This window comes from Arachis stenosperma, chromosome 10 (genome assembly GCF_014773155.1).
Source record: "Arachis stenosperma cultivar V10309 chromosome 10, arast.V10309.gnm1.PFL2, whole genome shotgun sequence".
NCBI lineage: Eukaryota > Viridiplantae > Streptophyta > Magnoliopsida > Fabales > Fabaceae > Arachis > Arachis stenosperma.
Window position 1 is genome coordinate 111394710 of NC_080386.1, and position 271430 is coordinate 111666139.

The following is a 271430-nucleotide window of genomic DNA, read 5'->3' on the forward strand; positions in this document are numbered from 1 at the left end:
TTTAGAGATTTTTATACCTCTTAAATTAAAACCCTAATTCATAAGTTCACTAAAATAAAAATAGATCAAATCATAATTGGGCCTAAAATAAATAAAATAAATATAAAATAAGTATTAAAATAAATACTAATAAAGTGATGACTATTTGATCCGACTGGACTAACGAGAGTCTTCAATGCAACTTGTAAATAGTAAGACATTTGATTTTTCATAATCGTTAACCATTGTCTTGGCCAATTCTTGATATGTCTCCTAAACAAATGATTTAGCGATGTTTGCAAAATTTTTTTCTATTTTTGTAGTTGTTGCTCTTGTAATTGGATCAATTGGTATATGACAGTTTTTAGTTTGTTCTACAGAGCTGGTATCATTCTTTTTCTCTTGAAAATAAAATTTAATTTGATTGAGATACCTAGGCAGTAGGGTAAATTTCGGATAATTAGTAACTAATTAATCAATAAATTAATTTTTATTTAAAAAAATTAGAAAATCAAATTTTATAGTTTAATGACGTAGAAATAATTAAAATATAAATTTTAACACTAATTTCAAAGGTTTTGGTCCAAAGTTGAGCCAAACAAGCCGAATCGAGCAAACCGGGCCCATAATAGGCCCAAGGCCCAACCCAACACCCCATATATAAAGAGCTTTAGCTCTTCCTTTTCCTTCCTCAATGAAACACGCTGCTGCTTGCATGAGGAGAAGGAAAGAAGCTCTAAACCCTAATATCCCCTTTCAAACTCACATAACTTTCAATCTGGAGCTTTGATCGCTGCACTGCTTGCGGCCAGGCGATCACCGCGTCAAACTCTACAATGCTCACTAAAAAATTTGGTAAGTACCTCACCATTTTTTGCTCATTCACTTTCTCCCTAATTTAAAAAATTTGAGGTTTTGGTTTTGAGAGACTATGTAATTTTGGTGTTTAGGATCGAATTGGATTTATGGGCTTGCCGGATCTTGTCCCAAACACTTGTTGGTATGGTGAGAACCTCTAACCCTTGTGAAATTATTAAATTAGTAAATCCTATATTGATTTTAATAATGTTAGTGTGTGATTAGATTGTATATATGTGATTTGGAACTAAATTGGTAGTGTTGGAAGCTTAATTTTGGACCTTGGAGACTGAGTTGCTGTTGGTGTGCATTTTGGTGTTTGGGACGTCGGAGGGACGACGATGTTTATGGTGTTCCGGGCTTAAGGAGGAATTGGCCAATGTATGGTTTTGGTTTCTCGTAGATAATATATAATTTTTTGTGAAAACGTAGGCTAGATGACCAGAGGATAGGTTGAAGTATATATGTATGTTAAGGGTTAGAAATCTGGTGCACGAAATTGTGATCATCAATGGCGCCATCAACATGGTACGCTCAATTGCAATCTCAACTCTTTATCACAACTTCGCACAACTAACCAGCAAGTGCACTAGGTTGTCCAAGTAATAAACCTTACGCGAGTAAGGGTCGATCCCGAGATTGTTGGTATGAAGCAAGCTATGGTCACCTTGTAAATCTCAGTCAGGCAGATTCAAATGGTTATGGGTGATTTATGAATAAAACATAAAGATAAAGATAGAGATACTTATGTAATTCATTGGTGAGAATTTCAGATAAGCGTATGAAGATGCTTTGTCCCTTCCGTCTCTCTGCTTTCCTACTGTCTTCATCCAATCCTTCTTACTCCTTTTCATGGCAAGCTGTATGTTGGGCATCACCGTTGTCAGTGGCTACAATACCGTCCTCTCAGTGAAAATGTTCAACGCACCCTGTCACGGCACGGCTAATCATCTGTCGGTTCTCAATCAGGTTGGAGTAGAATCCATTGATTCTTTTGCGTCTGTCACTAACGCCCAGCCTTCAGGAGTTTGAAGCTCGTCACAGTCATTCAATCATTGAATCCTACTCAGAATACCACAGACAAGGTTTAGACCTTCCGGATTCTCTTGAATGCTGATGAGCGGATAATTTATACGCTTTTTGGCATTGTTTTTAGGTAGTTTTTAGTAAGTTCAAGCTACTTTTAGGGATGTTTTCATTAGTTTTTATGTTAAATTCACATTTCTGGACTTTACTATGAGTTTGTGTATTTTTCTGTGATTTCAGGTAATTTCTGGCTGAAATTGAGGGACTTGAGCAAAACTCTGAAAAAAGGCTGACAAAAGGACTGTTGATGCTGTTGATGAGCGAATAATTTATACGCTCTCAACGGCGTTGAAAAGTAGACATCCAGGGCTTTCTAGCAATATATAATAGTCCATACTTTATTCGGAAATTGACGACGTAACTTGGCGTTGAACGCCAAGTACATGCTGCTGTCTGGAGTTAAACGCCAGAAAAACGTCATGATCCGGAGTTGAACGCCCAAAACACGTCATAACTCGGAGTTCAACTCCAAGAGAAGCCTCAGCTCGTGGATTGATCAAGCTCAGCCCAAGCATACACCAAGTGGGCCCCGGAAGTGGATTTATGCATCAATTACTTACTCATGTAAACCCTAGTAGCTAGTCTAGTATATATAGGACCTCTTACTATTGTATTAGACATCTTTGGTCTCAGTTTTGTTTTATTCTTCATCCTAAGAGGCTATTGATCATGTTTTAGGGGGCTGGCCATTCGGCCATGCCTGAACCTTTTACTTATGTATTTTCAACGGTGGAGTTTCTGCACACCATAGATTAAGGGTGTGGAGCTCTGCTGTACCTCAAGTATTAATGCAATTCTATTTTCTTTTATTCAAATCTCTCTTATTCTTATTCCAAGATATTCATTCGCACCCAAGAACATGATGAATGTGATGATTATATGACCCTCATTATCATTCTCACTTATGAACGCGCGTGATTGACAACCACTTCCGTTCTACATGCAACAGAGCTTGAATGTGTATCTCTTAGATTCCCCAACAGAATCTTCGTGGTATAAGCTAGATAGATGGCGGCATTTATGAGGATCCGGAAAGTCTCACCTTGTCTGTGGTATTCCGAGTAGGATCCTGGGAATCCGGAAAGTCTAACCTTGTCTGTGGTATTCCGAGTAGGATTCCGGTAATGAATGACTGTGACGTGCTTCAGACTCGCAAGTGCTGGGCGTTAGTGACAGACGCAAAAGAATCAAGGGATTCTATTCCAGTAGGCGCGGGAACCAACCAGTGATTAGCCGTGCTGTGACAGAGCGCGTGAGCGTAGTTTTCACTGCGAGGATGGGATGTAGCCTTCGGCCAGGTGATGCCTCCAGACGATTAGCCATGCGAGTGACAGCCGCAGAGGACCATTTTCCCGTGAGGATAGAAAGTAGCCATCGTCGAATGGTGAACCCCTATACACAGCTTGCCATGGAAAGGAGTAAGAAGGATTGAGTTGAAGCAGTAGGAAAGTAGGCGTCCTTGAGCCATACAGTATCTCCATATGCTTATCTGAAATTCCCACCAATGAATCTGCATAAGTATTCTATCCCTTTTTATTTTCTATTTATTCCATTAATCAAATTTAAACCAATAATCCAATTATCCTTGAATCGCCTGACTGAGATTTGCAAGGTGACCATAGCTTGCTTCATACCAACAATCTCTGTGGGATCGACCCTTACTCACGTAAGGTTTATTACTTGGACGACCCAGTACACTTGCTGGTTAGTTGAACGGAATTGTGAAAACAACTGATGCCATAATAATGATTTCATACAAGTACAAAAGAACATGGATCACAATTTCGTCCACCAAGTTTTTGGCGCCGTTGCCGGGGATTGTTCGAGTATGGATAACTAACGGTTCATCTTGTTGCTCAGATTAGGTAATTTTCTTTTCAAAAATCTTTTTCAAAATTGTTCTTTTCTTTTTTCATTTTTTCCAACCATGTTTTTCGAAAAAAAATTAAAATAAAAATCCAAAAAAATTAGAAAATCATAAAAATAAAAAATATTTTGTGTTTCTTGTTTGAGTCTTAAGTCAATTTTTAAGTTTGGTGTCAATTGCATGCTTTAAAAATTTTTTCTTGCATTTTTCGAAAATCCATGCATTCATAGTGTTCTTCATGATCTTCAAGTTGTTCTTGATAAGTCCTCTTATTTGATCTTGATGATTTCTTGTTTTGTGTCTTATGTTGTTTTTCATATGCATTTTTTGTTTGTTAAAGTCCATGCATTAAAGATTTCTAAGTTTGGTGTTTTGCATGTTTTCTTTGCATTAAAAATTTTTCAAAAATATGTTCTTGATGTTCATCATGATCTTCAAAGTGTTCTTGGTGTTCATCTTGACATTCATAGCATTCTTGCATGCATTCATTGTTTTGATCTAAAAATTTCATGCATTGAGTATTTTTGTTGTTTTTTTCTCTCATCTTTAAAAATTCAAAAATCAAAAAAATATCTTTTCCTTATTTCCCTCCAAAATTTCAAAATTTTGGAATTAACTTGGTCAAAAATTTTTCAAAATTAGTTGTTTCTTACAAGTCAAGTCAAAATTTCAATTTTAAAAAAATCTTATCTTTTTAAAATCTTCTTTTCAAAAATCATATCTTTTTTATTTTTCTATCATTTTCGAAAATTTCAAAAATATTTTTCAAATTATTTTCAAAATCTTTTTCTTATCTTTTATATCTAAAATTAGCTAACAATTAATGTGATTGGTTCAAAAATTTGAAGTTTGTTACCTTCTTGTTAAGACAGGTTCAATCTTTAAATTCTAGAATCTTATCTTGTAATTTCTTGTTAGTTAAGTCATTTTAAAAAAAAATTTAAATCTTTTTTTCAAAATATCTTTTTCTTAAAAACTTTTATCTTATTTTTTTTTATCCTATCCTTCTCAAAAATTTTATCTTTTTCAAAATTTGATTTCAAAATATCTTATTATCTTCTTATCTTTTTAAATTTTGATTTCAAATCTTTTTCAATCAACTAACTAACTTTTTGTTTGTTTCTAATCTTTTTCAAAACCACCTAACTACTTCTCCCTCTTCTATTTTCGAAAATATCTCTCTCTTTTTCAAAATTTCTTTTTAATCAATTAATTGTTTTAAATTTTAATTATATTTTATCTTTAATTTTCAAAAATTACTAACCTCTTTTTCAAAATTATTTTCGAAATCTCCCTTCTCTTTTCTTCTTCTATTTAATTGTTTAATTACTAACACTTCTCTTTACCTGTCTTCATCCAAAAATTCGAATTCTTCTTCATTCTTCTACTCCTTTCATTCTTCTACTCCCTTCTTTTTCTACTAACATAAAGGAATCTCTATACTGTGACATAGAGGATTTCTCTTTCTTTTCTTGTTTTCTTCTCTTTCATATGAGCAGGAACAAGGATAAAGGCACTCTTGTTGAAATTGATCCAGAACCTGAAAGGACTCTGAAGAGAAAATTAAGAGAAGCTAAATTACAACAATCCAGAAACAACCTTTCAGAAATTTTCGAACAAGAGAAGGAGATGGCAGCCGAAAATAATAATAATAATGCAAGGAGAATGCTTGGTGACTTCACAAAGCCAACGTCCAAGTTTGATGGAAGAAGCATCTCCATTCCTGCCATTGGAGCCAACAACTTTGAGCTGAAACCTCAGTTAGTTGCTTTAATGCAACAAAACTGCAAGTTTTATGGACTTCCATCTGAAGATCCTTATCAGTTTTTAACTGAGTTCTTGCAGATCTGTGAGACTGTAAAGACGAATGGAGTTGATCCTGAAGTCTACAGACTCATGCTTTTCCCTTTTGCTGTAAGAGACAGAGCTAGAATATGGTTGGATTCACAACCCAAGGATAGCCTGGACTCCTGGGATAAGCTGGTCACTGCCTTCTTGGATAAATTCTTTCCTCCTCAAAAGCTGAGCAAGCTGAGAGTGGATGTTCAAACCTTCAAACAAAAAGATGGTGAATCCCTCTATGAAGCTTGGGAAAGATACAAGCAGCTGACCAAAAGATGTCCATCTGACATGTTTTCAGAATGGACCATATTAGATATATTCTATTATGGTCTCTCTGAATTTTCGAAAATGTCATTGGACCATTCTGCAGGTGGATCTATTCACCTGAAGAAAACGCCTGAAGAGGCTCAAGAACTCATTGACATGGTTACAAACAACCAATTCATGTACACTTCTGAGAGGAATTCTGTGAATAATGGGATACCTCAGAAGAAAGGAGTTCTTGAAATTGATGCTCTGAATGCCATATTGGCTCAGAACAAAGTGTTGACTCAACAGGTCAACATGATCTCTCAAAATCTGAATGGATGGCAACATGCATCCAACAACACTAGAGAGGCAGCTTCTGAAGAAGCTTATGATCCTGAGAACCCTGCCATGGCAGAGGTTAATTACATGGGTGAACCTTATGGAAACACCTATAACTCATCATGGAGAAATCATCCAAATTTCTCATGGAAGGATCAACAAAAGCCTCAACAAGGCTTTAACAATGGTGGACGCAACAGGCTGGGCAATAGCAAGCCATATCCATCATCTTCTCAGCAACAGACAGAGAATTCTGAACAAAATACTTCTAATTTAGCCAATGTAGTCTCTGATCTGTCAAAAGCCACTTTCAGTTTCATGAGTGAAACAAGATCCTCCATTAGAAATCTGGAGGCACAAGTGGGCTAGCTGAGTAAGAAAGTCATTGAAACTCCTCCCAGTATTCTACCAAGCAATACAGCAGAGAATCCAAAAGGAGAGTGCAAAGCCATTGACATAGTCAATATGGCCGAATACACAAAGGAGGAAAAGGACAAAAATCCTAGTGAGGAAGACCTCCTGGGACGTCCCTCAAGCAAGAAGGAGTTTCCTATTAAGGATCCAAAAGAATCTGAGGCTCATATAGAGACCATAGAGATTCCATTAAATCTCCTTCTGCCATTCATGAGCTCTGAAGACTATTCATCCTCTGAAGAGGATGAAGATGTGACTGGAGAGCAAGTTGCTCAATATTTAGGAGCTATCATGAAGCTGAATGCCAAGCTATTTGGTAATGAGACTTGGGAAAGTGAACCTCCCTTGCTCATCAATGAACTGGATACTTGGATTCAGAAAATTCTACCTCAAAAGAAACAAGATCCTGGCAAGTTCTTAATACCCTGTACCATAGGCACCATGATCTTTGAAAAAGCTCTGTGTGATCTGGGGTCAGGGATAAATCTAATGCCACTCTCTGTAATGGAGGAGCTGGGGATCATTGAGGTACAACCTGCATTGTTCTCATTACAACTGGCAGACAAGTCCTTGAGACAAGCTTAAGGATTAGTAGAGGACGTACTAGTAAAGGTTGAAGGCCTTTACATCCCTACTGATTTCATAATCTTAGACACTAGGAAGGAGGAGGATGATTGCATCATCCTTGGAAGACCTTTTCTAGCCACAGCAGGAGCTGTGATAGATGTCAACAGAGGTGAATTAGTCCTTCAATTGAATGGGGAATACCTTGTGTTTAAGGCACATGGCCATCCCTCTGTGACAAAAGAGAGTAAGCATGAAGAGCTTCTCTCAGTTCAGAGTCAAGAAGAACCAACACAGTCAAACTTTAAGTTTGGTGTTGTGAGGCCACAACCAAACTCTAAGTTTGGTGTTAAGATCCCATATCCAAACTCTAAGTTTGGTGTGGACAACTATACAACATTGACCTGATCACCTTGTGGCTCCATGAGAGCCACTGTCAAGCTATTGACATTAAAGAAGCGCTTATTGGGAGGCAACCCAATTTTATTTATCTAATTTTTATTTTTATTGTTATTTTGTGTTTTATTAGGTACATGATCATGAGGAGTCACAAAAAAATCATAAAAATTAAAAACAGAATCAAAAAAACAGCAGAGAAAAATTTTCACCCTGGAGGACGCACAGGCTGGCGTTCAACGCCAGTAAGATGCATCTGGCTGGCGTTCAACGCCAGAACAGAGCATCATTCTGGCGCTGAACGCCAGAAACAAGCAACATTCTGGCGCTGAACACCAGGAATGTGCCCAGAGAGGAAAAGCTGGCGCTGAACGCCAGTAACAAGCATGAAACTGGCGTTCAACGCCAGAAACATGCTTTACATGGGCGTTGAACGCCCAGAATGTGCACCAATGGGCGTTTAAACGCCATAATGGTGTGCCAAGGCATTTTACATGCCTATTTGGTGCAGGGATGGAATTCCTTGACACCTCAGGATCTGTGGACCCCACAGGATCACCTCAGGATCTGTGAACCTCACAGGATCCCCACCTACCTCGCCCTCTCTCACTCCATTCATGGTCATCCCTTCTGTTTTTCATTCACCACCTACATCTATCCACTCTTCCCCATACACCCCACCTACCTTTACAATTCAACTTCTCTTTCCCACCCACTCCCACCCATATAAGCCGAATCCATCTCCCCTCACTCACCTCCATTTTCTTCTTCTTCTCTTCTTTCTTCTCTTGCTCGAGGGCGAGCAATATTTTAAGTTTGGTGTGGTAAAAGCATAGCTTTTTTGCTTTTCCATTACCATTAATGGCACCTAAGGCTAGAAAAAACCTCAAAGGGAAGACAAAAGCTCCCACCTCTGAGTCATGGGAGATGGAAAGACTCATATAAAGCCGTCATAGCTCAGTGGTAGAACATGTGGCTGCAAATCAAGAGATCCCTGAGATACCTCAGGGGATAAATTGTCCTCCACACAAATATTGGAAGCAACTAAGGGTAGAAACACCAAAATTACTATGAATCATTCAACAGAAGCAAGGAAGAGACATAGAGGAGCTCAAAGAGCACCATTGGACCTTCAAGAAGGCGCCACTCTCACTCAGGTGGATTCATTCCTTGTTCTTATGTCTTTCTGCTTTTCGGTTTTTAATGTTGTGTTTATCTATGTTTTGTGTCTTTACTTCATGATCATTAGTATGTAGTAACTATGCCTTAAAGCTATGAATAAATTCCATTAATCCTTCGCCTCTCTTAAATGAAAAATGTTTTAATTCAAAAGAACAAGAAGTACATGAATTTCGAATTTATCCTTGAATTTAATTTAATTATATTGATGTGGTGACAATACTTTTTGTTTTCTGAATGAATGCTTGAACAGTGCATATTTTTGATCTTGTTGTTTATGAATGTTAAAATTGTTGGCTCTTGAAAGAATGATGAACAAAGAGAAATGTTATTGAGGATCTGAAAAATCATGAAATTGATTCTTGAAGCAAGAAAAAGCAGTGAAAAAGAAAGCTTGCGAAAAAAAAATTTGAAAAAAAAATGGCAAAAAAAAATAGAAAAAAAAAAGAAGGAGCAGTAGAAAAAGCCAATAGCCCTTAAAACCAAAAGGCAAGGGTAAAAAGGATCCAAGGCTTTGAGCATCAATGGATAGGAGGGCCCAAGGAAATTAAATCCAGGCCTAAGCGGCTAAATCAAGCTGTCCCTAACCATGTGCTTGTGTCATGAAGGTCCAAGTGAAAAGCTTGAGACTGAGTGGTTAAAGTCGTGATCCAAAGAAAAAGAGTGTGCTTAAGAGCTCTGGAAACCACTAACTGGGGACTCTAGCAAAGCTGAGTCACAATCTGAAAAGGTTCACCCAGTCATGTGTCTGTGGCATTTATGTATCCGGTGGTAATACTGGAAAACAAAGTGCTTAGGGCCACAGCCAAGACTCATAAGTAGCTGTGTTCAAGAATCAACATGCTTAACTAGGAAAGTCAATAACACTATCCGAAATTCTAAGTTCCTAGAGAAGCCAATCATTCTAAACTTCAAAGGAAAAAGTGAGATGCCAAAACTGTTCAGAAGCAAAAAGCTACAAGTCCCGCTCATCTAATTATAATTAATATTCATTGATATTCTGGAATTTATAGTATATTCTCTTCTTTTTATCCTATTTGATTTTCAGTTGCTTGGGGACAAGCAACAATTTAAGTTTGGTGTTGTGATGAGCGGATAATTTATACGCTTTTTGGCATTGTTTTTAGGTAGTTTTTAGTAAGTTCAAGCTACTTTTAGGGATGTTTTCATTAGTTTTTATGTTAAATTCACATTTCTGGACTTTACTATGAGTTTGTGTGTTTTTCTGCGATTTCAGGTAATTTCTGGCTGAAATTGAGGGACTTGAGCAAAACTCTGAAAAAAGGCTGACAAAAGGACTGTTGATGCTGTTGGAATCTGACCTCCCTGTACTCAAAATGGATTTTCTGGAGCTACAGAACTCCAATTGGCGCGCTCTCAACGGCGTTGAAAATTAGACATCCAGGGCTTTCCAGCAATATATAATAGTCCATACTTTATTCGGAAATTGATGACGTAACTTGGCGTTGAACGCCAAGTACATGCTGCTGTCTGGAGTTAAACGCCCGAAAAACGTCATGATCCGGAGTTGAACGCCCAAAACACGTCATAACTCAGAGTTCAAATCCAAGAGAAGCCTCAGCTCGTGGATTGATCAAGCTCAGCCCAAGCATACACCAAGTGGGCCCCGGAAGTGGATTTATGCATCAATTACTTACTCATGTAAACCCTAGTAGCTAGTCTAGTATATATAGGACCTCTTACTATTGTATTAGACATCTTTGGTCTCAGTTTTGTTTTATTCTTCATCCTAAGAGGCTATTGATCACGTTTTAGGGGGCTGGCCATTCGGCCATGCCTGAACCTTTTACTTATGTATTTTCAACGGTGGAGTTTCTGCACACCATAGATTAAGGGTGTGGAGCTCTGCTGTACCTCAAGTATTAATGCAATTCTATTTTCTTTTATTCAAATCTCTCTTATTCTTATTCCAAGATATTCATTCGCACCCAAGAACATGATGAATGTGATGATTATATGACCCTCATTATCATTCTCACTTATGAACGCACGTGATTGACAACCACTTCCGTTCTACATGCAACAGAGCTTGAATGTGTATCTCTTAGATTCCCCAACAGAATCTTCGTGGTATAAGCTAGATAGATGGCGGCATTTATGAGGATCCAGAAAGTCTCACCTTGTCTGTGGTATTCCGAGTAGGATCCTGGGAATCCGGAAAGTCTAACCTTGTCTGTGGTATTCCGAGTAGGATTCCGGTAATGAATGACTGTGACGTGCTTCAGACTCGCAAGTGCTGGGCGTTAGTGACAGACGCAAAAGAATCAAGGGATTCTATTCCAGTAGGCGCGGGAACCAACCAGTGATTAGCCGTGCTGTGACAGAGCACGTGAGCGTAGTTTTCACTGCGAGGATGGGATGTAGCCTTCGGCCAGGTGATGCCTCCAGACGATTAGCCATGCGAGTGACAGCCGCAGAGGACCATTTTCCCGTGAGGATAGAAAGTAGCCATCGTCGAACGGTGAACCCCTATACACAGCTTGCCATGGAAAGGAGTAAGAAGGATTGAGTTGAAGCAGTAGGAAAGTAGGCGTCATTGAGCCATACAGTATCTCCATATGCTTATCTGAAATTCCCACCAATGAATCTGCATAAGTATTCTATCCCTTTTTATTTTCTATTTATTCCATTAATCAAATTTAAACCAATAATCCAATTATCCTTGAATCGCCTGACTGAGATTTGCAAGGTGACCATAGCTTGCTTCATACCAACAATCTCTGTGGGATCGACCCTTACTCACGTAAGGTTTATTACCTGGACGACCCAGTACACTTGCTGGTTAGTTGAACGGAATTGTGAAAACAACTGATGCCATAATAATGATTTCATACAAGTACAAAAGAACATGGATCACAATTTTGTCCACCAAATGCCGCCATCAATTTTAGCTTATACCATGAAGATTCCGATTAGGGAATCCAAGAGATAAACATTGAAGCCTTGTTTGCTTGTAGAACGGGAGTGGTTGTCAGGCACGCGTTCATAAGTGAGAATGATGATGAGCGTCACATAATCATCACATTCATCAAGTTCTTGAGTGCGAATGAATATCTTGGAATAAGAACAAGCTGAATTGAATAGAAGAACAATAGTAATTGCATTAATACTCGAGGTACAGCAGAGCTCCACACCTTAATTTATGGTGCGTAGAAACTCCACCGTTGAAAATATATAAGAACAAGGTCTAGGCATGGCCGTGAGGCCAGCCCCCAAAACGTGATCAAAAGATTCAAAGATCTAAAGATTCAAATACAATAGTAAAAGGTCCTATTTGTAGAGAACTAGCAGCCTAGGGTTTACAGAAATGAGTAAATGACATAAAAATCAACTTCTGGGCCCACTTAGTGTGTGCTTGGGCTGAGAATTAAAGCATTTTCGTGTAGAGACTTCTCTTGGAGTTAAACGCCAGTTTTTGTGCCAGTTTGGGTGTTTAACTCCCATTCTTGTGCCAGTTCCGGCGTTTAACGCCGGGCAGTTTTGAGCTGATTTGGAACGCCAGTTTGGGCCATCAAATCTTGAGCAAAGTATGAACTATTATACATTGCTGGAAAGCCCAGGATGTCTACTTTACAACGCCGTTGAGAGCGCGCCAATTGGGCTTCTGTAGCTCCAGAAAATCCACTTCGAGTGCAGGGAGGTCAGAATCCAACAGCATCTGCAGTCCTTTTCAGTCTCTGAATCAGATTTTTGCTCAAGTCTCTCAATTTCAGCCATAAAATACCTGAAATCACAGAAAAACACACAAACTCATAGTAAAGTCCAGAAAAGTGAATTTTAACTAAAAACTAATAAAAATATAATAAAAACTAACTAAAACATACTAAAAACATACTAAAAACAATGCCAAAAAGCGTATAAATTATCCGCTCATCACAACACCAAACTTAAATTGTTGCTTGTCCCCAAGCAACTGAAAATCAAATAAGATAAAGAGAAGAGAATATGCAATGAATTCCAAAAACATCTATGAAGATCAATATTAATTAGATGAGCGGGGCTTTTAGCTTTTTGCCTCTGAATAGTTTTGGCATCTCACTCGATCCTTTGAAATTCAGAATGATTGGCTTCTATAGGAACTCAGAATCCAGATAGTATTATTGATTCTCCTAGTTAAGTATGATGATTCTTGAACACAGCTACTTTATGAGTCTTGGCCGTGGCCCAAAGCACTTTGTCTTCCAGTATTACCACCGGATACATACATGCCACAGACACATAATTGGGTGAACCTTTTCAGATTGTGACTCACCTTTGCTAGAGTCCCCAATTAGAGGTGTCCAGGGTTCTTAAGCACACTCTTTTTGCCTTGGATCACAACTTTCTTTTTCCTTCTTTTTTTTTTTCGTTTTTCTCCCCTTTTTTTTCGTTTTTTTTTTGTATTCACTGCTTTTTCTTGCTTCAATAATCATTTTTATGATTTTTCAGATCCTCAGTAACATGTCTCCTTTTTCATCATTTTTTCAAGAGCCAACATTCATGAACAACAAATTCAAAAGACATATGCACTGTTCAAGCATACATTCAGAAAACAAAAGTATTGCCACCACATCAAAATAATTAATCTGTTATAAAATTCAAAATTCATGCAATTCTTCTCTTTTTCAATTAAGAACATTTTTCATTTAAGAAATGTGATGGATTCATAGGACATTCATAACTTTAAGGCATAGACACTAAGACACTAATGATCATAAGACACAAACATAGATAAACATAAGCATAAAATTCGAAAAACAGGAAAATAAAGAACAAGGAGATTAAAGAACGGGTCCACCTTAGTTATGGCGGCTTGTTCTTCCTCTTGAAGATCTTATGGAGTGCTTGAGCTCCTCAATGTCTCTTCCTTGCCTTTGTTGCTCCTCTCTCATGATTCTTTGATCTTCTTTAATTTCATGGAGGAGGATGGAATGTTCTTGGTGCTCCACCCTTAGTTGTCCCATGTTGGAACTCAATTCTCCTAGGGAGGTGTTGATTTTCTCCCAATAGTTTTGTGGAGGAAAGTGCATCCCTTGAGGCATCTCAGGGATTTCATGATGAGGAATCTCCTCATGTCCATGTCTATAAGTGGGATCTCTTGTTTACTCCATCCTTTTCTTAGTGGTATCCATGAGGCCTTGGTCCAACCTTTGATCAAAGTTGAACCTTTTTGAGTTTGAAAGGGACTTTAGGGATCACCTTCTTCTTGGCCATAACTTCATAGAAGTGGTCTTGATGCACCCTTGAGATGAATCTCTTCATCTCCCATGACTCAGATGTGGAAGCTTTTGCCTTCCCTTTCCTCTTTCTAGAGGTTTCTCCGGCCTTAGGTGCCATAAATGGTTATGGAAAAATAAAAAGCAATGCTTTTGCCACACCAAACTTAGAAGGTTTGCTCGTCCTCGAGCAAAAGAAGAAAGAAGAGAGTAGAAGAAGAATAAATAGAGGAGATGGAGATGGCTTTGTGGTTCAGCCAAAGGTGGAGAAGTAGTGTTTAGGGTGTGTGAAAATGAGGGAGTGAAGATGGGTTTATATAGGGGTAGAGAGAGGGGTAGGGTTCGGTTATGGGAGGGTGGGTTTGGGAGGGAAAGTGGTTTGAATTTGATTGGTGAGGTAGGTGAGGTTTTATGAAGGATGGATGTGAGTGGTGAAGAGAAAGATGGGATTTGATAGGTGAAGGGTTTTTGGGGAAGAGGTGTTGAGGTGATTGGTGAATGGGTGAAGAAGAGAGAGAGTGGTGGGGTAGGTGGGGATCCTGTGGGGTCCACAGATCCTGAGGTGTCAAGGAAAAGTCATCCCTGCACCAAGTGGCGAGCAAAATTGCTCTCTGTGCCAATTCTGGCGTTAAATGCCGGGCTGGTGCCCATTTCTGGCGTTTAACGCCAACTTGTTACCCTTTCCTGGCGTTTAACGCCAGTCTGGTGCCCCTTTCTGGCGTTAAACACCCAGAATGGTGCCAGACTGGGCGTTAAACGCCCATTTGCTGCCCTTACTAGCGTTTAAACACCAGCAAGGCCTTCCTCCAGGGTGTGCTGTTTTTCTTTCTATTTTTTATTCTGTTTTTGCTTTTTCAATTGATTTTGTGACTTTCCATGATCATCAACCTACAGAAAACATAAAATAACAAAGGAAAATAGATAAAATATAACATTGGGTTGCCTCCCAACAAGCGCTTCTTTAATGTCAGTAGCTTGACGGAGGGCTCTCATGGAACCTCACAGATACTCAGAGCAATGTTGGAACCTCCCAACACCAAACTTAAAGTTTGAATGTGGGGGTTCAACACCAAACTTAGAAGTTGGTTGTGGCCTCCCAACACCAAACTTAGAGTTTGACTGTGGGGGCTCTGTTTGACTCTGTTTTGAGAGAAGCTCTTCATGTTTCCTCTCCATGGTGACAGAGGGATATCCTTGAGCCTTAAACACAAAGGATTCTTCATTCACTTGAATGATCAATTCTCCTCTGTCCATATCAATCACAACCTTTGCTGTGGCTAGGAAGGGTCTGCCAAGGATGATGGATTCATCCATTCACTTCCCAGTCTCTAGGACTATGAAATCAGCAGGGATGTAATGGTCTTCAATCTTTACCAGAACATCCTCTACAAGCCCATAAGCTTGTTTTCTTGAATTGTCTGCCATCTCTAGTGAGATTCTTGCAGCTTGTACCTCAAAGATCCTTAGCTTCTCCATTACAGAGAGAGGCATGAGGTTTACACTTGACCCTAAGTCACACAGAGCCTTCTGAAAGGTCATGGTGCCTATGGTACAAGGTATTGAAAACTTCCCAGGATCTTGTCTCTTTTGAGGTAATTTCTGCCTAGACAAGTCATCCAGTTCTTTGGTGAGCAAAGGAGGTTCGTTCTCCCAAGTCTCATTACCAAATAACTTGCATTTAGCTTCATGATTGCTCCAAGGTATTTAGCAACTTGCTCTTCAGTGACATACTCATCCTTTTCAGAGGAAGAATACTCATCAGAGCTCATGAATGGCAGAAGTAAATCCAATGGAATCTCTATGGTCTCAGTGTGAGCCTCAGATTCCCATGGTTCCTCATTAGGGAACTCATTGGAGGCCAGTAGACATCCATTGAGGTCTTCCTCAGTGGCGTTCACTCCCTCTTCTTCCTCTCCTAGTTCGGCTATGTAGGTCATGTTAATGGCCTTGCATTCTCCTTTTGGATTCTCTTCTGTATTGCTTGGAAGAGTACTAGGAGGGAGTTCAGTAATTTTCTTGCTCAGCTGTCCCACTTGTGCCTCCAAGTTTCTAAATGAGGACCTTGTTTCAGTCATGAAACTTTGAGTGATTTTAATTAGATCAGAGACCATGGTTGCTAAGTCAGAGTGGTTTTGTTTAGAATTCTCTGTCTGTTGCTGAGAAGATGATGGAAAAGGCTTGCCATTGCTAAACCTGTTTCTTCCACCATTATTGTTGTTGAAACCTTGTTGAGGTCTCTGTTGATCCTTCCATGAGAGATTTGGATGATTTCACCATGAAGAATTATAGGTGTTTCCATAGGGTTCTCCCATGTAATTCACCTCTTCCATTGAAGGGTTCTCGGGATCATAAGCTTCTTCTTCAGATGAAGCATCCTTAGTACTGCATGGTGCATTTTGCATTCCAGACAGACTTTGAGAAATCAAATTGACTTGCTGAGTCAATATTTTGTTCTGAGCCAATATGGCATTCAGAGTATCAATCTCAAGAACTCCTTTCTTCTAATTTGTCCCATTGTTCACAGGATTCCTTTCAGAAGTGTACATGAATTGGTTATTTGCAACCATTTCAATGAGCTCTTGAGCTTCTGCAAGCGTCTTCTTCAGATGAAGAGATCCTCCAGCAAAGCTATCCAATGACATCTTGGACAGTTCAGACAGACCATCATAGAAGATACTTATGATGCTCCATTCAGAAAGCATGTCAGAAGGACACTTTCTGATCAATTGTTTGTATCTTCCCCAAGCTTCATAGAGGGATTCTCCTTCCTTTTGTCTGAAGGTTTGGACTTCCACTCTAAGCTTACTCAATTTTTGAGGTGGAAAGAACTTTGCCAAGAAGGCATTGACTAGCTTTTCCCAAGAGTTCAGGCTTTCTTTAGGTTGTGAATCCAACCATATCATAGCTCTGTCTCTTACAGCAAAAGGGAATAGCATAAGTCTGTAGATCTCAGGGTCAATTCCATTAGTCTTGACAGTGTCATAGATTTGCAAGAATTTAGCTAAAAACTGATGAGGATCTTCCAATGGAAGTCCATGGAACTTGCAATTCTGTTGCATTAGAGAAACTAATTGAGGCTTAAGCTCAAAGTTGTTTGCTCTAATGGCAGGGATAGAGATGCTTCTCCCATAGAAGTCGGGAGTAGGTGCAGTAAAGTCACCTAGCACCTTCCTTGCATTGTTGGTATTGTTGTTGTTTTCGGCTGCCATGTCTTCTTCTTTGAAGATTTCTGTTAGATCCTCTATAGAGAGTTGTGCCTTAGCTTCTCTTAGCTTTCGCTTCAAGGTCCTTTCAGGTTCAGGGTCAGCCTCAACAAGAATGCTTTTGTGTTTGCTCCTGCTTATATGAAAGAGAAGAGAACAAGAAAATATGGAATCCTCTATGTCACAGTATAGAGATTCCTTGAGGTGTCAGGGGAAAAGAAAAATAGAAGGAGAAGTAGAAGAATTCGAACTTATCAAAAGAGATGGAGTTTGAATTGTTCATTGAGGAATAGTGTTAGTCCATAAATAGAAGGATGTGAGAAGAGGGGAAGAAATTTTCAAAAATTAAGTAAAAGATTTTAAAAACATTTTGAAAAACTTTAATTGATTTTCGAAAACTAAGAGTGAAAAAGAAACCAAGTGATTTTTGAAAAAGATTTTGAAATTAGAAATCAAAAAGATATGATTGAAAACTATTTTGAAAAAGAGGTGATTAAAAAGATATGATTGAAAAGATATGATTTGAAAAATAATTTAAAAAGATTTGATTTTAAAAATTAATGACTTGGCTAACAAGAAAAGATATGATTCAAACATTAAACCTTTCTCAACAGAAAAGGCAACATACTTGAAATGTTGAATCAAATCATTAATTGATAGCAAGTATTTTTGAAAATGGAAAGAAATTGATTTTGAAAACATATGATTGAAAAGATATGATTTGAAAAAGATTTGATTTTGAAAAAATTTTGAAAACCTGAAAAAAATTTGAATTAAAAACAGAATCTTCCCTCTTGTGCCATCCTGGCGTTAAACGCCCAGAATGGTGCACATTCTGGCGTTTAACGCCCAAAGCACTACCCTTTTGGGTGTTAAACGCCCAGCCAGGCACCCTGGCTGGCGTTTAAACGCCAGTTTGCCTTCCTCACTGGGCGTTTTGAATGCCCAGCTTTTTCTGTATAATTCCTCTGCTGTATGTTCTGAATCTTCAATTCTCTGTATTATTGACTTGAAAAGACACAAATAAAAATTTTTTTTGGATTTTTAATAATGAGGAATAATCAAAATGCAACTAAAATCAAATAACAATGCATGCAAGACACCAAACTTAGCAGTTTGTATACCATTGACACTAACAAAATGAGAATGCATATGAGAAACAACAAAACACTCAAGTCAAGAGAATTTAAAGATCAGAGCAAGGAAATCATCAAGAACAACTTGAAGATTAATGAAGACACATGAATGAATGCAAGAAGAACAGAAACATGCAATTGACACCAAACTTAACATGAGACTCTAGACTCAACAAGAAACATACAATATTTTTGGTTTTTATGATTTTGTAAATTTTTTTTGGATTTTTCGAAAATTAAGTGGAAAAAGAAAATAAAGATATCAAAATTCTTAATGAGAATTCCAGGAATCATGCAATGTTAGTCTAAAGCTTTAGTCTAAAGAAATTAGACATGGCTAGCCAAGCTTCAGCAGGACATTACATTCAAGAGCTAAATTGATGAGAATCAATCAGCTTTGGTGATGATAAGAACATCACCTTGAAACACTAGAATTCATTCTTAAGAACTCTGAAAAATACCTAATCTAAGCAACAAGATGAACCGTCAGTTGTCCAAACTCAACAATCCCCGGCAACGGCGCCAAAAACTTGGTGCACGAAATTGTGATCATCAATGGCGCCATCAACATAGTATGCTCAATTGCAATCTCAACTCTTTATTACAACTTCGCACAACTAACCAGCAAGTGCACTGGGTCGTCCAAGTAATAAACCTTACGCGAGTAAGGGTCGATCCCACGGAGATTGTTGGTATGAAGCAAGCTATGGTCACCTTGTAAATCTCAATCAGGCAGATTCAAATGGTTATGGGTGATTTATGAATAAAACATAAAGATAAAGATAGAGATACTTATGTAATTCATTGGTGAGAATTTCAGATAAGCGTATGAAGATGCTTTGTCCCTTCCGTCTCTCTGCTTTCCTACTGTCTTCATCCAATCCTTCTTACTCCTTTCCATAGCAAGCTGTATGTTGGGCATCACCGTTGTCAGTGGGTACAATCCCGTTCTCTCAGTGAAAATGTTCAACGCACCCTGTCACGGCACGGCTAATCATCTGTCGGTTCTCAATCAGGTTGGAGTAGAATCCATTGATTCTTTTGCGTCTGTCACTAACGCCCAGCCTTCAAGAGTTTGAAGCTCGTCACAGTCATTCAATCATTGAATCCTACTCAGAATACCACAGACAAGGTTTAGACCTTCCGGATTCTCTTGAATGCCGCCATCAATTCTAGCTTATACCACGAAGATTCTGATTAGGGAATCCAAGAGATAAACATTCAAGCCTTGTTTGCTTGTAGAACGGGAGTGGTTGTCAGGCACGCGTTCATAAGTGAGAATGATGATGAGCGTCACATAATCATCACATTCATCAAGTTCTTGAGTGCGAATGAATATCTTGGAATAAGAACAAGCTGAATTGAATAGAAGAACAATAGTAATTGCATTAATACTCGAGGTACAGCAGAGCTCCACACCTTAATCTATGGTGTGTAGAAACTCCACCGTTGAAAATACATAAGAACAAGGTCTAGGCATGGCCGTGAGGCCAGCCCCCAAAATGTGATCAAAAGATTCAAAGATCTAAAGATTCAAATACAATAGTAAAAGGTCCTATTTGTAGAGAACTAGCAGCCTAGGGTTTACAGAAATGAGTAAATGACATAAAAATCCACTTCCGGGCCCACTTGGTGTGTGCTTGGGCTGAGCATTGAAGCATTTTCGTGTAGAGACTTCTCTTGGAGTTAAACGCCAGTTTTTGTGCCAGTTTGGGCGTTTAACTCCCATTCTTGTGCCAGTTCCGGCGTTTAACGCCGGGTAATTTTGAGCTGATTTGGAACGCCGGTTTGGGCCATCAAATCTCGGGCAAAGTATGGACTATTATACATTGCTGGAAAGCCCAGGATATCTACTTTCCAACGCCGTTGAGAGCGCGCCAATTGGGCTTCTGTAGCTCCAGAAAATTCACTTCGAGTGCAGGGAGGTCAGAATCCAACAGCATCTGCAGTCCTTTTCAGTCTCTGAATCAGATTTTTGCTCAAGTCCCTCAATTTCAGCCATAAAATACCTGAAATCACAGAAAAATACACAAACTCATAGTAAAGTCCAGAAAAGTGAATTTTAACTAAAAACTAATAAAAATATAATAAAAACTAACTAAAACATACTAAAAACATACTAAAAACAATGCCAAAAAGCGTATAAATTATCCGCTCATCAAAATCTTAATGAAATTGTTGAGTTATCTTGAAATGATTTGATGAATGATGATTTTGATGATGATGGATGAGAATAATGAATGTTAAAATGTGAATGTTGATAATTTGATGAATTGTGATGTGTTGGATGTGAGCTAGGTGGTAGGACGCTAATCACTTGATTCATTCCCCAGCATTTCTTGTGATTGTGTTGTATGGGATGTGAGAAAGGTGGTAGGGCACTAATTTCCTGACGTTTTTTTTTCACATCTTCTCTCTCTATCTGCAAGGTGGTAGGGCACTAATCCCCCGACTGGTATGGCACGACCTCACTAGGAAAAGGTGGTAGGGCACTAATCTCCCGATTCATTCTCCCCGATGTATGCCTCTAGGAGAAGGTGGTAGGACACTAATCCCCTAATGTTATGCCTCCTGGAGATGAGCAGACGAGAGACGACATCCGGATTAGCTACCAGAATGTATTGGGTTCTGACAATATAACTGACACGTGAGCTCACGTCCAGTAGAAAAGGCATACATCATATGCATTTGTTTCTCTTGTTTGAGTTTGCATTACTTGAGTTTACCTATTTGATTATCTATGCTTAATTGCTATATGCTTTACCAGCTGTAACTGCATCTTATTTGTGTTTTTCTTATCTGTATTATTTGTTTGTGCAACTGAGAGGCCCTTTGTCTGATGGAGGAGTGACGAGGGCAGTTCTACCAGTGTTTCAGAGGGCTGGAGAAAGTAGAACTTGAAAGATTAAGTTAGGATTTGAGTTTTAAACTTACAAACCTTAGATTATATACCCAAAATCTGGTTTAGCTTATTCTTTAAGTTTAAATCTAAGTGTCGGAGTTCTATGATTACCTCTGATTTTTCCGAGACCTTGTATATTATTTATGTGGGCACCATTACCATAATGAGAACCTCCGGTTGTCATTCTATACATATGTTGTCTTTTTCAAATGCAGGTTATGAGGCATCATGCTAGGCATCTGGAGTTTCAGTTTCAGCGAAGTTAGGTCATTGGCTTTTGTGTTTTGCTATGTATGTATGTATGTATGTATGTATGTATGTATAGATGTTTCCTTTTATATATATATATATATATATATATATATATATATATATATATATATATATATGTGTGTGTGTGTGTGTGTGTGTGTGTATTATATATATGTGTGTGTATTTACTTTTCTTCGTACGTGTGTGTGTGTGTGTGTGGGTATTTATATATATGTGTGTGTGTATTTACTTTTCTTCGTACGCAAATTTTTGCTACGTGAGCGTTAGGCTTTTCTTTGTGTGAATTTGTTTAAACTATCCTTTAAGGCTCCTTGAGTATTAAATTCCTTAAACTATTATTATGTATATATTTTATTTTAGAAATCGTAATACCACACCACCTCTGTTATACGACTTAAGCGTAAAGCTCTATGTGGTAGGGTGTTACAAGTAGCAGGGATTATGGTTCGTCCCACTTACTCCAGGTCTATGATTGAGATACCTAGGCATTATCAAGGATTGTGGTTCGTCTAGCTTGCTCCAGGTCGGTGATTGTGACACTTGAGTAGTAGCAGCAGTAATGAATTATTCCACTTGCTCCAGGTTGAATTTTTAAACACTCGCCTGGGTAGTAGCAGCAGTAGTGGTTTATTCCACTTGTTCTAGGTTAAGCGGGTAGTAGCAAGGAGGTTGTGACTCAGACCCACTTGCTTCATGGTGGACGAAATTGTGATCAAAATTCTTGTATCATTTGTGATCAATGTTCTAATTATGGCACTGGTTGAATTCACAACTCCGTTCAACTAACCAGCAAGTGTACTGGGTCGTCCAAGTAATAACCTTACGTGAGTAAGGGTCGAATCCACAGAGATTGTTGGTATGAAGCAAGCTATGGTCACCTTGTAAATCTCAGTTAGGGAGATTAAAGAGTAATTGTGATTATCATTAAATAAAAAGGAATAATAAAAAGGATAGAATACTTATGTAGATTCATTGGTAGAAATTTCAGATAAGCGGAATGGAGATGCTGTAGAGCTCTCGGACGCCTGCTCTCCCACTGCTTCTACTCAATCCTTCTTACTCCTTTCCATGGCAAGCTTTGTATAGGGGTTCACCATCAACTGTGGCTACTTTCATCCTCTCGGGGAAATATCCTATGCGGCTGTCACTCGCACAGCTAACCAGTCTGGAGGCATCACCCATGGTTGATAGCTACATCCCATCCTCGCAGTGAAAGCTAATGCTCACGCACTCTGTCACAGTACGGCCAATCACCGGTTGGTTCCCTCCCCTACTGGAATAGAATCCATTGATTCTTTTGCGTTGTCACTACGCCCAGCAGGTTACAGGTTTGAAGCACGTCACAGTCATTCATTACCGGAATCCTACTCGGACACCACAGACAAGGTAGACTTTCCGGATTCCCAGGATCCTACTCGGAACACCACAGACAAGGTTGGACTTTCCGGATCCTCATAAATGCCGCCATCCATCTAGCTTATACCACGAAGATTCTGTTGGGGAATCTAAGAGATACACATTCAAGCTTGTGTTGCATGTAGAACGGAAGTGGTTGTCAATCACGCGCGTTCATAAGTGAGAATAATAATGAGGGTTATCTAACTCATCACATTCATCATGTTCTTGGGTACGAATGAATATCTTGGAATAAGAATAAAAGAGGATTTGAATAAAAGAAAGTAGAACTTCATTAATCTTTGAGGTACAGCAGAGCTCCACACCCTTAATCTATGGTGTGCAGAAACTCCACCGTTGAAAATACATAAGCAAAGGGTTCAGGCATGGCCGAATGGCCAGCCCCCAAAACGTGATCAATGATCCCCTAAGATGAAGATTAAAACAAAACTGAGACCAAGGATGTCTAATACAATAGATAAATGTCCTATATATACTAGACTAGCTCCTAGGGTTTACATAAGTAAGTAATTGATGCATAAATCCACTTCTGGGGCCCACTTGGTGTGTGCTTGGGCTGAGCTTGATCAATACACGAGCTAAGGCTTCTCTTGGAGTTGAACTTTGAGTTATGACTTGTTTTGGGCGTTTAACTCCGGATCATGACGTTTTTCTGGCGTTTAACTCCAGAAAGGAGCATGTACTTGGCGTTCAACGCCAAGTTACGTCGTCATTCTTCGAATAAAGTATGGACTATTATATATTGCTGGAAAGCCCTGGATGTCTACTTTCTAACGCCGTTGAGAGCGCGCCATTTGGAGTTCTGTAGCTCCAGAAAATCCATTTCGAGTGCAAGGAGGTCAGAATCCAACAGCATCAGCAGTCCTTTTGTCAGCCTTTTTCAGAGTTTTGCTCAAATCCCTCAATTTCAGTCAGAATTTACCTGAAATCACAGAAAAACACACAAACTCATAGTAAAGTCCAGAAATGTGAATTTAACATAAAAACTAAGGAAAACATCCCTTGAAGTAGCTTAAACTTACTAAAAACTACCTAAAAACAATGCCAAAAAGCGTATAAATTATCCGCTCATCACTTCACGATGGGGTGTTTCTGTCCAAGGTTAGCTACCAGGACATGTCGGGTTTGGCTATATAACTGACAGATGATATCATCGGCAGTAGGACAAGCATGCATCATATGCATTTGTTGTTATTTATTTATCCTCGCCATTAATATTGTATCTTGTAAAGAGGGTTAGGAGTTATATATATATATATATATATATATATATATTCCTGAGGAGAAGTTTGGTTTCAAACCCCGGTTCGAACAGGAGAAGTACGCCATGCTAATGTGCCTTGGATGATCCACATCTCAGGGTTAGGCGCCGATGCGCACATTGACGTGACTGAATTGGTCCTAGTTACTCTTCGGGACGGAGTGGAAGAAGGAAGGGGGGAGATATTTCGAATCCAAAGAGGGCCCCTTCTCGTAGAAACTACCGATCATTTGTTAACTATTACAACTATTCCAACTATTTAATCAATTACTTCTTGAAAATGCTAAAAGTATTTAATCAGAAACCCTATATATATATATATATATATATATTTATTTATTTATTTATTTAAGTGGTTGTGATTTGTATATATGTATGTGTGATTTCAAACAAAAAGTATTTCTATTTTTTTTAAAAATAATAGTTTATACGGTTTCGAGTTTTTCAAAGGCTTCTATTTTATTATTAAATATATGAAAGTAGTCATAATACTCCTTACTATCAGAGTGGCACAGCTAAAAGCGTGACATTCTGGCTGCGCCACTCTGGTAATAAAGGTGTTATATTTCATGTCAATTTTAAGAGTAAAAAAATATTTTAAATAATACTAAACATAAATGAATATAATGTATAAATGTAGTATATAATAAAATAAATAGAACATGCATATTAATATATTAGTATATAAACGGAAAAAATTATATATTATTAAAGTTATGATGCGTGCAGTAATATTTTAAATCAATTAATAGAAAAATAAGTATATTATTACATTATTAGAAGAAGGATAATATTTTAATTTATTATTAATTACATGCATTAAATGTGATTTATATAAATTATACTACAATTATACATAATTTTTTAAAAATTAGAGAATTAAATTATTATATAATAATTATCATGACTACTAGATTATGTTTTAATATTCAGTTTAATATATTGTTAAATAGAGTATTATCTAAAATTTTTACATTTATTTTTTATTTTTTATAAGTATAATTTTATTATGAATGTCAAAGTAACGTTCAAGCATAAAGTTTGGAAACTTAAAGTCAGAGTACTTCGATTGTGGAGTGAAAAATAATTTGAAACGTGGATACAGAAAGCTCTAATTAAAATAGTTCTAATTGATAAAAAGGTAATTATATTTATATATCAAGAATAAACCAATTATATATTGTGTACAATTATTGAAGGTTTGTAAATGGCCTCGAAAATGAGGGTTGAATCTATGGCCACATTTTGATTTTTTTTTCTTATGTTTCTGATTGGAATAAGAATTAAGTTACTGTTTAGTCTGCCAAGTAAAAATTCAAGAGATAATTTTATTTTGTCTTTTCGCGATAAGTTCAGGAACAGAGCAACTTCTTTGTTTGAGGATAGCTGTGAGTTTAGAGATATAGATAATGCAGGAGATATTTTTGTTTTATCTCTTATCCCAAAAAACCAGAAGGGATAAAGAAGAGAAAATCACACAGTCATGTATCTTGTTTCAATCACCATGTGTAATGTGACCTACATTCAGTCTCTTCCACAACAGTGGTAAAATTTTTTACTATCTTTCAACGATTACAAACACCAATTTTTCTAGGATTCAACCCAATCCTATCTGGGACAAACCCAGCTTCTACCTAAGCTAGATTTGGCTAGGTTCACTCCCTAGACTTGCAACCACTAAGTGCTCACCCAAATTAATAAAAGAATCTCCTCAGGATCATGTGTACAAAACAAAAAATATACAAAAGAGTTTTGACATAATTTTCTAGCTTTTATCTGATAACTCTTTTTGCCTTTTTTCTCAATGGCTTTTACTGATTCCTCACTTAATGCCTTTTTTCATTGAAAAAAAATAAAGAAAGATGAACACTAAAGAACAGAAAAATTAATGTGAAGTTATTATAGGAGAAGAAGGGATAACTTTGTAAGCCATGAGAATCCAAACTGTGTGCTCACTCCTTGAATCAATGTCTAGCCGTTTACTCCTTTAATAGAGGAGTAAAACTTCCAAAGATTGAAACTTCATTTGAACAGTTCACTTCTTCTTCTCCAAAATCAGCAATAGCAGCGGAGAAGAGATATGGGATTGTAGCAGTGATTTCAGCAAACATGCATCCATACCAATCACCTTCTCTTTCATCCTTTTTGAAATTTCTTCAAGAATCTGAGTCATTCATTTGTGATTTGTCTTTAGGTTTTTTTCTTAACCCTTGATCTGTAGCAGAGCTCCATAACCTTCATTTTACCAATTCGGTGCATGCAGAGATAAGGCTTCTTCAACAATCTTCAATGAAGCACAAAGAGAAAAATATTTCTCTTATGTAGCCTTTGAATTTGATCTTTGCTTAGAGTCCTAGCGCATTTGACTTTCTTCTTCTTGTTTGATTTGGTAATCCACTTTTTTATCTTTGACTCGAACCCTAAGTAGAGTTTCTTTTTCTTGCTTTACTTTTTGGAGGTGATTTATGTGGGTAGAGAAAAGAGATGAGAGAGAACTAGTTTGGTGGCTTTGATTTGGTTCCAATAGAAGTGAATTGCTTTTCTTCAATTTAGTTAGTGAATAGCAACCATACTTTGGGCCATTTATGAGTGAGTGATTTTAATGGACTTGGGCCTGATGCTTGATTTTGGTCCATGTTGATTTTTGTACACTAACCACACAAAACTGTCACTTCTTTAGGTTGCATTAGCTTGTTTATTAGGATAGGTTTGCATTCTATAATTTCCTGACCTAATCACACACCTAATTAGACTTTTAACCCAATAATAATTTTTAATCATTATCAATTAATTTGTTATTAGTTCTTTAAACTCAACAATCTCTCCCTTAATGACAAATATTATAAAATAAATTGTAAACAAAAGAAATGAGAAGAGTTTTAGTGAATTTTCCTTTGATGATTCAATTTTTGAATTAAACTCCTCCTTTCTTTCATTCACTTAGCTCCCCCTGAATGTTAGCATTTTCTCAACCTGTGATCAATAAAATTTAGGTTTAATTTTGTTGGTCTCTATAGTTTTGCCAAATTTTTAATTAGGTCCCTATACTTTTTTTTTTCCTTTTAATTGAGTCCTTATACTAATTTTTTTAAATTGAGTCCTTAACTTTTTTTTTCTTTTATTTGGGTCCCTGCACCAATTTTTTTTTACTTGGATCCCTATACAATTGAACCAATTACTATTAAGAGGGACCTAATTGAAAAAGAAATTGGTGCAGGGACTAAATTAAAAAAAAAGTATAGAAACTGATGAGCGGATAATTTATACGCTTTTTGGCATAGTTTTTACATAGTTTTTAATAAGTTTAAACTACTTTTAGGGATGTTTTCCTTAGTTTTTATGATTAATTCACATTTCTGGACTTTACTATGAGTTTGTGTGTTTTTCTGTGATTTCAGGTAAATTCTGACTGAAATTGAGGGATTTGAGCAAAACTCTGAAAAAGGCTGACAAAAGGACTGCTGATGTTGTTGGATTCTGACCTCCCTGTACTCGAAATGGATTTTTTGGAGCTACAGAACTCCAAATGGCGCGCTCTCAACGGCGTTGGAAAGTAGACATCCAGGGCTTTCCAGCAATATATAATAGTCCATGCTTTATTCGAAGATTGACGACATAACTTGGCGTTAAACGCCAAGTTCATGCTGCTGTCTGGAGTTAAACGCCAGAAAAACGTCATGATCCGGAGTTGAACGCCCAAAACACGTCATGACTCAGAGTTCAACTCCAAGAGAAGCCTCAGCTCGTGGATAGATCAAGCTCAGCCCAAGCACACACCAAGTGGGCCCCGGAAGTGGATTTATGCATCAATTACTTACTCATGTAAACCCTAGTAGCTAGTCTAGTATATATAGGACATTTATCTATTGTATTAGACATCTTTGGTCTCAGTTTTGTTTTATTCTTCATCTTAGGAGATCATTGATCACGTTTTGGGGGCTGGCCATTCGGCCATGCCTGAACCCTTTGCTTATGTATTTTCAACGGTGGAGTTTCTGCACACCATAGATTAAGGGTGTGGAGCTCTGCTGTACCTCAAGTATTAATGAAGTTCTATTTTCTTTTATTCGGTCTCTATCTTATTCTTATTCCAAGATATTCATTCGCAACCAAGAACATGATGAATGTGATGAGTTAGATAACCCTCATTATTATTCTCACTTATGAACGTGCGTGATTGACAACCACTTCTGTTCTACATGCAACAAGGCTTGAATGTGTATCTCTTAGATTCACCAACAGAATCTTCGTGGTATAAGCTAGATAGATGGCGGCATTTTTGAGGATCCGGAAAGTCCAACCTTGTCTGTGGTGTTCCGAGTAGGATCCTGGGAATCCGGAAAGTCTAACCTTGTCTGTGGTATTCCGAGTAGGATTCCGGTAATGAATGACTGTGACGTGCTTCAAACTTGCAACCTGCTGGGCGTTAGTGACAGACGCAAAAGAATCAAGGGATTCTATTCCAGTAGGAGCGGGAACCAACCGGTGATTGGCCGTACTGTGACAGAGTGCGTGAGCATTAGCTTTCACTGCGAGGATGGGATGTAGCCATCAACCATGGGTGATGCCTCCAGACTGATTAGCTGTGCGAGTGACAGCCGCATAGGATATTTTCCCGAGAGGATGAAAGTAGCCACAGCTGATGGTGAACCCCTATACACAGCTTGCCATGGAAAGGAGTAAGAAGGATTGAGTAGAAGCAGTGGAAAGGCAGGCGTCCTTGAGCCATACAGCATCTTCATATACTTAATTGAAATTCCTACCAATGAATCTACATAAGTCTTCTATCCTTTTTATTATTTATTTTCTTATTTCTATTTTCGAAACCCATAAATCAATATTTAATCTGCCTGACTGAGATTTACAAGGTGGCCATAGCTTGCTTCATACCAACAATCTCTGTGGATTCGACCCTTACTCACGTAAGGTTTATTACTTGGACGACCCAGTACACTTGCTGGTTAGTTGAACGAAGTTGTGAAAATAAACAGTGCCCTAAGGGTATATTCATACAAGTACAAAGAACATAAGGATCACAATTTCGTCCACCAAGTTTTTGGCGCCGTTGCCGGGGATTGTTCGAGTATGGACAACTGACGGTTCATCTTGTTGCTCAGATTAGGTAATTTTCTTTTCAAAAATCTTTTTCAAAATTTTTCTTTTTATTTTTCGTTTTTCTAATAATGTTTTTCGAAAAAAATTAAAGAAAATACAAAAAATATCATAAAATCATAAAAATTAAAAATATTTTGTGTTCTTGTTTGAGTCTTGTGTTAATTTTTAAGTTTGGTGTCAATTGCATGCTTTTAAAAATTTTTCTTGCATTTTTCGAAAATCTCATGCATTCATAGTGTTCTTCATGATCTTCAAGTTGTTCTTGACAAGTCTTCTTGTTTGATCTTGACGATTTCTTGTTTTGTGTCTTTTGTTGTTTTTCTTGTGCACTTTTGCATTCATATTTTCCATGCATTAAAGATTTCTAAGTTTGGTGTCTTGCATGCTTTCTTTGCATCAAAAATTTTTCAAAAATATATTCTTGATGTTCATCATGATCTTCAAAGTGTTCTTGGTGTTCATCTTGACATTCATAGCATTCTTGCATGCATTCATTGTTTTGATCTAAAAATTTCATGCATTGAGTATTTTTGTTGTTTTTCTCTCTCATAATTAAAAATTCAAAAATAAAAAAATATCTTTTCCTTATTTTCCTCCAAATTTTCGAAATTTTGGGTTGACTTGGTCAAAAATTTTCAAAATTAGTTGTTTCTTACAAGTCAAGTCAAAATTTCAAATTTTAAAAATCTTATCCTTTCAAAATCTTTTTCAAAAATCATATCTTTTTCATTTTTTATTTTTTGAAAATTTCAAAAATCTTTTTCAAAATATTTTCAAAATCTTTTTCTTATCTTTATATCATATTTTCGAAAATTAGCTAACAATTAATGTGATTGGTTCAAAAATTTGAAGTTTGTTACTTTCTTGTTAAGAAAGGTTCAATCTTTAATTTCTAGAATCTTATCTTGTAGTTTCTTGTTAGTTGAGTCTTTTTAAAAATTAAATCTTTTTCAAAATATCTTTTTATTAAAATTTTTATCTTATCTTTTTATCTTTTATCTTATCTTTTTCAAAAATTTTATCTTTTTTTTTTAAAATTTAATTTCAAAATATCTTGTCTAACTTCTTATCCTCTTATCTTTTTCAAAATTTGATTTCAAATCTTTTTCAATCAAACTAACTAACTTTTTGTTTGTTTCTTATCTTTTTCAAAATCACCTAACCACTTTTTCCTCTCTAATTTTCGAAAATTCTCCCTCTCTTTTTCAAAAATTCTTTTTGTTTTAAATTTTAATTTTAATCTTATCTTATCTTTAATTTTCAAAAATTACTAACCCCTTTTTCAAATTTATTTTCGAAATTCACTATCCCTTCTCCTCTTCTATTTAATTAATTAACTACTAACACTTCTCTTCACCTCTCTTCATCTAAAAACCGAACCCCCTTCTTCATTCTTCTACCCCCTTTCTTTTTCTACTAACATAAAGGAATCTCTATACTTTGACATAGAGGATTCCTCTCCTTGTCTTGTTTTCTTCTCTTTCATATGAGCAGGAACAGGGATAAAGGCACTCTTGTTGAAATTGATCCAGAACTTGAAAGGACTCTGAAGAGAAAATTAAAAGAAGCTAAATTACAACAATCCAGAAGAGACCTTCTAGAAATTTTCGAACAAGAGAAAGAGATGGCAGAAGAAAATAATAATAATAATGCAAGGAGAATGCTTGGAGACTTCACAAAGCCAACGTCCAAGTTTGATGGAAGAAGCATCTCCATTCCTGCCATTGGAGCCAATAACTTTGAGCTTAAGCCTCAACTAGTTGCTTTAATGCAACAAAACTGCAAGTTTTATGGACTTCCATCTGAAGATCCTTACCAGTTTTTAACTGAGTTCTTGCAGATCTGTGACACTGTAAAGACAAATGGAGTTAATCCTGAAGTCTACAGACTCTTGCTTTTCCCTTTTGCTGTAAGAGACAGAGCTAGAGTATGGTTGGATTCACAACCCAAGGACAGCCTGGACTCATGGGATAAGCTTGTCACTGCATTCTTAGATAAGTTCTTTCCTCCTCAAAAGCTGAGCAAGCTGAGAGTGGATGTTCAAACCTTCAAACAAAAAGATGGTGAATCCCTCTATGAAGCTTGGGAAAGATACAAGCAGCTGACCAAAAGATGTCCATCTGACATGTTTTCAGAATGGACCATATTAGATATATTCTATTATGGTCTCTCTGAATTTTCGAAAATGTCATTGGACCATTCTGCAGGTGGATCTATTCACCTGAAGAAACGCCTGAAGAGGCTCAAGAACTCATTGACATGGTTGCAAACAACCAATTCATGTACACTTCTGAGAGGAATTCCGTGAATAATGGGGTACCTCAGAAGAAAGGAGTTCTTGAAATTGATGCTCTGAATGCCATATTGGCTCAGAACAAAGTGTTGACTCAACAGGTCAACATGATCTCTCAAAATCTGAATGGATTGCAACATGCATCCAACAGTACTAGAGAGGTAGCTTCTGAAGAAGCTTATGATCCTGAGAACCCTGCCATGGCAGAGGTTAATTACTTAGGTGAACCTTATGGAAACACCTATAACTCATCATGGAGAAATCATCCAAATTTCTCCTGGAAGGATCAACAAAAACCTCAACAAGGTTTTAACAATGGTGGACGTAATAGGCTAGGCAATAGCAAGCCATATCCATCATCTTCTCAGCAACAGACAGAGAATTTTGAACAAAACAATTCTAATTTAGCCAATATAGTCTCTGATCTGTCAAAGGCCACTTTCAGTTTCATGAATGAAACAAGATCCTCCATTAGAAATCTGGAGGCACAGGTGGGCCAGCTGAGTAAGAAAGTCATTGAAACTCCTCCCAGTATTCTTCCAAGCAATACAGAAGAGAATCCAAAAGGAGAATGCAAGGCCATTGATTTAATCAAAGTGGCCGAATGCACAAGGAAGGAGGAGGACGAAAATCCTAGTGAGGAAGACCTCCTGGGACGTCCCTCAAGCAAGAAGGAGTTTCCTATTAAGGATCCTGAGGAATCTGAGGCTCATCAAGAGACCATAGAGATTCCTTTAAATCTCCTTCTGCCATTCATAAGCTCTGAAGAATATTCATCCTCAGAAGAAGATGAAGATATAATTGGAGAGCAAGTTGCTCAATACTTAGGAGCTATCATGAAGCTGAATGCCAAGCTGTTTGGTAATAAGACTTGGGAAAGTGAACCTCCCTTGCTCATTAGTGAACTAGATACTTGGATTCAGAGAACTCTACCTCAAAAGAAGCAAGATCCTGGCAAGTTCTTAATACCTTGCACCATTGGCACCATGAGCTTTGAAAAAGCTCTATGTGATCTTGGGTCAAGGATAAACCTTATGCCACTCTCTGTAATGGAGAAGCTGGGGATCATTGAGGTACAACCTGCCTTGTTCTCATTACAATTAGCAGATAAGTCTATAAGACAAGCTTATGGAATAGTGGAGGACGTGCTAGTAAAGGTTGAAGGCCTTTACATCCCTACTGATTTCATAATCCTAGACACTAGGAAGGAAGATGATGAATGCATCATCCTAGGAAGACCTTTCCTAGCCACAGTAGGAGCTGTGATAGATGTCAACAGAGGTGAGTTAGTCCTTCAATTGAATGGGGACTACCTTGTGTTTCAGGCACATGGCCATCCCTCTGTGACAAAAGAGAGTAAGCATGAAGAGCTTCTCTCAGTTCAGAGTCAAGAAGAGCCCACACAGTCAAACTCTAAGTTTGGTGTTGTGAGGCCACAACCAAACTCTAAGTTTGGTGTTCAAACCCCATATCCAAACTCTAAGTTTGGTGTTGGGACTACACACTAAATTGACCTGATCACCAAGTGGCTCCATGAGAGCCACTGTCAAGCTATTGACATTAAAGAAGCGCTTGTTGGGAGGCAACCCAATTTTATTTATCTAATTTTATTTTATTTTGTTTCTTGTTTATTTTTGTGTTTTATTAGGTACATGATCATGAGGAGTCACGAAAAAATCAAAAAATTAAAAACAGAGTCAAAAACAGAAAAAAAATTGTCACCCTGGAGGCAGCACAGACTGGCGTTCAACGCCAGTAAGGTGCATCTGGCCGGCGTTCAACGCCAGAACAGAGCACCATTCTGGCGCTGAACGCCCAATACAAGCAACAACCTGGCGTTAAACGCCAGGATGGTGCACAGAGAGGACATTCTGGCACTGAACGCCAGAAACAAGCATGAAACTGGCGTTCAACGCCAGAAACATGCATTACATGGGCGTTAAACGCCCAGAACATGCACCAATGGGCGTTTGAACGCCAGAATGATGCATGAAGGCATTTTACATGCCTATATGGTGAAGGAATGCTATTTGTTTTCACCTCAGGATCTGTGGACCCCACAGGATCATCTCAGGATCTGTGGACCTCACAGGATCCCCACCTACCTCGCCCTCTCTCTCTCCATTCATGGTCATCCCTTCTTCATTCACCACTCACTCTTTCCCATAAACTCCACTCACCTTCAAAATTCTTTCCCACCCAATCCCACCCATATAGCCGAATCCATCTCCCCTCACTCTTCTCCATTTTCTTCTTCTTCTTCTTCTTCTTTTCTTTCTTCTCTTGCTCGGGGGCGAGCAATATTTTAAGTTTGGTGTGGTAAAAGCATAGCTTTTTTCCTTTTCCATTACCATTAATGGCACCTAAAGCCAGAGAAAACCTCAAAGGGAAAACAAAAAGCTTCCACCTCTGAGTCATGGGAGATGGAAAGAAAAATATAAGCCGTCATAGCTCAGTGGTATAACATGTGGCTGCAAATCAAGAGATCCCTGAGATACCTCAGGGGATAAGTTGTCCTCCACACAAATATTGGAAGCAACTAAGGGTAGAAACATCAAAATTATTAGGAATCATTCAACAGAAGCAAGGAAGAGACATAGAGGAGCTCAAAGAGCACCATTGGACCTTCAAGAAGGCGCCACCCTCACTCAGGTGGATTCATTCCTTGTTCTTTATTTCTTTCTGTTTTCGGTTTTTAATTATTGTGTTTATCTATGTTTTGTGTCTTTATTTCATGATCATTAGTATGTAACCATGCCTTAAAGCTATGAATAAAATCCATTAATCCTTCACTCTCTTAAAATGAAAAATGTTTTAAATCAAAAGAACAAGAAGTACATAAATTTCGAATTTATCCTTGAATTTAATTTAATTATATTGATGTGGTGGCAAAAATTTTTGTTTTCTGAATGAATGCTTGAACAGTGCATATGTCTTTTGATCTTGTTGTTTATGAATGTTAAAATTGTTGGCTCTTGAAAGAATGATGAACAAAGAGAAATGTTATTGATGATCTGAAAAAAATTCATGAAATTGATTCTTGAAGCAAGAAAAAGCAGTGAAAAAGGAAGCTTGCGAAAAAAAAATATAGAAAGAAAAAGAAAAAGCAAGCAGAAAAAGCCAATAGCCCTTAAAACCAAAAGGCAAGGGTAGCAAGGATCCAAGGCTTTGAGCATTAATGGATAGGAGGGCCCAAGGAAACAAAATCCAGGCCTAAGCGGCTAAATCAAGCTGTCCCTAACCATGTGCTTGTGTCATGAAGGTCCAAGTGAAAAGCTTGAGACTGAGTGGTTAAAGTCGTGATCCAAAGCAAAAGAGTGTGCTTAAGAGCTCTGGACACCACTAACTGGGGACTCTAGCAAAGTTGAGTCACAATCTGAAAAGGTTCACCCAGTTATGTGTCTGTGGCATTTGTGTATCCGGTGGTAATACTGGAAGACAAAGTGCTTAGGGCCACGGCCAAGACTCATAAGTAGCTGTGTTCAAGAATCAACATGCTTAACTAGGAAAGTCAATAACACTATCCGAAATTCTAAGTTCCTAGAGAAGCCAATCATTCATAAACTTCAAAGGAAAAAGTGAGATGCCAAAACTGTTCAGAAGCAAAAAGCTACAAGTCCCGCTCATTTAATTATAATTAATATTCATTGATATTTCTGAATTTATAGTATATTCTCTTCTTTTTATCCTATTTGATTTTCAGTTGCTTGGGGACAAGCAACAATTTAAGTTTGGTGTTGTGATGAGCGGATAATTTATACGCTTTTTGGCATAGTTTTTACATAGTTTTTAATAAGTTTAAGCTACTTTTAGGGATGTTTTCCTTAGTTTTTATGATTAATTCACATTTCTGGACTTTACTATGAGTTTGTGTGTTTTTCTGTGATTTCAGGTAAATTCTGACTGAAATTGAGGGATTTGAGCAAAACTCTGAAAAAGGCTGACAAAAGGACTGCTGATGCTGTTGGATTCTGACTTCCCTGCACTCGAAATGGATTTTTTGGAGCTACAGAACTCCAAATGGCGCGCTCTCAACGGCGTTGGAAAGTAGACATCCAAGGCTTTCCAGCAATATATAATAGTCCATGCTTTATTCGAAGATTGACGACGTAACTTGGTGTTAAACGACAAGTTCATGCTGCTGTCTGGAGTTAAACGCCAGAAAAACGTCATGATCCGGAGTTGAACGCCCAAAATACGTCATAACTCAGAGTTCAACTCCAAGAGAAGCCTCAGCTCGTGGATAGATTAAGCTCAGCCCAAGCACACACCAAGTGGGCCCCGGAAGTGGATTTATGCATCAATTACTTACTCATGTAAACCCTAGTAGCTAGTCTAGTATATATAGGACATTTATCTATTGTATTAGACATCTTTGGTCTCAGTTTTGTTTTATTCTTCATCTTAGGAGATCATTGATCACGTTTTGGGGGCTGGCCATTCGGCCATGCCTGAACCCTTTGCTTATGTATTTTCAACGGTGGAGTTTCTGCACACCATAGATTAAGGGTGTGGAGCTCTGCTGTACCTCAAGTATTAATGAAGTTCTATTTTCTTTTATTCGGTCTCTATCTTATTCTTATTCCAAGATATTCATTCGCAACCAAGAACATGATGAATGTGATGAGTTAGATAACCCTCATTATTATTCTCACTTATGAACGTGCGTGATTGACAACCACTTCCGTTCTACATGCAACAAGGCTTGAATGTGTATCTCTTAGATTCACCAACAGAATCTTCGTGGTATAAGCTAGATAGATGGCGGCATTTATGAGGATCCGGAAAGTCCAACCTTGTCTGTGGTGTTCCGAGTAGGATCCTGGGAATCCGGAAAGTCTAACCTTGTCTGTGGTATTCCGAGTAGGATTCCGGTAATGAATGACTGTGACGTGCTTCAAACTTGCAACCTGCTGGGCGTTAGTGACAGACGCAAAAAAATCAAGGGATTCTATTCCAGTAGGAGCGGGAACCAACCGGTGATTGGTCGTACTGTGACAGAGTGCGTGAGCATTAGCTTTCACTGCGAGGATGGGATGTAGCCATCAACCATGGGTGATGCCTCCAGACTGATTAGCTGTGCGAGTGACAGCCGCATAGGATATTTTCCCGAGAGGATGAAAGTAGCCACAGCTGATGGTGAACCCCTATACACAGCTTGCCATGGAAAGGAGTAAGAAGGATTGAGTAGAAGCAGTGGAAAGGCAGGCGTCCTTGAGCCATACAGCATCTTCATATACTTAATTGAAATTCCTACCAATGAATCTACATAAGTCTTCTATCCTTTTTATTATTTATTTTCTTATTTCTATTTTCGAAACCCATAAATCAATATTTAATCTGCCTGACTGAGATTTACAAGGTGGCCATAGCTTGCTTCATACCAACAATCTCTGTGGATTCGACCCTTACTCACGTAAGGTTTATTACTTGGACGACCCAGTACACTTGTTGGTTAGTTGAACGGAGTTGTGAAAATAAACAGTGCCCTAAGGGTATATTCATACAAGTACAAAGAACATAAGGATCACAATTTCGTCCACCAGAAACCTAATTAAAAATTTTGCAAAACTATAGGGATCAACAGAGTAATTAAACTTTGCTAAACATTCAAACAGCCATTCAAATATCCTTATCAAATAATCCAGCCAGATGACTTATATTTCAAAAATTATAAGCTTTCAATTCTAAAAAATATAATTCATCAACCATCATGAAGCACAAACAATTTAATCAAAGTTTCAAAATTAGAGCTATAAACAAATTAGAACAGTCATAATGAATCGTTTTTCAATAAACTAAAGCTATCTAAGATCATTATTCAACATCAAGTATATAGCAATTGTCAATCAAACCGGTGATCAAAAAATCATATTTAGGGATCAAAGCTGAAAGCAATATAGGATCAATGATTCATGAATTTACTTAGCCTAATATCAACACTAGTCAATCAATATAAATCATTTCTTAAAAAAATAAAACAATTTCAAGAACTATTCACATAAGCATTAATCAAATAGTTCCAAAAATTTCTGACAGCCATACTTCAGTTTCCATAAAACATCAACTTAACATTTAACAATTCATTTTCATCATTCACTTCCCCTTTTGTCATTAAAGTGAGTTAGTAGTCCCTGTACAAAATCTGTTAGGCTCTTAGAGCAAATCAGTAGTTTAGATAGTTCAGAGTTAAGTGTCTACAACTATTACAATCATCCAAAAAAAATTAAAAGTATTCAAAGACCAGAATCAGAAAAATAGTTTCTTAGAAAACAACAACATCAATAGAGAGCTACACATCAGATCCCTCATCCTTGATTCGCAGAATGTCTTCTTCTTCATGCTCAAACATCATTTAATCATCTTCCAATAATTCAAGGTACTTTAGAAGTTCTTCAACTCTACTTTGAGACTTTCTCAATGAATTTTCATTTTGAATTACAAGTTTCCTAGCTTGTTGGCTAAAAGAGATCATGTGCTTGGTAAGGTTCACAAATTCTTGTAACACATCTTTGACAATACTATTAACCAAGTACTTGTTAGAAGTTGATGTATCGACATCTGACGGAGGAAGGATACTTTCATTTTATTCTTCTTCTTCCATAACCGTCTCTTTGACAGCCTTAGTCCCTTTTTTCATTTGTCTGTTTGACTGCACCACTATCTTTAAGAGATAAAATTCTATTCTCTTAGCTCTCATTGTTTAGATCAACACCAAAGTGCTCAAAAAATAGGTTAAAACATGCCATATGATAGTGAAACATTTTTATCACTTTTGATGCAATCATACATATGACGCAACATAAGATATGCAAAAGAGATTTCAGCTTTGTTAAGAATGGCATAGAGAACTAAGGTGTCACAGAGTATAACGCATTGATACGAACCGATTTGAGGTAAGAGAATAAGAGTAATGATACAGTGTAACTAGGATTTGACAGGACCTAGGGCTAGGTGATTAGGAGTAACACCATCCATGAGAAAAATGTTCTCACAAATATTGGCGAAAACATCCTTGTGTGATATTCCCAAATTATTGTCACACTTTCCAGTGATGTAGGCATTGACGCCAACATCATAATAATCAAGGGCTTTACCAATGGATTCTATATTTAAATGAATTAGCCTTTTACATATGAGTGAACAAATTCCTCATGATAGTACATATTTGAATAAAATTCTCTAACTAAATTAGGGTGACTTGGTTTTCTGATTTCAAACAGTTTTTTCCAGTCCAGATAAATGATATTTTCAAGAAAGTTTATCCCTTTATTAGTAAGAGCATTTAAATTAGTTACATATGAGGAACACAAAGGTCTTTTAAAAATAATTTCTCTATGGAATTCAAAGTTCATGCTGGAAGAAAAACGGAGTGGATCATAGTGAGAATGTGGAAGATTACTAAATTTGAAACCTATAGGATCAGGATTTATAGGTTCTTTTACAGAGTTGAGAAAAGGTCTTCAGTTACCTTTGGACGGGCAATTAGAAGGTGCAGAACGTCCTTTAGGATGAGATGAAAAACGAGGAGAAGGTGACAATGAAGGTTGTTCTTCGTTCATAGGCTTCTTTCCTTTGGCGAGTAGTGCACGAAATTGTAAATCACACTTTTCACAATTTGTACAACTAACCAACAAGTGCACTGGGTCGTCCAAGTAATACCTTACGTGAGTAAGGGTCGATCCCACGGAGATTGTCGGCTTGAAGCAAGCTATGGTTATCTTATTATTCTTAGTCGGATATCAATAATGGTTCTTAGTTTTAATTGCGAAAAATAAAAGAACATGAAATAAATATTTGTTATGCAATAATGTAGAGTGGGTTGGAGTTTTGGAGATGCTCTGTCTTCTGAATCTCTTCTTTCCTACTGTCTTCTTCTTCACGCACGTAAGGCTCCTTCCATGGCAAGCTGTATGTTGGTGGATCACCGTTGTCAATGGATACCATCCGTCCTTTCAGTGAAAAAGGTCCATATACATGGCTAATCATATGTCGGTTCTCACTTGTGCTAGAATAGGATCCAGTGATCCTTTTGCGTCTGTCACTACACCCAACGTTTGTGAGTTTGAAGCTCTTCACAGTCATCCCATCCCAGATCCTACTCAGAATACCATAGGCAAGGTTTATACTTTCCGGATCTCAAGAATACTGCCAATTGATTCTAGCTTATACCACAAAGACTCTGGCCTCACGAATTTGAACGCTCTGTTGTGAGGAGATGCAATCAAACTCGTGAACCAGAAACACAAGAGATACACACTCAAGCTATTACAGATAGAACGAAAGTGGTTGTCAGGCACGCGTTCATAAGTTGAGAATGATGATAAGTGTCACAAATGATCACATTCATCACGGTTAAGTACGAGTGAGTATCTTAAAACAGAAACAAGCGTGATTGAATAGAAAACAGAAGTAATTACATTAATTCATCGAGACACAGCAGAGCTCTTCACCCCCAACCATGCGGTTTAGAGACTCATGCCGTAAAAGATACAAAATTTAGATGTAAAATGTCATGAGGTACAAAATGAATCTCTAAAAGTAGTTTTTATACTAAACTAATAACCTAGGTTTATAGAAAATGAGTATACTAAGATAGATAGTGCAGAAATCCACTTCTGGGGCCCACTTGGTGTGTGTTTGGGCTGAGCAATGAAGCTTTCACGTGTAGAGGCTATTCCTGGCATTCAACTCCAGCTTTTGTGCCAGTTTGGGCATTTAACTTCAGCTTGTATCCTGTTTCTGGCATTTAACGCCAGAATAGGGTAGAAACTTGGCGTTAAACGCCAGTTTGTATCATCATGACTCGGGCAAAGTATAGACTATTATATATTGCTGGAAAGCCCTGGATGTCTACTTTCCAACACAATTGAGAGCGAGCTAATTGGGCTTTTGTAACTCCAGAAAATCTATTTTGAGTATAGGGAGGTCAGAATCCAACAGCATCTGCAGTCCTTTTTCAGCCTCTGAATCAAATTTTTGCTCAGGTCCCTCAATTTCAGCCAAAAAATACTTGAAATTACAGAAAAACATACAAACTCATAGTAAATTCCAAAAATGTGATTTTTACATAAAAACTAATAAAAATATACTAAAAATTAGCTAGATCCTACTAAAACTATATGAAAGTACCCCCAAAAAGCGTATAAAATATCCGCTCATCAGCGAGTTTCTGCTTCTGGTAGCACCATCGATGGTCTTCGCAAAATGGTCTTGGTCCGTGCCATGGGTTTTGGAATAGGAGAGGAATGAGATAAAGAATGGAAATGAATATGGATATGAGTGTGAGTTTGGCCTTTTAGAGGAGGGTTATGTGGAGCACGATAGGTTCCTGAGGCTATTCGTGTAGCAACCTTCTTTCTCATCTTTGTAAAATCTAATGAATACAGTTATGGTAGTGGTGGAGGTTGGAGAAGATGAGAGATTTTCAGGAGTAACTGCTATAAATGCTTTGAAAATTTTTGAAAACACATAACCGATATTTAAATAAAATGAAAAGGTATTTCAAAGAAAATTGATTTTGAAAGGATATTCAAGCAAATAGTTTGAAAAGACAAGTCAAGAACTTAATTTGACTTGATGAGAAATCCTAAAACAAATAATTTTTTAATTTAGGATCGAAACAAACAATGAGGTCCACATCATAGAGTTAGAACTTCTTCATTTTGGGCCCAATGGCGATTTTAAGGAAACATAAAGGACCATCAAAGATTCAGTTTTGTCTCATATTAATTATTTTTCCTAACACTCAGTTTGATATCCAGAGAACCTACAGGGAGTCATTATTTGTCCAGTTTTGTCTTCTATCAATCTGAGAGACCAAATCAAGTAGAAAGCAACATCATCAAATTAATTTATTGATTTAGCACAAACAATATCCAAGGCAGTTTTTAACTTGCAAAATTTATCTTCAGACAGTGATTTTGTAAATATATCAATAATTTGATCTTTAGATTTAACAAATTGAATGTCAATTGTTCCCTTTTGCACACGTTTTCTAATGAAATGAAATCTCATTTCAATGTGCTTGGTTCTAGAACGCAGAACTAGATTTTTAAAAATATTTATTGCACTCATATTGTCACACATTAAAGGGATACTATTGACTTGCAATTTGTAATCTGCAAGTTGGGTTTTAAGCCAGCCATAATAATTATGAACAAAAAAAAGAAGCGGCTATGTATTCAGCCTCGGCTGTAGATAATGCAACAGTATCTTGTTTCTTGCTGGACCACACGTTTAGTAATTGTCCAAGGAAACAGCAAATCTCATATGTACTTCTTCTATCAATTCAGTCACCGGTAAAATCTGCATCACAAATTCCTCTACATAGAGTTCATCAGATTTTGGATACCACAAGCCATAATCACATGTTCCATTAATGTATCTAATGATTCTCTTGACAGATGAAAGATGGGATTCTTTAGGTTATGATTGAAATCTAGAGTAAATTCCAACACTTAAAACAATGTCCGGTCTAGAGGATGTAAGATACAGAGAAATCTAATCATTTCTCTATACCTTATTTCATCCACATCTTTGTCACTTTCACTCTTTTCAAGTTTAGAGTTTGGATGCATAGGTGTGCTCATTAGTTTAGAATTTTCTAAACCAAATTTCTTGACCAACTCTTTGTCATATTTACCTTGGTGCACAAAAATACTACTAGAAGTTTGTTTGATTTGGAGTCCTAGAAAGAATGTGAGTGCTTCCATCATACTCATATCAAACTCACTAATCATTAAATTTCCAAAATCAACACACAAGGTTTCATTAGCTGATCTAAACACAATATCATCCACATAAACTTGAACTAGAATAAAATTATCATTAGATTCTTTAATAAAAAGATTTATATCCATGGTACCTGACGTGGCAAAAATTGGCCGATTAAGAATTTATAGAGAAAACAGCGTTGCAAGTACAGTTCTTAACCGACTAAAATCCGCTTATCAATTTAAAAAAGGGTTGTCACAATTTTAGAATAAAAATACTGGGAGTATGAGTCCCAGGTCGTCTCCCAACGAGTTGACAAAAGAGTGCTATTTTATTAATCAGAAGTTCTCCGAGAAATTTTTGAGTTTGAGAAACAGAAAAGTAAATAATAGTAAATTTAAGCAACAAAAATTAACGAGAGAAAGTATATAATTCGAATAAAAGCCTTGACCAGGAGGAGATTAATTGGAAGTTCTATCCTTGTTGAATTTTTCCAAGTGTAATAATAAAAGGTTGTTGTTCTACTTGGTCATCCCTTATATAATAAGGGAAAGTCAAGTAACTAACCAACTAACCCTATCACTCACATCCCAATCCTTTCCTAAGAAAGGATTAGAGTCACAGATTAAAGAGTCAGCCAACAACTCTCAATTAAAATTAACACTTGAGTATTTCAACTCAAGGTTCCCCTTTTAATCAACTCCCAATCAAGTTAAGAAACTACTCTATTAACATGAATATAACCTTCACAGAATTAAAAAGGGAATAGAAGGAAAACATGATAAATAATAACTGAAAATTAATTAAAAGTAAAATTGGTTCTTTGCATTAATGAATCCCAAGATCATAAACATACTTATCCAAATAGGGTTAATGGGCAATAAAAGAGTAAGGGAATAGGAAAACAAACTAGAATAATGAAGCTTTAACGGAGGTAGTAACTCTTCTCAACATCCAAAGCAAAAGCAATAAAACTCTAAAATACTATGAATGTGAAGAAAACCTAGAGGAAGTAGTAGAATTCTCTCTAAGATTCAAAACTAAAACTAAAACTATGCGTAATGAGAATGTGTGTTGAGTCGCTGCTGTCCCCTGGCTCTAATTTGTATTTCTGGGCCAAAAACTGAGTCCAAAGTCGGCCCGAAATCGTTTCCAGCATTTTTTTGCAATTGCCGTACGTCGCGCATATCACGCGTGCGCACCAGGTGCGCGCGCGCGTCGATTGTCCTCATGCCTATTGCGCGTACGCGCCAGGTGCGCGTGCGTGTCGAGGTGTGAATGCGCTAATGTGCGTGTGCGCACCAGGTGCGCACCTACGTCACTCCTTGCTGGTCAGCTCTTTTGTTTCCTTGCGTTCCTTCCATTTTTGCAAGCTTCCTTTCCATCCTCTAAGTCATTCCTGCCCTATAAAGCCTAAAAACACTTAATGCACAGATCACAGCATTGAATGGTATAAAAGGGAATTAAAAATATATAATTTAGATGTCTAGGAAGCAAATTTTCAACCATAGAATAAAATTAGGAAGGAATTGTAAAATCATGCAAATCATATGAATAAGTGAGTAAAGAGTTGATAAAACCACCCAAATTAGCACAAGATAAACCATAAAATAGTGGTTTATCGAACTCCCCACACTTAAACATTAGCATGTCCTCATGCTAAACTCAAGGAGACAAAAAGAATTAATAGGGGAAAGTAGGACTCATGCAATACAATGCAATGCAACCTATGTATATGAATGCAACTATATGCTAAGATGTTTCTATCTACTTGGTCAAAAGTAAACAAGTTCTCCAAGACAAACATAAATCAGATTCCACTAATTCAAATCATACAATAAGAAGCAATTAAACTTGTAAGAAGATAGCTCATGAAAGTAGGGCACATAGAATCAAGCACTGAACCCTCACTGGTAATGTATATGCACTCTAGTCTCTCAAGTGTCTAGGGTTGATCACTCTACTCTTCTCTAGTCATGCTTTCTAAAACTTTATTCTTCATCTAACCAATCAACAAATATTTAATGTACCAATGCAAACATCATGAGGTCTTTTCAAGGTTGTAATGGGGCTAAGGTAAGGGTGAGGATATATGTATGGCCAAGTGAGCTATAAATTGAATCTTTGAGTAACCTAAGCTATTACCTAACATACACACACTCTATGAAATTCTAAAATCATGCCTAACTATCCAAAATTCCCACTTTTGCCTTAAGTATTCATGCATCAACTTTTCCTTAATTTTACCACATATGCATTGATCTTTCCTTAAACTTGACATTGGGGTAATTTTGTCCCCTTATTCACTTATTTACTTAATTATTTGAATTTTTTTTGAAAGCAAATATAATACATCAATGCACATTGATTTTTTTATTTTTCTGGTCTTACATGAGTAGGCACCCAAATTTCTAATATTTAAATAAAGTAGAGACATAACACATTCCTATCAACCCATGTTCCCACAATTTCCCCACACTTAGTTAACACACTATCTTAAGCTAACCAAAGATTCAAATTAGGTAATTAATTATTTTTCCGCTTAAGGCTAGTGATGTGGTAATATAAAGAACAAATGGGGATTAAAAGGCTCAAAGTGGCAAACAACGGTAATTAAAAGGGTAGGCTCTTTGGGATAAGTGAGCTAATAATAAATGATGGCCTCAATCATATGCATACATGTAAATACACTAAACAATAGACATATAGAGTGGAACAAAGTAAAGATTGGAATTATAGAGAAGTGCACACACAAAAGAATAAATATCATGGTTAAACAATGCAACCATATAATTAAGCTCGAAACTCACGGGTTGTGTGTTCTTAGCTATAATTCATGTTCCAAATACAAGCTTCAAACAAGTTTAACATAGAATTTAAATTCGAATTAGTGAAATTTTTCAAAAATTGGGGTCTTAAAAAGAAACTTATTATTTTTCAACCTAGTAGACATGCATGCAAACACGTATTACTATGCAATCTATCCTATCTAACAAAAGAAAAAAAATAAAAAAAATAACCTATTGGTGTTAAGAAAAAGCAATTACCTCCTAAAGTCAGATACTGACCGACCTCCCCACACTTAAAGCCTGGCACCGTCCTCGATGCCATCAGTCAGGAACAAAGGGGTCTGGTAACAGCATCTCCGTAGTCGGGGTCGGCATGGCTCCCGGTGCTGGTAGGTGAAGTGGAGTCCAGAGTGTCTGGTTCTTCTACAGATGGGTTGTTGCCAACAATAAGCTCCTTAAGGTATGTAAATCGGCGCTTGTTGCGGCTCTCCATTCACTTTATTTGCCAGTCCTGCCGGTCCATCCTCTGAAGTATTTGAAGAAGCAGCTGATTTGTTGAGGGTGCTTGTGATGTGGAAGGAGAAGGGGTATCTCTGGCCGGGTCTGTAGTCTGGCGAGTAGTGGCTACTGGGGGTCTGATGTACTTTCCGCTGGGGATATACTGATCATCCCGCGAAATCATGGCCTTGGTGTCTCCAGCTCTGTAGGAAACTCTGGCTGCTGAGACTAGATCAGAAACCAAGGCGGGAAAGAGAAGGTTACTCGCAATCTGTACGTGTCCCATGGCTTGTCGAATGTGTCTTGGTAAGTTGAGAGGCTAGTCTGTAAGAATACACCAGATGATAACAGCCATGTCTGCAGTGAAGGAGGATTCGTGAGTGCTCAAAACGACGTAGTGGGACATAATCTGTGCTTACACGTGAGCCTCCAAAGTAAGTGCTGAAGCTAATATGCCCTTAGGTCAGGATCGATGGTATCCAAAGATCCATTTGCTGCCAGGTAGTGCTATAATTTTGAGAACGTCTTTCCAATCAAATTGGAATCTCTGGCGCTTGAAAGAGGCTTCTTGATATGCGTCGAATCCTTCTGAAGCAGGAGAAAGATCTAGAGCTCGCTGAATGGCCCCTTTAGATATGAGGACCTGCTTCTGACGGACAGAGACAGACTGCAGGGTTGGCATCTGAAAATTAGAGTAGAATTCAACTACCCATGAAAGATTGACCTGTCGTGGCTGTCTCCGTAAGAATCCCCATTATCTTCCTTCAATGCGGGGCTCTACCAAATCAACAATGTTGGTAGGGAGGATAAGGAGGTGTTCATTGTTGTAGTTTCTTATAGCCAGGATGGGGAACATTTGCTCGCAGTAGCGGTTAGTGAACCGCGCAGTGTCTCTGGCTGGAAAAGCTTTTTCGGTTTCATCGACCTTGATAATCCTCTTGACCCACTTTGTTGATGGCTTGACTGACGTTGAGGATGGTTCCGCAGTTAGTGCTCTTTTAGTTCCTCTCTTTGCCGGTGGTTTGTTAACAGCTTTCTCTTTATCCTTTTTGGTGGCCATCCTGAAAAGGAAAAAGAAAGGTACATGAAAGTCCAAGGGTTGGAGCAAGGAAGAGGACAGTACAAGTGATAAACTTGCCAAGGTAAAGAAGGATGTCGTTAACACATGGTCGCGACTTCATGTAATTAGGACATCAATGGAAATACAATAAAAAAGAGGAAGGCAATTAAATGCATGTTTATTAGCACGCCGGCAAAGGCATGAGTAGCATAGATCAAGCATTAATTGCGAAAAATGTATTATCACTCGTAACAAACTAACAATCACATTTGTATTGACAATTATATCTAATTAATAAAATATTATAAGGGTTTTGTGAAAAAACAGGCATTAGAGTAGAAGAATAGAATATTTTAGAATGCACAATGCCATACGGACTTTTTCACAAACACTTGGTATGCATGTTTAATATGATAGAGAAAGAATTAAATTTGAACATGCAAGCAACCCAAAAACAATTAATATTAATTGTCAAATAGCTCCTTGAATAATCCACAAGCAATTATAGAAGAGAATAATCACCCTATTAGATTTCTAACACCAAGTAAAATAATGCAAAAATAGATAATGAAGAAGAAGAAGAGAGGGAAAATAGAAAGAAAGAACCTTGAGAAGAATATGAAAAGAGAGATAATGGAGGATGTGAGTGAGAAAGAAGTAAGAGGAGAAAAAGAAGATAGAAACGATAGAGAAAGAAGAAAAAGAAGAAAGAAGGAAGAAAGAAATTAGGATCAGGAAAGAAAGAATTAGGATTTGAGAGGGAGAGAGAATGAAAAACTGGGCGGTGCACTAGGTGAGTGATACGGCGCAACCGATGCGGACACGCACTGCGTGCGTTTGCGCGGGTTGCGAAAAAGGGAGGGGACGCGGATGCGTCCTGTACGCCCGCGCGTGACCAAGGCGGTGCCTCTAGCGCGAGGCCAGCACCGCGCACGCGCAACTCACTGTAACTTTTGCAGTGGAGCAAAATTTCAATTGACGCGTGCGCGGCATGTACGTGCACGCGTGGATTGCCTAGTGGTGAAAAGGACGCGTAGGCGCCAGGTGCGCGTACGCGTGAGTCAATTTGTGCTTCTAGCACAGTACCGGCCCCAAACCTGTGCAACTCTCTGACCAAACAAGGTTTACATCGATTTCTACATTGATGCGGCCGCGCCTTAGGCGCGGATGCGCCAATCGCCAAGAGTGGAAACTGCGCGCACGTGTAAAGTACGCATGTGTGTGGGCTGGATGGTGCCTAAGGCACATTTCCTACCTAGCTCCCGCGCCACTCTCTGGTCAATCTCACCCAATTCGCATTCACAAAGAACGCGGACGCGCACTAGGCGCTGGCGCGTCGTTCTCCCTTTTTTTAGTAAAAATGTAGTATGCAGCTAATTATGCAGAAATTATGAATGGCTACTGAGAAAAAAAAAGTAAAATAAAGCTAAGAATAAAAATGAAAGATCGTACCATGGTGGGTTGTCTCCCACCTAGCACTTTTCTTTAACGTCCTTAAGTTGGACAGTCCACTAGCTCAGTCTTCTGCTGTTGGTGGATCCTCCAAGAGGAAGATCTCTAGCTCTTTGTTTTTCTTCATCTTCTCACCATGATATAGCTTTAAGCGATGTCCATTGACTTTGATGAAGTCAGTGCTTGAGAAAGACTCCGTATGGCTCTGCCTTCTCTACTTTATAGGAACCTTCCCATCTTGATCTCAACTTGCCTGGGATGAGGCTCAACCTGAAGTTGTAAAGGAGGACTAAGTCCCTAGGTCTGAACTCTCTCCTCTTGATCTGCTTATCATGCACAGCCTTCACCTTCTCTTTGTACAGCCTGGAGTTCTCATAAGCTTCTAGGCGAAGGTTCTCTAAATCTTGTAGTTGCAGCTTTCTTTCAGCTCTGGCTTTCTCAAATTCAATGTTGCATTCTCTTACCGCCCAGAGAGCTTTGTACTCTACCTCCACTAGAAGGTGACAGGCTTTGCCATAGACCAGGCGGAATGGACTCATTCCTATGAGTGTCTTGTATGCTGTCCGGTAAGCCTAGAGTGCACCAACAAGTCTGGTGCTCCAGTCCTTTCGATGAGGCTTGACCATCTTCTGCAATATGCGCTTTATCTCTTTGTTAGACACCTCGACTTGCCCATTGGTCTGAGGATGGTAAGCTGTTTCTATCTTGTGAAGGATGCCATGTTTCTTCAGTAGGCCTGTTAATCTCCTATTACAAAAGTGAGTGCCTTGATCACTCATGATTGCTCGTGGTGATCCAAAGCAGCAGATAATATGGTTTCTAACAAAAGAGACAATAGTGTTAGCATCATCAGTACGGGTCGGAATTGCTTCCACCCATTTAGAAACATAATCTACAACTAATAATATATAAGAAGCCGCCAGAGTTTGGAAACGGACCATGAAGTCAATGCCCCAGACATCAAAAATTTCACAGAACAGTATAAGCTGTTGGGGCATCTCATTCCTCTTGGATATATTACCAAATCTTTGGCATGGGGAACAAGATTTACAGAAAGCAGTAGTATCTCTAAAAAGAGTGGGCCACCAGAATCCACATTCTAATATTTTCCTAGCTGTTCTCTGAAGGCCAAAATGTCCACCACTCTCAGAAGAGTAGCAGGCCTCTAAAATTGACTGGAATTTTGATTGAGGCACACACCTTCTAATACCAGGTTAGCACCACATCTCCATAAATATGGGTCATCCCATATATAATATTTGGACTCGCTTTTCAGCTTGTCCTTTTGATGCTTGGTAAAATTGGGAAGGAAGGTATGACTAACTAGATAATTAGCTACATGTGCATACCAAGGAACTACTTTAGATACTGTATGCAAGCTATCACAAGGAAAAGCATCATTGATAGGAGTGGAGTCATCCTTATTATACTCAAGGCGACTCAAGTGGTCCGCCACTAAATTCTGAGAACCACTCCTATCCTTAATTTCTAAATCAAATTCTTGCAACAGCAGTATCCAACGTATTAGCCTTGGTTTGGACTCTTTTTTAGCTAATAAATATTTTAGAGCTGCATGGTCTGAGTACACCACCACCTTAGTACCAAGTAAGTAGGCTCGGAATTTATCCAGAGCAAAAACGATAGCCAGAAGCTCTTTTTCAGTGGTAGTGTAATTAGACTGGGCAGCGTCTAAGGTTTTTGAAGCATATGCAATTACAAAAGGATCCTTACCTACGCGCTTAGCCAATGCCGCTCCTACAGCATGGTTGGAGGCATCACACATAATCTCAAAGGGCTGGCTCCAGTCTGGTCCTCTCACAATTGGAGCTTGATTCAAGGCGATCTTTAGCTTATCAAACGCTTCTATGCAGTCCTCACTCAGCTCGAACTCAACATCCTTCTGCAGCAGTCTGGATAGAGGTAATGCTACCTTACTGAAGTCCTTGATGAATCTTCGATAAAAACCTGCATGGCCAAGGAATGAACGGACTTCCCTCACGGAGGAGGGGTAAGGCAAACTAGAAATGACCGCTACCTTTGCTGGATCTATAGAAATACCAGTATTAGAGACAACATGTCCTAGAACAATACCTTGTTTGACCATAAAATGACACTTTTTAAAATTCAAAACAAGGTTCGAACTAACACACCTGTCTAATACTCTAGATAAACTATCCAAGCAAAGGCTAAAGAAATCACCGTATACGCTAAAAATCATCCATGAAGACTTCCATACAGCTCTCAATAAGATTAGCAAAAAGACTCATCATGCACCTTTGGAAAGTAGCTGGTGCAGTGCATAAGCCAAAAGGCATCCTCTTGTAAGCATATATTCCAAGGGACATGTAAAAGTAGTCTTTTCCTGATCTTCAGGAGCTATATGAATCTAAAAATAGCCTGTGTAACCATTTAAAAAGTAGTAATGCGATTTACCTGACAAGCGATCCAGCATTTGATCAATGAATGGCAGGGGGTAGTGATCCTTACGAGTGGCTTGGTTGAGGCACTTGTAGTCAATGCACACCCTCCAGAAATGCTGCACTCTAGTTGCTATGAGCTCTCCTTGCTCATTCTTTACTGTAGTGACTCCAAATTTCTTGGGCACCACTTGTACTGGGCTGACCCATTCGCTATCTGAAATGGGATAGATAATGTCTACCTCCAGTAGTCTGGTCACTTCTTTCTTGACAACCTCCAAGATGGTAGGATTCGGTCTTTTTTGGGGTTGACGGACAGGCCTTGCTCCCTCTTCTAAAAATATTTTGTGCTCACAAACTTAAGGGCTAATGCTTACTATATCCACCAAGCTCCACCCAATTACTTTCTTGTGTCTTCTCAGCACACTAAGCAACTACTCCTCCTATTGTGATGTGAGTTCCCTTGCAATGATAACTGGGAGCTTCTAATTATCCTCAATGTAAGCATACTTGAGGTGAGATAGAAGGGGTTTTAACTCCAATCTCTACTTTTAACTGGGTGCTGGATCTTCTGGAGCTAGTGATGATGGCAATGTATCCTCATTGTGTTCAGAGAATTTCCCCGCACTTGGACCTTACTCCATGTGCATCTCTTCTACTTCTTCTTGGTGAACTGCAGCTATGGTCTCATCAATGTCGTCTGGTGGACGAAATTGTGATCCATGTTCTTTTGTACTTGTATGAAATCTTTATTATGGCATCGGTTGTTTTCACAACTCCGTTCAACTAACCAGCAAGTGTACTGGGTCGTCCAAGTAATAAACCTTACGTGAGTAAGGGTCGATCCCACAGAGATTGTTGGTATGAAGCAAGCTATGGTCACCTTGTAAATCTCAGTTAGGCAGATTAAATTGGTTTATAGATTTTCGAATATTAATAACAAAAAAAAAATAAAAGGGATAGAAATACTTATGTATATTAATAGTGGGAATTTCAGATAAGTGTATGGAGATGCTGTGCTCCTCTTGAATCTCTACTTTCTCATTGCTTTCATCCAATTCTTCTTACTCATTTCCATGGCAAGTTGTATGTAGGGCATCACCGTTGTCAATGGCTACATCCCATCCTCTCAGTGAAAAAGGTCCTATGCTCTGTCATGGCACGGCTAATCATCTGTCGGCTCTCAATCAGGTTGGAATAGAATCCCTTGATTCTTTTGCGTTTGTCATCACGCCCAGCCTTCAGGAGTTTGAAGCTCGTCACAGTCATTCAATCCCAGAATCCTACTCAGAATACCATAGACAAGGTTTAGACTTTCCGGATCCTCATGAATGCCGCCATCTATCTAACTTATACCACGAAGATTCTGTTGGGGAATCTAAGAGATATGCGCCCGGCCTAAAGTAGAACGGAAGTGGTTGTCAATCACGCGCGTTCATAGGTGAGAATGATGATGAGTGTCACGGGATCATCACATTCATCAAAGTTAAGTGTAACGTATATCTTGGAATAAGAATAAAAGAGAATTGAATAGAAAGTAATAGTAATTGTATTGAAACTTGAGGTACAGCAGAGCTCCACACCCTTAATCTATGGTGTGCAGAAACTCCACCGTTGAAAATACATAAGTAAAAGGTTCAGGCATGGCCGAATGGCCAGCCCCCTAAAACGTGATCAATAGCCTCTTAGGATGAAGAATAAAACAAAACTGAGACCAAAGATGTCTAATACAATAGTAAGAGGTCCTATATATACTAGACTAGCTACTAGGGTTTACATGAGTAAGTAATTGATGCATAAATCCACTTCCGGGGCCCACTTGGTGTATGCTTGGGCTGAGCTTGATCAATCCACGAGCTGAGGCTTCTCTTGGAGTTGAACTCCGAGTTATGACGTGTTTTGGGCATTCAACTCCGGATCATGACGTTTTTCTGGCGTTTAACTCCAGACAGCAGCATGAACTTGGCGTTCAACGCCAAGTTACGTCGTCAATTTCCGAATAAAGTATGAACTATTATATATTGCTGGAAAGCTCTGGATGTCTACTTTCCAACGCCGTTGAGAGCGCGCCATTTGGAGTTCTGTAGCTCCAGAAAATCCATTTTGAGTGCAGGGAGGTCAGATTCCAACAGCATCAACAGTCCTTTTGTCAGCCTTTTTCAGAGTTTTGCTCAAATCCCTCAATTTCAGTCAGAATTTACCTGAAATCACAGAAAAACATACAAATTCATAGTAAAGTCCAGAAATGTGAATTTAACATAAAAACTAATGAAAACATCCCTAAAAGTAGCTTGAACTTGCTAAAAACTACCTAAAAATAATGCCAAAAAGCGTATAAATTATCCGCTCATCATCGTCGCACTGGAAGATGGAGTGGTCTTCTAGAGGATGCTTCATAGCCTCATTCAGATTGAAGCTCAGTGCTCGACCGTCTATCTCAAAAGAATAAGTTCCTGAGAATGCATCCAACTTAAACTTTGATGTCTTCAGGAATGGTCTTCTGAGCAAGATGGATGACGGTCTTCCTGAGTCATTTTGGGGCATCTCCAAGATGTAGAAGTCAATGGGAAATGTGAGCCCCTTAATGCTCACCAGCACGTCCTCAGCGATTCCAACCACTGTAATAATGCTTTTATCTGCCAACACAAAACGAGCTGCCGACCTTTTTAAGTGAGGGAGCCTCAAAGCATCATATATAGACAAAGGCATAATACTCACACACGCTCCTAAATCACACATGCAGTCAGAAAATATTACACCTCCAATGGTACAGTTAACCATGCATGGACTTAGGTCACTATATTTTTCAGGTATACCCCCCATTAAAGCAGATATGGAACTACCCAAAGGAATAGTTTCTAATTCATTAATCTTATTCTTATGTATGCACAAATCCTTTAGAAACTTTGCATATTTAGGTACTTGCTGAATAACATCAAAAAGGGGAACAGTTACCTCAATCTTTTTGAAAATTTCTACCATTTTAGGATCGAGTTCCATCTGCTTTCTGGGCTTCCTTGCAAGGTGCGGAAATGGAATGGGGATGGCGTCTCTGGTATCTTTAGCTTCTTCTGGTGCGCTATTCTCTGGCTGAGTTGCTTCTTCTTCAACCATGTTTCGTACTTCATCTTCCTCTTTACATCCTCCACTTCAACCATGTTCTCAACTGGGGCGTGTTCTTGTGGGCTTGGCTCCTCTTGATTGCTCTCCTGCAGTGTAGTCCTGGACCTCAAAGTAATGGCATTGATTCCTCCTTTGGGGTTGGGTACAGGTTGAGAAGGAAGTGTATTTGAGCTGGCTGGCTGATTGTTGGAGGTATTAATTGATCCAATCTGTGAGACGAGAGCTTGCAAAGTAGAGTTCAGACCATTTAAGGTAGAAGTAAGGTTGTTCTCCATGGTCTTCTGTCTTTGATCAATAGAGTGTAGCAACTCGTCATTAGAAGAGGAAGGGGGTAAGTAATCTGAGGGGTCTGCTGAGACACTTGGGACTGCCTTAGGTGAGGTGCTTTGTAATGCTGCTTATGGTTCTGCTATTGATATGGAGGATTCTGCTGATACCGATTTTGCTGGTTGTTATTATTATTCCACCTTTGATTTCCGTGGTTGTCTCTGCCTCCTCTGTTATGGTTGTCCCTCCAGCCTTGGTTGGAATTATCTCTACACCCCTGGTTGAAGTTGTCTTGTCAACCTTGGTTAAAGTTTCCACCTTGGTTATAGTTGCTGCCTTGTTGATAGTATCCTTGATTTGGGTGGTCATAGAAATTATGAGTAGCTACCAAGGTGTTGTCCTCATGTTGGAGCTGTGGACACTCATCAGTGTAATGACTATAATCAACACATATTCCGCATACTCTCTGAGGAACCAATTGTTGACTATGTTGTGGTGAGGGGGGTTGAGACTGTTGCTGGCTCAGATGTATCTACTTCACTAGATTGGTCATCTCACATAGTGATTGTGTAAGAGCAGTATTCTCACTACTAGAGGAAACCTCTGCAATAGCTTTGGAATGGTTGTTCCTGTGCCTGGCATTCTAAGAGGATTCAGCCAGGTCGGCGATCAGTTGCCATGCTTCATCTGTGGTTTTGTACTTTTTCAGTGAACCATTATACGCACCATCCAATGTAGTCTTGTCCTGAGGCTTCATGCCCTGTGTGAAGTAGCTGATCAACACCAACTTGTCAATCATGTGGTGGGGACAAGCATCTATGAGGTTCTTGAAGCGCTCCCAATACTCGTACAGAGTCTCATTGTCACCTTGAATAATGCAGGAGATTTCTTTTCTCAATCTATCAGTCACTTCAGCTGGAAAGTATTTTTCTAAGAATTTTCTTGTGAGTGTATCCCAGTTAGTAATAACTGCTTCAGGTTGAGTGTAGTACCACTCCCTCGCTTTTCCCTCAAGAGAAAATGGGAAGGCGAATAGCAGAATAGAAGTCTCGTTTTCACCCTGACGCCTAACAGTAGAACAGGTTGTTTGAAAATCTCTGAGGTGCTTAAGAGGCTCTTGAGCAGGTAAGCCATGAAACTTTGGTAGTAGATTGATTAGTGCAGTCTTCAGTTCAATATCTGCACCCGAATTTGGATGACGTGCTTGGAAGGGTGGCAGTGTAAAGTCTGGAGCTCCTGCTTCCTGGAGAGTGACCCTTCGGGGTACTGCCATGTTATCTGCTCGTAAATCAACAGAGTCAGTAGAAGAGGAGCTTGTTTCCTCCTTAAATGACACTTCAGATTCGTCCTCAGATAGGACTGATGAATTGGTAGTGACTACTTGATGATGCGAAAATTGGTGAATTAAAAATTATGAAAATGTGTACGTTGCAAGTATAGTTCTTAACTCACCGGAAATCCGCTTATCAATTTAAAAATATGTCACAGAAATTCAAATTTTAAATACTGGGAGTATGAATCCCAGGTCGTCTCCCAACGAGTTGCAGGAAGGTGTGTTGTTTTATTAATCAGATGTTTTCAAAAAGATTTGAGTTGAATAACAGAAAATTAAATTGATGAATTTGAACAATGTAAATAAAAGCCTTGATTGGGACTTGATTAGTTGGAGTCCCTATTATAGTTGGAATGCTCTCAAGATTAATTGATAATTAAAAGTTATTCTATTTGGTTATCCTTTACTAGGCAAAGGAAAGTCAAACAAGTTGGAATGCTACGTCTGTTCACAAGTTGCAACCCACTTAATTAAAAGGGATTGGTGTTAGTGACTAGAAGGCAATCCAACAGTAAACCCAATTACAATCTTTCTTTTAAGCCTTCCAACTCAATTGGTTCCTTTCAATCAACTCCCCATCAAGTTAGGGAACTACTCGCTCATTGTGAATAATAAATCCATAACATATGAAAGGGAATCAAAAGAAGACATGATTATTGGAAGGTAAAATGGATTAAAATGAAAGAAATAATTCTTGTATTAAATAATCATAAAAGTATTCCAATGACAAAATTGAACAAGGCAAGGAACATGGAAGAAATAAACCAAGTTAAGAGAACGAACTAGAATGACGAAGTCTTGATGAGGAAATAACTCTTCTCAATATCCTAATGCAAAAGTAGTAGAAAAAATAAAAAATCCCAAAAGTATCAAATTGTGTAGATAGAAAACCTAGAGGAGGAGTAAAACTAGATCTAAAAACTAAAAACTGTGTAGAATGAATGTTGTTCGTTTCTGCATGTTCTCTGGTTCTAGTCTGCTGTTCTGGGCCGAGAACTGGGTCAAAACAGGGCCCAAAATCGCCCCCAGCGAAATCTGCAGATTATGCAAATCGCGCATGTCACGCGATCGCGTCATCCATGCGGACGCGTCATTCGCGTTTTTCCGCGTCACGCGTTCGCGTCGTCCATGCCTCCGCGTCACTTGTGCTTTTCCTTTCCGCGCGAATGCGTGAGCCATGCGGCCGCGCCACTGCTATTTTTCCTCTTCCGCGCGAACGCGTGAGCCATGCGACCGCGTCACTTCTCGCTGGTTGTCTCCTCAATTTCTTGTGTTCCTTCCATTTTTGCTAGCTTCCCTTCCAATCTCCAATTCATCCATGCCCTATAAAGCCTGAAACACTTAACACACAGATCACGACATCGAATGGGATAAAGAAGAACTAAAATGCATAATAAAAAGTCTCTAGGAAGCAGTTTTCAACCATGTAATAATTCCAGGAAGGAAATATAAATGCATGCTAAATTAATGAATAAGTGGGTAAGGATCATGATAAAACCACATGCTAAATTAATGAATAAGTGGGTAAGGATCATGATAAAACCACATAATTATACACAATATAAACCATAAAATAGTGGTTTATCAACCTCCCCACACTTAAATATTAGCATATCCTCATGCTTAATTGAAGGAGATAAGATAAATAAGTATGAACATGTAGAAACTCATGCAATGCAATGCAACCTATATATGAATGCAACTATATGATTCTTGCTCACTTGATCAAAAGTAAATAAGCTCTTCAAACAATTACAAATCAAATTCCATTAATTCTATCACTATACAGTAAAACAGATAAAAGTGCAAGAAGATAACTCATGAAAGCAGGGAACATGAAAATTTAAGCATAGAACCCTCACTGATGATGTATATACGCTCTAATCCCTCTAGTGTATAGGGTAATCACTCTATCCTTCTCTAATTATGCTCTCTAACTTTTGTTTTTCTCCTAACCAATCAACAATAGTTAATATGCCAATGCAAACATCATGAGGTCTTTTTAAGGTTGTAATGGGGCCAAGGTAAGGATAGGGATATATATATGGTTAAGTGAGCTTATAAATTGAATCTTTAATTAACCCAGCTTTAACCCAACCTATATATTTTATAAAACTTTAGAATTCATACCTAGCTACCCAGAATTCCCTTTTACCTTCCATACTCATGTATCAAATATTTTTTTGGCATATGTGCATTGACCTTTCGAATTTTTAATTTAACATTGGGGTAATTTTGTCCCCTTATTCATGCTTATCGATGCACATAGAGTTGTAATTCTTATAGCTTCACATGAGTAGGTACCCAAATTCCCATTATATTATCATGACGCATTCCCTTAATAATTTTTGTTCCCACAAATTCCCATACTTAACTAGCATACACAATTCTTTCTTAAGCTAACCAAAGATTCAATTTGGGATATACAATTGTTTTTCCGCTTAAGGCTAGTAATGTGGTAAAATACAGAACAAATGGAATTTTAAGGCTCAAAGTGGTTAACAAAGGTAATTAAAAAGGGTAGGCTTAATTTGGATAAGTGAGTTTAAACAAATAATAGCCTCAATCACATGCAAGCATATAAACATAATAACTATTGGATATATAGGATGAGACAAAATATAGATTACAATCATAGAGAAGTAAACACACAAGAATAAAATAATTATGGTTAAATAATGTAACCATGCATAAAGGCTCAAATTTTTCACAGGTTGTGTGTTCTTTAGCTCAAAAATCATGTTCCAAATACAACTTCAAGCAGATTTATCCTAAAAATTAGGATCAGAATTAGTGAAATTTTGTTCTAAAGATTTTTTTTTTAGGAGACACTTATTGTCTTTTCCATCAAGTAGAACATGCATGCAACTAACCTATTCTAAGAAAAAGAAAATCTAACTAAAATATCCTAATTTATTGGTGCTAGGGAAGAGAATTTACCTCCGGAAGTCAGGTACTGACCGACCTCCCCACACTTAAGGCTTTGCACCGTCCTCGGTGCCATCTGTCAGGAACAATGGTGGGCTGGTGGCAGTGTCTCCACAGTCGGGGCCGTCCTGGCTCCCTGTGCTGGTGAAGGACGTGGAGTCCGGGGTGTCTAAGTCTCTGCAATCTCCTCGAAGCAGCACCTTGAAGTGTTTGAATCGGCGTTGGTTGCGGCGCTCACGGAGCTTTGCTTTCTTTTTATGTTGGTCCAACTGCTTCAGTATCTGATGTAGCAGTTGACTGGTAGATGGTGGAGGAGCTGTAGCATCCTCTGAGGACTGGCTGGTAGTGGCAAGTGGTGGCCTAAGATATTTCCTGTTAGGAACATATTGATCATCCCGTGGAAGAATGGCTTTGGTGTCCCCAGCTCTGTAGGATACTCCGGCTGCTAAGATGAGATCAGAGACCAATGCGGGAAAAGGTAGGTTGCCCGCGATCTGCACATGTTCCATAGCATTATGGATATGTCGCGGTAAATTGAGAGGCTGGTTTATGAGGATGCACTATAGTAGAACGGTCATGTCTGCGGTGAAGGAGGACTCACGAGTACTCGGAAAGACGTAATGGGACATGATCTGTGCCCATACGTGAGCCTCTAAGGTAAGGGCGGAAACCGAGATTCCCTTAGGACGGGAACGATGGTATCCAAAGATCCATTTGCTGCCAGGGCGAGCAATAACTCTGAGAACAGCGTCCCAGTCAAAAGTGTATGCCTGGCGCTTGGTTGCGGCTTTTTGAAAAGCGTCTAATCCTTCTGGAGCAGGTGAGAGATCTAAGGCCTGCTGTATGGCTTCTTCTGTAATGGGGACTTGTTTCTGGCATAAATAGATGGACTGCAGAGTCGGCAGGTGGAAGTTGGAGTAGAACTCAACAACCCAAGAAAGATTAACCTGTCGTGGCTGTCACAGTAAAAATCCCCAGTGTCTATGCGCAATTTGTGGCTCAACAAATTCAGCGATATGAGGCGGAAGGATAAGAAGGTGTTCGTTGTTGTAATTTCGAGCTGCCAGAATAGGAAACATCTGCTCACATTAGCAATTTGGGAATCGTGCAGTGTCCTTGGCTGGGAAGGCTCGTTCCTTTTCATCAACCTTGATAATCCTTTTAATTCTCTTTGTTGAGGGCTTGACTGCAGTTGAAGAAGGTTCTGCCACTAATGCTCTCTTCGTTCCTTTCCTTGCTGTGGGTTTAGGGGTAGCCTTCTCTTTGCCTTTCTTGGTGGCCATTCTGAAAAAGGGAAGAGAAAGTAAGTTAGATCCAAAGAAACAAAGCAAGGAAGGAGATGGAGTGGGTAATAAACAGTGCACGGTGCAGATGAATGAAATAAACACATGGTCTAGACAACATGTGAAAAGATCAAGAAAGAAAATAGGGTAGGTGCACAAAAAGGGAAGTAGATGCAAGATAATTATCGGCATGCCGGCAAGGACATGAGTAGCATAGATCAAGCATCACTTCGTAACAAATTAACAATTTGTATTGGCAATTAAATTGGATTAATAAAATAGTAAAGGAATTTTGTGAAAAATATGCATGGAGTAGTAGAATAGGATAATGTAGAAAAGTGCATGATGCCATATGGGCCTTTCCACAAACACATAGCATGCATGGTAAATAAGGCATAGAAAGTATTAAAGTAAACATGCAAGTAATCCCTTTTTTTTTAGAATAAGATATAAGTGCCAAAAAAATTACAATAATCCACAAGCAAATAATGAGGAATGATGGCTCAAATAAATATGCTAGCACCATGTAAAGAGGAAATAAGAAGAAAGAAAATAATGATAAAGAAAAGAAAAAGGAAAGAAAAGAAAATAACATCTAAAATAAGAATAATGATAAAAAGGGAAGAAGGAGGGAAGGAAAGAAAACCTTGTTAATGGAGGTGAGAGAAAGAGAGAGTGAAGGGTGGGGTAGAAGGGAGAAGGGAGAAGGGGGAAATAAGGAGGGAAAAGAAAAATTAGGATTTGGATGAGAGAAAGATAAGATAATTTGGCAGTTTTGGTGGAGCTGTGCAGCGCAAGCGACGCGGCCGCGTGGAGCACGCGTTTGCGTGATTGCGCTGTAAGGTAGGTGACGCGGTCGCGTCAGTCACGCGGTCGCGTGACCCATATTGTGCTTCTAGCGCGAGTACAGCCTCGCGGCTGCACAACTCTCTGTTCAAATTGATAAATTTGCCAAAATTGGGGTGACGCGATCGCGTGGGGCATGCGATCGCGTGAGTGGGCTTTTTAGAGGAATGTGACGCAGTCACGTGGGTCACGCGGTCACGTGGGTAGAATTGTGCATTCAGCACCATTCCAGCACCACTCCAGCACAATAATTTGTGCACCCTTTTACGTCGAAATCCAGGGCACGCGGCCACGTGGGGCATGCGATCGCATGGAAGGTCAGGAATCCCATGTGACGCGGACGCGTCCGTGACGCGGTCACGTGGGATGATTTGTGCCATTGGCACGCCTCCAGCCACGCTCCGGCGTGACTCTCTCTACGCTTTTTATTATCTCACCTCTTCCTACGACGCGGACGCGGACGCGTCGCTGATGCGGTCGCATCGCGCAGCTTCTTTTTTTTTATAAAAAGTGCGAATGCAGATGCATGAAGGCGCTAATAAAGAGAAGAGTTATTGATTAGGAAAAACTAAAGATAAAAAGAAAAGAACGATCATACCATGGTGGGTTGTCTCCCACCTAGCACTTTGCTTTAACGTCCGTAAGTTGGACGCTCCAGTAGCTCAATCTTCTGGCCTGTAGGGATCTTCCGAGAGGAAGATCTCAAGCTCCTTATTTTTTTGCAGCTTCTCTCCATGGTACAGCTTCAGACGTTGTCCATTAACTTTAATAAGTTCAGAGCGTGAAGGGTGGCTTAGGTGATAAACTCCGTATGGTTCGGCCTTCTCTACTCTGTATGGACCTTCCCATTTCGATCTCAACTTGCCTGGCATGAGTCTTAGTCGAGATTTGTAAAGGAGGACTAAATCCCCAGGTTGGAACTCTTTCCTCCTAATGTGCTGATCATGTACAGCCTTCATCTTTTCCTTGTATATTCTTGAGTTCTCATAAGCTTCTAGGCGAAGGCTCTCCAGTTCTTGCAGTTGCAACTTCCTTTTAGCTCCAGCTTGCTCAATTCCCATGTTACACTCCTTGACTGCCCAAAAGGCTCTGTGCTCTACTTCAACTGGGAGATGACAAGCTTTTCCATAAACTAAGTGGAAAGGGCTCATTCCAATGGGTGTTTTGTATGCTGTCCTGTATGCCCATAGTGCATCTTGTAGCCTGGTGCTCCAGTCTTTTTTGTGAGGTTTGACTATCTTCTGCAAGATACGCTTTATCTCTCTGTTTGACACCTCGGCTTGCCCATTGGTCTGAGGATGGTATGCTGTTGCGACCTTATGAATTATCCCATGCTTCTTCATCAATCCTGTTAGTCTCCTGTTACAGAAATGGGTGCTTTGATCGCTCACGATTGCTCGTGGTGACCCAAAGCGGCAAATAATATGGTTTCTCACAAAGGAAACAACAGCGTTAGCATCATCAGTGCGGGTAGGAATGCTTCCACCCACTTGGAAACATAATCCACAGCTAATAATATATAAAATTGACCATTAGAATTTGGGAACGGACCCATGAAGTCAATGCCCCAAACATCAAAAATTTCACAAAAAAGCATAAATTGTTGAGGCATCTCATCCCTCTTGGATATATTACCAAAGTTTTGGCATGGAAGACAAGATCTACAAAACTCAGCAGCGTCTCGAAAAAGAGTAGGCCACCAGAATCCACAGTCTAAGATCTTTCTAGCTGTTCTTTGAGGGCCAAAATGTCCTCCACTCTCAGATGAGTGACAGGCCTCCAAAATGGACTGGAATTCTGATTAAGGTACACAACGTCTAATTACCTTATCAGCACCACATCTCCACAAATATGGGTCATCCCATATATAATATTTAGACTCACTTTTCAGCTTGTTCCTTTGATGCTTAGAAAAATGTGGAGGAAATGTGCGGCTAACTAGATAATTAGCTACAGGTGCATACCAAGGTGCTACCTCAGATACTGCTTGCAGGTTATCGAATGGAAAATTATCATCTATAGGAGTAGAATCATCCTTAATGTGCTCAAGGCGACTCAAGTGGTCTGCCACTAGATTCTGAGTACCACTCCTATCCTTTATTTCTAAATCAAATTCTTGTAAAAGCAATATCCAACGTATGAGCCTTGGTTTGGACTCCTTTTTCGCTAATAGATACTTCAAAGCTACATGGTCCGAATACACTACTACTCTAGTACCAAGTAGATAAGCTCGGAATTTATCCAGAGCAAAAACAATAGCAAGAAGCTCTTTCTCAGTAGTAGTATAATTGGACTGGGCAGCGTCTAAAGTTTTAGACGCATAAGCAATAACAAAAGGATCCTTACCTTCACGCTGAGCCAGCGCTGCTCCTACTGCATGGTTGGAAGCATCGCACATGATTTCAAATGGCTGGCTCCAGTTTGGTCCTCTTACAATGGGAGCTTGAGTCAGGTTGGTCTTCAGCTTATCGAACGCTTGCTTACAATTTTCACTGAACTCGAACTCAATATCCTTCTGCAGCAATTTGGATAAGGGAAGTGCTACCTTACTGAAGTCCTTAATAAATCTCCTGTAAAAACCTGCATGGCCAAGGAACGAACGGACTTCCCTCACAGAGGAGGGGTAAGGTAAATTGGAAATAACATTCACCTTTGCTGGGTCTACAAAAATACCAGTATTAGATATAACATATCCTAATACAATCACTTGTTTAACCATAAAATGACATTTTTCAAAATTCAATACAAGGTTTGTATTGACACATCTATCTAATACTCTAGATAATCCATCTAAGCAAAGGCTAAAAGAATCACCATAAACGCTAAAATCATCCATAAAAACTTCCATACAGTCCTCAATGAGATCAGAAAAAAGACTCATCATGCACCTCTGAAAAGTAGCTGGTGCATTGCACAAGCCAAAGGGCATTCTCTTGTAAGCATAAGTCCTAAAAGGACATGTAAAAGTAGTCTTTTCCTGATCCTCAGGAGCTATATGAATCTGGAAATAACATGTGTAACCATCTAAAAAGCAATAATGTGATTTACCTGACAGGCGATCCAGCATTTGATCAATGAATGGAAGAGGGTAGTGATCCTTGCGAGTAGCTTGGTTGAGACGCCTGTAATCAATGCAGACTCTCCAAGCGTTCTGTACTCTGGTCGCTATGAGTTCTCCATGCTCGTTCTTCACTGTAGTGACTCCAGACTTCTTGGGCACCACTTGTACTGGGCTAACCCATTCACTGTCTGAAATGGGATAAATGATACCTGCTTCCAATAGTCTGGTCACTTCCTTTTTGACAACTTCCAAAATCATAGGATTCAGTCTTCTCTGGGGTTGGCGGACAGGTCTTGCTCCTTCCTCTAAAAATATTCTGTGCTCACATACTTGAGGGTTGATGCCTACAATGTCTGCCAAACTCCACCCAATTGCTTTCTTGTACTTCCTCAGCACATTAAGTAGCTGCTCTTCCTGTTCAGGAGTGAGATCCTGTGCAATAATAACTGGAAACTTCTGCCCTTCTTCAAGATAAGCGTATTTGAGATGTGGAGGGAGAGGTTTCAATTCAATCTTCTGGTCATGGGCGGGCTCTGGGTTATCTGGAGCTTGTGAAAGTTCAGAAGTGTCCTTATTGTTAGTTAATGGAGTCCCCACACTTGGACTTTGTTCTGCGTACTTTTCTTCCAGCTCTTCCTGGTGAATTTCAGCTACAGCTTCATCTATGACATCGCACTGAAAGATGGAATGATCTTCTGGAGGGTTGTTTGTGACTCCATTCAAATTGAAGATTACTATTCGGCCATCTACTTCAAAAGAATATGTTCCTGAAAAAGCATCCAACTTGAATCTTGATGTCTTCAGAAATGATCTGCCAAGTAGGATTGATGATGGCTTATCTGAGTCATTATTGGGCATCTCCAAGATATAGAAATCAGTGGGAAATGTGAGCCCTTTAATGTTCACTAAAACATCTTCAGCAACTCCAGCTACTGTAATAATGCTTTTATCTGCCAACACAAAACGAGCTGCCGACCTTTTTAAGGGAGGGAGCCTTAAAACATCATATACAGATAAAGGCATAATACTAACACATGCTCCCAAATCACACATGCAATCATAAATTACTACACCACCAATAGTGCAACTAACTATACAAGGACCTGGTTACTACATTTTTCAGGTAAACTTCCCATTAAAGCAGATATGGAACTTCCTAAAGGAATAGTTTCTAATTCATTAATTTTGTCCTTATGTATACATAAATCTTTTAGAAACTTTGCATATTTAGGTACCTGTTGAATGACATCAAAAAGGGGAACAGTTACCTCAACCTCTTTGAAGATTTCTACCATCTTGGGGTCAGGTTCCAACTGCTTTCTGGGCTTCCTTGCAAGTTGTGGAAATGGAATGGGAGTGGTGTTTTCTGCAGTGTCTGCGCCTTTTGGTGCTTTCTCCTGTGATTGAGCTTCTTCTCTCTCAGCTATGTCTTGTATGTCCTCTTCCTCTTCAACATCTTCTAATTCCACAACCTCTTCAGCTGAGGCGTGTTCTGGTGGGCTTGGCTCCTCCTGACTTCTCTCATGCAGTGTGGTTCCAGACCTTAGGGTGATGGCATTAATACCACCCTTTGGGTTGGGGAATAGTTGAGAGGGGAGTCCACCAGAGCTTGAGGACTAGTTATTGGAATTTTGCGTTGATCCCATCTGTGAGACAAGAGTTTGTAAAGTAGAAGCGAAAGTATTCAGAGTTGCTTTAATACTTTCTTCCATAGCCTGATGTCTCTGATCAATGGCTTACAGTAAGTCAGCATTAGGGGATGAAGAGATGCTAGTGGTCTGAGAGGTTTGCTGAGGGGCTTGAGGTTGTCTTAAATGAGGTGCTCTGTAAGGTTGATTCTGCTGCCTGTTTTTATTGTTATTCCACCTCTGATTTCTATTGTTATCTCTGCCTCCTCTATTAGAATTGTTCCTCCAACCCAGGTTAGAATTGTCTCTCCAGCCTTGGTTGGAATTATCCTGCCATCCTTGGTTGTAGTTGCCACCTTGATTGTACCCTTGATTGGGGCGGTCATAAAAGTTGTGAGTGGCGGCTACAGTATTGTCTTCTGGTTGGAGCTACGGACACTCATCGGTATAGTGACTATAATCTGCACAGATGCCGCACACTCTTTGTGGGACTAACTGCTGGCTGTGCTGTGGTGGAGAAGGCTGAACTTGCTGAGATTGTTGCTGATTCAGTTGCATCTGCTTCAGCAAGTTAGTAATTTCACATAGATTCTGGGCTATAGCGGTAGTCTCTGTATTAGTGGATACCTCTGCAACAGCTCTTGACTGACTTTGTCTCTGCCTATGATTCCTAGTAGAGTCAGCTAAGTCTCTAATCAATTGCCATGCTTCGTCCGTAGTCTTGTGCTTTTTCATAGAACCATTGCAAGCACCTTCCAGTGTGGTCCTATCTTGAGGTCTCAGACCCTGTGTAAAGTAACCGAGTAAGACTATCTTGTCAATCATATGATGGGGACATGCATTTCGAAGTGTATTGAAGCGTTCCAAGTATTCATAGAGGGTCTCAGATTCGTCCTGGACGATCCTTCCTTAGCTTATCAGCAATTTCAGCTGGAAAAAATTTATCCAGAAATTCGCTCCTAAGTGTATCCCAGTTGGAAATAGTTTCTCTGGGCTGAGTGTAGTACCACTCTCTTGCCTTTTCTTCCAGAGAAAACGGGAAGGCTTTTAGTAGAATAGAGATTTCATCAGCTCCATCACGCTTAACAGTAGAGCAAGCGGTCTGGAAATCCCTGAGATGCTTGATAGGCTCTTGAGCAGGTAAGCCATGAAATTTAGGCATCAAGTTGAGTAGTGAAGATTTTATTTCAAAATCTACAGCTACTACTGGGTGGTGCGCCTGGAATGGTTGGAGCATAAAATCAGGGGCTCCTTCCTCCTGGATGGTGACTCTTCTGGGTGCTGCCATGTCACCTGCACGTAAATGAACTGGATCAGTAGACAGGGGGGTTGTTTCTTCCTTAAATGACGGTTCAGGTTTGTCCTCAAAGAGGAGTCGCCTACACCTAGCTCGCCTTATATGCGAAAGAGTTCTTTCAATTTCAGGATCAAATGCTGGCAAGCTTGGATCAGGAAGCGAACGCGTCATTTAACGAAAGAAACGTGCAGTTCATATTGATAGAATGAAAAGAAAAAATTGCAATAGAAATAAATACCAATCAATAAATTAACACACTGTTGCAACTCCCCCGGCAACGGCGCCAAAAATTAATGATGCGGAAATCGGTGAATTAAAAATTATGAAAATGTGTACGTTGCAAGTATAGTTCTTAACTCACCGAAAATCCGCTTATCAATTTAAAAATATGTCACAGAAATTCAAATTTTAAATACTGGGAGTATGAATCCCAGGTCGTCTCCCAACGAGTTGCAGGAAGGTGTGTTGTTTTATTAATCAGATGTTTTCAAAAAGGTTTGAGTTGAATAACAGAAAATTAAATTGATGAATTTGAACAATGTAAATAAAAGCCATGATTGGGATTTGATTATTTGGAGTCCCTATTATAGTTGGAATGCTCTCAAGATTAATTGATAATTAAAAGTTATTCTGTTTGGTTATCCTTTACTAGGCAAAGGAAAGTCAAACAAGTTGGAATGCTACGTCTGTTCACAAGTTGCAACCTACTTAATTAAAAGGGATTGGTGTTAGTGACTAGAAGGAAATCCAACAGTAAACCCAATTACAATCTTTCTTTTAAGCCTTCCAACTTAATTGGTTCCTTTCAATCAACTCCCCATCAAGTTAGGGAACTACTCGCTCATTGTGAATAATAAATCCATAACATATGAAAGGGAATCAAAAGAAGACATGATTATTGGAAGGTAAAATGGATTAAAATGAAAGAAATAATTCTTGTATTAAATAATCATAAAAGTATTCCAATGACAAAATTGAACAAGGCAAGGAACATGGAAGAAATAAACCAAGTTAAGAGAACGAACTAGAATGACGAAGTCTTGATGAGGAAATAACTCTTCTCAATATCCTAATGCAAAAGTAGTAGAAAAAATAAAAAATCCCAAAAGTATCAAATTGTGTAGATAGAAAACCTAGAGGAGGAGTAAAACTAGATCTAAAAACTAAAAACTATGTAGAATGAATGTTGTTCGTTTCTGCATGTTCTCTGGCTCTAGTCTGCTGTTCTGGGCCGAGAACTGGGTCAAAACAGGGCCCAAAATCGCCCCCAGCGAAATCTGCAGATTATGCAGATCGCGCATGTCACGCGATCGCGTCATCCATGTGGACGCGTCATTTGCGTTTTTCCGCGCCACGCGTTCGCGTCGTCCACGCCTCCGCGTCACTTGTGCTTTTCCTTTCCGCGCGAATGCGTGAGCCATGCGGCCGCGCCGCTGCGATTTCTCCTCTTCTGCGCGAACGCGTGAGCCATGAAGCCGCATCACTTCTCGCTGGTTGTCTCCTCAATTTCTTGTGTTCCTTCCATTTTTGCTAGCTTCCCTTCCAATCTCCAATTCATCCATGCCCTATAAAGCCTGAAACACTTAACACACAGATCACGGCATCGAATGGGATAAAGGAGAACTAAAATTCATAATAAAAAGTCTTTAGGAAGCAGTTTTCAACCATGTAATAATTCCAGGAAGGAAATATAAATGCATGCTAAATTAATGAATAAGTGGGTAAGGATCATGATAAAACCACATAATTATACACAATATAAACCATAAAATAGTGGTTTATCACTACTTCACCACCTTCAAAGGCTAACTGACACCGAGCTCGCCTAATATGCGAAAGAGTTCTTTCGATTTCAGGATCAAATGCGGCTAAGCTCGGATCAGGCAGTGAACGCGTCATTCAACGAAAGAAACATACAACTCAAGGTAATAAAATAAAATAAAATGCAAATAAATAAATTCCAACCAATAAATTAACACACTGTTGCAACTCCCCGGTAACGGCGCCAAAAATTGACGTGGCAGAAATTAGCCGATTAAGAATTTATAGAGAAAACAGTGTTGCAAGTACAATTCTTAACCGACTAAAATTCGCTTATCAATTTAAAAAAGGTTGTCACAATTTTAGAATAAAAATACTGGGAGTATGAGTTCCAAGTCGTCTCCCAACGAGTTGACAAAAGAGTGCTATTTTGTTAATCAGAAGTTTTCCGAGAAATTTTTGAGTTTGAGAAACAAAAAAGTAAATAATTGTAAATTTAAGCAACAGAAATTAACGAGAGAAAGTATATAATTCGAATAAAAGCCTTGACCGGAAGGAGATTAATTGGAAGTTTTATCCTTGTTGAATTTTCCCAAGTGTAATAATAAAAGGTTATTGTTCTATTTGGTCATCCCTTATATAATAAGGGAAAGTCAAGTAACTAACCAACTAACCCTATCGCTCGCGTCCTAATCCTTTCCTAAGAAAGGATTAGAGTCGGAGACTAGAAAGTCAGCCAACAACTCCCAATTAAAATTAACACTTGAGTATTTCAACTCAAGGTTCTCCTTTTAATCAACTCCCAATCAAGTTAGGAAACTACTCCATTAACATGAATATAACCTTCACAGAATTAAAAAGGGAATAGAAGGAAAACATGATAAACAATAACTGAAAATTAATTAAAAGTAAAATTGGTTCTTTGCATTAATGAATCCCAAGATCATAAACATACTTATCCAAACAGGGTTAATGGGCAATAAAAGAGAAAGGGAATAGGAAAACAAACTAGAATAATGAAGCTTCAATGGAGGTAATGACTCTTCTCAATATCCAAAGCAAAAGCAATAAAACTCTAAAATACTATGAATGTGAAGAAAACCTAGAGGAAGTAGTAGAATTCTCTCTATGATTCAAAACTAAAACTAAAACTATGCGTAATGAGAATATGTGTTGAGTCGCTGCTGTCCCCTGGCTCTAATCTGTGTTTCTGGGCCGGAAACTGGGTCCAGACTCGACCCAAAATCATCCCCAGCATTTTTCTGCAACTGCCATACGTCGCGCATATCATGCGTGCGCGCCAGGTGCGCACGCGCTTCGATTGTCCTCTTGCCTGTTGCGCGTACGCGCCTGTTGCGCGTACGCGCCTGTTGTGCGTACGCGCCAGGTGCGCGTACGCGCCAGGTGCGCGTGCGCGTCGAGGTGTGAATGCGCTAATGTGCGCACCCGCGTCGCTCCTCGCTGGTCAGCTCCTTTGTTTCCTTGTGTTCCTTCCATTTTTGCAAGCTTCCTTTCCATCCTCTAACCCATTCTTGCCCTATAAAGCCTGAAAACACTTAACGCACAGATCACGGCATCGAATGGTATAAAGGGAAATTAAAAATATATAATTTAGATGTCTAGGAAGCAAATTTTCAACCATAGAATAAAATTGGGAAGGAATTGTAAAATCATGCAAATCATATGAATAAGTGAGTAAAAAGTTGATAAAACCACCCAAATTAGCACAAGATAAACCATAAAATAGTGGTTTATCAGTACCTCTTTGAAAACCTTTTTTAATAAGAAAGAGCTAAGTCTTTCATACCAGGCTCTAGGAGCTTGTCTCAAACTATAAAGAGCTTTTAAGAGTTTGTAAACATGGTTTAGAAAGACTTTGTTTTCAAAACCGAGACGTTGAGCCTCATATACCTTTCTCTCAATAATACCCTTTAAAAATGCACATTTGACATACATTTGAAAAAGTTTATATCCTTTTGTGAGCGGCATAAGCAAGTAATAATCTTATTGACTCCATTCTTGCAACTGGAGCAAAAGATTCATTGAAGTCAATGCCCTCTTCTTGATCATACCCTTGAGCCACTAGCCTTGCTTTGTTTCTTGCAATGCTATCATCCTCACCCAACTTGTTTTGAAAGATCCATTTGGTTTCCGTCACCTTCTTTCCATTTGAGATTGGCACCAATGTCTAAACTTCATTTTTCTCAAATTTGACCAATTCTTCTTTCATTGCTTTGACCCATGATGGATCATCAAGGGCTTCCTTCACAGATGAATAAAAATTTGAAACTTGACAAGTTAAAAAAAATTGTCAAGCATTAAATTTTTTTTAATGGACGAAACTGAGATAATTTATTAGCCCGATCCATGCAGTAATATAAAATTAAATACATTCCGTTTGAATTGAGATTTTCTCCAACATGATTATGATTCTAAATATTGTAAAAAAATGATTACAATAATAATCCTGGGACAATTTATTTGTGAAAATATATGTCTATCTCAAACAAAAAATGGACTAGAACTAAAATTAAAATCGGGACAAGTTTTAATTGTTAAAATAGATTCCATATTAATAAGATCAGCTAATACCTATTTGACGACTCCAGGAGCAACAATTCATGGGCATTTTAGAGAAATCTTTTTTGAAGGAGATATATTAGTAACATTTATATCTAAAAAATAAGATCAGGTGATATAACCCAAGTTCTTCCAAAAGTGGAATAGGTATTAGAAGTTCGTTTGATTGATTCAATATCGATTAACCTAGGGAAGACGGTTGACTCTTGGAATGAACATATAACCAAAATTCTCGGCATTCCTTGGGGATTAAGAAATAATAGCAAGATCATTTTGTTCCACCTTTCTTCTATTTGAAGATCTTGTGGTGACTCCTTGTGATGGATCTCCAATTATGAATTCTTGTGGATAGTTCTCCAGGAACTTCCATTCTTTGAATTTGGGTGTGGTGAGAGTATATCCAGTCTGATCTGGTTCAGCATTGTTGAGAGTTTCAGAATTTTCTACTATGGTAGGTGGTGCACGAAATTGCAATCACACTTTTGCAATCCCGCACAACTAACCAGCAAGTGCACTGGGTCGTCCAAGTAATACCTTGCGTGAGCAAGGGTCGATCCCACGGAGATTGTCGGCTTGAAGCAAGCTATGGTTATCTTGTAAATCTTAGTCAGGATATCAGAAATTATCAGGATTGATTGTAAAAAGCAAAAGAACATGAAATGGTTACTTGTTTTGCAGTAATGGAGACTAGGTTGAGGTTTTGGAGATGCTCCATCTTCTGAATCTCTGCTTTCCTACTGTCTTTCTTCATCAAACACGCGAAGCTCCTTCCATGGCAAGCTGTATGTAGGGTTTCACCGTTGTCAGTGGCTACCTCCCATCCTCTCAGTGAAAACGTTCCTATGCTCTGTCACAGCATGGCTAATCATCTGTCGGTTCTCGGTCAGGCCGGAATAGAATCCATTGATTCTTTTGCGTCTGTCACTAACGCCCCGCCTGCTAGGAGTTTGAAGCACGTCACAGTCATTCAATCATTGAATCCTACTCAGAATACCACAGACAAGGTTTAGACCTTCCGGATTCTCTTGAATGCCGCCATTAGTTCTAGCTTATACCACGAAGATTTTGGTTAAGGAATCCAAGAGATATCTACTCAATCTAAGGTAGAACGGAGGTGGTTGTCAGGCACACGTTCATAGTTGAGAATATGATGAGTGTCACGGATCATCACATTCATCCGGGTTAAGAACAAGTGATATCTTAGAATAGAAGCAAGCATGATTGAATAAGAAACAGTAGTAATTGCATTAATCCATCAAGACACAGCAGAGCTCCTCACCCCCAACCATGGGGTTTAGAGACTCATACTGTGGAAAGTACACAAAGAAACGTGTAAAGTGTCATGAGGTGCTGATACAATGTCAAAAGATCCTATTAATAGTAAACTAGTGACCTAAGGTTTACAGAAATGAGTAAATGACAGAAAAATCCACTCCCGGGCCCACTTGGTGTGTGCTTGGGCTGAGCAATGAAGCATTTTCGTGTAGAGACCTTTTCTGGAGTTAAACGCCAGCTTTTATGCCAGTTCCAGCGTTAAACGCTGGAATTTCTGAGGCTGATTTGCCACGCCGGTTTGGGCCATCAAATCTTGGGAAAAGTATGGACTATTATATTGCTGGAAAGCCCAGGATGTCTACTTTCCAACGCCATTGAGAGCGCGCCAATTGGGCTTCTGTAGCTCCAGAAAATCCACTTCGAGTGCAGGGAGGTCAGAATCCAACAGCATCTGCAGTCCTTTTCAGTCTCTGAATCAGATTTTGCTCAGGACCCTCAATTTCAGCCAGAAAATACCTGAAATCACAGAAAAACACACAAACTCATAGTAAAGTCCAGAAAAGTGAATTTTAACTAAAAACTAATAAAATATACTAAAAACTAACTAGATCATACTAAAACATACTAAAAACAATGCCAAAAAGCGTATAAATTATCCGCTCATCACAACACCAAACTTAAATTGTTGCTTGTCCCCAAGCAACTGAAAATCAAATAAGATAAAAAGAAGAGAATATACTATAGACTCCAAATTATCAATGAAACTTAGCTCCAAATTAGATGAGCGGGACTAGTAGCTTTTTACCTCCGAACAGTTTTGGCATCTCACTCTATTCTTTGAAGTTCAGAATGATTGGCATCTATAGGAACTCAGAACTCAGATAGTGTTATTGATTCTCCTAGTTAAGTATAATGATTCTTGAACACAGCTACTTATTGAGTCTTGGCCGTGGCCCAAAACACTCTGTCTTCCAGTATTACCACCGGATACATGCATGCCACAGACACATAATTGGGTGAACCTTTTCAGATTGTGACTCAGCTTTGCTAAAGTCCCCAATTAGAGGTGTCCAGGGTTCTTAAGCACACTCTTTTTGCCTTGGATCACAACTTTATTTCTTTCTTTTTCTTTCTTTTTCTTTTTCTCCCTTCTCCCTTTTTTTTCGTTTCTTTTCCTCTTTTTTTTGTTTTTTTTTTTTTGTATTCACTGCTTTTTCTTGCTTCAAGAATCACTTTTATGATTTTTCAGATCCTCAGTAACATGTCTCCTTTTTCATCATTCTTTCAAGAGCCAACAATTTTAACATTCATGAACAACAAATTCAAAAGACATATGCACTGTTTAAGCATACATTCAGAAAACAAAAAGTATTGTCACCACATCAAACTAATTAAGCTAGTTTTAAAGATGAATTCGAAATCCTGTACTTCTTGTTCTTTTGTGATAAGAACAGATTTCATTTAAGAAAGGTGATGGATTCATAGGACATTCATAACTTTTAAGGCATAGACACTAAGACACTAATGATCATACGACACAAACATGGACAAACATAAACATAAATTTTTGAAAAAAAAAAGGAAAATAAAGAACAAGGAGATTAAAGAACGGGTCCACCTTAGTGATGGCAGCTTGTTCTTCCTCTTGAAGGTCTTATGGAGTGCTTGAGCTCCTCAATGTCTCTTCCTTGTCTTTGTTGCTCCTCTCTCATGATTCTTTGATCTTCTCTAATTTCATGGAGGAGGATGGAATGTTCTTGGTGCTCCACCCTTAGTTGTCCCATGTTGGAACTCAATTCTCCTGGGGAGGTGTTCAGTTGCTCCCAATAGTCTTGTGGAGGAAAGTGCATCCCTTGAGGTGAATCTCTCCATCTCCCATGACTCGGAGGTGGAAGCTTTTACCTTCCCTTTCCTCTTTCTAGAGGTTTCTCCGGACTTGGATGCCATAAATGGTTATGGAAAAACAAAAAGCAATGCTTTTACCACACCAAATTTAAAAGGTTTGCTCGTCCTCGAGCAAAAGAAGAAAGAAGGGAGTAGAAGAAGAAGAAATAGAGGATAGGGAGGTGGCTTTTGTGGTTCGGCCATTATGGGTGGGTTTGGGAGGTTAAGTGGTTTGAATTTGAATGGTGAGGTAGGTGGGGTTTTATGAAGGATGGATGTGAGTGGTGAATGGGTGAAGAAGAGAGAGGGTGGTGGGGTTGGTGGGGATCCTGTGGGGTCCACAGATCCTGAGGTGTCAAGGAAAAGTCATCCCTGTACCAAGTGGCAAGAAAATTTGCGTTCTGTGCCAAATCTGGCGTTAAACGCCGGGCTGGTGCCCATTTCTGGCGTTTAACGCCAGGTTCTTGCCCTTTCCTGGTGTTTAACGCCAGTCTGGTGCCCCTTTCTGGCGTTAAACGCCCAGAATGGTGCCAGGCTGGGCGTTAAACGCCCATCTGCTAGCCTCACTGGCGTTTAAACGCCAGTGATTTCTTCCTCCAGGGTGTGCTGTTTTTCTTCCTATTTTTCTTTCTGTTTTTGCTTTTTCAATTGATTTTGTGACTTCTCATGATCATCAACCTATAAAAAACATAAAATAACAAAGGAAATTAGATAAAATATAACATTGGGTTGCCTCCCAACAAGCGCTTCTTTAATGTCAGTAGCTTGACAGTGGGCCCTTATGGAGCCTCACGGAGGCTCATAGCAATGTTGGAACCTCCCAACACCAAACTTAGAGTTTGGTTGTGACCTCCCAACACCAAACTTAGAGTTTGACTGTGGGGGCTCTGTTTGACTCTGTTTTGAGAGAAGCTCTTCATGCTTCCACTCCATGGTTACAGAAGGAGAACCTTGAGTCTTATAGTTTGCACTGTCTGCAAGCCACTGAGCTTCCTGAATAGCAAATAATTGCTCATCTGGAAAGGCTTCAGAGATCTCAGTAGGAGGGAGAGATGCTCCTGCTACTGGTTCTATCCGGGACAAGTGATCAGCTACTTGATTCTCTGTCCCTTTTCTGTCTCTTATTTCTATATCAAACTCCTGCAGAAGCAACACCCATCTTATGAGCCTGGGTTTTGAATCCTGCTTTGTGAGTAGATATTTAAGAGCAGCATGGTCAGTGTACACAATCACTTTTGATCCTACTAAATAAGATCTGAACTTGTCAAGGGCATAAACCACTGCAAGTAACTCCTTTTCTGTGGTTGTGTAGTTCTTCTGTGCATCATTTAGAATACGGCTGCCATAATAAATGACGTGCAGAAGCTTACCATGCCTTTGTCCCAGTACTGCACCAATGGCATGGTCACTGGCATCACACATTAGTTCAAATGGTAATGTCCAGTCTGGTGCAGAGATGACTGGTGCTGTGACCAGCTTAGCTTTCAGAGTTTCAAACGCCTGCAGACACTCATTATCAAAAATAAATGGAGTGTTAGCAGCTAGCAGATTACTCAGAGGTTTGGCAATTTTTGAAAAATCCTTTATAAACCTTCTGTAGAATCCTGCATGCCCCAGAAAGCTTCTGATTGCCTTAACATTGGTAGGTGCTGGTAATTTTTCAATTACTTCAACTTTAGCTTGATCCACCTCTATTCCTTTGTTTGAAATTTTATGCCCAAGGACAATTCCTTCAGTTACCATAAAGTGACATTTTTCCCAGTTTAAAACTAGGTTGGTCTCTTGGCATCTTTTCAGAACAAGTGCTAGATGGTTAAGGCAGGAGCTGAATGAGTCTCCAAATACTGAAAAGTCATCCATGAAGACTTCCAGAAATTTCTCTACCATATCTGAGAAGATAGAGAGCATGCACCTCTGAAAGGTTGCAGGTGCATTGCACAGACCAAAAGGCATCCTTCTGTAGGCAAATACTCCAGAAGGACATGTAAATGCTGTTTTCTCTTGGTCCTGAGGATCTACTGCAATTTGGTTGTAACCTGAGTAGCCGTCCAAAAAGCAGTAGTATTCATGACCTGCTAGTCTCTCTAGCATCTGGTCTATGAATGGTAAAGGAAAATGATCCTTTCTGGTGACTGTATTGAGCCTTCTGTAGTCAATACACATGCGCCACCCTGTAACTGTTCTTGTAGGAACCAGTTCATTCTTTTCATTATGAACCACTGTTGTGCCTCCCTTCTTAGGGACAACGTGGACAGGGCTCACCCAGGGGCTGTCAGAAATAGGATAAATAATCCCAGCCTCTAATAACTTAGTGACCTCTTTCTGCACCACCTCCCTCATGGCTGGATTTAGCCGCCTTTGTGGTTGAACCACTGGCTTAGCATCATCCTCCAATAGGATCTTGTGCATGCATCTTGCTGGGCTAATGCCCTTAAGATCACTTATGGACCACCCAAGAGCTGTCTTGTGTGTCCTTAGCACTTGAATTAGTGCTTCCTCTTCCTGTGGATTTAGAGCAGAGCTTATGATCACTGGAAAGTGTCACCTTCTCCCAGAAATGCATATTTCAGGGATGGTGGTAGTGGCTTGAGCTCTGGTTTAGGAGGTTTATCTTCTTCTTGAGGAATTTTCAGAATTTCTTTTATTTCCTTTAGTTCCTCCAGATCAGGCTGAACATCTTTAAAGATGTCATCTAACTCTGATTCAAGACTTTCAGTCATATTGACCTCCTCCACCAAAGAGTCAATAATATCAATGCTCATGCAGTCATTTGATGTGTCTGGATGCTGCATAGCTTTGACAACATTCAACTTGAACTCATCCTCATTGACTCTAAGGGTTAATTCCCCTTTTTGGACGTCAATGAGGGTCCGTCCAGTTGCTAGGAAAGGTCTTCCTAGAATGAGAGTTGCACTCTTGTGCTCCTCCATTTCCAGCACTACAAAGTCAGTTGGAAAGGCAAATGGCCCAACCTTGACAATCATGTCCTCAATTATGCCTGATGGATATTTAATGGAGCCATCAGCAAGTTGGAGCCATATCCGGGTTGGTTTGACTTCTTCAGTCAACCCAAGCTTTCTGATAGTGGATGCAGGTATTAGATTGATGCTTGCTCCAAGGTCACACAGGGCTGCCTTGGTGCAAGCACCTTCTAATGTGCATGGTATCATGAAGCTTCCTGGATCTTGAAGCTTTTCTGGTAAGCTTTTCAGGATGACTGCACTGCATTCTTCAGTGAGAAATACTTTTTCAGTTTCTCTTCAATCCTTCTTATGACTTAAGATCTCTTTCATGAACTTAGCATAAGAAGGTATTTGCTCAAGTGCCTCTGCAAATGGAATCTTTATTTCAAGAGTCCTTAGGTAGTCTGCAAAGCGGGCAAATTGCTTATCCTGCTCCGCTTGGCGGAGTTTCTGAGGATAAGGCATCTTGGCTTTATATTCTTCAACCTTAGTTACTGCAGGTTTATTCCTTACAGAAGTGGTTGGAGAAGCCTTTTTAAAGGAGTTATTATCAGCACTCTCAGGTGTCTAATTCCCCTTTTGCGTTTGAACGCCAGGATTGGGTGGAAAATGGGCGTTTAACGCCAACTTTTCCCCCTTTTCTGGCGTTTGAACGCTAGAACTGGGCAGGGAATGGGTGTTTAACGCCAGTTTTCCCTCCCTTTCTGGCGTTTGAACGCCAATAGCATTCCTCTCTGGGCTCTTACTGTCCTCAGAGGGATTTTGGATAGTGGTTTGGCTATCCTCTGTCAATTGTTCCTTATTTGGCTTTTTGCCACCTTGAGCAATGTTATTCAATGTCTTCCCACTCCTCAGTTGAACTGCTTGGCATTCTTCTGTTATCTGTTTAGATAGTTGCTGCCTTGTCTGATTCAATTGTGCTTCCATATTCTTGTTAGCAATTTTAGTTTCTTGGAGCATTTCTTTAAATTCAGCTAACTATTTTGTCATCAGGAGCAATTGTTGATTAAGCTCAATCATCTGTTCTTGAGGATTAGGATCAGTGGCTACTGCCATGACTTCCTCTTTTGGAGAGAACTCATTGCTAGAGTATAAATATTGGTTTCTAGCAACAGTGTCTATAAGCTCTTGAGCTTCTTCAATTGTCTTCCTCATGTGTATAGATCCACCAGCTGAGTGGTCTAAAGACATCTGAGCTTTTTCTGTAAGCCCATAGTAGAAGATGTCTAACTGTACCCATTCTGAAAACATTTCAGAGGGGCATTTTCTTAGCATACCTCTATACCTCTCCCAGGCATTATAAAGGGATTCATTATCCTCTTGTTTAAAGCCTTGGATGTCCAGCCTTAGCTGTGTCATCCTCTTTGGAGGGTAAAAGTGATTCAAGAATTTGTCTGATAACTGTTTCTATGTCTTTATGCTTGCTGTAGGTTGGTTATTCAACCACCTTTTAGCTTGATCTTTTACAGCAAATGGAAACAGTAATAGTCTGTAGACATCCTGATCTACCTCTTTATCATGTACTATGTCAGCAATTTGTAAGAATTGTGCCAGAAACTCAGTAGGCTCTTCCTGTGGAAGACCGGAATACTGGCAATTTTGCTGCACTATGATAATGAGTTGAGGATTTAGCTCAAAGCTGCTTGCTTTGATGGGAGGTGTACAGATGCTACTCCCATATGCAGCTGTAATGGGGTTAGCATATGACCCCAGAGTCCTTCTGGACTGATCAATTCCACTTAGGTCCATAATGGATAAAGGGGAATGATATGGATTGCAAATGGATAAAATATTTTTTTTTTAAAGAATTAGACGAAAAAATAAAATAAAATAAAAGGAAATTAAGATAAAAATTCGAAAATCAAAAAGAAAATAAGATCAAAGCAAATTGAGAACTGAATCAATTAGTTAAATAAAAAGATTTTGAAAAGAGCAATTAAAAAGATATGATTGAAAAATTTTTATGAAAAAGATTTGATTTTTGAAAAGAGGAAATAGAAAAACAACAAAATGACACCAAACTTAAAACTTTTAGAAAATCAAACTCTAATTTTCGAAATTTTTAAGGGAAAAACACAAAGAGGACACCAAACTTAAAATTTTTATGAATCAAAAAGGGACTAAGAACATGCAAATTCGAAAATCAAAAGAAAAGCAAAAGCATGCAATTGACACCAAACTTAAAATATGAAACTAGACTTTAAACCAACAAAAAAAAATAAATAAATAAAACAGTCCTAATCTAAGCAACAAAATAAGCCGTCAGTTGTCCAAACTCGAACAATCCCCGGCAACGGCGCCAAAAACTTAGTGCACGAAATTGCAATCACACTTTTGCAATCCCGCACAACTAACCAGCAAGTGCACTGGGTCGTCCAAGTAATACCTTGCGTGAGCAAGGGTCGATCCCACGGAGATTGTCGGCTTGAAGCAAGCTATGGTTATCTTGTAAATCTTAGTCAGGATATCAGAAATTATCAGGATTGATTGTAAAAAGCAAAAGAACATGAAATGGTTACTTGTTTTGAAGTAATGGAGACTAGGTTGAGGTTTTGGAGATGCTCCATCTTCTGAATCTCTGCTTTCCTACTGTCTTTCTTCATCAAACACGCGAAGCTCCTTCCATGGCAAGCTGTATGTAGGGTTTCACCATTGTCAGTGGCTACCTCCCATCCTCTCAGTGAAAACGTTCCTATGCTCTGTCACAGCATGGCTAATCATCTGTCGGTTCTCGGTCAGGCCGGAATAGAATCCATTGATTCTTTTGCGTCTGTCACTAACGCCCCGCCTGCTAGGAGTTTGAAGCACGTCACAGTCATTCAATCATTGAATCCTACTCAGAATACCACAGACAAGGTTTAGACCTTCCGGATTCTCTTGAATGCCGCCATCAGTTCTAGCTTATACCACGAAGATTCTGGTTAAGGAATCCAAGAGATATCTACTCAATCTAAGGTAGAACGGAGGTGGTTGTCAGGCACACGTTCATAGTTGAGAATATGATGAGTGTCACGGATCATCACATTCATCCGGGTTAAGAACAAGTGATATCTTAGAATAGAAGCAAGCATGATTGAATAAGAAACAGTAGTAATTGCATTAATCCATCAAGACACAGCAGAGCTCCTCACCCCCAACCATGGGGTTTAGAGACTCATACTGTGGAAAGTACACAAAGAAACGTGTAAAGTGTCATGAGGTGCTGATACAATGTCAAAAGATCCTATTAATAGTAAACTAGTGACCTAAGGTTTACAGAAATGAGTAAATGACAGAAAAATCCACTCCCGGGCCCACTTGGTGTGTGCTTGGGCTGAGCAATGAAGCATTTTCGTGTAGAGACCTTTTCTGGAGTTAAACGCCAGCTTTTATGCCAGTTCCAGCGTTAAACGCTGGAATTTCTGAGGCTGATTTGCCACGCCGGTTTGGGCCATCAAATCTTGGGCAAAGTATGGACTATTATATATTGCTGGAAAGCCCAGGATGTCTACTTTCCAACGCCATTGAGAGCGCGCCAATTGGGCTTCTGTAGCTCCAGAAAATCCACTTCGAGTGCAGGGAGGTCAGAATCCAACAGCATCTGCAGTCCTTTTCAGTCTCTGAATCAGATTTTTGCTCAGGACCCTCAATTTCAGCCAGAAAATACCTGAAATCACAGAAAAACACACAAACTCATAGTAAAGTCCAGAAAAGTGAATTTTAACTAAAAACTAATAAAAATATACTAAAAACTAACTAGATCATACTAAAAACATACTAAAAACAATGCCAAAAAGCGTATAAATTATCCGCTCATCAGTAGGAGACAAAACAAAATTGTCTCCTGCATTTTGATTTGTAGAATCAGGATCAGGGACTTCTTGCAAGGATTTTGATTTTTCTTGATTTTTAGTTCCATTCTGATTCTGTTCACCGTGATTTCCTGCATCATTATCTTCTACAATACTTGAAATTGAGTTAGATTCATAAAAGATAACATGAATAGTCTCTTCAATGGTCCTATGTTCATTGAGGTATACTCTATACGCTTAGCTAGTAGTTGAGTATCCTACAAAAGTACTTTTATAAAATTTTGGATCAAATTTTTTAAGATTGTCTTTTGTTTTTAAAATAAAATATTTACATCCAAAGATATGAAAATACTTAAGATTAGGAGAAATTCCTTTCCATAACTCATATGGAGTTTTCTTTAAAAACTTTCGAATGATGGTTCGATTTAGTATATAACAAGTTGTGTTCACAACTTCAACCCATAAGAATTTTAGTACATCAATCTCACAAAGCATGGCGCATGCCATCTCTTGAAGACTTCTATTTCTCCTTTCAACAACCTCATTTTGTTGAGGTGTTCTTGGATATGAAAAATTGTGAGATATACCAAATTCATCACAAAAAGATTCAAAGTCTTGGTTTTCAATCTCTTTTCCATGGTCATTTCTAATAGAAGCAATTTTTAAATATTTTTTATTTTGAATCTTTTTGCATAATGCAGTAAAGGCTGAAAAGGCATCGTTCTTGTGAGCTAAGAATAGGACCCAATCGAATCTAGTGTAGTCATCGACCACAACTAAGCCACAGTGTTTACCTCCTAGACTTTGAGTTCTAGTAAGACCAAAAAGATCAATATGTAGCAATTTCAATGGTCTTTTAGTAGAAACATCTTCCTTGGATTTAAAAGAATTTTTAGTTTGTTTATCTATTTGACAAGCATCACAAGTGATATCTTTGTCAAATTGAATTTTAGGAAGACCTCTAACTAAGTCTTTTTTTGACAAGCTTAGAGATTTGGAACATACTAGCATGTCCTAGTCTCTTATACCATAACCGCTTTTCTGATTCCATGAAAGTAAAGCAAGCTACATTTTATTCTTTAAGTTCCTCCATTGTAAGACCATAAACATTGTTACATTTTTTGCAATAAACAAGACATCACCATAATTTTCATCAACTACCAAGCATTCCAACTTCTTGAAAGTAACCCAATAACCCAAATCACACAGTTGGCCAATGCTAAGTAGGTTGTGCTTTAATCCTTCTACCAAAAATACATTATCAATAAAAGTGGAAAAATTCTTACCAATTTTACCTACAGCTATTATCTTCCCTTTGCCGTCATCATCGAAAGTCACAAAACCACTATCATACTTGTTGATTTTGATGAAGAATGTGAATTTTCTGATCATGTGCCTTGAGCATCCACTATCCAAGTACCACATGTCATTCTTCTTCTTGAATACTAGGCAAATCTGCACAACACTTTAGGTGAGGTAAGGTATCCAAATCAATTTGGATCCCTTAATGTTAAACTATCTTGGTTGTCCAAGAGCATTGAAATCTCTAACAACCTTGTACACTTTATTCCTAATTTTTCTTTCAAAAATGAAATAATGATGTGAGATGAATGTCCATGTTTCTTGAAAGTTAAACATTGATTGCTTTTTACAGAATTTTCAAAGTGATGTGAGGTTTGAAATCTTGTCTTTGGAAGATGAGGCTTCCTTTTTCAAATCTGGTTTCTCAAAAATAGTTTTATATTTATCCAAATATTCCAATCTAGATTTTTCAAACAATGGTCTTTGACTAACTAATAATTTGTCTAAGTTACCGAAATTTTTGGCAAATTTAGCTATGTCTTAATTTAAGTCTTGAATTATTTTGTGCAACCTTTCATTTTCATTAATGTTGTCCAGCATAGAAATAACTAAATGATTGCCTTTAAAAGTTTTGAGTTCATATTTAAGCCTTTTATTTTTTTCCATTAAATCAACAGCATTTTCAACTTCATTCAATTTCTCTTTGAGGTATGCATTTTCAGCTTTAAGGAATCAATTTTAATTTCAAGTTCATGACATATATCTGAACCATTTCTAATATGTCCAATTAAATCATCAATCATTTGACATATTTTAGCATTAGTTAAGAGAGGAAGTTCAACCTCTTCGACTTCATCGTGATCAGTCATGAAGCACGTATGAGCTTCATCTTCAGAATCTTCTTCTTCTTCTTAGTCATTTTTCAGATCCTCCCACGAAACCATTAGCACCTTCCCCTTGTCCTTTCTCCTCTTGTCTTCTTTCTTGAGCTTGGGACAGTCATACTTGAAATGATCAGCTTCCTTGTAGTGATGACAAATTATTTTGCTAAGGTCTTTCTTCGGTTCATTTGAGCTTGAACCCTTACTTTTTCTTTTGCTTCTCATGAGCCTCCTTAGCCTCCTAGCAAAAAATACAATTTCACCATCTGATAAACTATCATTGGAATCATCTTCCAATGACTCAATAGTAGATTTTAAGGCTATACCTTTTCTTTTTGGGTCACAGTTTATGTGTGTGGTTTTATAGGCAAAGTATTTTTCTCTCAGTTCATCATAGGACATTTATTTTAGGTTACCACTCTCAGCTATAATAGTATCTTTTGCTTTCCACTCTTTGGTAAGATTTCTCAAGATTTTTCTCACTAGCTCTTGTTCAGTGTGAGTTATCCCCACAGCATTCAAGCTATTGATGATGACCAAGAATCTATCGAATATTTCATTGATGGTTTCTCTTTCCTTCATAGCAAACATCTTATATTCTTTTCTCAGCATGTCAATCTTTGTTTCATTCACTTGTTTAGTGCCTTCATGAGTGACTTAGAGTTTATCTCAAATCTCTTTTACTGTTTTGTACCTTGATACCTTCTGGAACTCCTCAAAACTAATTAAACAGAGCATCGTGTTGATTACTTTAGCGTTCAGCTCCACCTTTTTCTTCGCTTCATCATTCAATTCAGCTTTCTCTTTGGGTGACACAACTTCTTTTGCGCTTGTTTTTGTTGAAATTTGTGGACCATTCATAATGATATTCCAAATATTGTAGTCTACTGATTGAACAAATATCTGCATTCTTTCTTTCCATTAGTTGTAGTTCTTTCTGTTGAAGAAGCGAGGTCTATTGTTAGATTGACCTTCCGTGAGTGTGTAAGCCACGAAATTCGAACCCAAGTTGTTGGCCGTTGTGGATCTTTGCTCTAAGCTATGAAGCTTGATTTCCTTGAGACCAAAGTTCTAACGACAATTGAAGGTTTGTAAATGGCCTAGAGAATGGGGTTGAATCTATGGCATCCTTTTGATAACCTTTTTGCTTATGCTTCTGACTAGAATAAGAATTTAGTTGTTGCTTAGTCTGCCAAGTAAAAGTTTAGGAGACAATTTTATTTTGTCTCTTCACAATGAGTTCAGGAACAGAGCAACGTTGTTGTTTGAGGATAGATGTGACTTCAAAAATATAGATAATGCAGGATACATTTTTGTTTTATCTCTTATCACAGAAAACAAAAAGGGAGTAGAGAAGAGAAAATCACATAGCCATGTATCCTAGTTCAGCTACCATGTGCAATGTGACCTACATCCAATCTCTCTCATAACAATGGTAGAATATTTCACTATCTTTCAAAGATTAAAAACACTAATTTTTCTAGGATTCAACCCAATCCTATCTAGGACAAACCGAATTCTACCAAAGCTAGATTTGGCTACGTTCACTCCCTAGACTTGCAATTACTAAGTGCTCATTCAACTTAGCAAGGGAATCTCCTCAAGATCATATATACAAAACAAAAAAACATACAAAAGAGTTTTGATATAATTTTCTAGCTTTTATCTGATAACTCTGTTTGTCTTTTCTCTCAATGGTTTTTACTAATTTGTCACTTAATGCCTTTTTTCCATTAAAAAGAAACAAAAAAAGATGATCACTGAAGAACAAAAAATTTAATGTAAACTCATTCAAGGAGAAGAAGAGATAGCTTTGTAAGCTATAAGAACCCAAATTGTGTGCTCACTCCTCGAATCAATCTCTGGCCGTTTATCCCTTTAATAGAGGAGTAAAGCTTCTAAAGTTTGAAACTTGGTTTGAACAGTTGATTTCTTCTTTCCCAAAATCAGCAGCAGCGGCAGTGTAGAAGAGATATGGGACTGTGGGAGTGATTTCAGTAAACATGCATCCATACCAACCATCTTCTTTTTCATCCTTTAAATTTCTTCAAAAATTTGAGCCATTCATTTGTGTTTTGGCTCCAAATTTCTTTCTTGACTCTTGATCTATAGCAGAGTTCTATAACCTTCATTTTACCAATTCGGTGCATGCAGAGGGAAGGTTTCTTCAACAATCTTCAATAAAGCACAAAGACAAAAAGATTTCTCAGATGTAGCCTTCGAATTTAATCTTTGCTTATAGCCCTTGCTCATTTGACTTTCTTCTTCTTACTTGATCTTGGTAACCCACTTTTTCATCTTTGATTTGAACCCTAAGCAAAGTTTCTTTTTCTTGTTTTACTTTTTGGAGTTGATTCACGTGGGTAGAGAAAAGAGAAGAGAGAGAACTGAGAAGTGAATTGCTTTTCTTCAATTTAGTTAGTGACTAGCAACCATACTTTGGGCTATTTGTGAGTGCTTGATTTGAATGGACTTGAGCGTGATACTTAGTTTTGGTCCATATTGATTTCTACTCACTAACCACATAAAATTGTCACTTCTTTAGGTTGTGTTACCTTGTTTATTAGGCCAGATTTACTTTCTATAATTTTCTGCATCATGAACAACCTAATCATATACCTAGTTGAGTTTTTAATCCAATAATAATATTTAGTTATCATCAATTGATTCGTTCTTAGTTTTTTAAACTCCACAATTATTAATTAATTCTTTCTTTTGATATTATTTTATAAGAGTATCCTATATAGTGCACAATATATATCTCTATTTAAGGGAAAAAAACTATCTTAAGTGAGAGTTTATGATATGATCAATGTTGATGTTGGTCAAATAAGATTAAGTTCAAATCAACTAACCATAAATATAGAATTTACTTTAGGAAAAATATCATTTTGTACTCGAAACTCTCCAATTTCATCAAATTCTTTTCTGCTTTGTACCAAACAAAAAAAACACTCCAAGAGAAAAGCGATAACTCACACTTGATAAGTAAGGGTCATACCATTTATATTTAAATTAGTTGGTTTAAATATATTTTGATAATTCATGCGTGAGTGTTGTTTTGGGTTATATCCATTACGTAGATAAAAAAATTTTGCACCCTTTTTTATTGTGGCATTTTCAAACCGAGCATTTTTTTTATATCGTAACGACTACTTCCATCGTCTAAAATAAAAATAAATTTTATTACAAGGGATTTTTTTGATGCCAATATCTTTTTATCTTCGATTTTGTTAATTTTCTTTTAATTCTTACCCTTCTTTGCAAAAAGATAAGAAGTACCGTTTTTCGAGGATATCTTTTTTTACGAAAATAATAAGACTTCTAACGGGAAAAGAAAATTTCAAGATCTATAATAACTTTAATAGTACGATATTTTTATTGTGTTAGAACTTGATGAGTAGCTTCGAATTGAAATAGTTATAAAAATATTGTTAAATTTGATATAAGAAGTTATTTTTAAATTTGTCTTAATGTATTATGAGGGTAGATCTAAGTTAAGATTTACATTATGTGAGAATTTTGCAAAACAATTCATCAAATATATATGTAATCACATAAATAAAAAATATGTTAAATAAGTTAAATATGCTTATAATTTTTTTTCCAAAAGCATATTTCAAACATAATACCAAAAAAAAAAAAATATTTCGTATACAGTATATACACTAGTATTATTCTACCATAAATTACATTTTAATCCCAAACATGCTAACGTGACTAGTGCCAGTTTGCATACATTTTTTTTTCAATTATTTTTTAAAAAAAGTATTATATAATTAATCATACATAAATTAATATTTAATAATTATTTATGTTAAAATTTGTCAATAATTTTATATTTTTTTAATAATTATTATTATAATTCTTTCCTATATTTTAGTGAATCAATTATCAATATCAATAACTCAATAATTCTAATTTTTCAATGGATTACGTTATAACACCAAGTATACTAACGTGGGCCATTCTAGTGCTCGATTAGATACCTTTCTCTTTTCAACTATTTTTTGAAAAAATATAACATGATCAATCATGTATAAATTAACATTTATTGATTAATTATGTTAAGATTTGTTAATAATTTTAATATTTTATTTAATATTTTTCAGTAATTGTTATGATTCTTTTTTATATTTTTACGGATTACTAATTTTAATATTTTATTTTATATATTTTTAAAAATTATTATGATTCTAATGTTATATATAGCGTGTTTTAATACTAATTTACAAATCGATGCTATTTTTAGAAAAGATGATAAATTAAATAATTAAATTTGTTTATAGTTAATAATAGAAAGAAAGAAACTTATTTTCCTGTCAAGGCTTCAATAGACTACTAATTTATACATTATTTAGATTAAAAGAATATGAAAGAAAAGAAAATATAAAAAAAAGGATGAAAATATGAGTTTTTTTGTTGTTTAGACCAGAAAGGAAAATTGAATGAAAAAAAAAAGAGTAAAATATCGTTTTTATCTCCAACGTTTGGAGTAAGTTTTATTTTTGTCCCTAACATTTAAATCGTTATATTTGTATTCCTAACGTTTGTAAAAGTGATTTTAATGTTTTTTGTCGTCAACTACACTAAAAGATCAAATTGTATTTTTAATTATGTCTCACTTTGATATATTTAGTTTTAATATTGTACCCATTATTTATCTTCAGATTCAATTATATCCCTAAAAAAGTGAATTAAATGTCGCAGGCATTAATTTCAACTTTTGATGAGCTATTACTTAGGGTGAATCATTGATTCTGTGTCAGACACTGTGTTCTAATCTCAATAAGAGATTTCCAGAACTCTAACCAAAACTCATAATGTACAATTGACGGAAGGATAAAATTGAATCATTTTTACAAATATTAGGAATACAAATAGGATTATATAAATGTTAGGAATACAAACAGGACATACCCCAAACATTGAGTTCAAAAACGATAATTTACTTAAAAAAAAATAGCGTGCGACCTACCAAAATTTATTCTTCTGATGAAAATAAAGAAAAAATGTATAAATGAAGGTAAAATTACTAATTCACCTTTTGATTAACAAAAAAATATAAAAATCTAAAAGTATTAATATAATTTTTTTCTATTATAATTTTTGCTCTTCTCACTTTTCATTTCATCTAAATCAAAAAAAAATGCCTCTATTTTTTTATCTGTTTTTTTTTTAATCCAAACAACACATAAAATGATTTATTTTTTTCTTTCTATTTTTTTTCCTTGTATTTATTTTTCTTCTCGTTTCATTTTTCATCATATGGGGAAACAACGTGTTACAGAGAGAGAGTGCAATTTCCATGAGCGCTTGTACCGTTACAGTGGCCCCCACACTCATTGGGCATTTCTCAGTCTCTACCTCAACGGCTACTTTCTCTTGGTTAGTGTTATATATACAGTATACACAACACAACAAAGCCCGAAAGAACAACATAAACCACCTCTTTCTTCTTTGTTATTCTCAAAATAATATAATGGCTGGTTGTTCAATAGTTTCCTCTGCTTCTATCTTCACCTTGTTTCTTCTCTTTGGATTCTCCTCAGCTAAGGAGCACTTGGTTGGTGGCAAGATTGATGCTTGGAAGATTCCATCCTCTGAAGCCAACTCTCTCAACAAATGGGCTGAAAGATCTCGTTTCCAAGTTGGCGATCATCTTGGTAACAAATAATAACATCACCTTTTCTTTCTTTCTTTTTCTTGTTTCATAATAATCTCAATCTTCAATCGCTGACATACTTTGTCATTTCAGTGTGGAAATACGATGGCAGAAAAGACTCGGTTTTGGAAGTGGACAAAGAAGACTATGGTAACTGCAGCACCTTAAACCCAATGAAGCAGTACAATGATGGCATCACTAAGGTGGAGCTTGACCGTCCAGGCGCATTCTACTTCATCAGTGGGGCAAAGGGTCACTGCAAGAAAGGCCAGAAGCTCATTGTCGTCGTTATGTCTCCGAGGGGAGGAAGATGGTCTGCTGGTTTCTCTCCAGCGCCTTCTCCGGCACCATCAGGAGAGTTTGAAGGTCCAGCTGTTGCTCCGAGTAGTGATGCCACGGTTTTGAAGAGTGGCCTTGCGATGGCTCTGGGAGTGGTGGCTATGAGTGTGGGCTGTTTTCTGATGTGAATGTGAATGAATTACCCTCCAATTTTGCATTTTATACAAGTTAATAGGTTTCTGTGAGAGTGTGTGTCACAGTGAGATTACTGTGATTTCTTATTCTTTCTAGTTTTGTTATAATTTATCATATGATTCTTTTTATAAGAAATTTACCTGATGCGCATATTCTTTCAAATTTAAGTATTTGATTCAAATTTATAGAAATTAAGGATTTTTTGTTTCAAGAAATTCATAATGACTAATCGAGTAATAAATTTTAACTATTTTATTTTTGATAGACAAAATTAATACTCAATGTCAAAATTTGGTAAAAAATCTTTATTTGATAAAGAACAACAGTCTCTATAAAGTTTTAAAAATTTCAAACCAATCCTTTTAAAATAATTTTGATGTAGGGATTTTGGTGATTAAAATTTGTTAACAAATGCCCTACTAATTTGGGATATTTTTCCGGACTAAGCATGTATAATAAAAACCAGAACAAGCTTTTTATATTAACTTTTAAAAATACCTTTTTTTTTCTCACTTGTTTAAACAGCAGGAAGGAGATACCAGCAATGGCTGCTAACAAATTGTGATGCTGAAAAGGAGCTAAAATTCTGAAATTGTTTTGTGGAAACCCAGTTATGCAAAAATGTGTACTTAAGATGCATCAGCAAAAATAAATCAAGCAGAAAAACGATATCCAAAATTGAAGCATATACAAACAGTGAAAACTGAAAAGTATAGAATCCAACCTAGAACACGATATAACAAGCATACACAGACATAGTGCTCCTCTCTTGCAAACAACGAAAATAACTTCACACAGGCCACCAACATGCCACCATGTAATGAACAGTGAGTCTGTGTCGCCAAGATAGCTATCCAAATAATACCAGTTTGCATCGAATCCTAAATTTGATGGAAAAGACAGATTTCACAAAACAAAAAAAAGGTTATGGCTAGAATTGTAACTTGTAAGTGCGTGGAATCCTCATAAGATTAATTAAAAACAATTAAGCTTAATGCTTTAAGATAGCACAAAACACCAAAAAGTTAAGTATTAAGGGAGAGGGATTCCATAATGGACACTTTGTTTTGCTTTTTAGCCCTTTAAATTTTAATATATTCGGCAATTGCTCAGCTAATTTTTGTCCACTTATATTTCTGGGTTAATGGTTTAGTCCTCATCATGGTTTAGTACTACTAAAACCGAAATGCAACTCCAGCTTCCTAGCCAGTGTATATATATATCTAGTGGATACAAAGGCAAAATTCACAAAGATCTTCAACATGTATTGTGTTCAGCATTCATTATAAATAACTTCTAAACACTCTAAATCATCTATTAGATTCACATGGCAGCTACAACCAAAAAAGACTTTTGGACATGAAAACAATACCAGAATTCAGGAAAAATCAGGCTACAGTTTGTTCATTGTCGTTGTCGTCATCATCATGGCTATCGTCATCTGACATGTCAAATCGTAATGGCCCCTTAATACTGTCAGGATTATTACCAAAAAGCTCAAGGGCTGCTTTCTCCAAAAATTCCTTGGTGGCATTTTGAACAGATTGTTTTTCAGAAGACTGATACTTCCTCTTTTGACCAGCACGCCCTTGACGTCTCTCCCCTCTACTTATGCTCCTCATATTTTGCCTCTGCTCTGCATGAAATAACAAACTCATTACATACAAAAGATCAACACAGATGATCTGAGAAAGAAACTAAATACTTCATTCATTACCCACCTTGAGTGAGGTCGGGGAGAGAGTGTTCTATAAATCGTGTAGCTGCCTGATAATTCAAGGTGGTAGACGGTCGAAGTGGAGCTTCACACACAAAATGGAAAGCACTCCAATCGGATTTCAGACAAAAATAACTGTAGGACAATGCTAATACAAACTGGAATTCTTTCACTAAAAGGCCTCTTCAAACCCACCACACATTCAACACATTGTTAACCAAAAAAAAAGCAACACATACCTTGCATTAAATCTAGCAAACGTTCCAGTTTGTCTTGATATAAGTTCACTCTATCCTAAGAATTCAGAAGTCAAGCAATTCAATCAAACAAATAAGAAAGAAATAAGCATGCAACAGAGTTAGAGTTCATTTGGTTACATTTTATAAGCTCTAACCCATACTCTGATAAAATCTTCACAAAGAAGTGCGTCAGGAACATAAAGATTTTAACTTTTGGTATAAAAGAATGTAAACCACACAAGCCCTTTCACAAAATTATCAGAAACTTACAAGCTCTGATTTAATAGGATGATCATCTGGGTGAACCCCGCTACACCTCAAATTCACTGCAGACAACAAAAACAATAATATTAACAAAAAAAAACTTTGCATCGAAGCAGAATAAAAGAAATTGACATAGTAAAATTACAGAATGATAAAAAGGTAAAGTTTGTGCATTTTTGAAGGGGTTTGGAATTACACGCGAGAAGATTAGAAGTGATTTGGCTGAGGAGGAAGAAAGAGTGAGCACGGTGGAGAGGGGGCATTTGAGAGAGGACTTGAGGGTCGGAGAAGAGAGGCATGAATTGCTGAAAGTGTTGCTTCAATTCTTGAAGATTTGAGAGAGTGTCGTTCACTGAATCAATGACGGATTCAGGGACTGCACCGCTCGCACTTTCACTTGCTGCTTTCACCATTTTCGGTTTTCTGCTTTCAACTATCTTGTAGGTATTTTTATGGCGCAAACAAAACAAAAGCTAGGGCTTGCGCCTTGGTTTTAAGGTTGATTAGTGGCACTGTGTGTTAATTACCCGATAATCAAATATCGATAAACATACCCTTTTTTTTATTAGTGTACACCCAGGTCGGTCTCTCGTGATTCCTTCGAAGGCCCTAACGAAAAAAATATTAATTCTGACATTTTTTAATATTGAGAAACTAATTAGTTCTTATATTAATAATTTTTTTTTAGAATATGTTTATTTGACATGTTAATAATTAATATATTTTTATTTAATTTTTATAATAAAAATAATTTAAAATTTATTAATATTTTTCAGTTTTACATAATAAATTTAGTTAATATATTTAAAAAAATAACAAAAAATATTAAAAAAATTTAAACAACTCTAATAATTACTCAAAATATAATTAGACTCTCAACTAAAAAAATATCAATTTTAATTAATTTTTAATGGATAAATTAACAGTTTAATTTACAATATAAGTTTATTATGTTAATATAGAAAAAAGAATATTGACAAAAAGATTAATTTATCTTCTAATAATAAAAGTCAAAATTTAAAAAGGATATTTTTTATTGAAGACTTCATTATCTTTTAACATAATTATCAGAGACTATTTAAAAGTATTTTTATTACTAAATTCCTAAATTAATAAATAAATAGAATACTTTAATTTCTAACACAAATCGATCTATATGTTATTTTTAGTATATATATTAGAATATTAGACCAATAAATTTTTAATAAATTTTATTATAAAATAATTAAATTTAAAATTATTAACATTAAACAAATTAAAATTCTTTTTAAAACTACAAAAAATATAGGAGAGTAATTTTTAAAAATTAGTAACTCAAGTGTCTCATCCAAAATTTTTTTTAAGAATGTTTATTCTTTTTTTTTGTGACTAAACAGAAAAGAAAAAAAATAGAAACAAAATTAAATTAATTGGCTAGATTTAAATCTATTAGATGTTGAAACTCACGTTGACTCTAATTCAAATGAATGTCCACGCTAGAAGCAGCTACTTTAACCATACAATCTGCAACACTATTTGCATTTCCTCTGAATTAAAAGAATAAAGACTCTCCAATTCCAATTCATAACCTCCTATATATAGTCACCAAAAAATAACCTCTTATATATATTTTGTCAAGTCCCGTTCCGGAATATTTTTACCAAGTATTCTTTGGTTTACCAAGAAAAGAGCTTCTAAACAGTCTGTTTCACAAATAACCTCGTGAAATCCACTATGCCAAGCAAGAAGTAAACCTCTCCAAATTGCATACAATTCAGCAAAAAGAACACTGCACACTTCAACTTTTCCAGTGCAACCTTTCAACCAACATCCATCAGGATTGCGAATGATACAACCAAAACCAGCATAGCCAAAAAGAGCAAAACAACTAGCATCACAATTCAATTTAACATAATGAACTGGAAGTGGAACCCAATGCAAACAAAGCGAAGGAGGAGACAAATATTGATGCATAGCAAAGATAGTATGAAACTCCCTTACTGAACTACGAATCAAACTCACCACTTTACTAACACTTCAAGAGTCATCTATATTAAATAAGTCATGATTCCTACTTCTCCAAATCCACCATATGGCCGAAAAGAAAAATATCTCCACTCATTACACTTCTATAAAGCAAATCACATAAATCTAAATTATCTGAATACAGACCTAAAAAATTTTATATCTCCTTTGCACTAGAACATTCCCAAAGATATTGAAAAATAGATTCAAAACCAATTTGACACCAATGACAAGTAATAGATAAAGTTTATTCTTTCTTTTTAATGTATTAGACTTCATTCATCAACTTTTCTTTTCCCTTAGCAACATCCATTTATTAGTTTATGTCTAAATTGATTACAAAAATTTATAACTATAAGAGTTATTAGAAAATAAATTAAATCTGTTTTTTTAGGTCACTATGCATAAGTGTAAATACTTGGATAGTGGTTGGAATTGGTCGTAAATATTTTTTTTAATTTTTTTAAATTATTTTATCAAGTGTAATTTTTTATCATATATTTTTTAAATAAAACAAATATATATATAATATTAAATAATAAAAATAACACATTTGATAAAATAATTAAAAATATTTTAAAAAAATTCATTTTCTCATAAAACCTGCAATATGCATGTACTGCATTTAATAAGTTGTTTATTTTGGCTATAAATTTATTATTCTCACTTTTATATAGGAGTACTATAACTCATTTAAAAATATTTACAAATTAAATTCTGTTTTTTAATTTTTCAAAAAATTAATAATTAAAATTTTGTCTCTTTAATTTTATTTTTTATTCACTTTTTTCTTTTTTTAATCATAATTTCAGAAATGAGAGAGATATTTCTACTAAAATTTTTCACTGATATTTATGTTCTCGTCTCATCTCTATGACTACCATCGTTTGCTTGCACTCAACACCGCCACCACTCTTACTGCCATCACACTACACTTTTTGATCCCTCTTCGTTGTTGTGCTTTGTCTTTATCCCTATAAACTACTCAGATTTTATTTTACTTTATTTTGTTTTATTATTTTTTCTACAGCAATTTTTGTGAATTTAAAAATTTTTTTGCTCCATGTCTTCGCAGCATAATTTTTATTTTATTTTATCCCTTTGCCCTATTTTTTTGGCTTTTCGAAGAGAAATTGCTGTAAGTCGTTGAAGCAATTTTAATTATGTGAGATATGAATTTGAGAGATACATCATATAGAATTGGTCTTTTTTTATCAATTGGAAGTTAAATCTTGTTGTCTATAGGATTGTTAGACTTAATAATTGATTAATTATTATTTTGTAATGTGTTTGCATAAAAAATTAATTGATCGAACATGTCTTATGAGAATTAAAAAGGTTTAATTACTTTGTTGGTCCTTATAGTTTTGCAAAATTTTTACTTAGATCCTTATACTTTTTTTCTTTTAATTGAGTCCTGCACTAAATTTTTTTAATTGAATTTTTACACTTTTTTTTCTTTTATTTGGGTCTTTGCACCAATTTTTTTTAGTTGAGTCTCTATACAATTAAGCTAATTACTGCCAAGAGGAACCTAATTAAAAAAAATTGATGCAGGGATCCAATTAAAAAAAAAATATAGATGTCTAATTGAAAATTTTGCGAAACTATAGAGACAAATAGAGTAATTAAACCAATTGAAAATCTTAATTTTTTCTAACAAAAAATTATCTTAATTAAATTTGGATTCTTTTTGTAGTTGTCGAGATTGGACGAGAACATGAATATTAGTGAAAAAGTTTTAACAAAGACATCTCTCTTATCTCTCAAATTATAATTAAAAAAATATTAAAAACAAAATTAGAGAGGTAAAATTTTAATTATTAAATTGTTTTTAAAATAAAAAAATAAAATTCAATTTGTGAATATATTTAAATGGTTTAATGGTACTTGGACACAAAAATGGGAATAAAGAATCATGGCCGTCTATTTTAATGCAATGATTAAAAATATAAAAAAAGAAATAGACAGGTTAAACACCAATCACCGCTATAATTGAATTCTAACAATTTTGTTAATGTTTTCTGAACCATAAGTGACAAAGCATCGGACTATCTTTTTAAAATTAAGGCTAATCACTAAAAATATTTTCAAATTATTTAAACGTTGACAAAAATATATCTATTGGTAAAAAATAATTTATTTTAAAAAAAGGAATTATTTAAGAGTCAGTAGGTATGTGTTTTCAGAAAAAAAAAATTACATTAAGAAGATATTTTGATAAGAAATATTGAATCGAAGTTTGACTATTATAGGTGATTGATGGATTAATCGATGAAGTAAATTGAAGATATTAAGATTTGAAAATTATTTTTTGGAGGTTATATTATCAAGTGAAAGAAACGAAAATAGTTTACATATGTTTTCATAAACACGAGAGTTACACTTCGATTTAAATGGTTGGAGATGACTATAAATAGGAGAAGGCTCGAAGTCACCGGAATTAAAATTTTACTTCAAAAATTATTCACGCACATTTACATCCTAGTGAATTTTTGAGTCTGCATAGAGTCAATTTTTTGTAAGGTTCCTTTCACTCGTGTTCTACTTTTTATTTACATTTTTTGTAAATTTTACTTTTTTTTTTTTTACAAATTTGTCTTTCTAGCAACATTTAATATCCTTATCCAACTTTTATTTTCCGTTTCAAAGTCTTTCGATCTAATTGAATGCATTTTACCGTTTTATTTAGATTCAATGTAAATCATTTTAAATTCAGACAATTTATTTCTCAAAGTCTTTATTCACTGTTTTCATATTACTTTAAATTTTGTCTGATTAAAGGGTCTTTGATGTACTTTTAGAAAATTGTTACTTGCAAAAAGGAGTAGGGTTTCACTCTCAGATCATTAGATATCAAACCACCTTCGATTTGCTAAAAATCGACAAAACAATACCCAAATTTTACTATCGACAAAAATGTCTTTAAATAATTTAAAAACGCAACGAAAATATCCAACAGTAAATATATATTTTCAAAAAATGCCTTAGAAATTGAATTTTGATGTGATTTTTTACAAGCATAATTAGAAAAGTGAGATATTATTATTCTTAAAATTTGATGATTTTTTTCTAACTATATATTTTTTGTGATTTTTTATACAAAAAATATATACTTAACGAAAAATTACCAAATTTTAAGGATAATAATATCTCATTTTTTAATCATGCATGTAAAAAATTATATCAAAATTCAATCTCTAATGTATTTTTTAAGAAATATATATTTAATGTTAGATAATCTTGCAAAAAAACTAATATTAAATATGTATTTATCAAAAAATACATTAGAGATTGAATTTTGCTGCGATTTTTTACAAGCATGATTAGGAAAATGAGATATTATTATTATTAAAACTTGGTGATTTTTTGTTAAATATATATTATTTTGTGATTTTTTAAAAGTGTTATTGGTTGTTAACAAAAAAATTATAAAAAATATATATACTTAACAAAAAATTACAAAATTTTAAGTATAATAATATCTTATTTTTATAATTATAATTGCAAAAAATTGCATCAAAATTCAATCTTTAAGATATTTTTTGAAAATATATATTTACTGTTGGGTATTTTTATTGTGTTTTTAAATTATTTGAAAGCATTTTTGTCGATAGTAAAATTTGAGTGTATTTTTGTCGATATTTAAATAATTAAGAAATGTTTTTTGTGGTTAACCCTTAAATTAAACTCAAAAGTCAAAATTGTAGGAGCCTATTAGTTTGGATATTTTTATTTGAGTATAATATTATTTTTATTCTTAATGTTTTGGAATGAATTTTAAAATTGTTCCTAATGTTAATGTTTAAATTATTCTATTTAAAATTTTAATATTTTAAAATTATTTTAATGTTGTCTTATCATCAGTGATCTGTTAATAAAATTGATGGTGAGACAAAATTAAGACAATTTTAAAACGTTAAAAACTTAAATAAAACGAAAAAATTAGGGATAAAAACGATATATTACTCTTAAAAGAATTACCAAATCAAGTAAAATGATAGTAAATTTTAACGGTATAAATTGTATTAAAAATTCAAAATTTTTACTCATACATGTAGAATGACTAGTATATAAACTTTCGAAAAAGAAGAAAAGAGCATGTACATATACAATAAAGTATAAATTATAACTATAAGAGTTATTTTTTAATTTTATTTTTAATAAAAAAATTTTACTTAGAATGAAAGTAATGTCATTAAAAGTAAAATTAAAAAATAAATTTATTTAGAATGAAAGTGTTGGTGGTCCCAACCAAATGGGACCCACAGTTTAAAAAAGAAAGAAAGAAAGAAAGAAAGTGGCTAAAAAGGCCACCGGAGAGAGAAGCTTTTTTTATGTTTTGAAAGAAAGCAACGAGGCTTCATTCATTTTTGAATGAAAGAAAAGAAGCATTAGAGTTTCGGCGAAGAGGAGAAGAATTTGGGGAGAAAAGAGCAAGCCAACTTTGATTCCGGTAAATTTGCTCAATTTCTTATGAAATTTTAGTATGTTATTTCTGGTGTAGAGATGAACATTAGGATATAACTTGCTAGCTATATTGCTTTCTCTTTTGCCTGATTTGAAATACCCACTTTGTGAAGGGTTTATGTTGATTCCATCAGTTTTGATGATGTATTTTGTTGATTGTTGAGATGTCCTAGCGTCACTAGGAAGACTGTTTGTGTACCCATTATTCTGATAGTAGAAGATTTTCTGGACTAGGTCCCGTAGGTTTTTTTGTCCCTCTTTTGGGGGTTTTTTCACGTTAAAATTCTGGTGTCTGATTATTTAATTTTTGCCATTATATTTGCTGCTTGAAGTATCTTTGGTGTTGCCCATTTAACTACACAGGTTGTGAGAAAATTATTTCTGGTACTTCCGCTGTTAGATAGGTTCTTGTTTTTGAACCTTTATTGAGTTTTTCCCAATAAAGTGGTATCCAGAGCTTTGGTTGTTTATCTCTGTGTTGATTAAATGGAGGAAAATACTCATGGACTGAATATGGTCAAATTGAATTCCCAAAATTATTCAATTTGAAAGACCCTCATGGAAGATATGTTGTATAGCAAGGACTTGTATGATCCTGTGGAAGGGGATAAATCCAAAGGTACTAAATCCGATGCTGAATGGAAGAAACTGAATCGGAAGGCAGTTGCTTTGATTAGGCAATGGCTTGATCTTAGCGTGTATCCACATGTTGACACCGAAACGAATGTCGAGAAGATGTGGAAGAAATTGAAGGAGTTATATGAGAGAAAGAATGTGTAAAACAAAGCATTCTTGATCAGGAAGCTTGTCAATATGAAGTATGTTGAAGGTAAATCAATGCCGGAGCATTTGAGCATTTTTCAGGAGACGGTGAACCAATTGACAAATAATGAAATCACTTTGAATGATGAGTTGCAAGCCTTGTCGTTGTTGAGTTCTTTGCCTAATAGTTGGGAAGTTCTCGTTGTGACACTAACTAACTCAGCTCCAAAAAGAAAGTTGACATTAGCAATGGTTAAAGAGAGCATGTTGAATGAAGAAGCCAGAAGAAGAGAGCGAGGTTTGACTAATGCCTCTTCCCAATCAGAAGCACTTGTTTCAGAGTCACGGGGGAGAAGTCAAAGTAGAAAACCTCATAGTTCTAACAGGTCAGAGAGTCGAAGCAAGTCAAGAGGAAAGTACAAGCCAAGAAAGGAGTTCATTTGTCACCATTGTGGTAAGCCGGGACATATCAAGAGGTATTGTAGGTTCTTGAAAAGAGAACAATCAAGGGAAAGAAACAAAGACAAAGGTAAAGATAGTGATAAAGAAACTACTGCTATTGTTTATGAAGATGTTCTTATCACATATGATGAAAATTATGTGAATCTTGTCTGTAATGATTCCATTTGGATTATAGACTCTGGTGCCTCATGTCATGTCACTCCGAGGCGTGAATTTTTCACTTCCTATACTGCTAGAAATTTTGGCAAGATCAAATTGGGAGATAAAGGAGTGTGTGATATCATTGGTATGGGTGATATGTGGCTTGAAACCAACATAGGATGCAAGTTGCAGTTGAAGAATGTTAGGCATGCACCAGATATGCGGTTCAATCTTATTTCAGTGAAGGCATTGGATCAAGAGGGGTATTGTACTTCCTTTGGTAGTGAAAAATGCAAGATTACCAAAGGGGCTCTCATTGTTAGAGAAGACAATAGTCTCACTACTCTCTACCGGTTGCAAGCAAAGTTGTGCAAAGAAGATGTGATTATAGCTGATGATTCCTCTTTTGATTTGTGGCATATACGTCTTGGTCACTTGAGCAAGAAAGGACTAAGCGTCTTAGCCAAGAAGCACTCACTTCCCGTGAAAGGTACATCTTTAAATACTTGCACTCATTGTTTTGTTGGAAAGCATGCTAGAGTATCATTTCATAATTCTGGACCTCATAGGAGATCACATGTTCTAGATTTAGTTTACACTGATGTTTGCACTATGGATGCTAAGACATCAGGTGGTGCATCATATTTTGTTACTTTTATTGATGATTATTCTCGAAAAGTGTGGGCTTTTGTTTTGAAATCTAAAGACCAGGTGCTCGGTATCTTCAAACACTTTCATGCAAGTGTTGAAAGAGAAACAGGAAGGAAATTGAAATGTGTTCGAGCAGATAATGATGGTGAATATAGGGGTCCGTTTGAAGAGTATTGTAAAGGACATGGGATCAAGCTTGAGAAGACGGTTCCTAATACTCCTCAACATAATAGAGTTGCAGAGAGAATGAATCGCACTATCAATGATAGAGTCAGGTGTATGCTCTCTCATGCAAAGTTGCCTAAATCCTTTTGGGGTAAAGCAATGAGGACTACAGTAGATTTGATATACCTTTCTCCTTCAGTTCCACTAAATGGTGATGTTCCAGAAAAAGTTTGAAGAGGGAAATATGTCTCCTATAGTCACTTACGAGTGTTTGGCTGCAGACCTTTTGTTTATATTCCAAGAGATGAAAGGTCTAAACTTAATGGAAAGTCAAAGTAGTGTATCTTCATGGGTTATGGTCATGAAGACTTTGGTTACAGATTATAGGATCCGGCGAGCAAGAAGATAATTAGAAGCCGATATGTGATTTTTCTTGAAGACTAAACTATTGAAGATCTTGAGAAGATAGATAAGCCAACAATAACTGTTAGACGTTCTGCTGATGATGAACCTGGTCCTTCCACTAGACCTCCTATTGATGGGGAAGATGTACAAGTTGATAATGATGGTGATGATTTGCATGATGAACCTACACCTCAACCTGAAGTGCCAGATGTTGAAGTTCCACCTGAACCACCAGTTGAGTCTGAACTGAGAAGATCTACTAGAGAGCGTCATCCTTCTCAAAAATACTCTCCTCATGAGTATGTGATGAACACTGAAACTGGAGAGCCGGAGAGCTACCAGGAAGCTATGTCTGATGAGCATAAGGAAGATTGGTTGAAGGTCATGCAAGAAGAAATGAAATCCTTGAATGAGAATCATAATTTTGAATTGGTGAAGTTGCCGAAGGGTAAGAGAGCATTCAAGAATAAATGGATGTTCAAGTTGAAAGCAGATGAAAATATCTCACGGCCAAGGTACAAAACTCGATTGGTTGTAAAAGGTTTTGAGCAAAAGAAAGGTATTGATTTTGAAGAGATTTTCTCTCCAGTTGTGAAGATGTCCTCTATTCGAGTTGTGCTTGGATTGGCGGCTAGCTTGAATTTAGAGGTTGAGCAGCTTGATGTGAAGACTGCATTCCTTCACAGTGACATAGATAAAGAAATCTATATGGAGCAACCAGAGGGTTTCGAGGTTAAAGAAAAGGAGCATCTTGTATGCAAGTTGAAGAAGAGCTTATATGGGTTGAAGCAAGCACCAAGGCAATGGTACACGAAGTTTGATTCCTTCATGGAAGGTCATGGATATAGTAAGACTTCTTCTGATCATTGTGTGTATGTTAAGAAATTCTCTGATGGTGATTTTATAATTCTCTTGCTTTATGTTGATGACATGTTGATTGTTGGTCATGACACTAAAAAGATTGAAAGTCTTAAGAAAGACTTGAACAGATCCTTTACTATGAAGGATTTGGGTCCTGCAAAGAAAATCCTTGGCATGAGTATCACTCGTGACAGGAAGAATGGAAAACTGTGGTTGTCACAACAAAAGTATATTGAGAAGGTTTTAGAAAGGTTTAGCATGAGTAATTCCAAACCTGTTAGTACTCCACTTACTAGTCATTTCAAGCTGAGTTCGCAGCAATGTCCTACAAGTGAGAAAGAGAAAGCGGAAATGAAGAAGATTCCATATGCATCTGCAGTTGGCAGTTTGATGTATGCTATGGTTTGTACCAGGCCGGATATTGCTCATGCCGTTGGAGTTGTTAGTCGGTTTCTCTCTAATCCTGGAAAGGAACACTGGCAAGCAGTGAAGTAGATTCTCAGATACCTTAATGGTACTTCCAGAGTTTGTTTATGCTTTGGGAGTAGACAACCTGTGTTGGATGGTTACACAGATGCAGATATGGCTGGGGATCTTGATTCAAGGAAGTCTACTTTTGGTTATATGATGACTTTTACAAGGGGAGCTGTGTCGTGGCAATCTCGACTTCAGAAATGTATTGCTTTGTCTACTACAGAGACAGAATACATTATTGTTGTTGAAGCTTCTAAGGAACTCTTGTGGATGAAGAAATTCCTACAAGATTTAGGCATCAATCAAGAGAAGTTTGTGTTATTTTGTGACAGTCAGAGTGTTATCAATCTCAGCAAGAATTTGACGTTTCATTCCCGATCGAAGCACATAGAGGTAAGTTATCATTGAATACATCAAGCGCTTGAAATGAATTCCTATGCACTTGAGAAGATCCATACTGATGATAATGGTTCAGATATTATGACTAAAAATTTACCTGCAGTGAAGTTTGATTCCTGCAAAGAGAAGGCGGGTTTGGTGGAGCAGCCTATCCCCACTTGAGTTGGTGAGGGAGAGATTTGTTGGTGGATCCCCAACCAAGTGGGGCTCACGGTTTTTTTAAAAAAAAGAAATAAAGAAAGAAAGTGGCTAAAATGGCCACGGGAGAGAGAGAAGCTTTCTTTATGTTTTGAAAGAAAGCAACGAGGCTTCATTCATTTTTGAATGAAAGAAAAGAAGCATTAGAGTTTTGGCGAAGAGGAGAATAATTTGGGGGAAAAGAGCAAGCCAACTTTGATCCTATTAAATTTGCTCCATTTCTTATGAAATTTTAGTATGTTATTCCTGGTGTAGAGATGAACATTAGGATATAACTTGCTAGCTGTATTGCCTTCTCTTTTGCCTGATTTGAAATACCCACTTTGTGGAGGGTTTATGTTGATTCCATCAATTTTGATGATGTATTTTGTTGATTGTTGAGATGCCCTAGTGTCACTAGGAAGACTGTTTGTGTACCCATTATTCTGATACTGGAAGATTTTCTAGACTAGGTCCCGTGGGTTTTTTTGTCTCTCTTTTGGAGATTTTTCCACGTTAAAATTCTAGTGTCTGATTATTTAATTTCTGTCATTATATTTGCTGCTTGGACTATCTTTGGTGTTGCCCATTTAATTGCACAGGTTATGGAAAAATTATTTCTGGTGCTTCCGCTATTAGATAGGTTCTTGTTTTTGAACCTTTATTGAGTTTTTCCCAACAGAAAGTAATATGATTAAGAATAATTTATTTAGATATAATTAAAATAAATAACTAAATAATTATCTACCTAAAAATGAAGGATAAAATTAAAATTTTATTTCAAAATTAAAAATAAAGTTGAACTAAATTAAAAATTAAATAATTTCGGTATATTAGAGACAAAATGTATAATTTAGACTTTGTTGTATATATAACATGCTCTTTTTTTTTGCAAGTTTATATGCAAGTCATTCTATAAATACTTCACGATGAGTAAAAATCTTTAAGAATAAAATTAAAAAACTTATAATGAAAGTAATGTGATTAAGAGTAATTTACTTAGATGTAATTAAAAAATAATTGAATAACTACGCATGGTAAAAAATTGATATTATTGAAAGATAAAATTAAAATTTATTTCTAAGTTAAAAATAAAGTTTATTTAAATTAAATATTAAAAAAGTTCGATACATTAGAGACAAAAGGTATAATTTATATTTTATTATATATGTATCATACTCATTTTTTTTCTTGAAGTTTATCTACTAGTCATTTTAGAAGTATTCTATGATGAGTAAAAATTTTGAATTCGTAATGCAGTTCATTCCATTAAAATTTACTTCCATTTTACTTAATTTGGTAATTCTTTTAAGAGTAATGTATCGATTTTGTTCCCAACATTTTCGTCTTTTTTAAGTTTCTAATGTTTCAAAACTTCTCAAATTTGTCCCACTATCAATTTTGTTAGCAGATCTCTAATGGGGGGACAACAGTGAGACGATTTTAAAACTTTAAAAATTTAAATAGGACGATTTAAATGGTAGAGACAATCTTATGACTTATCCCAAACATTAAAGACAAAATAATATTTTACTCTGATGAAAATGAAAATAAGGAGATGAAAATAAAAATAAAGCATAAAAATATGACTAATTAAATATTTTAAAAATATTTTCAACAAAAAAAAATTTAAAAATATTATTTCCATGTTTTTAGTATTTTCCATTTTAATTTTTAAAAAATTTTCAACCTAAAGAATGGCGCTTTTAGTTTGGAGATAAACATTCAAACCTCACCTCACTCACGCTAGTTCTTTCCCTCTTTTTTCTATCATCAATTTCAACATCAACTCTTCTCCATTCTATTGTTAGATATCTATTATTTACTTTCAATTTATACATATATTTTTTTTGAAAAGATGAAGTATTTTTTATTTTTTTTTAAATTTATTTGACTCTTTTGATTTTTTTATTTTAGGTTCAATTTTTATATCTTTGGACTATATAAAGACAAGGTAAGTAAAATAAAAGTAAAGCTCTAATTAAAATTACTCTCTAAATTAATATGTATTTGTTGAATTTTTTTATTTTAGACATTTAATTTTTTAAAGGCAAGACTATCTCATTTAAAAAACTAAATTTATTATGGAAATAATTTTTTAAATTGACAATGAATTATAAAAGTATCAATAATAAAATTAAAAAAATAAATAAAAACTTAAACAAATATTAACAAAAAGTTGGCTTTTTGTTTTAAATTTTTATTTTTTAACTTAAATAGTTATTTATTTATTTATTCTTATTAATAAATTATTTGTTAAAAAAATATGTCCGCATCAACAAATTTTAATATTAATTAATTGTTTTGGTATAAATATATAAAGAATCAATAACAAAATAAGTAGAATAGAATTAATTTTGATTGCAATTTTTATTATTATTTTCAATTGATGTTTTTAGTGTTATATAGTGTCATAAATAATATAAAACCAGGTACATATATACAACAGATACAAAATTTTCTAAAATAGCATAATAAAATAGTAATTTATTTCATATTAATACCATATAAAAATTAGTTATTAACTTAATAAAAAATTAAATAACTAAAATCATATATTTAATTAAAATATAATTTTATGATTTTAAAATATTAAAAATACATTTTAAAAATAAACCAACAAACATATTTTTATTATTTTCGATGCGTAGAAATGAATTTTGCTTTTCACAAATCTATTGTGTTTTTTAAAATATGAAAAAGTTAGAAATGAAAACTATTTTCTAAAAATAAAAACAAAAAATATTTTTGCAAACTAATTTTTTTAATTTCTTATATAATTATCATGGTTCTGATCAGACTAAATCGATTGGATCAAGACTGGAAACTTCTACGGTTTGTTCTAGCAAGAAAAAGTATCATTTCAGAAAGTATTTGAGAATTGTTGATTCGGCCGATTGGACCAAATCGTCTGTCATCACGCTATTGTCGTACTCCAACTCTCCAACCTCTGTTCATTCTCACGGTCTTACTGTTAATCGAAAAATAATTTTTATTAAGGTAAGCCGATTCGAAAAGAAATTCGACATAAGTTCGATTTCGAAACGCTTTATTAAATCGGACAGATCTAGCCGGACAGGTATTCGAAACAAATAATCAAGTAAGGTATTCGAATACATGGATCGAGCGGTTATGGCAGTGGAGGAGTTGAAGGCTTTCATGTGAGGAAATCATGAGTAACGTTTATAGGCAAAGAAGCGGGAACGGTTACCGGAAAGTGTGTGTAAAGGATTGCACTGTGTAATTAATTATCAGTTACATAAGTAGATTATAAATACTAGAAAGTGTTAGGGAATAAGGGTTGAAACTTTAACTCAGAAAACACTCAAGCACACTCACATCCCCGGAGAATTCCTGAGTTTGCAATCGAGTTACTTTTCTGTAGGGTTCCTTCCACATTTTTTACTCTTTCAATTTATCTTCTTGTAAACTTTATTTTTCAAGCAAGTTTATCTTTCAAGTTTCTTTATCTTCAATGTCTAATTTACATTTCTGCACTTTTAATTTTCATGTCAAAGTCATTTGACTCAGGCGAAGTCATTTTACTGCTTTTTTTTTTTTAATTTCAAACGCAATCCTTTCTGATTTCAGCACATTTTCTTTTCAAAAACTTTACTTTTTCGTTTCTTTTATTGATTTACAAATTTTAATTTATCTTCTATCCCAATTCCCGTCTAATCGAAGACACTTTAATGCACTTTTAGAAAACTGGTACCTGCAAAGAGGAGTAGGTTTCGCTCCCAGACTACTAGATATCGAACCACCATCGATTTGCTAAAAATTGACAAAACACTTACCAAACAGCTTCTTCCTTGAGCTTGGCATTCGTCATTCATCTGCTCAACTACGCTTCTACGGCCGTTCGTCACATTCAGGAGCTTTCGTCATCGTCTGGTCGTCGTGTTCCAAGTCTCCAACTTCTATCCTCATTTACCAATTGGCAGCTTCTTCCTCGAGTTCGGCGTTAGTATCTGATTTTTGTCTGCTCATCTGCACTTCTGTCATCGCCTATTATTGTGCTCGTCGGCTGGTCACTGTCGTCTAGTCACTCTCCCTCACACTTTGCCCGATCGAAGGTAATGATTCTCTGTTCACTGCTAGCGCTTGTTTTTTGTGCCTTTTTTTAGAAATAAAATTATATTGATTATTGAATCTTATTGATTAGCTTTGCTCACTCTTGATGTAATATATTGTACTCTGGTTTGTGTCTTCATGGCTGTTGTGCTATGTATTTTGGGTTCTGCTACTCACTGTTGTACTTTTTTTTGTGTTTTTTGTACTGTATTTGTTCATTATGATCAGTTCTCTTATTTAAATTGTGACATTCTTGATTAAAATAGTGATATAATGAATATTAAATTATTAATAATTGATGAGATAAAATGTTATTTATACATTTTATAATTTGTAATTTCAATTATGATGATAGTATCAATCATAAAATATCTACTAATAATAATAAATCTGTGGATATTTTTTATTATTTAATTTTTGAGTTTGTATCTTGATAAGATCATAAGATTTTGGTTGATAATATTTTATGTAATATTTTAAATTTGAATAATATTTTAAGATTTATATTAAATTATAATTATATTTTAGTGTGTTTTATTTATATTTTATTTATTATTTTATCATAAAATAACTATTTCAAATTAAATTACGATTGAACTAATCAAACCAACAAATCAATAACTGGTGAAAACTCAGGTGCAGTCGACTTCACGTGAAATTGATAACCGAGAGTCGTTAGATGAAAATTTAGTCAATTCAGTCAAATCATCTAACGGCTCCTAATTATCAACTTCACGTGAAGTCAACTGCACTTGAGTTCCCACCTCAATAACTAGAGCAGTTTAATTTTTAAAACCTTAATAATTATCAAATACTAAAATTATCAAATACTTATTTAGTTATTTTGCTAAAAACTTAAGCAAATAAAATAAAATGATATTACTATCAAAGGTTATGAAAACCAGTTCAAACTGACTGTCAAACCAGTCAAATCGCGAACCAAAGAGAATGTCGATTCAGATTAATGCCAAAACCGTCCAATCAGAAAATCATTATTAGACCGCCAAATCGGCCAAAAATCGGTCGGTCGAACCAACCGTGAACCGGCCGGTTTTGAATTTTAAGCAAAATGCACCATTTTGTTCACTTTGGTTGCCTAAACGTGTGAACCACTGAACCCCTAACCCTTTAGCATAACCCAACGTCTCCCAATCCCAACCCACCCAACCCAGCACAATGGCGCAGCAGTCCCGCTCCCTCCCTTCACCCTCGAGCTCATGAGCTCGTCGTTCCTGTCACCGCCGGCGAGCTGTCTCCGTCACAACCGTCCAGTCGTTGGACCGCTCCCGCCGCCGTCGCAAGTTGGAGCTTCGTCGCCGATCGTGCAGCTCTCCACCATCATCGCCGTTTCAACTCGGGAAGCACCATCGCCGGGCTCGCCTCCTGCCTCCGTCGCGCACCTTTGTTCCACCATCGCTGGCGTCACGTGGTTCCACAGGTCATTTCTATGAACCGGTTCCCCCTCTGTGTTATGCTTCTGCCTTCTAGCTTCTAGGTTTTTTTTAACAATAATTGTTGAATAACTAATTAATTATTGTTGATTAATCTGTGAATTTGTTATGGATTAAATAATTTTTAATTAATTTGTGAATATGCATGTTGTTATTGGTTGAATAATTGTTGGTAGATTGGATTATATTGTTGTTAAATTGAATTTTGATGCTGTTATTGCTGCTGTTATGGGTTGCTGTGATTGTTATTAGATTGGATTATATTGTTATTGGATTGCTCTTAATTTTTAGGTGTGAATTATATTGTTATTGTTATTGGATGTTGGCATTTTGTGTTTGGTTGTTTTTTTTTGTTATTTGACTTTTTGAGTTTGTATTTGAATGAGATCATAACATTGTGATTTACGTAGTATTGTTAATGTGGATGATATTTTAAAATTTATATTAGACTATAATTATGTTTTAGTGTGTTTTATATTTTATTTATTATTTTATTATAAAAATATTTTTGGTTGAAACACGGTCGAATCGGTTAAACTAGTAAACCAATAGCTAGAGAGGTTCGATGACCGATTCGGTTTTGAGAACCTTGATTACTATAGTTACTGATGACGTCAGCCGAACCGTAAAATATCCGTTGGTCCATTCACAATCTCGCCTCACCTCACCTCACAGAGCATGATGCTGTCTATCTATCTTACTATCTATCTTGCTGCAAAATTATCCAAACCAAAGACGATAACTTTTTTATAATTGGTCATCGACATGCCTGAATCTGCTTAGACATTGTAAAGCATCTATGTCTGTGTCCCTGCTTCTGCACCTTCCATCCATTCATCCCTGCATAACAGGTTAAACCTCTTCTTTTGCTTTCATATGCACTTCAATTAAATTCATTCACTCCATTTCCTTCTTTTTTCATTGTTTAGATAATTGTGTAGCTTTTATGGTCATCCTAATACTCTGCTCTTCAACCCTGTGTTCTAGCAGTATGTCATATTGCTGTGCCTTCGCTGACACCAATGTCTATCTTCTGAAAAATAATGGGCTCTTGGGTGGAAGCAGTTCTGTGAAAGTAAAGATTTTGACTAATGGGTCTTCGCTAAATCAGAAGAAACTTGGAAGAAGACAAGTGGGTCTTCATGCCTTTGGCACAAAGTGTGCACACGAGGTGGTTGTGGAAAATGGCAAGAGAAAAATGGGAGTGTCCTCTGAAGAAGTTATTGGAGTTCTGAAGTCTATTTCGGATCCAAATTCTGCTCTTTCCTACTTCAAGATGGTTGCTCAGTTGCCGAATATTTTGCATACCACTGAAGCATGCAATTACATGCTTGAGTTGTTGAGGGCTCACACGAGGATTCAGGATATGGTCTTTGTCTTTGATGTAATGCAAAAGCAAGTTATTAATCGAAATTTGAATACGTATCTCACTATATTTAAAGCTCTTTCAGTTAAAGGTGGGATTCGGCGGGCGCCATTTGCACTTGGAAAGATGAGGGAAGCTGGTTTCATCCTGAATGCTTATTCATATAATGGGATGATCCATTTACTACTCCAACCTGGGTTTTGTAGAGAGGCTTTGGAGGTTTATAGAAGAATGATCTCGGAAGGGCTTAAGCCTAGCATGAAGACATACTCAGCACTGATGGTAGCACTAGGGAAGAAAAGGGATACCAGAACCATTATGGATTTGTTGGAAGAGATGAAAACTTTGGGATTGAGGCCAAATATGTACACATATACCATATGCATTAGAGCACTTGGTAGGGTAGGGAAAATTGATGATGCCTGTGCGATTTTAAGGGAAATGGATGATGAAGGATGCGGGCCTGATGTTGTCACTTATACAGTTCTGATTGATGCTCTTTGTAATGCGGGGAAGCTTGATAAGGCCGAGGAATTATATACAAAGATGAGAGAGAGCCATCACAAACCTGATCGGATAACATATACTACTTTGATCGACAAGTTCAGTAACTGTGGCAACTTGGATATGGTGAAAAGATTCTGGAGGGAGATGGAAGCTGATGGTTATGAACCTGACGTGGTTTCCTACACAACATTCATTGATGCTTTATGCAAATCTGGGAGCATTGATCAGGCCTTTGCTATGTTAGAAACGATGAAGATGAAAGGAACTTTTCCAAATCTTCATACTTACAACACTTTGATCTCTGGACTTTTGAAGAGGAAAAGATTAGATGAGGCATTAGAACTTTTCGATAATATGGAATCTTTGGGCGTTGAACCTACTGCTTATTCATATGTTCTGTTCATCGACTATTATGGAAAGTCCGGTGATCCAGGAAAAGCTCTTGAGACCTTTGAAACGATGAAAAAGAGAGGAATTGCGCCTAGTATAGTAGCATGTAATGTATCTTTATATAGTCTTGCAGAAATGGGTAGGATCAGAGAAGCAAATGATATATTCAACGATCTTTACAACTGCGGACTTTCACCAGATTCAGTAACCTATAATATGATGATGAAGTGCTATAGAAAAGCAGGGCAAATAGACAAAGCCATAGAGCTTTTGGATGAGATGATAAGCAATGGGTGTGAACCAGATATAATTATGGTTAATTCGTTAATTTATATGCTTTACAAGGCCGATCGAGTTGATGAGGCATGGGAAATGTTTGGGAGACTGAAGGATTTGAAGCTGGCTCCGACAGTAGTGACATACAATACTCTACTTGCTGGCTTGGGGAAAGAAGGAAAAGTCGAAAAGGTTCTTGAACTGTTTGGGAGTATGACAGAGTCTGGATGTCCTCCAAACACAATAACTTTCAACACACTCCTTGATTGTCTTTGCAAGAACGACGCGGTTGATTTGGCGTTGAAAATGCTATGCAGAATGACGATGATGAACTGTAGTCATGATGTTCTGACTTATAACACCATCATCTATGGGTTGATCAAAGAAGACAGAATTAGTTATGCATTCTGGTTTTTCCATCAGATGAAGAAATCTCTCTACCCTGATCTCGTAACTTTATGCACCCTCCTTCCTGGTGTTGTACGGTATGGAATGATAGAGGATGCTATCAAGAATGTCATTGAATTTGTTTATCAGGCAGGTTTAGAGAAAGGCAAACAATCCTTGGAAGAACTAATGGAATCCATTTTAGTTGAAGCGAAAATTGAAGATGCCATTCTATTTGCTGAAAGATTGGTAAGTGCTTCTGGTTTCCAAGATGACTGTGTAATATTACCTCTAATTAAAGCCTTGTGTAAGCGGAACAAGATCCTTGATGCTCAAAAATTATTTGATAAGTTCACCAAAACTTTGGGAGTTCATGCAACCGTTGAATCATATAATTGCTTGATGGATGGGGTTCTTGGATCTAATATGATTGAAAAAGCCTGGGATCTTTTTGTGGAGATGAAGGATGCAGGTTGTCATCCAAATATTTTCACGTATAACTTGCTGCTCGATGCTCATGGTAAATCTGGGAGGATTGATGAACTCCTTGAACTTTTCAATGAGCTGCAGAGTAGGGGATGCAAGCCTAATGCCATAACCCATAACATTATCATCTCTGCGCTTGTGAAATCTAATAGCATCAATAAGGCATTAGATTTGTATTATGAGCTCATAAGTGGTGATTTCTCTCCCACTCCCTGCACTTATGGACCTCTTATAGATGGACTTTTAAAGAGTGGGAGATTTGAGGAAGCAATGAAGATCTTTGAGGAGATGTTAGACTATCAATGCAAGCCAAACAGTGCTATTTTCAATATTCTCATCAATGGATTTGGGAAAGCTGGAAAAATTGATGTTGCTTGTGATATGTTCAAGAGGATGGTTAAAGAGGGAATAAGGCCAGACCTGAAGTCTTACACAATTCTTGTAGAGTGCCTATGCTTGGCCGGAAGAGTCGACGATGCTGTGTACTACTTTGAGGAACTAAAGTCAACTGGCCTTGATCCTGATAGAGTTTCGTACAATCTTATGATCAATGGGCTCGGAAGATCACGCAGGTTGGACAATGCTCTTTCTCTTTTCGGCGAAATGAAGTGTAGGGGAATTTCTCCTGATCTTTACACTTACAATGCATTGATTCTCCATCTTGGGATAATTGGAGAGGTGGACCTAGCCGGAAAGATGTATGAGGAACTGCAAGCAAGGGGTCTGGAACCTAATGTCTTCACTTATAATGCTCTCATTCGTGGGCATAGTTTGTCGGGAAACAAAGACAGAGCTTTCAATGTCTACAAGAAGATGATGGTACAGGGGTGCAGCCCCAACAGACAAACTTTTGCTCAACTTCCTAATAAATGCTGATTTCACTCACAGGATCATTCTGGTGCAAGCCTTTATTCTCAATGATAGAGACCTTTAAGGTAATTATCAATATTTTTTACGAAGAAAATTTTTGACTACCTATGATAATGAGAATATTAGATATCTTGGTAACTTTATATCATTTTGGTTTCTTCAGGAATACCCTGCTCCTTTGCCTCATTGCTCAGTGTATATATTAATGTGCAAATTATTCACTTCATATGCTGGCAACTGCTGCTGATTAATGGTAGAAGTATTTAACTTGTGCAGACGCAGTACTTGCTATGATTTTTATGGACCAATTCTTTCTATAAGAACTATGAGTATATTTCTGCCAGTTTGATAAATTTGTTTTATGGTTATAATACAAAGTAATTGTTTATGTTTACTTATTATCTTTCTATGCAATTGCAGGGATATGTGTAGATGGGGAAGGCATGAAGTTCGACTTTTGTGCAAAACTAAACTTGAGCCATTTAAAGATTTGTATATTTGAAATTGTAATCATATGTAAAGTGTAAAAGCAGTGTTAGATCAGAAATTGTAAAGGCAGATGCTAATATGCAATCATTTGAATATAAAAGGGTTTTCTTTTGGCCGAACAATGCACACAACTAAACATGACTAAGTTTCCTATAATAAGTAGCCACTTAGAAGAACATTGAAAATATCATTAATAGAAGTATTATTAAGAGTGGGAAAACATAAAAATGATATACAATTCAAATATTACAAATTTTCTTCTGATATATGTAATTATATTTAACATTGTTGTGTGAGGTAAGTGATGACACATCATCTTAAGCAATTTTTAGGATTTTTTATTTATTTTCTTAGATTTTCAATTAAATTTTTTATGATTTCTAATAGAATTTAATAAATAATCAAATATTTGAAGTTGAAATAGTATTTTAAGTTTTTAGGAGTTTTGGATTTAAAAAGTAGCAAGAATTATCATTTTTACTAAAGCCACACAAGCAAATGGTGCACACAAGTCCCACGCTCCTCCCCCCCCCCCCCCTTTCTTCATGCTCAATCGGTTATAACTTGAGTTACAAAAATCCAAATAAGATCAGAATAATATGCATATGCACCAAGTTGCCGATATCTATGAGCTTTAATTTTCGCTCATTAGCAAGTTGCAACCCTGTGATGTCACTGTGTAACATGCACCAAGTTGAAGTTAAATTAGATCTGAAATTCTATTTCACGACCAAGAAAAGAAAATGCATCTCCTGTATAGCCAGAAACCGACTCGGCTTTACATATAAAATAGATACTAAGAATGTGATATTGTCTTTTATATGACAAGTTGTAATTGACTTAATACCCTCATGTATTCCATTAATAATAATAAAATAAAAATCTCATGTTATAATATCGTGCAAGAGCTATAAGCAGAGAGAGAGAGAGAGAGAGAGAGAGAGAGAGAGAGAGAGAGAGAGAGAGAGAATCTATTATGTGATCAGAATAATTGTATGTAGTGTTAGATGAAAGGAACATGACCATTCAGAGGCAGTGTAATCACCAGTGCACACTATATATGAGATATAAAATAAAATATAATACATATGAGCACTATTGCTTCAGAAAAAACACCCTAACTTTCACTACTATCCGCTTTTGGTTCATGAGCTTCTTCAGCTTTTTCGTTTGCAGAGGATTGCTGCTCTTCTGGTGGTGCACTGGATTGAGCTGGCTTCTTGAACTGCACCAAGATCATCGTCATGTTGTCGCATCCCTCGCCACCAGCGGTTGATGGAGCCAAACACCGATCGAGTACTCTTTCGCACACTACAGAAAGCTTGGTTTCCTGCAACGAAAAGTAATCACACCACTCGATGAAGATGCATTAACAAAAAAGAAGAGTTGTGTTAGCCTTCAAAATCCGACGTAAAACTTTGTCGAATCCCAATGCATGGACAAGACGCAATGATATTGTTAGATTCATATAGCCGATCCCATCTAATGGGATAAGCCTAAGTTAAGCCCTAAGTTAAGAACTTGATGAGGATGCATTATCCAGATTCCAGACCAATAAGCATAGTACATGAATGAGAATGATGGCTACTTATTATTTGAATGCTGAAGAAAACGTTAAAACTAAGTGAGAACTTACAGAGCGCAATTGTTCATGAATAAAATCTACCAACTGTTGGCTTGACATGCAATCCCTGAAAAGAATCATGAGAAAATAAATTATTCGTTAAATGATGGCGTGAAGAAGCGTTTGCAGAAAGAATCTTTTTCAGAATCAAACACAGTCGGTGTTAACTGTAAAGTGTAAACAGCAAAAATGACTCAGATTATAGTTAGAATCAAATGAGCATATTAAAGCATAAGAAAAATACCATATGCCATCACAAGCTAGGACCATGAATTCATCTTCTTCACAAAGGTCGACCTATAATAAATGTCGCAACAAAAACAACGCATCAGTCATAATAGATGAATGCTTGAAGTCAAATACTCGAGAGTCGCAGTAAGTGCTAATCATGCATCTTAATATTCATTATATGATACAGCGAAATTAACCTTGTCACACGGATCTGTGCACCACTTAAACGAATTTGCCGAATTGTATAACAAAAACTTACAGTGTTTATATCTGGATTGGCAGTTACAATTTGTTTTTCAGCGGGAAGAAATTTATTCTGTTTAAATTCCATGTCACCTGCAATAAAATATTAAAGGTTAGATACCTAAGCTGTGCTCACTCAAGTTAAAATTGAAAGAAGAGCAGCATACTAAAAAAAGATGATTTGATTAATCTTTACAAAGTCACATGCATAGTATGAAAGTTACCAATAGCTCTTGCAAGATTTAAACTTCCATTAACTCGTCCTGCGTGAATAAAACCACCAGCTTTCAAGATTCTTTCCTTTTCAATCTCAAGCTCAGGTTTGTGGTCTCTAGACAAATTGTATGCCTGTAGAGAAGAGTCATAGTAAAACATCTTACATAACTCACCAAGATCTGTAACATTTAAAACTTGACATATATATGAAGTGTTCCGGGGCGGGGGAGAAGAAAGAAACAATGCATATTATGAGCAATTTATACTTCATCGGTACTTGTGTAAGCAGTGAAAGCTTAATCAAAATTCAAGAATTTCATTTCTCTAAAGTTACCTGACCCTTTCGAGAAATTACACAACGCGAATCACCAGCATTTGCAACAAAAAGTTGGTTGTTTCTAATAACAGCAACACAGGCAGTGCTTCCAGAAGTTGGGCCAGCAAAATCAGCATGAGGTCCCTAAATACAGTAAACAAAATCAAATTAAAGAATGCCAAAAAAGAAAAGTAAACTATATAAAGGGAGATGTTTACAAAATTTTCAAATTATCAGACGCACATAAAACATGCACCTCTAGAGAAACCAAGTACATCCAATGAAACTGAGACAATATCGAGTAAAACTTAATCAAATGTCATACCTACCTCCTCAAAAGCCCAATCATCAACTTGGTCACCACCATCGGTACCTTTTGGAGACCAAATCAACCCTTCTATCATTCCAGTAAACTTGTTTATCTTATCCCCCAAGACTGATAATTCCCTCCATCCCCTTTGGCCACGCATCATGTCATCCATTCTGCATAATATCAGAAGAACCAGTTCATAACTTCCTTTCAAGAAGGATTCGGTGACCACATTTTCGACCACATTTTCTTGTCTCGATTAGACCAGGAGACAGAAGATATAGTGCAATAGCTCAGACAATGCAATAAATTAAATAACACACAACACTAATAACCCGAGTGTGTGAAACATTTCAAACAGACTGTGTGTGAGACCCTCGTGATCCGAACAAAGGTTTTAGATGGTACCGAAAACAGCTGACACTAAACATATTTAGAAAACAAGTTCCTGTTATAAGGACAGAGAAAATTGTCATTAAGCATAGTATGAGGCCCCCTTTTCATCTAACCTTAGAAATGCTTTCTGAAGAGAGGTTCCTATATCTCCATCTGCATATTCTTTACTTCTGAGCACCTGTTGGTGAAGAAACTTTGCACAAAACTTTGCAACCACCTTACCTAAAATTTTGCAACCACCGCAGAAGAGGTAGGAATATGAGGTTTAAATATTTTCCAAAAGGCATGAAATATACAGAGTAAAACAAGCCATTGGTAATTTATCAGTCGTAGTAAAAATGGCATTCTATCATCAATCCAAGTAGACAAGCTATTACAGATCTTACATACCTCCATGCCCATCGTAGACACCAAAAAACGAAGTAGAATCATCCAGATCAGTATATGCAGCATGCTAACAAAAGGGTGGAAAAAAAGAAAGATTATCAATGAATAAAAATCAGGAAAAATTAAAATCCGAAATTGCAGTATATTCACAAATATACCTTCTAGTCCCCTAAAAACAACAGCATCTTTCAACCAAAATATAAGCCAAAGCTTATTCAGCTTCAACAAATACACTACTAACATCAGATGCTGTCGAAAACAATAACCAAAAGAATGACTAACAAATCGCAATGCCCACCATGAATGCCTTAGATCAGAGTATAGAATGTTAAAAAAAAGAGAAATTAGCCCACAAAAGAAATAAATATTAGCATATAATTCTTGGTTCCTCCTGTCTATTTTCGCAACAAATTAATTTCAAACAACATAAAAAGTGTATCTTGTCAATCCTTAAACAACATCATTGAACATACACCAACATATCGGAAGGCTAAATGAAGCAGGAACCAATGCTGCCGCAACCCAGCAAACAATTCAATGCAACTAGACTAAAATTGTCAAACAGGTTCAGAATGCATTGGCAGATTCAATATATAAAAACCTAGCAATTTTTCAATTATTACTCACAGCATCTTCCATTGTTGCACGCCAGCCTTGCATGGATGATAAACCATATCTAAGACGGTCATTTTCACCATCTTCAGAAAACTTTTCAGTTTTGGGTGTGCTTAGATATATTCCCATTCCTGTCCAAACAATAACATGTGAACATACTTCAATTTATTTAAAAAACAAGAAAATGAAGAAAACGTATACCAAACTAAGTCAAAAAGAATACAAGGATGCAATATTGTAGCTCTGGAAGCATCATGAATTTTAAGGAGCATTGAAAAGGGAAATATAGAACTAGCACTACAATGTCACAGGTAATACTAACTATGAAGTTACACTATATCCACCTAAAACATCTTCCTAATCATCCTAGGATGCCAAATTCCAGTTACATTTCTAAAGAAATTATTGATCAAGGAATGCTTTGAAGTCAGAAACTAAATAGACTCCAACCACAAAGTGGTCATCTCAATATTTTTTTCTCTCTTTCTTTTTTTACCACTCTCACTCTCAGGATTCAAGGAGACTAGCATTGAATTAGGATTAATCTGAAGTCAAGTACAAGATTATCATCAAAGCTGAACAAGGAGAAGCCCAAGAAGGAGCATTCTATATATAGGATATTTTGCTTAGAGGGATGACAACTGAACAATGTAAAGTGTTAACATCACAGCAATAACCTAAACAAAAAGAAGGATACTTAACAAATTAACAAGTATTAAGAGGCTGTGATTACAAATTACAATCATATAGCTTACAACAAAAAGACAAGATGCTGGATGATCCTAATTCTGGTTGGAAATGATTACTTGACAATGGAGGGACCATGCAAAGGAACAACAAACAAGATCAATAATGAAGAAAGAACCACAGTGATGATGATAGGAGCAAAATAACAAAAAGGAAAACTTTTTATTTCTCTGCGGAAAACAAACAATAAGTATGAGCTCACTTACTCAATAGCTGAGTGTCCCTTGAGTGTCACAGAACCAACCCAACTGAGAAATCCAAAAAGGAAAAAAAAAACTTTTTTTACTTCTGAAACAACAAAGTGCTGGTGATGATGATGATGATGATGATGATGATGATGATGATGATAGAAAAAGGGGTCTTTTGTAGTATGATCAATAATCGGAGGAGAATTGACCCAGAGAATAGAGAACCAGTGATAAGAGGGATCACAAGTAAAGGAAGAAACTTTGCAGAAGCTTCGTTGATTTGAGCGATTTGGGGTCTTCGAATTTTCTGGATTTCAAGGTTTCGGTGCTGTGCACAGAGTACTACAGCTCAACAGCTTCTTCATCATTCTCTCTCTTGGATTTTGTTCTCATCTACTTTCCTTCATATTTTAATATTTATTTTTATTTATAAGTTAAATTATATTTTTTGTTCTTGATCTTTTTTATTTTTTTAAAATATTTATAATATTTTTGTTCATAATATTTTTATTTATAATAAAATTATTTCTGAATATTAATTTTATATAAAATGTTAAAAAAATTAAAATTTTTTAAAAATAATTTTTACATAAATTAAAAATATTAAAAATAAAATAAAATAAATAAAAAATATTAAAAATAAAATTAAATAAAATTAAATTATTAAAATATTTTTAAAAAATTACAAATACAAGAAAAAAATATATTTTTCTCTTATTTAGTTATTTATATATCCTTCAGCTTTTGCGTGCCTCCTTTTGAATATAATGAAAATGAAAATATTAAAATACAAGAAAGAATATTATTTTGTTTTTCAGAAATTGATAAATAAATAATTTAAAGGGAAAGGTGAAATCTTTTTGCATATCTTGCTCTTGTAGCGTTGGAACTTGGAAATATCCATGTCCCCGGATTTGACTCTTGCGTACAGCTCTATTTTATTGGATGGGATCTGATCTCTTTGCCTTTTAAAACCCAAAGGAATCCCATACATATAAAATTTTTTATTATTCACGTTATTTTTTAATTCGGAAGTAGAATTTAAAATTTTAATATTTATTTAAGCGTTCGAATAATACTTATTTAATACTTTTAATTCAACTAATTCAATTAATTTTTAGATTTAACAATTGATGGGTGTATTAATATTTTGATATTTTAGCTTACTTTATGTTACATGATAATGTGTTATTCAATATTCACACCTTGGGAATAAAATCTTCCTAAGCATGGGTATTTAATAGGATACATTGTTTCTAATGTTGCAAATTCTCCATTCACGTTACAAATTATTATAATTTTCAAACCTTTTCTAGATATGATTCGCCATGTATTTCTTCAGTAACAGTCTAAGGTTGGGTTTGGTAAAGCTTTTTCAGGAGGTGCTAAAAAGTACAAGCACATCATTTTGCGTTTGGTAAATTAAAAAGCTCAAGTGCTTGTGCTTGCGGCTTTTAAAAGTTAGGGGTGCTTTTGAAAGCACATAAGAGGGAACTTTTCAAAGCTGGCTTATGCTTACCAAATTTTTTTCATTTTCCCGCACATATTTCCCGCTATTATATTGCCATTAAAATCTTCATATATTTCTAACTTCTCTTCCTAACCTTCATAAAATCTAACACAATCTTCATATATTTTTTATTTTTCAACCTAATCTTCACAAATTTCAACACAAATACATCTCTATCACATATTAGGTATGAACTTCTATCTATTTATATTATTTTTTTTGCGTTAATTTTGTATTTTTTCAGTAGATCTATTATCTTTGTTTGTTGTTTTCTGTTCTTTGAAACGGGAAGAGGTTGATAAAAACCAATCATAAAATTTTTTTTGCATGAGCATTAGTCCAAATTATAATAACAACATGTATATACATATGTAAATATAGATATATAATCATAAGAGTAGTTTATTTGAGATATGTGTCCCATTTTTTATGATCTGTAACGGTGAGCCAATATACATAGGTGGGTAATGGACGTACCCAGTACTAACATTGGATTACATACAAATTTTATGATACTTATATAAAATTTTAAAGTTAAAAAATAGAAGAATTTATTTATTATATTTATGTTTATTATGAATTTTTTATTTTAACATTATTTTATTTTAAAATATTATATAAAATTTTAAAGAATTTGAAAAAAAAATTATTTTTTTGTTATAAACATGTTTATTATCATTTTTTCAACTTTTAAAAGTTGTTTTATCAAACACAATTATAGTGCTTGTACTTATTAAAAGTCATTTTTAATTTGATTTTACCAAACGTAAGTGCTGCAGCTTTTAAAAAGCTGTCTTTTAAAAGACAGCTTTCATAAGCTACTTTTAAAAAGCAAAAGTTTTACCAAACTAAGCCTAACTCTTGATAAAAGCTTATCTTGACTTTTGTTTATTGTTAAATGGCCAAAGAGATCATAATAGGAAATTACTTTCTCTAGAATTTGTATGGGACGCGAATGTTAGGTGTGTCATTCTTGAAAGAGGTAATGACCAAATCAGTACCCGAAAGATTAAAACGCTGACATTGCGGTACCTGACTATTGTAATCGACAAAATGGTACTTGGTTAATTTTAAAAACTGACAAGCATGTCCATAAGCTTGCCGGACCAAAGCTCCGGTGAGGACAATGCTTACCTGGACACCGGATTATGCTGACAAATCATGTTTTAATTGAGTTGTAATTTCTAATTAATTAATTTGTTACCCTAGGTGAAAATTGATTTCATTTTGCCCCAAATCAAAACTCTTTGCCCTAATCCCAAATTAACAAGCTCTCTGAACTTTTGCCACTTGAATCTTTGCTTCTCTACTTCCAACATCTCGATCTGTATCTGTAATTTCTGTTCTCTGCTTCTCTACTTCCACTTCGAAACAGGAAAGGAGAGGAAGAGGAGTGGCCTCGGTTGTTCTAGGTGGAGTCCTAGCGGCGAACAGGGAGGCGAAAGAGAAGCTCGCCGTCGTGTTGGTCCGGTGAAGAGGAGGATGTTGGTGGCTGGCGTTTAGGGAACTAATGACAGAGGGAGAGAGAGCTTCGCGGAGGTGGTGGGTCTCGCACAGAGCCAAGGAGAACCGGCGGCGATGTGGTTGGAGGTTAGGTTCTGGGCTCGGCGGAGGTGAGGTGCGGCGATGGTGAAATCGCGGAGGTGAGGCGTCGAAACAGTGAAGGTGTAGAGGCGCGTTGGGTGGTCCGCGAAGGTTCGGTGGTTCTGGGCGGCGCTAGGGTACGGACAGAGGAAAGATGGAGAGGCGGAAGAAGAAGAAAGAGAGAGATGTGGTGGCTCTGTGTCGGTTGTGGGTACAGACGCCAGCTGCGGTGGTGATGATTGGAGGCTGAGGCAAGGCTAGGGTTCGGACAGGAGGGGAAGAAGACGGAGGCTGGACGCGAGCTGGAGGTGATATCGCGAAGAGGAGGGTCACGGTGGCTCGGCCAGTAAGAGCGAGGAGGGTCACGGGTTCGGCAGTACTCGGCGTTGTGTCGTAGGTGTATTGATGAGTGAGTCTGAAGGATCTAACTCGTTGCAGGAGGGAGGGTGAGCGAGTGAAAGGGTGTTGGAGTTCATGTTCTTGAATTCGGTTGTTGTGGGAGGAGGTGAAGCGGGAGGTGATGGCAATGGTGCCAATGACGAGGTTGACAAAGATGAAGAGGGAAGAAGGTGTTAACCAGCTGGCTATGAGAAGCGTCACTGAAGCTGTTGGTTCTACCATAGAGAGCTTGTTAATTTGGGATTAGGGCAAAGAGTTTTGATTTGGGGCAAAATTAAATCAATTTCCACCTAGGCTAACAAATTAATTAATTAGAAATTACAACTCAATTAAAACATGATTTGTCAGCATAATCCGGTGTCCAGGTAAGCATTGTCCTCACCGGAGCTTTGGTCCGGCAAGCTTATGGACACGCTTGTCCGTTTTTAAAATTAACCAAGTACCATTTTGTCGATTACAATAGTCAGGTACCGCAATGTCAGCGTTTTAATCTTTCGGGTACTGATTTGGTCATTACCTCTTCTTGAAATAAAAGGATAGTAAAGAATTAATAGAATTTAATATTATTTATACCAAAAAAAATTATTATTTTTAATTAGTAATTAATTATTAATATTTGAAAATATAGACTAAAAATATATTAATAGCTAAAAATAATGACAAAAAGTAATAAATTTTTCTGTTCTATAATCTTTTTTCATAAAAAAATTCCTTTATTTTTCTTGGTTAAGTCCTTGCTTTCGGTTACATGATTTCCAAGCTTAAAAACTACCAATCTTGTATTGTAGGTTTGTAGCACAGACATAAAGAATTATCAAAATTTTAAGCATATGTAATGGGTACTCAAATTTCAAAATTAGCTCATTATTAAGAATACTAGAAGATTTTATTCTGTTGATTTGGACGTATGAATACTATCAAATAAACTATTGCTAAAATTGATTTCACAACTGATATAAGAACTTAAATAAATTAGTGAGTTATTAGTATTTTTTGTTAAGAACATCTATGAATATTTAAAAATAATTATTTATAAATATTTATAAAATATGAATTAGATTAATATTTCTAATATTTATCTAAAAAAAATAAGGAATAACCTTTTTACGTTATAATTTTCATCACTCTTACATCTTCCTTTTAATTTTGACTTAAAAAAACTGAGTTGATATGTTATTACTTTGAAGTAAAAAGTTTTTTCTTTATCATATGCATAATAGAAGAGTTTTACACTATATATATTTGAAATAAAATTAATATGATATGTCCATTAGCATTTATGGTATTTATTCACACTAACAATGTTATTATATTAGTATTTAAACCTTAAATATTCTATCATTCAAAATATAAGTAAACTACTATTTCTATTCATAAAAGTTGAAAATGTGACACAGTTATCCATATAAGAAAGAAAATACTATTTGTATCCATGAAACATGGATTGCGCACAATAAAATTATCCAAACACTAAAAAATCACTTAAAAATCCCAAATTATTCTTAACATCATCGTTTTCAACTTTTCGTTGAACTCATAACAGAGTACTACCACCTAATACCCCTGCAACAAATCAATTGCCAAACCCAAACAGGCCATGTAGGGAATTGAACGACCTCACCTAAGCTAAACTCTAAGTTCAAGGGCACTACCACCTCATTTCCTTTATTACTATCACTACCACCACCACTATACCTCCATCGTCATCTTCTTCACATAAAGCAGCAGCAGCAACAACAGCAGCAACAACAGCAGCAACAACAACAACAACAACAATAACAGTAAAAGCAAAGAAGAAAAACGAAAAAGACAGTGTCAGATCTACATAAGAAGCAAATGCTATGGAATTGAGAAGGGAGAAATTTGTAGTTGCAGTGTGATTTCAAACGGTGGAGGAGACACCACAATTTTAAAGATGGCACTCCCATAACAATTACTGTCACCTCTTTCAACTTTTTCTCTGTCACTTTCGTGGCCCAACTCATCCACGCCCTTCACCGTCATGAGTTTTTTGTTTTTATTTTCTTTCCCTTTTCATAACTCAATCAATGCAGAATCTGAAATCTCATAACTGTAATTTCCTATTTTCGTTCTTTTCTTCATTTAATGACCCTCTTTTTATGTGTTTGTGCTTATCTTCTCGTTTCAAGTTGTATGTTGATTCTAAAGGAAGCCCTTTTTCTAGAATTTCTATTTTAAGTGAGTTTTTAAATATGAGATATGGCAAGAGATTATTGTCAGCCATGCTGTACGGAAGATTCATCTTGGAGTTAAGGATTCAAAGAAGCAGAAGAGAGAGAGAGAAGCAAAACACAGAAGGGGAGAGGGAGAAAGAGACAGAGAGAGGAAGGTGTTGGCAGAGTTGACGGACTCTGACGGCAGTGACGAGCTCAGCAAATGGAATGAGAGAGAGGATGGGGTTAATGGTGGTGGTAGTGGTGGTAACGTGATGAGCAGATGAGGGTGATAGAGTGGTTAGTGCGGAGAGAAAAAGATAATGCTGATGATGATAACAGATAATTTAGAGCTTGATACACCACTATTTCATGGTATATTTTAGGTTGAATTGAGTGGATTTTATCCGTTATTCTCACACTTATTCATAGAATTCGCATGTTTTACATTTTCCTTCCTAATTTTGTGCTATGATTGAAAACATGCTTTTTTGACCTTAAATTTGCTAATTTTAATCCTTTCTTATTACCATTCGATGCCGTGATATGTTTGTTAAGTGTTTTCAGGGTTTATAGGGCAGGAACGGTTTAGAGGATGGAAAAGAAGCATGCAAAAGTGGAAGGAACACAAGAAATTGAAGTTTTGAGAAGCCGGCAGCGATGCGTACGCATGGACGACGTGTACACGTGTCTGGTGTAGTAGACAAACGATGCGCACGCGTGGCCAGTGAAAAGTCCAGAGACGCGTATGCGTGGTTGACGCGAATGCGTAACGAGCGTCACATGCTGCAATTAACAGAAAACGCTAGGGGCGATTTATGGGCTACTTTTGACCCAGTTTCAGCTTCGAAAATACAGATTAGAGGCTGGGGAGTGAAGCAGAATGGATCAACCATTCACTATTCATACACAATTCTTAGGTTCAGATGTAGATTTCTAGAGAGAGAGGATCTCTCCATCCTCTCTCTAGGTTTTAGGATTTTTAGTTTTATTTCTTCCCCAATTCAGATTTCCATCTTGCTTTAATTTAGTTTCTATTCTACATTCTATTATTCTAGCATCTTAGTTTATCTTTTCTTGTTGATTTCTTTATTTTCCCAATTTAGTTTATGAACTCTTCATGTTAGATTCAATTTTCTTTAAATGCAATTTGAGGTATTTCATGTTTATTGCTTCTTTCTTCATTTGTTATTATTGATTACTTGCAATTGTTGGTCTTAGATTTTACATTCTCTTATTACTTTTCTATGCTTTTATTTTTTGCCTTCCAAATATTTGGTAAAATGTTTGGGTGGATTTTAATTTAGATTTTTATGTTCTTGACTTGAATTGATTATTTAGAGACTCTTGAGTTATCAAAAGTCTTTTATTGATTGGTGATTGAAGATTTCCGGTTAGCTTAAACTTCACCAAATCTTGTCTCTCACTATGAGTTGACTAGGACTTGTGAACTCAAGTTGATTGTATGTACTTGACCTTCTTCCATTGGTTAGAGGTTAATTAAGTGAAGGCAATTCACATTTACCATCACAATTGACGATGATAATGAGGATAGGACTTCTAATTCTCTTTCCTTGCTAAGAGCTTTCTTAGTTATTAGTTTATTTTCTTGCCATTTTACTTTCTTGTTTCTTATTACAAAACCCAAAAATATACTTTTTCATAGCCAATAATGAACATACTTCCCTACAATTTCTTGAGAGACGACTCGAGGTTTAAATACTTTGGTTAATTTTATTGGGTTTGCTTAAGTGACAAACAATCTAAATGTTGATTGAGGTTTAATTGTCGGTTTAGAACTATACTTGCAATGCGATATTTTGTGAAAATCTTTACTGGCATTTTTCCTCCGTCAGAGCTTTTAGGTAATTTTTTAATGTTTGGATAATTTTGTTGTGTGGAACCCATATTTCATGGATACAAATGGTAATTTCCTTTTTCTATGGATAAATGTGCCAGTGTTTTCAACTTTTATGGATAGAAATGGAAGTTTACTCTTCAAAATATCCAACAATATAATTATAAAAATTATTGTACTAAATAGACAAATCTAGTAAGTAGTAACTACAAAATGGTCCACAAATTAGCAGATTTTTCTTTAAATAAATATTTTATTTATTAATATAGATAATTTGGATACCATTTATATTTTTGCATCTTATTACTTATCTCGTTTACCGTATAAACGAATTAATTATGAGTATATATCATTTACATTATAAATGAGATAAGATACATATTTTTAAACTCGTATCACATAATATGTGAGGATAGACGTACTCTATATATCTCTTTTACACTATAAAAGAGATATGTGTTTGTAAGTATAAAAATATAATTTTTATAGGTCTAAAAATATAATTTTAAAAATAATAAAAATATTAATAATTTAATTTAGATCATTTTAAAAAAATTCATATATTTTGTTATTATTTAGATAGAATGGAATATTAACGTTGTATCATTAAATTTAAAAAAAAATCAAATATAGAAGTAGTTACAGAAATTGTATTTGTTTTGTTAGCGTCAAAATCCTCTCCCACTAAATACAATTTTTCATGTTTTTCAATTTTTCATGCATCATGTTCCCACTAAACTATGTTTGAAACCACTCATTATCTTCTGAGGAGAATTTGAAACAACAAGTTCTCACGTTCCCTAGAAAGAGTGAAGAGCGGGAGTACGAGGATTTGATACTGGAGGCTATTTTCCTAGAAGAGCGAAGAGCGAGACTCTCCCTATATTATTTTAATATTTTATTTTTTTGCGTGCAGTTACATTTTAAATAGAATAATGGGCATTTTCAAATCTAATTTATAGGAATTAGAGAAGAAAAACCAATAAACCAGAGATTTAAATAAGTGGTGGAAGAAAATGTAAAATCAAAAGAATTTTAAGTTGAATAAATTTAAATAATCCTGAGAAATGGTGGCTCTGGTACAAGTGTAACTACCATTATACATCCTTATAACCCAACAGTACTTTCTGCTGATTATGTTAACCATGTTCAGCCAATCACAACCTGATCCATATTGTGTACACTTGGCATAAAATTTCAACGGGTCCGACTCATACACCCGATAATTTACACCTCTTCGGATGGTATAATCTTTCATTACAATAATAACAGCTTCCCTAGAACTGAATTCCATTTGCACAGCAAATTCACCATCTGCCATCATAGGAATTTCTGCCACGATGACAACCATACCATAAATATTTAATAAACAAATATTTAATGAGTAAAATTAAAAGTAAAATATATCTATAACTTACAAATGAATTATATCAAGAAATTAATACTAATTAATAACTAAATAAAAACATAAACACTTAAATAAATATTAATTAATATTTAACTAAATCAATAACTAACTAAAAAGATTATTATCTTAAATTTAACTAAATAAACACATAAACAAATGCTAATTAAGTATATTTTCACATGTTACGTAACTATTTAGTCCATCGATCAATATAAATTATTACAAAATTCTAATCCTTCATATAAATATAGGCAATCGCATACCTGCATTCATATATTCCGGAAACTCCGAAGCATGCATGACTTTCAAATCCAAAGCTCGTATGAAAGATGGCTCCTCAAACAGATGTTCGTTTGCCAGTGCATTTGCCACGTCTATCACATTTGCCTCCATAGTGTCGTCACCTTAATATTTGTCTCTGTCTGGACCAACAACTTCGTAATTGCTTTCAAACTCTTCTTCACTATCACTATTGTAATTTTCCTGTTCAATATTTCGGTCAGTTTCAGATTGTTCAAACTCAATATACAACTCAATGAATGACATATGAACGCGACTTTCAATGTACATTGAAAACATCTCTTGTATGCTCACTTCATTGGTTATATATTTGGTTTGAAATTGAACGAATCCACCAAATACCGGTATAGGATACCTGTATAAAATACATTATATTTTTCTTGATATTTCAGAATCTATCTTCTCACAAATCACATTTTTTAGTTCTTTGAATGAGATTGTGAATGGAATAACAATATCTAACGGTTTTTCACAAATAAATTTCACTCTTTCAGATGTTTGTAACAAAATCTGACCAAAATAATATACTTTTAATATGACTCTATCATCCATTTTTCTCACTCACATGAATATGAACTTCACTCAATTTTTTTAAACTCATACGAAATGATAAAGATAGATTTGGGTGCAGGAACTGAGGGAAGAAAAAGAAGAAGAAGGATGAGAAGAGGAGATTTGCAAACTGGTATATGAATTTATATATATAACAAATCGGACCAACCGATTTGTATTGACGCATTAAAATAACATATATAATAATTAAATCGAACGGTCCGATTTGGTCTTCTCGAAATAAAAAAAATTAAAATTATATTAAAATTGAACAGTCCGATTAAATTCACCAAAATTAAAATTTTTCCTCCCACACAAATCAGACCGTCCGATTTGTGTCCTAATTTTTTTAACAAAGAAATCAGATGGTGTGATTTCTTCACCCCATGATTTAGAAAAAGCTGCCACACATTCATGTCTAGCACCTCTAGTATCCATAACGAGGCACAACACACACAGAACTTCTATATAAAAAAATGAGCCATATATTGGCAATGTAACATAATATGCAAACAATAACTGAATAAGCACCCTAAACCTAAAAATGTAAAGTACGAAAATAACAATAATAATGAGTTAAATTATAAAATAAAAATACATACATCATGTAACACCCTAACTACCAAAGCTCATGCTTCCGGCTGTGTGACTCTGATAGCTCGGACATCATGACGATACTTATACTATTTAATACTAAAATATGAGCATGTTTAAAACTTTTTACCGCAATACCGCTCCCAAAATACTTTCGTTCGATAACGTACCTCCATAGATACTATACAACTCACAAAACACATAAAGAGTACATCCATATATATATATATATATATATATATATATATATATATATATATATATATATATATATATATATATATATAATATTACAAGCATTAGCCAATAAAATTCATATCCCTCTGACATAATACATCAAGATAAAGGCAAGGGTACAATAAATAATCTAAAGCAATACAGAGCATTTCAACAATAACTAAGTAAACTCTCCGAGACTTCAGCGCCTATATTCTGAAAGGGGAAAAATGTAGGGGGGTGAGAACATTATCCTCGAAAGGGTTCTCAGTAGAGGGTTTTTGGGAATTACTGTAATAGGATACGTAAAGATAAACCGTACCAGTAATTAATAACCGTCTTATGCCTCTTTTCAAAAACAACGGTTTACAATAAAGTAATGTCGGAAAAATCTTTTCTGAAAGAGGAACCGTTCAATTCTCCAAAAACTCAAAAGCCTTTCAAAAAGGTTTATCTATACTGAATCAAAATAGCTTTTCATATTCTTCCAAACCAGAAACACAAAACCGAAACCAACCATCGGTCCATCTCAGTTCAACCACGACCTTAGGCCCAAACAATCCAACCAACAACCAATCACCACAATCTAACAAAGTCCCAGTTGCAAACACAGATAGGAAGTTCAAGCACAAACAAACAGTTACAGTAAGTAGAACAAGTAGCAGTTAATCTCAAATAGTCACAAAGGCAAACCAAGTACAATATGCACACCCAAACAATGTCACATAGATGCATATGATGCATGCCTATTCCTAGTGGCTGATGATATCATCTGTCGGTTATAGAGCCAACCCGACAAGTCCTGGTAGCTAACCATTGGACTGTCCCTCTGTCGCACATCCCCAACTCGAGTTATACTCAACATAAACTTGATCATAATCATGATCCATATCCAACACCCTCACTGGTGTATATTCACGGGGGCGAGCTCATCTGGGACTTTCACAGTGTCCGGCCACACTTACGACATAAGGTCAGCAGAGTCTCGAGTCTCCACCTGGAGCACGTGGTGGCTAGCCACTGCTTTCTCCCAGGGAACTCGTGCCTCTGATAGTGGAAGTGCAAAATCACAATTACCAATAATCAGCCTATATGCATTCATTCTCAGCCATGGATCAACATCCATCTCAGCCATCCGGCTTAATTTCATAATTCATAACCAGCCATACGGCTCATAACTCATTCGGCAATCAGCCATAACTCAATAGCATACACAGCCATTCCGGCTCATAACAAAATAGCACTTCCACCATTCAACATCATCAAATTCATAAAATCGGTATTTAAGCCATAAATCAATTTTTCTCAATTCATTTCACTTTGAAATCAAGTTTCAACTCTTTTCAGCCTTGGCTTTAAAGATCTCATTTCTCAAATCATCTCAGGCTCATGAGCCACTTTTACTCAAGGTAAATTCCTCTTTTAAAACAATGCCACTCTCGGCATCCTCTTTCCAAAACTTCCATAACCATGAAAAGTTAAAGATTCATTTTGAAACATTCAAAATCATCCATCCAACAATAGAATTTTATAACAAAGTTTCTCGGCAAAGTCCCAAGTCTTTAGGGGAGAATAACATAACTCATTTCGCCAAATTCATTTAAAATCATTAAAACCTTGGCTTTCTGATATGAGTAATAAAATAGGATCTAAGCCAAACCGACTCACGTAATCATTTACTTCTTTCAAAGCCGTTTCCTTTACTTAGGCAAAACTAACTTCAACCCCCATGATAAATTCTAGAACGTTTCAACTGTTCAAAATTATTTTAGTCTTGCAAGAATTCAGAATTCAAAGAGTACTTAAAACCTTTCTCAAAACATTTCAAAATGAAACTTGTCAATAGACATTCAGGTTCTTTCAAAGTCATTGAAACTCCTCTAATTAAAACTCTCAAGTCAAATTCAAAGGCATTGCCCTTGTCACATTTAAAACAGCTTTAAAACATAAGTTTCATCTAAATAACTTTCTCCTGAAAGAGATATAATGCCTTTCTTAAGAAGCAAGACAAAATCACAATTTCCTCTTTAATAATTCATTTCAAAAGCATGAATCATCCTTTTCTTAATAATTCAAATAAAATAATAGAAGTCTTTAACTCATCATTTTTCCAGACAACATTCAATAAAGACTTGGATTTTATAGAAATTTCGGTAGCACCTCCCCTAAAACTTGGACTTTGCCACCCGGTTCGGGTCCCAACTAAACCGTTTGACAATCCTTTTCAACAGTCCAAATTTCAAAATCAGTCCAAGGCAAGCCAAAGTCCAACAGTCATCTCAATTCCATATTTCAAGAAAATCGTGTCAAAATCAAATCATTATCAGCCGAATAAACTCATTTCTAAAGCTTTAAAGAAAAGGTTCAGCAACAATCATTTATCAAACCAGATCATTTAAAGCAAACCAGGCTGAATTCAAGAGTGTATTCTATTTTTCACATTATCAAGAAAATCAACTCAACTCAAATCAATTCCCTACAAATTAAACTCGATCTCAAAGCTTTAAAAGAATCAACTTCAAAAGCATTTCGTTTCACAAAACCACACAACAATCCAACAAACAAACGTTCATAATCAGTCGAGACAAATCAAACCAAACATAAGGCCTATACAATCACCAAATACACATTCTCTCACAGTAGTATCCATATATAATAATTCCAATATATAAAAATATAGTTTTTGGAAAGCGCTCCTACCTCAAAACGCAATTTCCATAATCCAAACGCCTCATAAGTTCTTTTTGCCTCAACTCGAAATCAAAGGCAGCTTCAAAGCACAGCCCCACACATTTTCGCAGCAGCGTAACCAGCTCTAAATTACAACAATCAACCTCAGTTACTAAACTCTAAGAATATTAATACCGTAAAGGCTTTAATACATGTACGGGACACTAACGTAGGGCTTTCGAAACATAATTTCTTACCGGAATAACAACACGAAGCAGTTGCAATTTCGAACCGGCCCTGGCAACAGCTTCGGCGGCGGCCAGAAGCTCCGGTGGATCAACTATAAAAACCGCGCAGTATCAAAACCTTCTAGAAACTCAAAATGACCGAAACCACAAATTAAGACCCTTACCGGCAGAGCGCTCTCCGGCGGCAGAGGCAGTTTCCTCCACTCTCCTCCATGATCGACCACGATGGAGGTGGAAGCTGGCAGAGACGGCGGTGGTTCCAACGGTAGCGCGGCTCTACTACTAGTGACCGAGAAACGTGACAGAAGCATTTTCCCCACTCAATGGCGCTCTCTCCTTCGAACCGGATCGGAGCAGACCTCCAGCAGTGGCGAGGTGGCAGCTTTGAACAGCAAGCCATGGCGATGGAGGACTTCAGTGATGGTGGAAGGACAGCGGAGGACCCGCGACGGCAGAGGCACGGCCGCAGAACAAGGACCCCCCTTTCTGCCGATCTCTCCCTCCTGCTCGAGCTTCTCTCTTCGGCCCTCCGTGGATGACGAGGACTCAGACTCCGCGGTGAGGAGGACGATGGCGCGAGCATCAGGGTGGCAGTGGTGAGCTAATCGGCGACGAGGAGAACAGCGAAAGCCCCCCGCTTGGCCTCTCCCTCACTCCGGCGCTACTCGCTGCGAACCTCCTCTCGTCGTGGAACGGCGGCAGCGGCACGGATGGCAACTCGCAGGCCCGGCGACGACGACGCGACGGCAGTGGTAAAGCCCGACGCGCCGGCGCGGCCTCCTCCCTCCTCTCCTCCTCTTCTCCTTCGATTGCTCTTTCTTTCTTTCTTTGTTTCTTTCTTTCTTTTGTTTTTCTGACGGGTTTGTCATGTTGAGGGAGGTGAGACTGCGGCTACTAGGATGTAGGGAATTAGGGTTTCATTTTTGAAACCTAGGGTTAGTGTTGAGCTAGGGGTAGTTTAGGTAATTTCAAATAAAAATAAGGATAATATAGTAATTGAAACCCAAATTAAATCCAACACTAATTGTATATAGAAAAATGCTACTTGCTCATCAAATTTACAAATTATTTTCAATAAAATATTTAAATCCAATAATTATAAAATCGAATAATAATCTCAGTTTATTTCAAATTCAATTAATCAAAATTTACTCTAATTTTCTTTAATAAAAAAATTTCTGAAATTAAAGCTACAGAAATACTAAATTTAAAATTAGTTCATGATAACCCTTTTTCAAAAGCTCTGGATCTTACACATCACAATCTTAACTACCACTTCCTTACAAACCCTGAATTTGTCGATTTCATATACCATATGAACTAAACAAATATACAATGCATACCTGCACGAACCGGTGGCAACTAACGACAGTCTTGACCAGTTCCGATCCTATGTTTTTTGTGCAGGTCCAACGTTCCACTTGCCTAACAATGCACTTTCTAATGAAGCCACCTAATTGACCACAAAACACGTACAAAGGCCAACAAGAGGAACTCAATCTTACGATGGCGTCGTTGGTAAAGGTTCAACTTGTTGTCTCTATCTAGGTTACACCCCTTTATTGTGTTTTCATGGAAGCTACCTGAATTTATTTTTCCCTTTTGCTCTTACAAACAGCCTAAAAAAAAAAAAAAAACTCATTTCAAAGAGGCCCATTATTAGCTATGATAACAAATTTCATAATACAAGCTAATCAACATCTTTAATCTCGTTACATTTTGATACTATGTGCGTAAATAGTGACAGCATCACTGTTTGTCTTACACCCAGTTTTGTCACTTTTAAGTTTTAAGTTTTTGTCCAATAAAATAGACATTTGTCACTAAATTATATTACCATTTGTTTTTTATACGTGTAAAAACAAGATTCTTTTCAACACCAAAAAAGTCACTAAAAGAAAAAATATAATGATTAATCAATTTAATTAAAAAAGAGGAAGAAACATATATAAATTCATAATCTCAAACAAAATGAAAAATAATTTAAATCAAGATGTAAAAACTTAAACAGAATTGGTGAAAATATAAAATAATTTATAAAATAAAAATTAATTAGTACATATTTTTTGACATAATCTAAAATATTTTAAGGAGAATTAAAGTTGTACACTACTTTTCTGTTATATTTTTAAGGTTAAATCATGTTATACAGGAAGAAGAATTAATAAATAATGGTGGATAAATTATTAAAAATACATTCGAATAATTTTATCATTGATAAAAAAGCATTCGAATATTTTTATCGACAAAAATATCTAACATTAAATGTGTATTTTTCAAAAAATATTTTAGAGATTAAATTTTGATACAATTTTTGTAAACATGATTAGAAAAATGAGATATTTTTATTCTTAAAATTTGGTGATTTTTTTATGATTTTTTAAAAATATTATTGATTGTTGAAAAAAATCACAAAAATATATATAATTAACAAAAAATCACCAAATTTTAAGGATAAATATATCTTAATTTTCTAATCATATTTATAAAAATTATATTAAAATTTAATTTCTAAAATATTTTTTAAAATATATATTTAATATATAATATTTTTGTTATATTTAAAAATATTTTTATTGATAAAAAAAATTTAAATGTATTTTTTTCAATAATAAAATTATTCGGATGTATCTTTTGTAATTTACCCTAATTGAATATAAACTCTCTTTGAATAGTTTATTCTCCAACAATATTATCACCCAATAACATGATGTTCACTAATAAGTATATATAATATCCTTTCAATCCCCTACAGCTCCTGCGGGGGAAAATATTTTATATATATTATTAGAAAATATAAAAATATAAAAAATGAACTTTATGAGCTTAAAATTATTCGACTGGTTACTATAGAGTAACATCATGTTCCTTAAAGCAATGAACTAGTGGCTTTATGCCACGACTTAATTTATCTGGAATCTTCACCTTTTCCCCGTAATAATAATAATAATAACAACAATAATAATAATGTTGATTATATAGCCAAGTTCGAGCATGGCAAGACAAATGAAATTTAATAATTCGTCTGAGCGACATGTGGGAAACTTTTTTAGGCTCGAGAGGAAACATTACGAAATTAACTATACTCCTTCAATTAATTAATCTATAGCATACTCTTATTAGTAAGTTAATAGGGTTATAAAGATCAAGAATTTTGACAAATTTGGATATAAGATCTACCTTGTAATTAGAACCATTTTTTTTTCTCTCCCTTTAATTTTGAGTTGTCATTATAATATGCCAAGTACAGATTTTTTTACGTGAAAATATTTGGTATACAAAAAAATTAATTAAAAAATTAAAATTTATCTTATTTAATATTTATTAATTTATTAATTTTTTAATAAATATTATATAAAATAAATTTAAATTATTTTTTTAGTATTACCGTTTCTTCCGATGCCAACTGACACTGCACATGGGCTTTCTTTTCTAATCTTGTGACTTTAATTTATGGCGAAAATTTAGGTGGAGTCGACTTCACACAAAATTAATAATTAAGAGTTATTAGATAAAAATTTAGTCAAATTAATTAAATATTTAACGACTCTCAGTTATTCACTAGTTTTACGTAAAGTCGACTGCACCTGTCTAGCTTAATTTGTTTAGCCTTGTATATTTTGTGCGTGAGTTGTGTGTGACGTTACATGTGTCAGTGAAGGAGATTCGTAAATCCCTACTATGCATCGAACTTTTCTTGTGGAAGCTATTAACTCGAGAAAAGAATAAATATTAAACAAGTTTGATTTTTTAGTCTATAAATATTTAAATTTTTAAAAATTTAAAAATATATTTAAAATTTTTATTTTTTTAAAATTTAAATATATTAATTTTTCTGTTTATTTAAATATATTAGACCTAATAAAAAAATTAAATATAATTTTTATTATACTAATTTAGTCGATATATAAATATATACATAAAATTTTTTTTGAAAGAAGACAAACTAAACTCAAAATTTAATATGTTTAAACTTAAAAAAATAAAAAATTTAAATATATTTTTAAATTTTTAAAAATTTATATATTTACAAACTAAAAAAATAAAAAATTTATTTATCTTTTTCTCTGAATATTTAAACGGAAGTTGTATCACAAAGAATCTTTATATAAATCTTTGAACTCATGCTCAAATATTTTTTAATTCTTTTTAAACATGTATATAGTATATAAGATAAGATGGCGATGCTTTATGGGGGGTGTGTTGGTTTGTTGAAACAAGTTGACCTGTCTAATGTAGCCATATCCATGGCTATCAGTCACCGAATTTCTGAATTTATGATAGGTTATAATATAAAAATACTATTCGTATAATAAAATTAATCATTAATATATTTATTATAAATATATATAATTTAATTTATTTTTAATATATATTTATTTTTTTAACATATATTTTATACTAATAATTTATTTTAATAATTAATTTTAATATACAAGTAAAATAATAAGTTATAACATCATATGATATCCCACAAGTTACTATTTGGTAGGCTGTATAAGATCCTATTGATTTTGGTTTGCACATTTTCGCAGACATTACGATATGAATATGTACAAGGTTTCTTGAGCTGAAAAAAATACTGCTTTAGTTCTCAATAATGCAGATTCTGTCGTTGAAAAATTGGCCTTTGGTATTTGTGGATATTTTTTAATTACATTAATAAGAGATTTCGTTAGAAAGTAGTAACTATCTTGGAAAATATGCTCTTTGGTATTTGTGGTCTTGTGGATATTTACCAAAGAGCTTTCTTGAGTAAATTGTTATAATAGTCTCTGAGATTTGCGTGAATACTCAATATAGTTCTCAAGATCTTGATTTTTTCATAATAGTCCTCCAGATAAAGTTTTGAGCACTCATAATAGTCCTTGAACATATTTTTAGTGATGAGTCATCACCAGAGTGCTTACGTGGCGTCATTTTGTCACGCACTCACGCTTAATGGATCTAACAGTTAGTTTAGCTGGTTCGTTTTCAATTTATACCCACATTGGTCCCTCCCTCTATATTTAACCCTAAATTACCATATCGTTGTTGGAACTAGCGGCCATGTCTCTTTTCCTGTTTACATTGCCGCCAAGTTAAAAGGGATAAAGATTGTGATCCATGAACAGAATTCTGCTCCTAGTTTGGCCAACTTTGTTCTTGTCCTGTTTGCTGATGCTATCTTCGTGGCTTTCAACTCAACTGTTGATAGCTTCCTGAGGGAGAAGTGTGTGGTGTGCGGGAATCCGGTGAGGTTGTTGCTGAGGAACAAAATTTCAAAGGCGGCAGCAAGATCGCATTTCTTTCCAGGGTATGGGAAGACGAGTGAATGTAAAGCAAAGGTTTTGGTGGTTCTTGGAGGGTCTTATGGTGCAAATGCTGTCAACATCGCAATGCTGAATTTGTATTATCAGAGGCTGGGGCAGAGTAGTTGTTTATACATTATATGGCAAATTGGGGTCGAATCATATGATGAAATGGACAGTCTTGTTAAGAATTATCTCCGCTTGTATATGGTATCGTAAGTCTTTGATCATAAGCCCTTAAATATTCAACAAATTATACATGTGATTGTTTTTACATAGGCATTGTCAAAACTGAAGAGCTTTTCCGTGACTTGGTCCAAAAACTCTTTTCCAAAATAAGAAGACCAGTTCCAGATGACCTAGAAAGCATGAGGAGCGATAAGCTAAAGTTGATTATCAAGGACATGTTGCAAAGGAGGAAGTACCTGGTGGTATTTGATGATGTCTGGCATATGTATGAATGGGAAGCTGTCAAATATTGGTAATTTGAAGGTTAGGCATCAAGAATCTCAAAGACTGGAAGCTGTCGGAGAAGAAGATTAGGGATTTGAATTTTGGAATTTAGGGTTAAATATAGAGGGAGAGATTAATGTGGGTATAAATTGGAAACAAGCTAGCTAAGCTAGCTGTTGGACCCATCCAGCGTGGCAAAACGACGTCAAGTAAGCACTCTGGTGATAACACATCACCAAAAATATGCCAAGGACCATTATGAGTGCTCGGAGCTCTATCTGGAGGACTATTATGGAAAAATCAGAGGACTACATTGAGTATTCACGTGAATCTCATGGACTATTATAGAAATTTACTCAACTCTCTTGGAGAAAGAAAAACTATTCCTTGGATTTTGGTCATAAAAATTTCTAAGATGCGATCATATTGTTTCCAGGAGATTATTTTTGGCCAATTTTCTGAATTTTTTTTATTTTAGTGTTGAACTTCTTGAATTTCTTTTTTAAAATAAATATTAAATATTTAAAATTATTTATAAATGAGATATTAGTTTATTATTTTTTTAATAAATTAGACACTAAATTTCAAGCACTATAGCACTCATTATTTTTTTTGTCAACAGGGTTGCAAATTATGTTTGTTGTTACTTGTGAATTATGCTTTATTGATAGGCTCAGACTATTAACTTTTTTTTTGGTTTGGTTTCTCACGTGTTCTTTAGGAGTGTTCACGTATTCTTTAGGAGAATTCATGAATCGAATTCATTCCGCATATCTGCAATATTTATTTGAATTTGATATGAAATTTACGGATATGAATCCGATCCGCAAAGTTAATGAATCAGGTCAGATTCGCACATTAAGAGGATCGGATTGTGAATTTTATATAGGTATCCGTGTATCCACAAAAATAAATAAATAAGTAAATATTCTTTTTATATTTTATTTCAACTAATAATTATTATATATGTTGTATTATTTTATTTTTATTATTTAAAAAAAGTATATTTAATATTATTTTAAAAAGGTAAATATGTTTAAAAGAGTAGAAAAAGAGATTTTATTGATTTTTTTAAATAAAAATAAGCTTTTAAAAGGTATTTTTATGTTTTGCAGATATATCTGATCCGATCTGTAAATGTGCGGATCAGATGCAAACTAAAAAACTGCGAATATTGAATCCGATGATTTAAGTGCAGATCGGATCGAAATTTTGGTCATATTCGATCCGATCCGCATTCACCCCTGTTCCTCAACCAGGTATGTCAATGCTAATCTGCTACGATACTAAGCTCTATTTAAGGGTTTGTCGTTGGTCAATAAGTTACTGTATGTACAAGGCGAGATTTAAACCTTTAATACTTGTTTTTTTTTTTTTTTTGTCGATGAATTGGACAACCTCCAATCCTAAGTTACACACTCACACACACCTAACACCACAGCCACGCACACATAATACTTTTGATCAAGTTTACACCACATAAAGCTTCAATACTTGAACAACCCAACACTATATTTAAATTTCCTAAGACCCAACAACGATTGAGCAAAAAAAATCTCAAAAACATAACAGTTAATAGGGTCAGAAACCCAACAAAGAGGCCCAAACATGGCAACGATGCATTTTTTTATTTTTTATTATTTATTTATTTATTTATTTTTTACAACACTTTTTTAACTGATAAAATTAATTAAAACGATTTGTCGATTGGTAAAATTAGTAGTTCCTGTAATGAGGTTGCAAAAATGTTTTTTAATTTCTTATTTATTGTTTTGTTGGTAGGTTGCAAAAAGATTTTTTTTAAGTTATTATTTTATTTTTTGTATGATGTGAAAAAAAATATATTACGTTCTGCAACAATAATATAATATGTCAAATAACACCTTTCTTCTCCACAGGTCAAAAGCAAGCAACATATATATACTACATCTTATTCACTGGTTTTCAAAATTTACACCACTTATTCCATTTAAAAAGTAAGTTGTGTTATTGTTTGTTAAAACACAAATTCCTTTTCTTTAATTATGTTTTGGATAAAAAAAAGTGGTTAAATTAAAAGATTTTTTTATACAAAACTAGTTAAAAAAGATAAATAATTTTTACAACTTATGCAATAATACAACATGTTTCACAATAATTATACAATATTTTTTGAAGAAATTATCTAAGTAAACATAATAAAAAAGTTTATCTATTGTGTTTTCTGTTACAATTTCCTCTATCACGATCTTATCCAGAATTAGTTAGTCTAGATTAGCATTTTTATTTACATTATGAGAAGCACTTTGATTATGGTTTTCGTTGGCACTTTTATTTTCAGCATTATTTTCATATGTAGTTTTATCTATTATTTTAGCTTGTCTAATTTCACTAGTCCTTTTTTATTGGGGTAAACTATTTGATGGTGGTCTTGGATGTCTCTTTCTAATCTTCTTAAGGTTTTTTTTCTGGAGTTGATGCAACTCTGATCTCATTATTCCCATTCACTTCATTCACAGCTTCATTCATAGCACCATTCGCACCTTCATTCAACTTATTAACCTCAATATTCCTTTCATTCACTATAACAATGGGTTCATTCATAACTTTGTTATCCTTATTCACTTCAACAACATTTTCATTCTCCTTCTCATTAGTCTCACCAACTTTTTTATTAATAACTTTATCTTCGTGCACATTATCAGCAGGTGGATTAATTTCATACACACTCTCACTACTATCATTAGAAACCACATCATCCTCAATAATATCAGAATTGGCATCAATAAGGTGATCAAAATAAAGATAAACAGTATTGTCATTTTTCATAGCACTCTTACACATCCTCATAACTTCAACATTCGTTCTAAACACTCTCAGACTCTTGGCTAAATCTAAATTAGGTTCCAACCAATAAACTTTATTATATCTAGGATAACTCAGATTTAGAAATAAGCCCTCACTAAAAAATAAATTGCATGTCTTCACATTAATCAATGAATCTTAGATAATAAACCCCCTTAGTATGTTATATTACCGTTTCCACTCTTTTACAAAGAATCCATGTGATGATACACAAATGTAATTAGACAATTCATTTGAAAAATAGTAAAAAAAAGATAGAATGAATAAACTAGAAGCATAGCCATATCTTTGACAATGACAAAAAAGGGTTTACATCCTCAATGACTATAATAATATGGTAAGTGCAGAAAACACAAAACAAAGAGTATGTTTGACAAACATGTTGAAGAGGATAAAAGTATGTTTAAGTTATTTGAACGCTGTCTTTTATGTAAGAAATTATAACTTTTACATTTATTCAATGTACGTTTAGGTTTATTGTTGGTCATTATCTATAATTTTTTTTATCTCTTTTAATACTTTCTTTCCTATTTTAATTTTTTTATTAAATTTTTTATTATAATTTTATTATAATATGAATTATTGATTTTATTAAAAAGGACAAAGAAAATAAAAAAATAGTCATACATAAAAATAGAGTCATAAGTAATAAAATTTTATCATCCAAAATAATACTAAATAAAAGAGTATTGAGAAATTAAAACAATTATAAAATATTTTTTGTTTGATATTGTAAAATTTATCATTGTAATTTTTGTGCACTATTTATTATTCTAATTTTTTATAATATGTATTATTGTTCCTATTAGAAATAATAAATTAAATAAAAAATTAATTATAAATAATTATAAAAATATAACTAATAAAAAGTTAAAACCTAAAAATAATAATAAAAATAAAATTATTGAGAATATTAAAAAAATACTAAGATTTGTTATTTTATATGTTGTTTTTAATTTAATAAATAAATATTAATTTTTATTATAAAAAAATACTGAAAAAGTTGTCAATTTTTATATGTTATTTTTAATTTCATAAATAAATATTAATGTTATTATAATAGTAAAAAATTCTAACATACTAAAATAGAGTATTATAGAAAATATTATATAAAAAATACTAAAATAAGTATAAAAAAATTAAATATACTTAAAAAAGTAACATTATAATTTAATATTATTTTTTTAGTAATTAATTAATTATTTATCTAAAAGTAATTTAATTAATATTATCTAACCAATATTTATTTTATCAAAATTAATTTTAGTATAAAATTGACAAACATAAATCATATTAATATAAACTCACTTCTACAAAAAAAATTTATTTCTACGCAAAATTAATTTTACAAAATTACTTTTATTTAAATTTCAGTTTAACAAATCACAGTCTAAACACACACAAACATGATGAACTACCAAACAATCAAAATCATCATAAAATTGTCTACAAAGACAATATATATAAAACCATAGAATGAAGCAAAATCTACCTCTTCATGGTCAGTCATAGCAAAGAGTGGAATCGCGATGATGCTTCTTGCAATCCCTTGTATTTAAAACTCTAAATTTGACAATGTTTCTCACGTGTCACATGCGTTCCTTCTTCTTTGCACTTAGATGACTTTGACAATTTAATTTTAACGTATTTTATAAAATTAGTTTTTACTTAGAATGAGTTGAGCACAATACTCCAATACAAAAAAAATTCCACTTCCTTAACCTTCTTTTTTCATTAACCATTAGTTTGACAACAAAAAATATAATTATAATTTTTTTAGATAATCAGTTGCGAATATAAAAAAAATATCTCCCACAAAAAATATAAATAATTGTGTTTGAAAAATATTAAAATAAAAAAAATTCTATTTATATTAAAAAATAAATTATAATTTTATTTTAAATTTAAATTTATAATTTAAAATAATTAATTACATGAATAAAATAAATTTTTTATATTTTATTATTTTATCTTTATAATTTATTTATTTCAATTTATTAGAGATAATTTTTATATTTTAACTTGAGTGAATACACAACTCAATCTCCTAATAATCTTTTCGAAGGAATTACGAGGTTTTAAATAAAAGGATCCTAAATTTTTATTTTTATGAAACTGAATAATCCATGTATCAATAATAAAAAAATATTAACAAAAAGATTAATTAATCTCAAAAAATAAAAATTAAAAAATATATATATATATAAAATATTATTGTCTTTTGAAATAATTATAAAAAAAACGTTTAGAATTTTTTTTTCTTCAATAATAATGAAATTGCAAATCAGACCACTTAGCTAACACACCGTAGCATGGTTCTTTGCTTTGGTGTCAACTCAAGTCTCAACAAACCTTTGTTTCCATGCGGTGATTGTTTCCACCATTCAATTCGCTCTCTTTTCTTCCAACCCCTTCTTCTCATTTGATCGGATTTTATACAAACATGTTGCGTGCAGCATCATTTTCATCACTCTCATTCTCCAGGTTCAGCTTCTCTCTTCATATCCCCTCTTTTCTTGTGCCCTATGTTTTCCCTTTTCGCTTTCCTTCCTGTTCATGTTCAATGTCAAGCCTTCACTCTCATTCTCAGCTCACATCCCCTCGCCATGTTGATGAAGCTGTTGATTCCTTCACTCGCATGCTCTCTATGCGTCGCACTCCATCCATCGTCCAATTTAACCAGATTTTGGGGTCTCTTGCCAAGACGCACCATTTCCCCACCGCCATTTCCCTTTTTCAGCAATTGCAAACCAGGGGAATTGCTCCCAGCATAGTTACTTTGAGCATCGTAATTAATTGTTGTTGCGGCATGGGTCATATGGCGCTTGCTTTCTCTGTATTGACCAAGATTTTCAGGATGGGTTTTCAGCCTGATATCATAACGTTGAATACACTCATTAAAGGTCTCTGTCTCTCTGGTAAGGTTGAAAAAGCACTGCATTTTCATGATAGATTGTTGGCTCATGGATTTCACTTCGACCAAGTCACTTATGCAACTTTGATTAATGGGCTTTGTAAGACCGGACACACAGCAGCTGCTATTCAAGTGTTGAGAAAGATTCCACGGTATGGGATTGCTCCTGATGCGTCATGTACAGCGCAATTATTGATAGCTTGTGCAAGGTTACGCTTGTAAGTGATGCTTTTCATTTATACTCTGAAATGCTTGCTAAGGGAATCTCTCCCGATGTTATCACGTACAACACTCTAACTTATGGATTGTGCCTTGCGGGCCAACTTAAGGAAACCATTGATTTACTAAATCATATGATGCTGAAAAACATCAGTCCAGATGTTCGTACCTATAACACTTTGATTGATGGACTATGTAAGGAGGGAAATATCAAAGATGCTAAGAGTGTGTTGGCTGTGATGACAAAAGATGCTGTGGAGCCAACTGTGGTTACTTATAATTGTTTAATGGATGGGTATTGCTTGGTTAACGAATTAAACAAGGCAAAATGTATATTCGACACAATGGCCCATATAGGAATGACTCCTAATATCCAAAGTTACAATATTATTATTAATGGCTTGTGCAAAAGTAAATTGATGGATGATGCCTTGAATATCTTTGAAGAGATGCGTCGCAAGAACTTGGTTCCGGACACGGTAACTTACAATACTCTAATTGATGGCTTGAGAAAATCAAGGAGAATCTCTTGTGCTTCAAAGCTTCTTGTTGAGATGCATAGTAAAGGTCAACCTGCTGATATAATCACTTACACTTCCTTGTTGGATGGGATGTTCAATATCAAACAAGTTGACGAGGCACTTATGTTATTTAATCAAATGAAAAAGAGTGGCATTGATCCGAATATATTCACGTATAATATACTTATTCATGGCCTATGCAAAAATGGAAGACTTATAGAAGCAAAAGAGATTTTTCAAGATCTTTCCATTAAAAACTATCATCCAAATGTGAGGACATACACTATTATGATCAATGGGCTTTGCAAAGAGGGCTTATTTGAAGAAGCATTGGCCCTGATGTCAAAAATGGAAGACAATGGTTGCTTACCAAATGCTGTGACTTTTGAAATTGTTATTCGTGCTTTGTTTGAAAAAGGTGAGAATGACATGGCGGAGAAACTTCTTCAGGAAATTATTGCTAGAGGCTTATTGAATGGATGAATGAAGGTAAGATACATCAACTCAAATTGAAATCACCTCTCTATTGTTGCAGAATATTTATCATAGTTCTGTAAATTCTGTATCTGTTGGGTCAGATAACTTTGGCAATGCCATAACATCAATACCACTGATGTCTTAACTATCTCATTTATATTCAATTAATTTTTAACTTTCAATTTTTGTAACTGCTATCATCCTTTTTACTTCCACTATGCTTTATTGATTCTTTAGAGGATATTCCTAGTTGTAGTTTACAGGTTTAGTGTTTAAGATCTCTTTATAGTAATTAATAGTTCTTTACTTTTATCCTATTTGATCATATATCTTAACTGTTATCATGCTACAAACTAAGAAAAACAAAAAAGAGTGTTATAAACATTTGCAAGTCCATTGCATTCTGTATAAGGAAAATTACATTATTATGAAAAATGTGGTTCTAAAATATGAGTGCGTTAATAATTCGGTTATGGTTTCCCAACTTCAAATTTTATTGTTATTTTGCTTGTTGATCAATGACTTCTCTATGGAGATTGGCAATATTTGATTTACACTGGATTTTGACCTGCTTAAATGAGTGTGGTTTGGCCACCAAAGTATTTCAAAGCAGATATTTTTATTTCTCTTGCCTTGATTTTAGCTTGTAGTTTTGTACGTCTAAACTTGTGTCACAAGAACTTAGTTCCTAATACGGTAACTTACAACACTCTTATTGATGGCTTGGGCAAATCAAAGTGATTCCCTCGCGCTTTGGAGCTTTTTGTTGAGATGCATGATAAAGGTCAACCTTCTTCTATATTCATTTACAATTTCTTGATAGATGCCTTGTGCAAAAACCAACAACTTGACAAGGCACTTGTGTTATTCAGTAAAATGGAAGAGGTTGCCATTAACCAAATATACACTCATACAACATGCTTATTGATGACCTATGCAAAAGTGGAAAACTTAAACATGCTCAGGAGATTTTTCAGGATCTTCCTGTTAGAGGCTAAACGTCCAGCCAGACATACAATATTGTGATCAATAGTCTTTCTAGAGAGGGTCTGTTTGAAGATGCATTGGCCCTGTTGTCAAAAATGGAACATGATGGTTGCATTCCTGATGCTGTGACTTTTTAAACCATTATTTGAGCTTTGTTTGAAAAAGATGAGAATGTTACGGCAGGAAAACTCCTTCGTGAAATAATTGCTAGAGGCTTATTGAATAGATAAAAGAAGGTAAAATACATCTCAAATTAAAATTACATTTCTATTGTTGTTGAATATGTAGAATAGTTATATAAATTCTCTATATGCTGGGGCAGATGACTTTGGCAATGCCATGACCTCACTATCACTAAGGTTTTGACTCTCGATTTTATTCATCTAACTTTGCACTTTTGATTTTTCACAATTGTTAATAATTTTGTTATGGTTTCCCTGCTATTCCTAAACTGTGCAACTTGTTTTTCTTTATCTTTGTAGGTGGAGTATCTAACAAATTCCCATGACTGTTGACATTTATCATTAGCAAATAGCAACCGTAAACTGTTGTTTATTTGACCGAATCCTCCAAGAACTGTAGTAAAACGAATTTAAGTGGGGATTAAGGATGTATTCATAAGCTATACGGTTTTCTATTCCACCTTAAAAATAAATCCAACTTCTAAAATGTGTGTCGCCTCTTTTGATTTTCCTTTTTATCTTTATTTCCTTTTCAGATTACAGCCTAAGCAAAATCGATTTAGGTTATCCATCTAAAGTCTAAACTTCCCAATTTTATCTCGTTATCTATTAGAAGAAGTTCCCCACATCAAGATGCTGTCTTTTTTATGCTAAAGCATGTGATGACACTTGATGTTAAAACTCAAGATATTGCGTGTGAAGAAAAGATAGAGGACATGGAGAAGAAGAAGAAAATGAAAGAGGCCATGATTCTTGTTACTATTGTATTTTTGTGGCAATAATTAATGATAGGAGTCGGAGCTGCAATTACTTTTGATGGCTGCCAAATAGCCAAAGAGAGTTTTAGTTTGGATTTATTTTGTTGAATGCTTCTGTTGACTCAGTTGATTCTTATAGTGGATTTTGGAATGCTGGTTTTTTATTACTAAATTTTCAAGATAAATATTCCTCTATATTAGTTAAGGATTCGACTAATGTGCTCCCCTTTATCTTTTGATGATGTTTGCAGGTTTTGGGAGAAAGAAAGAGGCTAAATTTTTGTGGCAATGTGCAATATATTCCACTATTTGGAGCATTTGGCTAGAACAGTCTTCGTACATTTCATGACAGATTCACAGGAAAAGTTGTTTGTTTTAAAATATGATTTTTTCAGATGACTTTCCCTCAGACATGATGAGAAGAGATTGGAAGTTGCCGTTCATTGAAGCTTCCGAACTTGTTTGTATTTCCAATGGTTTGGAGAAACTTTTTCCTCCACCCATTTGTACTTTTCTCTCAATACATTAATGATATTCTTTCTTTTGTTATCAAGAAAAAAATATATAAAAGATAGCTAGAATGATGCTATTGAGAACTCCGAAATAAATGTTTGTAACATTTATCTGTGGATTTTATCTATCTATGAAAAAATAGAGCTGTGTTTGGTTTCAAAATGGGCCCAACCAAAATGAGAAACAGATTAAGCATGAAAAACTCTAGAAGAAATTAAATGCAATGTATATTATCAAAAGGGTTAATGAGTGGGAAGTTATCAATGTGCCTAAACATAAAGGGTTAATGAGTGGGAAGTTATCAATGTGCCTAAGTCATAGTGTTGCTATCAATATGATTTATTCACCTTTGATCCAGGAAAGAGATAATGATTCATTTTCTACCCTCTTTAAGTGCGTGTGTTGAGGAAGCAGGAGGCACCAACACATACTTGATCACTGTCGCTTCCATTTTCCGTTTTTCTAGATTCAAAGTCTCTGCAATTACTGCCACTACTTTGCTTCTAATATTAAATTATTAATTTATATATCTATAAATATTATGTATCTTAAATAGTTACCCCCACCACATTCATATGGTGGACATGTAGCCTACTAAAATATGCGCCACCTCTAATCTCTCTCTGTTATCATCGCCAGTCTGTTATTATTCTTGATTATTTCAATTTTTTGCTAATAATTGTTAAATTTTTGTAGTTATTGCTGTTATAATTTTTGTTAATTTGTTAGTGATTTTTGTTGTTATCGTCATTGTTCTTGTTGATTTATTAAATATTTTGATAATAATTATTCAATTCTTGCTAATAATTCTTTTGCTAATTTTTTGTTAGGTATTATTAAATTTTTTGATATGTAATTGTATATTGAATTTATTTGGCTAGTTATTATTATTTTTTATGGGTCTGCTACACATACAAGTTTACAAGCTTACAAGTTGGCCCAGTCCAAATAGAACTCACGCGCATGAAGAGAGATAACATGGCGCGTCAAAATCACGCGCTCAACACTCAAACGGTTACGTATGGCAGACTCTTCCACTTCTTCCACTTCTCAAAGCGCTTTGAAAACAAGGAAACCCTCCCATTTTCGAGCGAAAATCAAAGTTCAAAATATACAAATCGTTGTTCGAAACCTCCATCAAAACACCATCAAACTCTCCGTGAAGAATCTGAAGAGAAAACAAAGTAACAATACTCAACGTAAGTTCATTAAGATTCCTGTATATTTTACTTTTCTTCTACGTCGTTCTTCTAGGGTTTACTATTATTCTTGCTTCTTTGTTACACTGTTCTAAGTTTTACGTCGTTCTACGTTGTTGTTCTAAGTTCTCCTGCTATTGTTGTTGATTTTTGGGGGTTTATTCCGCAGATTGGGGGGTGTATACTGCTTAACCTTTGTAATGTGGCTTGATATTGAAGCATGGTTGAGTGATATCTGACTAATATCTATATGCATGCATCTGAATAATATCTATGGGTGTATCTCACTGTTATCAATGGGTGTATCTTGCTGATATCTTTGGGTGTATCTGACTCATATATATGGGTGTATCTTACTGTTATCAATGGGTGTATCTTATTGTTATTAATGGGTGTATCTGACTCATATATATGGGTGTATCTTACTGATATCTTTGGGTGTATTTTTTGTTTCAGAGAAAATGGCAGCAAGAAACCAAACAAAAGACCTTAAGTGTGCCACACATCTCCTGAGTGATAAGTTCAGAAACATGACTGAGGAGAAGAAGGCGATTGTGAGGGATCTCGGATTTGGTGGGTTGATGCACATCCCACCACTAAGGGTGGATCACCAACTCTTAAGGGAGTTGGCAAACAACTTCAAACTTGGGGAGAACAGACTGAAGACAGGATATGGTTCTTTCCAAATAACCCCAAAAAAATAGGTCATGCGCTTGGCATCAATGCAACAGGTAACTAGTTTAAAATTATAGGTGTATATTAAGTTGTTGCTTGGATGAATTTAAGTTGATGCTTGGGTGTATTTGAACCGACTTGGATACTTTGTTGTCTTCCTTTTTGTAGGAGATCTATTTCCTGAGAAAGTTGAGTATAAGAAACTTTCTGATGATGACAAAATAATTTATAGAAGATTCCAGGGTAAGACCCTCAAAAGTCTTACCGATGAAATGATGGAAATCGGCGTTGGCAACGAAGAGGAACGCCTGATGTTCAAGAGGATATTCATCATCTACATATAGATGGCGTTCCTTTTGCCAACGACGATAAACAAAATATCGCCCGTGCACCTGGCCCTAATTTTTAAGATGGACGGCATATCGGAGAGAAACTGGGGGGGGGGCATGTTTTGACCTTCATGGTAAAGGGCATCACAGACTACCAGGAGAAGAAGAAGAAGGCAATTAATGGCTGCCTCTTCGCCCTGATGATAATCTACTTTCATCTTTCAAAAAACAAACGCAAGAACAGGGCTGAAAGACCACCAAAGCCCTGGATTGCCAACTGGACTAAGGAACAGTTGGTGGAAAGAATGACTGCAGAAAGAGAGGAAATTTTGGTAAGTAAACATAATAAGTTGGTGTATTTTATTTACCTGAATGCTGCTAACTAAAATATCTCATGTTTCAGGGGATTGTGAAGATGGCAGAGACAAGAGAAAAAAAGAAAAAAAAAAGAAAAAAAAAGAAAAAAAAAGAAATAAAAAAAACAAAAAAAGGAAGGCGAGTCCAACATCGTCTTCGGAGACAGAAACTACTGACAGTGACACTTCTACCTCTGAGTCTGAGGCTCAAGAAGACTCAGAGGATTCAGGAAGAAAACACCCCAGCAAAAAGGGGAAAAAGTAAGTACCATACTTGGGTGTAATTTCTTTTTCGAGTTGGGTGTATTTTGTTTGATCACGTTGGGTGTATGTAGTTTATTAAGCAGGGTGTGTTTCGTTTGCTGCGTTGGGTGTATATTGTATATTCAGTTGGGTGTATCTCGTGAATTCATTTGGGTGTATTTTTAGTATGTTCTAAATGATGATTGTTTGCCTTCCAGAATGGACTCCAGAAAAAGAAAGCAGAGGCAAGAGGAGTCAGATTCTGATTCAGAATCTGAATCTGAACCAAGTGATGAGTAATGTCCTGAAATTATTACTCCTTTCTTTTGGCTTCATTATAAAGATTTTGTGTATTAACTGAAGTGTCTATTATTAACTTATAGGAGCGAAGAATCACCACCTGCGAAGAAGGAGAAGAAAAAGAAAAAAACAAAAACAACACAAAAAAAGTAAGCAATTCTTTGGATAATATTTTGTGATAAAATTAATTTTTTATTTCTGATTGGTACTCTTTTTTTTCCACCTAGAACACAACAAAAAAAGAAAAAAGTTATTGTGGAGGATTCACCTCCTGAAGAAGATCAATACTTTGACGGGTACAGTACCTCGTAAGCTATATTACGGTCTATTATCGTAATTATTTTTGTTAACATCTTATTTTATGAATGTAGTGAGAGATATGAAATATCAAGTGACGAACTCGATGAATGGCTAAGGAAAAACGTTGATAAATCTGCTGCAGAGGGGTATGTCTTGCTGGGCTGTGTATTTGAGATTTTGGTGTGTTTTGTTTGCTAATAATTGTATCTTGTTTCGCAGGGAGAACCAACCTGACCTGCGATCGACAGAAGGTCGCTATGTGTCCTCTGAAACGTAAGAAGCTTTATTATTTAATAAAATCTTGTTATCATGATTTGGATGTATTTTGTGGAACCATTTGGGTGTATTTTGTGGATCAAGTTGGGTGTATGTTGTTTACTAAGTTGGGATATTTCGTTTGTTTTGTTGGGTGTATATTGTCCATTCGGTTGGTTGTATCTTGTGCATTCATTTGGGTATATTTTATACCTGTATCTTATTTTGTCTGAATAACATAAAATCTGTCTAGACTACCGGCTGTGAACTTGGGAAGTGATGATCCTTCTTCTCAAGGACGCAAAGAACAGAGTAGTATAAACCAGCCGTCACAGAGCATGTAATTTCTCTTTCAAATAACCGTTACTTTTGTTCTTCTATTACCTTCTACTTCTAATTCTGTATATATTTTTTTTAGAAAAAAAAAGCCTTTTATTATTTTATTCAAGAAAAAAAAAGGCAGCAAAAAAAAGCAAAAACTGCAAGTATGTAAGTTCTCAAAAAACAAAGCCTGTCTTCTTTTTGAATTGTTCGGGTGTATTTTTTGACCTTCTTTGGGTGTATTTTAGGTTGAGTCCGACTGATTCGAATATGATGGTTGTGAGGGAACAAACACCGTCGGAAGCGCTTGCAGTGTGAGTTTTCCCAAGAATATTTCAACCTTATAACCTTATTATTTTCAAATACGTTGTTAACCTTTCATTTTTCTTCTTGTTTAGAGTCTCGATCCAGGTTTTTGTGCCAGCATCCCAAACAACCACTGAGACAGATTTTGAACCAACCCCTATGCTACGGATTGAAGGGACTACAGAAACGTAAGAAATAGTATTGGGTGTATATTTGTTTAGAGTTTAGGTGTATATTTGCTAACAGTTTGGGTGTATATTGTTCCTGATCAATTTTTTTTACGCCATGATTAATTTTGTGTAACTGTGCAACACTCCTGAACCCCCCAAACAACTTCAAGAAACCACACCCACGCTTCCCCCAGCTCCAACTAAAATGTAAGTTCATCAGACTAAAATCAATCTTTGCTTATCATCTGTATATTCTTATTCTTACTCTTATTCTTATACATCATGACGCAGTCATTGATGATTGGATTTTTGACGGTTTAGAATTTACAAATGAATTTTCATTGCAAGTATAGTTTCTAAACCAATCACTAATCATTTCATACAAAAAGTTGTTTGTCACTAAAACAAACCCCTAAAATTTATAAACCGAAGTATTCAAACCTCGGGTCGTTCTCCCTAGGAATTGCAATAAAGTGTCTTGTTATTGGTTGTGAGTTATTTTGGGGTTTTGATAAGAAGCATGAAAGATAAATGACAAGAAAGTAAACTAAGGCCTAAAAAGGTCTTGGCAAGGGTTGGTGGTCAAGGATCTCTATCCTAATCACTAACCACAATATGAAAATTGGCAAGGATTAATCTCATTAAATCATCCTCTAACTAGTAGTAAAGGAAAGTCAAATGAGCTATATCAATCCTAGTCCATAAGTCCTAACTCTCCACTAATTCAATTAGTGAGAACTAGAGTCAATGGATCCCAATCATCAATTACTTGGACATTAGTAACTCAAGAGGTCCTAAGTTACCTTTCCAAGCCAAGAGTATAAAATTCTACTCTAAAATCCAACCAAGCATTTCGTCAAACACTTGGAAGGCATAAAAGGAAAGCATAGTAAAATTGCAAGAAAAGTAAATCTACACTACTCAATTGCAAGGAACTAAACAACAACAAATCAAATGAACACAATTATTATGAATTACCTCTAATTGAATTGAAAGAGAATAGGAGGAACAAAAGTAGATCTACAACAAAGTATAAGAACAACATAAAGGAAATTACAACAAAAGAATAGAGGAAGATGAATGTAACAACAAAGAATTGAGAGACAGAAGTGGAAGAAAGCAAAGATTAAAACCTAGATCTAAGAACTAATCCTAATCCTAATCCTAATCCTAGAGAGAAGTGAGAGCTTCTCTCTCTAGAAATTAACTCTAACTACTAAACTATGCTAATGGTAACTAACATGTGTTTCCCTCTTCACTCCTTGGGTTAAATAGCATCAGAAATGAGTTGGATTGGGCCCACAAGGCTTTAGAATTCGCTGGTCACGTTTTGCTTTAAGTGAACCAGGTGGCATCAACGGCGCGTGCGCGTACTATGCGCGTGCGCGCCACCATACGTGTAGCAACTATGGCAAATCTTATATCGTTTTGAAGCCCCAGATGTTAGCTTTCTAACCCAACTGAAACCGCATCATTTGGACCTCTGTAGCTCAAGTTATGGTCGTTTAAGTGTGAAGAGATCGGCTTGACAGCTTTCCGGTTCTTTCATTTCTTCATGAGTTCTCCAACTTTTCATGCTTCTTTCTTCATTCCCTTGATCCAATCCTTGCCTCCTAAATCTGAAATCACTTAGCAAACGTATCAAGGCATCTAATGGAATCAAGGAGAATTATATTTAGCTATTTTAAGTCCTAAAAAGTATGTTTTCACTCTCAAGCACAATTAAAGGAGAAGTTACAAAACCATGCTATTTCAATGGATAAATGTGGGTAAAAGGTTATAAAATCCCCTAAATCAAGCACAAGATAAACCCTACAAGTGGGGTTTATCAACCTCCCCACACTTAAACCAAGCATGTCCCCATGCTTAAACCAAGAATGAAGTAAAGGGGCATGGCATTTATTCAATGGAAACTAACTAAATGCAATCATCTAAATGAATGCAATTGTTTAGTCAAAATAAATCAATTCCCAAGAAGCATATATGCATAAGGGCTAAGGACTTGCAAGTCTAATCCACAATTGAATTGAGTTATTAAATATTTTTACAAACTTGCATGAGAAGAGATGATCATAGGTGGAAACATGTAATTGAGCATCAAACCCTCACCGGATGTATTTGCACTCTATTCGCTCAAGTGTTTAGGGTTGATTCTCTCAATTCTCCCCCAATCATGCTTTCTAAGATTTGTTTTTCATCTCACAATCAACATATATTTCATGCATGCACACATCTATCATGAGGTCTTTTCTTTTGGTTGTAATGGGGTTAGGGTCAAGGTAGGATGCATATTTGGTTAAGTGAGCCTGAAATTTGAATCTTTGATAAGCTTAAACTTCCCACCTAACCTATGACATCCTATACAATTTCAAAGCTAGCCTAACTACCCATTCTTCACATTTTCACATACTCATGTATCCCTTTTCATTTCTCAACACTTATGCATTGATCTTTATTGGACTTTACTTTGGGGCATTTTGTCCCCTTTTATTTCTTTCTTTTTCTTCTTTTTCTTTCTTTTTCTATATTTTTTTTCATATTATTTTTTCTTTTCTTTTTCTTTTGTTTTTTTTTTCATTTTTTTTATACAAGAACATCAATGCATAAGGTCTATACATTTGATCAATACACGAGCATGTACCCAATTTCCAATATTTACAACAAAAATACAAAACTACCATTTTATTCTCCCAATGTCCCAAGAGTTCCCACACTTGAATGGTACTCACACACACTAGCCTAAGCTAATCAAAAATCCAAATTAAGGACATTTATTGTTTTTCGCTTTAAGGCTTGTAATGTGCTAAAATAAGAACAAGTGGGTTAAGCGTAGGCTCAAATTGGCTAACAATGGATGATAAGGGATAAGGCTATTTGGGTAAGTAAGCTAAATAAAATGATGGCCTCAATCATATAAATGCATGAATACACAAAATAATGGACATAAAGAATCAAACAAAGCAAGGATTACAATCATAGAAAGAGAATAATGCACACAAGAAGGAAAAATAAGTGGTTATAAGATGTAACCACACCATTAGGCTCAAATCTCATAAGCTTGTGTTCTTAGCTCAAAACATGATCCACAAGATATATAATTCAAGCAAGTTTTATGAAAAGTTTTCACTCAAATCAATTGGTGCCCTATAGATAGAAATCTTGAAAAATTTCATTATTTTGACTAAGCTTATTGTGTATACATATGCAAAAATAAGAAAATGCAAGTAAAATCCATAAAATCCTAGAATGAAATGCAAAAGTGTTGGAATTAGAAACTTGTCACCCAAAATCGCCGATCGGTCGGACGACCTCCCCACACTTAAAAGTTTGCACCGTCCTCGGTGCATTGAAGGATGAGCAAGGGGTACGACGAATCTCCATATTGCTGTGTGTTCTTAGTCTTGCTTCCGTTATTGCTTGTGGTGCAGTCGTCATGAAAGACAAAAATATAACACCATAAGATGAGACAATACAAAAGCAAGGAAGCATACATTGTTAGAATGAGGTAAATCACTAGAAATGAGTGAGGGAATTATTGTGACATTAATGACAAAGAAGTGTGTGAATTCTAAATTGCACGGTTTAGAATACACATTAGCATAAAAGTTATGTCACAAAAGAAGCATGCACTTCACTTTTCGTAGTGTGCTTGAGATGCTCTAAGTGAACTTGTAAGGTAAAACAAGCATTAATGAAGCATGAAAGCATTCAAGTCAAAAGTATTTGGATGCATATGATCATGAAATACAATGCATTAAGGCAATTGCACAACATCCATCAAGAAATTGCCTAATCAAGAAAAATGATTCTAATTACATGGTGGCCAAATTATGTAATTCAAGAAGAGTTACAAGCTCGAAGGCAATTCTCATCACTTGGTATTTTTCAAAAGGTAAGCATGAAAAACTCAAAACCAAGTAGCAAAATATAACCTCAATCATAGAATCCAACAAAGTTTATAAACATAATGATGTTAAGATAACATCCCCTTTTTAATACTCAGCAGCAATTAATGGTAAACAAGAACAACAATCCAACACTTACAATGAAAGAGAGAAAATGAAATGAAAAACTAACTAGAACTAACTAATCAACTAACTAACTAACTAATTAGTTAACTAAAATAAATGGTTGTCAATGGTGTTTGGAAGTGTTGGATGAGGGGTAGAAGGAGGGAAGAAGAAAGGAGAAGGAAAGAAATGGAAAGAGGAGAAGAAAAGAAATGTAGTGAAGGAAAGAACATCCAGCTGCAGAAGACGCTGTTGCCCTGTTGATGATGGCACGGACAGCAATCTATGTTCCTAAAATAGATCCAGGGATGCCATCATTCAGCCTTGGATTGACTGATTCAAGCCAGGAGGGGGCGTCAACGCAGGAGACAGAAAGGAAAAAATCTCCAGAAACTGCAAATTTGCTAGAACAATTAGACAATTTGGTCCAAAAATTAGCAAGCAATGCGGCGAAGGGAAAAGACAAAAGTCCACAAATTCAGAGGGAGACTGGGGGAGAAAGTTCTGCAAAGTTTGAAACTCCTGGGGGAATAAATCAAATTCCAGATGATATGAAACAAAAGTGCTACATCTGGGAGACGAGACTGAAGGAAGACGCAGATGGCAATACTAACGAGTATGAGGAGATGTGCACTCTGATTGGCCAAGGAGAATACATTTTGATGAGAATGCACCTTGCATCCCTCCAGGCAAAAAGTGATATAGAATCTCAGGTAATATTAGACTAACATTAATGTTTTTACACCAAAGTCAACTGCAATGTTTATTAATGTAAAATTGATTTCGGCATATATTTCTAGATTGTATTTGCCATCTGCCTCATCCTAAACTAGAAAAATGAAAAGAGGTTTTAGGAACAAATATACTGTCTCCCCCCCGATATTGTGGTAAGTGTTACTTCTACGAACTTTGGGTGTATTTTCTGTATTGATTTAGGTGTATTTTTTAGGTTCGATTGGGTGTAAGTTGTGTATTTTCAGTATTTCATTTCTTGTTTCGCAATTCTTGCAGAGCATGGCACTTTCGAATCACCCAAAGAGGGAATTCATATCACCGAAAACGAAAAAGGAATTCAGGGTGGAAGCCTACCCGAGTTTCATTCCCTTCATAGATAGAAAAAAATTAACTTCGCATCCATATGTAAGTTTTCGTTTGCTAAATTTGTTAGTACGCTTATTTACTTATATGCCAAATAAAATAACACACTGTTGAAATGTGGCAATCCTTCAGATTTTTGCTCCTGTTTGCCACTCGGAGCATTGGTGGTTATGGCTGATAAATACAACAAAGCGAAAATGTCAAATACTTGACCCGCTACACAAAAAAGCTCCAAGCGATGAGAGAAAGAACATTAATAAATTCACTGTAAGTTGCCTCTGTCTTCTTTACTTTAATAGATAGGTCTATTTCGTTAGTTGTGTTGGGTGTATATTGTCCATTCAGTTGGGTGTATCTTGTCCATTCATTCGGGTGTATTTTCTGATTTGTTTTTGTATTTAAGGGATATGTATTTTCAAGATTGATAACATATGCCGGCGGAGAACCTCTGCAGAAAGGGGAGAACGAGAAGAAAATTAAAGCATCATATGTTAAAATATCAGGCCAAAAAACAAGGTATAAATTTGTGACTCTGAACATTAAACTTTCCTAAATGAGATTTGTAATTTATTTTCTTCGTTTTTAGCTATGACTGCGCTATCTACGTTATGAAGTGGCTTGAGTTAATTGAGCCGGAAAACATCAAAAAGGGGAAGTATGAATGGGATAATTGGCCACAGGTAACTGTCTTTAGAACTATATAACTCTGTATTACTTTACTGAATTAATATTGCTGTTTAAACAGAATATACTTTTTAATTGTAGGAGGAGGTGGACCACTATAGAGTGGAGTATGCTTCCCGGATACTATTCAGTGAGATGAATAAACAGAGAGATCGGGCAATTAGAGAGAGTAGTGCTATAAGGCTGTCGAAGCCATCCTCTGTATTATTGAGTCCGTTTTGTCAGATTAATTCTGCTGATATAGAAATTGGGTAATCCAACTGCTGGGTAGTATGTAAATTGAACAAATGATGTAAATATTTGCCATTTATCAACAACTTCTATTCCATGTATATTTTTTCCCATAGTTAAACTATCTGTGCTGGTAAACTGTCTGTGATGTATTCAAAAACTGTATTACAGGTGGTAAAATATGAAGCAAAAAATCAAGGCATATATAAACGCAAATTATAAACTGTTACACCCAACGCAAGTCTAATAATACACCCAAGATTGCATAAAATATACACCCAACTGTCTGTGCTGTATTCAAAATGTATGATACATGTACTAAAATATGAAGAAAAACATCAAATGAAATATACACCCATAACCTGCGAATTTTTACAGCTTTTGTTCTATATGTATCTATATATGTGTCTATATGTAAATTGTGAATTAACAAAAATACACCCAAAAGAAACAGTGCTTTTACACCCATATTCTATAAAACTATACACCCAAAGAGTTATCCCCTGCTGCTGGTACCCTGAACTGATAATTCATAATGTGTCCTTGATATTGGCTGGAATTTGAATGCGCCGCTGATGCAGCATCAAACAGGTTTATCTGAATATAACACTCACACATTAGCTAAACTATTAACGAGAAAAATAAACTCAATCGCCACAAATTTAAAGAACATTACTTTTACCTCGCTTAAAACTTTCGTCTTCTTTTTCTTTGTGGCATTTGCAATCTGTTTCTCCAGCTTTGAACCTAGCCTGTTTTTTGGACGTCCTCTTGTTCGAATCCTTGGCGGGCTTTGAAGCTCGTTAACGGATTCCAAGTTGGCGTCTTCGTGGGATAAGGAAGATGTCCCCTTCCTTTTGGCTTTTAATGCTTCCATCTCGGCCATGACGTTATCGTACGCACGGTGAAGAATTGCAGTCAGCTCCTCCGATTCAGAGGCAAATTCGCAAATATTTTGCGAACGAAAAACCAATTGGTCGAACCTCTTGCTTCTTGGCTCCATTAGTGGCTCGTCGTGGCTGCTCTTGATGTGTGTGTGTCGCCTCTTTACCTTCTTGCTCCATCGTTCTAGTATATATCTAGGGGACACTTGGCTTACTTGTTCGAAGCTTAACACGCTTAGTGCGTGACGGCACAGTATCCCTCTCAACTCGAATAATAAGCATTGGCATTTTACCTCGGCTGGAACTGAGTCGTAGGTAACTGCGAACTTGTTGAATATTGAGCTGGAAACTTGTTCTCCGACTTCGTATATTGAATAGCCTAGAGCGGAATTCTTTAATCTGGTGATGCAATTTGCCTTTCCTCTGAATTGCGCTTGGACTTCCCTAAACTTTGCATGAGTGTACGCATCTTGAAACTGAGCTTCAATGGAGGATTTGGTTGCACACGGTATGACCGTATGAAAATCTGTAGCATCTGATTCTCTCTCTGCTTGCTCCCTGCTTCCGAGGCAATTATCGTATTGTTTGACGAACTGAATAAGCGAGCTGTTCTGGGTGATGTACTTGTTAAAAAATGAATGCATGCTCTCGCTCCTTTGTGTGCTTCTCATCCCTGCCCAGAAGTGGTGATCCAGATAGATAGGAACCTATATGTGACGGTCTTCGTACAGATCTGCATAATACACCCAAACACAGACTGTAAAATACACCCGAGAGAACATACAATTTACACCTCTACTGCAGATTTTAAAAACACATTACCTGAAAGCCACTTGTTGTCCGCAAGACCAAAATTCAGCAGAAAATCGTTCCAATTCCTATCGAATGAGTCTTTGCTATGAGAGTTCCAAACAACATGGCTCATTTCTTGTTCGATATCGGCATGTCCCTTGTACCCGTTTAATTTGCTTGGAATCTTCTTCATGATGTGCCAAATACACCAGCGGTGAACTGTTGTTGGCATACAGGCCTCTAAAGCCCTTTTCATTGATGCGCACTGATCGGTGAGAAATCCTTTCGGAGCGTTTCCTCCCATGCAACGAAGCCAGCATTGAAATAACCATTTGAATGATTCAATTTCTTCGTTCTTCATCAAAGAGCATCCGAGAAGTGTTGACTGACCGTGGTGATTCACCCCGACAAAAGAACCACAGACCAAATTATACCTGAAACAAATTACCATGGTCCAGAATGCAAAATCATTAGGTACATCCCAACAAATGCTTCAAATACACCCAATGAAACAGCCAATATACACCTCTGCTGTGGATTCGTAAAAATAAATTAATTTAGCATCATAAACAGGGACAGTTTGTTACCTGTTTGTATTGTAGGTGGTGTCGAATGAAATGACGTCTCCGAAATACTCAAAGGCGGCTCTACTTCTTGCATCAGCCCAAAAAGCCAGCTTAATCGATTGATCCTCCTCGAGTTCGAGCTCAAAAAAGAAATTCAGATTTTTCTCTTTCATTCTTAAGAAATATTTTCCGAATTCCTTTGCATCTTCTTGTTCGAAAACATTCCGCACTTCCCTGGTAATGTAATTTCTCACGCCCTTTTCGATAAAATTTAACTCGCGGTGACCCCCGGCAGCCGCAACAAATGATTGGTAGGTTTTTCTTGGTCTGATACCGGCCTCCTCGTTATTCTCTATCGTACGACGAATGGACATGCTTAGTTCCCTGTGCTGTTTGAGCATCTCTGCTTTGCTTGGACAGCAGGGGTGTGAATGATCCAGCACAACCTTTGAAATGATCCAAGCACCGACATCCTTCAATGTGTGTATATAAATTCTTGCAGGACAGTTTAAACCGGCTGTCAGATTGGTCTTCTCAGTCGGAGATATTTTAGATTTCCATTTTCCCTCTCTGCTACATGTAATCAGTTCATTCTTAATCTCGTTTCCCTTCCTATTTGTGCACCGAACTCTTGTAGAGAAACCTGCAGCCTTGGCGTAGTTCCTGTAAAATTTTCCAGCATCTTCAAGGGTGGTAAAGGTCATTCCGACCTTCGGAACAAGCTCGTCATCAACAACCGAGAGAGGCTGCACAATACACCGTGTCAGAACTGTGAATACACCCATAGATATGATTCAAATACACCCAATCATGTCTAATATGATACACCCGAACCGCAACAACTCAACTACAGAATGACCTTTAAAGCCATAAACTGTAAATACACAGGCTGCAGAATACACCATGTCAAAAATTAAAAACACACCCAATCATGTCTAATATAATACACCTGAACAACAACAACTCAATTAAAATAACAAAAAACCAGTAAAGTGTAGATACACCCACACTTCTAGCTAAAATACACCCAAAGAAGAATTGATCTACACCCGAGCGTCTGCTATAAATTCCAGGTAATTAATCACAACTAATACATTGAATCGACAGATTCATGTTAACGTGTTACTTTCACAGTCAATGTTCAGCAATTTTTCAACTACACAATGCTATACAAATTACTGAAAGAAAATTCATACTAGTCCTATGTAAATCAAACCTCAGGAGCTTCGTTAGATTCAAATTCATAATCCACTTCGCCTGGATTCAGCTGACAATCTGAGGTTGAATGATCCATTATCTTCAAAACGAGTTCAAACTTTGATTTCAGAAAACAACAAATCAAAATAGAAAACGATGCTCGAGTTACAGAGAGAGAAAAATGTAACGTAAACGAAGAACATACCAGTGAGAAAAGGAGAGGAAAAGAACGATGGAGAAGAAGGAGGGAAAACGCGCGAGAAGAAGAACAACCAAATCTCAAAATAACGAAAACAAAGAAGGAAACAAATATTTTAAATTTGGTAGTTAGATATACGCGGCATGTTATATAGCGCGTGTAATCAACGTACGTGGAGCAGCGCGTATTTTGATTTTATTGTTTAATGAACTTGTGAAGCATACAAGCCCTAATGGCTTGTATGCAGAGCTTTTCCGTATTTTTTATTACTTCAATTTTTTGCTAATAATTATTTAATTTTTGCAGTTATTGCTATTATGGTTCTTCTTAATTTATTAGTGATTGTTGAAGTTGCTGTCATTATTCTTATTAATTTGTTAAATTTTTTAATAATAATTATTCAATTCTTGCAAATAATATTTTGGGCAAAAAACTCAAATAAGATAAGGTGAGAAAATTTTTATACAAATTCGTCAAACTAAAATTTAGTTCATGAATCAACCAATGCACGTTTATATGTAGTTTGAACCAACTAAATTCGAACTTCATTTACATATAATTCGAATCACATTGATTCGAATTATACACACACGCACACACATTAATTCGCATCAACCTGATTCGAATTACACAGTAATTCGAATCAGGGTGATTCGAACTACACCCACGCACGCGTTTTCAAGTCATTCGAATTTGACTGATTCGAATTATTCATGGTATAATTTGAATTATGCTGTTAAAAATTAATAATTTATTAAAAAAATTTATTAAAAAATTAATAAGTTAAAAATTAAAAAATATATATTTTATTTCATACATTAAAAAAAGCTAACAAAATATTTAATTATGAGACTTCTTTAAAATATTAATGAGCTATCAATTCAAATTCCATACAATACTCTTTTGTCCATTTTTAATAGCTCATGAATATTTTTTAATAAATTTTTTAAATAAATTAATTCAAATTAAACTACAAAAAATATTTTATTCTAGCAAAACAATTTTAAAAAAATGGCTTAAAAAATATTTGGAGTACTATAAAAATTTGTAATGTTCCAATGACTTAGGTAAATACATGCATGTACTCAAATTTTAAATAAAATACTCTACATAGTCAATAATAATTTAGAAATGAAAGAAAATATTTTATTCCATACAAAATAATTTAAAAATATATTTTATTCTATACAAAATAATTTTAAAAAATGGCTTAAAAGATGTTATGAGTACTGTAAAAGCTTACAATACTCTAGTGATTTATGTAAATACATGATAAAAATATTTTTTCTTTAATTTCTAAATTATTAGTGACTATGTAGAGTATTTCTTTAATGTCCTAAGTCATTAGGACATTACAAATTTTTATAGTATTTCTAACATCTTTTAAGCTATTTTTTAAATTATTTTGCATAGAATAAAATATTTTTTTGTAGTATAATTTTAATAAATTTATTAAAAAATATTCATGAGCTATCAAGAATCGGCAGAAGAGTATTGTATAGAATTCGAATTGCTCACCATATAATTTGAATCAGAGTGATTCGAACTTCTCCATGTGTAATTCGAATCATGTAATATCTCATCATATAATTTAAAAATTTTATTAAAAAATTATCATGAATATTTTTTAATATTTATTTAAATTATACCACACAAAAATATTTTATTCTATGCAAAATAATTTAAAAATAGCTTAAAAGATGTTAGGAGTACTATAAAAATTTGTAATGTTCTAATGACTTAGGACATTAAAGAAATACTCTACATAGTCAATAATAATTTAGAAATTAAAGAAAATATATTGTTATTATGTATTTACCTAAATCACTAGAATATTACAAACTTTTATAGTACTCATAACATCTTTTAAGCCATTTTTTTAAAATTATTTTGTATAGAATAAAATATATTTTTTAATTGTTTTGTATGGAATAAAATATTTTCTTTTATTTCTAAATTATTATTGATTATGTAGAGTATTTTATTTAAAATTTGAGTATATGCATGTATTTACCTAAGTCATTAGAACATTACAAATCTTTATAGTAGTCCTAACATTTTTAAGCCATTTTTTAAAAATTATTTTGTATAGAATAAAATATTTTTTGTAGTATAATTTAAATGAATTTATTTAAAAAATTTATTAAAAAATATTCATGAGCTATTAAAAATGGACAAAAGAGTATTGTATGAAATTTGAATTGATAGCTTATTAATATTTTAAAAAGTTGCGTAATTAAATATTTTGTTAGCTTTTTTTTAATGTATGAAATAAAAAATATATATTTTTAATTTTTAAATAATTAATTTTTTTAATAAATTATTAATTTTTTTAATAAATTTTTTTTAATAACATTAATTTTTTAACAACATAATTCGAATTACTTTGAAATGCGTGCGTGGGTGTAGTTCGAATCACCCTGATTCAAATTAGTGTGTGTGCGTGTGTGTATAATTCGAATCAAGGTGATGATTCGAATTATATGTAAATGGAGTTCGAATTGAGTTGGTTCGAACTATATAGAAACATGCATTGGTTGATTCATGAATCATATTTTAGTTTGGCGGATTTGTGTAAAATTTTTCTCATTATGACTTAATTAAGTGATTTGCCCTAATTTTTTGCTATGTAATTATATATTGAATTTATTTGTCTAGCTGTTATTGAATTTATTTGCTGTTATTGTTCTTGATTACTTCAATTTTCTTATAATAATTGTTTAGTTCTTGTTAATAATTCTTTTGCTAATTTTATTTGAAATTATTAAATTTAAATATTTAAAATTATATATTAAATTTTGAAACAATTTTTTTAAAATTAAAATTTAAGTTTATCGTCGGATTTACTGTCGGTTAAATCTGCCGGTAACAAGCTCTAGAATTTTGCAATTAAAATTTTATTTCCGCCAGTAATTAGCGGCGGACGAAAAAATCCTCCAGTAAATAGTTACCGGCGAGGTTTATACTGGCATATTTTTTTTATAATTTGGACAGTAAATCCTACAATTTTCAGCGTTTTTCTTGTAGTGTCTCATGCTTGTTAATTGATCCTTTTCATATTGGTCATTGCATCATTAAACTCTTGATCAGTGGTTACTTTGGCACATTGCAAAAATTATCCCTTTAGTTCTTTACCCTTTAGTTCAGGTTTTTTCACATGTGCATACAACAAAATTTGTGCTTAACACCCGGCATGATATCCTGTAATGCTAGTATTAGTCCCTGCATTGAAGAGTAGATTAAAGAATTAGAAGATATTCATGCAATGATATAAAGAAATTAACATGACAAATAAGAATTTATAGTACATATCACCTTTTGCTGGTCAGACATAAAAACTCATTCATTCTCATTATAGTCCCCTATGTCGATATATAATTCCTCAAGAAAGAATCTCCAATTTTTCCTTGTCTCTCTACATTCACAATCCAATATGCAATTGGGAACAGTTGGTTGTTCGCATCTTGAGAAATGATTGTTAGTAATTGTCCTCCAAAGTAACTTTTTAGAAAAGTCACATCCAATGTTATAAAGGGTCTACATCTTGCCCTAAATCTATTCTTGCAAGTAGTCAAACAAACATACAATTTCATGAACTTTGGTAACCTATCCGACTTTGGGGTGTTCCTATGTTTGCTTTTGACCCAGGATTAACCTTCATTATCTCATGCAGATAGTCTCTCAACCGTATGTATTGATCCTTCTCCGTGCCTTCAATGATATCTTTTGCCTTTTTTATAGCCCTATATACATCATCTTCTGATCCACAGAAATATCATACTCAATCTTAAACCACTCTTGTGCCTCTCTCTGTAACATATTGGGATGAATTCTGAACTTTGATACCAGCTCCTCAAAAATCCAAACACATGTGACTAACTTGCTCTTATTACTTTTCGGGTAAGTATGTTCATCTATAAAGGTCTTAATTTGAAACAAAGATAAATATTTGGTCTTAGCAAAGTAATACAACTAAAGACAGTTGGTGTCATAGCATATCACTCTGCACCTCTTCTTCTCATTTCTAAGATAGAAGATCTATCTCTCAATTTGTATGTTGTGCTTTTGCACTGCTGCTTTGAAGTGGTCCATTGTCTCAAACTCCATGTTCAACTCTAGAGTAATTTTTCATACGGTGTGTACGTGTTATGTTGAGAAAATACAGCTTTCGCTTCATCATATAACCTGGGAGGGCTATCTAGTTCTTCATACTCGTATTGATACATTTTAGGTTCACTGTTTTCAGCTTCTCTATTCGCATTAGGCACTTCTACCCTTGGTGCTTCATTGTCCCTTCCAAGAACAATTCTCTGTCCAGAAGGTCGAGGCCTTAAATGATTTCTTCTTCTGTTTGGATTCTCATTTGTTTGTGTAACATCATCCGTCACAAAACTAGTTAAGAAAGGTAAGCAACTCGTGCAACTTATGCAATGATACAACATGTTTCACAGCAATGGTACAATATTTTTCGGAGAATTTATCTAAGTAAACATAATAAAAAGGTTTATCTATTGTGTTTTCTGTTACAACTTCTTCTGTCACGATCTCATCCACAATTGGTTGGTCCAAATTAACACCTTCGTTAGCATCATGAGAAGCACTTTGATTGCGGTCTTCGTTGGCACCTTCATTATTAATATCATTAGCATCATTCTCATGTGTGGCTTCATCTACTGTTTCAACTTGTCCAGATTCACCACTCCTTTTTTGTTGGGGTAAACCATTTAGTGGTGGTCTTGAATGCCTTTTTCTAACCTTCTTAACACCCTTCTCTGGAGCTGATGCAATTTCGATCTCATTATTTCATTTACTTCATTCACAGCTTCATTCATAGAAGGGATAAGTATGATTTTGGTCCCCAATGTAGGGGTCCAAAATTTTTTTCGTCCCTTACCTTTTTTTCGCAATAAAATGGTCCCAGAGGTTTTAGTTTATTTTAAAATCGTCCCTCGGATGATTTTATCCCTGTGGTCGTTAGCTTCCGTTACGGCCGTTTTAACAGATATTGATAATGTTAATTAATATAAATAATAATAAATAATGAAATTGAATGAATGTGAAGTGTAGGGGAGGGAGGATGAACGATGGGAGCTGCTGCTGAAGGTCGACGGCTAGGGTTCAGGAGACAGCAGCGTCCACAACCGCATACGCAATAGGAAGAATCTGGTCATTTGGGTCTCTTCCGACTGCAGTCAACAATTGTCCTCCTTGGGGGGTTTTCAAAAAGCACCCGTCCAACCCAATGAACCTTCTGCAGTGTTGGAAACTCTTCTTGCAAGCATCAAAGCATACATATAGTCGTTGGAAAACACAATAGTTCATTAGCTCTGCACTCTGTTTCTCTTGAGCAAAATCAGGTGATTGAATTACCTTCAGAATCACTGTGGAACCAGGGTTTCTTCTTAGGAGTTTATGGCAGTAGTCGTTTATTCGCTTGTACTGCTCCCTAAAGGCGCCCTGTATCTGACTCAAAGCCTCCTGTTTTGTCTTAGCTACCATTGCCTTGGTAACAGTCAGGTTCCATTTTCTTTGAGCCCTTGCAACCAGCTCCTTCACCTTGATCTTTGGGTTTTCTTCAACTTTCTTCTTAAACTGGCTACCCAACCATTTGCTGTGCATAATTCCAACCCGGTGTGTCTGCATGCATGTATGTTGGAGATTTATGCTTCTTAGTTGCCAAGTGGATTCCTCACCGACCCTGGCTGCATATAACCAAAAGGGGCAGCCTTGCTGACAAACAGCCTGGACCCTCACCAAGTTACACTTCTTGAATTTAACGTTCTTAGCTGTGTAGACTGCATAGGCCACCACTGTGTCCTTGAACTCTTACCGGGATTCATACAATGTGCCCACCTTCCATTGGCCCTGCTCTAATTCATCAATGTCAACTGCATCCTCATCATCCAAATCACTAGTCACAACCTTTTTGCCATTCTCTGCATTACAGTCCTTTGGCTTGGCATTATCTTCATCGAATCCACTTTCATAGTCGTAGACCTCATCACTGTCAGTGAAGTGGATGTCTTCCATACTATTTTCCTCTTCATTAGATGGCAAATATGTTGGGTCATCACTATCTTCACCACTGGTAACATCGTCACTATCTGCCTCATGTCCCTCTTGGCCTAATTCTGCTCCATCGTCCTTATTCTCGCATTCGGCTTCAGCAGCAACCCTAGCTCCATCACTCTTTTGTACATTCCCTTCGAACACCACTAAATCCAGACCACCACCCAAAGGTTCCTCACTCTCACCGCCTACCCTTTCTCCCCTCACGTCCAGAAAACCCACCTCCGGGAACCCATCGGCCTCCTCAACCTCATGCACCACAAATAGATCAATAAAGCCTCTCCTCCCAGCTATGGTACACACTTCGACTGCCTCTGTGTCCCCTCTCAACAGCTTCAATTGACTCTCAAAATCATCCGCAGTTGGGTCTTTGTACCATAACGCGACGATGGTTGATTTCAGGTATCCAAGCTGTCTCAGTTCTTCGTATGCCTCAAACACACTCCACCGATCACCGTCAATGTCCTCCACAACTGTAGATTGACCCTTCAAGTACTTGAGCGCACCATTCTCATATCCAAATGTCCCACTATGGTGCACCCGCATGTTGAAGAGCGCCATCTCCTCCCTGAAAAACCCTATTAATCAACACAGGGAGTTAGTCAACCAACTATGAACAACAACAACTACAATCAGTTCAAACCCTAGCCTTCAATACACCATCGCACAATCCACATTAACAAACAAGAAATTACATTCACATAATACTTACCTCGCCAAGGGCTTTCTGTATGAACGAAGCAAGATTAACGCCACACAAAGTTGAGCGGCAACCTCTCTCAAGCTACCAACGCAGAATAGTCCTCGCAGGTAGGCCTTCCAAGGGTTTCAAACAATCGTTTCACACAAATGTTTCACTCTGCAATCCTATTCTCAGACAATGCGTTGATTCGGGAAGGAAAAATGATTTCGCGGGAAGGAATACCAACCAGCAAGGGCATTTTGGTATTAAAAAATTATTTTTGGGGGCAAAGGACGATTTTAAAACAAGTTGGAACCTCTAGGACTATTTTGTTGCGAAAAAAGGCAAGGGACGAAAAAAATTTTGGACCCCTACGTTGGGGACCAAAATCATACTTATCCCTTCATAGAACTATTTTCACACCTTCATTCAAATCATTAACCTCAACATTCCTCTCATTCACTATAACAGTGGGCTCATTCACAACTTCATTACCCTTATTCATTTCAACAGTAACTTCATTCTCCTTCTCATTAGTCTCACCAATTTTCTTATTAGTAACATCATCTTCATACACATTATCAGCATGTGGATTGATTTCATACACACTTTCACTACTACCATCAGACCACATCTTCCTCAATAATGTCAAGGTTGACATTAATAGGGTGGTCAAAATAAAGATGAACAATGTTGTCATTCTTCATAGCACTCTCACACATCTTCATAATTTCAGTATCCGTCCTAAGCACTCTTAGGCCTTTGGCTAAATCTAGATCAGGTTCCAACCAATAAACTTCATTATATCCAGGGTAACCCCAAGTCTAGAAATAAGCCCTCAACAAAAAATAAATTGCATGTCTCCACATTTACCCTATGAATCTCAGTTACTAAACCCCCTTCGTATGTGACATTACCGTTCCCACCCCTTTGTAAAGAACTTATGTGATGATACACAAATGTAATTAGACGATCCATCTAAAAAATTGTAGAAAGAAGATAGAATGAATAAACCAGAAGTATAATCATATGTCTTTGATAGTGGCAAAAAAAAAGGGTTTACATCCTTAACGACTATAACAATGTTGTAAGTGCAGAAAACAAACAACAAACATGATGAACTACCAAAACAATCAAAGTCATCATAAAGTTATCCACAAAGGCAATGTACATAAAACCATCGTAAGGTCATTCATAGAAAAGAGTAGAGTCGCGATGATGCTCTTTGCAATCCCTTGCACTTAAAGTTCCAGATTCATCAATGTCTCTCACGTGTCACGTTCTTTCCTTCTCCTTCGCGCCAAGATCGACTTTCACAGCAAACGTCTCTCACTCTTTATGTGACCTTTTAGTTTAACTCTTATTGAAAAATGGGAGACTTAGTCAGAGTAACTAATAATAAGGGTAGATAATTAGGGCAAATCTAAATTGATTTAGGGATTTTTCAGATAGGATTATGATGAGCGGATAATTTATACGCTTTTTGGCATTGTTTTGAGTATGTTTTTAGTATATTTTAGTCTGTTTTTATTATGTTTTTATTAGTTTTTTAGTTAAAATTCACTTTTCTGGACTTTACTATGAGTTTGTGTATTTTTCTGTGATTTCAGGTATTTTCTGGCTGAAATCGAGGGATCTGAGCAAAAATCTGATTCAGAGACTGAAAAGGACTGCAGATGCTGTTGGATTCTGACCTCCCTGCACTCAAAGTGGATTTTATGGAGCTACAGAAGCCCAATTGGCGCGATCTCAACGGTGTTGAAAAGTAGACATCCTGGGCTTTCCAGCAATATATAATAGTCCATACTTTACCTGAGATTTGATGGCCCAAACCGGCATTGCAAATCAGCTTCAGAATTCCCAGCGTTTAACGCTGGAACTGGCATAAAAATTGGAGTTAAACGCCCAAACTGGCATAAAAGCTGGCGTTTAACTCCAGAAAGAGTCTCTACAAGAAAATGCTTCAATGCTCAGCCCAAGCACACACCAAGTGGGCCCAGAAGTGGATTTTTCTGTCATTTACTCAATTCTGTAAACCCTAGGTTACTAGTTCACTATTAATAGGATCTTTTGACATTGTATCTGTACCTCATGACACTTTACACGTTTCTCATTGTATCTTCTATGGCATGAGTCTCTGAACCCCATGGTTGGGGGTGAGGAGCTCTGCTGTGTCTTGATGGATTAATGCAATTACTACTGTTTTTCATTCAAGCGTGCTTGCTTCCATTCTAAGATATCACTTGTTCCTAAACCTGATGAATGTGATGATCCGTGACACTCATCATCATTCTCAACTATGACCGTGTGCCTGACAACCACCTCCGTTCTACCTTAGATTGAGTAGATATCTCTTGGATTCTTTAATCGGAATCTTCGTGGTATAAGCTAGAATTGATGGCGGCATTCAAGAGAATCCGGAAGGTCTAAACCTTGTCTGTGGTATTCTGAGTAGGATTCAATGATTGAATGACTGTGACGAGCTTCAAACTCGCGATTGTGGGGCGTTAGTGACAGACGCAAAAGGATCAATGGATTCTATTCCGACATGATCGAGAACCGACAGCTGGATAGCCGTGCCGTGACAGGGTGCGTTGAACATTTCCACTGAGAGGATGGGAGGTAGCCATTGACAACGGTGAAACCCTACATACAGCTTGCCATGGAAGGAGTCTTGCGTGTTTGAGAAGAAGACAGTAGGAAAGCAGAGGTTCAGAAGATAGAGCATCTCCAAAACCTCAACCTATTCTCCATTACTGCAAAACAAGTACTTATTTCATGTTCTTTTGCTTTTCACAATCAATCCTGATAATTTTTGATATCCTGACTAAGAGTTACAAGATAACCAGAGCTTGCTTCAAGCCGACAATCTCCGTGGGATCGACCCTTACTCACGTAAGGTATTACTTGGACGACCCAGTGCACTTGCTGGTTAGTTGTGCGGGATTGCAAAAGTGTGATTGCAATTTCGTGCACCAAGTTTTTGGCGGCGTTGCCGGGGATTGTTCGAGTTTGGACAACTGACGGTCTATCTTGTTGCTTAGATTAGGACTGTTTTAATTTTGTTGGTTTAGAGTCTTTTATTTGAGTGTAGTTTCATATTTTAAATTTGGTGTCAATTGCATGCTTTTGTTTTTCTTTTAATTTTCGAATTTGCATGTCCTTAGTCCCTTTTTGATCTTTTAAAAATTCTAAGTTTGGTGTCTTCTTTGTGTTTTTCTTATTTCTATATCAAACTCTTGCAGAAGCAACACCCATCTTATAAGCCTGGGTTTTGAATCCTGCTTTGTGAGTAAGTATTTAAGAGCAGCATGGTCAGTGTACACAATCACCTTTGATCCCACTAAGTAGGATCTAAACTTGTCAATGGCATAGACCACTGCAAGTAACTCTTTTTCTGTGGTTGTGTAATTCTTCTGTGCATCATTTAGAACACGGCTAGCATAATAAATGACATGCAGAAGTTTGTTATGCCTCTGTCCCAACACTGCACCAATGGCATGATCACTGGCATCACACATTAATTCAAATGGTAATGCCCAATCTGGTGCAGAGATGACTGGTGCTGTGACCAGTTTAGCTTTCAGGGTCTCAAATGCCTGCAAACACTGTGTGTCAAACACAAATGGCGTGTCAGCAGCTAGCAGGTTACTCAGAGGTTTAGCAATTTTCGAAAAATCCTTAATAAACCTTCTGTAGAATCCTGCATGCCCAAGAAAGCTTCTGATTGCCTTAACATTGGCAGGTGGTGGTAATTTTTCAATTACCTCTACCTTTGCCTTATCCACCTCTATTCCCCTGCTTGAAATTTTGTGCCCAAGGACAATTCCTTCAGTCACCATAAAGTGACATTTCTCCCAGTTTAAAACTAGGTTAGTCTCTTGGCATCTTTTCAGGACAAGTGATAGGTGGTTAAGACAGGAGCTGAATGAGTCTCCATATACTGAAAAGTTATCCATGAAGACTTCCAGAAATTTCTCTACCATATCTGAGAAGATAGAGAGCATGCACCTCTGAAAGGTTGCAGGTGCATTGCACAGACCAAAAGGCATCCTCCTATAGGCAAACACGCCAGAAGGGCAAGTAAATGCTGTTTTCTCTTGGTCCTGAGGATCTACTGCAATTTGGTTGTAGCCTGAATAGCCATCCAAAAAGCAGTAGTAGTCATGACCAGCTAGTCTTTCTAGCATTTGGTCTATGAATGGTAAAGGAAAATGATCCTTTCTGGTGGCTGTATTGAGCCTTCTGTAGTCAATACACATGCGCCACCCTGTGACTGTTCTTGTAGGAACCAGTTCATTTTTTTCATTATGAACCACTGTCATGCCTCCCTTTTTGGGAACAACTTGGACAGGGCTCACCCAGGGGCTATCAGAAATAGGATAAATAATCCCAGCCTCTAGTAATTTAGTGACCTCTTTCTGCACCACCTCCTTCATGGCAGGATTTAGCCTCCTCTGTGGCTGGACCACTGGTTTGGCATTATCCTCCAATAGGATCTTGTGCATGCATCTAGCTGGGCTAATGCCCTTAAGATCACTTATGGACCACCCAAGAGCTGTCTTGTGTGTCCTCAGCACTTTAATCAGTGCTTCCTCTTCCTGTGGATTTAAAGCTGAGCTTATAATCACTGAAAAAGTGTCACCCTCTCCCAGAAATGCATATTTCAGGGATGATGGTAGTGGTTTGAGTTCAGGCTTAGGAGGCTTATCCTCCTCCTGAGGAATTTTCGAAAATTCCTTTGCCTCCTCTGGCTCTTCCTGATCAGTTTGAGCATCTTTGAAGATGTCCTCAAGCTCTGATTCTAGGCCTTCAGCCATATTGATCTCTTCTACCAGAGAGTCAATAATGTCAGCGTCCATACAGTCCTTTGGTGTGTCTGGATGCTGCATAGCTTTTACAGCATTCAACTTGAACTCATCCTCATTGACTCTCAGGGTTACTTCCCCTTTTTGTACATCAATGAGAGTTCGTCCAGTTGCTAGGAAGGGTCTTCCTAGAATGAGAGTTGCACTCTTGTGCTCCTCCATTTCCAGCACCACAAAGTCAGTTGGAAAGGCAAATGGCCCAACCTTTACAATCATGTCCTCTATTATGCCTGATGGGTGTTTAATGGAGCCATCAGCAAGTTGGAGGCATATCCTGGTTGGTTTGACTTCTCCAATCAACCCAAGCTTTCTGATAGTGGATGCAGGTATTAGATTGATGCTTGCTCCAAGATCACATAAAGCTATCTTGGTGCAAGTGCCTTCTAATGTGCATGGTATCAGAAAGCTTCCAGGATCTTGAAGCTTTTCTGGTAAGCTTTTTAGAATGACTGCACTGCATTCTTCAGTGAGAAACACTTTTTCAGTTTCTCTCCAATCCTTCTTATGACTTAAGATTTCCTTCATGAACTTAGCATAAGAAGGTATTTGCTCAAGTGCCTCTGCAAAAGGAATCTTTATTTCAAGAGTCCTTAAATAATCTGCAAAGCGGGCAAATTGCTTATCCTGTTCCGCCTTGCGGAGTTTCTGAGGATAAGGCATCTTGGCTTGATATTCTTCAACCTTAGATGCTGCAGGTTTATTCCTTACAGAAGTGGTTGAAGAAGCCTTGTTAAAGGGATTACTGTCAGCACTCTCAGGTGTCTGATTTTCCCTTGGCGTTTGGACGCCAGGAATGGGTGGAAAATGGGCGTTTAACGCCAACTTTTCCCCCTTTTCTGGCGTTTGAACGCCAGAACTGGGCAAGGAATGGGCGTTTAACGCCAGCTTTCCTTCCCTTTCTGGCGTTTGAACGCCAATATTCCTCTCTGGGCTCTTACTGTCCTCAGAGGGATTTTGAACAGTGGTTTGACTGTCCTCTGTCAATTGTTCCTTGTTTGGCTTTTTGCTCTTTTGAGCAGTGTTATTCAAGGTCTTTCCACTCCTCAATTGAACTACTTGACACTCCTCAGTTATCTGTTTAGATATTTGCTATTTTGCTTGATTCAACTGTAGTTCTATGCTTTTATTAGCAACTTTAGTTTCATGGAGCATCTCTTTAAATTCTGCTAACTGTTCAGTCATCAGGAGCAATTGTTGATTAAGCTCATTCATCTGCTCTTGAGGATTAGGGTCAGTGACTAATGCCATGACTTCCTTCTCTGGAACGAACTCATTGCTAGAATATAGGTATTGGTTTCTAGCAACAGTGTCTATAAGCTCTTGAGCTTCTTCAATTGTCTTTCTCATGTGTATAGATCCACCAGCTGAGTGGTCTAAAGACATCTGAGCTTTTTCTGTAAGCCCATAGTAGAAAATGTCTAACTGTACCCACTCTGAAAACATTTCAGAGGGACATTTTCTTAGCATACCTCTATACCTCTCCCAGGCATTATAAAGGGATTCATTATCCTCTTGTTTAAAGCCTTGGATGTCCAGCCTTAGCTGTGTCATCCTTTTTGGAGGGTAAAAATGATTCAGGAATTTGTCTGATAACTGTTTCCATGTCTTTATGCTTGCTGTAGGTTGGTTATTTAACCACCTTTTAGCTTGATCTTTTACAGCAAATGGAAACAGTAATAGTCTGTAGACATCCTGATCCACCTCTTTATCATGTACTGTGTCAGCAATTTGTAAAAACTGTGCCAGAAACTCAGTAGGTTCTTCCTGTGGAAGACCGGAATACTGGCAATTTTGCTGCACTATGATAATGAGTTGAGGATTTAGCTCAAAGCTGCTTGCTTTGATGGGAGGTATACAGATGCTACTCCCATATGCAGCTGTAATGGGGTTAGCATAAGACCCCAGAGTCCTCTTGGACTGATTAATTTCACTTAAGTCCATAATGGACAAAAGGGAAATGAGAATGATTGCAAAGAGATAAATTTTGTTTATTTTTATATTTTTTTTTGAATAACCGAAAAAAATTAAAATAAAAGGAGATAAAAATAAAAAAATTTCGAAAATAGAAAAGAAAATAAGATCAAAGCAAATTGAAAACTGAATCAATTAAGTAAGTAAAAAGATTTTGAAAACAGCAATTAAAAAGATATGATTGAAAAAATTTTTATGAAAAAAAGATCTGATTTTTTTTTTTAAAAAGAGGAAAGAGAAAAACACAAAAAGACACCAAACTTAAAATTTTAGAAAATCAAACACTAATTTTTTCGAAAATTTTAAAGGAGAAACACAAAGAGGACACCAAACTTAGAATTTTTATGAATCAAAAAGGGACTAAGACTATGCAAAAACGAAAATTTTTAAAAGAAAAATAAAAGCATGCAATTGACACCAAACTTAGAATATGAAACTAGACTCAACTAAAAGACTCTAAACCAACAAAAACAAAACAGTCCTAATCTAAGCAACAAGATAAGCCGTCAGTTGTCCAAACTCGAACAATCCCCGGCAACGGCGCCAAAAACTTGGTGCACGAAATTGCAATAACACTTTTGCAATCCCGCACAACTAACCAGCAAGTGCACTGGGTCGTCCAAGTAATACCTTGCGTGAGCAAGGGTCGATCCCACGGAGATTGTCGGCTTGAATCAAGCTATGGTTATCTTGTAAATCTTAGTCAGGATATCAGAAATTATCAGGATTGATTGTGAAAAGCAAAAGAACATGAAATGGTTACTTGTTTTGCAGTAATGGAGAATAGGTTGAGGTTTGGAGATGCTCCATCTTCTGAATCTCTGCTTTCCTACTGTCTTCTTCATCAAACACGCAAGTCTCCTTCCATGGCAAGCTGTGTGTAGGGTTTCACCGTCGTCAGTGGCTACCTCCCATCCTCTCATTGGAACGATTCCTAATGCCCTGTCACGGCACGGCATTCCATATGTCGGTTCTCAATCAGACCGGAGTAGAATCCAGTGATTCTTTTGGCGTCTGTCACTAACGCCCCGCCTTCAGGAGATTGAAGCACGTCACAGTCATTCAGTCATTGAATCCTACTCAGAATACCACAGACAAGGTTTAGACCTTCCAGATTCTCTTGAATGCCGCCATCAGTCTAGCTTATACCACGAAGATTCCGATAAAAGAATCCAAGAGATAACTACTTAATCTAAGGTAGAACAGAGGTGGTTGTCAAGCACATGTTCATAGTTGAGAATGATGATGATTGTCACTGATCATCACATTCATCCGGATTAAGAACAAGTATTATCTTAGAATGGAAGCAAGCATGATTGAATGAGAAACAATAGTAATTGCATTAATCCATCAAGACACAGCAGAGCTCCTCACCCCCAACCATGGGGTTTAGAGACTCATGCTGTGGAAGAAAAGGTGTACAATGTCATAAGGTCGCATTCCGTCCTGATTACAAAGTCAAAAGGTCCTATAAGTAGTAAATTAGTATCCTAAGGTTTACAGAAATGAGTAAATGACAGAAAAATCCACTTCCGGGCCCACTTGGTGTGTGCTTGGGCTGAGCATTGAAGCTTTTATGTGTAGAGACGTTTTCTGGAGTTAAACGCCAGTTCTCATGCCAGTTTGGGCGTTTAACTCCAAGTTTTATGCCAGTTCCGGCGTTTAACGCTGGAATTTCTGAGGCCGGTTTGCTACGCAGGTTTGGGCCATCAAATCTTGGGCAAAGTATAGACTATTATATATTTCTGGAAAGCCCTGGATGTCTACTTTCCAACGCCGTTGAGAGCGCGCCAATTGGGCTTCTGTAGCTCCAGAAAATCCGCTTCGAGTGCAGGGAGGTCAGAATCCAACAGCATCTGCAGTCCTTTTCAGTCTCTGGATCAGATTTTTGCTCAGAACCTTCAATTTCAGTCAGAAAATACCTGAAATCACAGAAAAACACACAAACTCATAGTAAAGTCCAGAAAAGTGAATTTTAATTAAAAACTAATAAAAATATACTAAAAACTAACTAAAAGATACTAAAAACATACCAAAAACAATGCCAAAAAGTGTACAAATTATCCGCTCATCACAACACCAAACTTAAATTGTTGCTTGTCCCCAAGCAACTGAAAATCAAAATAGGATAAAAAGAAGAGAATATACTATAGATTCCAAAATATCAAAGAAACATAGTTCCAATTAGATGAGCGGGACTAGTAGCTTTTTGCCTCCGAACAGTTTTGGCATCTCACTCTATCCTTTGAAGTTCAGAATGATTGGCGTCTATGAGAACTCAGAACTCAGATAATGTTATTGATTCTCCTAGTTAAGTATAATGATTCTTGAACATAGCTAATATATGAGTCTTGGCTGTGGCCCAAAGCACTCTGTCTTCCAGTATTACCACCGGATACACACATGCCACAGACACATAATTGGGTGAACCTTTTCAGATTGTGACTCAGCTTTGCTAAAGTCCCCAATTAGAGGTGTCCAGGGTTCTTAAGCACACTCTTGTTGCCTTGGATCACAACTCTATTTCTTTTCTTTTTCTTTTTCTTTTCTCTTTTTTTTTTCGAAATTTTTTTTTGTATTCACTGCTTTTTCTTGCTTCAAGAATCAATTTGATGATTTTTCAGATCCTCAATAACAGTTCTCTTTCTCCTCATTCTTTCAAGAGCCAACAAATTTAACATTCTTAAAAACAACAAATTCAAGAGACATATGCACTATTCAAGCATTCATTCAGAAAACAAAAAGTATTGTCACCACATCAAACTAATTCAACTAGTTTCAGAGATAAATTTTGAAACCCTGTACTTCTTGTTCTTTTGTGATTAAAGCATTCTTCTTTTAAGAGAGGTGATGGATTCATAGGACATTCATAACTTTAAGGCATAACTTTAATTTTATTAATTATGAATTAAAAACAAGACTCAAAAATAGATATAGAATGAGACTAGAAAAACGAAAAATAAAAACAAAATAAAGGAAAATAAAAAAAAACGAAAAACAGAGGCTCCTAATGATAGAGGTTTTCACAGAGTTAGGACTCAACAACCTTGATTTTGAGAAGTGGATGCTCCCTCAGCTTGAGAGGAGAGCTTTTGGCGTTTCAACTCTTGGAGTTCACGCCCCTGCTTCTCTTGTTCCTTCAGCAATTTGCAGAGCATGCAATTCTGATTCTGCTGTTCTTCCTTCAGTTGCTCCATAGTCTCTTGCAGCTTGTTAATAGATGCTTCTAGGCTGGACCAGTAGTCAATTCTTGGGAATTCAGGGAGGAATTCCTGCGCCCTCCTCTTGATGGAGTTGTCTTGCACTTGTCCTTCCATTGACTTCTTGGTGATTGGGTGTTCAATGGGTATGAACTCATCTACTCCCATCTTCACCCCAGCCTCTTTACAGAGCAAGGAAATCAAGCTTGGGTAAGCCAGTTTGGCCTCAGTGGAATTCTTATTTGCAATGGTGTAGATCTCACAAGCAATCACCTGATGAACCTCCACTTCTTTTCCAAGCATAATGCAGTGAATCATCACTGCTCTCTTGATGGTGACCTCAGAACGGTTGCTAGTGGGCAATATGGAACGCCCAATAAAGTCTAGCCAACCTCTTGCAATTGGCTTGAGGTCTCCCCTCTTGAGTTGGTTTGGGACACCCTTTGAATTGGTTATCCACTTAGTCCCAGGGAGGCAGATGTCCTCTAGAACTTGATCCAAACCTTTATCTACTCTCACCATCCTCCTATTGAAGGAATCAGGATCATCTTGTAGTTGAGGTAGTTTGAAGATTTCTCTTATTTTGTCCAGATGGAAGTACATAACTTTCCCTCTGACCATGGTTCTGTGGGTATGGTAAGCGGTTCCAGTCATTCTTTGCTTATCTGTTAGCCACAGATTTGAGTAGAATTCCTGAACCATGTTCCTCCCAACCTTTGTCTCAGGATTGGTCAGAACTTCCCAACCTCTGTTTCGAATTTGCTCTTGGATCTCCGGATATTCATCTTCTTTCAGATCAAATTTAACTTCCGGGATCACTGACCTCAGACCCATTATTTTGTGATAATGGTCTTCATGTTCTTTGGTTAAGAACTTCTCTTCATTCCAAAGATTCTTTGGATTAGTCTCTTTCTTTCCTCTTGAGTTGGTTTGTTTTCCCTTGGGAGCCATGATCTTGATAGATCTTAGCTTAGTGATCACGGAAAAGCACACCAAACTTAGAGGTTTTGCTTGTCCTCAAGCAAAAAGAAAAGAAAGAAGAGAAGAGAGAGAGAGAGAGAGAGGAAATTCGAATGGTGTGAGGAAGGAGGGGTGAGGAACGTTCATTGATAGAGTGGGGGGAGGAGAATTTCGAAAACAAAAGAGATATTTGAAAGGAAATTTGAAAAGATTTTGAAAAAATTTGAGAAAAGGGTGAGTTTTTGAAGAAGATTTGAGATTATTTTGAAATAGATTTGAAGAATGGTTTTGATTTGTGAAGATTTGAAAGTGAATGATGAAAGATTGAAGTGCATTTATGTAGAAGATTATTGGTAAAAAGAGGAAAGTTTGAAAAAATTTGAGTTGAAAACAAAAATGTGGTCCCCCCACCTTTCTGGCGTTAAACGCCCAGAATGGCACCCATTCTGGCGTTTAACGCCCACTTGGCACCCTTTTTGGGCGTTTAACGCCCAGCCAGGTACCCTGGCTGGCGTTAAACGCCAGAAAACCTTCCTCACTGGGCGTTTTTCTGAACGCCCAGTGATGCTGCACACCTGGCGTTAAACGCCCAGAATGGTACCCATTCTGGCGTTTAACGCCCAAAATGGTACCATTACTGGCGTTAAACGCCCAGAATGGTACCCATTCTGGCGTTTAATGCCCAAAATGCACCTTACTGGCGTTTTTTCGCCAGTAAGCTCATTTTCTCTGCTTTTTGAGCTGAATCCTTCTGTAACTCTGTGAATTCCTTCATTTTTTGATATTTGCCTCTGTAAGAACAAATCATACAACCTACTAATGACTGGGTTGCCTCCCAGTAAGCGCTTCTTTACTGTCTTTAGCTGGACTTTCACTGAGAATCACTCTAGTCTCAGTTTTGAGCACTCCTGCTCAAAGTTTCCTTCAAGATAATGTTTGATTCTCTGTCCATTAACAATGAACTTCTTATCAGAATCAATATCCTGAAGCTCAACATATCCATATGGTGACACTCCTGTAATCACATATGGACCCCCCCAACGGGATTTGAGTTTTCCTGGAAACAGTTTGAGCCTAGAGTTGAAGAGCAGAACTTTTTGTCCTGGCTCAAAGACTCTGGTTGACAATTTCCTGTCATGCCATTTCTTTGCCTTTTCCTTATAAATTTTTGCATTTTCAAAGGCATTGAGTCTGAACTCCTCTAGCTCATTCAGCTGTAGCAGTCTTTTTTCACCAGCTAACTGTGCATCCATGTTTAGGAATCTGGTTGCCCAGTAGGCTTTATGTTCCAGTTCCACAGGCAAATGGCAGGCCTTCCCATACACCAATTGGTATGGAGAGGTGCCTATAGGAGTCTTGAATGCTGTTCTGTATGCCCACAGAGCATCATCCAAGCTCTTTGCCCAATCCTTTCTTCGGGCCATTACAGTCCGTTCTAGGATTCTTTTTAGTTCTCTGTTAGAGACCTCTGCTTGCCCATTTGTCTGTGGATGATACGGAGTTGCCACTTTGTGGCTAATTCCATATCTGACCATAGCAGAGTATAGTTGTTTATTGCAGAAATGAGTGCCCCCATCACTGATTAGCACTCTGGGAACGCCAAATCTGCTGAAAATGTTCTTCTGGAGGAATTTCAGTACGGTCTTAGTATCATTAGTGGGTGTAGCAATTGCTTCTACCCACTTAGATACATAGTCCACTGCCACCAGAATGTAAGTGTTTGAGTATGATGGTGGGAATGGCCCCATGAAGTCAATTCCCCATACATCAAACAGCTCTATCTCTAATATCCCTTGTTGAGGCATGGCATATCCATGAGGCAGGTTACCAGCTCTTTGGCAACTGTCACAGTTACGCACAAACTCTCGGGAATCTTTATAGAGAGTAGGCCAGTAGAAGCCACATTGGAGGACTTTAGTGGCTGTTCGCTCACTTCCAAAATGTCCTCCATACTGTGATCCATGGCAGTGCCATAGGATCCTCTGTGCTTCTTCTCTGGGTACACACCTGCGGATCACTCCGTCAGCACATCTCTTAAAGAGATATGGTTCATCCCAAAGGTAGTACTTGGCATCTGAAATTAATTTCTTTCTCTGCATGTAACTGTACTCTTTGGGTATGAACCTCACAGCTTTATAATTTGCAATATCTGCAAACCATGGAGCTTCCTGAATGGCAAAGAGTTGCTCATCTGGGAAAGTCTCAGAGATCTCAGTAGAAGGGAGGGACGCCCCAGCTACTGGTTCTATCCGGGACAGATGATCAGCCACTTGGTTCTCTGTCCCTTTTCTGTCTCTTATTTCTATATCAAACTCTTGCAGAAGCAACACCCATCTTATAAGCCTGGGTTTTGAATCCTGCTTTGTGAGTAAGTATTTAAGAGCAGCATGGTCAGTGTACACAATCACCTTTGATCCTACTAGTAGGATCTAAACTTGTCAATGGCATAGACCACTGCAAGTAACTCTTTTTCTGTGGTTGTGTAATTCTTCTGTGCATCATTTAGAACACGGCTAGCATAATAAATGACATGCAGAAGTTTGTTATGCCTCTGTCCCAACACTGCACCAATGGCATGATCACTGGCATCACACATTAATTCAAATGGTAATGCCCAATCTGGTGCAGAGATGACTGGTGCTGTGACCAGTTTAGCTTTCAGGGTCTCAAATGCCTGCAAACACTGTGTGTCAAACACAAATGGCGTGTCAGCAGCTAGCAGGTTACTCAGAGGTTTAGCAATTTTCGAAAAATCCTTAATAAACCTTCTGTAGAATCCTGCATGCCCAAGAAAGCTTCTGATTGCCTTAACATTGGCAGGTGGTGGTAATTTTTCAATTACCTCTACCTTTGCCTTATCCACCTCTATTCCCCTGCTTGAAATTTTGTGCCCAAGGACAATTCCTTCAGTCACCATAAAGTGACATTTCTCCCAGTTTAAAACTAGGTTAGTCTCTTGGCATCTTTTCAGGACAAGTGATAGTGGTTAAGACAGGAGCTGAATGAGTCTCCATATACTGAAAAGTCATCCATGAAGACTTCCAGAAATTTCTCTACCATATCTGAGAAGATAGAGAGCATGCACCTTGAAAGGTTGCAGGTGCATTGCACAGACCAAAAGGCATCCTCCTATAGGCAAACACGCCAGAAGGGCAAGTAAATGCTGTTTTCTCTTGGTCCTGAGGATCTACTGCAATTTGGTTGTAGCCTGAATAGCCATCCAAAAAGCAGTAGTAGTCATGACCAGCTAGTCTTTCTAGCATTTGGTCTATGAATGGTAAAGGAAAATGATCCTTTCTGGTGGCTGTATTGAGTCTTCTGTAGTCAATACACATGCGCCACCCTGTGACTGTTCTTGTAGGAACCAGTTCATTTTTTTCATTATGAACCACTGTCATGCCTCCCTTTTTGGGAACAACTTGGACAGGGCTCACCCAGGGGCTATCAGAAATAGGATAAATAATCCCAGCCTCTAGTAATTTAGTGACCTCTTTCTGCACCACCTCCTTCATGGCAGGATTTAGCCTCCTCTGTGGTTGGACCACTGGTTTGGCATTATCCTCCAATAGGATCTTGTGCATGCATCTAGCTGGGCTAATGCCCTTAAGATCACTTATGGACCACCCAAGAGCTGTCTTGTGTGTCCTCAGCACTTTAATCAGTGCTTCCTCTTCCTGTGGATTTAAAGCAGAGCTTATAATCACTGAAAAAGTGTACCCTCTCCAGAAATGCATATTTCAGGATGTGGTAGTGGTTTGAGTTCAGGCTTAGGAGGTTTATCCTCCTTCTGAGGAATTTTCGAAAATTCCTTTGCCTCCTCTGGCTCTTCCTGATCAGTTTGAGTATCCTTGAAGATGTCCTCAAGCTCTGATTCTAGGCTTTCAGCCATATTGATCTCTTCTACCAGAGAGTCAATAATGTCAGCGTCCATGCAGTCCTCTGGTGTGTCTGGATGCTGCATAGCTTTTACAGCATTCAACTTGAACTCATCCTCATTGACTCTCAAGGTTACTTCCCCCTTTTGTACATCAATGAGAGTTCGTCCAGTTGCTAGGAAAGGTCTTCCTAGAATGAGAGTTGCACTTTTGTGCTCCTCCATTTCCAGCACCACAAAGTCAGTTGGAAAGGCAAATGGCCCAACCTTGACAATCATGTCCTCTATTATGCCTGATGGGTGTTTAATGGAGCCATCAGCAAGTTGGAGGCATATCCTGGTTGGTTTGACTTCTCCAATCAACCCAAGCTTTCTGATAGTGGATGCAGGTATTAAATTGATACTTGCTCCAAGATCACATAAGGCTATCTTGGTGTAAGTGCCTTCCAATGTGCATGGTATCAGAAAGCTTCCAGGATCTTGAAGCTTTTCTGGTAAGCTTTTTAGAATGACTGCACTGCATTCTTCAGTGAGAAACACTTTTCAGTTTCTCTCCAGTCCTTCTTATGACTTAAGATCTCTTTCATGAACTTAGCATAAGAAGGTATTTGCTCAAGTGCCTCTGCAAAAGAAATCTTTATTTCAAGAGTCCTTAAATAGTCTGCAAAGCGGGCAAATTGCTTATCCTGTTCCGCTTTGCGGAGTTTCTGAGGATAAGGCATCTTGGCTTGATATTCTTCAACCTTAGATGCTGCAGGTTTATTCCTTACAGAAGTGGTTGAAGAAGCCTTGTTAGAGGGATTACTGTCAGCACTCTCAGGTGTCTGATTTTCCCTTGGCGTTTGGACGCCAGGAATGGGTGGAAAATGGGCGTTTAACGCCAACTTTTCCCCCTTTTCTGGCGTTTGAACGCCAGAACTGGGCAAGGAATGGGCGTTTAACGCCAGCTTTCCTTCCCTCTCTGGCGTTTGAACGCCAATATTCCTCTCTGGGCTCTTACTGTCCTCAGAGGGATTTTGAACAGTGGTTTGGTTGTCCTCTGTCAATTGTTCCTTGTTTGACTTTTTGCTCTTTTGAGCAGTGTTATTCAAGGTCTTCCCACTCCTCAATTGAACTGCTTGACACTCCTCTGTTATCTGTTTAGATATTTGCTGTTTTGCTTGATTCAACTGTAGTTCTATGCTTTTATTAGCAACTTTAGTTTCATGGAGCATCTCTTTAAATTCTGCTAACTGTTCAGTCATCAGGAGCAATTGTTGATTAAGCTCATTCATCTGCTCTTGAGGATTAGGGTCAGTGACTAATGCCATGACTTCCTTCTCTGGAACGAACTCATTGCTAGAATATAGGTATTGGTTTCTAGCAACAGTGTCTATAAGCTCTTGAGCTTCTTCAATTGTCTTTCTCATGTGTATAGATCCACCAGCTGAGTGGTCTAAAGACATCTGAGCTTTTTCTGTAAGCCCATAGTAGAAAATGTCTAACTGTACCCACTCTGAAAACATTTCAGAGGGACATTTTCTTAGCATACCTCTATACCTCTCCCAGGCATTATAAAGGGATTCATTGTCCTCTTGTTTAAAGCCTTGGATGTCCAGCCTTAGCTGTGTCATCCTTTTTGGAGGGTAAAAATGATTCAGGAATTTGTCTGATAACTGTTTCCATGTCTTTATGCTTGCTGTAGGTTGATTATTTAACCACCTTTTAGCTTGATCTTTTACAGCAAATGGAAACAGTAATAGTCTGTAGACATCCTGATCTACCTCTTTATCATGTACTGTGTCAGCAATCTGTAAGAACTGTGCCAGAAACTCAGTAGGTTCTTCCTGTGGAAGACCAGAATACTGGCAATTTTGCTGCACTATGATAATGAGTTGAGGGTTTAGCTCAAAGCTGCTTGCTTTGATGGGAGGTATACAGATGCTACTCCCATATGCAGCTGTAATGGGGTTAGCATAAGACCCCAGAGTCCTCTTGGACTGATTAATTCCACTTAAGTCCATAATGGACAAAAGGGAAATGAGAATGATTGCAAAGAGATAAATTTTGTTTATTTTTATTATTTTTTTTTTGAAATAACCGAAAAAAAACAAAATACAATAGAATAAAATAAAAGGAAAATAAAATAAAATTCGAAAATTAAAATTAAAATAAGATCAAAGCAAATTGAGAACTGAATCAATTAGTAAAAAAAAGATTTTGAAAACAGCAATTAAAAAGATATGATTGAAAAATTTTTATGAAAAAGATTTGATTCTTAAAAAGAGGAAAGAGAAAAACACAAAAAGACACCAAACTTAAAATTTTAGAAAATCAAACACACAGTTTTCGAAAATTTTAAAGGAAAAACACAAAGAGGACACCAAACTTAGAATTTTTATGAATCAAAAAGGGACTAAGAACATGCAAAAACGAAAATTTTAAAAGAAAAATAAAAGCATGCAATTGACACCAAACTTAGAATATGAAACTAGACTCAACTAAAAGACTCTAAACCAACAAAAACAAAACAGTCCTAATCTAAGCAACAAGATAAGCCGTCAGTTGTCCAAACTCGAACAATCCCCGGCAACGGCGCCAAAAACTTGATGCACGAAATTGCAATAACACTTTTGCAATCCCGCACAACTAACCAGCAAGTGCACTGGGTCGTCCAAGTAATACCTTGCGTGAGCAAGGGTCGATCCCACGAAGATTGTCGGCTTGAATCAAGCTATGGTTATCTTGTAAATCTTAGTCAGGATATCAGAAATTATCAGGATTGATTGTGAAAAGCAAAAGAACATGAAATGGTTACTTGTTTTGCAGTAATGGAGAATAGGTTGAGGTTTGGAGATGCTCCATCTTCTGAATCTCTGCTTTCCTACTGTCTTCTTCATCAAACACGCAAGTCTCCTTCCATGGCAAGCTGTGTGTAGGGTTTCACCGTTGTCAGTGGCTACCTCCCATCCTCTCATTGGAACGATTCCTAATGCCCTGTCACGGCACGGCATTCCATATGTCGGTTCTCAATCAGACCGGAGTAGAATCCAGTGATTCTTTTGGCGTCTGTCACTAACGCCCCGCCTTCAGGAGATTGAAGCACGTCACAGTCATTCAGTCATTGAATCCTACTCAGAATACCACAGACAAGGTTTAGACCTTCCGGATTCTCTTGAATGCCGCCATCAGTCTAGCTTATACCACGAAGATTCCGATAAAAGAATCCAAGAGATAACTACTTAATCTAAGGTAGAACAGAGGTGGTTGTCAGGCACATGTTCATAGTTGAGAATGATGATGATTGTCACTGATCATCACATTCATCCGGATTAAGAACAAGTATTATCTTAGAATGGAAGCAAGCATGATTGAATGAGAAACAGTAGTAATTGCATTAATCCATCAAGACACAGCAGAGCTCCTCACCCCCAACCATGGGGTTTAGAGACTCATGCTGTGGAAGAAAAGGTGTACAATGTCATAAGGTCGCATTCCGTCCTGATTACAAAGTCAAAAGGTCCTATAAGTAGTAAACTAGTATCCTAAGGTTTACAGAAATGAGTAAATGACAGAAAAATCCACTTCCGGGCCCACTTGGTGTGTGCTTGGGCTGAGCATTGAAGCTTTTATGTGTAGAGACGTTTTCTGGAGTTAAACGCCAGTTCTCATGCCAGTTTGGGCGTTTAACTCCAAGTTTTATGCCAGTTCCGGCGTTTAACGCTGGAATTTCTGAGGCCGGTTTGCTACGCAGGTTTGGGCCATCAAATCTTGGGCAAAGTATGGACTATTATATATTGCTGGAAAGCCCTGGATGTCTACTTTCCAACGCCGTTGAGAGCGCGCCAATTGGGCTTCTGTAGCTCCAGAAAATCCGCTTCGAGTGCAGGGAGGTCAGAATCCAACAACATCTGCAGTCCTTTTCAGTCTCTGGATCAGATTTTTGCTCAGAACCTTCAATTTCAGTCAGAAAATACCTGAAATCACAGAAAAACACACAAACTCATAGTAAAGTCCAGAAAAGTGAATTTTAATTAAAAACTAATAAAAATATACTAAAAACTAACTAAAAGATACTAAAAACATACTAAAAACAATGCCAAAAAGTGTACAAATTATCCGCTCATCAGACATGAAGCATAAAAACCGAAAAAGCAGAGAAAATAAGACCAAGGAATGAGTCCACCTTAGTAAGGGTGGCGCCTTCTTGAAGAACCAATGGTGCTCTTTGAGCTCCTCTATGTCTCTTCCTTGCTTCAACAAGGGTTTCTTTTTCTTTATTCCTGCTCATATGAAAGAGAAGAGAAAAAGAAAAGGAAGAGGAATCTTCTATGTTACAGTATAGAGATTCCTTTATGTTAGTAGAAAAAGAAAGGGGATAAGGAAAGGAGAATGGTTCGGATTTTTCGATGAAGAGAAGTGAAGAGAAGTGTTAGTAAATAATTAATTAAATAAAATAAGAAAAGAGAGGGAGAATTTTCGAAAATAATTTTGAAAAAGGGGTTAGTAATTTTTGAAAATTAAAGATAAGATAAGATTAAAATTAAAATTTAAAACAAAAAGAATTTTTGAAAAAGAGGTGAGATATTTTCAAAAATTAGAGAGGGAAAAGTAGTTAGGTGGTTTTGAAAAAGATAAGAAACAAACAACAAGTTAGTTAGTTGATTGAAAAAGATTTGAAATCAAATTTGAAAAGATAAGAAGATAAGAAGTTTAGATAAGATATTTTGAAATAAAAAAAATAAGATAAAAAGATAAAAAAATTTTTTATTTTTTTGAAAAAGATAAGATAAGAGATAAAAAAAAGATTTAATTTAAAAATTTGAAATTATTTACTTCACTAACAAGAAACTACAAGATAAGATTCTAGAACTTAAAGATTGAACCTTTCTTAGCAAGAAAGTAACAAACTTCAAATTTTTGAATCAAAACATTAATTATTGATTATATTTTTGAAAATATGATGTAAAAGATAAGAAAAAGATTTTGAAAAATATTTAAAAAAAAAATTTCGAAAATTATAAAAAAAATGAAAAAGATGTGATTTTTGAAAAAGATTTTGAAAAGATAAGATTTTTAAAATTGAAAATTTGACTTAACTCATAAGAAACAACTAATTTTAAAAATTTTTGACTTGGTCAACTCAAATTTTCGAAAATTTGGAGAAAAATAAGGAAAAGATATTTTTTTTTTGAATTTTTAATGATGAGAGAGAAAAACACAAAAATGACCCAAAACATGAAAATTTTGGATCAAAATACAAGATGCATGCGAGAACACTATGAATGTCAAGATGAACACCAAGAACACTTTGAAGATCATGATGAACATCAAGAACACAATTTTGAAAAAAATTTTTGATGCAAAGAAAACATGCAAGACACCAAACTTAGAAATCTTTAATGCATGGACTCTAACAAACGAAAAATGCATATGAAAAACAACAAACAACACAAAACAAGAAAACATCAAGATCAAACAAGAGGACTTATCAAGAACAACTTGAAGATCATAAAGAACACTATGAATGCATGGGATTTTCGAAAAAATGCAAGAAAAATTTTTAAAGCATGCAACTGACACCAAACTTAAAAATTGACTCAAGACTCAAACAAGAAACACAAAATATTTTTTTATTTTTATGATTTTATGAATTTTTTTGAATTTTTATTAATTTTTTCGAAAATAAGTTTAGAAAAACGAAAAATAAAAGAAAAATTTTGAAAAAGATTTTTGAAAAGAAAATTACCTAATCTGAGCAACAAGATGAACCGTCAGTTGTCCATACCCGAACAATCCCCGGCAACAGCGCCAAAAACTTGGTGGACGAAATTGTGATCACATACTCTTTGTATTTGTATGAAATTTAATAATTGGCTCTATTTGAAGTCACAACTCCGTTCAACTAACCAGCAAGTGCACTGGGTCGTCCAAGTAATACCTTACGTGAGTAAGGGTCGATCCCACGGAGATTGTTGGTATGAAGCAAGCTATGGTCATTTTGTAAATCCAAGTTAAGTGGACTCATAAAGTCAAATGTGATTAGATTGGATAAATAAAGATAAATAAAATAAAAAAGGATAGAAATACTTATGTAAATCAATAGTGGGAATTTCAGATAGGCATATGGAGATGCTGTACTCCTCTTGGATCTTTACTTTCTTATTGCATTCATCCAATCCTTCTTACTCCTTTCCATGGCAAGCTGTATGTAGGACATCACCGTTGTCAATGGCTACATCCCATCCTCTCAGTGAAAACGTTCCTATGCTCTGTCACAGCACGGCTAATCATCTGTCGGTTCTCAATCAGGTTGGAATAGAATCCCTTGATTCTTTTGCGCTTGTCATCACGCCCAGCCTTCAGGAGTTTGAAGCTCGTCACAGTCATTCAATCCCAGAATCCTACTCGGAATACCATAGACAAGGTTTAGACTTTCCGGATCCTCATGAATGCCGCCATCTATCTAGCTTATACCACGAAGATTCTGTTGGGGAATCTAAGAGATATGCGCCCGGCCTAAAGTAGAACGGAAGTGGTTGTAAAATCACGCGCGTTCATAGGTGAGAATGATGATGAGTGTCACGGATCATCACATTCATCAAGTTGAAGTGCAACGTATATCTTGGAATAAGAATAAAAGAGAATTGAATAAAAAGTAATAGTAATTGTATTGAAACTTGAGGTACAGCAGAGCTCCACACCCTTAATCTATGGTGTGTAGAAACTCCACTGTTGAAAATACATAAGTGAAAGGTTCAGGCATGGCCGAATGGCCAGCCCCCAAAACGTGATCACAGGATTCCAAATACAATCCAGGATGATAATATGATAGTAAAAAGTTCTATTTATAATAAACTAGCTCCTAGGGTTTACATGAGTAAGTAATTGATGCATAAATCCACTTCCGGGGCCCACTTGGTGTATGCTTGGGCTGAGCTTGATCAATCCACGAGCTGAGGCTTCTCTTGGAGTTGAACTCCGAGTTATGACGTGTTTTGGGCGTTCAACTCCGGATCATGACGTTTTTCTGGCCTTTAACTCCAGACAGCAGCATGTACTTGGCGTTCAACGCCATGTTACGTCATCAATTCCCGAATAAAGTATGGACTATTATATATTGCTGGAAAGCTCTGGATGTCTACTTTCCAACGCCGTTGAGAGCGCGCCATTTGGATTTCTGTAGCTCTAGAAAATCCCTTTCGAGTGTAGGGAGGTCAGATTCCAACAGCATCAGCAGTCCTTTTGTCAGCCTTTTCAGAGTTTTGCTCAAGTCCTTCAATTTCAGCCAGAAATTACCTGAAATCACAGAAAAACACACAAACTCATAGTAAAGTCCAGAAATGTGAATTTAACATAAAAACTAATGAAAACATCCCTAAAAGTAGCTTGAACTTACTAAAAACTACCTAAAAACAATGCCAAAAAGCGTATAAATTATCCGCTCATCAATCATCTTATTTTGAGCCTGTAATGCATCCATGTGATTCAGCTCCATTACTCCTCGAGTGTTGCTTCTTTCAGAAGCATAGAAGTAGTCATTCTCAGCTACCGTCTCAATGACATCTATGGCTTCTTCAATGGTTTTCTTCTTGTTTAGAGAGCCCCTCTGATGAATGGTCTACAGCCTTCTTTGACTCATAAGAAAGACCTTCATAGAAAATGTGAAGTTGAACCCATTCATTGAACATGTTCGGTGGGCATCTTCTTGTTAAGTCCTTGAACCTCTCCCATGCCTCATAGAGAGTTTCACCATCTTGTTGCCTGAAAGTTTGCACCTCAGCTCTCAGCCTGTTAATTCTTTGAGGAGGGTAGAATCTTGCCAAAAATTTATTCACCACATCTTCCCAATTTGTTAAGCTCTCTTTCGGGAAGGACTCCAGCCACTTAGATGCCTTGTCCCTGAGTGAGAAAGGGAACAAAAGTAGTCTATAGACATCCGGATGGACTCCATTAGACTTCACAGTGTCACATATTCTCAGGAAGGTGGTTAGATGTTGATTGGGGTCTTCTTGGGCACTTCCTCCGAATGAGTAGTTGTTCTAAACAAGGGTGATGAGCTGGGGTTTTAATTCAAAGTTGTTGGCATGTATGGTGGGTTTTTGGATGCTACTTCCATAATTTCCTGGATTTGGATTGATGTAAGAGCCTAGAACTCTCCTCTCTTGCCCATCATGATTTACATGGCCTTCTCTGGCATGGTTGTGAACTTCTTCTTCATGGTTGTTTTCCAAATTCTCCTTCATGTTTGTTTCAAAGTACTCCTCCTCTTCCTCAGCACCAACAACTCCTTTCCCTCTTGCTTCCCTCAGTAATCTACAGAGGTTCCTCTCAGGTTCTGAATCGAAGGAAGTTGAAGCTCCGCTTCTTCTCCCTGTCACACAACTAACAGAGCACACAGCAAGAAATAAAATGAGGAGATTATTCTTGTTAGAGTGATTGTTAGTGTGAGTGGTGCAAATTATCAAATAGTTAGTGGGTTAGTGAGCAGAATTGTAAATAGCAATCAAAAAAGAGAAAAAAAGAAAAGAACAACGAGGGGTGAGGGGATGAGGAAGAAACTTAAAGAAACTGAAGGTAAATGACTAGAGAAAATAAACAAATAAAAGAAAAATGCTCAATCTAGTGAACTTCCAACTTAATCATTGTTGATACAAAATCAATCCCCGGCAACGGCACCATAAACTTGATGCACGAAAACTTGTCTCTCAACAAATTTCCCTTCGGCAAGTATACCGAATTGTCGTCAAGTAAAAACTCACAATAGAGTGAGGTCGAATCCCACAGGGATTGATTGGTCAAGCAACTTTAGTTGGAAGAGTATGCTAGTTCAGCTAAACAGAGTGTAGTTTGAGAATTGCAAAAAAATTAAATGGCGGGAAAGTAAATAGCAGAAAATAAAGTGTAGAATATTAAATGGGGAATTAGGGAGATGAACATGGAAATAAATGACAGAAAGTAAAGAGAATGGGTAAGATCAGAAATGGGGAATTCATTGGGCTCAGGAGATGTTGCATTCTCCAAATCAAGTTCATTTTCATCTCTTCCTCAATCAATGCATCTATTGATCTCCTTGGCAATCTTAGGTGATTTGATCCCAATTCCTTGGCAATCCAATCTCTCTAAGCTTGAACAATTACCCAATTCCTTGATTTAATTGCTCATGGGAAGAGATGAAGTATGGTCACTGATTATACCACATGTATTTCCAAATCAAAGTATTGGGAGGATTACATGTCACTATATCCGCCCAGACCCCAATTTGATCCAACATGAGAAAGCATTTCTAGCATGATCTCCTCATCCCTTTTCCAAGGCTCAGAGGAGATCCAATTATGGAGAGTTTCTTTTCCAAGACAACTAACCAATTGAATTAAGATCGAAAGCTTTCTAGCAAATCAAAAGAGAAGAAGGAGGAAGAAGAATGAAAACTATAATTGATCCATCAAATTACAATAGAGCTCCCTAACCCAATGAAAGGGGTTTAGTTGTTCATAGCTCTGGGAACGGAAAATGGCAGAAAAGAATACATGCTTCACTAGTAAAATGCAGAAAAGTAAATATACAGAGGGTAGTTCTCCAAACTGTCAAGCTTCTCTATAGTTCAAAACTACTCCTATATATAATACTCTTCTTGATCTTCTAGTGAGTTCTTCAAGTCTTGGATGTGGGCCTTAGATCCTGAGTTGAAGCAGTTACACTCTTTAGTTGGCTCAGCTTGCAGAAAAGTGTGAGTTAGGCATGGGCGTTAGTGATGTTAATGTTAAGCGAAAATGTGGGTTCAAGAACGTTAGTTGCAATCACCTTTTTCACTAACGTTCCAACCCCAAAATAGTCCACGTTAACTTCAACGTTAGTGGCACTAACGTGACCACTAACTTTGCCTCATGATCCTTCGCAAACGTTATTGGGAATCACCTTTTCCAATAACATTGCATTGTGCCCCCTTTCCCCACGTTAGAGTTCACGTTAACTAGGTTAACGTGGCTCTTAACGTGGGCAAGCCTAAGCTTCGAGAGCGTTAGTGACACTTACCTGTGTCACTAATACTCCAAACGTCCCTCCTCCCCACGTTAGAGTTCACGTTAACTAGGTTAACGTGGCCACTAACGTGGTAGTGAATGCCATCTCCAACGTTAGTGACAAAGGTGATTGTCACTAATGTTGGCTCATCAATCTTTGCTCCACGTTAACTCTCACGTTAGTGGTCTTAAAGTGACCACTAACATGGGCAATGTTAACTTGATCTAACGTTAGTGACAAAGGCGAGTGTCACTAACGTTGGCATTGTCTTCCCTTCCACGTTAGAGTTCACGTTAACTAAGTTAATGTGACTCTTAACATGGCCAATTGCCAACTTTTGGAGCGTTAGTGGTGTTCACGTTTACCACTAACACTGGAGCTCCCTTTATCTCCACGTTAACTACCACATTAATGTAGTTAACGTGGCAATTAACGTGGGCTTATGATGGCTTTGCAGGCGTTATTGGCGACCACCTTTCTTATTAACGTTGCAAGCTCATTCCCATTCCACGTTAGTGGTCACATTAATTAGATTAACGTGGCTACTAATGTGGTTCTTCCTTGCTTCCTTTGTCCTGAAATCAAGCAAATAAAGTGCATCAAAGCTCTAGCCCAAGTCATGAGATTATGCATCATCAATTTGTCATTCAATCCTTCCAAATTCCTCATGAAATCATGTAAAATTCACAATAGTTGCTTGAATCAAGGTGTAAGTGTATTTTCATCCAAAACTTGCCTTATTCACTAAGAAAATGCATGAAACTACCCTAAAATAGTAAACAAAAAGGTCAGTGAAACTGGCCTAGATGCCCTGGCATCACATCTCAAGTTGCAGGCATGCCATGACCTAGGAAGCTCTCCCCATCGAGTTTGAACAGTTTGTAGTAGCCCTTTCCAAGTACTTCTATGACTCGGTAGGGTCTAATGCCAGGGCAACTTGGCCAGTTTCACTGACCTTTTCTTTACTGGTTTTGGATGAAATACACTTACACATTGATTCAAGCAATTATTGTGAACTTTACATGATTTCATGAGGATTAGGCAGGAATTGTATGATATAATTGATGATGCATAATCTCATGACTTGGAATAGAGCTTTGATGCACTATAATTGCTTGATTTCAGGACAAAGGAAGCAAGAAGGAGCCATGTTAGTAGCCACATTAATCTAATTAATGTGACCAATAACGTGGAATGGGGACAAGCTTGTAGCATTAATAGAAAAAGTGATCGCCAATAACGCCTTCGAAGCCATCATAGCCCACGTTAGTTGCCATGTTAACTACATTAACGTGGTAGCTAACGTAGAGGAGGAAGAGGAGCTCCAACATTAGTGGTAAAAGTGATTGCCACTAACGTTCCACAAAGGCACAATGAAGCCACGTTAAGAGTCACGTTAATCCAATTAACGTGAACTCTAACGTGGGATGAAGAACCAATCACCAACGTTAGTGACACTCACCTTTGTCACTAACGTTGGACCAACCCAAGAGTGCCCACGTTAAGATCACTAACGTGAGAGATAACATGGAGCTAAGAATGATAAGCCAACGTTAGTGACACTCACCTTTGTCACTAACGTTAGAGATGACAATCACTACCACGTCAGTGGCCACGTTAATCTAATTAACGTGAACTCCAACGTGGGAAGGAGGGGCGTTTGGAGCGTTAGTGACAAAGGTAAGTGTCACTAACGCTCTCGAAGCTTAGGCATGCCCATGTTAAGAGTCACATTAGTTATACTAACATAAACTCTAACATAGGGAAAGGGGGCAAAAGGCAACGTTATTGGAAAAGGTGAGTCCCAATAACGTTTGCGACGGACCAAGAGGCAAAGTTAGTGGTCACGTTAGTGCCACTAACGTTGAAGTTAACGTTGATCATTTTGGGCTGGAACGTTAGTGGAAAAGGTGATTGTCACTAATGTTCTCGAACCCACATCCTCACTTAACGTTAACGTCACTAACGTCCTAACTAACGCCCATGCCTAACTCACTTTTCTGCAAACAAAGCTGAGCCCACTGAAGATTGTAACTACTTCAACTCAAGATCAAAGGGCCATATCCAAGACTTAAAGAACTCACTAGAAAATCAAGAAGAGTAGTATATATAGGAGTAGTTTTGAACTATAGAGAAGGGTGGCGCTTTTGGAGAACTACACTCTGTATATTTACTTTCTGCATTTTCTAGTTTTGTTAAGCATGTACTCTTTCCTACCATTTTCCATTTCCAGAGCTATGAACAACTAAACCCCTCTCATTGGGTTAGGGAGCTCTGTTGTAATTTGATGGATCAATTATAGTTTTCATTCTTCTTCTTCTTTCTTTTCTCTTGATTTTACTAGAAAGCTTTCAATCTTAATTCAATTGGTTAGTTGTCTTGGAAAAGAAACTCTCCATAATTGGATCTCCTCTGATCCTTGGAAAAGGGATGAGGAGATCATACTAGAAATACTTTCTCATGTTGGACCAAATTGGGGTTTGGGCGGATATAGTGACATGTAATCCTCCTAACACTTTGATTTGGAAATACATGTGGTATAATCAGCGACCATACTTCATCTCTTCCCATGAGCAATTAAATCAAGGAATTGGGCAATTGTTCAAGTTTAGAGAGATTGGATTACCAAGGAATTGGGATCCAATCACTTAAGATTGCCAAGGAGATCAATGAATGCATTGATTGAGGAAGAGATGAGAATGAACTTGATCCGGAGAATGCAACATCTCCTAAGCTCAATGAATCCCCCATCTCTGATCTTACCCATTCTCTTTACTTTCTGTCATTTATTTCCATGTTCATTTCCCCAAATCCCCATTTAAGATTATGCACTTTACTTTCTGCACTTTATTTTCCTGCCATTTAATTTTCTGCAACTCTCAACTCAAATTTTGTTTAGCTCAACTAGCACACTCTTCCAATTAAAGTTGCTTGACCAAACAATCCCTGTGGGATTCGTGATGAGCGGATAATTTATACGCTTTTTGGCATTGTTTTTAGGTAGTTTTTAGTAAGTTCAAGCTACTTTTAGGGATGTTTTCATTAGTTTTTATGTTAAATTCACATTTCTGGACTTTACTATGAGTTTGTGTATTTTTCTGTGATTTCAGGTAATTTCTGGCTGAAATTGAGGGACTTGAGCAAAACTCTGAAAAAGGCTGACAAAAGGACTGCTGATGCTGTTGGAATCTGACCTCCCTGCACTCGAAATGGATTTTCTGGAGCTACAGAACTCCAAATGGCGCGCTCTCAACGGCGTTAGAAAGAAGACATCCAGAGCTTTCCAGCAATATATAATAGTCCATACTTTATTCGGAAATTGACGACGTAACTTGGCATTGAACGCCAAGTACATGCTGCTGTCTGGAGTTAAACGCCAGAAAAACGTCATGATCCGGAGTTGAACGCCCAAAACACGTCATAACTTGGAGTTCAACTCCAATAAAAGCCTCAGCTCGTGGATAGATCAAGCTCAGCCCAAGCATACACCAAGTGGGCCCCGGAAGTGGATTTATGCATCAATTACTTACTCATGTAAACCCTAGTAGCTAGTTTATTATAAATAGGACTTTTTTCTATTGTATTAGACATCCGGGATGGTATTTTGAATCCTGTGATCACGTTTTGGGGGCTGGCCATTCGGCCATGCCTGAACCTTTCACTTATGTATTTTCAACGGTGGAGTTTCTGCACACCATAGATTAAGGGTGTGGAGCTCTGCTGTACCTCAAAGTTTCAATACAATTACTATTACTTTCTATTCAATTCTCTTTTATTCTTATTCCAAGATATATGTTGCACAACACTTTGATGAATGTGATGATCCGTGACACTCATCATCATTCTCACTTATGAACGCGCGTGATTGACAACCACTTCCGTTCTACTCTAGGCCGGGCGCATATCTCTTAGATTCCCCAACAGAATCTTCGTGGTATAAGCTAGATAGATGGCAGCATTCATGAGGATCCGAAAAGTCTAAACCTTGTCTATGGTATTCCGAGTAGGATTCTGGGATTGAATGACTGTGACGAGCTTCAAACTCCTGAAGGCTGGGCGTGATGACAAACGCAAAAGAATCAAGGGATTCTATTCCAACCTGATTGAGAACCGACAGATGATTAGCCGTGCTGTGACAGAGCATAGGACCATTTTCACTGAGAGGATGGGATGTAGCCATTGACAACGGTGATGCCCTACATACAGCTTGCCATGGAAAGGAGTAAGAAGGATTGGATGAAAGCAATAAGAAAGTAGAGATTCAAGAGGAGCACAGCATCTCCATACGCCTATCTGAAATTCCCACTATTGATTTACATAAGTATTTCTATCCCTTTTATTTTCTGTTTATTATTAATTTTCGAAACTATAAACCAATTTAATCTGCCTAACTGAGATTTACAAGGTGACCATAGCTTGCTTCATACCAACAATCTCCGTGGGATCGACCCTTACTCACGTAAGGTATTACTTGGATGACCCAATGCACTTGCTGGTTAAGTTGAACGAAGTTGTGAACCATGGTATTGGCATCATGTTTTTGGCGCCATTACCAGGGAATGAAAAGCAATGAATTTTGCAAAATGGAATAACACATGAATAACAATTTCGTCCACCAAGTTTTTGGCGCCGTTGCTGGGGATTGTTCGAGTATGGACAACTGACGGTTCATCTTGTTGCTCAGATTAGGTAATTTTCTTTTCAAAAATCTTTTTCAAAATTTTTCTTTTCTTTTTCGTTTTTCCAAACTATTTTTTCGAAAAAATTAATAAAAATACAAAAAAAATCATAAAATCATAAAAATAAAAAAATATTTTGTGTTTCTTGTTTGAGTCATGAGTCAATTTTTAAGTTTGGTGTCAATTGCATGCTTTAAAAATTTTTCTTGCATTTTTCGAAAATTCCATGCATTCATAGTGTTCTTCATGATCTTCAAGTTGTTCTTGACAAGTCCTCTTGTTTGATCTTGATGTTTTCTTGTTTTGTGTTGTTTGTTGTTTTTCATATGCATTTTTTGTTTGTTAGAGTCCATGCATTAAAGATTTCTAAGTTTGGTGTCTTGCATGTTTTCTTTGCATTAAAAAATTTTTCAAAATTATGTTCTTGATGTTCATCATGATCTTCAAAGTGTTCTTGGTGTTCATTTTGACATTCATAGCATTCTTGCATGTATTCATTGTTTTGATCTAAAAATTTCATGCATTGAGTATTTTTGTTGTTTTTTTTCTCTCATCATTAAAAATTCAAAAATAAAAAAAATATCTTTTCCTTATTTCTCTCCAAATTTTCGAAATTTTGGGTTGACTTGGTCAAAAATTTTCAAAATTAGTTGTTTCTCACAAGTCAAGTCAAAATTTCAATTTTAAAAATCTTATCTTTTCAAAATCTTTTTCAAAAAAATCATATCTTTTCCATTTTTTTCTTATTTTCGAAAATTTTAAAAATTATTTTTCAAAATCTTTTTCTTATCTTTATATCATATTTTCAAAAATATGCTAACAATTAATGTGATTGATTCAAAAATTTGAAGTTTGTTACTTTCTTGTTAAGAAAGGTTCAATCTTTAAATTCTAGAATCTTATCTTGTAGTTTCTTGCTAGCTAAGTCATTTTAAAAATTAAATCTTTTTCAAAATATCTTTTTTTTTTAAATTTTTATTTTATCTTTTTATCTTATCCTTTTCAAAATTTTATCTTTTTCAAAATTTGATTTCAAAATATCTTATTTAACTTCTTATCTTCTTACCTTTTTAAAATTTTGATTTCAAATCTTTTTCAATCAACTAACTAACTTTTTGTTTGTTTCTTATTTTTTTTTTCAAAACCACCTAACTACTTTTCCCTCTCTAATTTTCGAAAATATCTCATCCCTTTTTCAAAAATTCTTTTTAATTAATTAATTGTTTTAATTTTAATTCTATCTTATCTTTTAATTTTCGAAAATACTAACCCCTTTTTCAAAATTATTTTCGAAAATTCTCCCTCTCTTTTCTTATTCTATTTAATTAGTTAATTACTAACACTTCTCTTCACCTCTCTTCATCTAAAAATCCGAACCATTCTTCTTCACTCTTCTCCCCTTTCTTCTTATACTAACATAAAGGAATCTCTATACTGTGACATAGAGGATTCCTCTTTCTTTTCTTGTTTTCTTCTCTTTCATATGAGCAGGAACAGGGAAAAAGGCACTCTTGTTGAAATAGATCCAGAACCTGAAAGGACTTTGAAGAGGAAATTAAGAGAAGCTAAATTACATTATTCTAAAGGTAACCTTTCAGAAATATTAGAACAAGAGAAGGAGATGGCAGCCGAAAATAATAATGCAAGGAGAATGCTTGGTGACTTCACAAAGCCAACGTCCAAATTTGATGGAAGAAGCATCTCCATTCCTGCCATTGGAGCCAATAATTTTGAGCTTAAGCCTCAACTAGTTGCTTTAATGCAACAAAACTGCAAGTTTTATGGACTTCCATCTGAAGATCCTTATCAGTTTTTAACTGAGTTCTTGCAGATCTGTAAGACTGTAAAGACGAATGGAGTTGATCCTGAAGTCTACAGACTCATGCTTTTCCCTTTTGCTGTAAGAGACAGAGCTAGAATATGGTTGGATTCACAACCCAAGGATAGCCTGGACTCCTGGGATAAGCTGGTCACAGCCTTCTTGGATAAATTCTTTCCTCCTCAAAAGCTGAGCAAGCTGAGAGTGGATGTTCAAATCTTCAAACAAAAAGATGGTGAATCCCTCTATGAAGCTTGGGAAAGATACAAGCAGCTGACCAAAAGATGTCCATCTGACATGTTTTCAGAATGGACCATATTAGATATATTCTATTATGGTCTATCTGAATTTTCGAAAATGTCATTGGACCATTCTGCAGGTGGATCTATTCACCTGAAGAAAACGCCTGAAGAGGCTCAAGAACTCATTGATATGGTTGCAAACAACCAATTCATGTACACTTCTGAGAGGAATGCCGTAAATAATGGGATACCTCAGAAGAAAGGAGTTCTTGAAATTGATGCTCTGAATGCCATATTGGCTCAGAACAAAGTGTTGATTCAACAAGTCAACATGATCTCTCAAAATCTGAATGGATGGCAACATGCATCCAACAGTACTAGAGAGGCAGCTTCTGAAGAAGCTTATGATCCTGAGAACCCTGCCATGGCAGAGGTTAATTACATGGGTGAACCTTATGGAAACACCTATAACTCATCATGGAGAAATCATCCAAATTTCTCATGGAAGGATCAATAGAAGCCTCAACAAGGCTTTAACAATGGTGGACGCAACAGGCTGAACAATAGCAAGCCATATCCATCATCTTCTCAACAACAGACAGAGAATTCTGAACAAAACACCTCTAATTTAGCCAATCTAGTCTTTGATCTGTCAAAGGCCACTTTCAATTTCATGAGTGAAACAAGATCCTCCATCAGAAATCTGGAGGCACAAGTGGGCCAGCTGAGTAAGAAAGTCATTGAAACTCCTCCCAGTATTCTCCCAAGCAATACAGAAGAGAATCCAAAAGGAGAGTGCAAAGCCATTGACATAGTCAATATGGCCGAATGCACAAGGGAGGAGGAGGACGAAAATCCTTGTGAGGAAGACCTCCTGGGATGTCCCTCAAGTAAGAAGGAGTTTCCTATTAAGGATCCAAAGGAATCTGAGGCTCATATAGAGACCATAGAGATTCCATTAAATCTCCTTCTGCCATTCATGAGCTCTGAAGACTATTCTTCCTCAGAAAAGGATGAAGATGTAACTGGAGAGCAAGTTGCTCAATATTTAGGAGCTATCATGAAGCTGAATGCCAAGTTGTTTGGTAATGAGACTTGGGAAAGTGAACCTCCCTTGCTCATTAGTGAACTGGATACCTGGATTCAGCAAATTCTACCTCAAAAGAAACAAGATCCTGGCAAGTTCTTAATACCTTGTACCATAGGCACCATGATCTTTGAAAAAGCTCTGTGTGATCTAGGGTCAGGGATAAATCTTATGCCACTCTCTGTAATGGAGAAGCTGGGGATCATTGAGGTACAACCTGCCTTGTTCTCATTACAATTGGCAGACAAGTCATTGAGACAAGCTTATGGAATAGTAGAGGACGTATTAGTAAAGGTTGAAGGCCTTTACATCCCTGCTGATTTCATAATCTTAGACACTAGGAAAGAAGAGGATGATTGCATCATCCTTGGAAGACCTTTCCTAGCCACAGCACGAGCTGTGATAGATGTCAACAGAGGTGAATTAGTCCTTCAATTGAATGGGGACTACCTTGTGTTTAAGGCACATGGCCATCCCTCTGTGACAAAAGAGAGTAAGCATGAAGAGCTTCTCTCAGTTCAGAGTCAAGAAGAGCCCCCACAGTCAAGCTCTAAGTTTGGTGTTGGGAGGCCACAACCAAACTCTAAGTTTGGTGTTAAGACCCCATATCCAAACTCTAAGTTTGATGTTGGGATTATACAACATTGACCTGATCATCTTGTGGCTCCATGAGAGCCACTGTCAAGCTATTGACATTAAAGAAGCGCTTGTTGGGAGGCAACCCAATTTTATTTATCTAATTTTTATTTTATTCTATATTATTGTTATTTTGTGTTTTATTAGGTACATGATCATGAGGAGTCACGAAAAAAAATCAGAAAAATTAAAAACAGAGTCAAAAATAGCAGAAAAAAATTCGCACCCTAGAGGAAGCACAGGCTGGCGTTCAACGCCAGTAATATGCATCTGGCCGGCGTTCAACGCCAGAACAGAGCATCATTCTGGCGCTGAACGCCAGAAACAAGCAACATTATGGCGCTGAACGCCAGGAATGTGCCCAGAGAAGAAAAGCTGGCGCTGAACGCCAGTAACAAGCATGAAACTGGCATTCAACGCCAGAAACATGCTTTACATGGGCGTTGAACGCCCAGAATGTGCACCACACGGCGTTTAAACGCCAGAATGGTGTGCAAAGGCAATTTACATGCCTACTTGGTGCAGTGATGGAATTCCTTGACACCTCAGGACCTGTGGACCCCACAGGATCACCTCAGGATCTGTGGACCCCACAGGATCCCCACCTACCATATTCCCACCTTATCTCCTAATCCTAGTTTTTGTGATTACTCTTCCCCATGTCACACTTCCCAACACCCTTCACCAATCACCTCAATTCCTCTTCCCAATCACCCCCTTCACCACTCACATCCATCCACTTTTCCCCATAAACCCCATCTACCTTCAAAAATTCAAAAACATTTTCCCACCTATTCCCACCCTAAATGGCCGAACATTCACTCCCCCTTCTCCCTATAAATACCCTTCCATTCTACTTCATTTTCACACAACACAAACCCCTATTCTCCCACTTAGCCGAACCTACATCTCTCCCTCTCTACTATTTTTTCTTCTTCTTCTTCTTCTTCTCTTCTTTCTTCTATTGCTCGAGGGCGAGCAATATTTTAAGTTTAGTGTGGTAAAAGCATAAGCTTTTTGTTTTTTCATTACCATCAATGGCACCTAAGGCCGGAGTATCCTCTGGAAAAGGAAAAGGGAAGACAAAAGCTTCCACCTCCGAGTCATGGGAGATGGAAAGATTCATCTCCAAAAGCCATCAAGACCACTTCTATGATGTTGTGGCAAGGAAGAAGGTGATCCCTGAGGTCCCTTTCAAGCTCAAGAAAAATGAGTATCCGGAAATCCGACATGAAATCCGAAGAAGAGGTTGGGAAGTCCTAACCAACCCCATGCAACAAGTTGGAATCTTAATGGTTCAAGAGTTCTATGCCAATGCATGGATCACTAGGAACCATGATCAAAGTATGAACCCGAGTCCAAAGAATTATCGCACAATGGTTCGGGGGAAATACTTAGATTTTAGTCCGAAAAATGTGAGGTTGGCATTCCACTTGCCCATGATACAAGGAGATGAACACCCCTACACTAGAAGGGTCAACTTTAACCAAAGGTTGGACCAAGTCCTTATGGACATATGTGTGGAAGGAGCTCAATGGAAGAGAGACTCCAAAGGCAAGCCAGTCTAACTAAGAAGACTGGACCTCAAGCCTGTGGCTAGAGGATGGTTGGAGTTCATTCAACGCTCCATCATTCCCACAAGCAACCGATCTGAAGTTACTGTGGATCGGGCCATCATGATTCATGGCATCATGATTGGAGAGGAAGTAGAAGTTCATGAGGTCATCTCCAATGAAATCTACAAAATAGCCGACAAGCCTTCACCCATGGCACGGCTAGCTTTTCCTCACCTTATTTGCCATCTATGTTACTCAGCTGGAGTTATCATAGAAGGAGACATCTCCATTGAAGAGGATAAGCCCATCACCAAGAAGAGGATGGAGCAAGCAAGAGAGACCCTTCACGGTTCTCAAGAGATGCATGAGGAAACTCATCATCAAGAAATCCCTGAGATGCCTCAAGGGATGCACTTTCCTCCCAACAACTATTGGGAACAACTCAACACTTCCTTAGAAGATTTGAGCCACAATGTTGAACAATTAAGGGTGGAACATCATGAGCACTCCATCATTCTCCATGAAATAAGAGAAGATCAAAGAGCAATGAGGGAGGAGCAACAAAGGCAAGGAAGGGACATAGAAGAGCTTAAGAACATCATTGGTCCTTCAAGAAGAAGACGCCACTAAAGGTGGATTCATTCCTTGTTCTTTATTTCTTTCTGTTTTCGGTTTTTAATGTTGTGTTTATCTATGTTTTGTGTCTCTAATTCATGATCATTAGTATGTAGTAACCATGTCTTAAAGCTATGAATAAATTCCATTAATCATTCACCTCTCTTAAAAGAAAAATGTTTTAATTCAAAAGAACAAGAAGTACATGAATTTCGAATTTATCCTTGAATTTAGTTTAATTATATTGATGTGGTGACAATACTTTTTGTTTTCTGAATGAATGCTTAAACAGTGCATATTTTTGATCTTGTTGTTTATGAATGTTAAAACTGTTGGCTCTTGAAAGAATGATGAACAAAGAGAAATATTATTGATGATCTGAAAAATCATGAAATTGATTCTTGAAGCAAGAAAAAGCAGTGAATAGCAAAAGCTTGCGAAAAAAAATTTGGCGAAAAAAATAGAAAGAAAAAGAAAAAGCAAGTAGAAAAAGCCAATAGCCCTTAAAACCAAAAGGCAAGGGTAAAAAGGATCCAAGGCTTTGAGCATCAATGGATAGGAGGGCCCAAAAAAATAAAATCCAGGCCTAAGCGGCTAAATTAAGCTGTCCCTAACCATGTGCTTGTGTCATGAAGGTCCAAGTGAAAAGCTTGAGACTGAGTGGTTAAAGTCGTGATCCAAAGCAAAAAGAGTGTGCTTAAGAGCTCTGGACACCACTAACTGGGGACTCTAGCAAAGCTGAGTCACAATCTGAAAAGGTTAACCCAGTTATGTGTCTGTGGCATTTATGTATCCGGTGGTAATACTGGAAAACAAAGTGCTTAGGGCCACAGCCAAGACTCATAAGTAGCTGTGTTCAAGAATCAACATGCTTAGCTAGGAAAGTCAATAACACTATCCAAAATTCTAAGTTCCTAAGAGACGCCAATCACTCTAAACTACAAAGGAAAAAGTGAGATGCCAAAACTGTTCAGAAGCAAAAAGCTACAAGTCCCGCTCATCTAATTAGAATTAATATTCATTGATATTTTGGAATTTACATATTCTCTTCTTTTTATCCTAATTGATTTTCAGTTGCTTGGGGACAAGCAACAATTTAAGTTTGGTGTTGTGATGAGCAGATAATTTATACGCTTTTTGGCATTGTTTTTAGGTAGTTTTTAGTAAGTTCAAGCTACTTTTAGGGATGTTTTCATTAGTTTTTATGTTAAATTCACATTTCTGGACTTTACTATGAGTTTGTGTGTTTTTCTGTGATTTCAGGTAATTTCTGGCTGAAATTGAAGGACTTGAGCAAAACTCTGAAAAGGCTGACAAAAGGACTGCTGATGCTGTTGGAATCTGACCTCCCTACACTCGAAATGGATTTTCTAGAGCTACAGAACTCCAAATGGCGCGCTCTCAACGGCCTTGGAAAGAAGACATCCGGAGCTTTACAGCAATATATAATAGTCTATACTTTATTCGGAAATTGACGACGTAACTTGGCGTTGAACGCCAAGTACATGCTGCTATCTGGAGTTAAATGCCAGAAAAACGTCATGATCCGGAGTTGAACGCCCAAAACACGTCATAACTTGGAGTTCAACTCCAATAAAAGCCTCAGCTCGTAGATAGATCAAGCTCAGCCCAAGCATACACCAAGTAAGCCCCGAAAGTGGATTTATGCATCAATTACTTACTCATGTAAACCCTAGTAGCTAGTTTATTATAAATAGGACTTTTTTCTATTGTATTAGACATCCGGGATGGTATTTTGAATCCTGTGATCACGTTTTGGGGGATGGCCATTCGGCCATGCCTGAACCTTTCACTTATGTATTTTCAACGGTGGAGTTTCTGCACACCATAGATTAAGGGTGTGGAGCTCTGCTGTACCTCAAAGTTTCAATACAATTACTATTACTTTCTATTCAATTCTCTTTTATTCTTATTCCAAGATATACGTTGCACAACACTTTGATGAATGTGATGATCCGTGACACTCATCATCATTCTCACTTATGAACGCGCGTGATTGACAACCACTTCCGTTCTACTCTAGGCCGGGCGCATATCTCTTAGATTCCCCAACAGAATCTTCGTGGTATAAGCTAGATAGATGGCAGCATTCATGAGGATCCGGAAAGTCTAAACCTTGTCTATGGTATTCCGAGCAGGATTCTGGAATTAAATGACTGTGACGAGCTTCAAACTCCTGAAGGCTGGGCGTGATGACAAGCGCAAAAGAATCAAGGGATTCTATTCCAACCTGATTGAGAACCGACAGATGATTAGCCGTGCTGTGACAGATCATAGGACCATTTTCACTGAGAGGATGGGATGTAGCCATTGACAACGGTGATGCCCTACATATAGCTTGCCATGGAAAGGAGTAAGAAGGATTGGATGAAAGCAATAAGAAAGTAGAGATTCAAGAGGAGCACAGCATCTCCATACGCCTATCTGAAATTCCCACTATTGATTTACATAAATATTTCTATCCCTTTTATTTTATGTTTATTATTAATTTTCGAAACCATAAACCAATTTAATCTGCCTAACTGAGATTTACAAGGTGACCATAGCTTGCTTCATACCAACAATCTCCGTGGGATCGACCCTTACTCATGTAAGGTATTACTTGGATGACCCAGTGCACTTGCTGGTTAAGTTGAACGAAGTTGTGAACCATGGTATTGGCATCATGTTTTTGGCGCCATTACCAGGGAATGAAAAGCAATGAATTTTGCAAAATGGAATAACACATGAATAACAATTTCGTCCACCAATTCGACCTCACTCTATTGTGAGTTTTTACTTGACGACAATTCGGTATACTTGCCGAAGGGAAATTTGTTGAGAGACAAGTTTTCGTGCATCAAGTTTATGGCACTATTGCCGGGGATTGATTTTGTATCGACAATGATTAAGTTGGAAGTTCACTAGATTGAGCATTTTCTTTTTATTGTTTAATTTGCCTAGTCATTTAATTTTAGTTTCAATTAATTTTCTTCCTCATCCCCTATCCCCTCGTTGTCTTCTTTTTCTTTGAATTTACTTACAATTCTGCTCACTAACCCACTAACTGTTTGATAATTCGCACCAATCACACTAATAATCACTCTAACAAGAATAATCACTTCATTTTATTTCTTATTGTATGCTCTGTTAGTTGTATGACAGGGAGAAGAAGCGGAGCTTCAACTTTCTTTGATTCCGAACCTGAGAGGAGCCTCCGTAGATTAAGGAGGGAAGCAAGAGGGAAAAGAGTTGTTGGTGCTGAGAAAGAGGAAGAGTACTTTGAAAAAAACATGGAGGAGAACTTAGAAAACAACCATGAAGAAGAAGCTCACAACCATGCCAGAGAAGGCCCTGTGAATCATGCTGGGCAAGAGAGGAGAGTTCTAGGCTCTTACATCAATCCAAATCCAGGAAATTGTGGAAGTAGAATCCAAAAGCCCACCATACATGCCAACAACTTTGAATTAAAACCCTAGCTCATCACCCTTGTTCAGAACAACTGTTCATTTGGAGGAAGTGCCCAAGAAAATCCCAATCAACATCTAACCACCTTCCTGGGAATATGTGACACAGTGAAGTCTAATAGTGTTCATCCGGATGTCTATAGACTGCTTTTGTTCCCTTTCTCACACAGTGACAAAGCATCTAAGTGGCTGGAATCCTTCGCAAAGAAGAGCTTAATAAATTGGGAAGATGTAGTGAACAAATTTTTTTCAAGATTCTACCCTCCTCAAAGAATTAACAGGCTGAGAGCTGAGGTACAAACTTTCAGGCAACAAGATGGTGAAACTCTCTATGAGGCATGGGAGAGGTTTAAGGACTTAACAAGAAGGTGCCCACCAGACATGTTCAATGAATGGGTTCAACTGCACATTTTCTATGAAGGTCTTATGAGTCAAAGAAGGCCATAGACCATTCATCAGGGGGCTCTCTAAACAAAAAGAAAACCATTGAAGAAGCCATAGATGTAATTGAGACTGTCGCTGAGAATGACTACTTCTATGCTTCTGAAAGGAGTAACACTCGAGGAGTAATGGAGCTGAACCACATGGATGCATTGCTGGCTCAAAATAAGATGATCACCAAGCAGCTAGCAGATCTTACCAAGAAGGTAGAAGAAAACCAAGTTGCAGTAGTCATCACTTCATCACCAGCTCAAGAAGGAGTGAATGCATGAGAAGAAGATGACTGGAAACAAGCCAACTATGTTGGAAACTTGCCCAGACAGACCTATGATCCATACTCCAAAACTTACAATTCTGGTTGGAGAAACCACCCTAATTTTGGGTGGGAAAACCAACAAGACCAAGGCCAAGACCAGAGACGCCACAACCACAATTCCATAAACAATGCAACTCACCAACATACCTCACAGAGATCTTATTAACACCCGCCTAATCACCCTTCTCAACCACCTAACCTCAACCCACCATCACTGACCGAGGATAGACTCTCTAGAATTGAGACTCTACTTGAAGATATGTAAAGAAGTCCAAGACAATAGAGTGTTCAAGGATGAAGTGCGAGCCAATATAAAAAACCAGGGAGACACCATCAAGAGGCTGGAGTCCCAAGTGGGGTATCTATCTCAACAGTTTCCCAAACCCACTGATAGTTTCCCAAGTGACACAGAGAATAACCCAAGAGGAAAAACAAAGAAAGTAAGGTGGGAAGAATGTAAGATGATCACTATAAGTGATGAGAGGAGTGTGGAGGAAGTGCACACACAAACAGAACACCTCCAAGACATTCCAAAGGAAAAGCATGAAGAAAGAAACCACGCACCCTATCACACACACAGGGAGGAGATAAAGGAAGGAGAGACCCTGAATCCATATACACCCTTTCCCCAAAGGCTCAAAGGTGGTATAGCAAGGAGAATGTATTCAAGGTTCCTCGACATGTTCGCATCTCTTGATGTAAATATACCATTCATTAAGGCCCTTCAGCAGATGCCTTCCTACATCAAGTACATAAAGGAGCTGCTGGCTGATGACAAGTCATCTTAGCCTAGTTTTACTAGTCTTTTTCTTTGATTTTCATTTGGTTTTATGCACTTTCTTGAGCCACAAGTAAGCCACTTGGGTAGAATTTCATATTCCCTTTGATTCAATCAACCATGGATTAATTGATGTATTTTCATGAGTTTTTGTGCCATAATTGCTTATATAACAAGAAGAAGAATAACTCTCATGATTATGGCATAGCTTTGATACAATTGTTGATTGATGATAGGTGGAATAAAGCTTGGAAGAAGGTTGCAAGAATGGGCTTGGAAAGAAGGAATTCACGTTTGAGCTCACGTTTGCCTCAAACGTGAACTCAAACGTGAGTAGCAGCTGAAAAACACCCTGGAGGTCGCCCACGTTTGCGCCAACGTTTGCCTCAAACGTTGAGGCAAACGTTGGCTAAAGATGAAGCAGGGGGAGGGCCAACGTTTGCGCCAACATTTGCCTCAAACGTGAGGTCAAACGTTGGCGCCAAAAAAATAAGAACAATCACCCCTGGGCACAGCAACGTTTGCGCCAACGTTTGCCTCAAACGTGAGGTCAAACGTTGGCTACATTTTAGCATGGAAGAGCATGGAAGAGCACCCTGTTTGATGCCTTGGTTGAGCCACGTTTGTGCCAACGTTTGCCTCAAACGTTAGGCCAAATGTTGGCCAAAAGAGAAGCTTGGAGGGAACCACGTTTGAGCTCACGTTTGACCTCAAACGCTGGCTCAAACGTGGATGACAGCATAATGGCCGAGCTGCATAATTGGCACACGAAGGCGTTTGAGTCAACGTTTGCCTCAAACGTTAACTCAAACGTAAATCCCCAAGGCCCAAGTTGCAAATGGATTTCTCCCCAACACCAAGAGCAATCAACAGGGGCTTTTGTCAACCCAATTCCATCAAGAGCAAGGGTCCAATTCAAGGCTTGAAGATCATTTGAAGAAAGTGTATAAATAGCTTAGAATTTAAGTTTTCGGAGAGCTTTTCCTTTTGGAGCTTTTCTTTAGAATTTTCATAGTACTCACAGTAGAGAGCTCACTTTACATTTTGGTTGTTCGTTTCTGGGAGGGGAATTGAATTCTCTTCCTCTGGGTTTCTTGTTTTCATTTCTTGCACACTTGTTTGAACCTTGGGTTGGAGAATTGAAGGAATTCTGTTTCAATCTCACCCTGAGGTCTCTCTGTTTGATTTTTACTGCACTCTTGAGAAATTGGAAATTGAATTTAGTTCTCTACTGTTTGATCTTTACTTCTTTTGCAATTAAATTCTGAATTTGGATCTAGAAAGGCAGTGAGATCTAGACTTGGCTATCTAGTCTCTTGAGTCCTGAGATCTATGTTTTTAAATTTTAATTTCCTTGTTTAATTGCTACACCAAGCTTATTTTCATTCCTGTTTGAGATCTGGTTCAATTGAATTCATCTTCCATTCTGTTTGTTGCATTTTATTTTCCTTGTTTAATTTCTGCAATCCCAATTCCCAATTCCTTTTATAATTCAAGTAATTTACATTTCTTGCACTTTAAGTTTCAGTCATTTACATTTCTTGCAATCTAAGTTTCTGCAATTTAGATTACTTGCGCTTTAAGATTCAGCTTCTTTACTTCTTGTTTTCTTTAAATTACTGCAATTATCCCTCTCCCTTTTAAATTTCATGCAATTTAGCTTCTGGCGGATACAAATCACTCAAATCAACTCTTGTTTGCTTGACTAAATCAACCACTGAACTAAAATTGCTCAATCCTTCAATCCCTGTGGGATCGACCTCACTCCCGTGAGTTTTATTACTTGATGCGACCCGGTGCACTTGCCGGTGAGTTTTGTGTCGGATCATTTTCCGCACATCAAGTTTTTGGTGCCGTTGCCGGGGATTGAAATAGATTGACAATGATTAAGTGAAGTGGAGATCTAGATTAAGCATTTTTTTTCTTTTCACTAACACATTAACTGTTTGATTATTTGCCTAAGCTAACCAAAACTTCATTCTAGCAATAGATTGAAGTTTCACTGTTTTCTGGTTCTGTGTTTCTTGTGCTGTGTTTGTATGTCAGGTACAGGGAGAGATATTCCTATTTTATTTGAAACTGACCAAAGAACTCTCAGAAGGATAAGAAGGGAAGCCAGAGGAAAGGTTGTTGTTGGAGAGGAAGAATCTAAGGAAGAATTCCAAGATATGGAAGAACATTCAACCAATCCACCAAATCCACCAAGAGGAGCAGCCAATAACAACAATAATCCACCACAAAGGAGAGTTCTGGCTTCCTATACATTTGCAAGTCCTAGACATTGTGGAAGCAGTATTTTAACTCCAAACGTTAATGCAAATAATTTGAACTAAAGCCACAACTCATCACCTTAGTTCAAAATAATTGCTCTTATGGAGGAGGACCACTTGAAGACCCCAACCAACACTTGTCTACTTTTTTGAGGATTTGTGATACTGTCAAAACTAATGGAGTGCATCTTGACAGCTACAAACTACTGCTATTTCCCTTCTCTCTCAGAGACAAAGCCACTCAATGGTTGGAGTCCTTCCCAAGAGACAGCATCAATAATTGGGACAATTTGGTAACCAAATTCCTTGCCAAATTTTACCCACCTCAAAGGATCATTAGGTTGAAGACTGAGGTACAAACATTCACACAAATGGAGGCTGAACCCATCTATGAGGCATGGGAGAGATACAAGCCTCTAATCAGGAAATGTCCTCCTGAAATGTTCACTGAGTGGGATAAGTTGCAGAATTTCTATGAAGGCTTAACATTGAAATCCCAGGAAGCATTGGATCACTCAGCTGGAGGCTCTTGTAACTCATGAAAACTGCAGAAGAAGCTCAAAATCTCATTGATATGGTGGCTAACAACCAGTATTTCTTTGCTCACCAAAGGCAACGCCAACCATCACAGAGAAAGGGAGTACTAGAACTAGAAGGAGTGGACTCCATTTTGGCTCAAAACAAGAGGATGCAACAACAAATTCAACAACAGTTTGAACAAATGGCCAAGAGGATTGACAGCCTCCAAGTTGCAACAGTTAACACAAGCCAAGCATCAACTGCTTGGGGGCAGAATGAGGAGAACCAAGAAGAACAGCAACAAGAGCAAGTGCAGTATATGCACAACCAAAACTCTGGACAGAATGAAGTGTATGGTGACACCTACAATCCATCCTGGAAGAACCACCCAAACCTTAGGTGGGGAGACAATCACAACCAGAATCAACAACCATGGCAGAGGAACTCAAATCAAAACACTCCAAGAAACAACCAAAACCACAACCAGCAGCCAACTAACCAAAATCCTTACAGAAAACCCCAAAATAATTACCCCAACTCCAACTATTATCCATCCAATAACCAACTCACTAACCAAAATACTTACCATCAATCATCAACACCCCACAACCAACCAATCTCACAAGACTCTCAAAAAATCACTAATCTGGAGATGCTCATGGAGAAGATGATGAAGAACCAAGAATTGACTACAAAGAACCAGGAAGCCTCCATGAAGAGCCTAGAGAGGCAGATTGGGAAAATCTCCAAGCAGATTTCTGTTGAGAGACCATCAAGCTCACTACCAAGTGACACCATTCCTAATCCAAAAGAAGAGTGCAAGGCTATACAACTAAGGAGTGGAAAGACACTGGTGAACAACAGCAACAAGGAGGTAACCAAAAAGTCTTTAGACAGCAACAAAGAACCATCAGAGAAAGGGGAAGCTAGCAATAAGGAACTGATAACAAGCAAAGATGTCTCAGAGAAGCTCAAAGAGAAAGACAACCAGCCACACAGTTCAAAGGAAGAAGTTCAAGGACAGCAGCAAGTGGAGAAGAGCATTACACCTCCGCTGCCGTATCCCCAAAGATTCCACAAAGAAGCAAAGGATCAACACTTTCATAAGTTCCTTGAGACTTTCAAGAAGCTAGAAATCAACATTCCCTTGGCTGAGGCATTGGAGCAAATGCCTTTGTATGCCAAGTTCTTGAAGGAGCTTATCAACAAGAAAAGAAGTTGGGATGAGAAAGAGACTATACTCCTGACTGAGGAATGCAGGGCTTTGATTCAAAAAGGGCTTCCCCCTAAGCTTGAAGACCCTGGAAGTTTCCTTTTGCCCTGCACCATTGGGGAATTGACCATCAATAAGGCAATGTGCGATCTAGGAGCAAGTATCAACTTAATACCCTCTTCTTTGGTGAAAAAGCTGTGTATAGAGGAAGTTAAGCCGATACAAATGTCTCTGGAACTGGTAGATAAGTCGGTGGTATACCCCAGGGGTGTGATTGAAAACCTTCTAGTCAAGGTGGACAAATTCATATACCCTGCAGACTTTGTGGTTTTAGATTCAGAAGAGGATGAAAGTGATTCCATCATACTTGGGAGACCTTTCTTGGCCACTGCTAGGGCCATTATAGATGTGGAACAAGGAAAGCTAACCCTTAGAATGCATGAGGAAAACATCACCCTGAATGTATTTTCAGAGACACAGCCCAGTAATGAAAAGAACAACTGCAATGAGACTGACAAAAGAGACTTGCAATGGAAGGAAGAAACTAGCAAGACAGTTGAAAATCATCTTCCAAGATAAGAAACAAGCAACATAGCAGAGAAGGAGAATCCCAAAACAAAGGTTACTGTCAAAGAAGAAGGAGTAACAAGAAAAAGAAAAAAGGGCAAGAAGAAAGCTCAAAAGGGATGGAAGAACAAGAAAATCCCAACTGAGGGGTTCTCCAAGGGTGATGAACTGCAGTTGATCTATCAACAGTTGGGAACAAGCCAACATGCCAATGATTATTACATCGTTTGCAAAATACTCTCACTTGAGCATGCTGAAATTGAACATCAAGGGACAAAAAAGAAGCCACAGTGAGAGGAGACAAGTTGAGACATCACAACCGTCAACCACCCTGATGGGGGCCACAATGTCAAGCTAGTGACAATAAAAGAGCGCTCCATGGGAGGCAACCCATGATTTAAGATTCCTGTTGCTTTAAATCCAATAAGCTATGATCATCCTAGCATGATTTTTTTTTCATGAACATACTTAATGAATGCATGTACTGTTTTGAAACATATGCCAAGACTTCTAAGTTTGGTGTGCCTTTAAGCACACCAAATCAGTTTTTCAAACATTCTTAGACCATGCTTAGTCTCTCCGATGAAGTATATGACCAAACATTAAGTTTGGTGTCTGCATGTGTAGAGTCTTCAGAAGATCATTTCTTGTTCATGAAATCAAAACCATACACTGATGGATCATACATTATTACCTTCTAGGATTCTATGATAAAAAAGAAATCATATCTTGTGATGAAGGTATCAATTGTGATAAATTGCTGGCATTCTACATTTATCCCTTAACATGAGACAAGTTTGGTGTTTATCAAACCTTGATTCACTGATTAAGGGACACAATTGATTCTTCATGAAAAAAAAGTTTTTAATAAAAGCATTTCTTATAAATATTCAACCAAGAATGACATTGAGATTTCAAGAGCAATAGTTGGAGGAAGCAACATTTTAGACTATATAACCAAACATTAAGTTTGGTGTCCTCCAAGAAAAAAAAGAGAGTCACGATTAGATAGGCATAAGAAATGATGAGCAATCTATCTAATGGCTTTTGGTGATGCTTATTTTTTTTTGTCTTGTTGTGATGGTCAGGTAGTCAAGACACTATTCAATGGAGGGGACAAGACAAGGAGGGGCATAGCACGAGGACAAAATTCCATCACATGCTTCAAGGGGTGATTCTGCACATCCTTGGGAAGAGCACGTTGAAGACCATTGAAGAAGGAAGCTTTGTCCTCATTCAACTTTGCATGCACACCTTTGATTGGCGAAATGCCCAATTGCATCCCAGCCCTCCATTGTTCAAATAAGCGATTATAAAACACCACCCTCAAGCCATGCACATGAACGAAAAAGTTGCACACTCCTTGCACTCCAGCCATTCAAACTCTATTTCCTTCATCATTACTCATCATATAATCTCAGCCTCAAACATCTTTTCTTCCAAGAGCACACTGGTGCATGAAATTGCAATCACACTTTTGCAATTCCGCACAACTAACCAGCAAGTGCACTGGGTCATCCAAGTAATACCTTACGTGAGTAAGGGTCAATCCCATGGAGATTGTCGGCTTGAAGCAAGCTATGGTTATCTTGTAACTCTTAGTCAGGATATCAATAATTATCAGGGTTGATTGTAAAAAGTAAAAGAACATGAAATAAATACTTGTTTTGCAGTAATGAAGAACAGGTTGAGGTTTTGGAGATGCTCTATCTTCTGAATCTCTGCTTCCCTACTGTCTTCTTCTTCATGCACGCAAGACTCCTTCCATGGCAAGCTGTATGTAGGGTTTCACCGTTGTCAATGGCTACCTCCCATCCTCTCAGTGAAAATGTTCAACGTGCTCTGTCACAGCACGGCTAATCATCTGTCGGTTCTCAATCAGGTTGGAATAAAATCCAGTGATTCTTTTGCGTCTGTCACTAACGCCCAGCCTTCAGGAGTTTGAAGCTCGTCACAGTCATTCAATCCTTGAATCCTACTCAGAATACCACAGACAAGGTTTAGACCTTCTGGATTCTCTTGAATGCCGCCATCAATTCTAGCTTATACAACGAAGATTCTGATTAAGGAATCCAAGAGATATCTACTCAATCTAAGGTAGAACGGAGGTGGTTGTCAGGCACACGTTCATAGGTGAGAATGATGATGAGTGTCACGGATCATCACATTCATCAGGTTTAGGAACAAGTGATATCTTAGAATAGAAGCAAGCGTGATTGAATGAAAAACAATAGTAATTGCATTAATCCATCAAGACACAACAGAGCTCCTCACCCCCAACCATGGGGTTTAGAGACTCATGCTGTAGAAGATATAATGAGAAACGTGTAAAGTGTCATGAGGTACAGATACAATATCAAAAGGTCCTATTAATAGTGAACTAGTAACCTAGGGTATACAGAAATGAGTAAATGACGTAAAAATCCACTTCTGGGGTCCACTTGGTGTGTGTTTGGGCTGAGCATTGAAGCTTTCATGTGTAGAGACTTTTTCTGTAGTTAAACGCCAGCTTTTATGCCAGTTTGGGCGTTTAACTCCAATTTTTGTGCCAGTTCCGGCGTTAAACGCCGGGAATTCTGAAGCTTATTTGCAATGCCAGTTTGGGCCATCAAATCTCAGGCAAAGTATGGACTATTATACATTGCTGGAAAGCCCAGGATGTCTAATTTCCAACGCAGTTGAGAGCGCGCCAATTGGGCTTCGGTAGCTCCCGAAAATCCACTTCGAGTGCAGGGAGGTCAGAATCCAACAACATCTGCAGTCCTTTTCAGCCTGTAAATCAGATTTTTGCTCAGGTCCCTCAATTTCAGCCAGAAAATACCTGAAATCACAGAAAAACACACAAACTCATAGTAAAGCCCAAAAAAGTGAATTTTAACTAAAAACTAATAAAAATGTAATAAAAACTAACTAAAATATACTCAAAACACACTAAAAACAATGCCAAAAAGCGTATAAATTATCCGCTCATCACAACACCAAACTTAAATTGTTGCTTGTCCCCAAGCAACTGAAAATCAAAATAGAATAGAAAGAAGAGAATATACTATAGACTCCAAAATATCAAAGAAACTTAGCTCCAATTAGATGAGCGGGACTAGTAGCTTTTTGCTTCTGAACAGTTTTGGCATCTCACTTTATCCTTTGAAGTTTAGAATGATTGGCATCTATAGGAACTCAGAACTCAGATAGTGTTATTGATTCTCCTAGTGAAGTATGATGATTCTTGAACATAGCTACTTTATGAGTCTTGGCTGTGGCCCAAAGCACTCTCTTTTCCAGTATTACCATCGGATACATTCATGCCACAGACACATACTTGGGTGAACCTTTTCAGATTGTGACTCAGCTTTGCTAGAGTCCCCAATTAGAGGTGTCCATGGTTCTTAAGCACACTCTTTTTGCCTTGGATCACAACTTTATTATTATTATTTTTTTTCGTTTTGTATTCACTACTTTTTCTTGTTTCAAGAATTAATTTGATGATTTTTCAGATCCTCAATAACATTTCTCCTTTTCCATCATTCTTTCAAGAGCCAACAATTTTAACATTCTTAAAACAACAAATTCAAAAGACATATGCACTGTTCAAGCATTCATTCAAAAAACAAAAAGTATTGTCACCACATCAAACTAATTCAACTAGTTTCAAAGATGAATTCAAAATCCTGTACTTCTTGTTCTTTTGTGATTAGAGCATTTTTCATTTAAGAGAGGTGATGGACTAATAGGACATTCATAGCTTTAAGACATGAACCTTAAATTTTATTAATCATGAATTAAGAACAAGACTCAAAAATAGATATAAGATAAGACTAATAGTAATAGAAAACAAAAATTTAAATGGACTCCTAATGATAGAGGTTATCACAGAGTTAGGACTCAATAACCTTGATTTTGAGAAGTGGATACTCCCTCAACTTGTGGGGTATCTGACCCTTCCAGGGAGAGCTTTTGGCGCTTCAACTCCTGTAGCTCACGCCCCTGCTTCTCTTGTTCCTTCATCAATTTGCAGAGCATGCAGTTTTGATTCTACTATTCTTCCTTAATTTGTTCCATAGCTTCTTGTAGCTTGATAACAGATGCTTCTAGACGAGTCTAGTAGTCAATTTCAGGAAGTTCAGGGAGGAACTCCTGCGCACTTCTTTTGATAGAGTTATCTTGCATTTGTCCTTCCATTGACCTCTTGGTGATTGGTTGCTCAATTGGGATGAATTCATCTACTCCCATCCTCACCCCAGCATCTTTACATAGCAAAGAGATTAAGCTTGGGTAAGCCAGTTTGGCTTCAGTGGAATTCTTATTTGCAATTGTGTAGATCTCACAAGCAATCAGATGATGAACCTCCATTTCTCTTCCCAGCATAATACAATGAATCATCACTGCTCTCTTGATAGTAACCTCAGAACGGTTGCTAGTGGGCAATATGGAACGCCCTATGAAGTCCAACCAGCCTCTTGCAACTGGTTTGAGATCTCCCCTCTTGAGTTGGTTTGGGACACCTTTTGAATTGATTGTCCACTTAGTTCCAGGGAGGCATATGTCCTCTAGAACTTGATCCAACCCCTTATCTGCTCTCACCATTCTCCTATTAAAGGATTCAGGATCATCTTGCAGTTGAGGCAATTTGAAGATCTCTCTTATTTTGTCCAGATGGAAGTAGATAACATTCCCTCTGACCATGGTTCTGTAAGTATGGAAAGCGGTTCCAGTCATTCTCTGCTTATCTGTCAGCCACAGATTTGAGTAGAATTCCTGAACCATATTTCTTCCAACCTTTATCTCAGGATTGGTTAGAACTTCCCATCCTCTATTTTGAATTTGCTCTTGGATCCTCGGATATTCATCTTCTTTTAGATCGAATTTGACTTCCGGGATCACTGACCTCAGACCCATTATTTTGTGATAATGGTCTTCATGTTCTTTGGTTAAGAACTTCTCTTGATTCCAAAGACTCTTTGGATTATTCTCTTTCTTGCCTCTTGAATTGGTTTGTTTTCCCTTAGGAGCCATGATCTTGATGATTCTTAGCTTAGTGATCACGGAAAAGCACACCAAACTTAGAGGTTTGCTTGCCCTCAAGCAAAAGAAAGGAAAGAGGGGAGAGAGGAGGAGAGCAAATTCGAATGGTGGGGAGAAAGGGATGGCCGAACATGTATTTATAAGGGAGGGGGAGAGATTTCGAAAATTTTGAAGGATATTTGAGAAGATATAGAAAGAATTTGAGAAATATTTGAGTTTTTGAAGAAGATTTGGGAAGGATTTGAGAGAGATTTAAGAATGATTTTAATTTTTGAAAATTTGAAGGTGAATGATGAAAGTTTGAAATGTGTTTATGTAGAAAATTATGGATCAAAACAGGAAAGTTTGAAAAAATTTTAATTAGAAAGCAAAATCTCTGTCCCCCACCTTTCTGGCGTTAAACGCCCAGAATGGTATCCATTCTGGCGTTTAACGCCCAAATGTTGGCCATTGTGGGCGTTTAACGCCCAGCTAGGTACCCTGGCTGGCGTTAAACGCCAGAATTCCCTTCATCACTGGGCGTTTTGCTAAATGCCCAGGATGCTGCACACCTGGTGTTAAACGCCCAGAATGGTGCCCATTCTGGCGTTTAATGCCCAAAATGGCACCTTTACTGGCATTAAACGCCCAGAATGGTGCCCATTCTGGCGTTTAACGCCCAAAGTACCCCTTACTGGCGTTTTTTCGCTAGCAAGCTCTTTTTCTCTGCTTTTTGCACTGAATCCTTCTGTAACTCTGTGAATTCCTTCAATTTTGATAATTGCCCTTTGAGAATATGTATCAAACTTTGATTAAACAAAACAGATAACCTGCTAATGACTGGGTTGCCTCCCAGCAAGCGCTTCTTTATTGTCTTTAGCTAGACCTTCACTGAGAATCATTCAAGCCTCAGTTTTGAGCATTCCTGCTCAAAATTGCTTTCAAGATAATGCTTGATCCTCTGTCCATTAACAATGAACTTTTTGTCAGAATCAGTATCCTGAAGCTCAACATATCCATATGGTGATACTCCTGTAATCACATACGGACCCCTCCAGCGGGATTTAAGTTTTCCTGAGAACAGTCTGAGCCTAGAGTTGAAGAGCAGAACTTTTTGTCCTGGCTCAAAGACTCTGGATGACAACTTCTTGTCATGCCACTTCTTTGCCTTTTCCTTATAAATTTTTGCATTTTCAAAGGCACTGAGTCTAAATTCATCTAGCTCATTTAGCTGGAGCAATCTTTTTTCACCAGCTAACTTAGCATCCAGGTTTAGGAATTTGGTTGCCCAGTAGGCTTTATGTTCCAGTTCCACGGGCAGATGACAGGCCTTGCCATACACAAGTTGGTATGGAGAGGTTCCTATTGGAGTCTTGAATGCTGTTCTGTATGCCCACAGAGCATCATTCAAGCTCTTTGCCCAATCCTTTCTACGGGCAATTACAGTTCGTTCTAGGATTCTTTTTAGCTCTCTGTTAGAGACTTCAACTTGCCCATTTGTCTGTGGATGATATGGGGTTGCCACTTTGTGGCTAATTCCATATCGGACCATAGCAGAGTACAGCTGTTTATTGCAGAAATGAGTACCCCCATCACTGATTAGTACTCTGGGAATACCAAACCTGCTGAAGATGTGTTTCTGGAAGAATTTCAGCACGGTCTTAGTATCATTAGTGGGTGTAGCAATTGCTTCTACCCATTTAGATACATAGTCCACTGCCACCAGAATGTAAGTGTTTGAGTATGATGGTGGGAATGGACCCATAAAGTCAATGCCCCATACATCAAACAATTCAATCTCTAGGATCCCTTGTTGAGGCATGGCGTATCCATGAGGCAAGTTACCAGCTCTTTGGCAACTGTCACAGTTACGCACAAACTCCCGGGCATCTCTATAGAGAGTAGGCCAGTAGAAGCCACATTGGAGGACCTTAGTGGCTGTTCGCTCACTTCCGAAATGTCCCCCATACTGTGATCCATGGCAATGCCACAGGATCCTTTGTGCTTCCTCTCTGGGTACACATCTGCGGATCATTCCGTCTGCACATCTCTTAAAGAGATATGGCTCATCACATAGGTAGTACTTGGCATCTAAAATTAATTTCTTTCTTTGCACCCTGCTGTACTCCTGGGGTATGAACCTCACAGCTTTAAAATTTGTAATATCTGCAAACCATGGAGCTTCCTGAATGGCAAAAAGTTGCTCATCTAGAAAAGTCTCAGAGATCTCAGTAGAAGGGAGGGACGCCCCAGCTACTGGTTCTATTCGGGACAGATGATCTGCAACTTGGTTCTCTGTCCCTTTTCTGTCTCTTATTTCTATATCAAACTCTTGCAGAAGCAACACCCATCTTATGAGCCTGGGTTTTGAATCCTGCTTTGTGAGTAAGTACTTAAGAGCAGCATGGTCAGTGTACACAATCACCTTTGATCCTACTAGATAGGATCTAAACTTGTCAATGGCATAGACCATTGCAAGTAACTCTTTTTCTGTGGTTGTGTAATTCTTCTGTGCATCATTTAGAACACGGCTGGCATAATAAATGACGTGCAGAAGCTTGTTATGCCTCTGTCCCAACACTGCACCAATGGCATGGTCACTGGCATCACACATTAGTTCAAATGGTAATGTCCAGTCTAGTGCAGAGATGACTGGTACTGTGACCAGCTTGGCTTTCAGGGTCTCAAATGCCTGCAGACACTGTGTGTCAAACACAAATGGTGTGTCAGCAGCTAGCAGGTGATGTGTGGAAAACGATCCAACACAAAACTCACCGGCAAGTGTACCGGGTCGCATCAAGTAATAAAACTCACGGGAGTGAGGTCGATCCTACAGGGATTGAAGGATTGAGCAATTTTAGTTTAGTGGTTGATTTAGTCAAGCGAATCAAGTATTGGTTGAGTGATTTTTTATCCAACAGTAAGTAAATAGCCGGAAATGTAAAGGGAGAGGGATGAATTGCAGAAATTAAAGAGAATTGAGAGTAAAGGTGCTGAATCTTAAAGAACAAGAAATTAAATGACTAAAACTTAAAGTGCAAGAAATGTAAATTGCAGTAACTTAAAGTGCAAGAAATATAAATTGCTTGAATGAAAACGGGATTTGAGGACTAGGATGTCAAAATTCAAGCAAGGGAAAGTAAATTGCAACAATTATCAAAGCAAGAGATGATTTAAATTCTGTTAAATCTCAAACAGAAGGGGAAATTAAATTGCAGCAGAGGTTCACAGAAGAACCAAAAGGGGACATAGGATCTCAGGACTCCAGAGACTAGATAGCAAAGTCTAGATCTCAATTACCTTCCCAGATCCAAGTTCACAAAGCAATTAACGAGAAATTTAAGAAGAAACAGTAAAGGAAATGTAATTGAACTTAATTATGCAGAAGGGGAATTAAAGAGATCTTGAATGGAGATTGAGACAGAAATTCCTCAATTCTTCACACCCAAGACTCAAACAAGAAAAGTAAAAATGCTCAAGCAAGAACGAGGAAGAAGAAAGATCAATTCTCCTCCCCAATTCCCTGAAATCTCAGTTCCTAGCTCTCAATGAAGTCTCCAAATTCAAAAATTAAAAGAAGGTTCAAAAGTCAAAAGTGAAAAGAAGATCCTAATTACATCAAACTATCTCCTATTTATACACTTTCTATTCTTGGATTTTGGAATTTGGATGGGCTTTTGATTTGGTGAAGAAATGAATTTAATTGGATTTTTAATCCAATTTCAGCCGATGAGGAAGTTAGCTTCCAGGAGGCTGCCCTGCCCTTGTGGAGGGCAGAGCAGGAAATGGTGCGTGCGGCCCTCGTTGCGTTCATGATGCTGCAGGATGCTGCCCTACCCTTGTGGAGGACAGGGCAGAGTTGCCATGGTGCGCCAAGCTGCCTGTGCGTGCTGCTACTGGTCGAGACTCCCTTGGTGCGCGTCAATTTTGTGCATTGGCTATGCATCAAGAAATGCTGCCCTGCCCTTGTGGAGGGCAGGGCAGTGTGCGTCATGGTGCGTTTAAAATATTTCGCGTGCCAAGTCTTGGACATCATCAGGGTAGCGCTCAAGTGGTGCAACTTCCTTGCTTTCTTAGTGAAGCCTCTGTGTTCGAGACTGGCTGGGAGCATTTTGGCCAAATTTTGGCTTATTTTCCTTTGTGAGTAGCGCTCCCCCACTCCCCCTTGCTCATGAGTTCGAACCTTGTGGCAAGCATTGGTAAGCTTTTTCCTTAAATTTATTTCTTTGATGAGCCCGATATTGCTCTTGAAGAGGGCAGGGCAGAATTTCTTTGGAAGCTTGGTTCACTATGCTGCTCTCCTGGAGGGCAGTGTGCCCTTGTGGAGGGCAGTGTTTGCTTCCTCCTTCTATGTTGCACCACACTTCTCCTCCCATGGTCACACTTCTTAAGCCACGTTTTTCTTCTTTTCTTCCTTTCTTCACCTACAAGAAACCAAAACAACCAATCAAAGTATCTCTAAACTCATAAGGTTTATAAATCATTAAAAATCAATTAATTTTAGCTCAAACCTCATGATTTAGCATCAATTTAATGGTGGTTGTTTGATTTAAAGAAGTTATGCATTTTCATTCCAAATTACTTACTTAGGATGCAAGAAAGTGCATAAAAACTAGTGAAACAAGTGAAATTAGCTTAAAAAAATGGGTATATGATGGCTTGTCATCACAACACCAAACTTAAATTTTGCTTGTCCCCAAGCAAGCATCAAAATTAAGAAGAAATGAAATGAAAAAGAAGAGCAAACATTTCCTTATTAGGCATATAGTAGAACTTGGTTCATGGAGTTTCATGCAGATCAATAGTAGTTCATTTATTACTTGCTGTCATAACAAACAATGTCTCCTAAAGGGTTCACCAAGGTTGCTGCTATAACACCTTACTTTTTAATTATTTCCCTTGTTAGCTTTTTCTTCTTTCTTTTGCATTAGAGAGCTTATTATTTATTGAAGGCTTGGTGGCGAATGTTGCAGCAGCCTTTGGCTTTATTTTTGGCTCAACATTTCTTCACCACAGACATATGGCTCACCATTTCCTCCTAGGATCATTGATGCCCAACATCTCTTTGGATAACTAAATGCTTTGTAACTAGGTTGCTCTTTATTGTGGACTTTCAATTGACCATCCCAAATCAGTTGATCTAAGTGGTCAGGTTTTGAAATACCCCTTAGAATTTACTTGTCCAAGCATATCCTAGTACAAGAACACCACAGGCATGTGTCCTAGGGTCCAAGCTATTGGTGCCTAGCCTTATTCTTTGTTTCTTTGCCATCTTTTGGCCATTTCTTTTTCCTTTTCTTTTGATTTTGTTTTATTTTCAAGGGACTTTTATTAATTGAAGGTTCATAGCAGCAAACTAGCTTAAGCTTCAAGTAACATGTCATTATGCAACAATTATTCTATGAGCTAACAATTGAATCAAACACATACCACCACTAACTTCCATTCTAACTTATGCAACATTGGATATTTACTTTCTAATTCAAATATTTCTCTTTTATTCAAGCATATGGGAAATAAAACAGAATTCAAGCTAAGTGATGAATGACAAGCACTTATGCAAATAAGCATTCTTAACAAACAATTCCACTTGCAACCAGATAAACACCTTAGCAGGACATATAAGGGTTTCCATGTTCAAAATAATTCACAGCAGCAAGGATTAAGTTTAGATACAACCCTTCAAGTTGCAGCCCTTTGATTCTTCCTTCTGTTGTGTTTTCTTTGAGTTAAGATGCACAATATCTTCAATTGTTGACTCATGTCCTGCATAATTCTCAAAGTTGCTTGCTTCTCAAGCCCTTAATTGCATGGTTAGTATGCATAAATTGAGTGTGGCTCTTGGATTTATTTAGGTGTTGGGGACACCAAACTTAATTGCTTGCCACTGCCTCTGATGCAACAAGTTAACCATATGTGAAACCTTGTGTCCTTGCTAAAGGTTACGGAATTAAAGCTAGAAAGCAGTTAAATAGTTGGATAATTTGTTTGATTGCTTAGAGCTAGCACTATGCAAGAGGTGAGAATGTGTTTTTAAATGAGATTTTTGGTGGAACACCAAACTTAGAATCTTTCATTCTCCCTTAAATTGTTTTGGTGTGCAACACCAAACTTAGCTCCTTGCAATCCATACCAATTATTCAACATTTTTATTGAAAAAGCTATGAAAAGAAAACTACCTCAGGTTGGGTTGCCTCCCAACAAGCGCTCTTTTATTGTCACTAGCTTGACATTGATCTCCCTTTAGGGTGGTTGATGCTGGTGATGTCTCAACTTGTCCCCTCTCACTGTAAGCTTTCTCTGTGTGCCTTGATGCTCAATTTCAACGTGCTCAAGAGAGAGTACTTGGTTGACAGTGTAATGATCTTCTGTTCCCAGCTGTTGATATACTAGTTGCACCTTGTCACCTTTGGAAAATCCTTCAGTTGGGATTTTCTTATTCTTCCACCCTTTGTAAGCCTTCTTCTTGTTCTTCATCTTTTTCTTTCTTGTTGATCTTTTTCCCTTGACAGTGACTTGGGTTGTGATACCTCCCTTTTTGTTTATCATCCCTGCTTCTTTTTGAATTCCTTTTCCTTCTTGCACCTGCTCATTTTTCTGTTCTACTGCATTGTTGGTTGCTTGCTTTAGAAGAGGGTCACTACTTGTCTTGCTTGTTTCTTCATTACTTTGTGATTCTGGAAACACTTTCAAGGTGATTGGTGCGCGAAATTGTGAACAATACTTTTCACAACTCTCATAATCCCTGGTCATGAACTCCAAAAGACTTGGTGGTTCAATTCCATGGCATTACACAACTTCGCACAACTAACCAGCAAGTGCACTGGGTCGTCCAAGTAATACCTTACGTGAGTAAGGGTCGATCCCACGGAGATTGTTAGCATTGAAGCAAGCTATGGTCATCTTGTAAATCTTAGTCAGGCAAACTCAAATGTATATGGTGATGAACGAAAATAACATAAAAGATAAAGATAGTGATACTTATGTATATCATTGGTGTAAGAGCTTCAGACAAGCGTATGAAGATGCCTTCCCTTCCGTCTCTCTGCTTTCCTACTGCCTTCATCCAATCCTTCTTACTCCTTTCCATGGCAAGCTCGTGTAGGGTTTCACTGTTGTCAGCAGCTACCTCCCATCCTCTCAGTGAAAATACGTCCCTGATGCTCTGTCACAGCATAGGCTAATCATCTGTCGGTTCTCGTTCAGGCCGGAATAATATCCATTGATACTTTTGCGTCTGTCACTAACGCCCTAGCCTGCTAGGAGTTTGAAGCACGTCACAGTCATTCAATCATTGAATCCTACTCAGAATACCACAGACAAGGTTAGACCTTCCGGATTCTCTTGAATGCCGCCATCAGTTCTTGCCTATACCACGAAGACTCTGATCTCACGGAATGGCTGGCTCGTTTGTCAGGCGAGCACTCGGTTGTCAGGCGATCAACCATGCATCGTGTTATCAGGAATCCAAGAGATATTCACTAAGCCTCAGATGCTTGTAGAACAAGAATGGTTGTCAGTCACCTTGTTCATGGGTGAGAAGGATGATGGGCGTCAATCATCACCTTCATCAAGTTGAAGAACAAGTGATATCTTGGACAAAGAACAAGCGGAATTGAATAGAAGAACAATAGTAATTGCATTAATACTCGAGGTACAGCAGAGCTCCACACCTTAATCTATGGTGTGTAGAAACTCCACCGTTGAAAATACATAAGCAAAAGGTCTAGGCATGGCCGAATGGCCAGCCTCCCAATGATCTAAGATAGCATAAAACGAAGATAGCTACCAAAGTCTCTTTAATACAATAGTAAAAGGTCCTACTTATAGATAACTAGTAGCCTAAGGTGTACAAAGATGAGTAAATGACATAAAAATCCACTTCCGGGCCCACTTGGTGTGTGCTTGGGCTGAGCAATGAAGAATTTTCGTGTAGAGACTCTCCTTGGAGTTAAACGCCAGCTTTAGTGCCAGTTTGGGCGTTTAACTCCCAATTAGGTGCCAGTTCCGGCGTTTAACGCTGGAATTTCTTGAGGTGACTTTGAACGCCGGTTTGGGCCATCAAATCTTGGGCAAAGTATGGACTATTATATATTGCTGGAAAGCCCAGGATGTCTACTTTCCAACTCCATTGAGAGCGCGCCAATTGGGCTTCTGTAGCTCCAGAAAATCCACTTCGAGTGCAGGGAGGTCAGAATCCAACAGCATCTGCAGTCCTTTTGAGTCTCTGGATCAGATTTTTTCTCAGATCCCTCAATTTCAGCCAGAAAATACCTGAAATCACAGAAAAACACACAAACTCATAGTAAAGTCCAGAAAAGTGAATTTTATCTAAAAACTAATAAAAATATACTAAAAACTAACTAGATCATACTAAAAACATACTAAAAACAATGCCAAAAGCATACAAATTATCCGCTCATCACAACACCAAACTTAAATTGTTGCTTGTCCCCAAGCAACTGAAAATCAAATAAGATAAAAAGAAGAGAATATGCAATGAACTCCAAAAACATCTATGAAGATCAGTATTAATTAGATGAGCGGGGCTTTTAGCTTTTTGTCTCTGAATAGTTTTGGCATCTCACTCTATCCTTTGTAATTCAGAATGATTGGCTTCTTTAGGAACTTAGAATCCAGATAGTGTTAATGATTCTCCTAGTAAAGTATGATGATTCTTGAACATAGCTATTTATTGAGTCTTGGCTGTGGCCCAAAGCACTCTGTCTTCCAGTATTACCACCGGATACATACATGCCACAGACACATAATTGGGTGAACCTTTTCAGATTGTGACTCAGCTTTGCTAAAGTCCCCAATTAGAGGTGTCCAGGGTTCTTAAGCACACTCTTATTGCCTTGGATCACAACTTTATTTCTTTCTTTTTCTTTCTTCTCTTTTTTTTTTCTTTTTTTTTCGGTTTTTTTTTCTTGCTTCAAGAATCATTTTTAATGATTTTTCAGATCCTCAGTAACATGTCTCCTTTTTCATCATTCTTTCAAGAGCCAATATTCATGAACCACAATTTCAAAAGACATATGCACTGTTCAAGCATACATTCAGAGAACAAAAGTGTTGCCACCACATCAAATTAATTAAACTACTATAAAATTCAGAATTCATGCAATTCTTTTCTTTTTCAATTAAGCACGTTTTTTATTCAAGAAAGGTGATGGATTCATAGGACATTCATAACTTTAAGGCATAGACACTAAGACACTAATGATCACAAGACACAAACATGGATAAACATAAGCATAAAATTCGAAAAACAGAAGAATAAAGAACAAGGAAATCAAAGAACGGGTCCACCTTAGTGATGGCGGCTCTTTCTTCCTCTTGAAGATCCTATGGAGTGCTTGAGCTCCTCAATGTCTCTTCCTTGTCTTTGTTGCTCCTCCCTCATGATTCTTTGGTCTTCTCTAATTTCATGAAGGATGATGGAGTGTTCTTGATGCTCCACCCTTAGTTGTCCCATGTTGGAACTCAACTCTCCTAGGGAGGTGTTTAGTTGCTCCCAATAATTTTGTGGAGGAAAGTGCATCCCTTGAGGCATCTCAGGGATCTCTTGATGAGAGGGGTCTCTTGTGTACTCCATCCTTTTCTTGGTGATGGGCTTGTCCTCATCAATGGGGGTATCTCCTTCTATGTCAACTCCAACTGAATAACAGAGGTGACAAATGAGGTGAGGAAAGGCTAGCCTTGCCAAGGTGGAAGACTTGTCCGCCACTTTATAGAGTTCTTGGGCTATAACCTCATGAACTTCCACTTCTTCTCTAATCATGATGCTATGAATCATGATGGCCCGGTCTATGGTAACTTCGGACCGGTTGCTAGTGGGAATGATTGAGCGTTGAATGAACTCTAACCATCCTCTAGCCACGGGCTTGAGGTCATGCCTTCTTAATTGAACCGGCTTGCCTCTTGAATCTTGCTTCCATTGTGCGCCCTCTTCACATATGATTGTGAGGACTTGGTCCAACCTTTGATCAAAGTTGACCCTTCTTGTATAAGGATGCTCATCTCCTTGCATCATAGGCAAGTTGAACGCCACCCTCACACTCTCCGGACTAAAATCCAAGTATTTCCCCCGAACCATAGTGAGATAATTCTTTGGATTCGGGTTCACACTTTGGTCATGGTTCTTTGTGATCCATGCATTGGCATAGAACTCTTGAACCATCAAGATTCCGACTTGTTGAATGGGGTTGGTGAGTACTTCCCAACCTCTTCTTCGGATCTCATGGCGGATCTCCGGATATTCACCCTTTTTGAGTGAAAAGGGGACCTCGGGGATCACCTTCTTCAAGGCCACAACTTCATAGAAGTGGACTTGATGCACCCTTGAGAGGAATCTATCCATCTCCCATGACTCGGAGGTGGAAGCTTTTGCCTTCCCTTTCCTCTTTCCAGAGGTTTCTCCGGCCTTGGATGCCATAATGGTTATGAAAAAGCAATGCTTTTACCACACCAAACTTAAAATGTTTGCTCGTCCTCGAGCAAAAGAAGAAAGAAGAGAGTAGAAGAAGAAGAAATGAGGAAGAGGGAGAAGGTGGTGTGTTCGGCCAAGAAGGGAAAGAAGGGGTGTTTAGGTTGTGTGAAAATGAAGGGTTGAAGAAGGGTATATATAGGAGAAAGGGGGAGTAAGGGTTCGGCCATTATGGGGTGGGTTTGGGAGGGAAAATGGTTTGAATTTGAAGGGTGAGGTTGGTGGGGATTTATGAAGGATGGATGTGAGTGGTGAAGAGAAAGATGGGATTTGATAGGTGAAGGGTTTTTGGGGAAGAGGTTTTGAGGTGATTGGTGAGTGGGGGAAGAAGAGAGAGAGTGGTGGTGGGGTCCTGTGGGGTCCACAGATCCTGTGGTGTCAAGGAAAAGTCATCCCTGCACCAAGTGGCATCAAAATTCACGTTTTGAGCCATTTCTGGCGTTAAACGCCGGGCTGGTGCCCATTCCTGGCGTTTAACGCCAGGTTGTTGCCCTTTACTGGCGTTTAACGCCAGTCTGGTGCCCCTTTCTGGCGTTAAACGCCCAGAATGGTGCCAGACTGGGCGTTAAACGCCCAACAGCTAGCATTACTGGCGTTTGAACGCCAGTTTCTTCTCCTCCAGGGTGTGCTGTTTTTCTTCCTGTTTTTCATTCTGTTTTTGCTTTTTTCATTGTTTTTGTGACTTCTTATGATCATCAACCTACAAAAAAGATAAAATAACAAAAGAAAATAGTTAACTATAAAACATTGGGTTGCCTCCCAACAAGCGCTTCTTTAATGTCATTAGCTTGACAGAGGACTCCCATAGAGCCTCAGAAACACTCAGAACCGTGTTGGAACCTCCCAACACCAAACTTAGAGTTTGAATGTGGGGGTTCAACACCAAACTTAGAGTTTGGTTGTGGCCTCCCAACACCAAACTTAGAGTTTGACTGTGGGGGCTCTGCTTGGCTCTGTTTTGAGAGAAGCTCTTCATGCTTCTTCTCCATGATGATAGAGGGATGTCCTTGGGCCTTAAACACCAAGGATTCTTCATTCACTTGAATGATCAACTCTCCTCTATCAACATCAATCACAGCCTTTGCTGTGGCTAGGAAGGGTCTGCCAAGGATGATAGATTCATCCATGCATTTCCCAGTCTCTAGGACTATGAAATCAGTAGGGATGTAATGGTCTTCAACCTTCACCAAAACATTCTCTACAAGTCCATGAGCTTGTTTTCTTGAGTTGTCTGCCATCTCTAATGAGAGATTCTTGCAGCTTGTACCTCAAAGATCCCTAATTTCTCCATTACAGAGAGGGGCATGAGGTTTATACTTGACCCTAAGTCACACAAGGCCTTCTTGAAGGTCATGGTGCCTATGGTGCAAGGTATAGAAAACTTCCCAGGGTCCTGCCTCTTTTGAGGCAGTTTCTGCCTAGACAAGTCATCCAGTTTTTTGGTGAGCATAGGGGGTTCATCCTCCCAAGTCTCATTTCCAAATAACTTGTCATTTAGCTTCATGATTGCTCCAAGGTATTTAGCAACTTGCTCTTCAGTGACATACTCATCCTCTTCAGAGGAAGAATACTCATCAGAGCTCATGAATGGCAGAAGTAAGTCCAATGGAATCTCTATGGTCTCATTTTGAGCCTCAGATTCCCATTGTTCCTCATTGAGGAACTCAGAGGAGATTGGTGCACGCCCATTGGGGTCTTCCTCAGTGGCGTCCACCTCCTCTCTTTCCTCTCCATATTCGGCCATGGTTATGGCTTTGCACTCTCCTTTTGGATTTTCTTCTGTATTACTTGGGAGAGTACTAGGAGGGAGTTCAGTGACTTTCTTACTCAGCTGACCCACTTGTCCTTCCAAATTCCTAATGGAGGACCTTGTTTCATTCATGAAACTTTGAGTGGTTTTGATTAGATCAGAGACCATTGTTGCTAAGTCAGAAGTATTCTGCTTAGAACTCTCTGTCTGTTGCTGAGAAGATGATGGAAAAGGCTTGCCATTGCTAAACCTGTTTCTTCCACCATTGTTGTTGTTGAAACCTTGTTGAGGTCTCTCTTGATTCTTCCATGAGAGATTTGGGTGATTTCTCCATGAAGAATTATAGGTGTTTCCATAGGGGTCTCCTAGGTAATTCACCTCTTCCATTGAAGGGTTCTCAGGATCATAAGCTTCTTCCTTAGATGAAGCTCCCTTAGTACTGCCAGGTGCATTTTGCATTCCAGACAGACTTTGAGAAATCAAATTGATTTGTTGAGTCAATATCTTGTTCTGAGCCAAAATGGCATTCAGAGTGTCAATCTCAAGAACTCCTTTCTTCTGACTAGTCCCATTGTTCACAGGATTCCTTTCAGAAGTGTACATGAATTGGTTATTTGCAACCATTTCAATCAGCTCTTGAGCTTCTGCAGGCGTCTTCTTCAGATGAAGAGATCCTCCAGCAGAGCTATCCAAAGACATCTTGGATAGTTCAGAGAGACCATCATAGAAAATACCTATGATGCTCCATTCAGAAAGCATGTCTGAGGGACATCTTCTGATTAATTGTTTGTATCTTTCCCAAGCTTCATAGAGGGATTCTCCATCCTTCTGTCTGAAGGTTTGGACTTCCACTCTAAGCTTACTCCATCTTTGAGGTGGAAAGAACTTTGCCAAGAAGGCATTGACTAGCTTTTCCCAAGAGTCCAGGCTTTCTTTAGGTTGAGAATCCAACCATATTCTAGCTCTGTCTCTTACAGCAAAAGGGAATAGCATCAGTCTGTAGACCTCAGGGTTAACCCCATTAGTCTTGACTGTGTCACAGATTTGCAAGAATTCAGCTAAGAACTGATGAGGATCTTCCATTGGAAGTCCATGGAACTTGCAATTCTGTTGCATTAGAGAAACTAATTGAGGCTTAAGCTCAAAGTTGTTTGCTCCAATGGCAGGGATAGAGATGCTTCTCCCATAGAATCAGGAGTAGGTGCAGTGAAGTCACCCAGCACCTTCCTTGCATTGTTGGCATTGTTGTTGTTTTCGGCTGCCATGTGGTCTTCTTCCTTGAAAAATTCGGTCAGGTCCTCTAAAGAGAGTTGTGCTTTGGCTTCTCTTAGCTTTCTCTTCAAGGTCCTTTCGGGTTCAGGATCAGCTTCAACAAGAATGCCTTTGTCTCTGCTCCTGCTCATGTGAAAGAGAAGAGAACAAGAAAATGTGGAATCCTCTATGTCACAGTATAGAGATTCCTTGAGGTGTCAGAGGAAAAGAGAAATAGAAAGAAGAAGGATAAGAATAATTCGAACTTTAATTAGATAAGGTTCGAATTGTGCATTAAGAAGGAGTTGTACTCCATAAATAGAAGGATGTGAGAAGGGGGGAAGAGAATTTTCGAAAATTCAATCAAAAGATTTTGAAAACATTTTGAAAAACACTTAATTGATTTTCGAAAATTGAAAGTGGAAAAGAAATCAAGTGATTTTTGAAAAAGATTTTGAAATTAGAAATTAGAAAGATTTGATTGAAAACTATTTTGAAATAGATGTGGTTAAGAAGATATGATTAGTTTTAAAGAGATGTGATTGAGAAGATATGATTTGAAAACAATTTTAAAAGATATGTTTTGAAAACAATTTTAAAAGATTTGATTTTGAAAATTAATGACTTGCCTAACAAGAAAAGATATGATTCAAACATAAAACCTTCCTCAACAAAAAAAGGCAAAAAATGTTCAATCAAATCATTAATTGTTAGTAAGTATCTTTGAAAAAGGAAAGAAATTGATTTTGAAAACATTTGATTGAAAAGATATGATTTGAAAAAGATTTGATTTTGAAAAACTTTGAAAACTTGAAAAAATTTGATTTTGAAAACAAAATCTTCCCCTTAGCACCATCCTGGCGTTAAACGCCCAGAATGGTATACATTCTGGCGTTTAACGCCCAAAATGCTACCTCTTTGGGCGTTAAACGCCCAACCAGGTACCCTGGCTGGCGTTTAAACGCCAGTCTGCCTTCTTCACTGGCCATTTTTGAATGCTCAGCTTTTTCTGTATAATTCCTCTGCAGCATGTTCTGAATCTTCAATTCTTTGTATCATTGACTTGAAAAGACACAAATTAAAAGTATTTTTTGGATTTTTAATAATCAAAATGCAATAAGAATCAAATAACAATGCATGCAAGACACCAAACTTAGCAGTTTGTATACTACTAACACTATATGAGACACATAAACACTCAAGCCAAAAGAATTCAAAGATCAGAGTAAGAAATCATCAAGAATTACTTGAAGACCCTTAAGACACATGAATGAATGCATGCTATTGACACCAACTTAAGATGAGACACTAGACTTAAGCAAGAAACATCAAATATTTTTGGATTTTATGATTTTTTTTGATTTTTTTGTGTTTTTTGAAAATTAAGTGGAAAAAGATATCAAAATTCTTAATGAGAATTCCAGGAATCAGTGCAATGCTAGTCTAAGACTCCGGTCCAGGAATTAGACATGGCTTCACAGCCAGCCAAGCTTTCAAAGAAAGCTTCGGTCCAAAACACTAGACATGACCAAAGGTCAGCCAAGCCTTAGCAGATCACTGCTCCAAAAGCAAAATTGATGAAAATCAACAAGCTCTTGTGGTGATGAGTTGAAACCTCGGTCCAATCAGATTAGACATGGCTTCTCAGCCAGCCAGATTTCAACAAATCATCATGAAACTCTAGAATTCACCTTCAAGAATTTCGAAAAAAAATACCTAATCTAAGCAACAAGATGAACCGTCAGTTGTCCAAACTAGAACAATCCCAGGCATTGTTACCAAAACCTTGCTCAAAACTTGAACAATCCCCGGCAACGGCGCAAAAAACTTGGTGCGCGAAATTGTGAACAATACTTTTCACAACTCTCATAATCCCTGGTCATGAACTCCAAAAGACTTGGTGGTTCAATTCCATGGCATTACACAACTTCGCACAACTAACCAGCAAGTGCACTGGGTCGTCCAAGTAATACCTTACGTGAGTAAGGGTCGATCCCACGGAGATTGTTAGCATTGAAGCAAGTTATGGTCATCTTGTAAATCTTAGTCAGGCAAACTCAAATGTATATGGTGATGAACGAAAATAACATAAAAGATAAAGATAGTGATACTTATGTATATCATTGGTGTAAGAGCTTCAGACAAGCGTATGAAGATGCCTTCCCTTCCGTCTCTCTGCTTTCCTACTGCCTTCATCCAATCCTTCTTACTCCTTTCCATGGCAAGCTCGTGTAGGGTTTCACTGTTGTCAGCAGCTACCTCCCATCCTCTCAGTGAAAATACGTCCCTGATGCTCTGTCACAGCATAGGCTAATCATCTGTCGGTTCTCGTTCAGGCCGGAATAATATCCATTGATACTTTTGCGTCTGTCACTAACGCCCTAGCCTGCTAGGAGTTTAAAGCACGTCACAGTCATTCAATCATTGAATCCTACTCAGAATACCACAGACAAGGTTAGACCTTCCGGATTCTCTTGAATGCCGCCATCAGTTCTTGCCTATACCACGAAGACTCTGATCTCACGGAATGGCTGGCTCGTTTGTCAGGCGAGCACTCGATTGTCAGGCGATCAACCATGCATCGTGTTATCAGGAATCCAAGAGATATTCACTAAGCCTCAGATGCTTGTAGAACAAGAATGGTTGTCAGTCACCTTGTTCATGGGTGAGAAGGATGATGGGCGTCAATCATCACCTTCATCAAGTTGAAGAACAAGTGATATCTTGGACAAAGAACAAGCGGAATTGAATAGAAGAACAATAGTAATTGCATTAATACTCGAGGTACAGCAGAGCTCCACACCTTAATCTATGGTGTGTAGAAACTCCACCGTTGAAAATACATAAGCATAAGGTCTAGGCATGGCCGAATGGCCAGCCTCCCAATGATCTAAGATAGCATAAAACGAAGATAGCTACCAAAGTCTCTTTAATACAATAGTAAAAGGTCCTACTTATAGATAACTAGTAGCCTAAGGTGTACAAAGATGAGTAAATGACATAAAAATCCACTTCCGGGCCCACTTGGTGTGTGCTTGGGCTGAGCAATGAAGAATTTTCGTGTAGAGACTCTCCTTGGAGTTAAACGCCAGCTTTAGTGCCAGTTTGGGCGTTTAACTCCCAATTAGGTGCCAGTTCTGGCGTTTAACGCTGGAATTTCTTGAGGTGACTTTGAACGCCGGTTTGGGCCATCAAATCTTGGGCAAATTATGGACTATTATATATTGCTGGAAAGCCCAGGATGTCTACTTTCCAACGCCGTTGAGAGCGCGCCAATTGGGCTTCTGTAGCTCCAGAAAATCCACTTCGAGTGCAGGGAGGTCAGAATCCAACAGCATCTGCAGTCCTTTTGAGTCTCTGGATCAGATTTTTGCTCAGATCCCTCAATTTCAGCCAGAAAATACCTGAAATCACAGAAAAACACACAAACTCATAGTAAAGTCCAGAAAAGTGAATTTTATCTAAAAACTAATAAAAATATACTAAAAACTAACTAGATCATACTAAAAACATACTAAAAACAATGCCAAAAAGCATACAAATTATCCGCTCATCAGTGATGCTTTCTTCATGCATCCTGAGGGTTAGCTCTCCCTGCTCTATGTCTACAATGGCTCTAGCAGTGGCCAAAAATGGTCGACCAAGTATTATGGAGTCATTCTCATTCTCTGCTGAATCTAGGATCACAAAATCTGCCGGAAAGATGAAATTGTCAACCTTAACTAAAAGGTTCTCAATCAACCCTTTAGGATATACCACTAATTGGTCCACCAATTCCAAGGACATCTGTATTGGTTTCACCTCTCCTATGCCAAGCTTTTTCACTAAAGAAGATGGAATTAGATTTATACTTGCTCCTAAGTCACACATCCCCTTGTTGATGAATAGGCTTCCAATAGTGCAAGGTAGGAAGAAACCTCCAAGATCTTCAAGCTTGGGAGGAAGTCCTTTTCTGATTAGTGCACTTCATTCTTCAGTGAGCATTACAGTCTCCTTCTCATTCCATTTCCTTTTCTTGTTGATGAGCTCCTTTAAGAACTTGGCATATAGAGGCATTTGCTCCAATGCCTCAGCCAAGGGTATGTTGATCTCTAGCTTCTTGAAAGTCTCAAGGAATTTGTGGAAATGTTGATCCTTTGCTTCTTTTTGGAATCTCTGTGGATAAGGTAATGGTGGTGTAAGACTCTTCTCCACTTGCTGCTGTCTTGGATTTGGTTCTTCCATGATCTGCTTTCCCTTCTTTAAATTCTGTGGTTGGTTGTTCTCTTCTGTGAGCTTTTCTGGGACATTATTTCTTGTTATGTCCTTATTGTTAGCTCCATCTTTCTTTGTTGGCTCTTTGTCATTCTCCATAAGTTTTTTAGTTGCCCCTTGGTTGCCATCCACCAATGTCTTTCCACTCCTTAATTGCACAGCTTTGCATTCTTCTTTTGGATTAGGAATGGTGTCACTTGGTAGTGAGCTTGAAGGTCTTTCAATAGAAATATGCTTGGAGATTTGTCCAATCTGCCTTTCTAGGCTCTTCATGGAAGCTTCTTGGTTCTTTGTTGTCAATTCTTGGTTCTTCATCATCTTCTCCATGAGCATCTCCAGATTAGTAATCCTCTGAGAGTCTTGTGAGATTGGTTGGTTTTGGGGTGTTGATGGATGATGGTAGGTGTTTTGGTTAGTTGGTTGGTTATTGGGTGGATAATGGTTTGAGTTGGGGTAAGTGTTTTGTGGTTTTCTGTATGTGTTTTGGTTAGTGTTTGGCAGGTTGTTATGGTTGGTGTTTTTCCAATTGTTTTGAGTTGAGTTCCTTTGCCATGGCTGTTGAGTTTGATTGTGGTTGTCTCCCCATTTGAGGTTGGGATGGTTTTTCCAAGAGGGATTGTAAGTATCACCATAGACTTCATTTGTTCCAGAATTTTGGTTGTTCATATAGTGCACTTGCTCTTGTTGTTGCTCCTCTTGAGTTTCTTTATTTTGCACCCATGTGGTTGATGGTTGGCTTGTGGCACTCACTGATGCTACTTGCAGGCCATCAATTCTTTTGGCCATTTGCTCAAATTGTTGCTGAATCTACTGCTGCATCATTTTGTTTTAAGCTAAGATTGAATCCACTCCTTCCAGCTCCATTACTCCTCTTCTTTGTGATGGTTGGCGTTGCCTTTGGTGAGCAAAGAAATATTGGTTGTTAGCCACCATATCAATGAGGCTCTGAGCTTCCTCTGCAGTTTTCATCAATTGCAATGATCCTCCAGCTGAGTGATCAAGTGCCTCTTGAGCTTTCAGAGTAAGTCCTTCATAGAAGTTCTGCAACTTATCCCACTCAGTGAACATCTCTGGTGGACATTTCCTCAGCAGAGCCTTATATCTTTTCCATGCCTCATATAAATTTTCAGCATCCATTTGAGTGAATGTTTGCACCTCAGTCTTCAATCTTATGATCCTTTGAGGGGGGTAAAATTTGGCAAGAAACTTGCTCACCAAATCATCCCAAGTGTTGATGCTTTCCTTTGGAAATGTTTCCAGCCATTGAGTGGCTTTATCCTTGAGAGAGAATGGAAAGAGCAGCAACTTGTAACTGTCAGGAGGTACACCATTGGTTTTGACAGTGTCACAAATCCTCAAGAAGGTAGATAAATGTTGATTTGGGTCCTCCAATGGCCCTCCTCCAAAAGAGCAGTTGTTTTGGACCAATGTGATGAGTTGTGGCTTTAGTTCAATGTTGTTTGCATTGACATTAGGGGTAAGAATGCTACTCCCACAATGTCTAGCATTTGCAAATGTGTAGGAGGCCAGTACTCTTCTTTGTTGTGGGTTATTGTTGGCCCCTCCTTCTGGTTGATTGGGATTTGATGGATCTCCTTCCATTTCTTGGAATTCCTCCTCAGATTCTTCCTCTCCAATAACGTTCTTCCCTCTTTCAGCTCTTCTTATTCTTCGAAGAGTTCTTTGGTCAAGTTCGGAGAGAATAAGGGAAGCTCTTCCTGTACCTGACATACAAACACACAATAAGAAACACACAGATCCAGAAAACCAGTGAAACTTCAATCTATTGCTAGAATGAAGTTTTAGTTAGTTTAAGCCAAAAATTCAAACAGTTAGCGTGTTAGTTAAAAATAAAGAAAAAGTGCTTGATCTAGACCACCACTTCACTTAATCATTGTCAATCTATTTCAATCCCCGGCAACGGCGCCAAAAACTTGATGTGTGGAAAACGATCCAACACAAAACTCACCGGCAAGTGTACCGGGTCGCATCAAGTAATAAAACTCACGGGAGTGAGGTTGATCCCACAGGGATTGAAAGATTGAGCAATTTTAGTTTAGTGGTTGATTTAGTCAAGCGAATCAAGTATTGGTTGAGTGATTTTGTATCCAACAGTAAGTAAATAGCAGGAAATGTAAAGGGAGGGGGATGAATTGCAGAAATTAAAGAGAATTGAGAGCAAAGGTGTTGAATCTTAAAGAACAAGAAATTAAATGACTGAAACTTAAAGTGCAAGAAATGTAAATTGCAGTAACTTAAAGTGCAAGAAATATAAATTGCTTGAATGAAAATGGGATTTGAGGACTGGGATGTCAGAATTCAAGCAAGGGAAAGTAAATTGCAACAATTATCAAAGCAAGAGATGATTTGAATTCTGTTAAATCTCAAACAGAAGGGGAAATTAAATTGCAGCAGAGGTTCACAGAAGAACCAAAAGGGGACATAGGATCTCAGGACTCCAGAGACTAGATAGTAAAGTCTAGATCTCAATTACCTTTCCAGATCCAAGTTCACAAAGCAATTAACGAGAAATTTAAGAAGAAGCAGTAAAGGAAATGTAATTGAACTTAATTATGCAGAAGAGGAATTAAAGAGATCTTGAATGGAGATTGAGACAGAAATTCCTCAATTCTTCACACCCAAGACTCAAACAAGAAAAGTAAAAATGCTCAAGCAAGAACGAGGAAGAAGAGAGATCAATTCTCCTCCCCAATTCCCTGAAATCTCAGTTCCTAGCTCTCAATGAAGTCTCCAAATTCAAAAATAAAAAAAAGGTTCAAAAGTCAAAAGTGAAAAGAAGATCCTAATTACATCAAACTATCTCCTATTTATACAATTTCTATTCTTGGATTTTGGAATTTGGATGGGCTTTTGATTTGGTGAAGAAATGAATTTAATTGGATTTTTAATCCAATTTCAGCCCATAAGGAAGTTAGCTTCCAGGAGGCTGCCCTGCCCTTGTGGAGGGCAGAGCAGGAAATGGTGCGTGCGGCCCTCGTTGCGTTCAAGATGCTGCAGGATGCTGCCCTGCCCTTGTGGAGGGCAGGGCAGAGTTGCCATGGTGCGCCAAGCTGCCTGTGCGTGCTGCTGCTGGCCGAGACTCCCTTGGTGCGCGTCAATTTTGTGCACTGGCTATGCATCAAGAAATGCTGCCCTGCCCCTTGTGGAGGACAGGGCAGTGTGCGTCATGGTGCGTTTAAAATATTTCGCGTGCCAAGTCTCGGACATCATCAGGGTAGCGCTCAAGTGGTGCAACTTCCTTGCTTTCTTTGTGAAGCCTCCGTGTTCGAGACTGGCTGGGAGCATTTTGGCCAATTTTTGGCTTATTTTCCTTTGTGAGTAGCGCTCCCCTACTCCCCCTTGCTCATGAGTTCGAACCTTGTGGCAAGCATTGGTAAGCTTTTTCCTTAAATTTATTTCTTTGATGAGCCCAATATTGCTTTTGAAGAGGGCAGGGCAGAATTTCTTTGGAAGCTTGGTTCACTATGCTGCTCTCCTGGAGGGCAGTGTGCCCTTGTGGAGGGCAGTGTTTGCTTCCTCCTTCTATGTTGCACCACACTTCTCCTCCCATGGTCACACTTCTTAAGCCACGTTTTTCTTCTTTTCTTCCTTTCTTCACCTACAAGAAACCAAAACAACCAATCAAAGTATCTCTAAACTCATAAGGTTTATAAATCATTAAAAATCAATTAATTTTAGCTCAAACCTCATGATTTAGCATCAATTTAATGGTGGTTGTTTGATTTAAAGAAGTTATGCATTTTCATTCCAAATTACTTACTTAGGATGCAAGAAAGTGCATAAAAACTAGTGAAACAAGTGAAATTAGCTTAAAAAAATGGGTATATGATGGCTTGTCATCAGCAGGTTGCTCAGAGGTTTTGCAATTTTCGAAAAATCCTTTATAAACCTTCTGTAGAATCCTGCATGCCCCAGAAAGCTTCTGATTGCCTTAACATTGGCAGGTGGTGGTAATTTTTCAATTACCTCTACCTTTGCCTTATCCACCTCTATTCCCTTGCTTGAAATTTTGTGCCCAAGGACAATTCCTTCAGTCACCATAAAGTGACATTTCTCCCAGTTTAAAACCAGGTTAGTCTCTTGGCACCTTTTCAGGACAAGTGCTAAGTGGTTAAGACAGGAGCTGAATGAGTCTCCATATACTGAGAAGTCATCCATGAAGACTTCCAGGAATTTCTCCACCATATCAGAGAAGATGGATAGCATGCATCTCTGAAAGGTTGCAGGAGCATTACACAGACCAAAAGGCATCCTCCTGTAGGCAAACACGCCAAAAGGGCAAGTGAATGCTGTTTTCTCTTGGTCTTGAGGATCTACTGCAATTTGGTTGTAACCTGAATAGCCATCCAAAAAGCAGTAATAATCATGACCAGCTAGTCTTTCTAGCATTTGGTCTATGAATGGTAAAGGAAAATGATCCTTTCTGGTGGCTGTATTGAGCCTTCTGTAGTCAATACACATACGCCACCCTGTGACTGTTCTTGTAGGAACCAGTTAATTTTTTTCATTATGAACTACTGTCATGCCTCCCTTCTTGGGGACAACTTGGACAGGGCTCACCCAGGGCTATCAGAAATAGGATAAATAATCCCAGCCTCTGGTAATTTAGTGACCTCTTTCTGCACCACCTCCTTCATGGCTGGATTTAGCCGCCTTTGTGGTTGAACCACTGGTTTGGCATTATCCTCCAATAGGATCTTGTGCATGCATCTTGCTGGGCTAATGCCCTCAAGATCACTTTTGGACCACCCAAGAGCTGTCTTGTGTGTCCTTAGCACTTGAATCAGTGCTTCCTCTTCCTGTGGATTTAAAGCAGAGCTTATGATCACTGGAAAAGTGTCACCCTCTCCCAGAAATGCATACTTCAGGGATGGTGGTAGTGGTTTGAGCTCAGGTTTGGGAGGCTTATCCTCCTTCTGAGGAATTTTCAAAAATTCTTTTGTTTCCTCTGGTTCTTCCTGATCAGGCTGAACATCCTTGAAGATGTCCTCTAGCTCTGATTCTAGACTTTCAGTCATATTGATCTCTTCCACCAAAGAGTCAATAATGTCAGCGCCCATGCAGTCATTTGGTGTGTCTGGATGCTGCATAGCTTTTACAGCATTCAACTTGAACTCATCCTCATTGACTCTCAGGGTTACTTCCCCTTTTTGTACATCAATGAGAGTTCGTCCAGTTGCTAGGAAAGGTCTTCCTAGAATGAGAGTTGCACTCTTGTGCTCCTCCATTTCCAGCACTACAAAGTCAGTTGGAAAGGAGAATGGCCCAACCTTGACAATCATGTCCTCAATTATGCCTGATGGATATTTAATGGAGCCATCAGCAAGTTAGAGGCATATCCGGGTTGGTTTGACTTCTTCAGTCAACCCAAGCTTTCTGATAGTGGATGCAGGTATTAGATTGATACTTGCTCCAAGGTCACACAGGGCTGTCTTGGTGCAAGCACCTTCTAATGTGCATGGTATCATAAAGCTTCCTGGATCTTGAAGCTTTTCTGGTAAGCTTTTCAGAATGACTGCACTGCATTCTTCAGTGAGAAACACTTTTTCAGTTTCTCTCCAATCCTTCTTATGACTTAAGATCTCTTTCATGAACTTAGCATAAGAAGGTATTTGCTCAAGTGCCTCTGCAAACGGAATCTTTATTTCAAGAGTCCTTAGATAGTCTGCAAAGCGGGCAAATTGCTTATCCTGTTCCGCTTGGTAGAGTTTCTGAGGATAAGGCATCTTGGCTTTATATTCCTCAACCTTAGTTGCTGCAGGTTTATTCCTTACAGAGGTGGTTGGAGAAGCCTTTTTAGAGGGGTTACTATCAGCACTCTCAGGTGTCTTATTCTCCATTGGCATTTGAACGCCAGGATTGGGTGAAGAATGGGCGTTTAACGCCAACTTTTCCCCCTTTTCTGGCGTTTGAACACCAGAACTGGGCAGGGAATGGGCGTTTAACGCCAGCTTCCCCCCTTCTGGCGTTTGGACGCCAAGAGTATTCCTCTCTGGGCTCTTACTGTCCTCAGAGGGATTTTGGACAGTGGTTTGGTTATCCTCTGTCAATTGTTCCTTTATTGGCTTTTTGCTACTTTGAGCAGTGTTATTCAATGTCTTCCCACTCCTCAGTTGAACTGCTTGGCATTCTTCTGTTATCTGTTTAGATAACTGCTGTTTTGCCTGATTCAACTGTGATTCTATGTTCTTGTTAGCAATTTTAGTTTCTTGGAGCATCTCTTTAAATTCTGCTAACTGTTTTGTCATCAGGTGTAATTGCTCATTAAGCTCAACCATCTGTTCTTGAGGATTAGGATCAGTGGCTACTGCCATAACTTCTTCTTTTGTAGAGAACTCATTGCTAGAGTACAAATGTTGATTTCTAGCAACAGTATCTATAAGCTCTTGAGCCTCTTCAATCGTCTTCCTCATATGTATAGATCCACCAGCTGAGTGGTCTAGAGACATCTGAGCTTTTTCTGTAAGCCCATAGTAGAAGATGTCTAACTGTACCCACTCTGAAAACATTTCAGAGGGACATTTTCTTAGCATACCTCTATACCTCTCCCAGGCATTATAAAGGGATTCATTATCCTCTTGTTTAAAGCCTTGGATGTCCAGCCTTAGCTGTGTCATCCTTTTTGGAAGGTAAAATTGATTCAGGAATTTGTCTGATAACTGTTTCCATGTCTTTATGCTTGCTGTAGGTTGGTTATTCAACCACCTCTTAGCTTGATCTTTTACAGCAAATGGAAACAGTAATAGTCTGTAGACATCCTGATCCACCTCTTTATCACGTACTGTGTCAGCAATTTGTAAGAATTGTGCCAGAAACTCAGTAGGTTCTTCCTGTGGAAGACCGGAATACTGGCAATTTTGCTGCACCATGATAATGAGTTGAGGATTTAGCTCAAAGCTGCTTGCTTTAATGGGAGGTATACAGATGCTACTCCCATATGCAGCTGTAATGGGGTTAGCATATGACCCCAGAGTCCTTCTGGACTGTTCAATTCTACTTAGGTCCATGATGGAGAAAGGGAATATGATATGGATTCACAAGTAAAGTATTTTTTTTTATTTGACCGAAAATAATAAAATAAAACAAATGGAAAATAAAATCAAATTTCGAAAACTAAAAGAAAATAAGATCAAAGCAAATTGAAAACTAAATCAATTAGTTAATTAAAAAGATTTTGGAATTAGCAATTGAAAATATATGATTGAAAATTATTTTGAAAAAGATTTGATTTTTTTTAAATGAGGAAAGAGAAAAACAACAAAATGACACCAAACTTAAAATTTTTAGAAAATCAAACACAAATTTTCGAAAATTTTAAAGGAGAAACACAAAGAAGACACCAAACTTAGAATTTTTAAAGAATAAGAAAGAACTAAGAACATGTAAATTCGAAAAATTAAAAGAAAACAAAAGCGTGCAACTGACACCAAACTTAAAATATGAAACTAAACTCAAATAAAAGACTCTAAACCAACAAAAATAAAACAGTCCTAATCTAAGCAACAAGATAGACCGTCAGTTGTCCAAACTCGAAACAATTCCCGGTAACGGCGCCAAAAACTTGGTGCACGAAATTGCAATCACACTTTTGCAATTCCGCACAACTAACCAGCAAGTGTACTGGGTCGTCCAAGTAATACCTTACGTGAGTAAGGGTCGATCCCACGGAGATTGTCGGCTTGAAGCAAGCTATGGTTATCTTGTAACTCTTAGTCAGGATATCAATAATTATCAGGGTTGATTGTAAAAAGTAAAAGAACATGAAATAAATACTTGTTTTGCAGTAATGGAGAACAGGTTGAGGTTTTGGAGATGCTCTATCTTCTGAATCTCTGCTTCCCTACTGTCTTCTTCTTCATGCACGCAAGACTCCTTCCATGGCAAGCTGTATGTAGGGTTTCACTGTTGTCAATGGCTACCTCCCATCCTCTCAGTGAAAATGTTCAACGTGCTCTGTCACAGCACGACTAATCATCTGTCGGTTCTCAATCAGGTTGGAATAAAATCCAGTGATTCTTTTGCGTCTGTCACTAACGCCCAGCCTTCAGGAGTTTGAAACTCGTCACAGTTATTCAATCCTTGAATCTTACTCAGAATACCACAGACAAGGTTTAGACCTTCCAGATTCTCTTGAATGCCGCCATCAATTCTAGCTTATACCACGAAGATTCAGATTAAGAAATCCAAGAGATATCTAATCAATCTAAGGTAGAACGGAGGTGGTTGTCAGGCACACGTTCATAGGTGAGAATGATGATGAGTGTCACGGATCATCACATTCATCAGGTTTAGGAACAAGTGATATCTTAGAATAGAATCAAGCGTGATTGAATGAAAAACAATAGTAATTGCATTAATCCATCAAGACACAGCAGAGCTCCTCACCCCCAACCATGGGGTTTAGAGACTCATGTTGTAGAAGATACAATGAGAAACGTGTAAAGTGTCATGAGGTACAGATACAATATCAAAAGGTCCTATTAATAGTGAACTAGTAACCTAGGGTATACAGAAATGAGTAAATGACGTAAAAATCCACTTCTGGGGTCCACTTGTTGTGTGTTTGGGCTGAGCATTGAAGCTTTCATGTGTAGGGACTTTTCTGGAGTTAAACGCCAGCTTTTATGCCAGTTTGGGCGTTTAACTCCAATTTTTGTGCCAGTTCCGGCGTTAAACGCCGGGAATTCTGAAGCTTATTTGCAACGCCGGTTTGGGCCATCAAATCTCGGGCAAAGTATGGACTATTATACATTTCTGAAAAGCCCAGGATGTCTAATTTCCAACGCCGTTAAGAGCGCGCCAATTGGGCTTCTGTAGCTCTAGAAAATCCACTTCGAGTGTAGGGAGGTCAGAATCCAACAGCATCTGCAGTCCTTTTCAGCCTCTAAATCAGATTTTTGCTCAGGTCCCTCAATTTCAGCCAGAAAATACCTGAAATCACAGAAAAACACACAAACTCATAGTAAAGCCCAGAAAAGTGAATTTTAACTAAAAACTAATAAAAATATAATAAAAACTAACTAAAATATACTCAAAACACACTAAAAACAATGCCAAAAAGCGTATAAATTATCCGCTCATCACGCACTAAAACCTCGAACCTTCCACACACAACCTTAACCTAAAAAAAAAATCAACCAATCAAGTGAGCATGGCCTCTTCTTCAAGAGCCAAACGAAGGAAAGGAAAGGAACCCATGGTTGAAGAAAGCACTCCTGAATTTGATCAGTGGAAGTTCAGAACATGGTACCATCAAATGCAATGGGAATGGATGAAAGAAAAAAAGATATATCCGGAATTTCCAATTCTATTGCCAGATGAAGAGTGCCAAGAAATGAAAGCCAAGATTAGAAAGAGGAGATGGGAAGAGCTCACTTCACCAATTACCAGGATCAATGCAAACATCATATGGGAATTTTGTGCTAATACCCCAAGGCTTGAGATGAACAAAGCTCCGACCTACAAGAGTTTTGTACGGGGAACTGAAGTGGATTTTAGCCCAAATACTATAATGAAAGTGTTAAAACTGAGGGCAGTCCATTTTGATGAGCCAGGGTACCACCAAAGATTAAATGAAGACCAAGACTATGATGAGATTGCCAGTGAAATATGTGTAGTGAACACGGAGTGGGTAGGAACTACTAAAAATAAGTACCAATACTTGAGAAGAGGAGATCTCAGCCCTGAAGCAAAAGGTTGGTATGAGCTACTAAAGAGATCGATCTTGGGCACAGTGAACAACTCTGAGGTCAACAAGAAGAGAGCTATCATGTTATATTGTATAATAATGGGAGGAGAAGTGAAGGTTCACGAGATCATTGCAAGTGATATTCAAAGGATTGCAGAGAAGAATTCGGCCGAAGGTTGGCTACACTACCCAAGCACCATTATGTGTTTGTGCATGAAAGCTAAGGTACCAATGGAGGACGAGAACCCAACATGGTTGAATCCGGGCATGCCTATAACCTTTGAAAGAATGATGATTGTTACAGAAGCATAGCAAATCGAAGGCCACAAAGAAGAAGGTGAAGAGAAGAACCAAGGGAGGAAGAAGAGTCACAAGAAGAACAAGAGGAACATCAACAATTCCAACCACACAATAACATGGACATAACTCAGATGCAAGAAGCAATTGAGAGTTTTTCACAACAATACATGGTACTTCAAGAGAGGCAAGAAGAGTATCATTCACAGTACAAGAAATACCAACAAAGACAAGAGGAACTTTAGCTGAGAATGATGAGTCAACAAAGGGATTTTGAGTCAAAATTCCTAGTGATACAAGAGGAGCAAGCTTTTCAATCTCATGAATCATTCGATAAGTTATCCCAAATGCAAGCCGAGAACATGAGAGCTCTCAAGGAATTCACAACCCTTCAAGATGCAAGGTATGAAGTCCAAGCTGACTATAACATAAATATTCAAAGCAAATTGAACTACATTGTGGATCATCTACACAATATGGAGCCAGCATTTTCAACTTTCGATGAGTACTTCAAAGGGAGGAGTGAGAAAGAAGTAAGCAAGGCTATGGGACTTGAAGATAGAGTGGAAGAAACAATGAACAAAGCTGGGTTTTGGCGAGGGTCAACAAACACAGACATGGATACAAGAAACACCAGAAATCAAGCAAATGAAAAGAAAAAGAAAAAGCAAGATAATTGAAAGGTGGACCTGCTCCTTGTTCATCACTCTAAAGAAAAAGCATGCATCTTGTTTGTTTAAGAGTCTTTGTATCTTTAATAGTCATTTTAAGTAGTAATCTTTGCAATATATTTGTCGTTCTTGAAATAAGTAAGCTAGTCTAAGTGTGTGCTTGTATGTTTACTTTCACTTGACTAATGCATGCTCTGTCCCCTATATCTTTTTAATTCAATAAAAGAAATCTTTGAAACATGAAATAAGAAGGTTCATTGCTAGCTAGAAGTCAAATAATAGTAAGTGTGGCATGTATGTATGATTGTGTGGTAGCTCACTTTTAGTGAATAAAAGAACTAGACTGTTCTCCTTTTAAGTAGAAAGTAGTTCACTGTCTATGAATCTCAAAAATAAAAGTCCTTGGTTGAAAAGAAAAAAAAAGTAGAATGAGAAAAGCCAAAAATGGCAGCAAAGAAAACAAAAGGGGAAGACAGAATAAAGCTAGACACCAATAGCTTGAACCTTAGAATATATGCCTGTGGTGTCTTTGTACTAGGATCTGCTTGGATTATTAAGTTCTTTGGAGTGCATCAACACTTGGTAACTTGGGTTAACTAACCGGGATTATCAACTGAAAGTCCACCATCAAGAGCAACCTAACTACAAGGCATTTAGTGACCCAAAAAGGTGCTGGGCATCAATGTTCTAAGAAGGAATGTGAGCCAAGTGTCTATAGTGAATAATGTGTCAAGCATAAATAAAGAAAAGAGCTTGTTACACATGACACTGAACTAAAGCTTATAGAAAAAAAATAGTAATCAAGGACAAAGGAATAATGAGAGGTCATAGCAGTGTGTTGCTTGATGCTTGGAGGAGACTTTCTAGGCCTGATGGTGTTTTTGCGGAAAAATGAATTTCCAACACACAAATCCAACCGGCAAGTGTACCGGGTAGCATCAAGTAGTAATAACTCACTTAGAGTGAGGTCGATCCCACAGGGATTGATGGATCAAGCAACTTTAGTGGGTGATTAGTTTAGTCAAGCTAACATTGAGTGATTTGAAGAGATATTGGATGAAATGTAGCCAACAGAATTGTAAATGACAGGAAATTTAAAGTTGCAGAAAGTAAAATTGCATAAAACTTAAAGTGCAAGAAAGTAAAATAGCTGAAACTTAAATTGCAAGAAAAGTAAATTGCATGAAAAGTAAAGGGGGGTTGGGTGCTCTTGAGGAGGGCAGTGTGGCTTCCTCCCTTCCATGCGCTACACTCTTTTCTTCCTTGGGCCACGCTTTCTTAAGCCACGCTTCACTCTTTTCTTCTTTTCTTCACCTTCAAATAATCAAAACAACCAATCAAAGTATCACTAAATTCACAAGGTTTATAAATCAATTAAAAATCAATTAAATTTAGCTTAATCCTCATGATTTAGCATCAATTAAATGGTGGTTGTTTGATTCAAATAAAACATGCAATTCCACTCTAAATTGCTTATTTATGGTGCAAGAAAGTGCATAAAAACTAGTGAAACAAGTGAAATTAGCTTGAGAAATGGGTATATGATGACTTGTCATCAAGGCCTATATGTCAATAAGAAGTGAGTAGTTACATATCTGCATAAAACCCCATGAGCTACCAATAATACTCTGCTAGCATGAGCATTCTCTTCCTTTTTCATTCTTTCTTCTTAATAATTCTGTTCTTGCTTGGGGACAAGCAAGCTTTAAGTTTGGTGTTGTGATGATAAGTCATCTTAGCCTAGTTTTACTAGTCTTTTTCTTTGATTTTCATTTGGTTTTATGCACTTTCTTGAGCCACAAGTAAGCCAATTGGGTAGAATTTCATGTTCCCTTTGATTCAATTAACCATGGATTAATTGATGCATTTTCATGAGTTTTTGTGCAATAATTATTTATATGACAAGAAGAAGAATAACTCTCATGATTATGGCATAGCTTTGATACAATTGTTGATTGATGATAGGTGGAATAAAGCTTGGAAGAAGGTTGCAAGAATGGGCTTGGAAAGAAGGAATTCACGTTTGAGCTCACGTTTGCCTCAAACGTGAACTCAAACGTGAGTAGCAGCTGAAAAACACCCTGGAGGTCGCCCACGTTTGCGCCAACGTTTGCCTCAAACGTTGAGGTAAACGTTGGCTGAAGATGAAGCAGGGGGATGGCCAACGTTTGCGCCAAAGTTTGCCTCAAACGTGAGGTCAAACGTTGGCGCCAAAAAAATAAGAAAGATCACCCCTGGGCACAGCAACGTTTGCGCCAACGTTTGCCTCAAACGTGAGGTCAAACGTTGGCTACATTTTAGCATGGAAGAGCACGGAAGAGCACCCTGTTTGATGCCTTGGTTGAGCCACGTTTGTGCCAACGTTTGCCTCAAACGTTAGGCCAAACGTTGGCCAAAAGAAAATCTTGGAGGGAACCACGTTTGAGCTCACGTTTGACCTCAAACGCTGGCTCAAACGTGGATGACAGCAGAATGGTCGAGCTGCATAGTTGGCACACGAAGGCGTTTGAGTCAACGTTTGCCTCAAACGTTAACTCAAGCGTAAATCCCCAAGGCCCAAGTTGCAAATGGATTTCTCCCCAACACCAAGAGCAATCAACAGGGGCTTTTGTCAACGCAATTCCATCAAGAGCAAGGGCCCAATTCAAGGCTTGAAGATCATTTGAAGAAAGTGTATAAATAGCTTAGAATTTAAGTTTTCGGAGAGCTTGTCCTTTTGGAGCTTTTCTTTAGAATTTTCATAGTACTCACAGTAGAGAGCTCACTTTACATTTTGGTTGTTAGTTTCTGGGAGGGGAATTGAATTCTCTTCCTCTGGGTTTTTTGTTTTCATTTCTTGCACACTTGTTTGAACCTTGGGTTGGAGAATTGAAGGAATTCTGTTTCAATCTCACCCTGAGGTCTCTCTGTTTGATTTTTACTGCACTCTTGAGAAATTGGAAATTGAATTTAGTTCTCTACTGTTTGATCTTTACTTCTTTTGCAATTAAATTCTGAATTTGGATCTAGGAAGGCAGTGAGATCTAGACTTGGCTATCTAGTCTCTTGAGTCCTGAGATCTATGTTTTTAAATTTTAATTTCCTTGTTTAATTGCTACACCAAGCTTATTTTCATTCCTGTTTGAGATCTGGTTCAATTGAATTCATCTTCCATTCTATTTGTTGCATTTTATTTTCCTTGTTTAATTTCTGCAATCCCAATTCCCAATTCCTTTTATAATTCAAGTAATTTACATTTCTTGCACTTTAAGTTTCAGTCATTTACATTTCTTGCAATCTAAGTTTCTGCAATTTAGATTACTTGCACTTTAAGATTCAGCTTCTTTACTTCCTGTTTTCTTTAAATTACTGCAATTATCCCTCTCCCTTTTAAATTTCATGCAATTTAGCTTCTGGCGGATACAAATCACTCAAATCAACTCTTGTTTGCTTGACTAAATCAACCACTGAACTAAAATTGCTCAATCCTTCAATCCCTGTGGGATCGACCTCACTCCCGTGAGTTTTATTACTTGATGCGACCCGGTGCACTTGCCGGTGAGTTTTGTGTCGGATCGTTTTTCGCACATCACTGGCCAAAAAGAGTTCACTGAAGGGTGGGCAAACAATAGTAATGAACAGGGAGTGCAGTGCTCTCATTCAAATAGAGCCACCTACAAAAAAGAAGGATCCAGGGAGTTTTCACATTCCTTGTGCTATAGGAGAGAGTGATTGATAAGGGGCTCTGTGACCTGGGAGCAAGTATTAACCTGATGCCTTTATCCCTCATGAAAAAGTTTCAAATCAATGAGTTGACACCTACAAACGTGATCATCAAATTGGCTGACAAAACTCAAAAATAGGCGATAGGAGTGGTTGAAAACGTGTTAGTGAAGGTTGGGAACTACTTCCTCCCCGCATACTTTGTTATCTTGGAGTTGGAAAAAAATCACATCTATCCCATCATCCTGGGGAGGCCATTCTTAGCCACAGCCAGGGCGCTTATAGATGTGGAGCGAGGAGAGCTAGTATTGAGGATACACGATGAACAGCTCACCTTCAACGTATTCAAACATTCACAAGAAGCAGATCATGATAACGAAAAGTCAAAGGAAGAGCACAATGAGGAAGTGATGGAAGAGCCAATCAAGGGAGCACAAGCACCACACCTAAGAACTCATATGGTTAACAAGCAATATGGTTAGAAGGAACAACAACCCAGTGTGACCCAAGTGGAGCTAGACTCACCAGAGTCATATGAGACAAGCAACAAAACCATCCTGAAAGAAGGAACCACAAGGAGCAAGGTAACATCAAGGGAAACAAAGAAGAAGGCCCCAAGGGGATGGAGGAACAAGAAAATTCCTATAGAGGGTTTCTATTCCGAGGGTTACCTGAAACTGTAGGTCGATCTCGAACGAGATCTTCTTTACTGGTCGGAGCTGTTGTGTCCAACTTGTTGATGGTGGCTAGAGCCGATCCTTCGTCCCCGGAGGGTGGGGGGTACCTGCAAGGGACTCCGATGCTTAAGTTAGCAAGGGTATTAAACAGGTATTGAGTAGAATTAGAGTATGAGTTATACCTAGGTGCTCCAGTGTATTTATAATGGTGTAGAGTGACCTTTGCAGATAAGATAAGTTAGTTATCTTATATTTATCTTTATCTTTATCTTTCATGGGAACCGCCCTTATCTCTATAGGCTTGGGCTGCCTTCGGATTGGGGTCATGTTCCTCTATTTGGACCCTTTATTGGGCTTTCCTGTGATTTGGCCGAGCTCTTTGAGAAGAGGTCGGGTCATCCTGACCTGAAGAGGTCGGTCGCTTTGTTTATAGAACATCCCGGGTCGGACAGCTCGACCCAGGGTATGAATAGTACCCCTGCTCGAGCTCGGTCTTCCTTTTGAGGTTGAGTCTTTAGTTTTAGGACTTTTTTATCCTTCTCGGGTGAAGCCGAACTCGAGCATTTCGTCGCTTTTGTCTATGTAGGGTTCCCTTTTTGAATGCAGAACGTTTCGCTTCCTTTGAAAACGTGCGCTTTTGGATTAGCGTCCTGGCCTTGGGAATGTGCGAGGGTTTTTAATGCCCCATTAATTGGTTTTTGATGCTCCGTTTCTCTTGGCTTTTATTGTGACTTCCCTTTTTCTTCTCTCCTTCTGTTTTCTTTTGAAAACTTACGTTTCTTGGTGTTTCTTCTTGCAACGTTTGCTCGGCGATCATAAGTGCTTTCGACGGCGATTTCTAGCCTCCTTGTCTTCAACTTTCTTGCGTATTCTTCTCCTTTCTTAGGTTGGTTTTGTTTTTCCTTCACCGTTTATTTCTGCTGTATTGTGTTTGATTTTGAAGCTTTGATTTTGACTGAGTGCATGTTGGAAAGCTTGAATTTTTATCGCGCCTGGTTTGTTACTGTGATGCATGCTTTTTTTCTTTTGGCCTTACATATGCTTCTGGGTGTATTTTCCTGGTTTGGCTCTTTAGGGCTTTGTATGCTACTACTGATTTCTGAACTGTTGTAGCCTTTTCTTTTGGCGGCTCGTTTGATCTTCTTCGCGTTTGTTTTTCTTGGAAAGGGTTTCTGTTGAGACATTAGTCTTGTAGATTTTCCTGAATCTTTATTCCCTGATTTCCTCCAAAGGATGCCCCTGGACCTTGGGTTGTGTCTTGGGGTTTTCCTTTTTATCTGCTGTACTGTGCTGGATTGTGCTGTCTGAGTTATTTTGATTTTGTTTGGGATTTTTTTACCTTTTTAGTAATCCAATCTTTTTCTTGTTTGTAGGACTAGTTGGCCATGTCTTCCCGAAAAAATATTGTCGAGGCATCTCCTAAGGTTCCCGAAGGGATGTCCGATTGGCTAGACTCTCTTGTCTTGCTGTGTGTTTCTTTAGCCAATTCTGAATTTTGTATGACAATTAGAAGGCATCATCGTGTCTGCGACAGTGAGGATCAGGAGAGCAATTATGAGTTAGTAGCACCCGATTCTGGTGATAGAGTTTGCTTCCCAGTCCTGACCCAGGGGAGCCTCCCTTCTTTTATGCTTATGACTTCCTTTTTAGCCAGATGAACATCACCTTTCCTTTTACCTCTTTTGAAACTGACCTGTTATGGTCTTGTAACGTAGCCCCTTCGCAGCTCCATCCAAATTCATGGGGTTTCATCAAGATTTTTCAGCTTGTTTGTCAAGAATTTGATGTTACACCTTCTCAAACTCTTTTTCTATATCTTTTCGTGTTGACCAAGCCTGGGACTACCAAGAAGAAGGCTTCTTGGATTTCTTTTAGGTCTGCCCAGGGGCATAAGGTGTTCTCCATGTATGACAAATCTTTTCGGGATTTTAAGAATTACTTCTTTAAGGTCCGGGCTGTTGAAGGAGCCCGGCCTTTTCTTTCTAGATGAAAATAACGAACCCCGCTTTCCCTTAGAGTGGCAGAGGAATATAGTGGTATCCCGATATACTTGGGAGATGTTGGACGAGGTCGAGCAGGCCTTTGTGAATGTTTTGGAGGATATTTGGGGTGAACCTCCTCATTTGGATACTAAAAAATATTTGGGAGACCCGTCCCTTATTCGAACTGCTTTGGATATTGCTTTGATATATTTTGTTTTTTATTTTTCTCCAACTTTCTTCCCCGTATGATAAATTGTTGTTTTCCATTTTTCAGAGATGGCCAAGAATAATGATGCAATGAAGGCCTTCAAGAAGGCGAGGAAAGCTACTGCAGCTCAAAACACCTCGGCCCGAGTATATGGGGAAGGAACTTCTCAAGTTCCATTGAAGCCATCTGTGCCGAGATCTCCTGGTCTGAGGTGAATGATCCCTATACCTCGGGTCCGTTTAGTGGATCCCCCACAATCTTCTACTACTATTGTGGTTTCTTCTTCGGTCGTCCCTCCTCCTAAAAGACCTCGAACTGTTGAACCTTTCAATCTGGACGCCCCAAATTTTGACCCTATTGGCTTTGTGGACTAGCAGATCGCACCTTATGGTGCCCTCTCAATGGATGATGTATCTCTCCTTCATCACTTATATTTTATAACTCGGAGTAGTGTTAAGATGGTTCATATGGGAGCTGCTTTGTATCGAACTGCGCAAAATCTGCCTCTGCATGCTACCAAAGCCTTTATGGAGGAAGCTAAGCAAGAGTTTGATCGGATGAAGGGTCTAAAAGAGGAGTTTGAAGTGGAGGTGACTAAAATGAAGAAGGAGCTGGAAGGGGAGAAGGCCAGCTCTCTTGCCCTAGCGGCCTCTGCGGTTGGCTGAGGATGTGGCATTAAAGCATAAAGAAAGCTATGTCACGTCCTACCGAGAAGTGATGCGTCTTCGGGAGGAGCTAGAGTCGGCCCGGGTTGATTATTCCGAGCTCCAGGGTCACCTTGTGGGCAGCATAACTGCTGCTTTTGAGAACCTGAAGGAGTATGTTCGGGTTATCGCCCCGGAAGCTGACCTTGCTTTATTTAGTGTGGATAATATTGTGAAGGATGGCAAGATCATTCCCGAGGACCCTGATGATGATGATGTTGAGCCTCCCTCTGAGCCTATCGCCAAAGCTTCTGTCGTGTCGGCTTCTTCAACTCCTGCTTGTTCCGTAGCCGATCCTGATTGCCAGATATTGAATCGGGTTAACGGGACAGTGGACGCAGTGCCTCTCCAGACTCGCCCTCCTTCACTATGTGCTGATGCTGCCGAGAAGCCTTCGGGTGCTTGATTGATTTCTGTAATTACTTTGTGTAGATAGCCCGGTGTGTGGGCGTTTGAACTCTTACTTTGTTGACTTTTGACACCTTTTTAGTTGCTGGTTTTAGCAACTTTATTTTGGTAAACAAAATAGTTTCCCGGCTTTGTAGGCTGCATTTGTTGGCCTCTGATGTTGGCTATTATTATGACTTTCTGTTTTATATCATATCTGTTTGCGTTTGTCTTGGTGTCTTCGTAGTCTTTGAGAGTATCGGGATGATCGGCTTGATTCCTTTGCCTGTCGCTGCTTTCAACAATTTTAAACTTTTGTTCAGGTTTTCATTAGGAATTGTAATACTGAGATTGCCGATTTCTTCAAATTGGCTTTTTGCCCGCCCTCCTTTTTGGACTTTACTTAGGTCTCTTCCAGGGGTAGCTTTATCATGTCGGATCCTGTCGAGTTACTTGGTAATCCTCTTTCTTGGACCTTGCTCAGGTCTCTTTCAGGGATTACCTTTTGTAGCTTTGCATCTTGGGCCGACTTCGTCATGTTGGGCCTTGTCGAGTTACTTGATAATCCTCCTTCTTGGACCTTGTTCAGGTCTCTTTCAGGGATTACCTTTTGTAGCTTTGTATCTTGGGTCGACTTCGTCATGTCGGGCCTTGTTGAGTTACTTGGTAATCCTCTTTCTTAGACCTAGTTCAGGTCTCTTTCAGTGATTACCTTCTGTAACTTTATATCTTGGGCCGACTTCCTCATGTCGGGTCTTGTCGAGTTACTTGGTAATCCTCTTTCTTGGACCTTGTTCAGGTCTCTTTCAGGGATTACCTTATGTAACTTTATATCTTGGGCCGACTTCATCATGTTGGGCCCTGTCGAGTTACTTGGTAATCCTCTTTCTTAGACCTTGTTCAGGTCTCTTTCAGGGATTACCTTTGTAACTTTTTATCTTGGGCCGACTTTATCATGTCGGGCCCTGTTGAGTTACTTGGTAATCCTCTTTCTTAGACCTTGTTCAGGTCTCTTTCAGGGATTATCTTTGTAACTTTTTATCTTGGGCCAACTTCATCATGTCGGGCCATGTCGAGTTACTTGGTAATCCTCTTTCTTGGACCTTGTTCAGGTCTCTTTCAGGGATTACCTTTGTAACTTTTTCGTAGGAGTCCGACTTTATCATGTCGGGCTCTTCTAAGTTATAGTAATCCTCTTTTATAGGGTTGGCCAGACCTCTTTCTAGGGCTTTACTTATAACTTGGGTCGTTGTGGCTGGTCCGATTTCTTTATGCCGGCCAGTCTTCAAGTTATTTTATAGCAATCCATTTTATTAGGACCTCATTAGGTCCTTTCTTTGGATCACTTTCTATAACTTGTTGCATTTATTCGGTTTTCATTTTTGCCAATTTTGTAGAGTTTGGGTTTTAACCCTCGTTTGGTCGACCTTTTAATGAATTTGGTTTTCATGTTTGGTCTTTATCGTGATCACGCAATGAATTTGGTTTTCACTTTCTGTCGATCTGTAGCTTTATAATCGGGCGATGAATGTTTCGGAATAATGCGGCTTGAGCGTTTGTAGAAAATCTGAACAGATCTTATTAAAAGAAAATGCAAATATATACATGCGGGGGTTAATTTCCTAAGTCGGGTGATTTGTAGGTCTTGGTCTTGGTGCCTCATTAAAAAACCTTTTCAGGAAAAAGAGTGCGCCTTGTCCTAAGGTCCTTTATCATCCCTAACTATAGTACCTCCTTAGGTTGCAGGCGTGCCATGACCTAAGAAGTTCTCTCCTATCGAGTTCGGAAAGCCTGTAGTAGCCTTTTCTCAGCACTTCTATGACTCGGTAGGGTCCTTTCCAGTTTGCTGTTAGCTTTCCTTCTCCAGGTCAAGTTGTTCCAATGTCGTTTCGGATTAGAATGAGGTCGTACTTAGCAAAGGCTCGTTGTATTACCTTTTGATTGTATCTGGAAGCCATTCGTTGTTTTAATTCCTCTTCCCTTATCCGAGCTCTTTCTCGGACTTCCGAAAGTAGGTCGAGCTCTTCCCTTTGAAGTTGGGAGTTGGCTTCTTCGATATAGTGGATTACTCTAGGCGACCTTTCTTCAATCTCTACTGGGATCATTGCCTCCATTCCATATGCTAATCGGAAGGGTGATTCCTTTGTGGTGGAATGTGGCATTGTTCGATATGCCCATAAAACCTGTGGGAGCTCCTCGGCCCAGGCTCCCTTTGCATCCTGTAACCTCTGCTTCAGCCCAACCAGTATGACTTTGTTGGCAGCTTCAGCTTGTCCATTGGCTTGGGGATGTTCAACAGAGTTGAATTGTTGTCTTATATTCAAGTCGGCTGCTAGCTTCCTGAAGCCTGCATCTGTGAACTGAGTACCATTATCTGTGGTGATGGAGTATGGAACCTCAAACCTTGTAACGATGTTTCTATATAGGAATTTTCGACTTCTTTGAGCAGTGGCGTTAGCTAGGGGTTCTGCCTCAATTCACTTTGCAAAGTAGTCTATTCCCACTATGAGGAATTTGACTTGTCCCGATCCTTGAGGAAAAGGTCCGAGAAGATCGAGTCCCCATTTTGCGAACGGCCAAGGTGAGGTCACGCTAATGAGTTCCTCTGGTGGGGCGATGTGGAAGATGGCGTGTTTCTGACATAATGAACATGTCTTTACAAATTCTACAGCTTCTTTTTGTAGAGTTGGCCAATTAAATCCTGCCCGAAGTACCTTTTTGGCGAGTGTCTGCGCTCCGAGATGATTGCCACAAATGCCACTGTGTACTTCTTCTAGGACGTCTTTTGTGTTGGAAGTCGGTACGCATTTTAACAGTGGTATTGAAACCCCTCTTTTGTATAGAGTATTATTTATGATGGTATAGTATTGTGCTTCCCGTTTTAACCTCTTTGCCTCTTTCTCATCTGTGGGGAGAGCTTCTGTTCTGAGGTAGTTGATTTTAGGAGTCATCCATCCCTGATCGCGACTTATTATGGCTAGGACTTTTTCTTTTTCTAAGATTGATGGATTCTGTAGAATTTCTTAGATGAGGTGGTGCACGAAATTGTGATCATCAACAATGGCTCCAATAACTTGGTGTTTTCACACGTGAATCACACTTTGTCATAACTCTGCACAACTAACCAGCAAGTGCACTGGGTCGTCCAAGTAATATCTTACGTGAGTAAGGGTCGATCCCACGTAGATTGTTGGTATGAAGCAAGCTATGGTCATCTTGTAAATCTCAGTCAGGCAGATTATAATAGTTATAAATGGTTTTCGAAAATAATAATAAATAAGGCATAAAAATAAAGATAGAGATACTTATGTAATTCAATAATGGGAATTTCAGATAAGTGCATAGAGATGCTTGTTCCTATTGAATCTCTCCCTTCCTACTGCTTTCATCCAATTCTTCATATTTCTTTCTATGGCAAGCTATATGTAGGGCATCACCGTTGTCAATGGCTATATCCCATCCTCTCAGTGAAAATGGTCCAAATGCTCTGTCACAGCATGGCTAATCATCTGTCGGTTCTCGATCATGTCAGAATAGAATCCATTGATTCTTTTGCGTCTGTCACCGCGCCCAACAATCGCGAGTTTGAAGCTCGTCACAGTCATTCAATCCCTGAATCCTACTCAGAATACCACAGACAAGGTTTAGACCTTCCAGATTCTCAAGAATGGCCGCCAAAGGGTTATAGCTTATACCACAAAAATTTTGATTAAAGAACCCAAGAGATAAACGCTCGGTCGAAGATAGAACAAAGGTGGTTGTCAATCACGCGTTCATAAGGATGGATGATGATGAGTGTCACGGATCATCACATCCATCAGGTTGAAGGGCAGCAAATATCTTAGAATAAGAATAAGCATGAATTGAATAGAAAATAGTAGTACTTTGCATTAAAACTCGAGGTACAGCAGAGCTCCACACCCTTTATCTATGGTGTGTAGAAACTCCACCGTTGAAAATACATAAGTGATGGTCCAGGCATGGCCGAATGGCCAGCCCCCATGAATGATCAAAAGACCGAATGGTCAAAAGACTAGCCATTAGTACAATAGTAAAAAGTCCTATTTATACTAGACTAGAGCTACTAGGGTTTACAGAAATAAGTCTAAGTGCAGAAATCCACTTCCGGAGCCCACTTTGGTGTGTGCTTGGGCTGAGCATGAGCTTTACACGTGCAGAGGCTTCTTTTGGAGTTAAACACCAAGTTGTAACGTGTTTTTGGCGTTTAACTCTGGTTTGTGACGTATTTCTGGCATTTTACTCTATAATGCAGCATGGAACTGGCGTTGAACGCCAGTTTGCATCGTCTAAGCTCGAACAAAGTATGCACCATTATATGTTGCTGAAAAGCTCTGGATGTCTACTTTCCAACGCCGTTCTGTAGCTTCAGAAAATCCATTTTTAGTGCAGGGAGGTCAGAATCCAACAACATCAGCAGTCCTTTGTCAGCCTCCTTATCAGACTTTTGCTCAGGTCCCTCAATTTCAGCCAGAAAATACCTGAAATCACAGAAAAACACACAAACTCATAGTAAAGTCCAGAAATGTGAATTTAGCATAAAAACTAATGAAAATATCCCTAAAAGTAGCTAGATCCTACTAAAAACTACCTAATAACAATGCCAAAAAGCGTATAAATTATCCGCTCATCATGAGGTTTCTATTGTTGCCCCCTGGTTTGGTGCTGGCTAGTTTTGAGAGTGCATCGGCCCGAGCATTCTGTTCTTAGGGTATGTGATGAATCTCATATTCTCCGATTTGTCCGAGCTGTTCCTTGGTTTTATCCAAGTATTTTTTTCATAGTGGGATATTTGGCTTGGTAGCTTCCTACTATTTGTGAAGTAACTACTTGTGAGTCGTTGAAGATGATAAGTTTTTGAGCTCCAACCTCCCTAGCCAGCTTCAAACCAGCTAGTAGTGCCTCATATTCCACTTGATTATTTGAGGCAAGGAACCCGAATTTGAGGGAGAGTTCGATTTGGATTTCCTGGTCGCTTTCAATTATTACGCCCGCGCCACTTCCTATTTTATTTGAGGAACCATCCACATATAGATTCCATTCTGTGGGGATTTTCGGTGTGTCCGTGAATTCCGCAATGAAGTCAGCCAGATATTGAGATTTGATGGCCGTCCGAGCTTCGTATTGAAGATCGAATTCGGACAACTCGACTGCCCATTGCAAGATTCTGCCTGCCAAGTCTGTTTTCTGTAAGATCCCTTTTATGGGCTGGTTGGTCCGAACTCTAATGGTGTGAGCCTGGAAGTATGGTCGAAGTCATCGTTATGTTAGTATGAGAGTGTAAGCGAACTTTTCTATTTTCTGGTAGTTCAGCTCGGATCCCTGTAATGCTTTGCTGATAAAGTATATGGGCTGTTGCCCGCTGTTGTCTTCTCGGACCAGTGCTGAGGCTATTGCCCAATTTCCTACTGCGAGGTATAATATGAGTGGTTCTCCTTCCCGTGGCCGAGTTAGTATAGGTGGTCGTCTCAGGAATCTTTTGAAGTCTTAAAAGGCTTGCTCGTATTCCGCTGTCCATTCAAACTCCTTTCCCTTCCTTAGAGTGGCGTAGAAGGGGAGATATCTTATTGCTGATCTGGCCAGGAATCTGGACAAGGCTGCCAACCTCCCATTGAGTTGTTGTACCTCTTTGACACAAGTCAGAATTTTCATGTTACCAACTTCTACGGCGAAAGTGCATTTTGCGGGATTGAGTCGCATGCCGTGTTGTCTTATAGTGTTGAATACTTGTGTCAAGTCGGATAATAACATCTCTTCGTTTTGCATCTTTACTAGCATGTCGATCACGTAGACTTCTATGACCTTTCCGATGTGATCCGAAAAAACCTTGTTCATTAATTTTTGGTAAGTGGCTCCCGCGTTTTGAAGACCGAAGGGCATGACAATGTAGCAGTAATTTGCCTTTGGGGTTAAGAATGAGGTTTTTTCTTGGTCGGGTAGGTACATTGGGATTTGGTTATATCCCGAGTATGCGTCCATAAAGGAGAGGTATTTATATCCGGAGGAGGCATCTACCAGTGCGTCGATGCTTTAGAGTGGATAAGGATCTTTTGGGCAGGCTTTGTTGAGATCGGTATAATCAGTGCACATTCACCACTTTCCATTTGACTTTTTTACCAATATGACATTAGCAAGCCATAGCGGGTATTTGACTTCTCTTATGAAACCTGCCTCCAGTAGAGCTCGTACCTGTTCTTCCACGGCTTGAGAGCGTTCTGGTCCTAGCTTTCTACGCCTTTGTTGTACCGGCCGAGATCCTGGGTAGACTACTAGCTTGTGGCACATTAGCTTGGGATCTATGCCTGGCATGTCTGCGGCCTTCCATGCGAAGAGGTCGGCGTTGTCTCGTAGAAACTGTATGAGTGATTCTTTTATGTCTCCTTTTAGGAGTGTGCCGATATTGGTCGTTTGGTCCGGGGTATCCCCGATATAGATTTTATCTATTTCACCTTCAGGTTATGGGCGAAACTCTTCCCGCCTCTATACTCCCCCGCCATCTTCTGATCTGCTTTTATCGTAGCTATTCCTCCTGCAGTTGGGAACTTGATGCATAGATGCAGAGTCGAGACTATTGCACCGAGCTGGTTTAACGTTGTCCGACCTATTAAGGCATTGTAGGCTGAACTTACGTCGACTACAATGTAGTCTATTTTGAGTGTTCTTGACTGACTTCCTTTTTTAAAAGTTGTGTGGAGCGAGATGTATCCCATCGGTTGAACCGGGGTATCTCCTAGTCCGAACAGGTTGTCCGGATATGCTCTAAGTTCTTTTTCTTCCAAGCTGAGTTTGTCGAAGGCAATTTTAAATAAGATATCGGTGGAGCTCCCCTGGTCTATCAACGTGCGGTGAAGATTTGCGTTTGCAAGTATAATAATGATGGCCATGAGATCGTCATGCCCTGATGTGATGCCGGATGCGTCTTCCTTGGTGAAAGTAATCACCGGGATGTCGGGTGCTTCCTCTTTTCCTGCGACGTGATATACGTCTTTGAGATGTCTTTTGCGAGATGATTTGGAGATTCCGCCCCCGGCAAATCCTCCGTGTATCATGTGGACATGTCTTTCTAGCGTTCGAGATGATCGCGCGGTTGGTCCAACATCTTCTGCTCTTTTTCTTTTTCTTTGTTCATCATTATGGGTGGCCAGATATCGATCTAGCTTTCTTTCTCGTACGAGATTTTCTATGACATTTTTTAAGTCGAAACATTCATTGATGGAGTGTCCACGGATCCGATGGTATTCACAATATTCAGCCCGGTTTCCCCCTCCCTTTTTGCCTTTGAGTGGCCGAGCCAGTGGTATTTTCTGTGTTGCAAACCTCTCTATATACATCCACAAGAGATACCCGAAGAGGGGTGTAATTGTGGTATTTTTTATTTTCTCTCCATGTCAATCTTCTTTGTTTTTGGAATCTTTGTCTTTATCCCGGGGGGTGAATCCGGCCATCAAGGTCTCTCCTAATCGGGAGTTTTCCTCCATGTTGATGTATTTTTCCGCTCGTTCCTGCACCTCGTTCAGAGATGTGGGGTATTTCTTTGATATAGATTGACTAAAGGGCCCTTTCTCGTAAGCCATTAATGAGGCCCATAATAGCGGCTTCTGTTGGAAAGTTCTGTATGTCCAGGCATGTCTTGTTAAATCTTTCCATGTAGTTGCACAGGGTTTCCCGTTCTCCTTGTCTAATTCCCAGTAAGCTCGGAGCATGTTTAGCTTTGTCCTTTTGGATGGAGAATCTGGCCAGAAATTTCTTAGCCATGTCGTCGAAACTTGAGATAGACCTAGGAGGGAGGTTATCGAACCATCTAATTGCTGTTTTTGTTAATGTAGTTGGAAAAGCTTTACAACGAACTGCATCTGAGGCATCGGTGAGATACATTCTGCTTCTGAAATTGCTGAAATGATGGCTGGGATCTGTAGTGCCGTCGTATAAGGTCATGTCCGGGAGTTTAAAGTCCTTTGGGATTTTTGTCTTCATGATCTCCTTGGTGAACAGAGTCTTGCTCCTTGCGGGAGCTATCTTCGAGAGTGGATCGGCTGGCTTTAGTCTTGACATCGGCTTCAAGTTTTAGGATTTTGTTCTCTAATTCCCGACGTCGCCTTATTTCCCTTTGTAGGTCTTTCTCGGCCTCTCGTTGGCGTAGGGCTTCTTCTTCAAGTTGTTTTAATCGGTCTTGAAATGCATCCATGGCTCCCTCATTTGGGGAGTTCTTCTTGTTGTTGATTTGGAAAGTATCTTTTGGTGTGGTGTCTGTGTTTTTTTGCGGCATTCTTTCCTCTAGATCTGAGGTGTGGTCATTTTCATGGTCGTCCGCTATGGTGATGGGATGACTTCCAGGTTCCCCGGCAACGGCGCCAATGTTCCGAGGGTTACCTAAAACTGTAGGTCGATCTCGGATGAGATCTTCTTTACTGGTCGGAGCTGTTGTGTCCGATTTGTTGATGGCGGCTGGAGGTGATCCTTCGTCCTCGGAGGGTGGGGGGTACCTGCAAGGGACTCTGATGCTTAAGTTAGCAAGGGTATTAAACAAGTATTGAGTAGAATCAGAGTATGAGTTATACCTGGGTGCTCCAGTGTATTTATAATGGTGTAGAGTGACCTTTGCAGATAAGATAAGTTAGTTATCTTATCTTTATCTTTATCTTAATCTTTCATGGGAACCACCCTTATCTCTATAGGCTTGGGCTACCTTTGGATTGGGGTCATGTTCCTCTATTTGGGCCCTTTATTGGGCTTTCCTGTGATTTGACCGAGCTCTTTGAGAAGAGGTCGGGTCATCCTGACCTGAAGAGGTCGGTCACTTTGTCTGTAGAACATCCTGGGTCGGACAGCTCGACCCAGGGTATGAATAGTTTCTCTCTAGGAGATGAAGTGGTCTCTACTTATCTTCCACCCATTCCACCTCATCTCCCCACCATCCCATCTTAACTGCCTCAAGTGTACACCATCAGAAAAATTTTGTCCTTAGAACATGTGGAGCTTCTCAACAAAGCCAATGGAGACAGATTCACTGCAAGAGGGGAAGATTTGAAGCACTACCAACAACCCTAACAAAGGCCGAATGTCAAGCTAATGACGCTAAAGAAGCGCTTCATGGGAGGCAACCCATGTTCTATACCCTCTCCTTTTTAATCTTTAATAGTAGTTAATAAAAAAAAGTTCATGGATTCTAAATCAACTTTGACAAACACCTATAAGAATCTCTACATGCAGCATATGGTAAATGATTAAGTTTGGTGTTCAAGGCACACTAAGAGGGCTTGAACACAATCCATATTATGTTAATTTTAGAGTTTTAATCAAATCTTGTTGCACTATATGATCAAACAAACTAATTTTGGTGTCACCAACGTTGCATGCATGAGCATTTGATTAGTCGATTGGTTTGCATTCATGAATGGCTCTTAGTTAGTCAAAAGCAAAAAAAAAATGGGGATGGCTAGCTGATGAGCGGATAATTTGTATGCTTTTTGGCATTGTTTTTAGTATGTTTTTAGTATCTTTTAGTTAGTTTTTAGTATATTTTTATTAGTTTTTAATTAAAATTCACTTTTCTGGACTTTACTATGAGTTTGTGTGTTTTTCTGTGATTTCAGGTATTTTCTGACTGAAATTGAGGGTCCTGAGCAAAAATCTGATCCAGAGACCAAAAAGGACTGCAGATGCTGTTGGATTCTGACCTCCCTGCACTCGAAGTGGATTTTCTGGAGCTACAGAAGCCCAATTGGCGCGCTCTCAACGGCATTGGAAAGTAGACATCCTGGGCTTTCCAGCAATATATAATAGTCCATACTTTGCCCAAGATTTGATGGCCCAAACCGGCGCTCAAAGTCACCTACAGAAATTCCAGCGTTAAACGCCGGAACTGGCATAAAAATTGGAGTTAAACGCCCAAACTGGCATGAAAGCTGGCGTTTAACTCCAGAAAAGGTCTCTACACGAAATTCCTTCATTGCTCAGCCCAAGCACACACCAAGTGGGCCCGGAAGTGGATTTTTCTGTCATTTACTCATTTCTGTAAACCTTAGGACACTAGTTTACTACTTATAGGATCTTTTGACATTGTATCGGTACCTTATGACCTCATAACATTTTTACACGTTTCTTTCCACAGTATGAGCCTCTAAACCCCATGGTTAGGGGTGAGGAGCTCTGCTGTGTCTTGATGGATTAATGCAATTACTACTGTTTCTTATTCAATCATGCTTGCTTCGATTCTAAGATAACACTTGTTCTTAATCCGGATGAATGTGATGATCCGTGACAATCATCATCATTCTCAACTATGAACATGTGCCTGACAACCACCTCTGTTCTATCTTAGATTGAGTAGTTATCTCTTAGGTTCTTTAATCGGAATCTTCGTGGTACAAGCTAGAACTGATGGCGGCATTCAAGAGAATCCGGAAGGTCTAAACCTTGTCTGTGGTATTCGGAGTAGGATTCAATGACTGGATGACTGTGACGTGCTTCAAACTCCTGAGGGCGGGGCGTTAGTGACAGACGCAAAAGAATCACTGGATTCTATTCCGGCCTGATTGAGAACCGACAGATGATTAGCCTATGCTGTGACAGAGCATCAGGGACGTATTTTCACTGAGAGGATGGGAGGTAGCCACTGACAATGGTGAAACCCTACATACAGCTTGCCATGGAAGGAGCCTTGCGTGTTTGATGAAGAAGATAGTAGGAAAGCAGAGATTCAGAAGATGGAGCATCTCCAAACCCCAACCCATTCTCCATTACTGCAATACAAGTAACCATTTCATGTTCTTTTGCTTTTTACAATCAATCCTGATAATTTCTGATATCCTGACTAAGAGTTACAAGATAACCATAGCTTGCTTCAAACCGACAATCTCCGTGGGATCGACCCTTGCTCACGCAAGGTATTACTTGGACGACCCAGTGCACTTGCTGGTTAGTTGTGCGGGATTGCAAAAGTGTTATTGCAATTTCGTGCACCAAGTTTTTGGCGCCGTTGCCGGGGATTGTTCAAGTTTGGACAACTGACGGCTTATCTTGTTGCTTAGATTAGGACTGTTTTATTTTTGTTGGTTTAGAGTCTTGTAGTTGAGTCTAGTTTCATATTTTAAGTTTGGTGTCAATTGCATGCTTTTGTTTTTCTTTTGATTTTCGAATTTTGCATGTTCTTAGTCCCTTTTTGATTCATAAAAGTTCTAAGTTTGGTGTCCTCTTTGTGTTTTTCCTTTAAAATTTTCGAAAAAAAATTAGTGTTTGATTTTCTAAAATTTTAAGTTTGGTGTCTTTTTGTGTTTTTCTCTTTCCTCTTTTCAAAAATCAAATCTTTTTCATAAAAATTTTTCAATCATATCTTTTTAATTGCTGTTTTCAAAATCTTTTCTTTTACTAATTGATTCAGTTCTCAATTTGCTTTAGTTTCATTTCCCTTTTTGATTTTCGAATTTATTTTATTTATTTTATTTCATTTTAATTTTTTTCGGATATTTCAAAAAAAAAAATAAACAAAATTTATCTCTTTGCAATCATTATCATTTCCCTTTTGTCCATTATGGACTCAAGTGGAATTAATCATTCCAAGAGGACTCTGGAGTCTTATGCTAACCCCATTACAGCTGCATATGGGAGTAGCATCTGTATACCTCCCATCAAAGCAAGCAGCTTTGAGCTAAACCCTCAACTCATTATCATAGTGCAGCAAAATTGCCAGTATTCTGGTCTTCCACAGGAAGAACCTACTGAGTTTCTGGCACAGTTCTTACAAATTGCTGACACAGTACATGATAAAGAGGTAGATCAGGATGTCTATAGACTATTACTGTTTCCATTTGCTGTAAAAGATCAAGCTAAAAGGTGGTTAAATAATCAACCTACAGCAAGCATAAAGACATGGAAACAATTGTCAGACAAATTCCTGAATCATTTTTACCCTCCAAAGAGGATGACACAGCTAAGGCTGGACATCCAAGGCTTTAAACAAGAGGATAATGAATCCCTGTACAATGCCTGGGAGAGGTATAGAGGTATGCTAAGGAAATGTCCCTCTGAAATGTTTTCAGAATGGGTACAGTTAGACATTTTCTACTATGGGCTTACAGAAAAAGCTCAGATGTCTTTAGACCACTCAGCTGGTGGATCTATACACATGAGGAAGACAATTGAAGAAGCTCAAGAGCTTATAGACACTGTTGCTAGAAACCAATACTTATATTCTAGCAATGAGTTCGTTCCAAAAGAGGAAGTCATGGCATTAGTCACTGATCCTAATCCTCAAGAACAGATGAATGAGCTTAATCAACAATTGCTCCTGATGACAGAACAGTTAGCAGAATTTAAAGAGATGCTCCATGAAACTAAAGTTGCTAATAAGAGCATAGAACTACAGTTGAATCAAGCAAAACAGCAAATATCTAAACAAATAACAGAGGAGTGTCAAGCAGTTCAATTGAGGAGTGGGAAGACCTTGAATAACACTGCTCAAAAGAGCAAAAAGCCAAACAAGGAACAAATGACAGAGGACAACCAAACCACTGTTCAAAATCCCTCTGAGGACAGTAAGAGCCCAGAGAGGAATATTGGCGTTCAAACGCCAGAAAGGGAAGGAAAGCTGGCGTTAAACGCCCATTCCTTGCCCAGTTCTGGCGTTCAAACGCCAGAAAAGGGGGAAAAGTTGGCGTTAAACGCCCATTTTCCACCCAATTCTGGCGTCCAAACGCCAAGGGAGGATCAGACACCTGAGAGTGCTGACAGTAATCCCTCTAAAAAGGCTTCTTCAACCACTTCTGTAAGGAATAAACTTGCAGCATCTAAGGTTGAAGAATATCAAGCCAAGATGCCTTATCCTCAGAAACTCCGCAAGGCGGAACAGGATAAGCAATTTGCCCGCTTTGCAGACTATTTAAGGACTCTTGAAATAAAGATTCCTTTTGCAGAGGCATTTGAGCAAATACCTTCTTATGCTAAGTTCATGAAAGAAATCTTAAGTCATAAGATGGATTGGAGAGAAACGGAAAAAGTGTTTCTCACTGAAGAATGCAGTGCAGTCATTCTAAAAAGCTTACCAGAAAAGCTTCAAGATCCTGGAAGCTTTCTGATACCATGCACATTGGAAGGCACTTGCACCAAGACAGCTTTATGTGATCTTGGAGCAAGCATCAATCTAATACCTGCATCCACTATCAGAAAGCTTGGGTTGATTGGAGAAGTCAAACCAACCAGGATATGCCTCCAACTTGCTGATGGGTCAATTAAACACCCATCAGGCATAATAGAGGACATGATTGTCAAGGTTGGGCCATTTGCCTTTCCAACTGACTTTGTGGTGCTGGAAATGGAGGAGCACAAAAGTGCAACTCTCATTCTAGGAAGACCTTTCCTAGCAACTGGACGAACTCTCATTGATGTACAAAAGGGGGAAGTAACCTTGAGAGTCAATGAGGAGGAGTTCAAGTTGAATGCTGTGAAAGCTATGCAGCATCCAGACACACCAGATGACTGCATAGGCGTTGACATTATTGATTCTCTGGTAGAAGAAATCAATATGGCTGAAAGCCTAGAATCAGAGCTTGAGGACATCTTCAAAGATGCTCAACCTGATCAAGAAGAACTAGAGGAGGCAAAGGAATTTTCGAAAATTCCTCAGGAAGAGGATAAGCCTCCTAAGCCTGAACTCAAACCACTACCATCATCCCTGAAATATGCATTTCTGGGAGAGGGTGACACTTTTCCAGTGATCATAAGCTCTGCTTTAAACTCACAGGAAGGAAGCACTGATTAAAGTGCTAAGGACACACAAGACAGCTCTTGGGTGGTCCATAAGTGATCTTAAGGGCATTAGCCCAGCTAGATGCATGCATAAGATCCTATTGGAGGATAATGCCAAACCAGTGGTCCAACCACAGAGGAGGCTAAATCCTGCCATGAAGGAGGTGGTGCAGAAAGAGGTCACTAAATTACTAGAGGCTGGGATTATTTATCCTATTTCTGATAGCCCCTGGGTGAGCCCTGTCCAAGTTGTCCCCAAAAAGGGAGGCATGACAGTGGTTCATAATGAAAAAAATGAACTGGTTCCTACAAGGACAGTCACAGGGTGGCGCATGTGTATTGACTACAGAAGACTCAATACAGCCACCAGAAAGGATCACTTTCCTTTACCATTCATAGACCAAATGCTAGAAAGATTAGCTGGTCATGATTATTACTGCTTTTTGGATGGCTATTCAGGCTACAACCAAATTGCAGTAGACCCCCAGGACCAAGAGAAAACAGCATTCACTTGCCCTTCTGGCGTGTTTGCCTACAGGAGGATGCCTTTTGGTCTGTGCAATGCACCTGCAACCTTTCAGAGGTGCATGCTCTCTATCTTCTCAGATATGGTAGAGAAATTTCTGGAAGTCTTCATGGATGACTTTTCAGTATATGGAGACTCATTTAGCTCCTGTCTTAACCACCTATCACTTGTCCTGAAAAGATGCCAAGAGACTAATCTAGTTTTAAACTGGGAGAAATGTCACTTTATGGTGATTGAAGGAATTGTCCTTGGGCACAAAATTTCAAGCAGGGGAATAGAGGTGGATAAGGCAAAGTGACATGCGAAATTGTGAACTATACTTTTTCACAACTCTCATAATCCCTGGTAATGGCTCCAAAAACTTGGTGCGCCTAATACCATGGCATTACACAACTTCGCACGACTAACCAGCAAGTGCACTGGGTCGTCCAAGTAATAAACCTTACGTGAGTAAGGGTCGATCCCACGGAGATTGTTAGTATTGAAGCAAGCTATGGTCATCTTGTAAATCTTAGTCAGGCAAGCTCAAATGTATATGATGATGAACGAAAATAACATAAAGATAAGGATAGTGATACTTATGTATATCATTGGTGTAAGAGCTTCAGACAAGTGTATGAAGATGCCTTCCCTTCCGTCTCTCTGCTTCCCTACTGTCTTCATCCAACCCTTCTTACTCCTTTCCATGGCAAGCTCGTATAGGGTCTCACTGTTGTCAGCAGCTACCTCCCATCCTCGCAGTGAAAGCTAATGCTCAATACTCTGTCACAGTACGGCCAATCACCGGTTCGGTTCCCTCCCCTACCGGAATAGAATAACTCTTTTGCGTTTGTCACTAACGCCCAGTAGGTTACAGGTTTGAAGCACGTCACAGTCATTCAGTCATTGAATCCTACTCAGAATACCACAGACAAGGTTAGACCTTCCGGATTCTCTTGAATGCTGCCATCAGTTCTTGCCTATACCACGAAGACTCTGATCTCACGGAATGGCTGGCTCATTTGTCAGGCGAGCACTCGGTTGTCAGGCGATCAACCATGCATCATGCAATCAGAAATCCAAGAGATATTCACTAAGCCTCAGATGCTTGTAGAACAAGAATGGTTGTCAGTCACCTTGTTCATGGGTGAGAATGGTGATGGGCGTCAATCATCACCTTCATCATGTTGAAGAACAAGTGATATCTTGGTAAAAGAACAAGCGGAATTTGAATGAAAGAACAATAGTAATTGCATTAATACTCGAGGTACAGCAGAGCTCCACACCTTAATCTATGGTGTGTAGAAACTCCACCGTTGAAAATACATAAGAACAAGGTCTAGGCATGGCCGAATGGCCAGCCTCCCAAAGAGGGTTCAATCATAAAAACATGATCAAAAGGTTTCTATACAATAGTAAAAGGTCCTACTTATAAGAAACTAGTAGCTTAGGGTGTACAGAAATGAGTAAATGACATAAAAATCCTTTTCCGGGCCCACTTGGTGTGTGCTTGGGCTGAGCAATGAAGCAATTTCGTGTAGAGACTCTTCTTGGAGTTGAACGCCAGCTTTGGTGCCAGTTTGGGCGTTTAACTCCCATTTGGGTGCCAGTTCCAGCGTTTAACGCTGGGATTTCTTGAGGTGACTTTGAACGCCGGTTTGGGCCATCAAATCTTGGGCAAAGTATGAACTATTATATATTGCTGGAAAGCCCAGGATGTCTACTTTCCAACTCCGTTGAGAGCGCGCCAATTGGGTTTCTGTAGCTCCAGAAAATCCACTTCGAGTGCAGGGAGGTCAGAATCCAACAGCATCTGCAGTCCTTTTGAGTCTCTGGATCAGATTTTTGCTCAGGTCCCTCAATTTCAGCCAGAAAATACCTGAAATCACAGAAAAACACACAAACTCATAGTAAAGTCCAGAAAAGTGAATTTTAATTAAAAACTAATAAAAATATACTAAAAACTACTATATCATATCAAAACATACTAAAAATAATGCCAAAAAGTATACAATTATCCGCTCATCACAACACCAAACTTAAATTGTTGCTTGTCCCCAAGCAACTGAAAATCAAATAAGATAAAAAGAAGAGAACATGCATGAACTCCAAAACATCTATGAAGATCAGTATTAATTAGATGAGCGGGGCTTTATCTTTTTGTCTCTGAATAGTTTTGGCATCTCACTCTATCCCTTGTAATTCAGAATGATTGGCTTCTTTAGGAACTCAGAATCCAGATAGTGTTAATGATTCTCCTAGTGAGGTATGATGATTCTTGAACATAGCTATTTATTGAGTCTTGGCTGTGGCCCAAAGCACTCTGTCTTCCAGTATTACCACCGGATACATACATGCCACAGACACATAATTGGGTGACCTTTTCAGATTGTGACTCAGCTTTGCTAAAGTCCCCATTAGAGGTGTCCAGGTTCTTAAGCACACTCTTATTTGCCTTGGATCACAACTTATTCTTTCTTTTGATTCTTTCTTTTCTCTTTTTTTTTCGGTTTTTTTTTTTTGAAATGCTTTTTCTTGCTTCAGAATCATTTTATTGATTTTTCAGATCCTCAGTAACATGTCTCCTTTTTCATCATTCTTTCAAGCCAACATTCATGAACCACAATTCAAAAGACATATGCACTGTTCAAGCATACATTCAGAGAACAAAAGTGTTGCCACCACATCAAAATAATTAAACTATTATAAAATTCAGAATTCATGCAATTCTTTCCTTTTCAATTAAGCACATTTTTATTGAAGAAAGGTGATGGATTCATAGGACATTCATAACTTTAAGGCATAGACACTAAGACACTAATGATCACAAGACACAAACATGGATAACCATAAGCATAAAAATCGAAAAACAAGAATAAAGAGCAAGGAAATCAAGGAACGGGTCCACTTAGTGATGGCGGCTCTTTCTTGCTCTTGAAGATCCTATGGAGTGCTTGAGCTCCTCAATGTCTCTTCCTTGTCTTTGTTGCTCCTCCCTCATGATTCTTTGGTCTTCTCTAATTTCATGAAGGATGATGGAGTGTTCTTGATGCTCCACCCTCAGTTGTCCCATGTTGGAACTCAATTCTCCTAGGGAGGTGTTTAATTGCTCCCAATAATTTTGTGGAGGAAGTGCATCCCTTGAGGAATCTCAGGGATCTCATGGTGAGAGGGTCTCTTGTGTACTCCATCCTTTTCTTGGTGATGGGCTTGTCCTCATTAATGGGGATATCTCCCTCTATGTCAACTCCAACTGAATAACAGAGGTGACAGATGAAATGAGGAAAGGCTAACCTGCCAAAGTGGAGGTCTTGTCCGCCACCCTTGTAGAGTTCTGGGCTATAACCTCATGAACTTCTATTTCTTCTTCCCAATCATGATGCTATGGATCATGATGGCCCGGTCTCTGGTAACTTCGGACCGGTTGCTAGTGGAATGATTGAGCGTTGTATGAACTCTAACCATCCTCTAGCCACGGGCTTGAGGTCATGCCTTCTCAATTGAACCGGCTTTCCTCTTGAATCTTGCTCCATTGTGCGCCCTCTTCACATATGGTTGTGAGGACTTGGTCCAATCTTTGATCAAAGTTGACCCTTCTAGTGTAAGGATGCTCATCTCCTTGCATCATAGGCAAGTTGAACGCCACCCCACACTCTCTCCGGACTAAATCCAAGTATTTCCCCCCGAACCATGGTGAGATTAATTCTTTGGATTCGGTTCACACTTTGGTCATAGTTCTTTGTGATCCATGCATTGGCATAGAACTCTTGAACCATCAAGATTCTGACTTGTTGAATGGGGTTGGTAGAACTTCCCAACCTCTTCTTCGGATCTCATGGCGG

The 271430-nt window shown here is 37.5% G+C and overlaps 6 protein-coding genes and 4 non-coding genes across 24 annotated transcripts; 5 read left to right on the forward strand and 5 right to left on the reverse strand.

The window, feature by feature from the left end:
• Nucleotides 1-74956: 74956 nt before the first annotated feature.
• LOC130955264 (uncharacterized) lies at nt 74957-218949 on the reverse strand (the record flags this gene model as incomplete). The annotated part of the gene is made up of 5 exons (XM_057882093.1): nt 74957-75834; nt 170600-171312; nt 179267-180021; nt 180148-180519; nt 218731-218949. Coding segments are annotated over 5 exons (2937 nt in total), but the record flags the coding sequence as incomplete, so codon positions are not given.
• LOC130955270 (early nodulin-like protein 15) lies at nt 88169-89060 on the forward strand. The gene is made up of 2 exons (XM_057882099.1): nt 88169-88389; nt 88482-89060. Exons 1-2 carry the CDS (start codon nt 88206-88208, stop codon nt 88853-88855), a joined length of 558 nt encoding a protein of 185 aa, XP_057738082.1. The 5' UTR covers nt 88169-88205; the 3' UTR covers nt 88856-89060.
• LOC130955269 (uncharacterized) lies at nt 89430-91597 on the reverse strand. 2 transcript variants are annotated; one of them, XR_009076697.1, is made up of 7 exons: nt 91279-91597; nt 91089-91144; nt 90819-90873; nt 90584-90664; nt 90235-90498; nt 89587-89743; nt 89430-89448 (listed from the first exon to the last, which is right to left on the reverse strand). XR_009076697.1 is itself a non-coding variant. In XM_057882098.1 (6 exons), the coding sequence occupies exons 1-5, from the start codon at nt 91493-91495 to the stop codon at nt 90251-90253; spliced, it is 657 nt and encodes a 218-aa protein (XP_057738081.1). In that variant the 5' UTR covers nt 91496-91597; the 3' UTR covers nt 89466-89743; nt 90235-90250. The 2 variants fall into 2 exon arrangements, 1 of the variants encoding a protein (XP_057738081.1); XM_057882098.1 differs by lacking the exon at nt 89430-89448 and having other exon boundaries at nt 89466-89743.
• Nucleotides 108252-112471, forward strand: LOC130955263 (pentatricopeptide repeat-containing protein At4g31850, chloroplastic-like). 4 transcript variants are annotated; one of them, XM_057882091.1, is made up of 4 exons: nt 108252-108429; nt 108569-111925; nt 112024-112113; nt 112281-112471. In XM_057882091.1, exon 2 carries the CDS (start codon nt 108570-108572, stop codon nt 111864-111866), a length of 3297 nt encoding a protein of 1098 aa, XP_057738074.1. In that variant the 5' UTR covers nt 108252-108429; nt 108569; the 3' UTR covers nt 111867-111925; nt 112024-112113; nt 112281-112471. The 4 variants fall into 4 exon arrangements, with proteins under 4 accessions (XP_057738074.1, XP_057738075.1, XP_057738072.1 ...); XM_057882092.1 differs by having other exon boundaries at nt 108309-108429; nt 108566-111925; XM_057882089.1 differs by lacking the exon at nt 108252-108429 and having other exon boundaries at nt 108525-111925.
• LOC130955266 (probable protein phosphatase 2C 60) lies at nt 113301-118018 on the reverse strand. Its single transcript, XM_057882094.1, has 11 exons — nt 117641-118018; nt 116700-116818; nt 116076-116139; nt 115799-115907; nt 115309-115462; nt 114998-115123; nt 114672-114795; nt 114464-114540; nt 114218-114270; nt 113986-114040; nt 113301-113679 (listed from the first exon to the last, which is right to left on the reverse strand). The coding sequence occupies exons 2-11, from the start codon at nt 116814-116816 to the stop codon at nt 113467-113469; spliced, it is 1092 nt and encodes a 363-aa protein (XP_057738077.1). The 5' UTR covers nt 116817-116818; nt 117641-118018; the 3' UTR covers nt 113301-113466.
• LOC130955267 (pentatricopeptide repeat-containing protein At1g62930, chloroplastic-like) lies at nt 142053-146437 on the forward strand. 11 transcript variants are annotated; one of them, XR_009076690.1, is made up of 3 exons: nt 142053-142207; nt 142314-145077; nt 145324-146437. XR_009076690.1 is itself a non-coding variant. In XM_057882097.1 (2 exons), the coding sequence occupies exons 1-2, from the start codon at nt 142167-142169 to the stop codon at nt 146055-146057; spliced, it is 714 nt and encodes a 237-aa protein (XP_057738080.1). In that variant the 5' UTR covers nt 142065-142166; the 3' UTR covers nt 146058-146437. The 11 variants fall into 11 exon arrangements, 3 of the variants coding, with proteins under 3 accessions (XP_057738080.1, XP_057738078.1, XP_057738079.1); XR_009076693.1 differs by having other exon boundaries at nt 142076-143866; nt 144593-145077; XR_009076696.1 differs by having other exon boundaries at nt 142076-143866; nt 144832-145077.
• Nucleotides 189704-189805, forward strand: LOC130959539 (small nucleolar RNA R71). Its single transcript, XR_009078612.1, has one exon. It is a non-coding gene; the product is annotated as a small nucleolar RNA R71 (small nucleolar RNA).
• On the reverse strand, nt 198729-198832 carry LOC130959176 (small nucleolar RNA R71). The gene has a single exon (XR_009078271.1). It is a non-coding gene; the product is annotated as a small nucleolar RNA R71 (small nucleolar RNA).
• LOC130958772 (small nucleolar RNA R71) lies at nt 206416-206519 on the reverse strand. The gene has a single exon (XR_009077878.1). It is a non-coding gene; the product is annotated as a small nucleolar RNA R71 (small nucleolar RNA).
• An 11284-nt stretch (nt 218950-230233) lies between the features above and the next one.
• On the forward strand, nt 230234-230341 carry LOC130959110 (small nucleolar RNA R71). Its single transcript, XR_009078205.1, has one exon. It is a non-coding gene; the product is annotated as a small nucleolar RNA R71 (small nucleolar RNA).
• Nucleotides 230342-271430: the final 41089 nt, after the last annotated feature.

Coding starts and splice junctions, on each gene's coding strand:
- LOC130955270 (XM_057882099.1), top strand. CDS start 88,206: ATGGCTGGTTGTTCAATAGTTTCCTCTGCTTCTATCTTCACCTTGTTT. Junction 88,390..88,481: donor CCAAGTTGGCGATCATCTTG/GTAACAAATAAT, acceptor TTGTCATTTCAG/TGTGGAAATACGATGGCAGA.
- LOC130955269 (XM_057882098.1), bottom strand. CDS start 91,495: ATGGTGAAAGCAGCAAGTGAAAGTGCGAGCGGTGCAGTCCCTGAATCC. Junction 90,874..91,088: donor ATCCTATTAAATCAGAGCTT/GTAAGTTTCTGA, acceptor CTGAATTCTTAG/GATAGAGTGAACTTATATCA. Junction 90,665..90,818: donor TTTGCTAGATTTAATGCAAG/GTATGTGTTGCT, acceptor TTGTGTGTGAAG/CTCCACTTCGACCGTCTACC.
- LOC130955263 (XM_057882089.1), top strand. CDS start 108,525: ATGGTCATCCTAATACTCTGCTCTTCAACCCTGTGTTCTAGCAGTATG.
- LOC130955266 (XM_057882094.1), bottom strand. CDS start 116,816: ATGGGAATATATCTAAGCACACCCAAAACTGAAAAGTTTTCTGAAGAT. Junction 115,124..115,308: donor ATGATTGGGCTTTTGAGGAG/GTAGGTATGACA, acceptor TACTGTATTTAG/GGACCTCATGCTGATTTTGC. Junction 113,680..113,985: donor TTCATGAACAATTGCGCTCT/GTAAGTTCTCAC, acceptor TTTTCGTTGCAG/GAAACCAAGCTTTCTGTAGT.
- LOC130955267 (XM_057882095.1), top strand. CDS start 142,814: ATGTACAGCGCAATTATTGATAGCTTGTGCAAGGTTACGCTTGTAAGT.